The sequence below is a fragment of the Topomyia yanbarensis genome, chromosome 1 (genome assembly GCF_030247195.1).
Source record: "Topomyia yanbarensis strain Yona2022 chromosome 1, ASM3024719v1, whole genome shotgun sequence".
NCBI lineage: Eukaryota > Metazoa > Arthropoda > Insecta > Diptera > Culicidae > Topomyia > Topomyia yanbarensis.
Window position 1 is genome coordinate 70,887,831 of NC_080670.1, and position 288,358 is coordinate 71,176,188.

At 38.9% G+C, this 288,358-nt stretch overlaps 7 protein-coding genes and 2 long non-coding RNA genes across 11 annotated transcripts in view; 6 read left to right on the plus strand and 3 right to left on the minus strand.

Annotated features, from left to right (window-relative positions):
• The first annotated feature begins 25,630 nt into the window (after positions 1–25,630).
• LOC131696123 (uncharacterized) lies at positions 25,631–30,934 on the plus strand. Its single transcript, XM_058984670.1, has one exon. The coding sequence runs from the start codon at positions 25,631–25,633 to the stop codon at positions 30,932–30,934; it is 5,304 nt and encodes a 1,767-aa protein (XP_058840653.1).
• Positions 30,935–48,359: 17,425 nt separating this feature from the next.
• On the plus strand, positions 48,360–162,152 carry LOC131677891 (ABC transporter G family member 20). The gene is given in 13 exon segments (XM_058957983.1): positions 48,360–48,456; positions 60,771–60,896; positions 77,838–78,134; positions 78,221–78,440; positions 93,577–93,865; positions 93,868–93,933; positions 93,936–93,966; positions 105,849–106,083; positions 106,294–106,658; positions 106,726–106,814; positions 106,916–107,092; positions 157,713–157,799; positions 157,863–162,152. Coding segments are annotated over 12 exon segments (2,178 nt in total). The 5' UTR covers positions 48,360–48,456; positions 60,771–60,786; the 3' UTR covers positions 158,075–162,152.
• A 16,519-nt stretch (positions 162,153–178,671) lies between these two features.
• LOC131696134 (uncharacterized) lies at positions 178,672–179,817 on the plus strand. Its single transcript, XM_058984679.1, has one exon. The coding sequence runs from the start codon at positions 178,672–178,674 to the stop codon at positions 179,815–179,817; it is 1,146 nt and encodes a 381-aa protein (XP_058840662.1).
• A 2,890-nt stretch (positions 179,818–182,707) lies between these two features.
• On the minus strand, positions 182,708–183,196 carry LOC131696146 (uncharacterized). Its single transcript, XM_058984688.1, has one exon. It carries the CDS (start codon positions 183,194–183,196, stop codon positions 182,708–182,710), a length of 489 nt encoding a protein of 162 aa, XP_058840671.1.
• Positions 183,197–183,217: 21 nt separating this feature from the next.
• Positions 183,218–187,972, minus strand: LOC131696154 (uncharacterized). Its single transcript, XM_058984698.1, has one exon. It carries the CDS (start codon positions 187,970–187,972, stop codon positions 183,218–183,220), a length of 4,755 nt encoding a protein of 1,584 aa, XP_058840681.1.
• A 34,582-nt stretch (positions 187,973–222,554) lies between these two features.
• Positions 222,555–223,087, plus strand: LOC131677898 (uncharacterized). The gene is made up of 3 exons (XR_009303453.1): positions 222,555–222,678; positions 222,737–222,955; positions 223,016–223,087. It is a non-coding gene; the product is annotated as an uncharacterized LOC131677898 (long non-coding RNA).
• A 6,787-nt stretch (positions 223,088–229,874) lies between these two features.
• On the plus strand, positions 229,875–236,608 carry LOC131677896 (uncharacterized). Of its 2 annotated transcripts, XR_009303451.1 has the most exons (5): positions 229,875–230,171; positions 230,230–230,279; positions 235,580–235,662; positions 235,931–236,111; positions 236,170–236,608. It is a non-coding gene; the product is annotated as an uncharacterized LOC131677896 (long non-coding RNA). The 2 variants fall into 2 exon arrangements; XR_009303450.1 differs by having other exon boundaries at positions 229,875–230,279; positions 236,170–236,607.
• A 1,879-nt stretch (positions 236,609–238,487) lies between these two features.
• Positions 238,488–239,720, plus strand: LOC131677894 (protein SEC13 homolog). The gene has a single exon (XM_058957990.1). It carries the CDS (start codon positions 238,655–238,657, stop codon positions 239,633–239,635), a length of 981 nt encoding a protein of 326 aa, XP_058813973.1. The 5' UTR covers positions 238,488–238,654; the 3' UTR covers positions 239,636–239,720.
• Positions 239,721–251,915: 12,195 nt separating this feature from the next.
• The window catches only part of LOC131677890 (uncharacterized), a 129,479-nt gene continuing 93,036 nt past the window's right edge, over positions 251,916–288,358 (minus strand). For both annotated transcript variants that reach the window (XM_058957982.1, XM_058957981.1), the window contains 3 exons: positions 252,450–254,585; positions 252,284–252,385; positions 251,916–252,212 (listed from right to left, as the gene is read on the minus strand). In XM_058957982.1, coding sequence (XP_058813965.1) covers positions 252,022–252,212; positions 252,284–252,385; positions 252,450–254,585 — 2,429 coding nt within the window. In that variant the 3' untranslated portion in view covers positions 251,916–252,021. The remainder of the gene's footprint in view (positions 252,213–252,283; positions 252,386–252,449; positions 254,586–288,358) is intronic.

A 288,358-nucleotide genomic window follows, 5' to 3' on the forward strand; every position in this document is an offset into this window, starting at 1 on the left:
TAGAGGCCGTGTAACATCCGCGGAATGAAATATTTTATGCATCAATTGATACCATGTGTTCCTGATTTTGCCCTTGCTGTGTTTTACGTATCTCTGACACAGCGTTCCTATATTTTTCGCAAACATTGGGAATCAAATTTCGACCGTGTCTCTTTAATCATGTTATAGTTCGATATATGGTCAAGGCTTAGAAAATGATAATAACAGGCGAAAAAATTTTTCATAAAATTTTGCGTCAAGCTGTTTTTTCCGTATGTGTATAACCTCTAATATTAAAAAATAAGAATTGGTGAGCCCACAAAAATATTCAATGTCTGTCATTTATAAAAGTTTGTGGATTCATCTTGCATGACCTGAAAATGACTAAAAGACCGCACGGAGATAAAAAGGTAAAAAAATCCATATTTTCAACTTTTTTGCTGGAACCATATTTTTTCATCGTAGTCTAATTTAAATTTGATGATATTGCTTGAAATTTTGAGATGAATATGGATTAATGCTTATTTTTAATTGTGAAGTAATGGAAACCAAATAACTTGTAACGTCATCACGTATGTATGTATGTATGTAGGTATGTGTGTGCATGTATGTGCGTCTGTATGTGTATGTGACTAAAAATATCGCTAATTTTTCTCAGAGATGGCGAAACCGATTTTGACAAACTTAGTCTCAAACGAAAGGTACAACGTTCCCATAGGCTGCTATCGAATTTCTAATGGATCCAACTTCTGGTTCCGGAATTACAGGGTGATGAGTACGATCACGCAGAAAATGTCGATTTTAATAAATTCTGCAATGAATGGGTAAAGGTGAAAATTTTTCCAAAATGTAACCACAACTACTTCGATTTGTAGTATTACGTTACTAACAGCCATTCAAATTCTCTTTGGCCACATTGGCCAGCATCATCGGTTACGGAAGCCCCGGCGGAAGTATCTAAATTCAGAATAACAGTCACATCGGTTTCTCGGAGATGGCTAGACCGATTCAACCAACTTAGTCTCCAATTAAAGGTGTTGCGCCCCCGTAAATAGTTATTAAATTTCATCCCGATCCGACTTCCGATTCTGGAGTTACGGGTTGTGGCGTGCGATCACATAGAAAATTGCGATTCAAACCGATACTCCGATGAAAGCAAAAAAAGGTAAAAATTTCGCTAAAATGTCTCTCAAACTACTTAAATTTGCAATTCTAGGTCACCGACGGCCAACCAAACTTTCGTGGACTACATCGACCACCATAGACGGTTCCGGAAGTGCCCGGGAATAGCGGCAATCTTTTAAAATTAACGAACTCACATCAGTTTCCCGCAAATGGTTGGGCCTATTTTCACAAACTTAGTCCCAAATGATAGCTAAAATATCCCCACAGATGTCTATAAAATTTCGTACGGATCGCTTGTATGGTTCCGGAAATATAGACTAAACCGTTCGGTCACATATGAAATTCCCATATAAGCCGGAACTCAAAATTTCTTTTCAATGGGAGGACCCTATGAAATTTCAGAAATCGAATTCGTATTTTTAAAATGCATGAAACTTCAAGATTTTATGTTATCTCGATTTTTTTTTTATAAATATCGGCTTTTTGGAACTTTTTTCAATTTAATATTAATGTGGCTGTTTTTTCTTTTACAAAGTTTTAGAACTCGAATAATGATTTCTTTTCTTGTATATAGTTGTCATGTCGTGCATAATATAAATGTAATATATACATTTGGAAGCTTATAATGAATATAGACAACGCAAAAAATCTCGAGTTCATGATTGAGAAAGGCACAATTGCACCGCTAGGTGGATTAAAACAGGTTTTCTATGTAACGAAACCCTAAAAATTGAAGAAACTGTAATTGCATTATTAAGAATTTTTAACAACAACTTCTTAATTTCTTAGTATTTGGCAGTCATAAATATAATCTTCAACAAAAATATCTAGTAGTGAAAATACGACCTTTTGATAAGTTACTCACATATACCAAACGCAAAGACATAACGCGTTTAAAATTTAATTGCAAATTACAGAAGTTTAAAATATAATTGCATCGTGGAGCGAATGACAATGAAAGATTTTATAGGAAAAACTTAAATCGTGTTTCAAAAATTCTTTTATATTTGAATTTTTTTTTTCTTTAAATAATTTAGTTATAGAATGTATTTCGAAATGTTTTTTTTTTCAATTCAAAATCCTCATGAAAAATTTCCTTCAAAATGCAGATGTTTTTAAGTTATTTTGGATTTTCTTTCGACATAATGTGTTACTTCGTTAAATTAGGACCTTTTCATAAGTTATTCACGTTTGTTCATCAAAACCAATATGTTTTTCAATATAAACATGAAATTTCTCGTTAATACTCAGCTTCCAGATCAAGAATGATTTGTGTACGACTGTCTCGATATCCTTGCTTCAATAAAAATACAACTTTTACAAAAAAAACTAAATTTCGTTCGCTTCTTACAACATGTGCCTTTGACCCCTGTAACACTGGGTACTCTTGATCTCTATCATTAACTCTCACACACACTTCCGAAATGCATATGAATATAAATAATCACTTACATAAAGTACCCGATAGTATAAATTGAACTAAAATGTTTGTTTCGCGAACAAATTTTCATATAAGCTATTGAAAGTTGGAAAAGGCAGTCAAACAGCACTGATTTACCGCAAATATCTGGCTTCACTTTCTGCTGGTGTTAAAGCTTATCGTGCATCTAAAAAGTTACTCTTAGTAGTCATTTTGTCAAGCTAGGTGATTAGCTTAACTTTCGTTTCTATTAGTCATAGTGCTCTGTTTGTTTAGCCCTAGTAAGAAGGGGATCAACTTACCACACGTTTTTACAAAAACTTCGTTTTGACATGATTTTCAAAACTGTTCATATTACTGACAGGACATGGTATTTGAATTTGCATATTAATCACAGCTCTTATAATTTGAATTGACTGCAAAATGACGATATTTGCATTCAAAATGTTTATTTCATTTAAAAGTTATGTGAAAAAAATAAAAGTGGGATCAAGTGTACCCACTCTCCCCTAACGTGACAGATTCTGGATGTAACGTGACAGATCAATGACAATACTCCATAAAATAAAAAAAAAAAGTTTTACTTCAGGAAAACTATATTTGAAACTCTTTTTATTTTCCAAGCTTCAACTTAAAACTGTGTTCACGCAAAATTTGGGGGCTAACCTAACAGACTATTTTAATTTTGTCGGGTAACCTCCAAACTCACTGCGAAAATTGTGTAACGTGACAGACGTATCAAAATGGCAATAAAGTGAAAACCGTTCATGATAGAAAATAACTTTCTGTAGAAAAAATTTGCGGTTTAGTGACATTAATAATGTGCAATTGGGATAGAATCTGGTTTTATCGTTTTTGCAGACTTATCTTATGCAATATGGGTAAACTTGTAACGTGACAGACAGAAGCCTTGACCATATGCGTTTACAAGTCAACGTGTTTGGTGTCTTCTAGTTGTTTCTACAGTTTTTTAACCAACAATGGTTAGAGTAACATAAATCAATCTCCGGCATGAACACACAGCAACTATGATTCTATCTCGACCTTCACGAAAATGTTGGCGACTACTAGAGTGACCAACCGTCCTTGTCCCTAATTTTTCGATTTTGGAAACCTCCTTAATTTTACTTCAAATTTCCTTCATTTTAGTCTCGATTCTTGGTGTACTTGAAATCTTTTAGATCGATTTATTCCGAGACGGAAATATTTCAGTCACCTATTTAATTGATCACTTTATCCCAGGTTTACAAGTTTACTAATGAACGGCACTGTTCCATGGACAAATGGAATGTCGGTATGTGATTCAAAGTGCTTGAGTTTGAATTATCTGCTGTTTTTGGGTCGTTATTGTTTCCACCCTTCTAATTCTAATGTCTTTCCTCCCCCGTCTTTCCGCACAAGGAAATAACAAGAAGGCATAAATCCCCGATTACACACGGGGAACGTGTCATTTGAGTCAGTTCATTCCTATTCCTGATCCATATCGTATCATCAAACGATGAAAAACACTCCAGTGACATTCAAACACTGGATGAGTTTTTCATAAGCCGCGTAATAAAATATCGAAAGGAAGCTTTTATAATATACGACTGGTACTATAATCCCCTGGTCTGCCAGTTCAGAGGGTACGGCATTAGTTTCATAATTTCGGCTGGGAAGTCTGTCAAAAATTGTTAAGTTCCACAACGGAATGTAGTACCACGGTTGTGCTTTGTATTTCTTGACTTCATAGATGACACAAAACATAATTAATCCTTCTGATACTAAATCTGTTTTATAACAATAAGTTTAGATTAATGAAAGATTTTTACATTCGCTTTACAGGCAAACGACAAGAGCACTCTCCAGCAGCATACTGTAGACCCATACGAGATTCACTATGCATGCGTTCAATTAATCGTATCTCGTAGTCGATCTGAGGAAGAAATAAAAAAGTGTCGCGAAACAAATAAGTTTGTTAAAGTAAGTGATATTAATAGGATTTCTTTGTACAGCTTATCTTATCTTCAAAACACAAAATCTTTACAATAACTCGTAGTGGCTGCACTTAGCATCGCTGATCGTCTGGCTAAATAACAAAATAAACATACGTCAATAAATAAATTAATCTTTTAAAAGAGAGCTGAGTATTTCAAAATTTTAAATTTAAATTTTTTTTGTGAATTTGTTGAATGTCTCTGAAAAAAACTGTTTTAATCCACCTAGTGGTGCAATTATGCCTTTCTCATTTGTCCGAACTACGATTCCATGGCTCATTAAGTTCAATACAATTGTGGAAATGTATATTACATATTCAGTACGATTTGCACAATTTGCACAATTTGCACAATGGATTGACAGCCACGATTTTGAGATACTATGTGTCAACACTGAAACATCGCTTGAAACCAGCGGCGAATCAAGGAGGAAGATCTGTTAAGAAATTTTAAACTAGTTTAAACTAGTTATAAGTAAGCAACCCCTTACTTCATACTCCTACCTGGGCCTAAAGAAGCCAAAAAAAATTGTACATGTAAGTTATCAAAGTCATCTCTGAGAAACAGAGGTGACATTTTTTTCCACATACACACATACACATACTGACATTTTCCGATCACGACGAACTGAGTCGAATGGCATATGACATTCGGCCCTCCGGGCCGGGATTGGGTTGACGATGTTTAAGCGATTGCATAACCTATCAATATGAAAAAGGCAAAAACACTGTTTGGGTTAACTGGAAATTGGCATTCAAGAAATACCAAACCGATTTGTCTCAAACTTTGCATACATATTCTATGTATAAAGTACTTAACACCTACGTTGAGTTTTTGAGATAATTTTTCAATTAAGGGGATGTTTTACTCATAAAATGGCGGAATTTTTTCGTGAAAAATAGCAATTCTTCAAGGAATTCTAATTTGTTTGCGGGTAGCAAGGAATAAAAAACTAGAAGTATAACGGGGACCATTATATCTGAACATTTATTGTTTTTCGGAAATGATAAGTATGGTTCGTGTATGTAAGTTCTCGTAAAGCGAGGATATCACGAACGGGAACATAAGATTGTTTTCTTCGGACTCGTAAGTAATCTATTAATTAGGATCTGGCTTCACGATATTCAGTGCAAGACCAAACAACATGTACAATGTCTTGGTATCCCTCTCTACAAGCATATTGATTACACTGGTCAACAGCCATTTTGGTGCAGGGTTGCGATAGTAGTTTTTAGGGTAAATCGGGTGCGCTGAGTTCAAAAATGACCATAGTTTTTACCGCCGTGATCCTGTTTTTGAGATTTCTCCATTAATTTGTTATTTTTTACTAGTCAGAGTTAAATTTTTTTTCTAAATTTTTCGAATTTACAAACTGTATCAAATCTATTATTAAAAGGTGCTACAAACATCTGACAAATATTTGGATATCTGGAAAGGCATATTGAATACTGCCAAATTCAAAAAAACCATTCGTAAACAAAAAAAATGCCACTTTTTTACGATAATTTGACATTTTGCAAAATTCAAAATGCTGTCAGTTCAAAAGTTTTCAATGGATTTCTATCAAAGATAGCTTTATTGGTAACAGTAAGCGTGTTCTTTCAGACAAAAAAAAGTTCAAGCTAAACAGACGAAAATTGTCAGAGTTCTTCTCAATTTTCCTAATTGAAGAAAATCTTCAAAATGAACTCTTTTTGATATTACTACAGACACAACAAAAACTTCAGAAAATCTATTACAAATAAATTTCTTTTTATAGACTTCGATGCTCTGAATATAAATTAAAAGTCAAAGTAGTTTTATGACCACATTTTATTATAACCTTAAAATATTTTATTTTGTAATAGACAGCAATTTTTGCACCTCACTTCATTACGATCGAAGGCGTTCGGCAGTTCAGCTCTATAGTTCTTGGTGTTTCATTTGTGATACCGTTTGTGTTTGTTGCCTGCATATTTCTTGGGATGTGCGAGAAGTAAATACGGTATTTATATATTGCATTTATTCAGTACTTTATGCCTAGCTCACCGAAACAAAATAGGTTCAATGAGAAATATGGCGTCTTCGCGGAGACAGCGTAAGAATGATAGAAATCATGGGAAACTGGCCGACATTGTTTCAAACAGAAATAACTGCCATTCTAGAATGCACTTACGTATGTCTGAAAAGAAAATAACGGTACCCAAATATTTGCGTTTGTGTTTGTTGCCTGCATATTTGTGTTTGTTGCCTGCATATTTCTTGGGATGTGCGAGAAGTAAATACGGTATTTATATATTGCATTTATTCAGTACTTTATGCCTAGCTCACCGAAACAAAATAGATTCAATGAGAAATATGGCGTCTTCGCGGAGACAGCGTAAGAATGATAGAAATCATGGGAAACTGGCCGACATTGTTTCAAACAGAAATAACTGCCATTCTAGAATGCACTTACGTATGTCTGAAAAGAAAATAACGGTACCCAAATATTTGCGTTTTCTTAGATAGTCAGGCTGCGCTCAATGCATTAAGCAGCGATGCCAGATTTACAGACATGTCTGTATTTTACAGACTTTTGATGTCTCCTACAGACGTAGCCAGAGATCTACAGACTTTTAAATGGGTAATAGTGTTTAGTAAAATTGCACTAGAATAACTGTTTTCGAATACGAGTGATTCCTTCACAATAGAATTCTACTTTCAATCTATTTTTAAAGTAAAATTTTAGTGGAACTAGGATTTACACAACCATCTACAGACTTCTACAGACATTTTAGTTATTCTTCTACAGACATTTCAAAAAAAATATGTGGTATCGCTGGCATTAAGGGCTCCTACATGTCGTTCAAAACTAATTCACTCCCATTCTTGCACTCCGACAATTGGCGGAGAAAAACCATGTTAATTTATACTGGGTTCCAGGACATAGTGACGTTTCAGGGAACGAAAAAACCGATGAGCTAGCAAGAAGAGGGTCTTCCACTAATTTTATCGGCCCAGAACCATTCTGTGGATTCTCATCGAGTGCCCTCAAAATGGAATTGAAAAAGTGGGGAATCACAGCTGTAAAGAACAATTGGTGTACCACACATGGGCTACGACAATCAAAGAAATTTATCTCACCCAACGGGAAAAGAAAGTCTGGAGTTGCTTGAACTAAACAAAAAAGAACTATGTATCATGACAGGACTACTTACCAGACACTGTCCGAGTAAATATCATCTTAAAAAATTTGGTAAGCTTACAAACGATACATGCCGCGTCTGCGGATCTGAAAGTGAAACATTAGATTAAAGAAGGGGCATACCAGAATAGATCTAAATACTGGTCGCAGTGGTTCGTCTCCAACAAAAAAAAAGTTTAATTTGCTATATTGATATGATATAATAAACATTTTCAATAGATTTTCTGAAGTTTTTGTAGGTCTGTAGTAATATCAAAAAGCGTTGATTTTGAAGATTTTCTTCAATTAGGTAAATTGATCAGAACTCAGAAGAATTTCGTCTGTTTGGCTTGAACTTTTTTTTGTGAAAGAAGACGCTTACAGCTACAAATACAGCTATTGCTGATCGAAATCCATTGAGAACTTTTGAAATGGAAGCACTTTGAATTTTGCAAAATGTCAAATTTTCGTAAAAAAGTGGCATTTTATTTTGTTTACGCATGGTTTTTTCGAATTTCACAATATTCAATATGCCTTTCCAGATTTCCAAATATTTGTTAGGTGTTTGTAGTACCTTTTAATAATGGATTTGATACAGTTTGCAAATTCGAAAAATTTAGAAAAAAAATTTAACACCGACTACAAAAAAAAATCAAATTTATGGAGAAATCTCAAAACAGGAATACGGCGGGAAAAACCATGATCATTTTTGAACTCAGCGCACCCGGTTTACCCTAAAAACTACTATCACAACCCTGCACCAATTTTTTTTTCTGATTTTGTAGACCAGTGTTATCTTATTCGAGCCCAATTCGGCGGAGATGCGCATTCAACGTATAATGGTTGGACATGAGCCTAGACATCACACGAATGAAGTTTAAATCTTACATACAACCCTTTGAACCATGCCTTCGTTGATACTTTAGGGATAATTGAGCGCAACCACTGTCCCAGATCTCCATTGTCCCATGATGTTAGCCAACTATTAAACGTCCTCTGACGAGAACAATTATAAAATTCATTGAACACAATAGGTTTTTCATAAATGTCACCGTCTAGTGCCCCTATTTTGGCTAAATTATTCGTTCTCTCATTAACCGGTAGGGAGAAATGAGTGGAAATCCACACTTAGGTAAATTGATAAGATTTGTTTGATAACTTAGTTAAGTATTCTCGTGTCTTCTTAAAAAGAACGGAGCGTGAATATCAAGCTTCAATGAGCATAGTGCCTTAATTGTGCTGAGGCTATCTGTGTGGTTGAAATAATGGCTCGCGAGTAAAGTATCAATGATTTCCAGACTATGGCGAACTGCTGCTAGTTCGGCTGAGTAAACAGAGGCAGGTTCTGCAAGCTTAAGAGAGATCGAGGAGTTATTGAAAATACCGAAGTCAGTGGCATCATTGATTCGTGACCTATCAGTGTAGAGCATTTTATGGAAGTCAATGTGTTGAAATTTACTTATGAGCAGGTGATCCGGGATTCCACGAGTTTCCTCTTGCATGGATGTGTCGAAAAATAAAGTGGAATCGGGAGTATGTGGTATATTGGCACATGTCAGAACATTACTAGAAGCAGTGCTGAGCCCAAATGAGAATGAAGCAGTTAGCACTCAAAACAGTATGCGATGCTTATATTGAGTTCCAGTTCTCACTCCAAGGAATTGGAAACAGTAAGACGGTTCTTCCGTTTATCTCTCACTCATTGGAATCATCGTTGAGATGAATAAAAAATGACCATCATTTTATTTACAGCATAAATACGGTTATGACGGTCATCTTTTTACAAACAATGAACCAGTATTAACAAAAGGGCGGTTTCCTATACTAATATAATTGCATAAAAGAAACAGAGAGGTGAAGAATGCCTGAATTGAGTGCATTGATAGTATTTTGCATACCGATACAATACAAAATAAATGGTACTCGATATATCTGTCATTTCAATGAGCTCTCTTGTACGACTTCTGTGAGAGAAGGTTAGCTGAAACACTTTGTGAAGAAAATGGAAATAAAATGACGGTCTTTTGTGGTGTGATACGGTCATTTCATGTATACCTTCACAATTCAAAGACCATCCTGAGATTGCACAGCGCTGACTAGAAGGCGTTATTTCTTGTGGCATGTGATTGAAATACACTGTCATGAATGTGGTTTGAGATTGATGCCTTTCAAAATTTTCAATTACCAGTGGTTTCATAACTTCACATCGAATAAGTAAAGGAGAGGAGAGATCCCAGAACCGATCTTTTAAAGAAAGAACTCTCGCTAGTACTTCAAGACCCATCGTATGTGTCCATGGTACCTAACGTGATTCATAAACAGCGATACTGTATTCGTTCCAATTTGATAATGCGTGTATTTTCAGCAGAACGGAAACAAAAGCACCCATATTCCATTACTGAAAGTATCGTTGTTTAATACAATCTCATTAGGCCCACTTGGATGAGCACTCCACCAAGATTCGGTTATTGTTCGGAGAAAATTCATCCTTTATTGGCACTTCGTTATTAGATACCTAATGTGGCCTCCCCATGTACCTTTAGAATCGAACCAAATTCCAAGGTGAAAGACCAAAATTAAATAATTATCATTAATGGAAACAGAATCGAATGTTCCTTTTATGTCTAAGAATACAAACGCCTTGTTTATGCGTATGCGAGTTGGATTTCTAACGAAAGTAGTGCCAGACAATCATTCGTTCCTTTCCCTCAGAAAACCTGATTTCTGATAGCAAGCCGCCAATCTTTAAGCCCATCCGAGACATCGTAGGATAATTATTTCCAACAACTTCCTGTTGCAGGATAGCATTGTAATCGGTCGATACGAGTTATGGGCGTAGGTAAGTTTTCCCGTTTTTTGGAATAGCGATGACTCTCACAAGTCTGCAATCCTACGGGACAATATTCTGCTCAAGAAACTTGTTGAATAAATCCAACAAGCGTCTTTTGGCAAGGTCAGGTAGATTCTTCACCAAGTTGAAATCTGCCTGGACCCGGAGCATTATTGTTACATGAAAAGAGTGCAATTGGAATTCTCATCATTGTCAAAGGCGAATCTATGGAATCGTTTATTGTAGGAGCATCGCGAATGATTTTCTGCGCAGTAGCAGAATCAAGGTATTCGTAGAGGCTGCTTGATTTTTTCTCTGGAGGAAGTTAAATAATAGCCAGTAAATCGAAGGTGTTGTGTGGATGTTCAGCGATAGTCAACCAGGGCGAGCAGCAGAATTGTTTGGGAAGTGGCAGATTATTGTGTTCTGGCTGAAAATTGTAACTGCTCTACCCACGAAAGAAACGCGAGGAAATCACGACGGCTGAGCGACAAGTCTGCACAAAATTTCTCCCTTTCCTCATGCACTGTACTCTCTTTTCGTTTGTGTGTCAGCTAGCCTTTCTTTCAAGATTACATATTCTGAAAGTACACACTTTCGAAAATAGTGCGAAATTTCATCGTGATCGGATCACTAGTTTCTAAACTAAAAATTAACACAAAACTTTGAACGCGATTGTCTCGGAATGGTGTTTCTTGAAAAGAACCGCTGCGGTCAATGTGATATCTAAAAAAGTACTCAACCGATTTTCATATTTTTATAGTTTGTTCGTATTTACACTGCCATATACTTGAACGTTTCATTTTTCAAACAAACATTTTCGATGCTTCGTAATGAATTTTTGTTTAGAATTTTGAACATCTATAACATCGATTTTATTGCCAATACAGTTTTTTATCGGATTTTTTTTGGAAACCGAACAAATCAAGTACATTCAATACATTTTTCTTTATTAATTTTCTTACTTTTTTGATTTCAGTTGAGCGGTTCGCATGCCTCTGCAAAAGATACGCTTCGGGAGAGGGGCCATAACTCCGACAATTTTCAATATTTTTTTATGATACAATTTTTTTTTATTTTCTTCTATAGTAGTGCCAACAAATTGTCCTTCGCTTTTTCTAACAAAATAAGGCTGCATCTTTTTACATTTCTTATAAAAGAAATGTATAGAATTCGCTTAAATTTTCTAGATTTTTTCCAAGGCCCGGAGGGCCGAGTCTCATATACCAATCGACTCAGCTCGACGATTTGGGACAATGTCTGTGTGTGTATGTAACGGACAAACTCTCATTCGTGCTTCTCAGCAATGGCTGAACCGATCTTATCCAAACCAATTTTAAATGAAAGACCTATCAAACAGTAAGAACGTTATTAATTTGTTTTTGATTCTGATGTTTAGTTTCCAAGATATGAATGTTTGAATGTGTAAAAATGACGTTTTTTGCAGTTTTTTAAATTATCTGCCGAAATTGACAACATAGATTACAACTTTATATATTTTTAGGCAGCTTATACGAATACCTTTCGAACAAGCTATAGATTGTTGAAATCGGACTATTATCAAAAGAGATATTTAACATTAAATGCGGACGAAAGATTTTTATCATTTCCCATTGCCAGAAATATGACCAAAAACATGTAATCTATTATTAACGCCAAAACGGCTTATTTTAGGTCAATAGTATCTTCGGAGAATATAATGGAGGCAATATGCCCTTTCTTTTGGTGTTGTGGTTTTGCTGATTAATCCCCCTATAAGTAAGATATTTTCACAAATTTTCTTGGAAGTGATTATATCGAAATTATACCTTCAGCAAATTTGTAGCTCTTACTTTTGCGAATAACTTTACTGAAGACTTCAAATATCTATTTTGAATACTTTAAAAGTTATGGCTTGTTGTTTGTTGATTACTCTTTGTGGCCTATTTATTGTTCAATATAGTAATAATCCATTGAAACAAGCCAAACATTATTTCGATAAAACGAATTTCGTATTTCATTTTTCTATCTAAAACCGCTAGAAATAATCACCGAACACTTCCAAGTTGACTGGAGGAACTTGATAACTTATCAGTGCAAAAATGTTCATTTGTGCGAACCTTCTGACTGCAATTTTTCTAACTTATAACCATCGGATCGATCTGAAACATATCGGAAAATGAAAAGCGAAATAAATAACTCCAAGCAACGGCGTAGCCAAGGGAAGGTTTTGGGGTTTAACACCATACAACTCCCCCCCCCCCAACCAAAAAAAATATTGGATTGAAGTTGACAATTTATTGAAGCTGACTGATTTAATTCAATATTACAATAACAATTATCTGATCCGTACATTAATAACCTGTTGTTTTAAACATCATGAGGACTTTTGATAAATTGTCGGAATGGGGTCCTGATATGTAACTGATCTATTGGTCTTGATTTCACAGTTGTCTAATAGCATCAATATCAAATTCCTGCCTGAAAACATACCAATAGAAAATTCCAGAGTTCTGTAATCAATCATAATCCTCAGATTTCTTTTCAAATTGAGCTCGCTTTTGTAGAGATGTACTGTAATAAGGGTCTTTATTTAATAAGAAGTGAAGTTAAAATTGATTTAATGTCTATGAAACATATAACTGCTTGCCAAAAAATGCATAACTTTCAACATTTGCTAAAAATGTTTTTGCCTTTCTCATTCACTCTAAAATTCGTCAATCTAATCCCGACCCGGAGGGCCGAATGTCATATGCCAATAGACTCAGTTCGTGGAGATCGGAAAATGCCTGTGTGTGTATGTGTGTATGTGGAAAAAAATGTGACCTCTGTTTCTTAGAGATGGCTGGACCGATTTGCACAAAGTTAGTCTCAAATGAAAGGTACAACCTTCCCATCGGCTGATATCGATTTTTTTTATTGATTGGACTCCCGGTTCCGGATTTACGAGTTGAAGAGTGCAATCACACAGCAAATTCCCATATAAACTGAAATGAAAAATTTTCAAAATCAAATTTGTATTTTTGATACCAAATGACTTTAAAATGCATGAAACATTGAGATTTGATGTAAACTCGAAAAAAATGTTTGACAAAAATTGACTCTTTTGGACTTTGGTACATTTTTGCCTTTCTCATATAGAAAGGTTATGCAATCACTCTAAAAACTGTCAATCATACCGGCCCGGAGGGAGTAAAATTTCTTAATAAGTTGAAAATTTTCGGCAGGACCCGGACCTCCCAGATCTTTCTCCATGATCCGCCGCTGGTTTCAAGCGATGTTTCAGTATCACATAGTATCTCAAGATCGTGGCTGTCGATCCATTGTATGTAATTGCAAATCGTACTGAACATGTAATATTCATTTCCACCATTGTATTGAATATAACCAGCCATGGAATCGTATTCTGGACAAATGAGAAAAGCACAATTGCACCACTAGGTGGATTAATACAAGTTTTTATTTTGGGAATGCGTCGAGTTGAGACGAAAACGTAATATGATTAATAACGAGGATAACACTTTCCGAATGTAGAGAGAAATTCATGAAAAATGACGATTTCCATTCGACTCTAGCAGTTCCTGATCGATTTTGATGAGCATTTAATTTTTGTTGTATGACGAATTATATGTATAGGTCAAATGTTCAAAAACAGTAATTTAAGGTCAAGATAGCATCATTTTGAAACCGCCAATTTCGGAGGTTTCGTATCTTCGATGAGTTTTACAAACGTTAAACAGCGCATCATTTGATAAAATAATTTTGACAGTATATCGTCCAAGAAGTATTTAAGGTGAATTTTCTCGGGATAATATTCATGACTACAATAAACTCTCAACAAATTCGCTAAAGACACGAACTCTGTTACTATTTTCTGAAAAATTAATTCTGCATAATTTTAAAACTTCAAAAATTACGGTTTCGGAATCATGCCGTTTGGACAGTAAGATCGATTTTCACCAAACCCCCACCAAACTGAATTTCTGCCTACGCCGCTGACTTCAAGTAAGTAGAAACAAAGTCGTTCTACACTCGTTCACAAGAAACTTTTTCGAATGCTGAATATCTATTATAATACATTGAAACCCCGATTTTATCAGCCAAATATGAACATATGTTTGATGTGTAGAGTTTGAGTAAATTCTTTCTTGAGCATGTTTTCCTTATTATGAAGATGGAAATATGCAATAATAAAAAGTTCATCATAATCAGAAATAGTTATCAGACTACTTCAAGGGACGGGAAGAATACTTTAACAGCTTCAGTTTATTATAAAGAAAAAAAATTGCCCGATTTAGTCAATGTCCCCATTTTGTCAGCCTAAAATACACCATGAGACTGATAAAAATGGGTCTTTATTGTATGTATTATTCACTGTGTTTCACATTAATAGGTACATTTCACATTAATAGGGATTTTTTTATTGCATCGAACTTCAAAATTTTTTTATGTAGTTTTCAAGGGGTTATTTTATAGACTTCTTCCAAAATTTGGCGAACCTATTCCAATTCGTATACCAATTAATTGGTATATTTAAGGGTTTATATGTTGCAGATAGAGAAAATACTGAAATTTTTAGCTTTTTTCCGACACAATATTACGAAAGCTTATTAAACTATTTTTCCAAATAAGTTTGTGAAAATTATAAACTATTTGAATTTTTTTAATAGTTTTATTTTTTATTTAACCGTGATTTTTTAATAAATAGTGACTATTTTTCATGGCTGGCGGTGAGCATGATCTCTCGAATTGCTGAACTGAAAATTATGGAATAGAAATCAATTTTAGTATGCTTTACAGATTTAACTCGCCGCGCATATAGATCTGAATTAGACCCGCTGGTGCCCTAAAACGATTTCGCTAGATTTCAGATCACTGTGCACCCAGTGCATTAACGCAAGTGACGGAAGGTTATCGTAAAGTTTCGTGAAAATGACAATTCCAGTAATGATGATAATTTTCCCAAACGGTTCGTTTTCGAGAGGTTTTTATTTGTTCTTTGGCATTAGGATTAGCGATAATAATTCAAATCAAGGATACTACTGGGAAGTCACCTTTAGTAAAAAGTCGATGTCGAAGTAAAATTTGGAACTATGCACGCATGCACTTTAGAGATAGCGTGATATCAGGAGCTGCGATTTCATTTCAACGCTTTTTTTTGTAAAAAGGGCGATACTTACAAATATAAACATAAGGCTTTTTTCATACATGCGAATGAGGGCTTTGAAACGCAACAAATTAACCTAAAAATTTGGATTCTACGATATTGCTTCCTTAAACTACAGCAAAAAAATACAACGGGCGAAACTGTATTTTTTTGTTTATTTAAAGTTTCGCCCTCCACGCTCCATGCAAACAAACAAAGCGATACTTATTTGCTAGCAGTTTAGAGGCGAAACTGTTTTTTTCGTATTTTTTTAGGATTATCAAGCTGATACCAGCTGTAAATAGTAACAATGATCGCTATTGGAAAAAACCCGGACGAAATCGGTGGTGTAAAACGGTAGTTATTGTAAAAAACCGTAAGGGCGATACTTCAATGCTGATAGGTGGGACCGAAAAAGTAAACAAGCGCCAAAGGGGCGATACTATCATTTTGTCAATTTCAATAGCAAAAACAAATTTTATTTTAATAATTTCAAATACTTTATGAAGTTTTGGGTTTCGATCACTGAATCATGCAATCTAGGATGTAAAAAACACAATAGTTCTTAAATAGGAAATAAAAGCAAGTATGGAAATATTCACTGTTGATTTCTTTGAATGGTATCACTGCTAGTATCGCCCTTTTCAAGAAAAAGCGTTGATTTCTTAGTTCGCAGTCGCGTTGGAAATTTGAGTAAAGTATAAATTTCAAATCGATTTAAAAAAAATCGATTGTTTTGGCTCAGTACAATATATAACCCCTTTAGGGAAATTCAGTTTTCCCACCACAATTTAGATTGAACAGAGCATTAGCAATAATTCGTTTGTATGTCTATTTTATTTTTTCGCTTTCCCATTGATTTGGTTTGAGATTTCCAGCACTGTGGTTGTCCTATGCTGATTTGAGCGATTCTCTGAGTCCTGCCACTATCCCATGTAGTATTTGTTATCAAAAACATCGCGAAGCATCAAATTCTAAACGTTCTCAAACGATATAATATCCGAAGAGAGTGATAAGAGTTATAAGAAATGTCTCATCACACTGTTAGGTGGATTAAAAGCGTTTTTATTAAAAAATCGCGAACTTTGCGCACTCTTTCCCCTCAACTTTGTATATATCCCCTTAAAATGATTAGATGTTTTCGGGAGGTATGAGGACGCGCTTAACAACCTTATTACTAGATTTACGTTTCACGGATACTTGCGCAGGTTTTTAAAGACTAAGAAACTTTTCGCAAAGGTTGGTGAGCTGACTCATACTAGGAGTTGACAAAGGCATTGGGAGAATCACAATTGATTGGCTCCGTTTACACCAACCCAGGGACAACTTGACAGATAGTGCTTGTTTCATATATGTACCACCGTTTTGATGGTGGCACTACCCTGTCAAAAAAAATGCGGACGAACATGGTCAGGCGATTTAAAAAGTTTGACGTTTGACTCAACTCGCCTGTGCTAATTGCCCCTCGGAACAAATGCAATTTGCGAATGCGATTTAAAGGCAATTTCAATACTTAGACAAATTTTCTGGCGGCTGAAATGGACTTGGTTGTTTTTCGCGTTTTTCAAACATGGCGGTTCATGTTTGGTTTAGGCTTAAAATTGTTTTTTTGAACAATTGGTGTGTTTTCACTTGTATTTTGTTTGTGTAGTGCACTTCATTTAGCCAACGAATGTGGGAAATTGTGGAATCGTGTGTAGGTATAGTAGAACAAGATCACTGACCTAAAGTTTTAATGATCGTCAGATTGTGATAAGCTTTGAAGTGCAATACCAATTTCACCATTGATTCTTCCTATAATTTGGTGGTGATTACCTAGTATACTGGTAAGTATATGTGAGTAGATATTGAATCCGAAAATAAGCATTATTTTAAATTTTCATATTAGGCAATTAAAGGCGATTAAATGGCGCGTTCCGTGTGCGATTTGGGGGCGATTTAAGGGCGGGTTGGGCGGCAAAAAAATGACGGCGGCAAATCGCCCAAACGTTGCATTTGAAATAGCCTCCTAATTACCAGCAATTCGCTGGCAAATTGAAGGGCAATTAGCGCATCCAAGTTGGCAAATAGCCCCCCGTTAGCCAGCAACTTGCCCTTTTTGACTGGATAGTATGCCTTCTCTGTACGAGTACCACGAAAAACGAAACGAAAAAGTTTCAAGAGAAAAGCGTGTTTCATTACTTGTGTTATGAACGCCGTCAATGCGGCTAGAACAACATTTAGAAAAAAGCGTATTCCATAATGTGGATAAAGAAAAATATTATTGGAGAATAAATTTATCCCCAACTGGAAACCGTCAGCAATGTTACATAAATCTCATTATAAATTTGGCTGGAGGTCGTTTTTTTGCAACCGGCTTCCTAACAATGTTTTAGTTTTCTTGTTGTGTGAAGTTTGTAGTTGATAAATCATTGGTGCTGTTTTTCTCGAGAAATATAAATGAAAAACATTTTGGCCAATGAAAGCACATCACCAAGTTTAACAATTCGCGAACCTACGACACCTTGTTTCAAGTTCATTAAGAACGTCAAGAATTCTAGTATTTTGATCGGGAAAATAAAGAATATATGTAGGATTTTGTACCTATTTAGCAAAATTAGTTTTAAATAGAATTTGTGTGCTTTTATCAGAATTCTGGCAGCAGTAGTAGCGGTAGTGGTCGGTTTCAGCAAGAATGCTGCCAGTAATGTACAATTTTGTTCGACTCCTGCCAGAGTTTTGTTCGACTTTTGCAATTATTCTGTCCGGTGGAGATTGCAATGCTTTTGGTACGGATCCCTTCAGAATTATTCTGGCAATTTATTTCAGTCTGAAAGAAACCTAACGGAACGGCATCTACCGGAGGATTTCATGCCTGGGGAAATGTTGATTCGATCCGGAAGATTTTCGGGAATTCCAATATAAGTGTAAGTCGCTTGATTTTGAAAGTCATCTTGTATTTCCGAAAATCGAATTTATTTTATTTTGGATTTTTTAAATTCAAAATGGAATCTGTGTTTCTGTTTAAGGGGCCGTACACAAATGACGTAACTTTTTTCGGCGATTTTTGACCCCTCCCTCCCCTCTCGTAGCATTTGGTCACAAAATTCTAACCTCCCCCTCGTAAATAACGTAGCATTTACCTACCCCCTCCCCTTCGTCCCATGCAAAGCGCCCGGGAGATGAAAAAAAAAATTACATATGTTTTTCAATTATTTCAAATACAAACCGCACCAAAAGTAACTTGTTTGAATTTAAATTCATTTCTCTTTATTTTATTTTGGTTTTTTTAAATTCAAAATGGAATCTGTGTTTCTGTTTGAGGGGCCGTACACAAATGACGTAGCTTTTTCGGCGATTTTTGACCCCTTCCTCCCCTCTCGTAGCATTTGGTCACAAAATTCTAACCTCCCCCTCGTAAATAACGTAGCATTTACCTACCCTCTCCCCTTCGTCCCATGCAAAGCATATGTTTTTCAATTATTTCAAATACAAACCGCATCAAAAGTAACTTGTTTGAATCTAAATTCATTTCTCTAGGGAATGAAGGATCATTATATTTTTATTTTTTCTAAACAATGGGTTTTAAACTTAATGCTACGTCGCACAACTTCTGACCCTACCCTCCCCCTCGTCACAAATTTGGTATACCCTCCCTACCACCCAAAATGCTACGTCATTTATGCATGACCCCTAAGTGTAGCGGAATGAGAACAGGTTTTAATTTGAACAGCGAAATAAATTTGATGATAGAAATGCTTAAATTGTTTATTTTTTACAGATATGGAAAATAATATATAGGTTACGTCTTTTTCAAATTTTGCTCCATTCGAGCCGCCATGACATCATCAAATCACCACAAAATTTGATTATGAGTTCAATACATGGGAGCTGTCAAGTTGTTCTCGGGCTGGTTTACACGTTCCCTACATTATTCAAAGAACGGTACCGACTCAAAATCCTTTATAATTATTTTGTCCTAAAGATATGTAAAATAGACTTCTCAAAAAAAATATATTTTTAAAAACTCAATCGGCTCACCCCTGAGTCGATTGCTAGTGCCACTAGGAGTACTTGCACCAAATTTGAAGTCGGACAAGTCTAGCTACAGGACCAACGTGTCTAAAGTTTGTATGGGATTTTTCGACAAATTACATGGAGAAAAGCGCATGCTACCGCATTTCACCGCTATGTGGCACTGTATATATCGTATTATCACTGAAATTGAAAAAATAAGAAAGATAATTTAATTGTCTACAACTTTGCCGAAGACTGCTAGTCAATCCGACTTTGATCAAATAAGTTATAAAACTTTTAGCGAAATGATGTCTGAGTCAGTTTTGCATGGAGCCTAGCAGTGCACAGTTATGTATCAGTACTCGATTCCCACGAACTATACATTTTTGTGAAATAATGATTAGATTTAGCAGAATAGTACCTATGTTCAGAAAAATTGCAGTACATAATATGAGTTATGTTTTGGTTAGAAAGTTTTAGTTCCACCTGTGACCACATAGAGGGCACCAACATAAACTTTTCATAGAAGAGAGATAGAATATCGAAATGTTTGGAAGAATTACTGCAAAATACCTGAGCTACAACTTTATAGAAGACATCTAATTTCTATCTCTTTCCGTTGAAAAGTTAGAAAAGTTATTGAAGTTATTTTCTTCTGTTCGGGAAGTCTACCCGAGCAGAAGAAAATAACTTCAGAATACCAAATTCAGGTACACTGTACCCAATACTTGAACACCACAATAAGGTATTGAGGAGCCTTACATAAGAGGTAAAATACCTAAAATAATAAATGAGACATATACTAAGAATAAATAGTTGATAATGAAACGAGTTATTTTAATACCTGAATAATAACAAAACCTTTTCAATCTTTCAATAAAATAATTCACTATAAGGAGATATTCAATAAGGTATTGATTTGGTATTTGTAAAAATCACTGGAATACATAAAGAATACTAAAATAAAGTATTATACCTCATTGAGGTATTAAGCAGGTATTGACAAATGTTACTTTAATACCTGCTTAATACCTCAATGAGGTATTAATAATCAATTAATACCAGGTTTTGGTATGATACCAGAAAATAGTATGGTCGGGTTATTAGCCAGTTATTTTCTCCTGGTCGGGTACCGCATGGTTTTTAATAAAACATACCTCATCATCATCATTATCATGATGATGAGTTATGTTTTATCATGAATTTTTTAATACAACGTGTCACAGAAATGGTTTTCGGGTTTCTTACCCAATCATTTTCAAAGAGAAATTGTTTTGGAACACTATATGCGCTAGAAAAAGTTGGGCATAAAAGGGTTAATAGAGCATTGAATGAAGAACTTAAGCAAAAAAAGGTTATATGAAAGATTGTTGTGATATATTGTTCGATTTATCTTTTGATATAAGCAAAAAATTTCGATTTTTTATCTTGTTGGCATGAGCGGATCCACAAAAAGTGGGAGAGGTTTAAAATATCAATTTTAAATTAACTTTCTACAATAAGTAGTAGGTAAAAACCTCATTTGATAAAAATCAGCATTGGTGGTCAAATTTGGTTTGAAAAGATTTTGAGTTTGAAACTAATATAAAATTAGGCGAATGATCCCTGAGGTTAAATCCTCTAAATAAATAAATAAACAAACAAAAAATACTATAAAATTCAAACTAATTTAAAATTTCTAAACAAGTTCAAAATTTTAAGGAGAAGTTCGGACTCCTCCTACCCCTGTATTCGCCACCCCTGAAGGGCTTATATGTGTAGCGAATCCACAAAAATTGGAAATTTTCATTATTTTCGAATATACAAAAATGGAAATTTTCATCAAAAGTTTTTTCAATTCCTTAGAACGATGGAAAGCGACGTACGTTGGATTTTTAAGATATTTTGATTTTCCACGAAATTATATACTTTTTAATAGAAAAACTCTGAAAATGTCATAAAAATCGACAAAAAATCGGTCATTTGAAAAAAATCCTGCGTACGTCACGGGAGAAAGCAATTTTGAACACACTGTAAAAATTTCAGAACGATATAAAATCATTTGTTTGAGCTATATTTCCGGTTACCGCAAAAATGATGGTTCGAGAAAAACGCAGTTTTCGGTGCACTCAGTAATGGTGAGTAATAATGTATGTAACAATGATGCAAATCAAAATCTTTTGTTCAATCACTAGCTATTATGAGCTCAACAGTATCCGAAATATGTTGATCACTGCGAGGTTACTTTTAGAAAAAGTCGATATCGATGTAATTGCGTTGAAGTGGCGTGTTATCAAGGGCTACAATTTCAGTTCTAGTTCTCAGACCGCCTTGAAAATTTTAATAAACGCTATTAAGGATATGTACTTCCAATATACGCAATATTTATTTTTTGATTTTCTGGCCTAGCACAGCATATATCGTTCCTTAAGGGAATTGAGTTTTTCCATTAACCCCTTCAAGCCCGTGTTGTTTAGGGACAACAACGTATTCAAACAGCTGTAAATCTTGCGTAATCCAAGATTGGCTCCCAAAAACAAGTAAGATAAATAAATGTGATTATTATCTTTCGTTTGAGCGCCAATAGTTCAAAGTATAAGCTCAAAAACTAAAGTTATTGCAATTAATCTGATTGTATTCCGATGGAGCATTGCTGCCATGGACAGTTTACGTTGACAACGAAAAACGAAATTGGAAGGTAAAAATTGAACAGTTTCTAACACTGCGAGGGAAGCACCTATCTTTACAAAAAAAAGTGTTTTCGGGTTTCTTACCCAATCATTTTCAAAGAAAAATTGTGTTGGAACACTATATGCGCTAGAAAAAGTTGGGCATTAAAGGGTTAATAGAGCATTGAATGAAGAACTTAAGCATTAGTAAGTCGATTGGCCGCCTATGTTAAAGAGCTATACTCTCAATATAATAAACTCTTGAAATGGCTCGAATCATATTTAACGGAAGACGAACAAACAGTTCGCTTTCAGAATATAATCTTTGAACCAATTCGTGTCACCTCTGGCGTACCCCAGGGTTCCCACTTAGGCCCTCTTCTTTTTATTTTGTACGTAAATGACATTACCTTTATACTCAAACATCTAAAAGTGCTTATATATGCAGACGACATGAAACTTTTCATGGAAATAAGAAATGTCAAAGACGCTGAAGTATTCCAAAACGAAATCAACCTATTCCACACATGGTGTAGCAAAAGTCTACTCCAACTTAACGTAAAGAAATGTAACACAATAACATTCAGCAGAAAAACTTCAAATATTCCAATAGAAATACACTTAGGAAACAAACCAGTAGAAAAATGCAAAATTGTACGTGACTTAGGCGTAATCTTAGACTTCAAGCTCACATTTGTGGAACATTACAATACAATAATAAATAAAGCAAATAGTATGCTGGGCTTTATTAAATGCTTCAGCTATAATTTTGAAGACCCCTACACAATCAAATCATTATACAATACATATGTCAGACTAATTTGGGAATATTGCAGCGTAGTATGGAACCCATATACTGTCCTGTACGAAGAACGCATCGAATCAGTCCAAAAACAATTTCTTTTGTACGCACTTCGTAAACTAAACTGGACGATATTTCCTCTTCCATCATATAAAGCACGTTGTATGCTCATTAACATACAAACACTCAAAGAACGCCGCGAATTTGCCATGCTTTGCTTTATCAATGACATTATTTCTCAACGTGTACAATCCGCATTATTACTCTCGCAAATCAAATTTTATGTACCTTGCCGTCAACTCGTAATTTATTCCAAGAACAATCTTTTAGGGCAAACTATGCTAAAAATAGCCCAATCAATAGAATGATGCGTCATTATAATGAAAATTGTGCAATAATCGACCTTTCCATGTCCAGAAAACAAATTTGAACTTAATCTTAGAAATAATGTATAGTGTATAAGCAAATATTGTAATAGCATTCTATGTAGTCTACATATGTTTGACGAAAATAAATAAATAAATAAACAAATAAATAAATAAATAAATAAATAAATAAATAAATAAATAAATAAATAAATAAATAAATAAATAAATAAATAAATAAATAAATAAATAAATAAATAAATAAATAAATAAATAAATAAATAAATAAATAAATAAATAAATAAATAAATAAATAAATAAATAAATAAATAAATAAATAAACAAATACCTCTTATTTGAGAGCTATACTCTCACTATACCTTTGATTTGATTTGAATTAAAAGCGGTTTGAATGTATAAAGGACTTAGAACACTGTACACTCAGGTTTTTTTTACGCGGGGGATACAGACCGCGTAAATGAAAACCGCGTAAATGAAAACCGCGTAAATTTCAAAATCCGCGTAAATGAAAACCGCGTAAATTTCAAAATCCGCGTAAAAAAACCGCGTAAAAAAATACCGCGCAAAAAAAACCGCGTAAAAAAAACTTGAGTGTACTAATATAAACTCTAATAACACTGTTGACGTTTCACACTAGCACTGATCTCAACACAGCATAGCTGTATGATTGACAGATGAGACGAATGAGCGTGTCGTTCTCACTGGTTAATACATATGTGTATAAACTTAACGAAAGAAGTGAGAGACATTGAAGAGAGGAGAGATGGGGATAAAATGATGAGAGGAGAAATTAATGTTTCGAGAGAAGTCTCTAGCATATGTTTTTTTGGTAACTTTCTGTATGTGGTATGAGTTTAAAATTATCGTCATTCGTAATCAGCCTTCATAGCGATAGGTTCGTCACCGTCCGTAGTGACGTATAAAGAATTGTACTTAGTCTGTAATATTATGTAGTGAAATAAACGTGTAAGGTAATAAATGTAGTTTAGTGTCAGGAAATAAAGTGTTTGATGTGTATTGTGTTATGTGTGTACTACATGATTTCCGAACTGGCACAGTGACGCTATCTGCGCAAAAGTAGTTCAACTAAAACTACAGATGGACACGGTAAAATCGGGTACGGACTAAAAACCACGGAGGAACGCTATTTGGCAAGGGTCACAACATTGGTGCCGTGACCAGGATAGTGTTCCAAGGAACCGACGCGGCGTCGGTAACACCATTTTGAGTCCGAGGATAAAGCAGATACCGCCATCGCGCGCAGTCGCCATCATTCTACTTGCGTACAGCCATTGCGACTCAGCAGTTCTGGATTCGTTTGACGTCGCCATTGGAGTTTTTCGGATTAGACCAGGAAAGCTAAAATATACAAGGCCTATTGGATAGGCTCACAAGGTGAGTATCTGTCCAATAACTCCATCTAAGCTTTCATCGCTACCTGGTCGTTTTTTCTACGTTTATTTCTTCGGTACATATTTCACTACGCACGGTGTTCATACGGTGGACGAAACACCTTGAACGGAGGGGACTTCCATTCTCTTTCTCGGAAAGCATTTTTGGCATCGGAGGAAGTTTCCTGGATCAACAACAGGACAATCGCTTGGTACGGGGATCGCTGTGCATGGCTTGGGAGGTTACGGAGAACGTCGCTGGTATATTCTGACAAGATTGTTCATCAGCAACGGGTTGGTAATTCGCCGGCGGCCATTTTGGAAGACGGAGTCTACATTCATCGTCAGAAGTGCTGAAATACGGTAGCGAAGCGCTACCACCTGTGGTTCTTCTACACAACGGGAAGAAGGAACGAGTCGCAGTTATAAAGTCGAGTACAAGGCCTGTAGTGACAGGCTCCCAGGTGAGTACCTGTCCTACTCGACATATTGGTTTCGTTTTGTGCTGCGCTTGTGCATATTTACAGTTTTGCAAACAATACTGTCGGCATCATTCGGATCATCGGGTCATCATACGGCTGTCTTGGCTATTGACGTCATTATTGAGGATCTGGAGAAAATTAGTAGCAGCTTTACGAGTTTTTTTCGGAGAGTTCCTGAGAGATAAAAGATACAAGGCCTATTTGACAGGCTCACCAGGTGAGTACCTGTCCAAATCGATAAATCTCTCTTGGAAGGGTTCTCCGCTTGGTATATTTCTAGGAGACGATTGCTGATCCAAAACTCTCCAGCTCAACGGATCTGACTATGGGTAAGAAGCTGAAACCCAAGATCCACGTTCGGGATAGCATCGTAGATTTTCTACTGCGGACGGAGAAATTTCTCAACAGTAGCCAAGCAACCGACGAACTCCAAATACAGTTTCGTCTGGAGAAACTCGAGGCGAAGTGGGACGAGTTTGAGGAGGTTCAATGCGAAATCGAGGGATCGGAGGAGCATGAAGAGAACACGGAGGCACATCGGCAAGTTCGGGCGGAATTCGAGGAGAAATATTTCGAGGTAAGGGCAGGGTTGGTTGGCAAGTTACCACGGCGGACTCCAGCGCCGACACAAAACGGATCTAGTTCCGAACCGGCTGGTGTACACACTTATGTGCGACTACCACAAATAAATCTACCGGAATTTGATGGTAGTTTCGAAAAATGGTTGCCTTTTCATGACACATTTCGAGCCTTGATTGACTCTTCACCGGAACTCAGTGGTATTCAAAAATTCCACTATCTGCGGGCGTCTCTTAGGGGTGATGCGTTAAAGTTGGTCGATTCGTACCCAATGAGCGAGGCGAATTACAGGGTTGCTTGGAATGGTTTGGTTGCACGGTTCTCTAATGGATATCTTCTCAAGAAGCGGCATTTGAATGCGATGTTCGAGTTCCCGAAAATTCGGAAAGAGTCAGCAGCGGGGATTCATGACGTCATCGATTGTTTCGAACGTAACACCAAAATCTTGGATCAACTGGGTGAGAAGACTAGTGGCTGGGGAGCAATGCTTACTCATCTATTGGTATCTAAGCTCGACGACGTCACACAAAAACATTGGGAGGAAAGCGTTTCTAATGAGGTCGAACCTTCGTTTACAATACTGGTGGATTTTCTCAAAAAACAAACACGGGTTTTAGATGCAGTTTCGGTGGACCAACGGATGACTACGTCAAGCAGTCAAGCTGCATCAACTGGGTTCAAATCTCGTCCTGCAAAGGTTTCGGTCAACTCGGCGACCGGAAACAAAGGTCCAAGCTGCGCATCCTGTGGTGATCAGCATTCTATCGCTCAATGTACGGCATTCAGCAAACTTCCGGTGGACCAACGGCTACAGCTAACAAATTCGAAGCGTCTTTGCAGCAATTGTTTGGGACGAAATCATATGGCGAGAGACTGTCCTTCCAAATTTCGGTGCAGAACTTGCTCTAAAAAGCACCATTCTCTTCTTCATCCTGGATTTCCTGGTTCTGGTACTGCTCCCACCTCCACTGCCTCTTCTTCAGCCACACAAAGCATACAAGCTACGGCTCCATCAACCTCTGGTGGTGCATCGAACTCCGGTGGTACAGTAACAAGTTCGGTTGCATCAATTTCCTCCAATATGGCTATGGGGCTTTCTGGAACACATGTATTTTTGTTAACGGCGGTGTTGAAAATAAAGGACAGCTGGGGTAGAACGCATCTCGCTAGGGCATTGTTGGATTCCGGTTCTCAAGCGAATCTGATGTCGGAGAATTTGTCTCATCTACTCAAACTACCTAGACGAAATAAAAGAGTAGAAATCAGCGGTATTGGGTGCTCAAAGAAAAGTATAGCTCACGAAGTTTCTGCTGTTGTTTCGTCACGGGTTTTGGATTTTTCTTTGTCAATGGACTTTCTGGTTTTGAGGCAGGTAACAAGCGACCAGCCGTCTACTTCTTTACCATTGGCAGATTGGAAACCACCAAACGGCATGGAGCTAGCCGATCCGGAATTCTTCGTCTCTGGTCCGATCGATTTGGTGCTTGGGTCTCAATTCTTCTACGATTTTCATCTACTCGATGGTGGCCGGATACAAATTTGCAAACTCGGATCTCCTTTGCCGATATTCGTCAACACAGTATTTGGTTGGGTAGCTGCGGGCGAGTCGGAGTGGTCTACAAGAAAAGCTACCGTTAGTTGTCACGTTGCGATCGCCGAACCGCTGGATAAGATCATCGAGAAATTCTGGGCAATTGAGGAGATGTCAGAGAAGCCACTTCGATCACAGGAAGAGAAGGACTGCGAACAACACTTTCAAAGCACGTTCACCCGTAACGAATCGGGACGCTATGTAGTACAGTACCCAAAACGGAATGGGTTCCACGACAAAATCGGCGATTCGAAGGGTGCGGCCTTACGACGATTTCGGCAGCTAGAAAGGCGTTTGGAGAGGGATTCAGACTTACGTGACCATTACAACGAATTCCTACAAGAATACCTTGCAATGGGGCATATGCAACTGATCGGAGAAATGGAGGATACACTGGATGAAGGGCGCACTACTTACTATTTGCCCCATCATCCTGTGTTTAAAGAGTCTAGCTCAACGACCAAGGTACGGGTAGTGTTCGATGGATCAGCGAAAACCACCACAAATCACTCGCTCAACGACACTCTACTTACGGGTCCAGTAATTCAGGACGATCTGCTGGACATCATGATCCGTTTTCGCAAGCACGCCGTTGCGTTAGTTGCAGATGTGGCCAAAATGTACAGGCAGGTACGCATTCACCCGGAGGACGCATCGCTTCAACGGATCCTGTGGCGCTTCGATCAGGCTGAACCGATTAAGGTGTACGAGCTACAGACGGTCACTTACGGATTAGCGCCATCATCTTTCCTTGCCACTCGCGTACTTAAACAGCTTGCCATAGACGCCGGTGACAAATACAAGTACGCTGGTCCTGCTGTAAAGAAAGATTTTTATATGGACGATTTTCTTTCCGGAGCAGAATCGATTTCGAAGGCGAAACGTTTGCGAAGCGAAGTTCAATCCCTTATGGCTGAAGGCGGATTCGATTTGCGGAAGTGGAGCTCCAATCAACCGGAGGCTTTAGCCGACTTACCTTCCACAGCTCTAGAGGAGCAATCCACGCTACATTTCGATGCAGAAACAAAGGTGAAGACGCTTGGAGTAGTGTGGGAGACAGGAACGGACCAACTGTGTGTTGAGATACGAGCAACGGAATATGACGATCAATGGACAAAAAGGAAGATATTTTCGGAGATTGCGCAATTATACGACCCGCTTGGTATCGTGTCACCTGTGATTGCTTGGGCAAAAATTCGGATGCAACACCTCTGGTCGGTTAATGTCGACTGGGATGATCCGATTCCACGCGAGATCGAATCTAAATGGAATGATTTCCATTCACAGCTGCCCCTACTAAAGCAATACAAAGTTCCCCGTTATATATTTACACCAGAAGCTACAACAGTTCAATTCCACGTATTCTGCGATGCATCGGAAGTAGGCTATGGAGCATGCATTTACTCTCGCTCAGCCAGCAAGGAAGGTAAAGCTCAAATCCAGCTCATTGCGGCAAAATCAAGAGTCGCGCCAATCAAACGTCTTAGTTTACCGCGCCTTGAGCTGTGTGCTGCATTATTGGGTGCCAAACTCTATACTAGAGTATCCGCAGCGCTGGGGATGGAGGGAAATCCTTGCTGGTTCTGGTCGGACTCGACGGTCACGTTGCACTGGATCGCAGCACCCCCAAACACTTGGCAAACGTTTGTGGGCAATCGCACATCTGAAATCCAGCTACTGACACACGGACATCCCTGGAACCACGTGAAGGGTACAGATAATCCGGCGGATCACGTTTCGCGTGGTATGTTGCCGGCAGATTTCATCGTCGACATTCTTTGGAGGAATGGTCCCGGATGGCTGGCAGACGAAGTGGATAAATGGCCAAAGCATGTACACCCGCTTCTTCCAAACGAGGACATCCTGGAACGAAAGAAAACGGTTTTAGTGGTTCAGTCAACGTCGCAGGAAAACCCGTTATTTGAGCGCTATTCTTCATTCGGGCGTCTAGTTCGAATCACTGCTTACCTTCGTCGATTCATTACACGCTGCCGCTCTAAACATCATGCATATGAAGCATTCCTTTCGACGGTGGAGCTGCAAGAAGCAAAGCAAACCTTAGTAAAGGTGGTTCAACAAGAAGTGTTCCCAGAAGAATTGATTCAGTTGAAGCAAAAACGTCCGGTTCCTTCAAAATCACCCCTGAAAAATCGATATCCTTTCCTAGACGAGAATGGCATAATACGTGTCGGTGGCCGGCTGCATTTCTCCAACGAAAACTACCAAACCAAGCACCCTATGGCTCTTCCCAACAAGCACCCCCTTTCTCGTATAATTGCAGCGCATTTCCACTCGCAATGTTTTCATTCTGGCCCCCGAATGACCCTGGCAACAATGCGTCGAGAATTCTGGCCGGTTCGCGGAAAAACTCTTGCCAATTATGTGTGTCGCAAATGTACAATTTGTTTCCGCCACAACCCTGTCCCTGTAGCCCAACCTCAAGGACAGCTTCCCAAGGCACGCATTGTCCCTAGTCGACCATTCTCAATCACCGGTGTCGACTACTGTGGCCCTATATACTTAAAACCTGTTCATCGACGAGCGGCCCCCCAAAAGGTTTTCATTGCTGTGTTTGTTTGCTTCGCTACCAAAGCCACTCACCTGGAACTCGTGTGCGATTTGTCAACGGACGCATTCATTGCCGCACTTCGACGCTTTATTGCCCGGCGCGGCTTGCCAACGGAAATCCATTCTGATAATGGTACAAACTTCAAAGGAGCAAAAACCACACTCACGGAAATGCATCGCCTATTTAGCATCAAACACAACAAGGAAAAATTAATCAATGAATGCAGCAGCAAAGGAATCACTTGGCGGTTCATTCCACCTCGAGCACCAAATTTCGGCGGCCTTTGGGAAGCGGCTGTCAAGACAGCGAAGTCCTCTCTGGTAAAAACAATCGGCTGCCGAAAACTTTCCTACGAGGACATGGTCACTGTCCTCTACCAGATCGAGGCAAACATGAACACTCGCCCACTAACGCCACTATCCGATGACCCGACCGAATTAGACGCACTGACACCCGGCCATTTCCTGACTGGCGGTCCACTTTTAACCCTCCCGGACCCTCAGTACACCGAAATACCAACAAACCGATTGCGGCACTATCAGCAGTTGCAACAACTGATTCAACATCACTGGCAACGTTGGCGGAAGGAATATCTTACCGAGCTCAATCAGCAGTGGCAGAAATCCGGTTCCCCGGTGGACATCCGTGTTGGCCAAATGGTATTGCTGCAGGAGGATGGAAAACCTTCCGTCGCTTGGCCACTAGCAAGGATCGAAGCAGTTCAACCCGGCGATGATGACATCATTCGTGTTGCAACCATCAAAACAAGAAGTGGAACATACATACGACCGATTCGCAGATTGTTTCCACTTCCTTTCGACCAGCAATTGGCGGTGCAGCAACAGCAACGAGCAGCAGCTGAAAGTGAAGAAAAGTTGTTAGAAAATTAATCATACTTACCTGTTTTTTTGATGATCCAATATATGTAAATTAGACTTAGCTAATTTAGGTGGCCGGTAATGTTGACGTTTCACACTAGCACTGATCTCAACACAGCATAGCTGTATGATTGACAGATGAGACGAATGAGCGTGTCGTTCTCACTGGTTAATACATATGTGTATAAACTTAACGAAAGAAGTGAGAGACATTGAAGAGAGGAGAGATGGGGATAAAATGATGAGAGGAGAAATTAATGTTTCGAGAGAAGTCTCTAGCATATGTTTTTTTGGTAACTTTCTGTATGTGGTATGAGTTTAAAATTATCGTCATTCGTAATCAGCCTTCATAGCGATAGGTTCGTCACCGTCCGTAGTGACGTATAAAGAATTGTACTTAGTCTGTAATATTATGTAGTGAAATAAACGTGTAAGGTAATAAATGTAGTTTAGTGTCAGGAAATAAAGTGTTTGATGTGTATTGTGTTATGTGTGTACTACATGATTTCCGAACTGGCACAGTGACGCTATCTGCGCAAAAGTAGTTCAACTAAAACTACAGATGGACACGGTAAAATCGGGTACGGACTAAAAACCACGGAGGAACGCTATTTGGCAAGGGTCACAACAAACACTTTACATAGGGGTCATTCCATGCGAAGTGATCAAGGCACGTGTAATCGACCTCCACGGATTTGAACAAAATTTAGAGGAATTGTTCATCTAGGGCCAATATATAAAAACCCAAATTTTTGTGACAATTGAACCACCCCTCGGGTCATGGGATCACCCCCCGTTTTGGCAAATTGTCAAAACCCTTGATTTTCTTTTGATCATATCTCCGGTTCTATTTACTCTAGAATCAAACCACAGGATGGCTTTTGAAGAAAATTGTTCAAGGAGTCTATAAAAAATATTATTTTTTGTCGACAGTGTTGCCAAGTATGCAATTTTATCAGTTAAATATTGAAAGTTAATTTTTCTCAAAATACGTATATTTTAATTTTGAAAATTTTAATGCCATCGCGTTCCTCAGACATTTTTACATAAAAAACACTTATCATCCCAATATAATATGAGCGCATCCTGAGATACACCGTTTTGAAGAGAAAAAACCGCAATTTCCCATATAAAATCGCAAGCGCACAACACTAAAAAACCAACTTGAGTATTCTGAGTTCAAACATAATTTTTCGTGAAGTAGACGAGAAATGATGAAAAACTACGTATTTGGTTTGCTTCTAGCAGATCAGGGTCGATTTTTATGACAGTTTGAAGATTTTCTCAATTTTGGCCAATAAAAATGGATTTTTATATGAGAAAATCGGAGTTTTTCCCTTCAAAACGGTATATCTCAGGATGCGCTCATATTATATTGGGATGATAAGTGTTTTTTATGTAAAAATGTCTGAGGAACGCGATGGCATTAAAATTTTCAAAATTAAAATATACGTATTTTGAGAAAAATTAACTTTTAATATTTAACTGAAAAAATGGCATAGTTGGCAACACTGTCGGCAAAAAATAATATTTTTTATAGTCTCCTTGAACAATTTTCTTCAAAAGCCATCTTGTGGTTTGATTCTAGATTAAATAGAACCGGAGATATGATCAAAAGAAAATCAAGGGTTTTGGCAATTTGCCAAAACGGGGGGTGCTCCCATGACCCGAGGGGTGGTTCAATTGACACAAAAATTTGGGTTTTTATATATTGGCCCTAGATGAACAATTCCTCCAAATTTTGTTCAAATCCGTGAAGGTCGATTTCAAGTTTGCATCTTTTTTTGATCACTTCGCGTGGAATGACCCATAGTTTAACTTTTGTCATTCGTCAAAGCAACGCAGAGAATATGTTGATAACACATACAGTTTTGTTGTGTATACAGCAGTGTGCCTTGGAAGCGCCAAATAGATGGTCGAAAAGTTCATGGCCAACATCTTCATTTATAAATCGCAATGAATAAGATAATTTCTGCTACATCAACAGCACCCATTATTCAGCCTAAGGTTGCATCAACTGACTGGTTACTTCAATTCAGAAGTAGTTTCACACTTAATTTTTGTGGCATCACTACGTGTGTTTTCACTTCACTAGCTGAGTCAACGTTTCTAAAACGTAGTTATTAACACCTTAACACTGTGAGATACAGACATGATCTACAGGGTGTATGGTAATTTCTGTCAGTGAAGTATATGGTCTTGAAAATGAAAAGATGGCATTTATCCCAATTTCAATTGTATTTCTTGTTTGATATATCTATAACATATGTTATGATATATCATAACTTAGTCTAGTTCAATTCACCCTTTGGGATCATCCATAAAAGACGTAGCATTACATAGGGGAGGGGGGAGTTATGTATTTTGTGATGATGTGTGATGACAGGGGGGTAGGGGGTCATGTGTATGGTACGTAGCTTTTTTAAAGGGGAAACACTAACATCGCTCATTTTTTTTTTAAATTTTGCGGTGACAAGGGGGGAGGAGAGTTACCGTCAAGCTACGTAATTACCGCAATTGTAATTTCTGTCAGTGAAGTATATGGTCTTGAAAATGAAAAGTTGGCATGAATTCCAATTTCAATTGTATTTCTTGTTTGATATATCTATAACATATGTTATGATATATCATAACTTAGTCCAGTTCAATTCACCCTTTGGGATCATCCATAAATGACGTAGCATTATATAGGGGAGGGGGAGTTATGTATTTTGTGATGATGTATGATGACAGGGGGGTAGGGGGTCATGTGTATGGTACATAGCTTTTTTAAAGGGGAAAAACTAACATCGCTTTTTTTTAAATTTTACGGTGACAAGGGGGGGGGAGAGTTACTGTCAAGCTACGTAATTACCAGGAGGCTACTTAAAGGTTTGTGACGAAATGCTACGATGGGGGAGGGGGGGGGGGGGGTTTGTTGTAAATCGCTCAAAAAATGCTACGTCATTTATGGACGGTCCCTTTGGCTGAATTGCCAGCCGCATGCATCGTTGATAAACGTTACAGCTTGCACACGATACCTACAGTCTTTTTGTTTCACATTTTCACCCCAATTGTATTTTCTCGTGCATAGAAGTCCAGACGACTCAAATCAGTGACAGACCAGTCTTTCGACGAAATAAAATCCGAAAAATAGATCGCACACCAAGCCTGTATACCTTTTTGCCTGATGGGACGGACTAGAGTCATGTTGGAAGCAGTATGGTGTGTTCTAGTGTTTCTTGACGAAGAAAAACAAATAGATCTTCAATATATTATCGATGTACACTAGGCACAGAAATTGTCCGTACAGCAATCTTTTATATAACAATTGTCCAGAAACGATCGTTTTACTCACAAAATCGGATTAACATAATTGTTTATCCAGACTTCCAGACCTTCAATATTTAATAGTTTTTGGACTACATACTTTGAGTTTAAAAAGCTTAAGTTGTGCGAACTGCTAAAACACTAACAAATAATTGTAGGCAAACCGTAATGTTATTCAAAATATTCTTAAACGTACTAAATAGGGTTTACTATTTTGCTACTTTTACTTCATTTGAATGTTGCCATGGTATTCAACGTTCCTTTTGAATTGGGTGTATTAGGTTTCGAATTTTAGACAGTTAAGCTTGAAAATATAGTTTTTATAGAAAAGACGAGTTCTTACCAAATTCTACTTCATTTTATCATAATTATGGTAAAATCTATAAACAAGAAAAAACTAATCGGAAATTGCAAATATCATTGTCTCCAAATATCCAAATTATCATATGTACGATCAAAATCATACTGAATCTTTTCAGGTGGTTCAAGAAAAGTTCCAAACTTTTTTTTCTATTTTGAAGACTTTATTATAATTATGATATTTATTTTTTTGTGTTCGTTAAAATATATTCGTTCATTTCGGAGACATTAACGCAAAAAGTTGTTTTTCAGTTGGCGTACCGGATTGCAAGAGACCAGGTTTATAGCTTTTCATAACATTGATATGAAATTAAAGGTAATTCAGTGAAGTATATGGTCTTGAAAATGAAAAGTTGGCATGAATTCCAATTTCAATTGTATTTCTTGTTTGATATATCTATAACATATGTTATGATATATCATAACTTAGTCCAGTTCAATTCACCCTTTGGGATCATCCATAAATGACGTAGCATTATATAGGGGAGGGGGAGTTATGTATTTTGTGATGATGTATGATGACAGGGGGGTAGGGGGTCATGTGTATGGTACATAGCTTTTTTAAAGGGGAAAAACTAACATCGCTTTTTTTTAAATTTTACGGTGACAAGGGGGGGGGAGAGTTACTGTCAAGCTACGTAATTACCAGGAGGCTACTTAAAGGTTTGTGACGAAATGCTACGATGGGGGAGGGGGGGGGGGGGTTTGTTGTAAATCGCTCAAAAAATGCTACGTCATTTATGGACGGTCCCTTTGGCTGAATTGCCAGCCGCATGCATCGTTGATAAACGTTACAGCTTGCACACGATACCTACAGTCTTTTTGTTTCACATTTTCACCCCAATTGTATTTTCTCGTGCATAGAAGTCCAGACGACTCAAATCAGTGACAGACCAGTCTTTCGACGAAATAAAATCCGAAAAATAGATCGCACACCAAGCCTGTATACCTTTTTGCCTGATGGGACGGACTAGAGTCATGTTGGAAGCAGTATGGTGTGTTCTAGTGTTTCTTGACGAAGAAAAACAAATAGATCTTCAATATATTATCGATGTACACTAGGCACAGAAATTGTCCGTACAGCAATCTTTTATATAACAATTGTCCAGAAACGATCGTTTTACTCACAAAATCGGATTAACATAATTGTTTATCCAGACTTCCAGACCTTCAATATTTAATAGTTTTTGGACTACATACTTTGAGTTTAAAAAGCTTAAGTTGTGCGAACTGCTAAAACACTAACAAATAATTGTAGGCAAACCGTAATGTTATTCAAAATATTCTTAAACGTACTAAATAGGGTTTACTATTTTGCTACTTTTACTTCATTTGAATGTTGCCATGGTATTCAACGTTCCTTTTGAATTGGGTGTATTAGGTTTCGAATTTTAGACAGTTAACCTTGAAAATATAGTTTTTATAGAAAAGACGAGTTCTTACCAAATTCTACTTCATTTTATCATAATTATGGTAAAATCTATAAACAAGAAAAAACTAATCGGAAATTGCAAATATCATTGTCTCCAAATATCCAAATTATCATATGTACGATCAAAATCATACTGAATCTTTTCAGGTGGTTCAAGAAAAGTTCCAAACTTTTTTTTCTATTTTGAAGACTTTATTATAATTATGATATTTATTTTTTTGTGTTCGTTAAAATATATTCGTTCATTTCGGAGACATTAACGCAAAAAGTTGTTTTTCAGTTGGCGTACCGGATTGCAAGAGACCAGGTTTATAGCTTTTCATAACATTGATATGAAATTAAAGGTAATTTCAAGTTCATCTACGAACCAACAAAAAAATTGAATATGTGTTTTTTACTATTTTTAGCTAAAAACGACAAAATCATTTTTGTTATTGTTTTGTAACCAAAAATAGAAAACCAGAAAAAATTTCAATTGTTTATTAAGTTCATATTGAACAGCTTGACCTTAATTATGATATCAATATCGTGAAAATTGATCTAGCCACACATGTCATCTTCGCTTCGTAATATCTCCCTAATGAAAGAATATATTTTAACGAAAGAAAATTAACATGTTTATAAAAAAGTTAAACCTTTAACATGGAAACTTTTCTATGAACCACGCGCAAATATTCAGTACGATTTTGACCGTTTTTATGATATTCTCCCCTTCCCCAATATTATAAATCGACCGCGATCATCAGTCGAATACATGATGGAGAAGTTTGTTGAAACGAGACCTAGTAGTAAATCGAAAGTTTGTACATTGAATAGAAAATTGAACGTGAAATAAAGAAAAATGAAAACTTTGTTCTCGTACATTGGTAGCAAAATTTGAATTCATACGCAATTGATTTCATTCGAAATCGTACCATGGCACAGTGTTTTAAAACGTCGTTTTCGTGCTCAAAATTTATAGAGTCTAAACCATTAACTTTAGAAGTATAGTTTGTTCGAAGAAGTTGTTGCCCTTATGCTTGCACATACACAGGAACATACCATTCTGTGATTAATTTACCTATAAGTGATATACAAAATTTATTTTCCGAACTAATTAAGATAGAAACATATTATATGGAAGACCCCTTAAATTAATTTTTTCATGATAACTTTTTTAGTTTCACTTGACGCACTTCTCCAACACACGATATGTTATGTTTCGTACTTTGATCTTGATTGTGGTCAATTTTCTCTTTTTTTGGACATAGTATATTATCGAAGAATATGTTTTATGAATTTTACCATGAAAAGATGAAGTTGCTTCTCGCAGTGCGCTTGAATATTTCACTTTATACCACTGCACAGTGGAATAAATCCGACCAAAAAGGCAATTAATTGGAAGCCGCTGAAAACGTATGACAATATATACACCAAAAGATGCGTATTTTTTAGGAAATAAGATGCAATCAAATTTGTTCACCGCGCGCAGCTGTGGGGCTTTGAAGATCCCGAACATTTCCGGTTTTCATCAAATCTGAGACCTAATTCGGAAGCCGCAGTAAAAGTACAAAGGATTACGCCCTTAAAGTTGCGGAAAACTCCGCAATCAAATTTGTATAGAAGATATGGGGCTTTGAAGATCCGGAACGTTAACGGTTTTCATCAAATTTAAGGCCTAATTCAGAATCCGCTGAAAAAGTACAAAGAATTATACCATTAAAGTTGCAGAAAACTCTAACAATCACGATGCAATAAAATTTGTTCACCGCACGCACTTGAGATATGAGGCTTTGTGGATTCGGAACATTACCGGTTTTCATCAAATCTGAGACCTAATTCAGAGTCCGCTAAAGAAGCACAAAGAATTATGCCCTTAAAGTTGCGGAAAACTCCAGCAATCAAGACGCAATCAAATTTGTTCACCGCACGCACTTGTAAACGAAAATATGGGGCTTTTAAGATCCGGAACATTAACGGTTTTCATCAAATCTGAGGACTAATTCAGAATCCGCTGAAAAAGTACAAAGAATTATACCCTTAAAGTTGCGGATAAATATGCAATCAAATTTGTTCACCACACGTACTTGTGATCGGAGATATGGAGCTTGGAAGATCCGGAACATTAACGGTTGCGGAAAACTCCAGCGATCGATGCGCACTTGTGACCGGAAATATGGGCCTTTGATGATCCGGAACATTAACGGTTTTTCATCAAATCAGGCTCCCAATCAGAAGCCGCAGCAAAAGATCAAAATCAATATATCGAAAGTTGCAAAAAACTCCAGCAATCAAAACGTAATAAGCGTTTGAAGTTGAAATACATTTTACTGGAAGCGTTTAGAGCTGGAGTGCATTTTGATCTTAATTCACTTTGGAAATTTGGAAGCCGCAAAACCAGTACAACCAATTTAACCCTCTAGTTTCGAACACCGCCTCTAGGCGGTCTCTATAAAAACCTAAATAAAACTACTTAAACATGATTGTATGTTGTCATCCGTACTAGCATTTCTTCCCAACGCTCACACCCTTCAAACACACACATTATTTGAATATTCGTAGCTTTCTGTCAAAGGCATTTGAAGCTCAAAGTTGAAAATTCGAGGAAAACGTGGAAAAAAACTATTTTGTGTTTAGTGGTAATCTTCATTAAACAAATTTTTACTGTTTTTGGAAATTTCAATAACTAAAAAAATATTTTTGAGTAGCCTGTTACTAGTATTTCACTGTAGATGTGAATTGGTTTAGTGGAATAATTCGGAAGTTTAGGTTTTTTGGTAAAATACTTTGCCCGCCTAGAGGCGATGGTTGGGCGCCTGAGCGAAAAATATTTTCAGTGTTTAGTGATTACTTATCGTACCGAAACTAGTATTATGTGCGACTTTAGCTGAAAAAAGTATGCTTTAAAAACTTTGTGTGAATGTTGCAGTTAGAATATGGATATTCTTATCATTTAATAATATTTAGGGGAGTCTGGGGCTAGTTGGCGGAATCTTTTTTTCTCCTTTTGTATTAGACATATGGCGCTGTCTCTAGTTCTGCACTTCAAGTACTGTTTAATCCATTCTCCAATGTGTTTATGTTGCATTAAATTCTGTTTCATACACGTTGTAAGTGATATTGAGTTTTCGAGCGTATTAAAGTGAAGATCCTACTTTAGTCGTATTAGGAAGGGTGCCTCACAATTTCATTAATTACTCGGAATACAATTCATGCAATGCGTATGAATTGGCATCAATATCTTTGCTTTCTCCTTATGAACCATGATATCAAAAATCGGCATTTGAACCAATACGTTGAACAAAGAGGGCTAACGCCGCTCTAACCAACGGTTTTACATGGTTATGACGAAAATAGGCTCACTACCCTAGGTAAAGTTTTTAAATTTCAGAATTTTTGTTATTTAGAGCGAGTTCAAAGCTATTCCACGAATGACTAGATTTTCCGATAGCGCGCGAAAAAACTTTCCTTGGCTGTATATGTAATATACGTAACCACAAATTTGTTTTTTTTATTTTACTTCGGAATTTCACCTGAAAAATTTCGAAAATTTAGCTTTTGAATACAAAGTGTGCGCCGAAATTAAAATGCAGGAGCATTGAGGCTGAAAAATAATAACAAGTATCATTGATTTGCAGTTTTATTCAAAAACATCTCACGCGATCCATACTTTATCATCAAAAGTGGCCAGAGGGCATCATTGTGCGTATAGTCGTAAATTGGCGAGATTTCCGCGTCACATATTTAAAATTCTGTAATGCAGCCAACACTCCGCTCTTTTATGCAACGCATTCACTTTTACATGATCTTCTTAAATTAAAAACAAAACATGATAAGTGAAACCATCGCCAGCAGACCCTGGACTCCCCTACTATAAATTAGAAGTCAATAATTAAACAACCAAAGCACTAGAGAAATACTCCTTACAGTTTAGGTATTTTGCGTTCTGATGGAGTCCAAAATATAAGAAACCATCTGTATTCGCTTATGTTGAAGTAACTAGAAGAAAAAAAATTGTTTTTTATTCGCCCAGGTGTCCAACACCGCCTCTAGGCGGCCTACTTATTTTAAGGCCTTAATGAAAAATCTATTACTTCCAAGAATTTTCAACATTATTTTCGTTTTTCTCATCACGAGGCCCACCTCCAAAAGTTTTTTCAAGCCAAAAAAACTTAGGCACTAGAGGATCAAAACGCAATAAGTTTTTAACGCATGGTAAACTCTTATTTCATAGTTTTGAAAGAAAGTGCTGCTGGTATCTAATAAAAATGCGTCTGTTAAACTGGTAATACTACGGCACGTTCGAGTAATTCTTGTATATGGTAAAAAACGAACCTAATCAATATCAAAAGAGAAAGATTCTGAAATGAGAACAAACTGAAATTTTGGAAAATATGCGAGCATTTTTTCAAATCAGTTATAGGAGCTTAAAATGAAGGAACTAATCGCAAAAATTAAAAAAATATTATATAACAATATTAATTCATATGAACTTATTTCTAATCAATTGGACATGAAAACCAAAAGAATTGTAATATGGTCTTAAAAGTATTGAAAAAAATTTACTCTAAATCAAACTCTGATTCAGCATCCAATTCTTCATCAGACATATTTGACCGCTCGTTAAAGCAACATTGAATTTCATTGACGGATTTCATGTAACCCTAAATGACCGCCTCGAACTCGGAATCTCGTTTTGGTTTTTTAGATTTTTGAACTATATTTGCCGCTGAATGTTTGCTTCAGGAGATACCTATACCGATTAGATATTATTAGATCAATAAAGCAATTGTCTTGTCATTGTAAACTAACTTTTCGTGATCCATATAGCCGGTTCGTCTTGTGCCTACCCAGTCAAAAAGGGCAAGTTGCTGGCTAACGAGGGGCTATTTGCCAACTCGGATGCGGTAATTGCCCTTCAATTTGCCAGCAAATTGCTGGCAATTAGGGGGCTATTTCAAATGCAACATTTGGGCGATTCGCCGCCGTCATTTTTTTGCCGCCCAACCCGCCCTTCAATCGCCCCCAAATCGCCCACGGAACGCGCCATTTAATCGCCCTTAATTGCCTAATATGAAAATTAAAAATAATACTTATTTTCGGATTCATTATCTACTCACATATACTTACCAGTATACTAGGTAATCATCACCAACTTATAGGAAGAAAAAAAAGGTGAAATTGTTATTGCACACCAAAACTTACCACAATCTGACGTTCATTAAGACTTTAGGTCAGAGATCTTGGTCTACTATACTTACACACGATTCCACAATTTTCTACATTCGTTGGTTAAATGAAGTGCACTAGACTAACAAAATACACGTGAGAACACACCAATTGTTCAAAAACCAATTTTAAACTTAAGCGAAACATGAACCGCCATGTTTGAAAAACGCAAAAAACAACCAAGTCCATTTCAACCTCCAGAAAATGTGTCTAAGTATTGAAATTGTCTTTAAATCGCATTCGCAAATTGCATTTGTTCCTAGAAGCAATTAGCACAGGCGAGTTGAGTCAAACGTCAAACTTTTTAAATCGCCTGACTATGTTCGTCCGCATTTTTTTGACAGGGTACACACTTAAAAAAATGAAAATTACATGCGACGTAAACAACTTTGCGACGTATTTTGCTGTCTAATAATAGATTTGTACATGTTTTAACATGTGAAATAAAATATTGTGTCTCTTTTGATGTCGAACACGGTTGAATAGAGATGGAGAATTGTGAACAAAGCGAGTTTTGTTTCGTAAGCATTTCGTGCAGATAAACATGAATATTATATTTGCGTTTTGATTGCTGAAGTTTTTCAAAATTTCGATGTATAGTTTTTAGTATTTTTGCTGCGACTTCTGATTGGGCGCCTGATTTGATGAAAACCGGTAATGTTCCGGATCTTCAAAGCCCCATATCTCCGGTTACAAGTGCGTGCGGTAAACAAATTTGATTGCATCTTGATCGTTAGAGTTTTCCGCAACATTAAGGGCATAGTTCCGCAACATTAAGGGCATACTTTTTCACCGGATTCTGAATTAGGCCTCAGATTTGATGAAAACCGGTAATGTTCCAGATCTTCAAAGCCCCATATTTCCGGTTACAAGTGCGTGCGGTGAATAAATTTGATTGCATCTTGAATGCTGGAGTTTTCCGCAACTTTAAGGGTTTAATTCTTTGTACTTTTTCAGCGGATTCTGAATTAGGCCTCAGATTTGATGAAAACCGGTAATGTTCCGGATCTTCAAAGCCCCATATATCCGGTTACAAGTGCGTGCGATGAACAAATTTGATTGCGTCTTGATTGCTGGAGTTTTCTGCAACTTTAAGGGTACAATACTTTGTACTTTTACTGCTGCTTTGAATTAGATCTCAGATTTGATGAAAACCGTTAATATTCCGGATCTCCAAAGCCTCATATCTCCAGTCACAAGTACTTTTTCAGCGAATTCTGAATTAGGAATTCTGAATCAGATTTCAATGAAAACCGGAAATGTTCCGGATCTTCAAAGCCCCGTATCTCCGGCCACAGTTGCATGCGGTGAACAAATTTGATTGCATCGTATTTCCTAAAAAATTTCGCATCTTTTGGTGTATGTATTGTCATACTTTTTCAGCGGCTGCCAATTAATTGCTTTTTTGATCGGATTTCTTCCACTGTGCACTGCGATAGCATATTGTTTTGAATATAACACTCGGGGAGAATCTCGTCGACTAACGATCGGACGACTATATGAAAGTAAAGAGCTAGTATTTCCAGCATGTTATGATGTTGTTTGCTCCTTTTTGCTCCTTAACGAATTATTCAAGGTGGAAGTTACCTCAAAAATATCGTAAAATTTGGAATATCTTTTTAAATTCAACAGAAAAAAGTAACTATGTTAGGAAAAAATGTGTGTTTCAATATCGCAAATAACTTTGTGGAAGATTCCAAGAAGATAGTAGAATGTCTAAAAAAGTTATGAAAAACTAATTTTAAGGGGTATTCCATATAATATGTTCCATAACTTGTAAACTATTAAAGCTAGATATATGGTGTCTTCAGCAATTTCTTTTATAATAATATTTGCTACCACTTTGTTGAAGACACAAAGTCTCTATCTTAATTAGTTCGGAAAATAAATTTCGCGGGAGCATCCGGGACTATTAAGACAGTGGGGGTAATTCGGACCCCCTCGATTTCTCAGAAAATAGCAAGACTTTCTGACTATCATACATATTCGTGGAACCGCTACTCTGAAACATTAATTTTGAGAGTTGAAGTTGATTCTTTGTTATTTGTAGAAAGGAGATACAACGTGTTTCATTTTTTTGCCATTCTCATACCAAAAATGTGATGAGACATTTCTTATTACTCTTATCACTCTTCCGATATTACATCGATTGAGAATATTTAGAACTTTATGTTTCGCGATGTTTTGATAACACATGCAGAGAACTAAAAACTGAAATTGTAGCTCTTGATATCACGCTACCTCTGAAGTGGATGCGATCGGATCAGCCATTGCTGAGAAACACGAATGAGAGTTTGTCCGTTACATACACACACAGCCACACACACAGACAATGTCACAAATCGTTTGGTATAAAAGACTCAGCCCTCCGGGCCTCGGAAAAAATCTTCAAAGTTTGAGCGAATTCCATACATTTCTTTTATAAGAAATGTAAAACCATGATTAAAATAACAAATAAAAGTGCAAAAATAAAAAGTAAGTGTTTTGGAAAGCTTGAGGCTCCTATTTTATGGAATGATTTTTTTTGGGTGAAAACAGAGATATTTTCGAGACGCTTTTGTGCGATATGAGCGTACGGGGCTATTCGGACACCCTATTCCGTCAACCACCGTTCAGCGGCTGTGCACACCATTGCACACGCCACAGCAAATAAAATACATGGGCCGCCAATCCGACAGCTATGAGATACCAGTTTAAGTTTTTGTAAAGCAATTTTTTTTGCTTCTTAAGGAGTGTCTCTTGTAACTAATTCATAGCTAAACATAATTCAATTGTAAAAAAATGACGGTCTGAATTGCCCCGTAGGGAGGTCCGAATTACCCCTACATTGTAAAAGGATGGAAAAACGTAGAGGTTTGCAAATCATCGCCTAGCGCTGCCATTGAGTGGTGCAAATGAACCTTTTATGGCACCAAAATCTAGTTGAGGTTTCAAACTAACAATTAGGACCTTTGACTGGTAACTTTTTTCACATCTATCCACCTAAAAGGGCGATTTTCTTAAGTAAGTCCGAATATCCCCGGGTTCCCGTATATCACTTATAGGTGAATTAATCACTGAATGGTACACTCCTGTGGATTCGCAATCATAAGGGCAACAACTTCATTTCAACAACAATGTATCATTTCAATAACATTCGGTAATTGTTTCATGTAAAAATATCGACAAGCGACTCGGTGATGAAGCTTTTATAAAATGTCTCTGTAAAAAATGCCAAACCCCTACGTTGAGTTTTTGAGGTAATTTTTCAATTAAGGGTGTTTTTTACTCATTTGAAATAAAAAATTCTATCTTCAAATTCCACCATTTTTAGTATAAAAAAACCCTTATCGAAAACTCAATGTACCCTAGTAACAATTGAGATTTTATGGTGCTTTTGAAGTCTCTTTTGAAACTTAGATTGCACTTGTAGTGTGCTAAAAAACTTAAATTGTTACTTGGGATAGGGATTAGGTATTTTTTACATAGAATGTGTATGCAAAATTCGAAATAAATCGGTTAAGTAGTTTTTGAATAGCACCATAAATCGTGTTTTTCCAGAGATGTTCTACAAAAAGCTTCGTCGCCGAATTACTTGTCGATATTTCTGCATGAAGAAATTAAAGAATGTTATTGAAATGATACATTATAATGCACAAAAAAATTGATTATTACGCTTCACACAAATAAGTAAAAAATCGCTAAAAAGTGTTTTTTAACGCTAAAATCTTTAACCACCCCACCAAAATTGTAAAATTTAATTCGACTGTCAATCATGTTAGGTGAAATATAATGATATGGGGTTCATTTAGAGTTTCTAGATTTGGTAACTTGTATCGCTTGAACATTATGTAGTCGAATACAATGCTAGCACGGAAAAAAGCGATGAAGGAAGTTTTCGTTTTATCCATGATAACGATACAAAGCACAAATCAATGGTGCAAAATGAATGGTTGCTGTGCCACATTAAATCGACGGTTCCGCATCCTTCCTAGTCTTCAGACTTATTCGCTCAGTGGTACATCGTTATATCCTCTTTCAGGGATGATCTCATCGCTACTGTCCTGGGATTGCACTGATCTTGTAACCCTATTTATTTTTATTGTAATAGCACAATTATCTACCGATAAAACTATCATTGTGAAATGATACATTTATACTTCAAGATTATACTACATTCAAGCGTGTAGATCATAGATCACTTTCAAACTGGTTAAATATATGGGCATGTGGATATATTGCGAAATTGAACAAGTAATCACACCACACATTTTGGTTTATATTCTCTCTAGGTACCTAGGTATTTTTGGATTTGTGACGAACAAGCACAGTAATACCGAGGCGGAAAAAAGTCAAAAAGTTCACCTTTCAATCTCGTTCGAAAGCTATTTTTGTAATATTGTATAATATATAAACAGTGATTTGTCAAAATTTCAGGAGGTTTAGATGAACGATTTGTCCGTTACAGTATTTAAAAGTTCAGTGCGCTCATTGCTCAAATTTATCTTCCCTTAAAATTTATTGAGAAACTGAAACAAAGTTTACCCCGATTGTCATCAAAATAGGAGAACACACTTTCTCGCATATCAGGCCAACTTTGATTTTTATTAGCTTTCTGAAAACCTGTATCATGTCTTGTGCAAGTTTGCGAAAACAGTAACTTTTTGCATTAACAGTGTACAGATTTACGTAGAAGTGACGTATATTTTTCGTTCCAGAAGAGTATATATACTTGAAGGATATATTTAACCCTCAAAAAGGCAACCGGGTCTCAGAGGCCCGGCACGTTACATTTTTTTAGTTACAAAAAAATGCGAATGCAGTATAAGCTTGGGCATGGAAATTTTGATAAGTAGCTTTGAAATCTATAACAAAAATAAAGAATTGTGAAATTTTCATCTATGGAAAGATGCGCAGCTATGTTCGAATTTTTTACATGCACAAAAAGGCAAGCTGGGCCTGGCAGGCCAGGTGTGCATGCAATATTTACTAGGAATACCACGGGTTTTATAATTAATATTTATCTGAAAAAAACATTTTAATGAGTTCATCTTCATATTAGCAGGAATTTTTTTTCATGTTTTGATTGATTTTATCTTTTTACCTTTTTTATAAGAAAAAACCTATTTTAATCCACCTAGCGGTGCAATTGTGCCTTTCTCAATCATGAATCACGAGAATGTGTGCGTTGTTTATATTCATTAAAAGCTTTTAAATGCATATATTACATTTTATTATTATACATCACATGACAACTATATACAGGAAAATAAATCATTATTCGAGTTCTAAAATTTTGAAAAAGAAAAAACAGCCACGGTAATATTGAACTGAAAAAAGGTGCAAAATCGGCAAAGTCCCAAAAAGTCGATTTTTATAAAAAAAAAATTTCGAGATAACATAAAATCTCGACGTTTCATGCATTTTAAAGATGTTTGGCATCAAAAATACGAATTCGATTTCTGAAATTTCATGGGGTCCCCCCTTTGAGAAAAAATTTGAGTTCCGGCTTATATGGGAATTTCATATGTGACCGGACGATTTAGTCTATATTTCCGGACCCATATAAGCGATCCGTACGAAATTTTATAAACATCTGTGGGGATATTATAGCTATCATTTGTGACCAAGTTTGTGAAAATCGGCCTAACCATTTCCGGGAAACTGATGCGAGTTCGTAAATTTTGAAAGATGGCCGCTTTTCCCGGGTACTTCCGGAACCGTCAATGGTGGTCAATGTAGTCAACGAAAGTTTGGTTGGCCGTCGGTGACCTAGAACAGCAAATTTAAGTTGTTTGAGAGATATTATAGCGAAATTTTTACCTTTTTTGCTTTCATCGGAGTATCGGTTTGAATCACAATTTGCTATGTGATCGCACGCCACAACCTGTAACTCCGGAACCGGAAGTCGGATAGGGATGAAATTAAATATCCATTTACGGGGACGCAATACCTCTCATTTGAGGCCAAGTTTAGTCGAATCGGTCTAGCCATCTCCGAGAAACCGATGTGACTGTTATTCTGAATTTAGATACTTCCGCCGGGGCTTCCGGAACCGAGGATGGTGGCCAATGTGGCCAAATAGACTTTGAATGGATGTTAGTGACCTAATACTACAAATCGAAGCAGTTGTGGTCATATTTTGGAAAATTTTTCACCTTTATACATTCATTGCAGAATTTATTAAAATCGACATTTTCTGCGTGTTCGTACTTATCACCCTGTAATTCCGGAACCGGAAGTCGGATCCATTAGAAATTCAATAGCAGCCTATGGGAACGTTGCACCTTTCATTTGAGACTAAGTTTGTCAAAATCGGTTCAGCCATCTCTGAGAAAAATGAGTGACATTTTTGGTCACATACACACACACATACACACACATACATACATACACACATACATACACACACAGACATTTGCCGAACTCGACGAACTGAATCGAATGGTATATGTCACTCGGCCCTCCGGGCCTCCGTTAAAAAGTCGGTTTTCAGAGCAATTGCAATACCTTTCTATTGAGAAAGGCAAAAATCTTGAAAGTTTGAGCGAATTCTATACATTTCTTTTATAAGAAATGTAAAAATAGCATACGATAATGACGTGTGTCATATTTTTTGGGTAAATACTTTTATTTCACCCACTGTGGTCTACTTGACAATTATTTGGATACAACATAACCTAACTCTGTCGTTATTGTCTATTTTTGTTGTCTATTCTTTGTGTTATAGTTGTCGTAATCATTCAAATTGTAGGATCTAAAAGGAACAAAGAATTGAAATGGCTATAAGACGATATGCCCATGTTTTCAATCGTCTCAAAGAATCTGAAATAATGGAAGAAATTCGAGCAAATTCAACAGCAGACTATTCCGACACTGATGTGCAAAGCGAGGAAGAAGATGTGAATGATATTGCTTCCGACGATGAATCTGATGCAGAAAAATATGAATATGCACTCCGGTTATGCATCAGAAGAAATTAATAGCAACCCAGAAACATTTATTGGTCGTGTTCAAACGAAATGGAGCTCATAACCAATCGACAGTCGACGTGATCTTCCGAGTACTCACCTTTTGGAAAAAAATGACCTTTTTACATCCATCGTCTTATACGCTAAAATCGGGATTTGCTGCGTGTTCGTACTCATCATCCTGTAATTCCGGAACCGGAAGTCGGATCAATTAGAAATTCAACAGCAGCCAATGAGAATGCTGTACCATTTCATTTGTGGTCGAAGTGCCTTCGGTGGGTCATTAATGATCTAGACATGCAAAGCCAAGTAATGTTGCACATATTTTAATATATATTGCATTATTATTATTTTTTTTCATAAAACGTTTATTTGACACGGCATTTGCAAAAGCTTTTTTACGCCGGGGTTTTTTTTACATAACATGTTACAAAAGTTCTTAAGAGTATTGCATTATTTGGACATCATGGTAGTATCAGTTTCTATGGAAATTTGCTGTGTGATTGTACTCTTCAACACGTAACTCCAGAACCGAAAGTCGGATCAATAAAAAAATCAATAGCGACCGATGAGAAGGCTGCACCTTCCATTTGAGTCGAATGGTATAAGAGATTTGGCCCTGCAGGTCTCGGTTAAAAAGTCGAAATTTCGACCGATTACATAACCTTTCTATATCTTCGCTGTTGTGCTATCTTATGACAAGCGCCATTTAGCACTTTTCGAGAAAAACGATTTTTAAAGTTTGAGATTGAATATCTTAAAATCAATAAATGTTAGAAGCTTTTCGGGGAAGGCATTCGATGCCTCTATCTTTTCTGAAGTAAACTCTCGATTTGTGCGAAGATCGGTTGACTATATTTACAGTTTTTGCTTAAAATGTAAACCAAAGTCGCTGGCATACGTGTCATAAGTGTGTATTCATGATAAAATATGTATGACGTGTCACAAATGTGTACAGAAGATTTTATATAAAAATGAATTATAACTGGTTCGTAAAATTATGCGTTATAGATCACTATGTCCAATATCATACTTTTCCATGCGATAGCAGCAATATCAGGTTACAAAATGATGGCATTAGAACACAAAGTTTTTCCAATTTTCCTCCTTTATTCAGGAAAAACAATGAACAAAAATTGGTTTCATTGACAATTTAGAGACAATGTATATCAAACAATGTTATTGTTGACAGGTGACTAGACAAAACAAATGTTCTTCTTGCATAATCCATCACTACATTTCGGTATACTTTCCAAAACAAGTGGAAATCTCAAAAGGAAATTTGTTCAATAATCATGAATATATAAGCCAACCATTCCCAGAAAAAAACTATGGTAGGAAAAGTTTTGCTCCCGAGATAAGAACCTAGCTAATGCTTATGATTGATCTGCATAGGAATTACATAGGAAATTTTCGGCTTATAGCAAACCAACAAACTAAGAATGTTGTCTTTTTTTTCTTTGTCATAAGATAGCACACTCGATCACTCGAGAAATTGGCGCTTGTCATAATCGTGTTTCGCTATATCTCAGTAACCCAGCAGAATTTCAAAATTCTGAAAACGCGACTTAATGGAGATTTTAAAACTTAGTAACATGGCATATCTAACTCAGTTCACCCCAAAATGGCGTTTGTCATAAGATAGCACAACAGCGACGATATGAGAACGGCAAAAAGGAGCCTGAATTTAGACGGACCTGAGAGGCCCGGCTTGCTCTTTAATGTTAGGATTTTAGCTTGCCTTCACAAGGGTTAACCGAAATATGATAAAAAACTGTTTTCATAAAATATTTTAGTTGTAAGTACATCACAGAATACGTGCATGAGAGACGAAACCGATTGAATTCACCGAACAGTGTGATAAAGCCCTTCTTCTATCAATGAATATGTTGTCCTCAAAATCAACGGGCCTCATGAAATAATTTGAAAATATCACAACATTTTAATACTAAAATAGATATTGATAAAACATAATTTCTTAAATATCAAAGTGTTGTTGTTACTGAATCATTCATTTTGAAACTTGTTTACTGTTCTTCTTCATGAAAGTATAGGGGAAAGTGGTCGGTTGCTGGCACTGGTCGGTACCCTTTTGAGAGAAACCAGACATGGACATTCTGATAAATATTATTTGTGTGATATATTAGCGCGATCTTTTTGTGCCTATTGCTGAAGCAAACAGACTCGAATGTTCTGTTCTACAACCAATATATTTTTTGAACAAGTGAAACTCTACTTAAAAGTTTTTTGATGATTTGCTTAGTGTTACCGAAAGAAGTAAATCGATCGAAAAAGTACGCGCATTGAATATTTACGATGTGAATTTATTCTATTTTGTGATTCAACATTGAAGGGCACCGAAATGTTCGCACAAGTTTTTTTTATTGGTTTTCAAAAAGGTTACTAAAATCGGTTGTCGGCACCCAAACATGGTCGGTTGTTGGCACCCCATTTTTTGTGGAAAATGCTCTCAATAATCTAATCAATATGGGTATTTTGGAACGGGCTTTGCGAATAGATACCAGAGATCGATATGAAGAAAGACAACCTGGTCGTGTTTTCACCGCTAGGTAACACTGTATGTCACGACCAGATAATTTGGTGGGGAGGGGAACTCGGGGTTACCCTGTAGCCCCCCTCCCCCTTTGGCTGACTTCTATCTGATCTGTCTGAAGCTTTGGTAAAAAAACTGCCTGAAACTAACCCAATGGCAGTGAATGCGATCCGTCAGTGCATTAGCAGTGCGTAATATTGCGTAATACACATATTGTGGTTCTGATGAAGAATGATGTTCATAATGCATTTTATGGTTGTTGAAATGAATAAATTTCCTTTTCCCTTTGAATCTTGATGATCAATATTCATATTTTTTTCAATTTTTAAGTAATTTTTTAGGGTGCCGACAACCGACCACATTTTTCAAAATGGTAAAAAATTATCATTTTACTAAATTGCTAACAACTTTTTTTAAGTTGACAAAATAAATTCAATTCTTCAAGAAGTTATTAGCTAAGGCATGCTGGTGAACTCGAGTGATTCGTAGTTTTGCTGCCTAAACTCGACCCTCATCAGCAGAAGACAAAAGTTAAGCCCGTAAGATAGTATGCCTGTTCTAATGACCCTGCCACTTCTAGTTTTCCGATCTGTATACTTCACATCCTTGCTCTCACTTGAGTACTATGGCTCTAAATTTTCATATCTTTTCCTACCCAGTAATTTCTAGCTATGCTAATGTCGTTAAAATGTAAGAAATATACATTATTATTATACAAGAACTTTTTCTTAAACTATTGTTTTACTTTTCCAATAAACTAGCCAATTATTTCTAAAAAAGAATCATATTTTTTGGCTACCAAATACTGTGAAAAATAGTTAAAAAAGAATGTTATCTGGAGAATCATATGAATAAGTATTGTGCGAAATTTTGAAACGTGCAGTAGATTCTGAGTTGTGATTTTTTATGTACACTGTGAAACAATTTTTTTAAACTCCCCGGAGAATCCAGTCACTTACTCAATTTTCAACATTTTGCAATGAAAATCTAGGAACAAATTGTACAAATGTCGCATTATATTATGGAAATTGACAAACTGAAAAATATAAATAACATTTCTTGTTATCGTTTTTGGATTGGTATTTTTCGGTGATTACAATAAAAACTCCTCGTACTGTTTAAGTTTCAGCTTACTGGTTATATTGCTGCTATCGTCGGAACTAGGAGGATTTTTATTGTAATCACTGAAAAATATCAATCCAAAAACAATAACATTTACCAACGGTGATCAAAAACAGAAAATATAAAAAGCATTTCTGATTTCATCGAATATACTTACACATCCTTCCACCTCATACACAATATTTTGAGGCATCGTCTGATAAAAAATTAATGTATTTTGTACAATCATGCGAAGCAGTTTAAGAGGTTTAAATAAATTTTATATATTTGTTATATTCCTTATTGGCGCATGTTTAGTGCAAGATAATCTAATGTCAATAAACACTTTATACAATCTATTAAAACATAGGATAGGATTGCATAGGATCATAATTTGATAACACTGCATGGAAAATGAATCTATTTTTATAACTCTCGACATCATAAATGAACTCAGCACCCCAAAATTTGTTTAATTTGTGATTTTTAACCATATTAGAGAACATTTTAGGTTTTGTCCGACTTTTGTTCACTGTGCAACGTTCGAATCACTCCAATACGAACGAGGACTAAAGAGAGGTGAAGACAAAATTAAATAATGTTATTTACTCTTCGGCACGCTGCAGATGAGATAATATCCAGCAAAAGCAAAAGTGTAACGTGCTAATGTACCAATGACTTACTTTTTATAAGAAGGTATTCAAAGAAAGTGTTACAACGACCGCTAGTGAACTGTCTCGCCTTTTGGATGTATGAGTGTAAACTAAACAAAAGACTTCAATGCCTCGCAAACTAAACGGGTACAGGCTGACTCAGCAAGGCGCGTCGCGACGGCATGCATATATCGGCAGTGGCGTTGGGCTTTGATGAAGACAGTTGGATAAGTTGAAGCAACATGAATGCGTAGAAGAAAAGCTATGTAGGTATTATGTGCGTCTGCTTCTTCAGCTGATTCCGAAACAAGGTCAACGGAATTGTCATAACTGCGGTTTTGATTTATTTAAATCGACGCCGGTTTGTGAACATATTGATCGTAAATTAACGAATGGATCTAATTAAAACATATAGACGGATTATATAGATTACAAGCATTTTCAACCATGTGGAAATAGAACCTCGAAGAATTTCAGTGCGAAAAAAGTACACCGTACACCATACAAATTTTTTAAATGATATAACGACACAAATCAAACTGAAATAGATTTTTGTGTGATACTTTGCACCGAAACAAGTCTCATGGATCACTGTTACGCTTATTTTTAAATGAATTGACCCTCTAGTACCCAAATTTTTGCTTTGCTTCAAACAAACTTTCTTAGATGATCTTTGTGGCGAGAAAGAAGAAAATAAATGTTGAAAGTTCTTGAAAGTGGTGAATTTTTCATTTGAACCTTGGAATAAATAAACCGCGAATAAAAACCAGAAAAAACATTCTTCTTGTTAATTAGACACAGTAGCGAGCATGGGTGGATCCAAAAAAAAAACATTTCGGAGGGCGTCTGAAATTTCGATTTGGGTTCAGCCATAAATGAAGTAGCATTGTATGGGGGAGGGTAGTTTTGTATTTTGTGGTGATGTTTGACGACAGGGGATCCTGTCATACTACGTAACTTTGAAGAGGAAATGGGAATTGACCAGATGTCACGACAATCTTGCTCATTTCATCTAGCTGCTAAGAACCACCTGTTAATACATTACTTGCAAGTAAAGAGAGAAGTTAATTTTCAATTCGTAAGCTTTTCCTTATATATGATTCCAAAATCAAAATGCGGGCAAATTATTTGGTTTCGGTGGTTCATGTTTCGTTTTTTATTTTTTAATCTTTCAAGTTTTTCTAATTACAATGGAAAATTATTGACCATGTGCGAAGTTTTTTTCTTAGCTAATTCTCGACCAATACATACTCATCTTTAGGGGGAAGGATACCGTAAAGCTACGGGGGAGGGGGTCCGGACCCCCAGGATCCTCCATCTGGATCCGCCACTGGCCAGTATAGATGGTTGCCTAGATTTTGGGCACTGTTAGAACGCTTGTTTCCTAAAATGTAAGGAGCATTTCTCTAGTGCTTGGGTTGTTTAATTCTAAAACTATAATTTATAGTAGGGTAGAGTAGGGTGGTAATTGGCGATGGTTTCACTTTTCATTTTTTATCTTTTTAATTTAGGCAGATAAATCGTATAAAATAGAATACGTTGCATAAACAAGCAGACTTTGAAATATACTTCAGTTTTATTGAAATAATTATATGGGACGCGTAAATCTCGCTGGCTTACGACTCCACGCATAATGCACTATGGTGCCAAAGCCATATTCAGGGAGACAAAACTGTTTGCATAATTTAATGTAATGTAATTTAATGATTATAAATGATAAAATTCACTTACTGAAAAGATCTTCCAGGGGAGTGGGCGTAGCGTATTGGTAAATCGATTGCCTTGTACGCAGCGCACCTGGGTTCGAGTCCCGACCCCGCACATAGGGTTAGAAATTTTTCCTAAGAGATTTTTCTAACCCGAAGAGGCGAATGACCTTAAGGTTAAAACCTCTATAATTGAAATAAAAAAAAGATCTTCCATACTTAACCTTCCGGCGAATGCGCTGAGTTGTATGACATTAGTAGTACACATTCAATGTACTGGATACTAAGGTGTGGCAATGCTGTATTGCTCTCTCGCTCAATTTCTGTAACTTTATTACGTAATAAAGTTCAACTCCATATATTTTCCATATATATGCTGTCCACGTGCTTTACAGAGAACGAGCGAGAGAGCAATAGCATTGCCACACCTTAGTATCAACCTCATTGGTACACATTTGGAAACTTATTACTCAGCTTTGTTGAATCGATTATTGTGTAGTAAGTGTCTCATTCCCTCATGTAAAACTCACTTACCGCAGCTCATCTTTTTTGGCATTTCAACGCCCTCGGTCGACCGTCTCATAGAAGAGATTCCTCAATTTCCGTCGGAATTCGAATGAATAACAATATACCGTATATCTAAATGTTAGCGTGAATTTGCAGTAATGTTACTAGCAAACTATGCTTAATTATTAATTATAGACTTAGACTGGCTACAAAAGTTATCTACTACTGGCTCACGTAAATAAAGCCTACTTGGTTTTGATCTGTGCACGAAACGAGTGTTGGGAAGAGAATACATTAGTAAATCTTAAAATAAAACTTAAAAACCGGGTCCGTTATTCAAAGTAGCGGAAATTGTTGTATACCTTTACAATATTTGAGCAATGATTGAAAGCATAAATTAAATATCGATCATAAAAAGGGATAGTGGTCAGGGGCGGCGAAACACTTTACGCCCGAGTGGGCAGAAAGCATAGGGTGAGGGGTCCATTAGTAAGGAATTTTTCCCATTTCGCAATGCACACGCTTACATCACATTCACATTAAATCTCGTTCGTTTATGCAAATGGAACTGTGGTACATCGATGTTTTCAAATGTTTGTAGTGCGAGATATATGCATTGCACATCTAAATTTTTTGAAATGGTTCAAAATTTCGAGTGGGTAATTACTATTTCTCGTTTGTCGTTTCATATATTGATTTATCGTAAATATTTTGTCTGCAGCTCTTTTAGAACTTTATATGGCGCATATTTTCACCATAATAACAAAGTTGTTATCTCGTCTATTTGAGAAGTTATGAACTATTTTGGTTAAAAACCATGCCTCTTAAAAATTAATTCATTTTTTAGAAATGACGTTTTCACACTTTTTCACTAAAACTGACAAATTTTCAATCTTTCAAGTGAAATCTACAGAAAATTACAAATAGATGCAACCTTTGGTTTTGAAATTTTTTGCAATTTTTGGTTTTGAAAATCGCCTGAATTTGTCCAAACGAAAATGATAGAAATTTGGTGGATTCTTGAGAAAATAGTATTTATGAGAAATTAACACATAAAAAGACAACGAACCATCCTACCTTAAATATTGAAAAACTCATAACACATAGTCTAGAGATAGCCATATAGCCTATTCTGCAAAGTTTCTTCAATTCGATTGTTTTACAACATCGTAGAACATTGCGTAGCCTAATTTCAGAAATGTAAAAAGTTAACGCTTTGAACATCCTAAGCACAAGGACCACCCCAATTTAACTAATATGAAAAAATCGGCAAAAAAGCACTTAGATAGTTTGTAGAATATATCAAAAACTATCGGTTTGGGCGCAAAGTTTTGTCTTCTTAAATACGGCTTTTGTACTTAGGAAATATCTGCTTTAGCTCAGCGGTGCTGTTGAGTTACAATGAATATACGAGAAGACGTGTTAAGGTAGATTTTTATATTATAATATGTTCACATTTTCAGACTTTTATTTTCTTGTACAATCTGAAGCTCATTTTTGAAGCACTTTAATGCTATATGCATGCATTCATGAGATTTTTTGGTTTCACTTGTGAATAGTAAATTTTAATTTCAATTACAGGTTAGACTGTTAAGTTTATTCAAAACCTGAAAACACTTTATTTTTATGCAATGTTAAAAACCAAAAGGGAAAATTGGATTAAATCAATTGGCCCATTAAGGGCACAAAACCTAACATAAATTAAGTTTTATTTTCTTATGTGTTTCGAATTTATCTCGTCAGTAACTAGCAGCAACTGGATGTCTAGTTAGACGATGTATCTATACTAGTACCCAAATTAGCACTAGTTATACACACAAAAAATCCAAACAGTTAACACGACATATGTGAATGTTTAAGCAACTGACTTGTCCCGGGTAGCAATAGCAGAAACTCTAAACACAAAAAAAATCAAAACAGTTCACATGACATGTCTAAGCAACTGACTTGACATCACCCGGCACAAGTCAGTTGCTTAGACGTTCACATATGTCATGTGAACTATTTGGAATTTTTTGTGTAACTAGTGCTAATTTGGGTACTAGTAAAGATACATCGTCTAACTAGATACCCAGTTGGTGCTAGTTACTGACGAGATGAATTTGACATCACCCGGCACAAGTCAGTTGCTTAGACGTTCACATATGTCATGTGAACTATTTGGAATTTTTTGTGTAACTAATGCTAATTTGGGTACTAGTGTAGATACATCGTATAGATAGTTATAGATAGATACCCAGTTGGTGCTAGTTACTGACGAGATGAATTTGACAAAAAAATAAAACTTAAATTTATTTATACTCAGAACTTTAAAGATTTCTTAGAGACCTTCAAATGACAATTTTTAAAGAGTTATATATGTTGAGATGCGGGAAAAAAAGGAAAAGTTTGAATTTTTATAAAGATATGTAGCCATATTTTTATGAAATACTTTTTATACGTCTAGCGTAGTACAATGTCCAATTTGCAAAATCCACTTGAGAACATAAAAAAATTAATAATTGTCGAAGCTTTAGCAATTTCCGCAAAACGCGTTTTTTCAAAGAGGTTTGCCGTGACTACGATTCCAGTCCAAAAGCTCAACCAGGCCCGTGCGCACAGGGGGGGGGGGGGAGGGGTATGGGGGTTCAACCCCCCCCCCCCCATGAGCGTTTTGAATTACTTTTAAAAATTTATTATCTTCCTGTCCAGGAAAAAAATATACTGCAAACAGTTTGGACACATAAAATGTCATTTTAATTCGGTCACTTTAGAAACAAGTCAATGAAGAAACCAAAGACAAAACTTTGCGAAGGTGGCTGGAAAGGGATGTATGTCAAGTTGGACGGCTTCTCTGAAGGATCGGTTACATAGTGGCAGGAAACCCCGCGAACTTAATTGACTAGAGGCCAAATCATCGAATATATCGATGATTTGGCCTCTAGTCAGTTAAGTTCGCGGGGTTTCCTACCACTATGTAGCGGTGTCTTTGGATGACTCCTTCTCGATAACAAACATTTACCCAATTTGTTGAGCAGAGTCGTTTGGTTCACAGGACTAGGTCCAGGCCTCTGAAAAAATCTTCTAAGTTTGAGGGTTTCTGTACGTTTCTTTTAAAATAAACGTTAAAAAATCATAAAATAAAATTTCAATATATTAACACATTAACCAGAAAATCCACGCGGCCTTTCCCGATCGAAAGGAACGGCCGCACTTAGTGAAACACCGCGCTTAGTCGATCTGTCATGATATCGCAAATTTGCATAACGAAAGGCTGAATGAGAGCACAAGTTTTCAAAAATTAGTCCTGCATTATGCAACGTTTTGTGCAGGTTGAGTGTACCAGATGCAAGTGGTGCCGAATTCACTACATTCAGTATAATATTTTAAGACGACAGAATTGATAAAATTGGTTCAATGAGCTATACTTAATAATTAAATTCTGTTTTAAAAATTGTCAAAAATGGGATTTTATTACCGCAAATAGCAAATGCAAGTACTAGTTACATCAAAAACCTATTGGAAAGCTTAGAGCGGTCTTTAGTAAGCAGTTAGTTTGGCATGTACGTTTCAGTGAATGTCTCAATATGTCAAGCTATTAATGGTGTATATTTGAATGCTGAATTGAATGGCTTAATAAAATTTTGTGTACTAGGTACTAGGACTCGTTGTAAAGTTGTGAGCTTGAGTAGTAAAGAGAAATGAAAATGAAAGGCTCGATAACTTTTTTACGGTCACGGTCACTTTCATTCGGGACTGTCAAATTTCGATGTTAAGTATCATTGAAGAGTTTTACAACGTAAAACAGCACATCTTCTGATAAAATAATTTTGGTGGGTGATCCTTCTAGGAGTAATTATAGAGAATTTAATCTTCAAGAAAATTTAGCTCGATACTTAATGTCTTCCGCAAAGTTTTAGAAAATGTTATTTCAAACAACTTTGTGGAAGACATGAATACTTTTTATATTCAGAGTATCGAAATATAGTGAACAATAGCAAAAGAAAACCTTTTCAAAGTTAGTCTGATATTACTGAATTTGATAAATCTCTTCTGCGGTTTACAAACAACAAAATTGCATTCAAGGTATGAGTCTCTGAAGGTTACAAAAAAGTAATATTGAAGAGAACTGGCTTTAATTTTTTTTCCTAAATATTGTTTTATATCTCGATACCGGCATTCGTGCCGTTATATTTTCAATAAAATTGTTTAAAATGATAAATTTGTATATCAAATAATGCGATGTTTTCTTCGAAGTTACCTATACCTTCAAAGTTTTCAAAAATTTGTCCCACTTTAGAACTTCACATTCTTTGACTTCATTGAGATATTGTACAAAAAATAATCTTTATACTCTGTTCCATATTGGTTCTCCTTGTTTGTAGACTGGAAGGCATCTGTTAGACTACTTATGTTTTATGGTCGTTGTGCTGCTTCCTTAGCCGAACCTTTGTGCAGTATTTTCAACAAATCGTTTGAGCAAAGAGTTTTCCGGTGATTTGGAAGGAATCGTTCATGTTCCCGGTTCATAAGAGCGGTGACCGTCGAAATGCAAGGAACTACCGTTACATAACTAGCTTATCGGTAGCATCCAAGATATTTTAAATAGTTGTGAGCACCGTTGTACTTTCACGCATCAAACGCTACCTCTCTATCGACCAACATGGATTTACGCCAGGACGATCCGTAAGCACTAACCTTTTGGACTTCACGTCAACTTGCACTTCGCAGATGGAGGAAAAGGCACAAATTGATGCAGTGTATACCGACTTAAAAGTAGAATTTGACCGAATCGACCATCGAATACTTTTAAAGAAAATGTCTACCTTGCATCTTGGTTTTGGATGCAAACTGGTTTACGCTGATGACCAAAGCTGTACCTCGTAGTCCGCAATATCGACGCCTGCGTTCGGCTTCAAGAGTTTCTGGATACATTCGTTGGCTTTTGTCGTAGAAATTGGCTCATTGTTAACATCACTAAATGCCCGGTAATAACTTTCCACCGCATAGTCAATTCTTACTTTACGACTACCAGATCGAGGGGCAAAGGCTCAATAGAGTTGATCACTTCAGCGACCTTGGCGTCTTATTAGAAGCTAAGCTAACCTTCAATCTGCATCGCTCAGCTTTAATTTAGAAAGTTACTCGACGACTTGGCTTTATTTCCAAAATCGGCCCTGGATCCGCATTGCTTGAAGACGTTGAACTGTTCGTTGGTACACCCACTACTCGAAAATGCCAGTCTGATTTGGAGTCCTCATCAGCTTGTTTGGAATCTACGAATTGAACGTGTACTTGGCGGAATTCTTTTGATCTACCACCGTACCCAGATCGATGCCGTCTGATCGCCCTCAACCCATTAGATCGACGCAGAAAAATTCAACAAGAAGTATTAGTGGCGAAGTTGATAAACGCCGAAATCGACTCTCCAAAGATTCTATCCCTTATTGACTTCCGCGCTTCGCAACGACCTCTACGCTCTACTGGCTTGCTTCAAGCAAGGTTTCATCGTACGGTGTTTGGATTCATCGTCCGATATCATGTATACGAACTTTCTTCACAGTTGAGGATATGTTCGCTTTTGGAGAACCGTCGCACAAATTCGAACAAAAAATATCGCGATCTTCGTTTTTGTAATGAGATTTCCGTTTATTAATTAAGACTATGTGTTGCCAGATGAATTAAACAAATAAATAAATAAATAAATGTTGCTGAATTTTCAATAATTGATGAAACTCTTATTATTATCATTCTTAAATCAAAAAATTTCAGGGGCTTGATGAAAATTATTGATTTTTTAAGAATGACCCCCCTCCACCAAATTTCTGGCTACACCACTGCTTTTGAAATATGTCGCAATGATGTTGCCCCGTGCTAATTTGATCGATATAATATCCAAAGAAGGAGTTCTAAGAGATATAAGAAATTTCTCACCATACTGTTATGTAGATTAAAAGCGTTTTTAAAGATGACATTGTTATAATTTCACAAACCGTCAAATCCTATTAATTATTTTATTATGTTCATTCAAAATTATCAACAGAACATCACAGCTAATTGGTTATGCACTACCTTCGTTTTCATTGCAGAATAACACCCCTCAATATGACGGCAGTAGAGGTTCATTCAGGTTATAAATTCTATGGGAAGGCAACGGATCCTGATAAAAAAATCGTTTTGAACCACCTCAACATGAGCGTCACTAGAGGCTCAATGTAAGTATAACTTAAAATCAAGATTGCTGAGCTTAATTCTAAATGTAAATCTTGATACCCATATCTCGTTTGAATAGAATTAGACTTAGTTCTATACCCCATCACGAGATTTAATCTTCACATAGGATGTTTGTTGCACAATTCTAGTAACCCTATATCAGCAATTCCATGATAAAATGTATACGATCTCAGAAAATTCTATAAGAGTTGGTAGAATCGTTCCTTATCGAAAATAATTAGACACGTATTTTTCATTTCGTCATTAGGGTGCCACTGTCTACGTTGGACTGGTAAAAAGAAACTAGATTTCAAAAGTTGGATTTAAAAAAAATCATAACTGTTCAATCGCATACCGCTTCTTTATTGCTAATTAAATGTATTTAAATATAATTTCATTATTTGATCTTTTATGAAAAAATATTAGTTTTTCTTGATATTCACTGAGAGACTACAAGACAACTTCATACTTTAATATTATTAGTTGAAAGATCCTTTAATTCTGCAAAACACAAAATTATGCCCAGGAGGGTGGGACAAAAAATAGATTCAAGCTCCGAGCAACTTTTTGGGTACTATTTGGGTCATAGAATCTGTGCAAATTCTTAGCTTGATCCCTGAAACTATATTTTTGCACCCACTGTTAAAAGTTTACATGGGATCTTATATCGTCGCTGTTATGCTATCTTATGACAAGCGCCATTTTGCACATTTCGAGAAAAACGATTTTTAAAGTTTGAGATTGAATATCTTGAAATTTATAAATGGTATAAACAATTCAAAGAAAACAAATGATGCTTCTATCTATTCTGCATTAATCTCTCAAATATTACGAAAATCGGTTAACTACATTGCGAGCTTTCTTTAAAAATGTAAACAAAAGTCGGTCTCACACGTGTCATAGGTGTGTATTGATGACAAAATTTGTATGGCGTGTCATAATCGTGCATGGAAAATTTTCCATAGAAAAAAATCATCAATTATTAACTTTTATTCATATCTTTGGCTTCATTTTGTCTATAAACAATCGGTGAGATGCATTTTGAAGGAAATGAGTCAGGGAATCTAGAAAAAATAGTTATTTTTGGTTACAGTGTTGCCAAATATGCTATATTTCCAGTTTAAAACTTAAATTGCATTTTTGTCACAGTTCCTGCATTTTTGTTTCGAAAATGATTATGCGATTGTGTTTATCAGATAGTTCTACATATAAAAACATCTCACACATAAAGATAACTTGAGCGAATCCCCAGACACAGTCATTTGAAGCAAAAAATTAAAAATTTCTCAGCACGTTTCTCGCTATATCTCAGTAACCAAGCAGAATATTAAAATTCTGTAAACGCCACTTTGTAGAGATTTTTTAGACAAGTAATGTGGCATATCTAACTCAGTTTACCCCAAAATGGCGTTTGTCATAAGATAGCACAACAGCGACGATATAGGAAAATTAACTATCACAAAATAATTCCTCCAGGAGTCGCCCATTGCTTTCTAAAAATAAACCGTTATGTGGCTTTTGTAGGAAACAAAGTCTGGAAAACTACGAAGCGATTGGACGCTTAAGAAAATAGTTATTAAGCAGAAACCGATTGATGCTCTGAAGATTAATAAAATATTCATTTTTTCTAGCGCCACTGCTGTTGGTTGTCCAATTATATGCAATTTTGTTTTGATCTTCTCTTAATGTGTTTAAATCATTTATCTGTACTGTTTGGCCACTTCGCAAGAGTTTTGAGGGATAAATTGAGTCTTCTTTTGTACATAATAAAAGAAGATTAAAGATTTTGTATATAATTCGATAGGCAGCAGCAGTGATGCTAGTGAAATTTTCAATAATCTTCAGGGCATCAACCGGTTTTTGCTTAAACTTTTTCCACAAGCATCAGATCGTTTCGTGGTCTTCTAGACTTTGTTTCCTTGACAAATCTCCTATGATCATAACAGTTTTTGCAACCGGCCGAGACGGTTGTGCCTCCAGGTGGAAGGTTTTGTTCTCGAGAGAGTGACGGAGTGCGAGACGCTGTATGCGTTTTTGTGGGAGAGAGAGAGACCAGTTTGTTAAGTGTGAGTCGACAGTTGATACGTCGGAGGCGTGGTCAACGGCATCCTCGGTGTTTTGACAGCAAACCGCGGGTAGACGAATTTGCCTACCGCGGTGGCAGAAATCGACAGTGATCGTGCCTGTACACACAGAAAAAATATATTGTATTGGTGTCGTCGGGCAATTCTAATCGACGAGAGGGGAAGCGTCACAGGTAGACCCATTTGCTCTATTCGTCTACCGCAGAAGTGGTACGACGAATAAGGAAAACAAGTGGCACCGAAAAGTGCCGCATCGACAGTGGGATTTTCGCAGCAAGCCACAGGTAGCCACATTTGTTTACCGCGGCGGTGGAAACGGAGAGAGCGCGCTTGTGGTGGTGATACCGACGAGCAGCTTAACCGGAGAGAGTTTTGAAGTGTTGCAGGTAGGCCTATTTCTCTACTGAAGAAGCAACGCGACGAAGAAGGACAGCAAGTGTCACATTGTCAAACAACGGGCACCGAGTTTACAACGTAACACATGAGGTGTGTTCTACAGGTATAACAGGTATATTTTTCATTCCTTTTTGTGATAGTTTTTCTTGCTAGGTAAAATGGATGAAGAGATGGGAGAACGAGTAACAGACTCTCCCCCTAAGCCTTCTGCTGAAAATGTAAATCCGACTAGAATTAAAATTTACCCAGAGTCGTCAACGGGACCATGGATTGTATTTATTAGGCGTAAAGTAAAGGCGCTAAATATTATTCAAATTTCTAAAGATTTGACTTCGCGATTCTCGGATGTAAAAGAGATCGTCAAAGTCAATAAAGATAAAATACGCATTGTCGTTGGTAGTCTCAAACAAGCCAATGCAATTGCTTCTTGCGAGCTTTTTACGCGTGAGTATAGAGCGTATATTCCTTCAAAGGAAATTGAAATTGATGGGGTCATCACAGAATCGAGTTTGACTGTTGATGACATAATTAAGCATGGGGTTGGTCGTTTCAAAGACACCATACTTAAAGACGTAAAAATACTTGAATGCAAGCAATTGCATTCAGTATCACACGAAGGAGATAAAAAAGTTTATCGACTGTCTGACTCATTTCGAGTGACTTTCGCTGGGTCTGCGCTGCCCAACTATGTCATTATCGATAAGATTCGTCTCCCTGTTCGCCTTTTTATTCCTCGTGTAATGAATTGCCTTAATTGCAAACAGCTTGGCCACACAGCCACTTACTGTTCCAATAAGGCACGGTGTGGTAAATGTGGGGGTTCTCATCAAGAGGATACATGCAATGAAAATTCAGAAAAATGTTTAATGTGCGGAGAAAACTCACATGAGCTCCCTGCATGCCCCATTTATAAATTGCGTGAGGATAAAATTAAACGATCCTTGAAGGAGAGGTCTAAGCGCTCCTATGCAGAAATGTTGAAAAATGCTACCCCTAAACCCATTTTCTTAGAAAACACTTACACATCTCTATTTTCGGAACAGTCTGACTCTGACGGAGCGTGCGAAGGTACATCATTTGTTTTACCCGGAAATTCCAGAAAAAGAAAACAGTCTTCTTTTCCCAAGCTGCCAAGAAAGGGCCTTAAAATTTCTCCACCAGTAGATAAACTGCGCCCAAAACCGAAAAATTCCGAATCAAAACCGAAATCAATTCCACCCGGTTTTGGGAACGTACAATCCAAACAGAACACCATTACTGGAAATAATAAAATTTCGACTTCCTCTGAGCCTCAGCCGGGGGTAGGATTATTGAAATTTTCTGAAATTGTTGATTGGATTTTTAAAGCATTCAATATTTCTGAACCACTAAAAAGTATACTTTCAGCTTTCCTCCCAACAATTAGAACATTTTTAGAGCAGCTGATTGCTCAATGGCCCATCCTTGCAGCGATTGTATCTTTCAATGGGTAATTCACCTCCTCCAATGAAAGATTCCATCACTGTTTTACAGTGGAATTGCAGAAGTATCATACCTAAAATTGATTCCTTAAAAATTTTACTGCATAATTTAAAATGCGATGCTTTTGCTCTATGTGAAACATGGCTTACCTCAAACATTAATTTCAACTTAAATGATTTCAACATTATTCGCCTAGACCGAGACACCCCGTATGGAGGAGTGCTTCTAGGAATTAAAAAGTGCTATTCTTTCTATAGAATTAACATCCCCTTGTTTGCGGGCATTGAGGCTGTAGCTGTCCAAACGAACATTAAAGGCAAAGACATGTCTATCGCTTCTATATATATACCTCCCAAAGTTCAAATTGGACAACATCAAATTTTTGAGGTAGTGGAATCCATGGCTGCTCCGCGTCTGATACTGGGAGACTTCAACTCGCACGGAGTATTGTGGGGTTCCCTCTACAATGATAATCGATCCTCTTTGATATACAATGTTTGTGACGAATTTAATATGACAGTTTTAAATACTGGCGAAACAACCCGCATCCCCAGACCTCCTGCACGTCCAAGTGCATTAGATCTATCTCTGTGCTCGACATCACTTCGGTTAGATTGCACGTGGAAGGTTGTACCTGATCCTCACGGTAGCGATCATTTGCCAATCGTTGTTTCAATTAACAGTGAATTAGGCCTTACGAATTCAATCAATGTTCCTTATGACTTAACACGAAATATTGATTGGAAAACATACGAAACATTAATTTCCACTTCTCTTGCTTCGACAGAAGAGCTACCCCCTACCGAAGAATATGAATTCTTAGCGGGTTTAATTATTGAAGCAGCAGAACAAGCCCAAACGAAATGCAATCCTGGAATGACAATAAATAGACGCCCCCCTAATCCTTGGTGGGACAAAGAGTGCGCTGATGCATATGAAGCTAAACAAGTTGCCTACAAAGAAATTATGAAACAGAAAGGGGGTATACGTGAGAACTTTGAAAATTATTTCATTTTGCAAAACAAATTTGACAGTATACGTCGTGCCAAAAAGTCTAGTTATTGGAGACGCTTCGTTGATGGCTTGTCAAGAGAAACATCAATGAGTACTCTTTGGAACACAGCCAGAAGAATGAGGAATCGAAACGTGACTAATGAAAGCGAAGATTTTTCGAATCGTTGGATATTTAATTTTGCCAAGAAAATTTGTCCAGATTCTGCTCCTGCGCAGAAAATCACTCGCGATGCTCCCACAAGTAACGATTTCATAGATTCGCCTTTGACAATGATGGAATTCTCAATTGCACTCCTCTCATGCAACAATAATGCTCCGGGACTAGACAGAATTAAATTCAACTTGGTGAAGAATCTGCCTGACCTAGCAGAAAGACGCTTGTTGAATTTATTCAATAAGCTTCTTGAGCAGAACATTGTGCCGCACGACTGGAGACAAGTGAGAGTTATCGCTATTCCAAAACCGGGAAAGCCAGCCTCCGATCATAACTCGTATCGACCGATTGCAATGCTATCCTGTATTAGGAAATTGTTGGAAAAAATTATCCTACGACGTCTCGACAATTGGGTTGAGGCGAACGGCTTGCTATCAGATACCCAGTTTGGTTTTCGGAGGGGAAAGGGAACGAATGATTGTCTGGCGCTACTTTCGTCAGAAATCCAACTCACTTACGCAAAAAAAGAACAAATGGCGTCTGTGTTCTTAGACATAAAAGGAGCATTCGACTCAGTCTCCATTGATGTTCTCTCGGAGAAGCTACATCAATGTGGTCTTTCACCGATATTAAATAATTATTTATACAATTTATTGTCAGAAAAGCACATGCATTTTTCATATGGCGATTTGGCGACACTCAGAATAAGTTACATGGGCCTCCCACAAGGCTCTTGTCTAAGCCCCCTTCTCTATAATTTTTACGTGAATGACATTGATAATTGTATTGTCAGCCCATGCACTTTAAGACAACTTGCAGATGATGGGGTGGTTTCTGCCACAGGACCAAAAGCTATAAATTTACAACAACCATTGCAAGATAGCTTGGATAATTTATCAATTTGGGCTTTAAAGCTGGGCATCGATTTCTCTACGGAGAAAACAGAGTTGGTCGTTTTCTCAAGGAAGCGTGATCCAGCTCAGCTTCAGCTTCAGTTGGTTGGTAGAACGATAGCCCAAGTCCTGACTTTTAAATACCTTGGAATTTGGTTCGATTCTAAAGGCACATGGGGAGGCCACATTAGGTATCTAATAACGAAATGCCAACAAAGGATAAATTTTCTGCGAACAATAACTGGATCATGGTGGGGTTCTCATCCAAGTGACATGATAAGATTGTATCAAACAACAATACTTTCAGTAATGGAATATGGGTGCATCTGTTTCCGTTCAGCTGCGAACACTCACATTATTAAACTGGAACGGATACAGTATCGCTGTTTACGAATTGCCTTAGGTTGCATGCAGTCGACCCATACAATGAGTCTTGAAGTACTAGCGGGAGTTCTTCCTTTAAAAGACCGATTCTGGGATCTCTCTTCTCGTTTACTTATTCGATGTGAGGTTATGAACCCACTGGTAATTGAAAATTTTGAAAGACTTGTCAAGCTTCAACCCCAAACCAGATTCATGACAGTGTATTTCAATCACATGTCACAAGAAATAACGCCTGCTAGGTATGTTCACACATACGTCAATATACTAGATATTCCTGAATCCACTTTATTCTTCGACACGTCCATGCAAGCAGAGATTCGTGGAATTCCGGATCATCTACGCTCGCGGGAGATCCCTAAAATATTCACAAGTAAATATCAACACATAGACTGCCTTAAAATGTTTTACACTGATGGGTCACGAATCAGTGAGGCCACTGGTTTCGGTATTTTCAACAATAATTTTTCAATTTCTCTCAAACTTGCAGAACCCGCCTCTGTTTATATAGCGGAACTAGCAGCAGTTCACTATAGTTTTCAAATAATTAATACTTTACCCCCGAACCATTACTTTATCCTCACTGATAGTCTCAGCACAATTGCAGCTCTACGCTCAAAGAGGATTGATAATCACGATCCATTCTTTTTGGGGAAGATACGAGAATCTCTGAGTAACCTGACAAGAAAATGTTATAAATTTACCCTAGTGTGGCTCCCCGCCCATTGCTCTATTGCGGGCAATGAGAAAGCTGATAATTTAGCCAAGATTGGTGCACTAGATGGTGAAATATATGAAAGACCCATCGCTTACAATGAATTTTATAGCGCTTCTCGACAGAGGACACTTGCTAGTTGGCAAACATCTTGGGACAATGGAGATATGGGACGATGGCTACACTCAATTATCCCTAAAGTATCAACGAAGGCATGGTTCAAAGGATTGGATGTAAGTCGGGACTTCATCCGTGTGATGTCTAGGCTCATGTCCAATCATTATACTTTAGATGCGCATCTCCGTCGTATTGGGCTCGCTGAGGGTAATCATTGTGCTTGTGGAGAAGGTTACCACGACATTGAGCATGTTGTTTGGTCCTGCACTGAATATCGTGAAGCCAGATCACAATTAGTAGATTCTTTACAAGTCCGAGGAAGACCAATCCATGTTCCTGTTAGAGACATCCTGGCGTATCGCGATCCTCTATACATGGAACTTATCTATCATTTTCTAAAAACAGCGTCTGTCAAAATTTAATTAAATTCATCTCCTCATACTCTCATCCAAGGTTAATCATTCACCAATTAAAGTGTCCTAGAATATTTAGTTTTTAAATTTAGACAATAACAGAAAAAAAAGTAAATAAATACACCCGAAAATACTAGATCATTATGAAATACAACAATGTAAGGAAAAAAGCAAACAATAAAGTGATTTCAGTGTTAGTTTTAGACAAAGTACTAGTATAGTTAAAATTAGTCTTAAGGATTTTTGTAACGTGCTATGTAAAAAAAAGAAACTGGCGTAAAAAGCTTTTGCAAATGCCGTGTCAAATAAACGTATGGAAAAAAAAAAATCTCCTATGAAATCAAACATCTATTTATTTTTAGGAGGTAACGGGCGACTCTTGGAAGAATTGATTTGCAAAAGACGTTTTCCCCATACGAAATCTCATGTAAACTTTAAACCCTGGGCGCAAAAATATAGTTTCACCGATCGAACTAAAAATTTGCAGAGTTGTTCTGGGAGCTAAATGGGACCCAAAAATTTACTCGGAGCGAAATTTTATTTTTTTCAAATAACCATATCCCACTCTACTGCCCAGACGTTTTACAGATACATTTATTCCAAAGTAAATCGTTTCACCGAAATATATAAACCATATTTGCATGAAAACGAGGAAGACGCAAGCTATTTCTCCATATACCTCCATCGAGTCACAGCACTTATGACTAACGAAATCTACGAGTTAGGTGCAACATTCGATTTGGCCTGGGGCCTGTCCATTATCCACGTAGAAAAAATTTCAGACCCTCGCATAACTTTTCAGCTCAGCAACAAGAAAATTACTTAAGGGCTTACACCACTGTAGCATTTTTAACAAATCGAAACTTTTTTATTGGTCCAAAATAATATATAATGTCTTGAAAATGATATAACAAAAAATCACAGACGACAATAATTGCTAAATGTTCTAATGTTCTAATTGCTGCAACGCTACTTATGTATACCCCGAGCGAACTGAAAACTTTAACAGCGTTTTTCTCGAAACCACATTTATGAAGCTGGCCGGAAACGTAACTCGTAAAAATGATTTTCTACCGATTTGAAATTTTTAGAGTATATTCGGAAATTATTTCTACAGTGTCGTAAGAAGGGTTTTATTTTTTTAATGGTTAGTTTTTTAAATTACAATTTTTTGTCGATTTTTATGACATTTTATGCGATTTTTTACTAAAAAAGCGCCATTTCGTGAAAAATCAAAATATGGTAAAAAACCCACGTACTTTGTTTAATATTGTTATAAGGGACCGCAAAAATTTTAGTTTTAAGGTCTAGGTAAAAAATTACGGGAGATAGGTTTCCGGCCGTGGACCCTTTCCAAAAGGAAGGCTGCTGCACAGCCGCCATCTTGTGACAAAATCACTTGAAAAAATTAAGTTTGGAACTTCATAACTAATACTATAAATCACATTTTACAAGATTTCAAATCACCTCTTTATTGCATTTAGAACAAAACCCGAAATAGAGTAAAAGGGTATAATACGCCCCACCGGGGCTAAATGTCCCTCTTCGAATCCCAGGATTCCTGAATTATCTAAAAAGTAAAAATGACTGATAACAGTATCGTTTCATGAAATCAACGTACTGAGTTAGTTTGGTATTTTTAATATGTTGCAAAACAACAATATATACAAAAGTTTCAAAAGAGCTACTTTTATGTAAGCTTCCACTTTTTCCAATAGCATTACAACCAATTAGAAATAGTCGGATTCGATAGAACTATTTCAAGTAGCTTACTAGAATATTATAGTTACTATCTTAGTTTATAGCTTGGCTTAAAACTATGTGTGTGTAGAATTATTCATGTATTCACAACAGCTCATCACCGGCCAAAACACCCCACCCATTGTTGTGGGGCATACTCACCGATTGCTGTGGGGCATACCGTCCTCTTGTTGTGGGGCATATTACACCTTCACCGGGGGCATTTTGCCCTGGGTGAAAGAAAAAACTAGAATTTAGGCATCTTTGAAAAATGTTTAATTGTACTTGTATCAGGATGTTTTTAATAAAAAATGAAACGGATACTAAATTCAAACTAATATAACAATAAATTAGAGTAGTTAGTGAGAAGATCATGGCGTCGAATGGTTAAATATAGCTATTTTTGCTTAAGGGGGCGTATTAGACCTGTTTACCCTATGCTTATTTTTTCGTGTTCTACAGTGGTGTAACTCCTTAAAACACATCAAAAGCAATTTGAAGGCTACATAGTGCACTAAACATAATCATGTTGCAGTTCGTTTATTTTTGATTCATTGTTTAGCGTTTGTAAAAGGTAAATTTCCAGTTTTACAAAAGATTTATTTTAATTAGATATCCATCTAAGTAAAAGTAAATAAATAAAATGGAATTATTTCGCAACTTGTCATGGAAAGGACCCTTATGATGCTTTGGGAGGAGTATTGATGCGAAACGCTGCGAAAGTGAATTTGCAAAGTCATCATATGTAGCCCAAGAACTTTATTCACGGGCTATTTCTAAGCCAACGTGACGAATAAAAAATTTTAAAGTCACGTAAATAAAAATAAAAAATATATATTTCTAAACCAGATTCAAAGATACACTCACAGTTTTCTTCGAAATCCAAATACAATAAAATGGAAAGAAAATTTAAAAATCGTTATGACAAATCTCAGGAACACAGCCATTCAATTTAAGCCTCAAAATGAAAGGTATATTATTGTCAAACGGTACTCATTTTCTATGGAAGAAATATGTGTGACATTTTAACTAAAGAAAAGAAATTCTGTGTGAAAAATAAAACTAAAAGAGATATAAAAGTTTTTGTATTTGTATTTAATTTTTTTTTTCATCTGACACTAAGTCTTAATGAATTAAACTCAAAATAATTAACCTAATGTAACAAAAAACGGTGACGAAATTGTGATGAATTATAATTGAGGTCAAAGTGCTCGGCAAGCTCGTTGAAGCGATGAACCATCGCTAAAATCGGACTATTAGCAGCGTAATTGGTTTTTCGCATTTCGATGTGTAGTAATGTCCGAGAGCGAAGAACACGGGTTGGGGCGTAGAGGTTGATTTGTCCAAGGAGATCGGGAACATCATACTCAGCCAACAGAAGCTTTGATATGAAAATGGCCTGCGAAGTATGCCTACGTTCTTGCAAAGTATGTGGTCCTAATAGACTGCAACGGTTCTCATATGGTGGCAGGTTCAACGGATCATTCCAAGGCAATTGACGTAAAGCATATCGTATAAATTTGCGCTGGACAGGTGATTAGTATAAGTTAGCCTTTCATCGAGAATAACACCTAGATCTTTTACGTGGTCAACGCGTTGCAGCTGAGTTCCGGCAATGTTGTAGTTAAAATTAAGCATGTTTCTTGTACGATGAAAACTGATGACAAAACATTTCGTAACACAAAGGATCAACATGTTTCTTTGACACCAATTGTAAAATGTATCAATGAGACACTGTAACTCACGGCAATCGGCTTCATTCCTAATCACAAGAAATATTTTCAAGTCATCGGCGAAAAACAGTTTCTCTCCACGCATTAGAACAAAGACCGCATCATTCACGAACAATGAAAATAGTAATGGACCTAGTGTACTACCTTGGGGAACTCCGGAATCATTACAAAAGGATTCAGACATGACATCACCAATTGCATGACGCACTTGCGGAGAACAAGGTAGGATCGAAGCCAGTGGCAGAATCTCGAGGTACATCCTAGTTTATCAAGCTTTGCAAGCAGTATCTCATGGTTAACTGTATCGAAAGTGGCCTTAAGATCTGTGTAGGCCGTGTCCACCTGGAGTTTCTTGGATAAGTTTTCATTGCAAAACGATGTGAAGCTAACTAAATTCGTCTCTACCGATCGACCAGGGAAGAATCCGTGCTGACAAGGGCTAATGTAATGTTTACTAGCAAAAAACAGCACCTCGTTGATAAGCGATTCGAAGATTTTTGACTCAACTCTCAGCGAAGTGATTCCCCGGTAGTTCACGATGTTGCTTTTGTCATTTTTCTTGTATACCGGAAACATAACTGAAAACTTCCAATCATCGGGAAATTTTTACTACTGAAGCGACATATTGAAAAGGTGCGTCAGTGGGATCGCTAAGATATCGGAACATTTTTCCAGGACAGCAGACGGCATAGCACTTTGTCCTGGAGCATAAGACGATTTTGTTTTCCGTATTGCAGAGAGTACCGATTGTACTGAAATAGTGAATACATCCATATCCACTGCACCAATGGGAACATCACGGGTCGCGTTTTCGAGCTCGATGGCAGATGGCACATCAGTCGTGAAGACACTTGAGAAGTAGCTGGCAAATAGGGAGCATTTTTCTGCCGTTGTAGTTGCTACTTCGCCATTGTAGACCATCCCAGACGGAAGACCCGTTTCCTTTCTCTTCGTTTTAACAAAAGCCCAGAATCCCTTCGGATTTCGTCGTAAGTTTTGTTGGATGCGGTTCACATATCCTTTGTACAGCAATTTATTGTAACAGCGGTACTCATTACTGGCGAGTGCGAAAAAGCGCTTGAGAATAGGGCATCGACAATTTGTGTACGCACGTAGGGCTTTGGCACGGATGCATTTCAGATTCCGAAGCATGGAGTTAGATCATGGAGGCTTCTTGGGAGGTTGATATTCTGGCACGGATTTTTCAACACAGTCAATGAGTAATTGGTTATAGAGATCGACTGCAGTATTTACATCAACTTGGTCAAGTAGTACACTCCAGTCAATCAGCGATAGGGTGCGACGTAGTGCTGCTAAATCAGTTATGCGAAAATTACGACGATTCACAGCTAAAGCTTCTTCATATTGTGGTGAACTAATGATGGAAATGGATATTTCTAATGCGGGATGAGAGTTATCCAAAGGAACGATCACACTGGAAGCTTCACTCACAGAACACTCAGGCAAAGCATTCTCACTGACGAACACAAGGTCAAGAAAACGGGATTGATGGTGGATCCCGTCCAGAAGTAAGCGGGGGGGTAAGGGTATCCACGTCCAGAAGAAACCCACATCAGTCCTGGTTGGTTGAAATCACCAAGAACTATTATCACATCGTTTGCATCTGCCTGAGAAGAAGCGTGTTCTATAGAGTCTAGATGGAGCTGCGTGATAGTGCAGTCAAGTCGCTTTTCTGGAGGAATGTAAACAGCTCCAATAAAGTAGTTCTTCGTCTGCGTAGTAATCTTCGTCCAAACAACTTCAATGCTTGATGAAGTATCCACACCAAATTCACAGGACTCTAGTGCGGAAGAAACAGCGATCAAAACTCCCCCGCCTCGACCATGAACACTGTTATGTGCGCTTCGATCCGCACGATAAACCGCATAAGAATCCCCGAAGAGCTGCATCGATGTAATACGATCATCAAGCCAAGTTTCCGTCAGAACACAAATATCGTAGTCGCCGTCAAGAGAAGCCAAGTACAAGTCCTCGATTTTCGTACGTAGCCCTCTGACGTTTTGGTAGTATAGCCGCAAATCGTCAGCGTCACGTGGCAATCGTGCCGACATGCTGAAGGGACGTGATGTACCCGATGGCATGCTAGAAACCAAAAGGTTTTCAAGGAGCGGATCGTCATTTAAAGCAAAATACTCGCCTGAGAAGGGAGTTCGGAAGACCCCCTCACGACCTCCGAACGCAGGGCCGGGACGACTGAGCTGGTCGCTGGCTGGTAGCACGACTACTTCGGAGCGCTCGGGGGCTTCCGTAGTACGGTATAACAGGCGTCCCGGTGATGGCAGCGCACCGTGAATTTGTTTGTGCAGTCTCGGCGATGGCGGCGAAATTATTCTTTGTCCAAACAACAGCAAATCGTCGGAACGAGTTTTACCCGATGGCATGCTAGAAATCAGAAGGTTTTCAGGAAGCGGATCGTCATTTAAAGCAAAATACTCGCCTGAGAAGGGAGTTCGGAAGACCCCCTCACGACCTCCGAACGCAGGGCCGGGACGACTGAGCTGGTCGCTGGCTGGTAGCACGACTGCTTCGGAGCGCTCGGGGGCTTCCGTAGTACGGTATAACAGGCGTCCCGGTGATGGCAGCGCAGCGTGAATTTGTTTGTGCAGTATTGGCGATGGCGGCGAAATTATTCTTCGTTCAAAGAACGGCAAATTGTTGGAACGAGTTGTACCCAGTGACATGCGTCCCGATGGTGGTTTTCATTTTCATTCAATCACAGCACACACCACACTAAGCCGAACTGTTGTGATTGCACGATTCTACGAATAATGGCGCTCCACAAGCTTCTGCTGTCTCGTAAATAAGCGGGTTGATAGGGCAGCAATAAAATTGATTTTAACGGTAAATTAAATTGCTTCTTAACGGATAACACTATCTTCGTTTGGCCGTCTCCTCACGGGATCGTAACACAAATAACAAACGTAAACTAAACACGTAACACGTTAAAAATCGAAAAGAATATGGGAGCGTTGTTTACTCAACTCAACACAACACAACTGAAAAGTGGAATGTCTTTTTTCACTATTTTTTCCTCATTCTCGTCATTTTTGTAGCAGTGATACCTTCTATTGGAGTTTTGAAAACAAAATAAATTGTGCTAATTTCGGGCCTGCTTTGAAACTACCTACAAATGGGATCGTGGTACATCGAGTATTTCAAACGCGCGTATTATGTCCCCGAGCTAGACACATGAGCGGCAGATTTCAAATTAATAATTCCAATGTTTCGAGTGAGTAATTACCCACTCGGTTATTTTCGATTGGGTAGTAATACCTACATCACCCGCCGGCCCTGCTTATATTGATAAACTTGTATCTCCGAAACGCCTAGGTGGACCAGCCTGTTTTTTAGTGTTATACAGACTCACATGATCTTTCAACTAAAAGCATGGAGTTGTCTTGTACCCTCGCAGCCAATATCAAGAAATTTTTTTCATGCAAGATCAAACATTTTTTCGAGTTTTCTATTTTTTCCTTAAATTAAATGTATATATCTTTAATTTGAGCTATAAACAATACAAATCGGTTCAGTGGTGCTGAAGTTATGTTTTTTTTTTTCTAAATTCAGCTTTTGAATATTCAAGTTTCTTTGAAACAATCTAACGTGGAAAGTGACCTAATGACGAATTAAAATATGCGTGTCTAATTATTTTCAATAAGGAACGGTTGTATCCAATTTTACTTACTAAATTCTGAAAGATCGCATATCTTTTTTTCGAGGAATTTCTAATATAGTGGATATTATTTGTTTCGTAACACGTGTTTGTTCCTCATCACCAACAACGAAGTCATAAAATCCGGATGTTCCCAATCATGACCGTATTTTAGTTTTTCAAATTCGCTCGGTCATCGGCCACCAGTCTCTAACCCTAACGCTGCTCTCTCTTCCGGCATTCACGTTATATGCGTAGCTCACTGTAGTATACCGTGCTTTACCTGCTTTCCAATTTACAATTTGGCACAGCTAACCTGATATTGTTTACATGTAATACTTATATACTATGATATACTATGATTTCCTTTATCGTATTTAACGAGAAATCAACCACTTCTAGAAGGTTAGTATTTGTTTAACGACCTTTAGAAAACCCATGTTGTGCATTTGTTATTTTATGTTTGATATGGCTGAAAATGTTTTTATTTATTATGGATTCGAAAAGTTTAGGAAAGCAAGATAGAATGGAAATCCCACGATAATTGCGAATATTGGATTTTTCACCCGATTTATAAATAGGTATTAAAAAGATCTTTCCAGTCTCTTGGGAAATTACCAGATTTGACTGACTTATTGAACAGCCAGGATAAAGGTGACGTGAGCTCAGTTGCTGAAAGCAGGTGGAATTCCATCAAATCCTGAACATTTAGTGGCATCTAGATCATTAAATAATCGGAAAAATAAGAAAATATCAAATAAGGAGAACATGAGTTTTTGAGTGATATGTGTAAAAGTATTGAAAACACGGTACTACAGTATTTTTGTACTTTTCAAATGACCTGGTATAGGTTGTAGATCTCACCAAATACAACACAAAATGGTCGGTGTTAACTGTTAGTTGGAGAATTTTTTTATCCAGTGCTATCATCATCCCATTTTTAACACCGACCAAATAATGTATGAAAATTATTGTATACCCTCAAAATTTATAGCAAAAAGCCATTTTTCGAGACTTTCGGCACTAAACATTTTTAAACGCGATCCTGTTTTAACAAATTTTCAATTTTTTAGTGTTCTGGGAAAAAGAGGAAATTACCTTTCCAATGACATGCTACGTTATGTCCTGTAGTTAAAAATACTATGATGGTTTGGGACAACAATATGAAAACAACCATAATTTTTTGAGTTTTCTCGTGACAATTATGAAAATTTCTCCACATTCTAAAGAAGCTTCAATGAAAATTTAGAGGGAACATTTATTTTTGCATCTAACAACCTACTTATCGTTAAAATCGATTGAAAAATAGCAAAGTTGTTAATTTTTTCTCAAATTAGAAACTTGCTTGCATGAACTCTTAAGGAATTAGTGAGCATTGTCGCGCATTATAGAATTCTAGAATTATATATTTCATTATTTTGGCTAATTTAAACTTAAGTTCACAGACATACATTTGAATGTACACACATTCGTGCAAAAAATCGATTTTTTGAAAAAATTAACTTGAAAAGTTTATGCGAATAAGTTACTAATTTGGAAAAAATATCTACACTATTTTTCAACCGTTTTTGATGATGAAGAGGTCGTTCGGTATGGAACCTCTTAAAAATATTATAAAAACGAGTGAAGTGTTAGTGAAAAAACATTAAATAATGGTTAGTTTCATATTGTTGTCACAAAACCGCATAGTATTTTGAGCAAAATAACATAACATAGCATAACATTGGAAAGATTATTACTTCTTCTTTCCAGAGCAACCAAGAAAATAAAAATTGGTTAAAAACTAACCGAGTAGATTTTTTTATGCGTAAAGTCCTGAAAAATTTTTTTTTTTGCTAAAACCCAAAATTTTGAGGGTATATTATATTGATTAAACGTGCTTTCGACCAAACCTACAACCTTTAATGTATTAAGAAATTGCTAATCATTTTTTTAACTTTTAATCATTTTAATTGAATTTTTATAGTACATCCCCTCATCGAAAACAAAAACGTAGTTTAAATGTCCGCACATTTGAAAGATTTTGTTTCAGTGTCAGGTAGAAACAGAACTTCTAATTAGATTTTGGGCAAAATGTAATTTACATGAAATACCTTTTCTAAACTGCAAATTATGATCTGCTAGAAAAGTTAGAACTCGTGAGATTCAAGTTTGACTTTCTCATTTCAGTTATGGACTTCTTGGAGCATCAGGCTGTGGAAAAACTACGCTTCTATCATGCATTGTAGGTAGAAAGTTTTTAAATGATGGTGAAATCAACGTCTTAGGCGGCACACCAGGATCACCTGGTTCCGGTGTCCCAGGGCCACGAATAGGATATATGCCACAAGACATAGCGCTCGTAGAAGAATTTTCCATCAAAGAAACAATATATTATTTCGGTCGAATATACGGATTGGCCACGGAGCGAATAAGAGAGCGGTATAAATTACTTAAAGAATTGTTAGAGCTACCACCAGATGACCGGTAAAAGAAACGCGACAGTCATGTGTCGTGTTATCGATGAGAGCAACAGATATTTTAAAAGCACGTTCTTGACCATCTTGTTTCAGGCACGTTGGAAACTGCAGTGGAGGTCAGCAAAGGCGAGTATCCTTCGCAGCTGCCATGGTCCATGAACCAGAACTGTTGATCTTGGACGAACCAACTGTGGGTCTTGACCCACTGCTTCGAGAGCGAATATGGCAGTATTTAGTCGATACAACATGTACAAGCAAATTGGCTGTGATTATTACTACGCACTATATTGAGGAAGCAAGACAAGCTTCTTGTGTAAGATTGCATACAGAAATTTACGATAACTTAAGAGGAATTCCACGAAGATCCGTCCGAAAATCATTAAAATCACGACCGATCATTTTCAAATTGGATGAAACCTTACACGTTTCACCGGCATGGAAGTCGCAAACATTTTCCACAGTCAATGAGTTCATTTGGACTCCAGAGCAATTTTTTAAAAAAGCCGTATACCATTTTTAACAAAAACAAAAAAATTTGTTACAAAATTAAATTACAAAAAAACTCATTTTTAAATTATTTATCTATTGCCCATAAAATATAAGGAAGAAATAAACATTTCAAATGTAATTGCATTATGGAGAAACTATCAGCAAAAGTGGCTCTAACGTTAACTTCAAACATGTTTTCGAATTTTACACAAGTTTACAGACAAAACCAGTCTTCCCAATTGAACATCGTACACAATGTTCGCTCTGGTTCTGTGCTCATATTAAACCTAGATTTTGTGTACGAATTCGAACACGCTATTTCGTACCAAAACACGTGCACTCGGTGTACGTACACGGATGTTTGAACTACAGTTTTAACATTGTTCGTTTGGGCTCGACATTCAAGGCGAACATATACATCAAGACGAAGCATGTTTGAGATTGAGAAGCCTGAACAAAACTACAAATTTATTATTTTATATGATTCTAAAGATCATTTAGAATCAAAATGCATTTAACTAAAACCTTCCAAAATGCGATAGTCTTTGAAATATTTGGAATTTTGTTTCAACCTGCTTTCCATTGTTCAAACTATTCTCTTTTTGTGAACTATCATCATTCAAATGTATTTCATGTAGACTCATGTAGACATCTGACCGATATGATGAAAATAAAAATAAATAATAAACAAATCAATAAACAAATAAAATATCTTTTTAAACATGAAAAAGATTTTTAGTGAACATTGGATCATGGTAAAATTATCAACAAGAAAGTTTGTCTAAAAACAACTTTAACCATATTTTTATAGTTCATACTATTTACAGTCAACAAATATTTTCCTTATTGAATATAATTTTAAATGCCATTCCAAACCAAATATGAGCATTTGGTAAATTTTTGAATATGCTGCAGTCAACGAGATACTTAAAATGTTCTTTCAACAAAAACAAATATTTCATTTTATTATGACCTTTTGATAAGTCAATCCCGTTTCTCGCTCAAGAACAATAGATTTTTCAAAATGAATATGAAATTTTTGGAACGATTGGAAAGCTAAAGGATGTCCCACATCAAATAGCATCACGGAATAAACGCTGTAGAAAATAACTTAGTAAACCGATCCTTTTAAGACCTTCGTGCAATAACATATAAATAGCTTTTGTCATATTTATTTCACTCAACTTCAATACCATCACCGTAGGCTCGCTAACCTAACTTCACGATTCGACTGCTGTTATACACTTGCTTGCATTGATCTACACGCCACCGAAAAACTACCTAAAATTCAGTACTTTTGACTAAATCTCGTCGTATCGTGCAGGAATGTAAAATTAGGTAAACCGTGTTGAAGGTAGTTTCCATTTAACTACGGCAAAAATAATAACTCAACCTTGAGTTTAATTTACTTAAATTTAAGTTGAATTTACCTAATTTTCAGTATACCCCAAACAACTCAAAAGTACCTTACTACACGGAAGACCTCGACTGAGTCGAATCTCTCGTTTTGTTTTTGACAACACTAATAAGTGCGAAAGCGATGCATAGCTCAAAAGTACCCAAATTTAAGTTAAAAGAACTTATTCTGTAGGTTATTTTACGGTTGCGTGTAGGTTGCCGGTAGTCAGAGATACGCTTTCTATCATTGTCGTTCCTATGCAACTTCCTATTCTATTCCTATTCCAATAGTTCATATTCTCCTCTATCCGAAAGTAACTCATGCAATGGTCTGTTATTTTCCTAAGATCGACCGAGCCTGACTGATCACTTAGTGATTTGGTATTAGTGAGCCTTCGGCTTTCGCTCTCGTGTTCCTCTGTTCTAACTATATAGGTAAGTATAGTTGACTCTATTTTCCGAACATTTATAATCGTACTAAGCTGCATTATGTATTTATATTGGCGAGCTCACAATCATGAAAACGCCACGCCTAATTAAATGATTACTTCAATTAATATTGGCACCAGAGGGGGAACAACTTGACAGCTCGTATACAAATCGTTGAAACCACTTTATTTGGGTCTGTGGGTCTAAAATGGCGGATCAATTTTTATTCAAGAACAATTTCTAAAAAAAGCGTAAACTTGTTCACAGTGAAAATTTTCTTGTTCAATTTTTTTTTACTTTCGATAATTCATTTTTTGAAGACTTTTTGGGCGTTTGGTGTTGTTTTGTTATAAAAATGCATCTTTATTCCGATGCATTATTTTTAAATGATTCATGATTTTTTGGAATCATCAGCATACAAACAAGCGGCGCTTATACTAGTTAGTGAGCACCTTTATTTAGTCTTAAGATAAGGGGAGTGGGCGTAGCGTATTGGTAAATCGATTGCCTTGTACGCAGGGCACCTGGGTTCGAGTCCCGACCCCGCACATAGGGTTAGAAATTTTTCCTAAGAAATTTTTCTAACCCGAAGAGGCGAATGACCTTAAGGTTAAAACCTCTATAATTGAAATAAAAAAAATAGTCTTAAGATATTAGGTTAGTAATATTTGTATTGCGATGTAAAAAACACACACAATGATCCTGGACTGTTTTGCTCCCTCTCCGATAAAAAATGGGAAAATGTACTTTTGCATATAAAATATTTAAAATAATCCATAAATAATTGTAAAACGATCCATAAAAAAGTTGTCCATGTTCCATAAAACACAACTGAAAATCCATAAAACAGTGTGAATGATCCATAAAAAGGGATGATTTGATCCATAGATTATGTAAAATTGAACCATAAAATGGTCGCAAAAGAGCACTAAAATAGTAATAAAAGAGCAATTAAAATCAACCAATGCCCCATAAAAATATTGGAAATGTTCCATAAAATGATACATTTTGCGCCATAAATTTACTGACATTGATCCATAGAATATTAACAATGTACATTAAAACACGTCGATATGTTCCATAATATCGACAAAAATGTTCCACGGTATTACAAAATGGAGCAATAAAATGTCAAAAAAGTTCCATAAATTTGATGCAAATGTTTGCTAAATAATTTTTCTTGGTCCATAGAAGATGTACAAATGAACATTAGAAATGATTCATATATCGAACGTTAAATTATGGTTCATGGATATTTACAAAACGATCCATAAGAAAAGAAAATGTAAAACGATCCATTAATTTGTGCTTATGAACTAGAAAAAATAAATTTAATGAATTCATGCGAAATTTTATGGTAAACTGAAAAAATAAGTTGTGCTTAACAATTCTCATAACAGTGACAGTGTTTTAACAAGTGAGCTTATACTGGGAGCTAGTGTGATGCGGATTGGCCGCATATCCAAGGCCAAGGATCCGAAGCGGCGCAAAGCCGCTGAGGATCCGTCGGACGAGGCATTGATTAACCCGTAGCTGAAATTGCAAGCAAACCCGTGGTCCTCTCGTTTGCCCGGTTTACTTAAACATAGGGGCTATAGCTAGTTAAAAGCCGACTGAGCGGCAGCGAAGTCGGACAGTGCACTAAAAAGCGATGTGGCGTAGCCACATTAGTCAGTGTTCGTGTATAAAGTGTCCGTTTTCGCTTCAGATAGTTATTCAGATAGTATTTGCGACTCATGCCAGCCTGTATCAGTGGTCTAATAACTCTCAGCGCTCTAATATCATAAATACCCTGACGTTTAAAGAGTTGCCATAATGATTTCAGGTTAGCTAAGGTCAGTTAGCTTACTAGTGGGATACGGAAGCTGAAGTTTAACTATAATGTATGCATTGTTTGTTGTACTTTGACATTACAACCAAACGTAATAAACTTTATTATTAGTTCGAATAGCAACAATTTCGCATGAATTCATTAAATTTAATTTTTCTGGTGCATAAGCACATATTAATGGATCGTTTTACATTTTCTTTTCCTATGGATCGTTTTGTAAATATCCATGAACCATAATTTAACGTTCGATATATGAAAGATTCTAATGTTCATTTCTACATCTTCTATGGAGCAAGAAAAATTATTTAGCAAACATTTTTATCAAATTTATGGAACTTTTTCTGACATTTTAGTGATCCATTTTGTAATATCGTGGAACATTTTGGTCGATATTATGGAACATATCGACGTGTTTTAATGTACATTGTTAATATTCTATGGATCAATGTCAGTAAATTTATGGCGCAAAATGTATCATTTTATGGAACATTTCCAATATTTTTATGGGGCATTAGTTGATTTTAATTGCTCTTTTATTACTATTTTAGTGCTCTTTTACGACCATTTTATGATTCAATTTTACATAATCTATGGATCAAATCACCCCTTTTTATGGATCATTCACACTGTTTTATGGATTTTCAGTTTTGTTTTATGGAACATGGACAACTTTTTTATGGATCGTTTTTCAATTTTTTATGGATCATTTTTGTTGTTTTAGCGGCGCAAACTTAGGGCTGCCATAAAAAATGAACTGTCATCACTTCTGAATTTCGTGGAAACCTTTGCACCGTACATGTCGCAGCACCTATCAGTCAGATGCTATACTGTCAGAAATAAACAGTCGAAGTCAATCCTGCCTTTGTTAAATGCGAAGTGAAAAATGATAATCACAAAGCTAAATGTATTTTAAAAAAATTTAACGACAAACTTTCCAGAATTGTCATATGCGAAAGATATTTCAAGGGCAATGGGAGAGGAAAAAGTTCACACTAGAAGCGCACTCAAATCAAATCAGGCGTTTTATATTTTACATTCGGCACAATTTGTAATCCTTAACTTGTTTGTATTTATCTTAAATCATTACGCTGTTTTGAAATGAGCATCTTGATTATCTCTTCCGAATGTAAATAAAGAAAACAAGTTCGTAAAAGACGTCACGAAATTATTTTCTCGCATAGAAATTTACAGTATCGCAATTAGTGGACGGCGTTCTATGGTGGCGACATCATTCGAAACACGGTGGTTTCAAGCAACTTAGGCTAAACGTCAAGTTGCGGGAGGGTTGATTGGCACAGCCAAATTGTATACAATCATAAAAACACCTGGAGCCTGTATACTTGTGTTACTGCTCGTTGACTACCATCATTGGGGGGGGGGGGGGTTAACTTTACGCCACGGGGGCTTCTTTACGCCAAAATTAAAAAATGATACTTGAGCTTCTAGTTCAAATTTAACGTTATATTTTGACAGAAGCAAACCATAGTATTATTCGCTGGTTTAACACAAACATAAAAAAATGAATATAGGTTTAAAAAAATGCTTGAAGGTAATCGTAGTAGGCGATGAAACTGAAATATAAAATATACTCAAAAAGCATTGTAACTTAAATTCTCTTGAGAAAGTGTGATATACTAGTCAAATTATTAAATAAGAGGATGTAGATTACGTGAAATTAATCTGGCAATGTAATGCAATTATTTGTGTTTGTACTTTTTATCCGTATTTGTGTTTATTCGGTAATTGGTGACCATATGCCCGTTTTATTTAAAATTGGGTCTACTTTACGCCAAGCTTCACTTAAGTCTATATTGCACAATCTGAATATTTGATCTCAAATTTACTCTTATTATGGGATTTGATTCTAATACTAAGCCGTACTAGTTTGACTGTTTTGAAAAATAACAGTAATCGATAATTTGCAAGTTGAGTAGTGTAATTGCAATGGCGCAAACATATAAAAACGCTATCGTTTCTAGAAGTATTTAAACTATGTGTATTGAAGCAATTTGTTGTGGAATGACAGAAAAAGTAGCGGGAAACAGTTCTGTATGAGGCGAATGGCCTTATACTACGTTCACACTACGAGTTAATGCGTGTTTTAAGGCTATCTTGATGCCATTTTTCTTGTTGCTTCCCTAGTAGCAATTGTAGTTTTATGACAGTCTTCAAGGCTTTCTTAAAACCTAGATTACACTTGGAGTGTGCTATAAAACTTCAATTGTTACTTGGGTTATTATTATAACCTGTTTTAACTCTGTAGTGTGAACATAGTATTATGGTTAAAACCTTACTAAACAAAAATGTTCTCAGTATATTGGAAACGTATATCTCAATAAAGATGGACGAACTGGCCTGACCATTAAATATAACAGTACCATTCGCGTTTCAGATGGAAAAGCCTTTGCACTCCGGAACACAATTAAAACAACTTATAGAAAAATACTAAAACAAGGCTTTCTAATTCATAAGGCTCAATAAAAAAGTATATTATGAAGAGCGTTCTTTCTCGGTTTGTTTTGAATTGTAGGACTTATCGACTCTCCAAAAACAAGGTTATTGGATGCGTGGTACGCAATTCTTGAACATACCCTTTTATTTTTAAGAGCACGACATTCATTTGCATTCACACATAAATAACGAGCATAATCCATAACAATAAATCAAGAAGATAACATGATTTTGAAAAAAAACTTTTTGTCGTAATGTAGCCCTGTAGGGGCGACTTTACGACAATTTTTAATTATTTATATCTCATATTCAATCTTGATTTTCCAAAAGTTCTTTTCACTGACTTTTGAGGTACTTCTGCCATATGTAAAACATCAAACAGTTTCAAATTTGAAGTTGTTGTAGTTCTGGAATGTAATGTACAAAACGTTCTATTTTTGGCGTAAAGTAACCCCCGATGACGGTACGTATTTTAGTTTACATTCTACTCGAGGAGTTCACGAGACCTATGCTATATGATATAAAGGGCGAACACGAAATTATTGCGACACATTCAACGGGGCATAACTTTTTTACCATTGGGTAAAAATCAACCAAATTTTGCACACTTTCTTATTGATGTGTATTGTTTACATGCTGTCAAACTCGTGTTTTTCGATTCAACGAAAATGGAGGTGAACCAACGCGAGTCGAGAGAACAAATTCTTTCCAAACACCTGGAATTTCCTGACCTGTCGCACCGGCAGTTGGGAAAAAGTTGAACATTCACCATTCAACTGTCTCCAGAGTGTTGAAGCGGTTCCAGGAGCGGTTGACGTTGGACCACGGCAAAGGAGCTGGAAGAAAACCGGGACCGGAGAACAAAAAGACGGAGGGAAAGGTGGAGCGGATAATTAAAGCAAATCCCAACGTCTCAAGCCGTGATTTTGCTAAAAAGATCGGCATGTCGCAGAGCTACGTCCAGAATGCAAAGAAGACTGCTGGACTACATACATACAAGGTACAGAACTTCCCAAACCGCGATGAGCGGCAACAATCGACGCCTAAAACTCGGGCAATGAAGCTCTACGAGAAGATGCTGACAAAATATGGCTGCTGTGTGATGGACGACGAAACGTATATAAAAGCCGATTTTAAGCAAATTCCGGAATTGGAGTTTTTCACCGACAAGAGCAAATTCTATGTGGACGACAAATTTAAAAAGAAGAAAATGTCGAAGTTCGCCTCCAAATATCTCATTTGGCAGGCCATCTGCTCTTGCGGACTGAGGAGTGAGCCTTTCGTGACAAAGGGCACAGTAAATGGCGAGATCTACAAATCTGAGTACCTCGAGAAGCGCCTTTTGCCGTTCTTGCAGCAACACGACGAAGCTCCGCTATTCTGGCCAGATTTGGCATCATGTCACTATTCTAAAAGTGTCCTGGAGTGGTATGAGGCCAATTCTGTCCATTTTGTTCCAAAGGACATGAATCCGTCATACTGTCCGGAGCTGCGCCCGGTGGAGCAGTACTGGGCAATGATAAAGCGGGAACATCGGAAGAGCAAGAAGACAGTCAAAGACGAGCAGGACATGTTAAGAAGAATTAAAAAAAACTGAGAAACTGGTACCGGATGACACTGTAAAGACTTTGATGGAGGGCATCAAGCGAAAATGCGTTCAATTTTACACTCAACGCTCCATCGATTAACTTTTCTTTTGATTTTTGAAGTAAATGTATGTATGAAACTACACTAAAATTTTGGTTTGATTTTAAACATTATAAGAAAATTGGCATGACATTTTCGGTGTCGCAATAATTTCGTGTTCGCCCTTTAAGTACAACGTATGCAAGTGTTCGCTTAACGGTGAATTCTTTTGGCTGAACTTTGAAATGAACGTTTTTAGAAGTGTTGGTACGATTTAATCGTCTATAATTGTGGGACTGTTTACCCGGAAGCTGCCGGAAGTCCGCCATGACGTAAGTCTCATCATCCATGATGAGACAATGAGGCTTCGTCAGCATCTGGGTGTCGGCCCTGTGACTTTCTCACCCTATTTTGCCGTTCGTCAAGATTTTAAGCCATCTGCACTTTGTACGTATGCAGTTCCTCCCAGTCCTTGGCTCTCTGAACGAAAGACTTGGACAGATTCAACTTTTTGGCCATATCCCTGTCCGAAGCATTGGGATTTCGCACAAACACTTTCACTACACGCTTGTGACCCTGATCGCTAATAGAACATCCATTCTTACCGCATTTCGCCCTGCGTAGTATATTTTCGAAAAAAATTCTTATGAGCATTTTGATTTGAAATGGCATTTAAAATCCTATTCAATAAGAAAATAATATTTTTGACTGCAAATAATATGAATAATATCTTCAAAGTTGTTGCTATGAAAACTAACTTATTGATAGCTTCGCCATAATCCACACTGATAGAATATATTCGTAAATCGCTAGGAATTAGTTTCGTACAGAAAATTTTCATAAAATATACAAATTTTTCGTACATATAATGAATCGTTCGTAGTTCTATTGAAACGCTTATTTTTTATTACGAGTTTTTCGTGAAACGACTTTCGTTGGCTTATTACGAAAAGGCTTCATTAGGAAAACGAATTGTTTGGTATATACGAAAGTCTTTATAATTTTTACGAGCACCACTCGTCAAATCATCAACGTCAAAGGAGCTTCAATAGAGGTAGAATATGGTGTCATTGACGCTATACGTCAGATAATTGTTGATCATCACGACGGTCTCGGTCGGACTATTTAGTAGCTGTATCCGTGTCCGCCGGATTCAGAAAAATTTCCTGAACCTCTTTCGCTTCCATTTGATCCAGAATCCGGAGCAGTACGGATTCAGTTGAGCCATCGCGAACTGCTCGTTGGTTTTGTATGAACAAGTTTGAGTTTTTCTCTGCAGGAGCAATGTCAAAATAATATGTTAGTAAACACGAAAAATTCTCTTAGATGAACGAAATGAATTCGTGAGACCAACGAGATTGTTCGTAATATACAGAAACATTTATTAAAATAAACAAAACATTTCGTTTCATTCACGAAAAATAATGTCATTATCAACGATAACATTCGTGCAACGTAAACTAAATAAGTAAAATTTACGAATGCTTTCGTTCATCAACCGGCCATTTCTTCGTACCACAATAAAATCGATTTGGCCACATCGATTTTTTTAAAATAAAAAAAATCGATGTTGTCAAGATCGACTGAAAACAACAACAGGTTAATAAATACGCAAAGTTTTCTAAGATGAATGAAATAAATTCGTGTGAGCAATGAAATCGTTCGTAATATACACAAACGTTTATTCAAATAAACAAAACATTTCGTTTAATTCACGAAAAATAATGTCGTTATCAACGATAACATTCGTGCAGTGTACATTAAATGTGTAAAATTTACGAAAGCTTTCGTTCAGCAAGCGGCTATTCTTGTTCATGAACGAAACCTACTATTTACAATGCACGAAAATTCTTCGTTGCAGAAAACGACGAATGAATTCATGCATTGCATGCTCGATTTCGTTATATTTACGAATTTATATTATCAGTGCAAATAGACTGAAATATATTCTTTTTCGTGTTTTTTTATTTTTATTACCTTCACCAGTAGGCCCCTTGGCCCCAATGGTAGTTGCTTAAACTAATTTAATTGTTTAAAACGATATACATTTGATTCTTGGTAGTACATGATGGAGGAACTCGAATAACTTTTAACAAGGGCATATTTCACGAAATAATTGTTTTTGGCGAAACAACATTCTAACTATCTATACTATACAATTTTGGAAGATTTTAATTAAATGCATTTTGATTTAAATTGATATTTAGAATCATATTTTATAGCATAATTCTAGTTTTATTTGTCAATTTGAATGAAATTTGAAAACATTTTTAAATTATAGTTAGAAAAATTTCTTTACTGATAATTTCTCTATAATGCAATTACATTTAATATATGTCCTTTCTCTTTAGATTTCTGTTAACAAAAAATAAGAAATATAAAAATTGTGTTTTTTGTAATTATTAGGGGGACCCGGACTATTAATACAGTAGGGGTAATTCGGACCCCCTTGATATCTCAGAAAATCGTAAGACTTTCTGACTGCCGCACATATTTGTGGAAACGCTTTCCAAAACATTAATGTTGGCAGCTGAATCAAATTCTTAGGTTCTTTTTAGAAAGGAGATACAACGTGTTTCATTTTTTTGCCATACTCAAAACAAATAAATGGTAATACCGTAATATACAAAGTTGGAGCTCCAAAAGTCGAAAAAAAGTTTATTAAATATTCTGAAATTACATACTTTTGGAAATATCTGTGCGAAATTTCATCCAAATCGGAGCACTAGATTTTAAATTACAGCCGTTTTCAGCGCGCTGGTTCTTCCACGCATGAAGTTAATACAAAAGTTTAAACGCAATTATCTCGGAATGAAGTTTTTTGAAAAATACCGTTGCGGTGAAAGTGCTATCTCAACAACTATTCATCCGATTTTCATAATTTTTTTTTTGAATTATTTGTATTTACATTCTCGTGTACTTGAACCGTTCCTTTTTCATAAAATTTTTGGTTTCGTTGCACAAAATTTTTGTCTAAAATTTTGAGCACCGAAAAACTCAATTTTTTGGTCAACGTGTTTTTTTGCACGAAAATTTTTTTTATTAGGAAACCGATTCGTTCAAGTACACCACAATACATTTTTCTTCAATAATCTGTTTAGTTTTTGGATTTCAGTTGAGCTTTGAGAGCGTTCACCGCAAACCTCTGCCAAAAAACACGCTTCGGGGGATTGGCCATTACTCCGACAACATTGAATATTTTTATTATTTCAGCTTGTTTCTTCTGTCTTCGATAGTACTACCACCGAACGTTTTTTCGCTTTTTCAAATAAAATTTGAATAAAATACTTCACGAAATCACGAACTTAACTCACTTTTTCGCCACAACTTTGTATGGTGCTGGGTCATTAGGCCGAAAGCCGGTAGGTCGAATGTCGTTCGACCGAATGTTGTTAGGCCGACTGCCATTAGACCGAAAGGGTCATTGGGCCGAAGGCCATTTGGCCGAACGGGTCATTAGGCCGAATGGGTCATTCGGCCGAATGGGTCATTAGGCCGAATGGGTCATTAGGCCGAATGGGTCATTAGGCCGAATGGGTCATTAGGCCGAATGGGTCATTAGGCCGAATGGGTCATTAGGCCGAATGGGTCATTATGCCGAATGGGTCAGTAGGCCGAATGGACCAAAGAGAATGATAAATATATATTGCGGTTATAACTGAAAACTTTCAATGAAGGGTGACTTTTTACGATTTTTTAAAACTTACAATAATAATGTTTAGAATATTTACAACACCTTTCTCGTTGCTGTAATGGAACAAAAAAATGAAAGCGACGCCTAATGTGGCTACGCCACATCGCTTTATGTCAAGTGCTGTCCGACGGAGCGGAGCGAAAAAAAGCCCCTATGTTTGAGTAATCCGGGCAAACGAGTGGATCACAGGTTTGCTTGCAAGAGGCCGCCGCTACCGACGTCTTCCATGTTCCCACATGCGGTGCTCCAATAAGTTTCGACTAGCTATGCCACGTTTCGACCTGGTTTGTTGTTCTTGATAATTCAATACATTGGAATATACAGATCAAAAAGACGGAGGGTATATACGAAGACAGCGCTGCGGAGACTAACTAGCTAACGATCAGAGGTTAATCGAGACTACCAACTCACAAAGAAGTACTACAAATTCCATGGTACATCGAATTCTCCATCTGGCTCGTAAAGCTGGTAGCAATTGTTTATTGTTCGTTGCTAAGTTCGTTTCAAGGATCGTTGCTACATGCATCTGTTATTTTTTACGAGCAAAAATGCGTAAAGATTTTTAAATCATGCAACTCCACCGAGATTGGGAGAAAGTAGCTCGTTAAATGGACTAAAAAAATCGTCAAAAGATTGGTGAAGCGTGAGGGAATTAAGTACTCAAAGGGAGGTTCCACTTGTACTCGTAAAGAAATTTTATGACGAAATGTTTTGAGGCGCTTTCTAACATTAAAACTAATAGCGAATATGCGTCATTGTGCCAGAGAGACCTTATGACGTACTAGAGGTACGTTGTAAACATCGGAAACAATTTGGGTTGAAACTTTAATTTTTCGGACGTTATGACATACACTCAATTTTTGATCTTATGACATACGGTTGTGTATCTTAATGTTCCGGATGATACATGCAATGCTAATGAATACATATTGGTATCCGCAATCAGCAAATTTAAAAAAAATGTTTCTAAATAAAATACATATAAATAAACCCATCACAACCGATGTTAAGGAATATACAGTTTCTGTTTGACATTTCGTGGGACCCTCTAGTACAACATGACTTTTTAGCCATGGGAAACTCGTGAATCCGTCATCTCAATTAGTCTCTGAAACGATGCTTTTAATCAAATGACATTCAGCTCAATGGTACATAAGGTCTAATGAGCCATTCGGCCCTACTGCCTCATTCGCCCTAACGACCCATTCGGCCTAATGACCAATTCGGCCTAATGACCCATTTGGCCTAATGACCCATTCGGCTTAATGGCCCATTCGGCCGAATGGCGTTCGGCCTAATGACCTATTCGGCCTAATTCAGCCTAATGGCGTTCGGCCTTGCAGCATTCGGCCTAACGGCTTTCGGCCTAATGGCCCGACACCCTTTGTATATAACCCCTTAAAGCAACAAATAAAAGTGGAAAAATAACAGGCAAGTGTTTTCGAAAGCATAAGGCTCCTATTTTATGAAATGATTTTTGTTTGGGTAAAGATACATATTTTCAAGACGCTCATCTCTTTTGTGCAAAATGAGCGTACGTGGCTATTCGGACCCCCTATTCCATCAACCACCGTTCAGCGGCTTGCGGCTACACACACGATTGCACACTAGAGTGGGACATGGTTATATGAAAAAAATAAAAATTCGCTCCGAGTAACTTTTTGTGTCCCATTCAGCTCCCAGAACATCCCTGCAAATTTTTAGCTCGATCGGTGAAAGTATATTTTTGCGCCCACGGTTTAAAGTTTACTTAGGATTTCGTATGGGGAAATCGTCTTTTACAAAATAATTCTTCCAAGAGTCACCCGTTACCTCCTAAAAATAAATAGTCTGATGTCTGATTTTTATACAGAATTTGTCAAGGAAACAAAGTGTAGAAGACCGTGAAACGATCCGAGGCTTGTGGAAAAAGTTATCAAGAAAAACCGATTGATGCCCTGATGATTGATGAAAATTTCACTTTTCATAGCATCACTGCTGCTGCCTATCGAATTATATACAATATTTGTAACTTTCTCTAATTATATACGAAAGAAGCCTCAATTTATCCCCCAAAACTCTGAAGTGGCCAAACAGTATAGATAATTGATTTAGACACATTAAGAGAAGATCAAAACAAAATTGCATGTAACTGAACAACCAACAACAGCGCTGCTAGAAACAATGGATATTTTATCAATCGTCAGAGCATCAATCGGTTTCTGCTTAATAACTTTTTGCTCAAGCGTCAGATCGTTTTGTGGTTTTGGCGACTTTGTTTCTTTGTTAAATTTCCTATAAAAAGCACATAACGATTTATTTTTAGGAAGCAATGGGCGACTCCTGGAAGAATTATTTTGTGAAAGTTAATTTTCCCATACAAAATCCCATGTAAACTTTAAACAATGGGCGCAAAAATATAGTTTAAGGGATCGAGCCAAGAATTTGCACAGATGTTCTAGGACCCAAATAGTTCTATTTTTACCATTTTTTTTTGTTAACCATTTTTGTTAACGACCTATTGAGTCGGTTCCGACAGCATGAAGTAACAAGTTACTTTACGCTTGTCCGGACATGCCGTAGACTCAGGTGATTCGCATTTCTAATGCCAAAAAGACCCTGACTCCTACGGTAGCAGACAAAAGGTTAAGTCGCCGGTGAGCTCTAAGCTTGCATATATGATCCTTCCACGCTTTTCTAAACTTTCTCCCTTTAACACCTTGCTCTCCCTTGAGTACTATGGCTCTAAATATTGAAAAATATACTTCACCTTCCAGTCCCTTGCTAATTAAATGCCGTAAAAACTGTTGACAAATTGACCCAAATGGTACCTAAAAAGTTGCTCGGAGCAGGAATCTAATTTTTGCACACGCCACAGCGAAGAAAATACACGATGTGCCAATTGACAGCTGTAGCTTTTTGTTGATTAAGTTTTTGCATCGCAATTTATTTTTTTGCTTCTTAAGGAGTTTCTCTAATAAATATTTCATAGGTGAACATAATCCCATTTGAAAAAAATAATTAAAAATTGGTCTGAATTGCCCCGTAGTGAGGTCCGAATTACCCCGTAGTTTTGCAAATCGTCGCTTAGCGCTGCCATGCAATGGTGCAAATGCACTTTTGTAGCACCAAAATATAGCTGAGGTTTCAAACTAACAATTAGGACTGTTGACCAATAATTTTGTTCATATCTATCCACCTAAAAGGGCGATTTGCTTGGGCAAGTCCGAATAGCCCCGGATTACACTATTTTTATTATAAGTTTTTGTTTTTGTGAAAAATGCCAACATTTGTTTTCAGCGAATATTTGTTCGGACAGAAGTAATTCGTTCTCAAATATTTTTGCAGTATAAAATACGGTAATCGTGCTCTTTTAAAAAATGTTCTTGAGTCAAACTGTTCTGATTGTCAGCGAAAAATCTCGGAGACTCATAAACCGAACATAGCTGCAAAGATTTGTTCGAAGCGGCGATGGTCATATTTTACGGTCGGCCACTGTCTCATGGAATCCCTCATAAGCTAGGTAATATATCTAACAAAAATAATTTTCAGATTGGGTTGATGCGGAATGGTATTTTGCTTGCGGAGGACTCACCAACAATGATTTTGGAACGATTCAATTGTTCCAACTTGGAAGATGCATTTCTTACACTATGCAAAAAACATGGCCCTTCTGAAGAAGCAGATACAACCACACACCAGTCACACACGATAGGTAGCTTAAAATCGATCGAAACAGTTGAAGATAATGGCTCTGATATAAAGAAAACCATCCCTCCCTTGCCATCGCCGAGTGATGAAAAAAGGGAGATTGGTCGAACTTTGTACGAAGAAAGTGGAAAACAATCGCAAAAACCATAAAAGAGCTTATGAGCTTCACAACGAAACGAAGAATGAATGCACTGCTCTCGAAAACTACTTACAAATGATCCGGCAGCCTGCGTAAGTATGTCTCAACCAACGACAATTATCATCGTTACTAACTAGACAATGAAATACATATTCATTTATCTGACTATTGAACCGAAACTATGAGAAATCGACTTCCATCCGTATCCAGTGAACGCAGACCATCATGGAAAAAAGAATGCAACAAAGCATAACAAAATCAGCAAAGCAAAGACAGTCTAGGAACTACATCCCATAACAAATCTTAACATTTGACAAAAATATGTACAACGACTTTTCTTCTTGTTGAGCGTTTTGGTGGAATGCTCCCACAGGGATAAGATCGATATCCTTTTAAAATTCTTTACTCTTCATTCTTTTTTATTAAAATTGTCACATGGGCGTGTGAGATGAATAGTTTGTTTATGTATATGAGTATGTAAGATGCTAACATGTGCTTTTTGTAGTTTCATCTCGAAATAAGAGGAAGAGAATTCAAATAGTGCTATAAATAAATAGTACTTCATTCTGTAAACTTTATTCCATGGTATAAATATTCCCAAGCAAGCTTTTCGAGCATCATGATAACTTTTAAAGCCATTGTGGACAGTAAATGAGGTTTCCAAGCGTTCTACATTCTCTGCTGTTCAGATTTATTGACTTTGAAGTGGCATATACTACGTAGTAAATCTACCAGGATCGGGTTGTGATTTTTCGGGATTCTGATCATCGGGTTAAACAAAATCCTGTTATAACTGGATGGCTGGCGCCCAAAAGGGGGCTAAACCACATTTTTTCCAGAAATTAACATTTTTGCATGCATTTTTTTTAATAGTTCTAAGTAATCAACGTGGACTGTCATTTGTCATTTTCGAAATAATTTTAGATTTTTTCTATTAGCAGTTAAAGTTGATCATGGAGGTAACCCTAGTACTAGTTGGTGTCCAAAAGGAGGTATGCATAACCCCTCGTTGTATCTTTTGGAATTCGAATTTTCTCGTTCGTTTTCCCATGTTTTGAGAAAAAATGGTTTATCGATTCCATCTGTAAATGATATATATATATATATATATATATATATTATATATATATATTATATATATATATATATATATATATATATATATATATATATATATATATATATATATATATATATATATATATATATATATATATATATATATATATATATATATTATATATATATATATATATATATATTATATATATATATATATATATATATATATATATATATATATATATATATATATATATATATATATATATATATATATATATATATATATATATATATATATATATATATATATATATATATATATATACGCTTTTTAAAAACCAGAAAATGCACACTAGGTTTTGATCCAATTAAACCACATGTTGTGTCCTGGCACTTTCAGGCACTTTCACACTTTTTTTTACAATTGATTTGCTTATTTATATGTAGGTAATGAGCCTATTATTAGGTTTCGGACTATTTCGTTAAAGAATTATATATGATATGGTCGGTCAAAAAGTCGAACTTTTTTATTCTTTTATCTTAAAGTATAGATTCCTTAAAAAGTATCTAAATTTTTTATAGAGGTCTAAATAGTAGAAGCAAAGTAATGGCGCTGTTCGTCTTGTTCCTTTAAGTGAAGGGAGGGCGTGGCGCGAAACTTAAACGTGAATAATTTCGAAATCATGTTTTACCAAGACGTTATTACAATGACTAGGATTGCCGAAATATTTTCGGCCGATTTCAATTTTAGTTTTGAATTCTTCGTAACTTATTTGCCGTGTCCTTAAGGGACTGTCTGGTGTAGTAGGTAAACAAATCGACTTCTTTTTAATTGTTAGTTATCTGTAGGAAAATCTAACAAAATAATGAGAAAAACAAAATAAGCAAGGTATGCCGAGATACGCATTTTCTCTTGAATCGATGTGAATACTTTTCTTTTGAAAGGACAACATCAACAATTGGAGATGGAAACTATTTCTATGGTGTGGAAACAACGAGAGCTGAATCGTAGTCTCTTCGAATACTCTGATTTTAATAGTCAAGATATTTGTCCAAAACCTTAATGTAGCAGATTCCTTCAAGTTTAGTTTTAGGTGGTTCAACTATTTGAAGAAACGGTATGTGCTACGTAAAGTGAAGCTGTGTGGGGACCGATGCCATACCGTTTTACCCCAATGCGTTGAACAAAGATGGCAGAAGCTGCTCTAACCAAACGATTTCAAATGGGTAGTGCGATTAGAAGAAGCACGGCAAAAATAGGCTCATTACCCTACTATGATTTATTCTTTTGACTAACTTGGTCTTTTTATTACTTTTTGTTTAAAGAAATACATGGGTTAGTGCTTGAATGTAATTTTTTGTTTGTTTTGAATATATTACGCTTCAAATATATCACGCTAAAATACAGACCGACCGTGATATAATCGAAACATTAACTATATATATATATATATAATATATATATATAATATATATATATATATATATATATATATATATATATATATATATATATATATATTATATATATATATATATATATATATATATATATATATATATATATATATATATATATATATATATATATATATAATATATATATATATATATATATATATATATATATATATATATATATATATATATATATATATATATATATATAATATATATATATATATATATATATATATATATATATAATATATATATATATATATATATATATATATATATATATATATATATACAGCAATTCCATGAAAAAAAGTTATACGATCTCTCAGAATTCTGCAATATTTGGTAGAATTAGACTACACATTTTTTATTTCGTCATTAGAGTGTCCCTTTCAACGTTAGACGGGTTCTAAAAATCGTGATTTTTAAAAAGTCGATTTTTTTTAAATTCATAACTTTTTAACCACTCACTTTTCATGGCTTGTAGGTCAAATAAAAGGTATTTAAGTGTAGTTTCAAGAAAAAATTATTACTTTAAAAAGTATTGAGTTTTGCACGAACAAAATACGCATTAAATGGTTTTTCTTGATTTTCACTGCGAGGGTCCTTGAATACTCCATATTTTTATATTTTTTATTTGATAGATCGTTCAATTCTACACAACATCTCCAAACATGTTTTTGAACCAGATCTAGAGGTTTCGGAGATATATTTTTTTTGAAAATAAAAAATCTATGTATACACCCCACATGCATGGAAACGATGTAACCTCATGGTAGTTCACCATACACTTCCAGCGAGACACAGCAGCTCTGAATAAAGAAATCTATGATTTACTTACAAGCTGGGTGCAACATTCGTTTCAACCTGGGGCTGTCCATTAACCACTTAGAAAAAAGTTTAGACATTGCAAACCCTCGCGTTCAAAATATTTTACCGAGCGTCCAGCTTTGGTTAGAAATTCCACTTCATTAAAAATCCTGGTGGTTTTAAAAGGGACATATTTCGGCATTATTTATTTTTGCATCAAAAGCTTAGAAGAAGCATAAAGAGAAATAAGCAAATCATTTTCATAACTTTATTCGTTTTATTTTTCACAAGGCATTTCATTTCTTAGCTACAATTTAACATATATTTCTTCCGTCGAAAATGAATACCGTTTGACAATAATAACAATAATAATTTTGAGGCTTAAACTATGGAATGGCTGTGTTTCCCGAAATTTGCTTTACACGTTTTATAACGATTTTTTATCTCTTTTTTTCATTTTGTTGCATTCGGATTCTGAAAAAAGCTGATAGTGTATTTTTGAATCTGGCTTAGAAATAGCCCATGAATAAAGTTCTTGGGGTGTTGTTAACTTGTTGTCTTGCAAACTCGCTTTCGCAGCGTTTTCGTTTCAATACTCCTCCCAAAGCATCACAAGGACCCTTTCCATGACAAGTTGCGAAAAAAAATCCATTCGGCTCCAATGCCAAAATATTTTGGATGTTGCACAAATTAAATGCCGTCATTTTATTTTTGTATTGGCTTCCTGATCCATCTGAGAAAAAGTAAATCTGTTGTAAGCCTGGCAATTTACCTTTTATGAACGCTAAACAATGAGTAAAAAATAAACGAACTGCGACATATGTTTAGTGAAGTCAGCAATTGCAATAAAACTAGTAAACTTCAAATCGTCCGGGTGAATATTACATTGAGCGTTTACCCAATGAAAGCCTTGAACTGCATCCTGCACAACGAAAGAATAATTCTCCGAAAAGTCACAGATAATGATGCATTCTGTAGCTTTCAAATTGCTTTTGATGTGTTTCAAGTAGTTTGCTTGTTGCTCAGCTATAAAGTTATGCGGCAATATATTGAATATCTTTTATAGAAAAGTATCAATAAATTCTTGTGTGTCCATTTCAACTAAGCCCATAATGCATCTTTCTACTTGACGCCATTGTTTGAATTTTAATGATTCATTATTACCATTACTAAGGATACTCATTAGTTCTGTCGCTAAAAATTGCGTTCCAGGGCAGTTTCCGCAACACTGCAGCCAACATTGTTCGCTCGAATTTTCACAAATTATTTTTGGAAACAAATCATGATAGGAGTTAACACCATCTGGAAGTGATTTATTGCTTTGTAATGTTTTGAAAATAAGTTTAATGTTTTGATGATATATACATACGCATACGGTATGCGTGCCACTTGTCCCTGCCAAAATGCAGTGATTTAGACGATTACTAGCGAACGTGGAAAATCCTATTTTAATATCAGAATAAGTATTTTTGAAGATAGAATACGCCTCCTGCAAGTTACACAAAACTAATCTTCTCTGTACGTAAATTGTGCCTTCTTCATTGTTAGATATTAAATAATCCCTGCCCAGACGCGGCTTACATACTATTATAAAAATCGTAACATATGTTATCGTTTCTCTTCCTATTGCCGCAGAGCTCTCCTTTCTCTTGCTGCAATGCTTTTGCCTTGTTGGCCATTGAACTCCTATATGTCCGCTATATGTAGTCCAACTTTTGGGAAGTGTGGTTAAAATCCTGTATCGCTCATTGCTGTCTCTTGTTTCTCTATATTTCACCTTAAGTTGTGTAAGAATTTCATTATCGTCCGACAAAGGTGCGTTGTCGGACGATAATGAAATACTTACACAACGTTTCACAATCGTACAATTTATTGGTAAGTTTTCTGATACGCGTACTCAACATCCAAATACCACAAACTGAACACTTACGTTTCATTTTAAGAGATTCTACAATTGAATTGTTGTTGTAAGAAACTCTGTTTTCTAACTGATAATTTCATTCAAAACATTCCTGGTTTTATGAAATATATTCGAACCTACCAGCTAGTGATGTAGTACCAGCAAAAGCAAAATTTACCTATTTCGTCAACTTGCTTGCGACAAAAGCTATTGAAACAAACCCGAAATACAGGTAAAAATTTCCTACCTACCCAAAAACTATCTGCTAGTCATACCAACCATGTCCTTTGTCTCAGCAAATAGGTTGAAAACTCTTTTCTCAAATCCGAGCAACACTCCCAATCTAGCCAAAGTGGACGCTCGTTAAAAATATTTTGAACGCGAGGGTTTGCAATGTCTAAACTATTTTCTAAGTGGTTAATGGACAGCCCCCAGGGTGAAACGAATGTTGCACCCAGCTTATAAGTAAATCTTAGATTTCTTTATTCACAGCTGCTGTGTCTCGCTGGAAGTTTATGGTGAACTACAATGCGGTTACATCGTTTCCATGCATGTGGGCTGTATACATAGATTTTTTTATTTTCAAAAAAATATATCTCCGAAACCTCTAGATCTGGTTCAAAAACATGTTTGGAGATGTTGTGTAGAATTGAATGATCTTTCAAATAAAAATATAAAAGTATGGAGTATTCAAGGACCCTCGCAGTGAAAATCAAGAAAAACCATTTAATGCATATTTTGTTCGTACAAAACTATTATTTTTTTTCTTGAAACCACATTTAAATACCTTTCATTTGACCTATAACCCATGAAAATCGGTTAGTGGTTAAAAAGTTATGAATTTTTTAAAAAAATCAACTTTTAAAAAATCACGATTTTTTTAACCCGTCTAACGTGGAAAAGGACACCCCAATGACGAAATAATAAAAATGTATAAAATATTTTTAAGTAAGGAACGATTCTACCAAATATTGCAGAATTCTGAAAGATCGTATAACTTTTTTCATGGAATTGCTATATATATATATATATATATATATATATATATATATATATATATATATATATATATATATATATATATATATATATATATATATATATATATATATATATATATATATATATATATATATATATATATATATATATATATATATATATATATATATATATATATATATATATATATATATATATATATATATATATATATATATATATATATATATATATATATATATATATATATATATATATATATATATATATATATATATACAACTTTGTAGGTACTGTGTGTTTCGAGATAGAACATGTTATGGTTTGGACCCCTTTTGGAGACTAAGTACCCCCCGAGTTACCCCCCCCCCATGAATTACGAAAATGCTCATGAATTGAAAAGAAGTGCATGTAATGATCTTATTTTTTCAAGACAACATGAGTGAATGGACGATTAATGAAGTAATGTATTTTAACAATATAAGCAATGTTAATTTGGAAATGCAGAAGTTTTTCACATTTCCTGTAAAAATTAAAAATGCGGGTTAGCCCCTTTTGGACGCCAGCCATTTAACTGTTTGGCTTATATTAGCCAAATGAAGAGAACAAAAATCATACGGTTTAACGAGCACATTGCATAAATAGCAAAAGCTTCTATAGAAATCAAATAACCAAACAGTTTTTAAAGGGACTAGTAAGAAATAAACACAATAAAAAAGTTTCAGTGTATTTCTACTATTACCATAATATAATAATAATGTATTTATCGCAGATTCTTGGTCATTCGTAGAGGATTACAAATATACATACAACTACAGGATGTCGGTTCTACCCCAACATTTTTTTCAAACAAAAAAACAACAATGGCTCAAACTCGTCTTCAACGTTGAGTTATGAAAGGTAAACAGAGTGCGTACAAGAAAGTTGATTTAAATTTTTTTTTCGGTTAAAACGATAAAATCTACCAAAAAAATTTAAGGGTTGTGTATAAGACACGACCACGATGACATTGAAAATGCAGCCAGTTTTATGAGCAAGCAATATTATCCGTGGCCAAATTAAAACCCCTTATGCCATCGACTGTTTCAGAACTACATACAGGCATGCTATTCTTCACTAGAGATAATTGTTGAATTTTTAAATTAAAATCAATAACCTGTAGTTAACAAATTCAAGTTTTAAAAAAAAAGTTTTATTCAGATCCCCGAAATGGGAACATAAATTATTGATGCTCACAAACAAAACCTTACATCTATCTTTAAATACCTGCTATCAAATTAAATGTTTGCAAGCACGATAGAAAAATAACAGGTGAAGTTTAACATATGTATCTTTATATATTCGGTGGTTTAATTAACATTAACTCTGAAATGTTCTATATTAGGGGTCCTAAAAAGAACCATTTTAAGGGAATCATTCAAATTAACTCTTTTGTATGTGGGGTCCTGAAAAGGACCATTGGTGGAATCCTGAAAAGGACTATTTGGCCTGTGTTAAGCCAAAGAGGACCAAGCGCCATTTTGAGACATATTCTCTAAAAACGCTATTGCATCTGATGTAGTTCTAATAACACCCACATTTATTTATTTCTGGGAACTCAAATAGCAAATGAAAGGATATAAGTGTTCATAAAATTTCTATGTTAATGGTAAGTTATTCAAAAATGAATTTTGGCATGAAAAACATCAGAAAAAAATGATGGCGCTCAGTTCGGTTTGGCTTAACGCAGGCCATTTGTGGGATCCACAAACACGCGTGCCATGGAATGAAAAGTACTAAACTAACTAAGGGCTTTTGGTTTAACAAAATAACATGTGGAATAGAACAATTAGTCAGATGCAAAAAAAAGTTTTCCATCTATTCCAGCCGCATGCCACTTACATCAGATAAATATTTCAAAATGAAAAGAAACAACCTTTCCCTTCAGCATCTAATATGAAATACTGATAGCTAAACGTGACATCGGATTTTATCACTTTCGCACTGATGATGGAAGGACTGCCTTCATGCAGAATAACGAAAAAATATTTGCGGATTTTTCACATCCTCCGATTTCTATAATATTGCAGACTTTTGGATTTGGTTTGGTTTTCGCCAATTTCAGCATGGCAATATACTTTTAAATAGCTGTACATTTTTGTATTATTTCGGAAGGAATATTTTAAACAAATCACAGATTGTTGTAAATTTCAGATTGTCCATGTACACGCAAGCAACAAGTTTCGAATATAAACGGCGGAATTAGGTTATTGCTGTCATTGTCAGGAATTTTTCAAACTTCATTGTTGGTTATAGCCCTTAAAAGGGCTTTTAATTTACAAAAATAACATGCGAAATGGAACAATCAGTCAGCCGCAACTACGGTTTGCCGTCTCTCCCAGCCGCGCGCTACTTACATCGGATAAATAATTAATATTAGAAAGAAACAAACAACCTTCCCTTTCAACAGATAATTTGAAATACTGATAGTTTGAAACGTGACATCGGCTTTTATCACTTTTGCATTGTTGATGGAAGGATGGCCTTATTTCAAGGAGGGGTTTTTATGCACATAGTACTTACGCTAGTCTTATTACTTAGTTGTTTTTTACTTCATTTGGGTTAGAGCACCGCTTCTCGACACCCCACCAGTGCTGGACCATCCACACGAAGTGGCGATTTCTGTATAGCAGTACGAAACATACACAGCAAAAAAAAGTCGTGTAACTTTACGTCTTGCCAGATGCACATAAAAGGATCGTCCCAATTCACATAAATTTACATGTAAAAATGTGAGTTGTTCGGCTTTTCCTAGGTGATTGAGCCTAAGTTTTACATCAAAAGAGTCACTATATAATTCTAATATCATGTAAAATCCTAATATCGGATGTAAAAATACTTCGTTACGTTGTTTACGTCAAATGTAATTTTCATTTTTTCTAAGAGTGTAGTTATGGGCCGAGAAGTAGTGCTCTTCCCCTACAAGGACAATCTAGGGTGCAAAGTCCAGATTGTCCAATTAAATGGGCCCTTCGGCTCCCTTGTGCCATTCAGCACTACAACTCGGCTCCCTTGTGCTATTCAGCACCTCAACTTCTTGAGCCCGTTGGTTCCCTGTCCAGTGCCATTCAGCACCGCAACTCCTTTAAGCTCCTGGACTCCCTTCTCGTACCACTTAGCACAATTTCCTCGTTAAGCCATTCAGTTCTAGAACTACTCGGTATGGTCCCCGACCATAAAACCTACTCTGACGAAAATTCCACGACGAAGGAAGTTCTCTCGAAACCGAGCTAACCACCCCGCATCCGGCTGGTTGAACGACGACATATACCTGGTACTCTGTCGCGATCTAGTCGACTAGTTCGCGGTGGTAAATCTAGTCTACTCCGGCGGAGATCGTTGTTCGCTGTTCATCACGCTATTCCTGCTGTACGGCGGTTATGATCGGCGCCACTAGTCTTTTGACCGAGTTCCACGTGTTTACGTTGCTTATCATTCTGTAGACGACATTCTCCGGGTTGATTCCCGGCCCTCCCATTTCAAGCATCTCTCTGTGTGTCGCTTCGAACCTCGGACAATCGAAAATAACGTGCTCCGGTACAGTGTTTGTAGCAACTGTGTTATATTAGTAGATCAAAACTGTAATTAAAAGATTTTATGGTCACCGCAACATATATATTTCGTTGAATTGATTTCTTGGTGAAAATGAAGCAGCAAGTTTTCCCATTTTTATTTTCACCGAGAAAAATCAACAAGTTTACGAAACAAAACTGTAATTATCGTTAAGTTTTAGTTCTTACATTTCATTTCTACAAGTACTCATTAACTTACAGATTTCAGTTTCGCTCTCCGTTAGCCTCATGTAGATATGAAACTATCTAACACACGCTATTTTCACTTTTCTCTGCCCTAGTAACAATGGAGGTTTTATGACGCTCTTGAAGTCTCTCTTAAAACTTTGATTGAACTTGTAGTGTGCTATAAAACTTAATTTGTTACTTGGGTGCGCTTCCATAACGTCATAATACTGATATTGACAGAACCTCTACATATTTTCCCGCAACATTAAACATACAGCTAAAGTGGTTTACACCGACTTATCTACTGCTTTTGATAAGCTAAACCACGACATCACTATAGCAAAAATGGAGAGATTTGGAATAAATGGTAGTGTTTTGCAGTGGTTTCGTTCTTACCTCACAGACCGAGAGATAGCGGTTGTTATAGGAGATTGCCAGAGCCCTATATTCACTTCTACGTCAGGAATACCTCAAGGAAGCCACTTGGGACCATCGATGTATCTGATATACTTCAATGATGTACATTCAATTCTGAAGACTCCACGATTGTCCTTCGCGGATGATCTCAAGATTTTTCGCATAATTCGCTTAATTGAAGATTGCAGATTTCTCCAACAGCAGCTTCAAGCCTTTGCTGACTGGTGTAACATGAACCGCATGTATGCAAACCCGAAGAAGTGCTCGGAAATATCATTTTCATGGAAAAAGGATCCGATCTTTTTTAAGTACCGTCTACTAGAAACAGAAATCGAACGCGTCAGTCACGTGCATGACCTGGGAGTGATTCTGGATTCTCAACTTACGTTCAAACAACACGTCTCCTATGCAGTTGGTAAAGCTTCTCGAGCGCTAGGATGCATCTTCAGGATAGCCAAAAATTTTACAGATGTTTATTGTCTCAAATCGCTGTACTGCGCTTTATCCCGATCATTCCTAGAGTACTGCCCTGAAGTGTGGAGCCCAAACTACAATAACGGCGTTGAGAGAATTGAAAGGGCTTTGGTATGCCTGTTGGTGTATAAGACTAATAAAGATAGTCTTTATCCAGCAGCAAAAAGGTCGGCCATGCTCACCGTAATATACTCCCGACCGTAATCCTTGTAAGAAGCAACCCTACCCAGTGTTACCTTTGCTTTGCTATCATCTCCGCTGCTGCTATAACATGTAATATCATTCACACACCTATCTCAGTTAATGTAAAAGTAATTTGTTTATCATTGATAAAAAGCTCTGCAACGCTGTGCTCAAAAAGAAATAATTCACTATTCTCAGACCATTTTTGTTGTTAATTTGGTACTTTTGAACCAAGTAAAGATGCGAATACCAATTTATACGCATCTCATCGGTTGTAAAATGCGTAATTGAATAAATAATATAGCACCCTCTCTAATGCGGCCAAGATATGCTCTTTATTACTCTACATCAAACTTTAAACTTCGCCATTTAAAGTACACGTGTCATAAATAATATAACATCCGCACACGTTATTGTATTTTGATTGTATCTCAGGTTGCATTCGACATACTATTGGCAAATTGGCACTACGACGAATATATATTCAGATTCCACATCTTCCACACCTGGGAATTTAAGACGCTTCACAAGTCATGCACACAGAGAACTATCCCTCCATACAGGGAGTCTAGGGAGATTTTATCAATCATATCCTAAATAAAACGCTGTTCATAAATAAGCCCTTTGTTGGAGCACCCAGATTGCGAGATTCTTGTTAGATCCGAGACGGACGCAGACATAAAACAATTGACAACATAAAACATTATTTCAACTTCATTTCAGAAAAGCAATAAAAATTTATTCATGATTTCCTTTTTTTTGCAATCCTTGACATTCCCATCGGATTCGTGTTGCTTCTTTTTATATTGCAATTGAAAAATATTCCTCAAAATCCGTTGAAATTTACCGCACACTTATCTCCTTTCTGCCAATGTTCTTGCAGTGGAATGGTATTTCTGTTCCTTTTCCCAATATTTCAGTTGGTAAGTTTTTACGTAGCTATAGGTGGCGATCCAAAGGAACTTCGATTAGGCATTGTGAACGACGAGGTCAACAACATTCAAGAATGTTTCAACAAATCATTGATCACTACCTCATTCCATAGCGATTACGAATGCGATCTTTTTAAGGCATCCTGTCGGTTTCTGGAACATCTCAATCGGACTGTTGCAATACAGGTGAGATGCAAAAACATTATATATTAAATAAAGTGATCATCAACCAAATAGTAAGAGACGATAACTAATCCGCTACACAATGGTAACTGTAAGTCAGATCCATGCTCACAAATACACTCTTACTAGAGATTGCAGATTGTATAGTTTACTACAGTATCTAAGTTAATCTTATAATTAAGCTTATAATTAAGTTATAACTCGTGTTTATAGGAATATTACGTCGATTTTGAAAGTGCTTTCCGAGCTGCCAAAAGTGGTAAAGTTTGGGGCTTTATTTACTTCAAAGACAATTTTACGGAATCTTTACAAGATGTGAGAGACAATGTTCGCGATGCAAACCCGGGTTCTTTCCTAAGTTCAGAAATTAAAGTCTATCTGGACAAATCGGATCAACAAGTGACATTCTACCTGGAGAAAAAATTGCTTGAAACATATAAGCATTTTGCCGAGACCCTGATGACAGAGTGTAACCTACCAAAACAGCTGGCAAGCATCCCAATGAGCTTTGAAGAACCCGTGTATGGAACTTTCGATGATGAATTCACCTCTTTTATGGCCCCAGGAGTAGTCATGACGTAAGCATGTAAATATCATATTATCCCACAACAAATTAACATTAATCGAATCAATCAATCTTCACAGAATGATCTTCTTCCTAGCCACACTGATCACAGCAACGATATTTATCTCTGACCGGCTAGAGGGTATATGGGATAGAACATTAGTTGCAGGTAGGCACGACGATTGTACTTAACTTATACTTGAATGCACATATTTTTCTAACGATTGCTCATTTTTCTCCCTGCCGCGCATGCATACAAAATCGCAACAGGCATCACGGCGCTCGAGTTACTACTAGCACATATAATTACGCAAACATCGATTATGCTGTTGCAATGTGTTGAAATTATTCTACTCGCGACGTTCGTTTTTGACGTGCAGAATCAGGGGAGCAACGTAACAGTCGTTGGTCTGCTGATGCTGTTAGGCTTCGCTGGAATGCTATACGGTAAATACTCAGAATATTACACCAATGGAAATAATTAAATAAGTCTCGTATGTTTAATTGTTTACATTTTTTGCACGCATTCTATACAAGTGGCGAAAAATCGACATCATCTTCCACACTATAGGACGGCGTGATAAACATGGGTTAGAGGACCTAACACGTGTTTCTAATTAGTCACTCTCGTACGTTCTAGCACCTATCAATCCAACGCACAGTAATCACTATTTTTACAAAAGACGGATAAAATCTCAAAAGTTGACCGGCTTGATGTATTTTTTAACGTAGAATACATTTAAGCTTTCATGGGACCGGTTTCAAAATTTCGAGCGCGTCAGTTTTTGAACGCCAATAACTTCTGTTGTACTGAATGAAATCACTAGATTTTTGCACTATATGATTGCAAATATGTCCCCTAATGAGAAACTAATTCCGTAGAATGTACGACTAGTACAAATAAGGAAAAAATCATTTCGCAGCGCTCTCTGAAAAAAACTAATTTACAAGACAACGGAAGAACTATAAATGCTAAATCACTACTATCCTTCCGGTGCTGTCATTTGGTTATCGCCCACCGTACCAGCAGTGTGAAGCTGTGAATTGCACATCAATACGGACAGTAAAAAGAAGCCTTTATCGATTTTCGGCAGTGTAATCAACTTGTCCTTTGTTAACAAATTTACCTCTTTTGAAAGTGTAGCGATGTAGCCCTTTTCAGAGCTTTAGCATGAAATAAGAACACCAGGTTACCCTTGATCGTTGAGGTATCTTTGATCACTCGAAACTTCGTAGATTGCTGATTTCGCCATAATAAAATGAGTTTTACTCCAAATATAAAAAATACTGATTTAATATACATTCTGAGTATTTTGTTCGATTTTTGGTACAAAAACTACCAACAAACGAAATTTTACTTTATCTAAAATCGTAGATTGTAACAAGAATAATTAATTCCAAGCGGGTTTATATTATTCTTCATAGTCGAATGCAACAATGTTCTCTATAAGAGCTGGCTTATTTAAAAAAATGGTGAAACTAGCTCGAAATTATTTCCAATTATCTCAAGCATCTTTTCTGAATTTTAAACTTCTTTAGGTGTTAACTTTTGTAACGAATAAGGTGTTAGCGGGTCATACTGACCCCGATTCGAACTCAGTTTTAAGACACATTTTCAGCTAAATCTATATGAACTTGTAACCAAATTGTTTGTTAGACTTTCAATTTTAGGTTTCTGGTAGGGTAAGGTGGGGCAAATCCGACCGTTGGATAAACCCGACCCCCCCTCTGTTAACGAAAATCGGAAGCACTGCGCGAACTAATATCAATATTGTCGTGTAGAGCATCGAAAATAATCATAATGTTGGCATGACAGCATTTTATTAGTCTACATTGAGATGCTCAAACGACAATAAGTGTGTTTTTACAACTTTTGATTTGATTTTTGTGCGTCATTGACTTCAGGATATTTCTAAAGTCCTGCAACGTGCATAGAAGAATTTTGTCTAACTTTTTTCATAATTTATTTTAATTGCATTCGTAATAAAAAAAATGACTCGATGGGGCTAATCTGACCTCTAAATAGTAGGTAGGGTAAATCCGACCGCTTTTTTGCAAAGAAAATGTTTATTTTTCAAATTGAAATATATTTTATTATCATTACTTATTATTTTTTTACGCAATGGTTCATAATTAACATTAAATTTTTTTTTACACAATGGCTCATAATTACAAACGAAAGACATAAAAACGTGATGAATGCATTATTCGTCGAGGAATTGCTCCGATGCAAATGGGAATATCTTTACGTGCTACTACTCGTGATTTTGACATTCCAAGATAGACATTGAATTCCATATTCTTCATGTTACAATTCAATAACATAACATCAATTGATTTATCATTGAAAAACCATAAAATTTGGGTAATATCTGTACTAAATTTACCAAAAACATTAGCGGTCGGGTTTACCCCACCATTTTTAAAAACAGCTAAAATGAACTTTTTCGTAAAACGCTTGTAGCTTAAAATGTTTCCATTATGCCAATAAAATGCTATACATAGAAAGTTGCCCAAAAGTCTAACATTTAATTTGGTATATAAAATGACTTGATCCGTTGTAAAATGAGCATTTGACAGCCAAAATCATTTACTAGGTCGGATTTGCCCCACCTTACCCTAAATATTACCGTTTAAACCTGGTTGGCCAGTGGGAATCGGTGCCGAATGGGGTCATGTTTGGCATACATAGATGTATGCAGAACCGTTATTATAAATCGCAGGTTTATTGACAGAATACTAATAATAATCACAAACAAAACAAAAATGAGAATGTATATATCAAATGTGTATATGATACTACCGATCTTTCAAGAGAACTACAGACTTCCAGATCCAGTTCCGGATCTTCCGGAAGCTCACTACGTTACCAATGGAGTCTCCACTTCAGTCACAAGTACGAATTTATGTGAATGATATTCCGAAAACTATTTTCGGAAAATTCCCAGAGTTGTATGACAGGGTTCATTAATTGGTCTGTTCAACGTCTGTTCCAGATCTTCCGAAATGTCATTATATAGCCAATCAAAAACATGTGTAGGTTATAAATATGAACTCATTCAAATGAGAATTCAAGAAACATTAAAAAAACACCTGGTTCTAAGACCAACTTTAAGAATTGATTAGTTCAGCGAATGTTCCGGATAGGATAAATTTTTCACTCGGAGCTACGAATTTATGCCAATTCAACGTGAACAAATGTTTTCGAAAAAACTTCAGCATTCTAGAACTAGATTCATTAATTAGCCAGTTTTACGGACGTTCCGGATCTTCCGGACGGGTGATTTTCACGTAGAATCCAGGGTTAGTATTTGAATCAGAGTATCCATATCATTTTAGATAGGATTTTATATAAGCTTTCAAGAATATTAAAAAACTTTGGGATCAGTTTCATTGATTGACCACAGTGTCGCTTGTTCAGTATTTATTGTACCGCCGGAAACGGTATCTGAGCCATAAAGCGAAACACCCAAGATCGGTCGTATCATCACATTCGTTTTCGAGCTCTCCATCGAGACAGAGGTTGTTTTTTCTAGTCCGTAGTGCTGTGTGAGGCGATAAAGAATAGTGTTAATCCGCATTCAAGGTTATTTTGCTAGTTCGGTTCGGTCCTCAGTCTTTTGTTCGCGTGTGAGGATTAAACAATAGCCAGCTGTATAAGCTGGATCGGTTCGTCGTTGGACACCAGTTTAAAGCTAAGTGGTTTTTGTCTTTTGTAACACATTTATTGCTTTCTTCCGTCTGCGCGGGCGCTGACCCCGTGCGTTGACGTTTTCTATGGTTCCCTCTCCGGACGGTCAAATGGAAGTTGAATCGGGTTCAACTTCTAAGGTTCCCTCCCCGGCCCAAATGCTATCCAGAACTCTCAACTGGTCCATTTGTGGTCTTCTTTCGGCCCAAGACTAAATCACTGAATCTTCTTCAGATATCTAGAGACCTGACGGAACGGTTCTCGGCTGTGACCGAAATTTCAAAGGTCCGCTCAGACAAGATAAGAGTGTTGCTAGCCAACTCAAAGCAGGCAAACGATATTGCTTGCTATGCGCACTTTACGCGGGATTATAACGTGTATATTCCAGCTGTAAAAGTACAATTCGAAGGCGTCGTAACCGATGAGAGTTTGACGTGCGAGGATCTGCTGAAGTACGGGGTTGGCCGTTTCAGAGACCGCTTACTTCAGCCAGTGAAAATACTTGAGTGCAAACGTTTGCACTCAGTAGTAGTTGCGGGGGATGGGTCAAAAACGTACCCCCAATCAAACTCTTATCGGGTGACCTTCGCTGGTACCGCTTTGCCAAATTTCGTCCTCTTGCACAAGGTTCGTCTGCCTGTGCGTCTGTGTGTGCCGCGGGTCATGAATTGCACAAAGTGTAAACAACTGGGTCACACAGCCACCCATTGTAGCAATAAGGCCCGCTGTGGAAAATGCGGGGAGAATCATCTAGATGATTCGTGCAGTAAGCAAGCCGAAAAGTGTCCGTACTGTGCGGAGAGTCTGCATGATATCTCGGCATGTCCCGCGTACAAACTACGCGGGGATAAACTGAAACGTTCCCTTGCGGGACGATCCAAACATTCTTTCGCAGAAATGTTAAAGAATGCTACGCCACCATCCTCAGCAAACATCTATACTCACTTGCCTCCTGACGAGGGCGAGGCTGGTAACCCACAAGAGGGAACATCTACTAGGGTGCCTAGAATTTATAGGAAGAGGAGGAACATTTCCTCTCGTAAAGTTCCTTGTAAAGGCCAGAAGGTGTCCCTTGACGGGGCTCCGAAAGTGACATCTATTGGAAGTGTTGCAACCAAACCGAAGCAATTAACTCCTGGTCTCGGAGGATTAAGCTCAGAGAAGGAGTTCCCAGCACTTCCAGGAACATCAAAAATCCCAAGTGTTCCTTTGTTTCAGTTCGAGAGTAATCACAGCACTGGAATTATAAAACTCTCGGACATAGTGGACTGGATAATAAAAACTTTCAATATTACTGATCCTATTAAAAGTCTTATGTAAGCTTTTCTCCCTACAGTGAGAACATTTATGAAGCAGTTGACTGCTAAATGGCCCCTCCTCTCAGCGGTTGTATCCTTCGATGGATAACTCATCGAACGAGGTCACGGATTTGATCACTGTTCTACAGTGGAATTGCAGAAGTATCATCCCGAAAATCGATTCCTTCAAAATTTTAATAAATAATTTGAGTTGCGATGCATTTGCATTATGTGAAACTTGGTTAACTTCCGACGTAGATCTCAACTTCCACGACTTTAATATCATTCGCCTGGATCGAGACACCCCCTATTGAGGAGTGCTTTTGGGGATCAAAAAGTGCTATTCCTTCTACAGAATTAACCTTCCCTCGATAACAGGTATTGAAGCTGTCGCTTGTCAAGTAACAACCAAAGGCATAGCTTCCATATATATGCCCCCCAACACCGCGGTTGGGCACCGACGGCTACAAGACATCTTAGAATCCCTGCCAGCACCGCGACTAGTTTTAGGAGACTTTAACTCTCACGGTACAGCATGGGGTTGCCTCTATGATGATAACCGGTCTTCCTTAATTCAGGATCTTTGCGATAACTTCAATTTGACAATTTTAAACACGGGTGAAATGACACGGATTCCTGCTCCTCCAGCGCGCCCGAGCGCCTTAGACTTGTCCCTTTGCTCAACATCGCTGCGGTTAAATTGCACGTGGAAGGTAATTCCTGATCCCCACGGCAGCGACCATCTGCCGATTGCAGTCTCAATCAATAACGGCTCAAGGCCATTGGAAACAATCAATATTTCGTATGACCTCACACGAAATATCGATTGGAAGAGCTATGCTACCGCGATATCCGACAACATCGAATCTACTCAAGAACTTCCTCCGGAGGAAGAGTACAGCTTTTTGGCTGGCTTGATTCTCGACAACGCGAATCAAGCTCAGACTAAGCCAGTACCCAGCGCGAACATACAAAAACGCTCTCCTAATCCGTGGTGGGACAAAAAGTGCTCAGACGTGTACGCGGAGAAGGCCGCCGCGTATAAGACCTTTCGGGACGACGGGTTACCCGCTAGCTATCGACAATATGCGACGTTAGAAACGCGAATGAAGAGTTTGATGAAAGCCAAGAAACGTAGTTACTGGCGCCGGTTCGTTGACGGACTAACGAGAGAAACATCGATGAGCACTCTTTGGGGCACGGCCCGGCGTTTGCGAAACCGAAACAGTACTAACGAGAGTGCAGAATATTCAAACCGTTGGATATTCGATTTCGCCAAGAAGGTTTGTCCGGATTCCGCCCTGGCACAGAAGATTTACCGCGCCGCGTCTCCTCACGATAACGCGAACGAAACACCTTTTTCGATGGTGGAGTTCTCACTTGCTCTCTTGTCGTGTAACAATAAAGCTCCGGGGCCAGACAGAATCAAATTCAACTTGTTGAAGAATCTGCCTGACTCTGCCAAGAGACGCTTGTTGAACTTATTTAATAAGTTTCTCGAGGCTAACATTGTCCCACTTGATTGGAGACAAGTGAAGGTCATCGCCATCCAAAAACCAGGAAAACCAGCCTCCGACCACAATTCGTACCGTCCGATCGCAATGCTATCCTGTATCCGGAAGTTGTTCGAGAAAATGATCCTATCCCGCCTCGACAATTGGGTCGAAGCAAATGGCTTACTGTCAGATACACAATTTGGCTTTCGCAAAGGCAAAGGGACGAACGATTGTCTTGCGTTGCTCTCAATTGAAATTCAAATGGCCTATGCTAGCAAAGAGCAGATGGCATCAGTGTTCCTAGATATTAAGGGGGCTTTTGATTCAGTTTCGATCAACATTCTTTCAGAGAAGCTGCACCAGCATGGTCCTTCAGCGACTTTAAACAACTTTTTACTAAACTTGTTGTCGGAAAAGCACATGCATTTTTCGCATGGTGACTTATCGATATCACGATTTAGCTACATGGGCCTTCCCCAGGGCTCATGTCTAAGCCCCCTGTTATACAATTTCTACGTCAACGACATTGATGAATGTCTTGACAATTCCTGCACGTTAAGGCAACTTGCAGACGATGGCGTGGTGTCTGTTACGGGACCCAAAGCTGTCGATCTACAAGGACCATTACAGAATACCTTGGACAATTTGTCTGCTTGGGCTATTAAGCTGGGTATCGAATTCTCCAAGGAGAAAACTGAGCTAGTTGTATGTTCAAGGAAGCGTGAACCAGCACAACTACAGCTTCTATTAATGGGTCAAACTATCGCTCAGGTCTTCACAATAAAATATCTAGGAGTCTGGTTCGACTCGAAAGGTACTTGGGGATGCCATATTCGGTATCTGAAACAGAAATGCCAGCAAAGGATCAACTTTCTTCGTACAATAACCGGAACATGGTGGGGTGCCCACCCAGGAGACCTAATAAGGTTGTATCAAACAACGATACTGTCGGTACTGGAATACGGATGCTTCTGCTTTCGCTCCGCCGCGAACATACATTTCATCAAACTCGAAAGAATTCAGTATCGTTGTTTGCGTATCGCCTTAGGGTGCATGCAGTCAACCCATACGATGAGTCTCGAAGTGCTGTCGGGCGTTCTCCCGTTGAAAAATCGATTTTGGGAACTCTCATATCGATTGCTCATTCGATGCGATATCTTGAACCCGGTCGTGATTGAAAATTTCGAAAGGCTTGTTGAGCTCAATTCTCAGACCCGTTTCATGTCCCTGTACTTTGACTACATGGCGCAGAATATTAACCCTTCTTCTTACAATCCCAACCGTGTGCATTTCATAAATACTTCTGAATCTACTGTTTTCTTCGACACTTCCATGAAAGACGAGATTAGTGGAATTCCGGACCACATACGCCCACAAGTGGTTCCAAACATTTTTGCCTTTCTCAATAGAAAGGTATTGCAATTGCTCTGAAAACCGACTTTTTAACGGAGGCCCGGAGGGCCGAGTGACATATACCATTCGATTCAGTTCGTCGAGTTCGGCAAATGTCTGTGTGTGTATGTATGTGTGTATGTATGTATGTGTGTGTGTATGTGTGTGTGTATGTGACCAAAAATGTCACTCATTTTTCTCAGAGATGGCTGAACCGATTTTGACAAACTTAGTCTCAAATGAAAGGTGCAACGGTCCCATAGGCTGCTATTGAATTTCTAATGGATCCGACTTCCGGTTCCGGAATTACAGGGTGATAAGTACGAACACGCAGAAAATGTCGATTTTAATAAATTCTGCAATGAATGTATAAAGGTGAAAAATTTTCCAAAATATGACCACAACTGCTTCGATTTGTAGTATTAGGTCACTAACATCCATTCAAAGTCTATTTGGCCACATTGGCCACCATCCTCGGTTCCGGAAGCCCCGGCGGAAGTATCTAAATTCAGAATAACAGTCACATCGGTTTCTCGGAGATGGCTAAACCGATTCGACTAAACTTGGCCTCAAATGAAAGGTATTGCGTCCCCGTAAATGGCTATTTAATTTCATCCCGATCCGACTTCCGGTTCCGGAGTTACAGGTTGTGGCGTGCGATCACATAGCAAATTGTGATTCAAACCGATACTCCGATGAAAGCAAAAAAGGTAAAAATTTCGCTAAAATGTCTCTCAAACAACTTAAATTTGCTGTTCTAGGTCACCGACGGCCAACCAAACTTTCGTTGACTACATTGACCACCATAGACGGTTCCGGAAGTGCCCGGGAAAAGCGGCCATCTTTCAAAATTTACGAACTCACATCAGTTTCCAGAAAATGGTTGGGCCGATTTTCACAAACTTAGTCCCAAATGATAGCTATAATATCCCCATAGATGTCAATAAAATTTCGCACGGATCGCTTATATGGGTCTGGAAATATAGCCTAAATCGTCCGGTCACATATGAAATTCCCATATAAGCCGGAACTCAAATTTTTTTTTTCAAAGGGGGGACCTCATGAAATTTCAGAAATCGAATTCGTATTTTTGATGCCAAACATCTTTAAAATGCATGAAACGTCGAGATTTTATGTTATCTCGAAAAATTTTTTTTTATAAAAATCGACTTTTTGGGACTTTGCCGATTTCGCACCTTTTTTCAGTTCAATATTACCATGGCTGTTTTTTCTTTTTCAAAATTTTCACATTCTCGTGATTCATGATTGAGAAAGGCACACTTGCACCGCTAGGTGGATTAAAATAGGTTTTTATAATAAATTCCGAGAAGTCGACTGTTCTAAGATGTTTTATACTGACGGATCAAACCTCGAAGGGTCCACTGGCTTCGGTATTTTCAATCAAAAGTTCACCGCCTCCTACAAACTCAGTGACCCTGCTTCAGTTTACGCCGCAGAACTAGCTGCCATTCAGTATACCCTTGGAGTAATTGAAACATTACCCGCAGGCCATTACTTCATCGTTTCGGATAGCCTCAGTTCCATTGACGCTATTCGCTCGATGAAACATGGAAAGCACTCCTCGTATTTTTTGGGGAAAATACGGGAGCTACTGAGTGCTTTATCTGACAACTCTTTCCAGATTACCTTGGTATGGGTCCCTTCTCATTGCTCCATTCTGGGCAATGAGAAGGCAGACTCCTTAGCTAAGGTGGGTGCCTTAGAAGGAGACGCTTACGAAAGACCAATTTGCTTCAGCGAATTTTATTACTCATCAGCGAATTTTATTACTCATCAGAGAACCCTCGAAAGTTGGCAAACTTCGTGGAGCAGTGGGGAGCTGGGAAGGTGACTACACTCGATAATCCCTAAGGTATCGACGAAACCTTGGTTCAAGGGGATGGATGTGGGTCGTGACTTCATTCGTGTGATGTCCCGACTCATGGCAAACCATTACACGCTGGATGCACATCTCCGGCGTATTGGGCTCGTGGATAGTGGTATCTGCGCTTGTGGCGACGGCTATCACGACATCGAGCACATTGTCTGGGCGTGCACCGAGTACAGTTCCGCCAGGTCTCGGCTAATGGATACCCTGCGGGCCCGAGGAAGACCAACCAACGTCCCGGTTCGAGATGTGCTGGCAAGCCGCGATGTCCTCTATATGTCCCTTATATACACCTTTGTGAAAACCATCAATATACAAGTCTAACTGCCCCTTCTTATTTTCCTTATCATTCTCAGAACCCTCTTCCACCTGTATCAAAGCATCTGTATCGAATGAGCCAACAAACACGGGACCTATGGCACGAAAATAACACGCTTAACTCGAAATGTAGCAGATCCACATCTGAGCCGTACTACGAAATCGTCTGGAAAAACCCCTGCCATCTTGAGGAGGACCACCCGGCGTCCCAGTACATGATTCCCCTGATGAAGGCCACCCGAGTTTGTGATCCATCCGTTGATCTCACGATGCCTGAAACTGAAATAATTTTCTCTCCCTGCCATCTTTGTCTACCCTCCCTCCCCTGACTCTTATACCCAGAAGTAACACCCCAACCCCCCTTCCCCCCAATATCATCACGAAGCATTTAGCTCTTCTTGTCTCTTCTAGTTTTAACTATTATATTATATAATCTCGTTGAAAATTCCCAACTACCCACAAAAATAACTATAATTACGAATCTTTACAAAATTCAATCATGCCCTCTAGTTATTCCTACTTTTAAGATAGTCGTAAAAAATTGTCCCCCTTAGTTAAACATTATTTGCTCCAATAATCTCACTGATAAAAATGTCAAACCATATTGCCACAAAAACTAAATGACCCCCCTAGTCTTACGAAAATAATATTATCCCCTTGTGTAGATATATAAGATAGCTATAAAATCGCATTAGTTTCATTTTAAAAAAATCAATATGTAATCCCCTAGTTTTAAGCAATTTAAAATGTAAAACAAAACAAAATTGGCACCTTTAAGCTAACGCAACGTGCCTTATCAAATAAACGATTTGAAAAAAAATCGGTCGTATCATGTTCAAGACTGTCATCTGCATTTCTATTTTTGTTCGTATGTGTTTATTATTAGTATTCTGTCAATAAACATGTGATTTAGAATGACGATTCCGTATACATCCTTGTATGCCAAACATGACCCCATTCGGCACTGATTCCCACTGGCCAACCATGCCAGAAACGGTAATATTAACCAGAAACTGAAAATTCAAACTCTTACAAGCAATTTGGGCCCAAGATCATATAGATTCGGCTGAAATTGTGTTTCAAAGCTGAGTTCGAAATCGGGGTCAATTTGACCCAGTAACACCTTATTCGTAACTTTTTTTGTACAGCCCTTCAGGAATGTCCGAAAATTCTAAACTATATTGAAAATCGCTGCTTTCCATGAAAGAGGAAAAGTCAAGAAATTCAAAACTTCCAGGTGCAAAATTTAAAAAAATATCGCAGTTTGGAAGTTCATTTTGGGTCATATTGACCCCAACACCTAAAGAAGGTTAAACAAACCTTTGAATGAAAAATATAGGCATTAAGAACTTAATGGGGATGAACATGCAGGTTACTAAAGTCACCTTGGAATAAAAAAACGGACTTCAAATTCAAATCATTTTTGAAAAACCTGTTTTAATCCACCTAGCAGTGCAATTGTGCCTTTCTCATTTCTCCAAACTATGACTCCATGGCTGGTAATCCACAGTAAAAATTGAGGCATTAAGGTAGTTTTATGGTCACTCAGAAAGTGTAGAATGAACTAGTAGCGTGCTATAAAATTTCAATTGTTACTTGGGAATGTTCAATATAATTTTGGAAATGTCTATTACATTCTTAGTACATTTTACACTTATACACAATGGCTCGCCAACCACGAACTTGATGAGCTACGTGCCGATAGTGAAACACTTAAAACAAAAAAATATAATCTTAATACATTTTGCATCATTTTGATAATGGTGATAGTGGTATGATAATGGTACCAGCTTAAATGAAAAATTGCTGTGTGGCCACACATTTCAAGGATAGCTGCTGAACGTTGTACCTTTCATTCAAGAGTAAGTGAAAATCGGTCCAGCTATCCATAACCTTTCTATGCGAAAAAGGCAAATAGGTCAATTTGAAATCACAAAAATTGCCCCGTGTTAACGAGAGTGGAGAGAGTAAAGTGATTATGATGCGTAACCAAATACATCACGTGGTTTCCACACACACTAAAACGATACCACATCTAAATCGTACGTAAACAGAAACGAACAAAATAGACCGAAAATCGGAATACATCGATGTTCTCAAGACAGAAATTGTTCAAAATTGTTTCATATCTTCTTACACATATGCTATTAAATTAAATGTCTCGTTTATTATGAATTATTTATGAATGATAATAATAACTACATATTTAGGATGCATCAGGATTCAGCTCCGTATTATAACAGCACAACAAACATAATATGTAATCGAGATACTTTCGCGTATCCACTAATAACTCGAAACCAAAACTACACAAAGTTCATTTGACAACCGGGGTGGGCTATGTTGTCAGAACTTCGGTCGAAATTAATTTATTTGCCGTGATTGCAATTATCACATTTTGTGGCTTTTAGCCGTTTAAGTATTATGATGGAACATGGGAAATTTCTATGGGACCTTACTAACCAACTAAAGTCAGATCGGGATGAAATTCAACAGCAATCAATTGAAGTATTGCATCAATCATTTCGAATTTGGAAGATGGTGGACATCGGTCAAGAATTTTATGCGGAATAGGTGTGAAATTAATTGTAAACATTGGCAAGTTGTCCGGGGGTCAAGACCGTCGACTACTGGCCTGCAAACCTATGTAATTTAACACCAATTTTAATAAGTTTTGCATCATCTATGTATCATGGTGCTTCCAGTTCATATAGGGATTTACTGTATAACCGCGATTATCATCGAGTAACTCCGGAACCGGATGTCGTATCAGAAATAAATTTATTAGCAACCTATGTCTTTCATTTGAAACTAAGTTTGAGAAAATCGGTAACCAATATGCGATTATTGCTAACACACATATACACTTATAAGCACACACACACACACACACATTTGCCGAACTCAACGAATTGAGTCGCACGTGCGAGGTGAATACTTCATCACCTAGTCTCTTACCCCTCGTTAATGCTGCTTATGGCATACTTGCTGTGTAGGCAGCACTACCATTGCACAGTGGATGTCAAATATGCTTGTCACAATCCATCTTCATCCTCGTTGTGCAGCAGCCGTCCGTAGGGGTAAGTCTTGCTCTTGTGTCTGTCGCATCGAGTGACATCAGATTTGTGTCCGAAGTCATGGGAATTCACTGAACGATGGGAGTTTCAGCCCTTCGGGTCTCTGTTAAACAGTCGGTCTTCTTTGTGATTGCATAACCTTTTTATAAGAGAAAGGTAACATTGTTTTATATGGGAAATTCACGTGTGATCGGATTCTTTTACTCAACTCTAGAGCCGCTAGCAATCTGGTGGCGATACGTAGATGATATTTTTTGCATTTCTCCTTTAGAAAGGCTATGCAATCACTCTGAAAATAGACTTGTTAACCGAGGCCCGGAGGGCTCAATCTTCTGAAGAAATCACTTGACACGAGAGACACAAGAGCAAGACTTACCTAAACGGAAGGCAACTGCACAACGAAGATGAAGATGGACTGTGGCAAGCATATTTGACATCCACTGTGCAATGACAGTGCTGCCAACACAGCAAATATGCCATAAACGCCATTAGCAAGGGGTAAGAGACTAGGTGATTCTTCACCTCACACGTTCGACTCAATTCGTTGAGTTCGGCCAATGTGTGTGTGTGCTTATGAGTGTGTATGTGTATGTATGTCACCAAAAATCGCACATCGGTTACTCAAAGATATCCGAACCGATTGTGTACAACTTAGTATCAAATGAAAGGCGTAGGTTGCTATTGAATTTATTTCTGATACGATATCCGGATCCAGAGTTACTGGATAAGAAGCGTGCTAATAAGTAAATCCCCATATAAACTGGAACCACCATGATATCTAGATGATACAAAATTGGTATTAAATTACATAGATTTGCAGGCCAGTAGTCGCTTTGATCACATTGGCCACCTTGGCCGGTCTTGATATCAGCAGAACTTGCCAATATTCACAGTTAATTTCCCACCTATTCCTCATTAATTCTTGAACCTTGTCGACCATCTACCAAATTTGAATTGATTGATGCAATGCTTAAATTGTCTGCTGTTGAATTTCATCCCGATCTGATTTTAGTTGGTTAAAGTGATCAAACACGAATTTCCCATATACCTGTAATACATAATACATAAACGGTTAAAAACTACAAAATGGGATTATTGCAACCACGGCAAATAAATTAATTTCGATCGTAGTTCTACCAACATAGCCCACACCGAGTGCCAAATGAACTTTGTGTCAAATGAACTTTGTGTAGTTTGGGTTTCGAGTTATTAATGGATACGCGAAAGTATCTCGATTACAAAATATGTTCGCTGTGCTGCTATAATACGGATCTAAATCCTGATGCATCCTACATATGTAGTTATTATTATCATTCATAAATAATTGCATAACTAGCTGTCGGCTCTTTAAACATGTCAGATCGAAAATGATCTGAGATTATCTTGAGATTCCGTAGTTTCTGTCCCAGCATACTTTAAACTTCTTCACCAGATCCAATGATCAACAAATTTGCACTTATTGAATACATTTGATCAGATGTGATACATCGAGATATTTAACTTAGTAACACCCAACTACACACCAAAAAATAATGAAAAATACATTCAAGAGCATTGGTTTACCGTTTAATGAAACTGTAATTTCCAATCAACGTGTAAAATTACAATAAATATCACTGAAAAAAACACGACAAGTTGTGTGTATTTGTGCTGGAACTTAATTTTACATTTACATTCATGCTCCAAATATGGGCATGAAAATAAATTTAAAATTACAAAAAAAAATTTGCTGTGTATGTGTAAGAAAATATGAAACAATTTCGAACAATTTCTATCTTGAGAACATCGATAGGAATACATGTGGATTTTCGGCCTATTTTGTTCGTTTCTGCTTACGTACGATTTAGATGTTATATGATGAATTTGGTTATGCGTCATAATCACTTTACTCGCTCCACTCTCGGTAACACGGGGCAATTTATATTATTTCTAAATTGACCAATTTGCCTTTCACATCTAGAAAGGTTATGCAATTGCTCCAAACATCGACTATTTAACCGAGACCCGGAGAACCGAGTCATATACACCATTCGACTCAGTTTGACAAGACCGGAAAATGTTTGTGTGTATATGTCTATGTGGCAATTAATATTACCCCTGTTTCTGAGAGATGGTTGAACCGATTTGCATAAACATAGAGGAACATGGGAAGACTTGACCAGATTTTCAGTTAAACCTACGTAAATGTCTAACAATATTTTCAATCCTTCAAAACTCATTTAAACATAATGTGCGGCAGTATTGCGCATATTCGTGATTTTTCGCAGAATTTTTGGTTTACATTTTCCAAAGTTATAAACTTTTTTTCAGAGATGAGTTTTTTTGGTAAAGTCTCCCCACCGCAGGGAGACTTGACCAACGCCTGGGGAGACTTGACCACGAGAATTTTGTAAAATCAAAACAATAAATTAAGACATAAAACATGCTGTCTTCATATTTTTACATACTGTCGAGGTCCTCAAGTACCAGTAAAAAATATAAAAGGATTGCATTTCATAAATTTCCATTGTTTTTATGCATTTCATTGTAAGTATTAACTTACTATTTCAATTGCATGTTCACGCGTCGCGAAATCAGCCATATTACTGCTAACTTTGTATGCTAGTACTAAAAGATATAGACTATTGTTTGAGGTGGGACTTTTTTGTGGCGTGATAAACAATAACTGTAGGTACCACATCATAGTAAATATCAGAAATTTTTAATCTTCCTTCAGCTTATTTCCACTTGGTCAAGTCTCTCCATAAAATCTTGGTAAAGTCTCCCCAACATTAGTTATTGCGTAAAATGTCGTGCAAATGTTAGTAAAAACTATTCCAATGTTCCGATGTATGTAAAACCATTTCACCACTTCATAAGGAATAAGATGATATATGAGTAATTAAAAAATAATTATTAATCGAGTAGATATATTCATACAAAGTTTGATAAAAATTATATCATTTAACACAAATTTATTAATTATAGAATATTTTCTATAAGGAAAGTATTTTTCATTCCAAGCGTTAAAAATTACCTTAAGGTGTCGAAACAAGTATAAAAATATTTTTGATTTTTTTTAATAGAACACGTCATAGCTAATAATAGAATTTTGCGCTTGGTCCACTCTCCCCTTGCTCCCTTCCTCTTGAATGAAAAGTATAACCTTCCCATCCGCTGCCATCGATTTCGGTTCGATCGGGATTGCGGTCCGGAGTTACACAGCAATTTTTCATTTAAACTGGTCCACAATCGTACCAGTATCACCACTATCAAAATGATGCAAAATTTATCAAAATGGTTGCAAATTAAAGATTATATTTTTTGTTTCAAGTGTCCACACGCAGCTCATCAAGTTCGTGGATAAGTGCAAAGTGTACTAAGAATGTAATAGACATTTCCACAATTATATTTAATATAACCAGCCATGGAGTTGAGTTGAGGAAATGAGAAAGGTACAATTGCACCACTAGATGGATTAAAACAAGTTTTATATTATCAAACAAAAAACTTAAAGAAATGTTTGGAAGCCACAAACAGCGCCTATAAATCTAACACATGAAGAAGAGAGCAAGTTACCTTTTTTAGAAATTGTTTCAAGTAAGAAGGATGGGGGGTCCGCGACTTTCAGAATTTACAGAACACCTACCAATATCGAAAAAGTGATACTGAATAACTCGAACCATAGCTGTGGTTCACTAGGAGGTGGATAACAATCTATTATCTTTCTCTGGACAAAACCAGCCTAGAGGTCGTGTGGCATCCGGCGGGTTGAAGTATCTCAACCAAGAATTGATCCACTGGATTCCTACTTCCATGCCGTAAAGTGCGACTGAAAACCGGAGTTCTCATATCAAGGTGTTTCTCCGTGCCAAGGACTAAATGGCTGGCAGGACTAAAATATGCCAGTTGCGCACGGAGTGTCATGGGTGTTACCCTTGCTGGGTTACGCGATTCTCTAACACACTGGACGTTTGATTCTTCGCAAATCGTGGGATTCAAATGATTTTTACATTTCTTATAAAAAACGTATAGAATTCGCTTAAACTTTCAAGATATTTTCCGAGGCCCGGAGGGCCGAATCTTATATACCAATCGACTCAGCTCGACAATTTGAGACAATGTCTCTGTGTGTGTATATATATGTAACGGACAAACTCTCATTCGTGTTTCTCAGCAATGGCTGAAGCGATCTTATCGAAACCAATTTTAAAGGAAAAACCTATCAAACAGTAAGAACGCTATTAATTTGTTTTTGATTCTGATGTTTAGTTTCTAAGATATGAATGTTTGAATGTGTAAAAATGGCGTTTTTTGCAGCTTTTTAAATTATCTGCCGAAATTGACAACATTGACAACACTTCGTATATTTTTAGGCAGCTTATACGAATACCTTTCGAACAAGCTATAGATTGTTGAAATCGGACTATTATCAAAAGAGATATTTAACATTAAATGCGAACGAAAGTTTTTTATCATTTCCCATTGCCAGAAATATGACCAAAAATTAACACCATACAACATTTGGTACATTTTTACCTTTCTCATATAGAAAGGTTATGCAATCACTCTAAAAATCGTCAATCATACCGGCCCGGCCCGGAGGGAGTATGCAGTGAGGGATTGCTACTTTAAAATTAAAACTAGTTTAAAATTTCTTAACAAGTTAAAAACTTTCGGCAGGACCCGGACCTCCCAGATCTTTCTCCATGATCCGCCGCGGGTTTCAAGCGATGTTTCAGTATCACATAGTATCTCAAGATCGTGGCTGTCGATCCATTGTATGTATTTGCAAATCGTTCTGAACATGTAATATTCATTTCCACCATTGTATTAAACATAACCAGCCATGGAATCGTAGTCTGGACAAATGAGAAAAGCACAATTGCACCACTAGGTGGATTAAAACATGTTTTTATTTTGGGAATGCGTCGAGTTGAGACGAAAACGTAATATGATTAATAACGAGGATAACACTTTCCGAATGTAGAGAGAAATTTATGAAAAATGACGATTTCCATTCGACTCTAGCAGGTCCTGATCGATTTTGATGAGCATTTGATTTTTGTTGTATGACGAATTATATGTATAGATCCAATGTTCAAAAACAATAATTTAAGGTCAAGATAGCATCATTTTGAAACCGCCAATTTCGGGGGTTTAGTATCTTCGATGAGTTTTACAAACGTTAAACAGCGTATCATTTGATAAAATAATTTTGACGGTATATCGTCCAAGAAGTATTTATGGTGAATTTTCTCGGGTTAATATTCATGACTACAATAAACTCTCAACAAATTCGCTAAAGACACGAACACTGTTACTATTTTCTGAAAAAATAATTCTGCATAATTTTAAATCTTCAAAAATTACGGTTTCGGAATTATGCCGTTTGTAAGATTGATTTTCACCAAACCCCCACCAAACCGAATTTCTGGCTACGCCGCTGACTTCAAGTAAGTAGAAACAAAGTCGTTCTACACTCGTTCACATTGAAACCCCGATTTTATCAGCCAAATATGAACATATGTTTGATGGGCTGTAGCAGACGAACAAGACTGAATTCGAGTAAATCCTTTCTTGAGCATGTTTTCCTTATCATGAAGATGGAAATATGCAAAAATAACAAGTGCATCATAATCAGAAATAGTTATCAGACTACATCAAGGGACAGGAAGAATATTTTAACAGCTTCAGTTTATTATAAAGAAAAAAAATGCCCGATTTAGTCAATGTCCCCATTTCGTCAGCCTAAAATACATCATGAGACTGATAAAAATGGGTCTTTATTGTATGAATTATTCACTGTGTTTCACATTAATAGGTACATTTCATTTTTTATTGCATCGAACTACAACAATTTTTAGGTAGTTTTCAAGGGGTTATTTTATAGACTTCTTCCAAAATTTGACGAACGTATTCCAATTCGTATACCAATTAATTGGTATACTTAAGGGTTTATATGTTGCAGATAGAGAAAATACTGAAATTTTCAGCTTCTTTCCGACACAATATTACGAAAGCTTATTAAATAATTTTTCCAAATGGTTTTGTGAAAATTATAAACTATTTGAAATTTTTTAATAGTTTTATTTTTTATTTAACCGTGATTTTTTAATAAATAGTGACCATTTCATGGCTGGCGGTGAGCACGATCTCTCGAATTGCTGAACTGAAAATTATGGAATAGAAATCAATTTTTAGTATGATTTAGATTTAACTCGCCGCGCAGATAGCTCTGAATTAGACCCGCTGGTGCCCTAAAACGATTTCGCTAGATTTCAGATCACTGTGCACCCAGTGCAGGGGGGTCACTTAGTTTTTATGGCAATATGGTTTGACATTTTAAGCAGGGAGATTATTGGTGCAAATAATTTTTAACTAAAGGGGTCAATTTTACAACTATTTTAAAAGTAGGAATAACTAAAGGGCGCGATTGAATTTTGTAGGAGATTAATTAGAGTTAGTTTTATGTGGTAGAAGAGTTGGGCATTTTCAACGAGAACGCGAAGATATTTGGGGGGGGGGTTATACTTCTGGGTACAAGAGTCAGGGGTGGGAGGGTGTACAAAGATGACAGGGGGAGAAAATTATAAACTTTCAGTTTCAAACATCGGGAGACCAACGGCATAGATTACAGACTCGGGTGGCCTTCATCAGGAAGAATCATGTACTGAGACGCTGGATGATCCTCCTCAAGACGGCAGAGGTTTCGATTTCGTAGTACGGCTCAGATGTGGGTTGGCAACACTTCGAGTTGCGCGTGTGATGTTCGTACTGTAGGTCCCGTGTTTGTTGGCTCATTCGACAGAGATGTTTTGTGTCGCCTTGGAGTCGCATCGAATCTTCGTGGGTGTATGGTACAGGTGGAAGAGAGCGTTTCTGAGAATGATAGGAAATAAGAAGGGGCAGGTAAATTTGTATATTGATGGTTTTTAAGAAGGTGTAAAAGAGGGACATATAGAACAGATCGCGGCTTGCCAGTACATCTCGAACCGAACGGGACGTTGGTTGGTCTTCCTCAGGCCCGCAGGGTATCCATTAGCCGAGACCTGGCGGAACTGTACTCGGTGCATGCCCAGACAATGTGCTCGATGTCGTGATAGCCGTCGCCACAAGCCACGAGCCCAATAGGCCGGAGATGTGCATACAGCGTGTAACGGTTCGCCATGAGTCGGGACATCACACGAATGAAGTCACGACTCACATCCATCCCCTTGAACCAAGGTTTCGTCGATACCTTGGAGACTATCGAATGTAGCCACCTTCCTAGCTCCCCATTGCTCCACGAGTTTTGCCAACTTTCGAGGGTTCTCTGATGAGTAATGCTGAAAAATTCGCTAAAGCAAATTGGTCTTTCATAAACGTCACCTTCTAGAGCCCTCACCTTAGCTACGGAGTCCGCCTTCTCATTGCCCGGAATGGAGCAATGAGAAGGGACTGGAAAGATTTGTCAGATAAAGCACTCAGTAGCTCCCGTATTTTCCCTACAAAATACGATTTCTTTCCAAGTTTCATCGAGCGAATAGAGTCAATGGAACTGAGGCTATCCGAAACGATGAAGTAATACTCTGCGGGTAATGTATCAATGACCCCAAGGGTATACTGAATAGAATAAATAAATAAATAAATAAAAAAATAAATAAATAAATAAATAAATAAATAAATAAATAGATAATAAATAAATGCACTCGGTTGGGATTGTAAGAAGAAGGATTAATATTCTGCGCCATGTAGTCAACGTACAGGGACATGAAACGGGTCTGAGAATTCAGCTCAACAAGTCTTTCGAAATTTTCAATCATCATCGGGTTCAAGATATCGCATCGAATGAGCAATCGATATGAGAGGTCCCAAAATCGATTTTTTCAGCGGGAGAACGTCGACAGAACTTCGAGACTCGTCGTATGGGTCGACTGCATGCACCCTAAGGCGATACGCAAACAACGATACTGAATTCGTTCGAGTTTGATGATATGTATGTTCGCGGCGGAGCGAAAGAAGAAGCATCCGTATTCCATTACCGACAGTACCGTTGTTTGATACAACCTAATCAGGTCTCCTGGGTGGGCACCCCACCATGTTCCGGGTATTGTACGAAGAAAGTTGATACTTTGTTGGCATTTCTGTTTCAGATACCTAATGTGGCATCCCCAAGTACTTTTTGAGTCGAACCAGACTCCTAGATATTTTACTGTGAAGATCTGAGCTATAGTTTGACCCATTAATAGAAGCTGCAATTATGCTGGTTCACGCTTCCTAGAAAATACAATTAGCTCAGGTTTCTCCGTGGAGAAGTCGATACCCAGCTTAATAGCCCAAGCAGACAAATTGTCCAAGGTATTCTATTATGGTTCGTGTATATCGACAGCTTTGGGCTGTCGACTGAGGCTATCCGAAACGATGAAGTAATACTCTGCGGGTAATGTATCAATGACCCCAAGGGTATACAGAATAGAATAAATAAATAAATAAATAAATAAATAAATAAATAAATAAATAAATAAATAAATAAATAAATAAATAAATAAATAAATAAATAAATAAATAAATAAATAAATAAATAAATAAATAAATAAATAAATAAATAATAAATAAATGCACTCGGTTGGGATTGTAAGAAGAAGGATTAATATTCTGCGCCATGTAGTCAAAGTACAGGGACATGAAACGGGTCTGAGAATTCAGCTCAACAAGCCTTTCGAAATTTTCAATCACCATCGGGTTCAAGATATCGCATCGAATGAGCAATCGATATGAGAGGTCCCAAAATCGATTTTTTCAGCGGAAGAACGTCGACAGGACTTCGAGACTCATCGTATGGGTCGACTGCATGCACCCTAAGGCGATACGCAAACAACGATACTGAATTCGTTCGAGTTTGATGATATGTATATTCGCGGCGGAGCGAAAGAAGAAGCATCCGTATTCCATTACCGACAGTACCGTTGTTTGATACAACCTAATCAGGTCTCCTGGGTGGGCACCCCACCATGTTCCGGCTATTGTACGAAGAAAGTTGATACTTTGTTGGCATTTCTGTTTCAGATACCTAATGTGGCATCCCCAAGTACTTTTTGAGTCGAACCAGACTCCTAAATATTTTACTGTGAAGACCTGAGCTATAGTTTGACCCATTAATAGAAGCTGCAATTGTGCTGGTTCACGCTTCCTAGAAAATACAATTAGCTCAGGTTTCTCCGTGGAGAAGTCGATACCCAGCTTAATAGCCCAAGCAGACAAAATATCCAAGGTATTCTGTTATGGTTCGTGTATATCGACAGCTTAGGGTCCCTTTACAGAAACCACGTCATCGTCTGCAAGTTAACTTAACGTGCAGAAATTGTCAATACATTCATTAATGTCGTTGCAATAGAAATTCTATAGCAGAGGGCTTGTACATGATCGCTGGGGAAGGTCCATGTAACTAATTCGTGATATCGATAAATCACAATGCGAAAAATGCATGTGTTTTTTCGACAACAAGTTTAATAAAAAGTTGTATAAAGTCGCTGAAAGACCAATGCTGAAGAATGTTGATAGCAACTGAATCAAAAGCCCTCTTTATATCTAGGAACATTGATGCCATCTGCTCTTCGTTAGCATAGGCCATTTGAATTTCGGTTGAGAGCAATGCAAGACAATCGTTTGTCCCTTTGCCTTTGCGAAAGCCAAATTGTGTATCTGACAGTAAGCTATTTGCTTCAACGCAATTGTCGAGGCAGGATAGGATCACTTCCGCATACAGGAAAGCATTGCGATCGGTCGATACGAATTGTGGTCGGAGGCTGGTTTTCCTGATTTTTGAATGGCGATGACCTTCACTTGTCTCCAATCGTGTGAAACAATGTTAGCCTCAAGAAACTTATTAAGTAAGTTCAACAAGCGTCTCTTGGCAGATTCTGGCAGATTCTTCAACAAGTTGAATTTGATTCTGTCTGGCCCTGGAGCTTTATTGTTACACGAGTGAGTACAGAGCGAATGAGAACTCCACCATCGAAAAAGGTGTTTCGTTCACGTTTTCGTGAGGGGACGCGGCGTGGTAGATCTTCTGTGCCAGGGCGGAATCCGGACAAACCTTCTTGGCAAAATCGAATATCCAACGGTTTGAATATTCCACGCTCTCGTTGGTACTGTTTCAATTTCGCAAACGCCGGGCCGTGTCCCAAAGAGTGCTCATCGATATTTCTCATGTTACATGTCCGTCAACGAGCCGGCGCCAGTAACTACGTTTCTTGGCTTTCATCAAACTCTTCATTCGCGTTTCTAACGTCGCGTATTGTCGATAGCTAGCGGGTAACCCGTCGTCCCGGAAGATCTTATAAGCGGCGGCTTTCTCCGCGTACACGTCCGAGCACTCTTTGTCCCACCACGGATTAGGAGAACATTTTTGTATGTTCGAGTCGGGGACAGGCTTAGTCTGAGCTTGATTCGCGTTGTCGAGAATCAAGCCAGCCAAAAAGCTGTACTCTTCCTCCGGAGGAAGTTCTTGGGTAAATTCGATGTTGTCGGCTATCGCGGCAGCATAGCTCTTCTAATCCATATTTCGTGTGAGGTCATACGAAATATTGATTGATTCCATTGGTCTTGAGCTGTTGGTGATCGAGACTACGATCGGCAGATGGTCGCTTACCTTCCACGCGCAATCTAACTGTAGCGAGGTCGAGCAAAGGGATAAATCCAATGCGCTTGAGCGCGCTGGTGGGGGAGGAATCCGTGTCATTTCATCCGTGTTTAGAATTATCATATTGAAGTTGTCGCAAATAATGTGAATTAAAGAAGAACGGTTATCATCATAAAGGCAACCCCATTCCGTACCATGAGAGTTAAAGTCTCGTAAAACTAGTCGCGGTGCAAGCAGAGATTCTATGATGTCATGTAGCCGGCGGTGCCCAATCGCGGTGTTGGGGGGAATATATATGGAAGCTATGCACAGATCCTTGCCTTTGGTTGTTACTTGACAAGCGACAATTTCAATGCCTGGTATCGAGGGAAGGTTAATTCTGTAGAAGGAATAGCACTTTTTGATCCCCAAAAGTACTCCTCCCTAGGGGGTATCACGATCCAAGCGAATAATATTAAAATCGTGGAAGTTTGGGTTTATATCACAAGTTAACCAAGTTTCACATAATGCAAATGCATCAAACTAATTATTAAAAATTTGAAAGAATCTATTTTTGGGATGATACTTCTGCAATTCCACTGTAGAACAGTGATCAAATCCGTGACCTTGTTCGATGAGTTAGCCATCGAAGGATACAATCGCTGAAAGAAGGGAGCCTTTTCTCAGTCAACTACTTTAAAAATGTTCTTACTATAGGTAGAAGAGCTAACAATAGACTTTTAATAGGATCAGTTATATTGAAAGTTTTTATTATTCAGTCCACAATGTTCGAGAGTTTGATAATTCCGATGCCGCAATTACTCTGCTGGGAACTCCTTCTCTGAGTTTAAACCTCCGAGACCAGGCGCTACTTGCTTCGGTTTGGTTGCAACACTTCCAATAGATGTCACTTTCGGAGCCCATCAAGGGATACCTTCTGGCCTTTACTAGGAACTTTAGGAGAGCAAATGTTCATCCTCTTCCTATAACTTCTAGGCACCCTAGTAGATGTTCCCTCTTGTGAGTCATCAGCCTCGCCCTCGTCAGGAGACAAGTGAGCATAAATGTTTGTTGGGGATGGTGGCGTAGCTTTTTTACCATTTCTGCGAAAGAACGTTCGAATCGTCCCGCAAGGAAACGTTTTAGTTTATCACCGCGTAGATATCATGCAGAATCTCAGCACAGTAAGGACACTTCTCAGCATTCTTACTGCACGAATAATCCGCATGATTCTCACCGCATTTTCCACAGCGGGCCTTATTGCTACAATGGGTGGCTGTGTGGCCCAATTGTTTACACTTAGTGCAAGACGCACAGGCAGACGAACCTTGTGCAAGAGTATGTAGTTCGGCAAAGTGGTACCAGCGAAGGTCAACCAATAAGAGTTTGATTGGGGGTACGTTTTTAAACCATCCTCCGCAACTACTACCGAGTGCAAACGCTTGCACTCAAGTATTTTCACTGGCTGAAGTAAGAGGTCTCTAAAACAGCCAACCCCGTACTGCAGCAGATCCTCGCATGTCAAACTCGCATCGGTGACAACGCCTTCAGACTGTACTTTTACAGCTGGAATATACACATAATCGTCCTTCGTAAAGTGCTCGTAAGAGATTCAGTGATTTTGTTTTGGGCCGAAAGAAGACCTCAAAGGGACCGGTCGAGAGCTCTGGATATTGTTTGGGTCGAGGGAGAACCTTGGGAGTCGATTCGACCTCCATTTGGCCGTCTGGGGAGAGAGCCATCGACACCGCCGACGCACGGGGTTAGCATCCGCGCAGACAGAACTATTATTTGTCGCGGTACACTTACGGACTGGAAAAAACACTTGTGTATCGATCGAGCTCTCGTAAACGAATGAAAGTTCTTACTTGTAGTCTTGCAACAGGATACATTCCATTAGCGTGTAGGGAAATAACTCTAAAATTCATTCTCAAAGGTTGCCGCGTCGCTTATGAGGAGACAAAGAGCTTTAGACCGATCAGTCTGACCTCCTTCCTCTAAAATCAGTGGAACGTTTAATCGACCACTACATTCGAGATACTATCTTGGGCAACATGCATATCAGCGGGGAAAGTCTACTACCACCCTGTTACACAATGTTATCCACGAAATTGAAAAAAGCTTTTTCACAAAAGCAACCAAATTTAGGAGTTTTTCTCGATATTCAAAGTGCTTTTGACAACGTGTTTTTCGAATACATTTTGGAAGCAGCACGAGTTCATGAAGTACCTTCATATATCACGAACTTGATACACGCAATGTTTAGCAATCGACATCTGTGCTCATCGTTAAGACAAGTAGAGATAAGGAAACATAAGGAATAAGGAAGAAACGATAAGAAATGTCTGTGGATGTCTTAAATGTGGTATGCAACTAGCCACACAAGACTATGACCCCAAATAGTTACTTGGGATGAGTATACACTTGCTCCCAGTGACCTTAAACTCACATGTAGTTTTTCTTTTAAAACTTTCAATGGAGAATTCCTCTGAATGGCTGTCTGGCTGGATGGAGCGACAGCTTGAAGAATAAGTAGTTTGTTATACTGACGGTTCTTTTTTGGAGGGTCGAGCCGGCGCTAGTGTCTATCGTCGTGAAATGAGATTAAACCAATCTCATTCGCTTGGTAGATACTGCACCGTATTCCAAGCATAAATCTTTGCAATTCTGTGTAGCGTACAATCGGCACGTCAACAGGGACTTTGCGGTAAAAGAATCTATTTTTTTCTCTGACAGTCAGGCTACCCTGAAAGCACTTAGTTCGACAGATTTGAGATCGAAATTAGTAATCGCATGTCAAACTCAAATCGAAAAACTTAGCATTTCAAATGCTATCTACCTTCTATGGGTACCCGGCCATTGCGGTATTACTGGAAATGAATGGGCGGACGAATTGGTTAGAGCTGGCGCTGTGACTAACTTCGTTGGTCGAGAACCAGTTTTACCACTTTCGATAAGTTGGATAAAGGACAAGATTTGCTCTCGGGCTGCATCCGAACATACCAACCATTGACGTAGATTGCAAACTTGCGTTTAAACAAAGACTTGTCTGCCTGATGTGAGTCCGAAAACGTCAAAGAATTTGTTGCATTTTTCCAAGCACAATTGCAGTATACTAGTCAGTGCACTGACTGGACATTGTAAACTCAATTATCACATGGGTATTATTCAGCGCGCTGAGTATTCATGTGATCTTTGTGAATCCGATTATGGGACATCATATCATTTGATATGTAATAACCCTGTAGTAATGCAATTACGTATCCGGATTTTTTGGTCTCCATACATAAATGAACCTATGTATAGAAAGCTACAACACAAGGACATGCTATTGTTTCTAAACTAACAGTGTGGTAAAGTTTTAGTTTTAGCCGTATTTGGATAACAATATCTCCTCGGGGGTTATGTCGTTCTGTTATCTTAATATCCCCTCGGGGTGTTGATATATCCCCTCACCGTTTAAATAAAAATTCTGAATCCCTCCGGGGGTTGGAAGCTTTCTTCCTGCTATTGGCACCTGCAGATCGATCAGCATCCTTCCGGGGAAGCAGAATGCTCTGTTTTAATTATTTATTAATCTCCGATCAACATGATAAACGTTCCATTTCAGCCAGACGCTACTGATTCCTTGCCATTAATACTTATTAAATGGCCACTTTCTGTCATATGATTCACAGGATGCTAAATTTACCATTTAGTAAAGCTAAGATAAAAGAGAAAATATTCATACTTGAAATTGGTACACTCAACGGTTACCCAAATATTTGATAAAAATTTAAGGTCACTTCATAAACAATTCCTCGCAACCTTATTGAGTACAAATATACTGCACATGGTCTTTAAACAAAATTGAAAAAATGTTGATTGTATCTTGTTTTTAGCAGCAGAGGCAACCAACTAAAATCTATATGTATTGGGATCCACAAAAGATCCAACAGAAAATTTAGGAGAAGCGGGAGTATACAATACGAAAGAAATAAGGCCATAGATTCTGCACTTGCGGATTATAACTCAAAAACGGAACAGCAGATCAAATCTTGTCCAAAGAATTTTTTCAACTACGTCAAAACTAAATTAAAATCAGACAATTTCCCATCAACAATGCACTTGGATGACAACGTACGTGATAGCTCGGAAGAAATCTGCAACCTATTTGCAACATTCTTCCAAGAAATATATACGACTTTTTCTGAACAAGACCGTGATCGCGATTACTTCGCTTTTCTTCCCGATTTTCCTTTGGATATTAGTGTCAATCATGTCATAGTGGAAGACATTTTCAATTCTCTAAAACATTTAGATGTATCAAAAGGTTCTGGCCCTGATGGAATCCCACCATTATTTATGAAAAACCTAGCAACCGAGTTAACTGCCCCATTGTTCTGGCTGTTTAATATGTCTTTGCAATCTGGACAGTTCCCTAAAATATGGAAAAAATCTTTTTCAGTGCCTATATATAAATCTGGCAAAAAATCTGACGTACGTAATTATCGTGGGATAGCCATAATCTCCTGTATTTCGAAACTTTTCGAATCAATCATTAACAAAAAAATATTTCTTCAAATAAAAAACAGAATTTCCAACCTCCAGCATGGCTTCTTCAAAGGTCGTTCGACCTCAACAAACTTACTAGAATTTATTAATTATACACTGATTGCAATGGATAATGGAAACTACGTGGAGGCACTTTATACAGACTTTAGTAAAGCATTTGATCGCATTGACATCCCAATATTACTTTATAAATTGACAAAGATCGGCATTAAGCCTGGGCTACTTACATGGTTAGAATCATATCTCTCCGAACGTCAGATAATAATTAAATTTAAAGGAAAGCAATCTAATCCAATTAAAGTCACCTCAGGAGTTCCACAAGGCTCTCATTTAGGCCCTCTATTGTTTATTTTATACGTGAACGATGTTACCGTCCCTTTTGGTTCGTAACTATTGAGAGGCATCTATGTTGGAATTTGTTTGTAGTATGTAGGTATTAGTGTGTAAGTGTATTAAAATAAATTTCTTTTTGTTCATCTGGCTCTGTAAAAATGTATATTGTTGTTAGCGTAATTTTGTTGTTGTAATATTATCTGTATTTTTGTTTAACATAGCATAAGTTTTCTAACCCTAATAAAAAAACTCTAATTAGGCAACGTAACATTTCGGAAAAAATTACTACTGTGAACGTTACCGTTTGAGAAACTACGGACCCCCTGCTGTAACCTAACCCCGGCCTTTAAAAGAGACCTTTTGTGTCCACCCCGGAACATCCATACCAGGTGTTGGGGCTTAGTAAAAGTTCCCTTAAGGTGCCATAATGAAATGCCGAGGTCAAAAGCAGCCGTACTTCTCAAACGGTAATATAAAAATTATCGCGAACCTTTGTAACGGAAAAACCGCAACAGAAAAAGACGGAAAAAGACCGCATTAATTTCTAAACCCTTTAAAATGTTCCCGAAAATTTGAACAGCCAAAATTATACCACTTGTAGGGGATATTTTGGCTGCTCACAACTACTGCATCCTGTCATCGTCGAGATCGGGAGAGGGAGAGAGAAATAGAGAGGTGTGGACAGGAAAGGGAGAGGAGATGGATATGAAGGAAGATAAGGAAGAGTCAGTCGATAGTAGACCTTCAAAGCTACCAGACAGGAAGAACGTTAAAAAGCCCGAAATAAGTAGTACAACGAGGACGTTTAATAGTCCCCATCGTTCGTTTCGGTTTGATAAAAAAAACCCCGCCGTATAGAAGAAGTGTTTATCACGGAAAAAAAACATCCTTTTTACCTATTGGTACTCAACGCCGGCTGGACATCACGCTCCGCAACGAGTGCGTAGTCGAAGGAACCGTTTACGATCGGAATCGGACCAAAGCACCCCGACTTCCCCACCGCCACTTCCAACCGAATACGGCTTGGCACCCCTCGTCGCCGCAACCCAGCGAAATCGACGCACATCTCACCACCGATTTGGAAGAATCGATCGACGGAACAGGGAGTTCCATAAACGGCTATCTAGCCCAGGCACGTAGCCAGAGGGGGGGCTAGGGGGCTAAAGCCCCCCCCGAAAATTTTCAAAAATAAATTTAAGAAACAACATGTTTTTCGGTGACTCTTAAAAAAATTGTATCTTGTTTGGTTTCAACAAATTAATGCGAGAATTGTGAGGAAGATTGCTATTTCGAACCACCGAAGACAGCGGTCAGGATATCTACTCAGTATGCTGAGTGTGATAAAACAGTTCCCTTCATATTGTGTGACTCGTCGGAAGACAAACGAAACTGTTACTTTAATTCTTGCTGTGGGGATCTGTCGAATGATTGAGTCGCAGAAGCAAGAAGTAGTGCTCCAGCCAAATACGGAGGCTATTGACTTCAGGTCTTTTCGCATAAGATCGATCTTATGCGAAAAGACCTGAAGTCAATAGCCTCCGTATTTGGCTGGAGCAACATTAATGATGTGAAATATTTGCTGAAGGTGATTATGGAGGTTATGCTTACGAACATCGCCTTTAACGAGTTTAACCATGTCAGGCGTTCAGTGCTGATGCCATTTAACAAATTAGCCCAGGCGAAACCAGTCATTTTGCATAACAACTTGTAACATGTGGTTGATCCTCATATATATGGACGATGAGAAAATCAATGCTCGGCTACAAGATCTGATACCACTTACTTGCACCGTGGCTATTAAAAGATTCCTGTCACATTTGGAAAAAATGGTATTCATTATAAAGGACACATCTAGGAAGTATATTAAATGGTGTTTTTGTGGTGAAAATCTAGGTGAACAGACATATTTCCTCCAACCTGACCCTGCACGTAAAAACTGAATGCGATAGTATTATTTTACACATTATATCTTTGCATATACATAGTCTCCAAAACCATTTCCTGAAAAACAAACATTTGCCAAATTTTGGCTGCTGTTCGGATAATATTGACGGCAAAAACTGCGTCTAGTATCTCAAAATCAACGGTCGGCACCATCATTGAGGAAGTCGACACTCGTGACCCGTCAGAAATTCGCGAACATGGACATGGCAGTAACCACTATGATGATAAGGAAGTGTACGAGATAGAAATGAACACCACCGCGACACTGTTGGTCAGGAAAAATATTTCTCAGCCTAGTAAATAGTTCTCCACATGCAATCGCTAGTTGTTCGCACGAGATCTGTAGGACAACCATTTACGTTTTATCACTTTCATTGTTCACATCATGGAAATATATTGAAGACACAAGGCTTCATTTAGCTAATGCATTGAACCGAATAAAATAAACGAAATATATAATAAAATTGCAGAAGTTTTATAGAAAAGTGAGCTCAAAAACTGTCCCAAAATGAGAACTTTATCGCTAGTGGTTGTGTCTAACAAAACTCAGATATTATGTTATATATTAGCCAGAATAAAGTTAGTTAAAGCATAAGCAGATTGAGTTTCTGTAATAGGTTAGTGTACTGTACGCTTAGTAGAAACATCAGGCATCTCACTCAAGCGTGCTAGACAAAAACATTTCCGTTAGTTGATGACAATATAGTCGAGAAGACAGTTTTTGTTTTCGCGTCATTTTAATGAAATAGTATTTCTGTTGACACTCAATTTCATTTTATGCGGAGAATGCGGTCCGTATTTAAACATTATTAGTCCGCAAAGTAGTGATATTTTAAACAAGCGAACAATAAGCAAGAAAAATGCCAAAAAATAAACAAGCCAAAAAGTGGTAAAACAGCGGTTTTTCTGAGGTGTTCATCAACCCAAGAATTGTATACCGTCGTATATTACTAATGTTGTTCACATACAGAAACGTACATAGTAGCGGTAGGACTATCTGTTGTGATTTTATCCTTACTTTTCAACGGATGTCAATAGATGCTAAACCACATATTAGTCAATCAATCATAATAAACTTAATGTTGTAAGCAGCAGCATTTCTGTCTCTTTCGATGGTTTCCAATTAATGTCCATGTAAGTCTAAAAACGACGTGACGATACAGTGAACAAACATCAGTAGCCTATCACGGAGAGCGACTAAAATGTTGTAACTAGTTGAGTCTACAGTCAATAAATTGGGATTAATGTTTCGATTTCATGTTTTCGTTTTATTTGTGTTCGTTATGGAATAAAATGAGAAAGATGAACAGAGATCACGAAGAAAAAGAGAGAAAAAATAATAAATAAATTGAAATCGACCCAAGAGCAGCTGTTCTATATTTTCTGGGCACTCAACTACAGAACAACAGAAATCATCAAAGAAAGTTGGCCTTACACCTACGTTACTCTTCGACAGAGGTGAAGTAAGTGCGATGTATACCCGTCCATATGTCGGAATAAAGAGATGCTGAAATTATTGAGCTTGTTCATATTTATAATATTTCTTTTTTTTTCAATCTAAAATTTTATTTGAAACGGCTCAATGCGTTAGCACAACTGATCCGTGGGTCTTTTAATTTTTTTTACAATAAGTAAAAATAAAAAAATTCTAAGAATGTCGGTCTGCCAGATCTTGTTGACGCAGTTTGCTGCTGCGTGTTGAGATCTTTTTCCTTGGCGGTGAGGCCGCTTGGTGGTCATTCAGTCTGCCTTCTCTCGCGTTATCGTTCCCGTCCATGTCGTCATCGGTACTGCTTTCTTCCTGTTCACGATCAGAGGTTCTTATTTGTTTCTTGTTCTTATGGGTCGCTGTTGTATATCCGTCTTCATCGGTATTTGCTTCTTTATTGGCGATGCTAGTTGTTGGTTTGGGAGCGGTTGTCGTGGTCGTTGTACCTGCATTATTGGGTAATTGGATCGTTGTTTTAGGTTTATCTGAAGGTATCGGTGGCTGCTTGTTAGAGTTGGCTGTAGTAGATGAGTTTTGACTAGTTGCTTCGGCGCATGTTTTTCCGTAGTAGGCTGTATAGTTACAGAATTGGCATGTTGGGGTCTGCCCGGGATATGTAATTAGCGTTGTTTGCTTATAGGTCACGCCATCCTTCGGTGATTTGCATTCGATAGTCATGTAAGAAGGTATTGGTTTAGTCACTCGCATTCTCACAATACGAACGCCATTGGGAATGCCGGAGAAAAAATTTCTCCAGGTGTCATTCGTAATAGATTCTACTTCTCCATATTGCGACATGATTTGCTTGATGAAATCCTCCTTCGTGCGCGGGGCCAAATCATGGATACGCACGTCCACCATGTCGTTTTCCATATGCACGGGGATCTTGATTCTGGTGTTATTAAATTCGACCTCGTGTTGCATGTTGTTCTTTGCAATAAAGTTTTCGGCCTGTGCTAAGCTTCTAAACGTGATCAAAACACAGTTTTACGTGATGTAGCTGAATGTAGGTAACTTCAGCGAGATTAAGCTCCATTTTCACTTTAACTAATTGTTCCACTTCCTTAACTGTTCGTGTTATCCCGTAGCACAGGCACTTTTGCTTCATTTGGCAAACTCATTTTACTCCGCAGCCGGGGGCAACGATACAATTTGTATGTGCACTGATATAGAACAATAGCTAGCTTGATTCACTGGTGCCTGTAGCCTGCTATAGCGTAGCAATTTTTTTTGCTTCTGCTTTTTGCGACATCAGAAGGTAGACCTTCTAATTCTTTTGGTAATACATTTAACAAATTTCACGTACCGTCAAGTCCCCAGTTACCGTGCGTTTAGGTGGATTTGACGTGACTTCAAATCCTGTTTTTTTATCAAAATGAAAACCGCCCTCATAGTCACCGTAAAAATACCTATCTAAATACGTCACAATTTAGAAATAATATAAAACTATTACCAACAAAACGAGAATAAGTAGTTGAGGACATTTGTTTGGCACCAGTGCACGTTATATGATCAACTTACGGTGTATTTAAAATTTTGATTCCACTTTAGTTGGAATGTTTCAATAAAACGATGAAACGAAAGGATTTGGGATCTGGATCTCTCCGATGGATTTAGGGAGCTAGTTCTTTAAATTTCGTGATTTTGAAACTGCACGGTGAACGACACATGCACGGCGACTGGCGATTTGAAGGAAAATTAGAAGATATTAGTAATCAGTGTTTTCATTCGATTTGTAGACAATTTTCTTTAATCAATTAAATTGTGGGCAGTTTCCTTCAGTTGATTTAATCATTTAAATTTATATTTTGATCCTATTGATTACCAAAAATCCTTCCTAACTGGGGTTCTAATCTACCCGACCAAGGCTAGTCTTGAAAATAGTTTCATTTAAATAGAATATATCAAAAAATTGTGTTAGCATGATGCCTTGGAACTGGTAATACTCGCAGAACACCAGACAAAGAAAATAGAAGTTGAACCGTCTCTGCGCATCTACAAATCGCTTGCTAAATCAGAAGATTTTGTACGAATTTCGACATTCTCTTCGTTCGAACATTTTATGGATATTTTTCTACTCATTTCGGTTTAGCATCTTCTACGCCTTTTAAAGGTGTAGCTTGGAACACCTAGTGTTTTCCAGCACCGTCAAGCATTGTCATATTCGGTTAGCGCATAAATACTGTGAACTCTAGAATATACTTTGTTGTAACGAGAGTAAGTACTATAACCTTTCTTGTGACAATGAACATATTTTTAGGATTGTCTTTGATTTGGAATTGATTTCATTATGAACTTTTCAAAATTTAATTTAGTTTCTAGTGACTATATCAAATTGTCAGAATTAAAAGCTTTATGCAAATTTTTTAAGCCCCTCCCGAAACAAAATCCTGGCTACGGGCCTGATCTAGCCGAACAGCACCATCTTCCGGCCGGTAAAGCAGCACATCGACGAAACTACCAGGTATGACTCCTCTCCTCTCCCACTTCGTCGTTCATCAATGGGCCCCATCGTTTGTTTAACGTGCACAGTGTTGAACCGATAATCCGGAATCCGAAAATAAAAAAACCTGAAATGTAAATTCTTTTCTTTTGTGTTCAGAGCCAGTATTCCTCTCATAGTTGTTTCTCGGTAAAGTCCACTTAGAAGCAGGGTAAGTTTCGGGTTGATCGAGTCCTCCCTCAGACGGTTGCCGACCCTGAGAGAAAATTAAATTGAGCTAGTTGGGTCGAGTGTGTGAACCCATACTTACAATTGGCGATCCTTCTAAAAATAAAAATATTCTAATCTTCAATTAGAATATTTTACCCGTACTCAGGGAGACTCGAAAATAATTCGTCACGTGTCTCAATCATTTTCTTTAGATTTCCCTCCTTGAGTTCCCACGTGAGATGAAAACTGTTTGAACCATTGGAGTAAGAAACCGCGTGTACAAAGTTTGTTGAAAGCCACGTTTAGTAGATTGTGTTCCATTGTTCCAACGCACCTCCTCGAATTTCATAGTGCTTGGGTTAGGATCATTCGGTCACGCTGTTTCTTCAAATATATTTCCAACAGTAGGACAGTCGAGCGTAGGGAAAGAGATCAGTATGTTTTCTAGAGAAAACGTGCTAAAAAGCTACGCAGATCTGCGCGTAGATTTTTTGGATGGGGATGAGTTAGAGGTGGAGCTCGCTATGAGGGGTATTATTGTCACAGGGGAACCAACAATGTCACGACTTCGGCGCATGGTACGCGATGCGATGAAGCAAGAAAAGGGAAACGAGTATCGCGATAAAATTTTGTTGGAAACGCCGGAGCATGAATTAGAAGTTTGCCAGGCTAAATTAGATAAATTTGAAATGTCGGCCATGCTGAATTCCAATGTCGCCCCAAAAAACCAGTCTCTTTTGTTGCACTTAGCGAATCGTTTGGTGCTAGTGTCTAATAATTCAAGCGATTTAGAACAGCAGCGGGCAGAGGAGCTTTTAGCAAGAGTGATAAACCAACTGAACCTATATTATAGCAAGGGCCATGGCGCGCAACCGATACCGGGAAACAACGCGAACGTACCAGGCGAGGGCAGTGATGCAATTCCAAATCCGCACGATACAATAACTCCTATTGAACAGGAAATGGTGGACTGTTTTAGAAGATTAGGGGTTGCGGAAGCCACCGGTGGCTCAACAGACCTCAGTAAATATAGAGACACACTTTTAGCACTCGAAACTGAGCTAAGCCTGTTAAGAAAATTCCGGACAGATCATGAGTCTTTATCGAATAGTCTTTCCAACCAACAAGTTCAAGACGGTCATAATCAAAATATTCAGACTACCACATACCCAGCAATAGATAATATGATTAATCACAGTACCTCAAACACTTCAAATAGCCTCACAATCCCAGTGACTGCCACCGGGGCTATTCCTAAAATTTCTACCACTATCTCCACCATTACTACAATAACCACGAAATATTCCAGACCAATACCCACCCCCTTAGTTCAACCAGGTATAACTGTAACGGCAGGTTTTTCTCGTTATCCAATCCCCCCAGGAGAACCCATTTTGTTTAATCGACCAGAATGCCCTACTTCTTTTTCCAATCAACAATTTCCATATAATTATATAGGTTATCAGACCGGTTTTCAGTCTGTTACCACCGCATCAGATCTAAGTCGACCACTTCCGGTTCCAAATCCATCGTATACTAGCAATTTCTGTCCCCCTTTCACAACCAATAGTCAGCGGATACCCCAAATTCCGGGATACTATCCGCTAACACCCCGACCAGTTCCCGTGGTCCCAGTACACGAACCACGAACCTCACACAGAACATTGCCGGTCTCTCAATGGAATATTGAGAAGTACGCGGGTACAGATCAGGGGACAAAGCTCAATGAATTCCTTGCACTCGTTGAACAACTTTCTCTTTCAGAACGGGTTTCAGAAGAGGAGCTATTTGATTCGGCTTTTCATCTATTTACCGGGCCAGCCGCGAACTGGTACATGTCGATGCGCTCTAATTATCGGTTGCAAAGCTGGCAACATTTGGTTCATGAGCTCCGGAAAACCTTCCGCCATCCGGAACTCGATTCAATGATGCGGTCACGCGTATATCTACGTAGACAACAAAGAAATGAGACATTTCAAAATTATTTCTTTGACGTCGAGAAAATGTTGAGATCCATGACCATCCAAATGGATGACCAGGAAAAGCTCGAAATGTTAAAGCGAAATCTTAGGTCAGATTATAAAAAAGCATTGCTCTGGAAGCCATTGGGGAGTCTCCCAGAATTGATAGAAGCAGGACATTTAATAGACGTCTCCAATTTTTCATTACATCAGACGGTATTTGGAAATGAGAAATCCGTCAACGTGGTCGCTCAGAGAGAAGCACAAAATTTCAGAAATGCTAGCGGAAAGCCCCAACGTTCTAATCAAAATCGATCTGATGAAGGTAAAACTTTCAGATCCACGCCAGACTCTTTCGGAAATGGCAAACCAACCATCCAGACTAACGAAGCTGGAAAGAAAACTCCAGACCCAAAGAGAGCGGACACAACCAATCCGCAGGAAGGGCCTTCCAAACCGAGAAGAACTATTGATTTCTTAGTGGCAGGGTTTAAACCACCACCCGCGGACGTCTGCTTGAACTGTCGCCAACCTAATCACCAGGTGGAACAGTGTCGATCCTTGAAAGGTCTCATATGTTTCATTTGTGGGTTCAAAGGTTTCGACACCCAGCACTGTCCGTACTGCCAAAAAAACGGACAACAGATGGCCGAAAATCGCCGGCTGTCCGAGAAGTCTGCGTAAACAATGCATCATCTGATACCGAGTCCGACTACTGGGAGCGTGTAGAGCCAGAGTGGTATATAAATCAAGCGCCCCAAATTTTAGAGATCACCTTACCAAATGTGAACGACAACCGACCGTACGCTTGGGTCAACGTGGGTGGGTTGAAAATAAAGGGACTTTTGGACTCAGGTAGTAATCGGACTCTCATCAGCAACAATTTATGCAACCGCTTACGCTACCATAAACTTAAACCACCAAGTGAAAAATTGGAATTGAGATCAGCTGACGGTGGCATGTTGAACATCGTTGGGGAAATTCACCTACCGTACAACTTTGACAGCAAAGTGAAAATCGTACCAACATTAGTAATTGATGATCTATTAGTGGACTGCTTATTAGGCATGAACTTCTGGTCGCGTTTCAACATTTATCCTCAAGTACAACATTGTGCTCTAACACAGGTAGGCAATGACACAGCTCAATGTTCGGAACCGATCTCTACGCTTTCACCGGACGAACTTTCAGTTCTTGCACTGGTGAAACAAAAATTTAAAGCCGCCCTCCCTGATAGCTTACCGACAACACCACTGATCGAACATTCGATTGAAATCCTAGACGAATGGAAATGCAAACCACCCATTCGTCAGTATCCATACACTATGTCGCCTAAGGTACGCGAGAAGGTGGCCGAAGAGCTGGACCGCTTGCTTAGCATAGGCATTCTCGAGCGTTGTCATTCGGACTGGTCTCTCAATGTGGTACCAGTAATAAAACCATCAGGAAAGGTACGGTTATGCTTAGACGCCAGAAAGGTCAATGAACGCACCGTAAAGGACGCATATCCCTTGCCTCACCCTGGACGGATTTTGGGCCAATTACCGAAGGCCCGGTATTTGAGCACCATCGATTTATCGGAGGCCTTTTTACAAATCCCTTTGGAGAAACGATCGAGGCGATTTACCGCGTTTAGCATACAAGGGAAAGGTATGTTTCAATTTACGCGATTGCCTTTCGGGCTCGTTAATAGTCCCGCTACCTTATCGCGATTAATGGACCAAGTTCTTGGCCACGGAGAATTAGAACCAAAAGTGTTCGTCTATCTAGATGACGTGGTCATAGTTAGCGAATCATTTGAAGAACATGTACAATTACTTGAAGAGGTGGCACAGAGATTAACTGCGGCCAACCTATCCATAAACCTGGAGAAATCGAAATTCGGAGTCAGTGAGTTGCCATTCCTAGGATACTTGCTTTCGACCGAAGGCCTTCGAGCAAACCCCGAGAAAGTACGGGCGATTGTCGAATATGAGCGGCCAAACACAGTTACAAAATTACGACGTTTCCTAGGAATGGCCAACTACTATCGTCGTTTTATCGATGATTTTAGTGGTGCTACCTCTCCACTCACGGACCTCCTTAAAACCAAAGCAAAAATTTTGAGTTGGAACGATGAAGCTGAAGAGGCGTTTTGTTCCATAAAAGAAAAATTAATTACTTCACCCATACTGGTCAGTCCTGATTTCGAGAAGGAATTCTCAATTCAGACGGACGCCAGTGATGTGGCCGTGGCTGGTGTACTCACGCAAGACCACGAAGAACAGGAGAGGGTCATCGCCTACTTTTCTCACAAGCTGACAACACCACAGCGGAACTATCATGCTTGTGAGAAAGAGGCTTTGGCCGCGCTTTTGTCCATCGAAGCCTTCCGTGGGTATGTCGAAGGATCACATTTCACCTTAATAACCGACTCGTCGGCTTTAACCCACATATTAAGGACGAAATGGAAAATTTCATCGCGATGCAGCCGGTGGAGCCTCACTCTACAACACTACGACATGACAATCATTCACCGGAAAGGGAAAGACAACGTGGTTCCGGATGCTCTGTCGCGATGTGTTGCCTTAGTAACCACTCGATCGGTTTCCGCTTGGTACGAAGATTTGAAAAAGAAAGTCATCAGTCGGCCAGACGATTATGTGGACTTTCAATTTTTTGATGGCGCCCTATATAAATTTGTACCCACCCCAAATTACCCATTCGACTACAGATTTGAATGGAAGATGGTAATCCCACAGGAACGAAGGGAAACCATTATAAAAGAATGTCATGACGACTCGATGCACATCGGAGTTGATAAAACTTTGGCCAAAGTCCGGCAAAAATATTATTGGCCCCGACTAGCTCAGGATGTGAAGGACTATATAAAAAATTGTGTTACCTGTAAAGAGGTTAAAGCCGCCACCGTACCGGTGGTACCGTCGATGGGAGAGCAACGAATAACTACTCACCCGTGGCAAATTATTGCTGCAGATTATATCGGCCCTCTCCCCCGAAGCCGAAGGGGTAACCAGCATGTCTTAGTCGTACTGGACGTATTCAGCAAATGGGTAATGCTAACGCCAGTACGTAAGATAGATAGCACTACTCTTTGTAGCATTTTGAAAAACCAGTGGTTCCTGCGCTTTTCGACGCCGGAAACTATTATCACAGATAACGCTACCGTGTTCCTATCCCGTGAGTTTAAGGCGCTACTGGAACGGTTCAATGTTCGGCATTGGTTGAACTCGAAATACCACTCTCAGGCAAATCCTGTAGAGAGGGTCAATCGGTCAATCAACGCTGCCATTCGAACATACGTTCGGGAAGACCAAAAACTATGGGACAGTCAACTTGCGGAAATCGAAGCGATCATGAACACCTCTGTTCACTCGGCCACTGCGTTAACGCCGTTCTTTATAATCCACGGGCATGAAGCTTTCGCCAAGGGAACCGAGCATCGCTGGTTCACCAAGACGGAAGAGCCGAGTATCGAACAGAGGACTGAGGTGAAGAAAGAACTCTTTCAACGAGTTTACGATCTAGTACAACGTAACCTTAGGAAAGCCCACGAAGTGGGAAAAGCCAAACATGACTCACGTCACAAATCATCTGCCGAGCCGTTTCAGGTTGGACAGACGGTATATCGTCGCAACATGAAACACTCGTGTGCCGCGGAACACTACAACGCAAAGTATGGGCCAATGTACCTTTCCGCGAAAATCAAAGCGCGAATTGGTACATCGTCCTACGAATTGGAAGATCCCGAGGGGAAAAACCTGGGAGTGTGGCCTGCAGCCCACTTGAAGCCAGGATAATATATTCACTTTGTTAATGTATAAATTTGTATATCTATAAATAAATCACTTTCGCCAATGCGAGCCATTTATACGCTGCGAAAGTCCTTCCACAGATCCCCTGTCCGACGATAGCCCTGAAACAAAAATCAAATGAGCAAAAGCATTCAACGGCGTAATAATTATCCATTCACCATCAGGAAGGCTTGAATCCAGCTGACGGATTGGCCACATTTGTCCGGAAGTCTGCATGATTCTCGCTTAGTCCAACTAGATTAGCTACCATCGTCGATGTTCGGTATCGAAGAACATTCATCGTGATCCTAGAAATTATTCTAAAAATGCGGGTTACACCAATAAACACCAACGACGTTTTCATCTCAGCAATTAGTTTCACCATATGTCTGAACAGATTTCGTCAACGTTGACAACTGTCAGAGTAGGGTAGTTCGTTTCACTTAGGACTGGTTTCCAGCTAAACATATCGGCTAGAATCTCTATTAGCGAATAGAGATTTTATAGGAGTGCCGATACAGTAGATTTTATACAGCTCTACATTCGAATTCAAAATTCGAATGGCTTAGATGCAAAATAAAACAGATTAGTAGTAGATAGTTGTTAGGCATATCTATAGCAATATAGCAATGAAACTACATAGGCAGAAAAATTAGCCTAAAATATGTAATAGCTTCTTTAGCAGACAGAAATCTGTATGATGTCCCTAAAATGAGTTAGCCTTATATGAGTGAGAATGGATGAGTGAGTATAAGAATGAACGATATTAGGGCGGACGCGTCCACTGACTGTGAAGTATGACTGTGATGTATGTTTGAGCATAGATGAATGAAAAAAAAGTGTAGAAGAATTTCTCAGCAATGGTATTGAGAGGGGTTTGAATGGCGAGAGGATCCTACTATTTCTCCCATGCACTGTGTAAGAACAGGAAGGCAAATTAGGGTAGGAAACCCTAGATTGCGCAGAAAAATAATGAAGCATAAGATAACGACAGCGAGCTTTCAACAAACTACCGAGTAAATAATGTTGGTCCAGTTTCTCATCATCGTGGAGGGGACGATTAGGAAGGGGGGTCAATGGAATTCGGTAAAGGCAATTGACGAAAAATAACTTCGCGATTTTTCTATTCGGTCCCAGGGAGAATTGTTACCGTCCCTTTTGGTTCGTAACTATTGAGAGGCATCTATGTTGGAATTTGTTTGTAGTATGTAGGTATTAGTGTGTAAGTGTATTAAAATAAATTTCTTTTTGTTCATCTGGCTCTGTAAAAATGTATATTGTTGTTAGCGTAATTTTGTTGTTGTAATATTATCTGTATTTTTGTTTAACATAGCATAAGTTTTCTAACCCTAATAAAAAAACTCTAATTAGGCAACGTAACATTTCGGAAAAAATTACTACTGTGAACGTTACCGTTTGAGAAACTACGGACCCCCTGCTGTAACCTAACCCCGGCCTTTAAAAGAGACCTTTTGTGTCCACCCCGGAACATCCATACCAGGTGTTGGGGCTTAGTAAAAGTTCCCTTAAGGTGCCATAATGAAATGCCGAGGTCAAAAGCAGCCGTACTTCTCAAACGGTAATATAAAAATTATCGCGAACCTTTGTAACGGAAAAACCGCAACAGAAAAAGACGGAAAAAGACCGCATTAATTTCTAAACCCTTTAAAATGTTCCCGAAAATTTGAACAGCCAAAATTATACCACTTGTAGGGGATATTTTGGCTGCTCACAACTACTGCATCCTGTCATCGTCGAGATCGGGAGAGGGAGAGAGAAATAGAGAGGTGTGGACAGGAAAGGGAGAGGAGATGGATATGAAGGAAGATAAGGAAGAGTCAGTCGATAGTAGACCTTCAAAGCTACCAGACGGGAAGAACGTTAAAAAGCCCGAAATAAGTAGTACAACGAGGACGTTTAATAGTCCCCATCGTTCGTTTCGGTTTGATAAAAAAAAACCCCGCCGTATAGAAGAAGTGTTTATCACGGAAAAAAACATCCTTTTTACCTATTGGTACTCAACGCCGGCTGGACATCACGCTCCGCAACGAGTGCGTAGTCGAAGGAACCGTTTACGATCGGAATCGGACCAAAGCACCCCGACTTCCCCACCGCCACTTCCAACCGAATACGGCTTGGCACCCCTCGTCGCCGCAACCCAGCGAAATCGACGCACATCTCACCACCGATTTGGAAGAATCGATCGACGGAACAGGGAGTTCCATAAACGGCTATCTAGCCGAACAGCACCATCTTCCGGCCGGTAAAGCAGCACATCGACGAAACTACCAGGTATGACTCCTCTCCTCTCCCACTTCGTCGTTCATCAATGGGCCCCATCGTTTGTTTAACGTGCACAGTGTTGAACCGATAATCCGGAATCCGAAAATAAAAAAACCTGAAATGTAAATTCTTTTCTTTTGTGTTCAGAGCCAGTATTCCTCTCATAGTTGTTTCTCGGTAAAGTCCACTTAGAAGCAGGGTCAGTTTCGGGTTGATCGAGTCCTCCCTCAGACGGTTGCCGACCCTGAGAGAAAATTAAATTGAGCTAGTTGGGTCGAGTGTGTGAACCCATACTTACAACGATATCTCCTTCATTCTCAAAAAACTGAAAATACTAATTTATGCGGATGATATGAAACTTTATTTGGAGATAAGAAATGCCGAGGATATTAATACATTTCAAAACGAAATACAAATTTTCCACATGTGGTGTCAAAAAAGCCTTTTACAACTGAACGTGAAAAAGTGTAATTCAATAACCTTTAGTCGAAAACGACAAACACCGAATGTTGAGATTACCTTAGGAAATCAGACTGTAGTAAAATGTGAAAGAATTAGGGATTTAGGTGTTATATTAGATTCAAAGTTAAATTTTATTGATCATTATAACACAATTATACAGAAAGCTAACAACATGCTCAGTTTTATAAAACGCTTTAGCTATCATTTTGAAGATCCTTATACAATAAAAATATTATATATTGCATATGTTAGGTCGATATTATTTGGTGCCCTTTTTCAAGCAGACATGAAGAACGAATAGAATCGGTACAAAAACAGTTTTTATTATTTGCCCTTCGTAAATTAGGATGGACAGCATTCCCTCTGCCATCTTATGAAGCACGCTGATTGCTTATCAATATTCAAACATTAAAGGAGCGTCGCGAATTTGCAATGCTCTCATTCATTAATAATATCGTTTCGCATCGTATCGATTCAGCTGAAATTTTATCCAAATTGAACTTTTATGCACCTTCACGACAGCTACGAAATCGAAGTATATTTTCAATAACTCCTTTTCGCACAAACTATGCAAAATATAGCCCCATAAATCGAATGATGTCTATTTATAATCACTATTGCGATTCAATTGATTTTACAATGTCTAAACTGAAACTAAAACAATATTTTATACACAAAAGAAATTCTAACGCGTAAGAGGATGAATCTGTAAAAGCCGAAATTGCTTCATTTATACTAAATTCATTAGTAATTAAGGAAATCTGTAGTCTACATCGATTGACGAAATAAATAAATAAATAAATAAATAAACAATATATCGTATTCCCATTGCGATAAAGTATATGTTGGACAAACTAAGAGGACTTTAGAAAATTGTTGGGGATCCATAAATAATCTACCTCACCATAACAAACCATAAATAGCGGAACAGGCATATTCTGAAAAAAAACTAGCTACAAAAGATGTTAAATATTTAACTATATAAACTTAAGGAACGCTGACTTGCTTTGCGTTTCCCAAAAATAAATAGATGTGGGTGTTACTAGTGCTGCATTAGATTCAATATGTAGTGTTTTAGAGCATGTAGTGTACAGGAAACCTTATTCATCTTATTAGTCAGGATGTCATTATTTCGGTTGTAACTTTGCCGTTTTTTTAATATATGTTTTTACACACAAACGACAGCATGCGATAAATGGTTATCCTCGGATTTGATAGCGTTATGTCATACCAAAATGTTGCTTTTTTGATACTAAAACTTTCGATAACTCCACAGATATAAGTGTATTTTCTTATTCCAAACAAAATCTTAGAATATTTTGAAACTGTAAAAAATCACCCAGAAAAGTCATTTTGAAAAAAGTGATTTTCAGAAGGGTATCATAGAAAACTCCACAAATGTGTATTAAAATCAAAAGATAGATACATAGTTTCTTCAGCAAAGTTATTTCTTATTCAATTCCTTACAACTTTGCTGAATACAGTTTTTTATTATTTTCATAAATTTGCTTCTCAGCTTTAGGGGGATTAATCACCAAACTAATACTTTAATAAGATGGGGAATATTTTATAGACAAACTTTGCTGAAGACACTATAGCTCGAAAATCGTTTCTTCGTGGTGAAAACAATTTCGATCACATTTTTGCCTATTCGGAAACACTGTGCAGTGATTGGATTACCATTTTAATAGGTATCAACATCTTTGCTTCGTTCCTAAGAAGCAGTAATATAAAAAATCTGATTTGGAATATGTAAAATACTCGCGTTTGGGCGAAACAAAAAGTCGAGTAGGTAAGTTGTTGTGCCAACAGAAAAAAGCCGAGTCTGAACAAAATTCCGAAATTGATTTTAAAGCGTTATCCCTGATTTAGCATAGGGGAATTATGATTAAAACCGACACCTTAAGCTTAACACTTTTTCTGGGTTGCCACAAAACCAATAAAATTATAATTTCCACACAGAATTCTTCTTCAGAAAATTCTTAACAAAGCTTAATTTTGCCAGCGCTTCAAAAAATTATTTCATTAAAAATTATTGGCTGCAAAACTTGGAAAACAAAGTGACTTTTTGTAGGCACTGTGAGTAAAACCGACACCCCATAGGAGTAAGATCGACACCCCCTTTAATTTATTTTCTCTCCACTTTATTAAAATGTTTGTATTTTTAAAAAATGTCATGTATGCCTGAGTAATAAAGTGTGAGTATGTGAGATAAAAATATGTGCTTTTCGTAGCTTCGTTATGTAGTGAGGAGAAGAGAGTTCGAAAGCGTAGTGCTATAAACAAGAGTATTTTATGCTATAGGATTAATTCTTGATAAGGGTATTTCCAAATAATCCTTACGCACATCATTGCAACCTTCAGTGTCATTTTATTTCGTAAGAGAAGATTTGCAAGTGTTCTACATTCTGCTAGTCGGATTCATTTTCTTATAAGTGACGCACGCTTCTTAGTAAAACTACCTTTCCCGATCAGAATGACATAACAGAAAGCTATCAAATTTATATCTCATGTTGATATTTATTACTCACTGTGTTATCTGTGTGATATCCCAATCAGCAAGGCAAGCAAACTTATATCAAGATTATATCTTCTGTTGATATCATTGAACTGCTAATATGATTTTAATGTACGCATATAACGATGATGTTATAATATATTATATATTATTTCACAATTTACTTTGAACGCTAACTGTAAAGCGGGCAAATGACCAGTTGGTTAAAGCCTCAATTGTGAATGATTGTTATATTACACAAATGACCGTCTATTTGCTAATACGCTGAAGCCTCTTTTTATGCGTCGTTATTCAACTTTTTAAAGCAAATTTTCGAAGTTTTTATTGATTTCCTAATATTTGCGTTTTCAACATGGATGAATATCCACGATTTTGAGAATAGATATGTTTTAGATGCAAGCGGTCGAAAAACTTGAAAGTAAGGTATTTAATTTACTTGGTTGCATTTTGATTAAGAGATTATCTATTTTCTGAGACACTCGTCTGACACGCAATTTCGAATATGGGGTTTATGATTTCAATGATGAAGCTTTTATTCAAAAAGTTTTGGAATCGTAAAGTTATCAACAAGCTATTCTAAAGATTATAATTTTCATATAAAACTTATTTTAAAGAAGATGCAGGAAGTATCAAGCACTCCAGATGAAATAAAGAAACGCGGATTCAAATAAAAAAGCATTTTTTAAACTATTTGTATTGGTTTAGTCAAATGCTTATATAATTTATTTTCCTAAAATTAATTGTGCATATTGCGAAAACGAATTTTCAGAACTTAAGGGTATAAACAAAGTAGTGGCGAAAAAGTGAGCTAAGCTGGTGATTTTTTTTAAAGTATTTTATGTAAATTTTATTTGAAAAAGCGAAAGACAATTCGTTAGTAGTACTATCGAAGTTCGAAAAAACAAGTTGAATTAAAAAAATATTCAAGGTTAGTGGAGTTATGGCCTATCCCCGTGTAGCGTGTTTTTTGGCAGAGGTTTGCGGTGAACGCTCTCCAAGCCCAACCGCTCAACAGAAATCAAAAAAGTAAAAAGATTATTGAAGAAAAATGTATTGTGGTGTACTTGAATGGATCGGATTCCTAATAAAAAAAATTTCTTGCAAAAAAACAACTTGATCAAAAAAATTAGTTTTTTGGTGTGCAAAATTTTAAACAAAAATTCATTGCAAAAAATCGAAAGTTGTTGGATGAAACAGGAACAGTTCAAGTCGAGAATATAAATACAAACAATTAAAAAAATTGATGAAGATCGGATGAAGAGTTCTTGAGATATCGCGTTCACCGCAACGGTGCTTTTCGAAAAACTTAGTTCCGAGGTTATTGCGTTTAAAGTTTTGTGTTAACTTCATGCGCGGAAGAACCAGCCCGCTGCGAACGGCTGTAGTTTGAAATCTGATGCTCCGATCTGGATGATATTTTGCACAGATATTTTCAAAAGCATTTAATTTCAGAATATTTAATAAAAAGAATTTTCGATTTTTTGAGTTCCAACTTTGTATATGTATACTGTGGGTATCTGATTTTGTGCGTTGTCCGAATCACCAAAGTATTGCAATTTCTTTTATTTAAGCCCCCGCATAAAAATGTTTGAGTTTGAGATTATTGTTTCTTTTCATTCCACCTGAGATAAGTTTGACATTTTACGGTTGAACTGACAATTGCTTTGAATGCGCATATGTACTAATGTTTCCGTTGTATTCGATGGTTTTTGTTAGTCTTAAAAAAATCATCGAACTAAATTTCGAAGAAAATGTATTTTAGAAAACATGAAATATTCTAAAATTCGTCACGCCGAAGAATCCTCAACAATTTCTCAAATTTTCTGATTATCTTTTATAATATTCGCTGTTGATAGATTGAACTATTGTATAAAAAATGTATTTCTGCGAATTTATTAGGTGTGAGATAATTGTACTGGTTTGCTTAATCTTCCCCATATTAAAAATGCCAATAACAAAACCTCGAAAGCGACGTTACTTGAAATCTCAAAATGCAAGACTTAAAAACTTTGATATTTGTTTCTTTGAATCTATTCAGAATCATAAGTAATATTTGTCGTATTCTCCATAAAATAATGTAGGTAAATTATCCGCTCAATCCGCTATTTGGCAAAGTTCAATGTGTGCGTTCTGGAAACATCTTCTCAGTGTGTCATATATTCATAATAACAATCAGCCAGCATGTATGCAATCATTTGACAAAACTACAAAATGCTTTTTGCTACATGAAGCTTTTTGCTTCCAAACGAAAAACGCCTTAATGTATGCTATATTTTTCTATTCTATTCTATTTTTAGACCTGCACGCTAAATTCGTTGATACTATACAATAGGTAATAAAAGCTATATTGGCCGTATGAGAACCTAACAAAATTTGTTATAATTCTGATAGAAGCCTAGCACAGGTTGTCATATTTTTGATATACCCTAGAAGAATTTCTGTTATGTTTTCTGTTATTTTACCAACTAACGAGACCAGAGTTATAACACAACTTGCTATCATAACAAAGTAACTCAGTCTGTAATAATTTTGTTATTTCTTTCTGATCGGGTTTCCAGCCTTGATTTTTCGAATTCTGATCATCAACGATCTACCAGGTTATACAAAAGATCATTGTCTCATTGTGATAAAGTACATCTATGACAAACCAAGAACACTGGAACTTCGTTTTGAGGAGTTTTTTGCAGAAATAGCAAAAGCTTCGATAGAATCTTATAAGCAAAAATAGCGATTTTTTGATTTTTAAAGAGACTTATAAGAAATAAACATAATAAAAGTATTTCTGTGTATTTCTGTGTATTTCTGCTATTACTATAGTGTGCTAATAGTGTAATTGAAGTAAGTCATTATGAAATGAATAAAAATTTGATTTCTAGGGAAAGTTGAGGGGTGTCGGTTTTACCCACAGTGTCGGTTTTTCCCACAATTCCCCTAAACGAGTTGCACAGAACAACAAACTTAAAAAATAGAAATATAGACGAGCAGTATTATAAGCAATTTCCGTCAAAAATATCAATCGATTGCAACGTTTATGTTATTATTATATATTGTCTTCGAATAAATACTTTTCCTACAGACTAAAATATTATGCCACAGAGAACAGGCGTCCATCTTCAGCATTCAACTTGTGTAAAATCTCTAACAGTTTCGAAGGTAGTTGGGATATCCAAACCAGGTGCGCTACTGTCGCGATGTTTTTTTGTGGCTGAGTTCGACAGAATTGACAGCGGTTATTCATCTACCCAGTCAAACTAGTCCGGAACCGGTTCGGACTTCCAGCATGAATTCCAGCTCAAATGCATCAACCGATAGAGTCGAAATCGGTTGTTTTCTTTGAGCAAGATTCCATACTAAATTCATTCAGGATTTCGAACCAGTTCCGGAATGGATTTGACGGATAGTTGGGGTAGGTTGATGTGGCGGCGCTAGTGTTTACCGTATATTAATTTAAATGTTTACACACGTTTTTTAAATATTTTTGTTCGATCATGGATGTCTGTTTTCTGTGATTATGCTAACTTAAACCTATTTTGAATTTGAACATTTCTCTACTTATATTAAAGTCGTAAAGGTGAAAAACGCTATTGAAGAGCTGGCAACAAACATTCATCGGGTTATTCTAGCCGTACTGCGTGCGATGAGAAGAGCGCCGAAAGCTTAAAAGTTTTTAAGTTAATTTTCACGACTCCTTTAGCTTCTTTTTTCGCTCGACGAGTAGGCCAAAAAATTTCTACTGCAAAAATCACTTCAGAGGGGACTATCATATAAACGGTCAAAGTCATACTGAATCTTTGCGCGTGAAATAAAAAGTTTCCATGGCTTGAATTTTTTATCATTTTGAAGGCTTCACTACAAAATATGTTCATTTTTTTTCTTCAAAATATATTCGTCCATTTGGGAGATATGAACGCACAAAGTCGACATGTTTTACAGTTGATATCCTGGATTGCAAGAGAATGACTTGATCGACTTATCGACGACTGATATTAATAACAAACTAAAGGTAATTTAAAGTTTTTCAATGCAAGTATAATAAACATTTATTATATTCACACTGAAGAGCTTGAAATTATCTTTAATTTGATATCAATAACATGAAAGTCAATCAAGCCGTTCTCTTCCAATCCGGATATTTTCTAAATGAACGAATTTAACACAAAAAACAAATTTAACATGTTTATAATAAAGTCTTCGAAATAAAAAAAAAGTTTAATCCTTTAATATGGAAACTTTTGTTGTGAATATGATTTTGACCATTTATATGAAAAATTCCCATAACAGCAAAAGCATAATATAGTAATTGAGTGATAGTGATGAAGAGTCATCACTTATGACTGAATACTCAATATATTGAAATAGAAATGTAATGAAAACTATTTAATATATTCAGACACAGGGTGATCAATTATGAGTTTTTTTAACTAGCAAAAAATAACTACAAAATGAATTAAATCGTGAAATCTTTATTACTACTCGAAAGAATATTCTGTGCAATTTATTGTTTGAAAACAATTTCTTGTAAATATTGACCTTAGCGGCGCTTGAGGTAGTCCAATTTTTGACGACGCGTTCGATCATTTCAAGTGGTATCAAGTAATGTTGTCTTCCAGTGCTTCAATCGTTGCAGGCTTATCCACATAATCTATTGACTTCACATAGCTCCATATAAAAGTTTCGAGGTCTGGTATTGCACGATCTAGGTGGCCAAATGACAGGTCTATGGCGAGAAATTAAACTTTCATCGAATTCCTCACGCTTATTGCGCTTCACTGTAACATTGCTTGTGTGGCACGTTGCGCCGTCCTGTTGGAAACAAATGTTGTCAAGACTACGGCGGGCAGTAATTAATCTGAATTTGGCTTGCTTTTAAACCAAAATTATTTCCTAAAATACGCCAAGTTGTGGCATACGACAAGCCAAGCTGTTGAGAACGCCGCCGAATCTCTCGGCCACCACCGCAATGTTTTCTTCACTGCATGTTGGATGTAGTCGATTTGGTCGCTTATCATCCAATAACGTGAACTGCGACTCTAACTTTTCGATTGTATTGCAAATAGTGGACTCAGTTGTCCGATCATGTCGAAACGCACGGAACACATTCCTCACAGAGCGCTGATTATCGTAATACAGTTGAACAATTTGAAGACGATGATCCGGTGTAAGTCGTTCCATTATGAAATGGCAAACAGTACTGAACAACAATGACTGTTTGCTGTTCTGTTAGCAATCGTTGATCATTAGAAAATGCCATATAACATTTAATTTACCAGTACAAATAACTTTTTACCGCACTGGCTACGTCATCATCTATTACTAATTGCTTGTCTTTTTCAGGCCTCTTGATATCAATCTTTTGCGATGCCCACTCAACAGCAAATTTTATGGCTACGGGCAGTTTTTATCCAATGATCATAATGTGCGGTAAGTGTTTGCAAGCTTTAGTGGATCAGAAAATATTCAAATTTTTCTTTTACTTTGCTCTAGGAATCTTGTGGCCCCTAGAAGGTATGCCTCAGTACCTGCAATATCTGGCATACTGCTTCCCTTTTACAATCCCTTCGATGGCGGTACGAAATGTTCTTTCTAAAGGATGGAGCATAACCAATTCCAAAGTATACATGGGCTACGGAGCAGTCGGCATATGGATACTCAGCCTGTTGCTGCTATGTTTAATAGGGCTAAAGGTTAAAAAATAATTTTTTGCAGGTAGAACATTCACAAAAAACCCTTTTCCTGGCTGAATGAATAGCATTTTAGGATTACTTTGAATAAGCCTTGTGTATATAATTATTGTCATTATAGTAACTCAAGTTACCCCGATTGGTTATTCAATCGAGATGTAAATGCTAGTGATACTGTTCAAATATGTTAATGAAAGCTATTTGATACGGGTTTGGAACGAAATGGCAAAAAAACAATATGAAATTCGACACATTCCGGACAGCCTTTGGTGATATACAAAAAATAATTGGTTCTTTAAACTGTATGCTGTTTTTAAGCCTTTTGAGATGCAGATTATTGTAAAGATATATGCTAGGATTGCCGTTATTTTTGCTATGTAAAAATTTTGTCCATCGCGGATCATAAATCATTAGATCAAAGGAAAATTTTGGATATTTCAGGGAAAATAATCAATATTAACACGTGCCCCAAAGTGATTAAGATTTGACTTAAGAAAAAAATAATTTTTTTTCATGCGTTTTACATGAAAACTCATAACATGTTGCAAAATGTTTGAAAATTTTTGAAATTTGGTGGAGTTTGAGCACATGATACAAGGTTTCAAACGTATTTTTTCGCTTAGTAAAAAAATTAAAAATTATCTGTTTTGAAAATGCACAGACTTCTGGTTCCCTTTTTTTTCATTTTTTCTTTTATTATTTTATTTAATTTTTTTTAGTTTGTTCAGATGAACTGGCCTTAAACATACGTAGTCAAACTTTTATTTATTTTTTTGTGCAATTAAAGCTGTACGCACTCGAGGCGACTGGACACGCGCCAGGCCAATTCACTATGGATTTCATTCTAGCTATTCCAACGCGGCAACAACAACAGCGTTGGGATAGGTAGAACAAAGTTAATAGTAAATAGGGCAAAGGGTATAATACGCTCCACTGGAGCAAAACACCCCACTTGTATTCCTAGGACACCAGAATTATTTGAAATGTAAAAATTACTGATAACTGTATAATTTCATGAAATTAACGCAATAAGTTAGTTTGACATTTTTAGTATTTCGCATAACAAAAATGTACGTAAATGTTTCAAAAGAGCCTTTTTCGTTGTAAGTTTCCCCTGATTTTCTACAAGCACCTCAACCAATTGGGAAGAGTGAGATTTGGACTACAGTGAAGATCCGATTTTATCAGCTTTTTTATATTTTGTTAGCCTCATATGAAAATTGGTAGTTTGACGGGCTCTGGCAGACGAATCAAGTTGATTGCGAGTAAATCCTTTCCTGAGCATATTTTTTATCTTAGATATCCAAAATATGCCAAAATATTTTTTTCAATTTAAAGGAAATTTAAACTAAATAATCAGAAATGGTTTTGAGGCTATATCTAGGGATTAAAGAGCAATATTTTAAGAGCTTCGGCTTAGTTATAAGCAAGAAAAATATATGTCCCAATATTGTCAAAGTCTCCGTTTTAGTAGCCCAAAGTTCGCCACGGGGCCTATAAAAACAGGTATTCTGTATTTCGAGCAACTTAATAGAATATATTTGTTGTTCGACTGTGATTTCAGCTTAATGATTGGCTTTCTAAGTCTTGTATGTATAAATCAAATGACTTGGTTTTGAATTATCAGCTGGATAATTCAAAACCAAGTCGTTTGATTTATATATACAAGACTTAGGATTGGCTTTCTAAGTCTTGCATAGAATATAAAAATTCAAATATAAGTTTTTGAAATGGTTTGAAAATATGTGTGCGCATAGAATTATTCATGTTTTCACAACAGCTCATCACCGGACAAAACGCCTCACTAATTTCTGGATGATATGCTCCATTATTGCACAACGGCAAAGTGACTGTTGAGCCAATTATGACCTTAAAAAAACAGCAATACTGATTTACTTAGTAAATCAAAGTTACAATATATGACCTTTTTAGCAAGATAAACATTTCAATAATTCGATTAGGGCATATAACCGTATTGTTGTAGGGCATATTCACCGATTACAGTGGATCATACTATCCTTTTGTGGTATGGCATACGCATATTACATTGAAACTGGGTGCATTGCGCCCGGAGTGAGCGAAGAAACTAGAAGAAGAAACTAGAATCCTGAGCTTGAGTTTGTGCTGCTACTCCGTTATCGATCTGGACTAGCTGAAGTTGCACAGGGAATAAGAAGAATAATTATGCTTGGGAGTAGCAAAACATCTTTCAACGTGCAACTCCTGGTAATCCTAAAGTGTGTATAATACCGGCGCCGGCCAGGCCCGAACGTAGAAACCATGTCAACTGAAATGAGTGGCGGTCACGCTTATCACTCAACCACCGGCGCTGTAGAAGAAACTAGAATTTGAGCATCTTTGAAAAACGTGTATATTTTAATTTGCATGCTTTCAACAAATCGGCACGCCGCCGATGCATTTTTCCCGCGCCGATAATTCGCGAACTCTAAAATTGTTGACTCATAATTTTATCCACAAATCTAGGAACATTGTCTATGGACCGAATATACGACGTTAACTGAATGTTGATTTATCACATCTTGATCATTATTTGGTATTAGTGGTCGTCAATTGGATTACAAAATTAAAATAATCTTGATATTTTCTCGAAACCCATTACACGACACTCGTTATATAATTCAAAGATCCATTCATGCTTCGTCAACTGGTTATGATTGTGAGCATATAAGTTTCAATTCACCATTCGTGTGCGTGAAATGGTCCACAAATTAAAAAAAACTTCCACTTTCAAGATATATGTGTCTAAAATTTACGATTATGTGCCTGATCCTAATCTTTGCACGTAATCAATTTCACTGGAACGCAGTGTATTATTCATTGATTTTTTAACCGATTCTTAATTCCTAATATGCTACACACGATTCACCAGTCGTGTTCATGATGCAATTCATGAAGTAATTAATTTTCCACATAATCTTATTATACTTACGTAAACAATTACAAGGGACTCAGACTATTATTCATGGATTATTCGCTCTGCTTTTTGGTTTTGAAATTTCTATGTGAGCTATTGTGTACAACTGCTAGCAACCAGTTTCATAGGCACGAACATTAGATACAAAGACATTACTAGGACCTGTAACCCTGTTATTCCTTTGTTAAAATTCAGAGAAATGTTCGGAATTAAATGAAACTGCGCTGAGCAAAATACATTACCTAGCCACAATTCATGTCCGTGAAATAATTTAGAAACCTATAAGACACGTGACTCTGTGTAAAAAATCCAACGGTAAGCTCAAAACTAAAATATCACGATAACACGACGAGAATTTACGAAAATCGTTGCACGTCGTTCAATTCTTGACTGTTTTAGTCAATAAAGTTAATACAAATCAATGTTTCATCGAGTTATGAATTAGAAAAAACAGTCGATTTCAATTACAAATCGGTGGCGTTAGTGAAGAGATTTTGACACAGAGCTAAATGCGTTACTTAGTTTCCGCACCCACCCGAAAACGTTACGGTCTTTTTAATCTCATGCAAACCAAAACAAACAATATGGGACGGAAATGTGAAATTCATTTTGTCGAAGTGCCCAAGGTGGGAGTTGTTCACAACCATTTCTTAAGTTACAACACGATGCCGATTGTTGAGTAAGCACATAACAGGATGTTAGTAATTTAATTGATTCGGTGTATCGAATGTATGCAATGGATTAGAATTTGTTGGTCCCCGGAACTGCTGGAGAAATTGGTGGGGTGCAGGTGCTACGAAAACTAGAGATACGCTCAGACCATTTTCAATCAGACTTGTTTAGTGATCAGTTTCAACCTAACAGGAGCTAACACGTCAAGTCGTGGAATGATTATGATTGATAGTAACTGTATATTTAGGTTTCGTTAGGGTGTAGATCTGTATGATTCCAGCACATCGAGCATACTTTGCACTCAAGATAGAAGCAGACCGTACGTTGTAAGAAAATGTAGTGCCAGGGAATCGTATTCTTTATCATCGTGGCGATTTTGTACTTACAAGAAGTAAAAGTTGTGCCTATCAAATAAACGAAATGAATAAAAAAAAAAGAAGTAAAAGTAAACACCAGCCTGGAAAATGAAGTAATGTGTCTACCTTGAAAGGTGTCCTTACACGATCATTAAAAGTGACATTTCTGCGCAGTAATGCCAATAATAACGCCTCGTGTTAGGGTTCCTGATATCTGCGGGATTCTAAAAGAGCGACGGTAAACAACCCAGGGACAACTTGACAGATAGTGCTTGTTTCATATATGCACCACCGATTTGATGGTGGCGCTACTATGCCTTCTCTGTATGAGTACCACGAACAACGAAACGAAAAAGTTTCAAGAGAAAAGCGTGTTTCGTTACGTGTGTTATGAACGCCGTCAATGTGGCTAGAACAACATTTAGAAAAAGCTTATTCCAAAATGTGAATAAAGAAAACTATTATTAGAGAATAAATTTATCCCTAACTGAAAACCGTCAACAAAGTTACATAAATCTTATCATATATTTAGCTGGAAGTCGTTGTTTTTAACAACCGGCTCTCTTCCTTCCTAAACATGTTTTGGTTTTCTTGTTGTGTGAAGTTTGAAATCGTTAAATCATTGGTGCTTTAAATTGATTATTTTCCACAGATATGGAAAATAATAAATGGGATGCGCCTTTTTCAAACTTTGCTCCATTCGAGCCGCCATGACATCACCACATCACCCCAAAATTTGCTTATGAATTCAATATATGGGAGCTGTCAATTGTCCCCGGGCTTACGGTAAAGATGACTAAATAGAAACAAAAAGAATGAAACGACAACAACAATTAATTTCCTCAAACAAAACAAAAACTGTTTTGCCGTTGCTTAATTTCCCAAATATAGAACAATAAATAATTATTATGGGTCATTGAAATACAGTCGTTACTCTGCATTCTTCTAATTTGTCCATTGCAATCATTATTTCATGCGAAGTCGTAGTATGCGACATCGACAATTTTTTTATTTCGTTCTTCAAATTTTAGAACTGTAAAAATAATTCCACCTTTCATTTATTATCTTGCATTTGGCAAGCAGGGTGGGCACTATTGGAGCTTCAGTTGAAAAAAAAATTGATATGGTTGCGAGAATTACATTTTGTGCAATGTGTTCAACAGATGTTGCTAGTACATCGTGGGCGATGATTTTTTTAGATTCTTTAAGCTGTAACGTTTGTTTGTATGTGCTGTGAAGTCTGTTACAATAGAAACCGAGAATTTGGGAAAGGAATTGTACTGTTAAGAATTTTTTTAGTTTCCTAGGCGTCAATTTTCGTCACGGCGGCGCGTCGCCGCCGATAGGATCCAACGGCGTGACGCCGCCAACGCCGCCGGCCAAAAATGTCGCTTACGCCGCCGCCGATTAAAAATGCATCGGCGCACACCTCTGATAATACCCATCGTTGGTATATAGGCAGTTCTGCTTAAGGGGAGGGGTTATAATAGACCAGTTTACCCTATATTTGTGGCGTGTCGTCTCGTGTGCGAAAAGCGTAATGGTTAGTAAATATTATTTTATGAAATTGAACTACACTAGTTTACAAAATAAAAATAAAAATCTGAACTTTAATATTCGAACACCATTCCTGATGTAAAAGTTCATGCTGAATCCGAAAAAGAGGTCCAAAAAATTTACAGTAGAACAGTTTTCGAGTTACAGTAAAAAAATGAATTTCACCTTTAAAATTAAAAGTGCGTTCAGTAAAATCCAAATACCTTCGGTTGTGGTGCATCGATAGGAAATATTATTATGTTGAATTAAAGGTAATTGAATGCACTTTCGATTGTTAGAACATTTTGTTTTAGTGCGACTACTGGTTGTGGCGTTATTTACGAATCTATTACACTTTTTCTTGATTTTTCGTCATTTTTTGAAGAAAAATGAGCGTTTGGTCAATATTTTGGGCAAGATAATGCAATCCTAAAAGATATATGTTTATGGGAAATTAAAGCCTACTAATAACCAATGAAAATAAGCACTTATTAGTTCAAATCGGATGGAAATTGTGAAAGTTATTCAATTTTTGTAGAATGGAGATTCTTGAGTTTCTCTGGGTCAACTTATTGAACCATCTCGATTCCAATTTTTCCTAGGCTTTGTTTCATAATATATGAGGGACTCTCCGTCAGAATTCTGTTAAACAAGTAAGCGGAAGAATATTGAATGATTTTAATGTGAAGTAATATTCGAACTCGTTTATTGATTCAAGACTTAATTTTAGGCTCAATGAAATTATAAGTCACCGAATTGATTTTGTACAATGTTAATACAAATTATACGAAACCGTAGAAATATGAAATTTGTAAAATTTGTAAAACTTTTAATTTGTTATCCTTCACAGAACATCTAGCAGTTCGTGTTTTGAAATTATGCAGGACATCGAATAAGACTTATTTTTGGTTTAAAATCTCAAAATCTGAACTTCAGAATGATTTGAAGAACTTAGAATAATTTGTAATTGCACGTAGATGTTTGACGCAATATATTGTAGTATATTGAAATTTTGTGAACCAGTGCAGTAAAATCGGTACATCGTAGAAGCCAATGTGAATCCTATATAATTTCAAATTATAAACTTCAAGACGTTTTAATCACGTAAAATAAATTGTTAGTTGAACAAAACGTGATGAAATAGGTGGATAAGTCATCATTCGTGAAGCTAGTGTCCGAATTTAACATTTTACATCGTCATAAGCTTCCGATGTGTGTATCCAGGCGTTGTGGAACATTTGAACATTATGCGTATTTTTTAATGCCAAATTTTTTATGACATCACTCCACTGAGCCTGAACTTATTGTCTTGAATCATTTGGATAAACGAGTTCGAATATTATCCCACATTAAATTTTTTCAAAATTCTTCCACTTACTTGTTTAACAGAATTCTGACAGAGAGTCCCTCATATATTATGAAACAAACCCTAGAATTTTTTTTTCATTTTTCTTCAAAAATGACGAAAAATTAAGAAAAAGTTCAAGAGATTCGTAAATAACACCAGAACCAGTTTTCGCATTAAAACAAAACGTTCTAACGATCGAAAGTGCATTCAATTACCTTTAATTGAACATAATAACATTTCAAGTCGATGCACTACAACCGAAGATATTTGGATTTTACTGAAGGCATTTTTAATTTTATAGGTGAAATTCATTTTACTGTAACTCGAAAACTGTTCTACTGTGAATTTTTTGGACTTCATTTTCGGATTCAACATACGATTTTACATTGAAAATGACCACCAGCTTATTTAGTTCAGAAATGCTGTAAACTAGTGTTATTGATGCCACACTTTTAGCCACACCTTCACCACTTTGACCCCTATCCTATTGTTGAAGAAACTGTATAAGTGACCAACTAATTGTCATATAACCGATAGTGTCAAACGAGAATGTGTTTACGTTTTCGTGGAAAATAAATCGAAAATCATTCTGATGTGCTAAGGGATGGACATATCTACCGTTATATCTAGAAAGTTGAGTTATGTAATGAAAGAATGTTATTCTCCATTAAATGACCCAAGGGACCATTCATAAATTACGTAACGCTTTTAGGGGGGGGAGGGGGTACAACAAGTTGTGACATGTTGTGACATAGGGGGGAGGGGGAGTTAGCTAGATCGTTACGTAACATGTTTTCACCGAAGAAAAAAAAATTTCTGGGAATTTGTTACATAATAGGAGAGGGGGGAAGGAGACATTTGTGACAATTTGTTACATGGGGGAAGGGGGGAGTCAATTTTGGGCAATTTTTGCGTTACGTAATTTATGAATGGTCCCCAATTGTATTCACTTCATTTCGAAGCAGCTAATTTTTCCTAGAAGCACTTTCATGGTAGGTCGAAGGCGTCAGTGATACAAAATTACATAAAAATTAAGCAATAGTAGCAGATTTCAAAAAATTGTAAACTGAAGACTGCTAGAATTCAGATTACCATTATCTTAAGCCATTCTGGTTTTCTCCCCAATCGAAAATATAGTTTTCTTTCCAGTAACACAAGGAAATTACGGGTAAAACCGACACACTTTTTCGAGAAATCAAATTTCTAGTCATTTTATAATGACAGGTTATTATTTGTACGATTATGTTAGCATTTAAAGACAAATTGGATTTTTTCATCTGCCTTTCGTATCATCAACTGTGTGTGGTGAAGACGGGTTTAAGCCATAATGCTTGAAAAATGCTCGCTTTTGGGGTAAAACCCATACCCTTTGGTTGAGGTAAGACCGATAAGACCGATTCTTTTTAGATGGTAGGGTAATTTGGGGAGAGATTCCGCACATTTCTAAAAATCGATCTTGTATCAAAGTAAACCATTCAATATTTGATGAAATAATTTTATCAATTGCGGCAAGTTTCTAAAATACTGTGAAATGTTTTTGTCATGAAAAAAAAATTCATCTAATTTCCACGAACATTTTAAGAAAAGGTCATTGCGGGAGAGATGCCGCATGTGAGGATGAGACGCCGCACCGTGATCACAAGCTGAAAAATGGCGAACAAAAGTATTTTTTAGCTCTCGTTGATGCTTTTGTGATTAGATGTGTTCAGCTGAGTTTTATGAAGTTTGATTACACCTATAAATCGGTTAGCACCTTCACATTTCTTAAGTGGAACATTTTTTATTCAGCGTTTTAAAAATATTATTCTTTCGCAACCTTGTGTAACCGTAAGTTGGAGTAACTCATTTAAGGGTACTATTTATCTATATGTTTATACGAGCGATATATATCTATGTGTTGGTAGGGGTCCTTGAAAGCAGTTTTTGGCTGATTCTCCCAACAATTAGGTTTGTTCTTGAATGATTCATTTTGTAAATGAATCAATTCGTTGAAATTTTTGTTTTTATCCCAATATTGACATCACTACAAATCAATGCGTTTATGAAAATTAGTGCTTGAAACTTTAAAGAATAAACAGAAGTAACTAATACTTAGATACATATTTCCCGTTTAAATATAGGGGAGAGTTAGGACACTTGATCCATGGGGATATTTGATTCCCTGGCCATATCTCCTAATCTATACGCATAAAGTTATCACAATATAAAAAGAAATGATGTGTTTGGTCGTTTCTGATGTTTAAAAAACAAATCCGATGCATTACATTTGGTTTGGAAAAGTTATATAATATTTTAGAAAATATGTGTTTAACTCCATCTCGAAGATCTTTCCACAATTTTTTTGAACGGTTGTATGAGATTGTCGAACTATTTATTTATGAATATTTTCAAGTACGATTACTTTCCAGGTACTTTTGCCTGGAAAAACACATTTTTCGAAAAAAAATTTCACAACACATACAAAAAAAATCTTTGATCCCTGTAACACTGGGTATTCTCGATACCTATCATTAGTTCTCTCAAACACTTTCGAAATTGATAGAAATAGAAAAACATCGTTCTCTTAACGTACCTGGCACTATTAATTGGTCTAAAATATTTTTTTTCATGAACCAATGATGGCAAAAGTTATTGAAGGTTGAAAAAGCCAGTTAAACAACACCATTTACCGCAAATACTGTGGTTAAAGCTTGACGTGTATCTAAAAAACTAGTCTTATTAATCAATTTTTAAGGATAGATGATTAGTTGAACTTTCGCGTCTACAGATCATAGTGTGCTTGGTTTCTTTAGCCCTAGCAGGCGGGGTTACCACACGTTTTTACAAAAACCTCGTTTTGGCATGATTTTCAAAATTGTTCATATTACTGACAGGACATTAAACTGGTTCAATTTTGGACTTTTAGCTCCACCAGGCTCTACTGATTCCTTTTATGGTCCTTAGTAATTGTGCAAATTTTGGTACCGATCGGTTGTGTCTACGGACCCTCCAAAAATTTCAAAGTTTATATGAAAGTTTGTATGGAAAATCAATTAACATTGAAAATAAATTCATAAAACATCACCTCATCAATCAATTAATCAGAACTCTATTTATTTCTAAAGGTATTCTTCTACTGAACACATTCGGGGAACATAGTAAGTTTATGAAAATTCGTTGAGAAAAGTTATTAACTAAAGAAGCAGCATGACTTCAAAACAAGTGGATTTTATTATTAATCATAGCAGGTTTGAATAGCTCCATCGTTATACAAGTGTAAACTAGACTTGCCACACACCGCTCGCGGATGGAAGTTACAGCTATTCAAACAGGGTTGCTATGATTAATAATAAAATCCACTTGTCTTGAAGTCATGCTGCTTCTTTAGTTAATATCTTTTCTCAACGAATTTTCATAAACTTACAATGTTCCCCGAATGTGTTCAGTAGAAGAATACCTTTAGAAATAAATAGTGTTCTGATTAATTGATCTATGCAAGCTGTTTACGCCGTTGTTCAAAATCCGTGCTCGGCGTGAAATAACCTAGTTGCCGTTTGTAGCCATTTTTCTTAGCAGCATGTTGTTAGGTACTAAAAGTAGTAGTCTGAACATCTTTTTATTTTATTTTGTTATAAACAATTGTTCATGAAATATACAAAAATAGGCACTTTCGAATCGGAAAAAATCGCAAACAATCTGTGTCTTACGGCAATGTTGTAGCTGGTTTGTTCGTTAAAATCAGTGAAATAGGTCGCCTATAGTATATTTTTTAAAACAAATAGGTTAAAAACATCTAATGTCTATATTATCACATAGATCAGACATATAAGCTAGAACAAACTTTCCCGAAAAACCTGTGTAAATATTTAAATGAAAATACGTTGAAAATCACCATCGCATACAGGTTCGCATGCGTGAATCATAGTATCCAAGTTTGCATACAAGTACCGTATAGCGATTGCTGGTCGACCGATGGCAAGTTGCTACTTGCTGTTGTCATTTCAAGCGACAGTTTAATTTCTTACACAAGCTTAAAACTTTTCTTGCACGTTCTCAGTGATATTATGGTCACTACAGTTTCAAACTCTATTTCTCTCACTACATGATGAAGCTACAAAAATACATATGAGCACGACACATACTCATGTATACATACTTTCACTTCACTTTTTTACGCGTGAGTGCGGTTGTCATTACAAGTATAACACTAATACTTTCAAAAGTGTCAAATGTCTCCACCTTTCTCTTCATCTTTATTAAAGAGGATGTCGATATTACGCCCATGGGTGTCGGTTTTACCCACAGAGCACGGGAAAATCCATTTTTTTCCAAGTTTTTGCAACTCATAATTTTTAATAAAATAAATGTTTGAGGTGCTTACAAAATAAGATTTTGTTAACAAGCTTCTAAAAAAGTATTCTACGCAGAAAATATAATTTTGTTAGTTTTGTGGTAACTCAGGAAAAAAGATAAAAACACACGAAACGCATTAGGAACAATCAGCATGCATAATAAAAAAATTCGAAAAGAATGAAAATCATTGGTAAATAATAATATCCTAATTTTAAATGGTGAAATGTTAGCTGTCTTATGCTTTGCTTTTATTTTGGCAATCACTAGCAAACAACAATGCACTTTATGCCGTGTCCTAAGGGGGGAGGTTAAGGCTTTCTTCCAAATTCAGCTCATATATTGGAAATGATTTTCCCTAAAAAAGTTTTGGAAACAATTTAAGTGACAATAATCGTGATTAAGAATAGAAAACATGCGGCGATGTGCAGTTAAGAAGAAGATCGTATTTATAATCGAATCCGTCCCATTTGAATTTGAATCTTGGATTGTGTCGAATACAACCGAAGCATTGTTTTATTCATTCTCTCTATAATTTAATCATTTAGCCGAAATCATCACTATCACCAAAGTGATAGTTGCTAAGGCATGTATTAAAAGTCTGTTATTTATAAAAATAAATGAACATTTTAGGATAAAATGAATGCAGAAATGAGTAATAAAGTTATGTGAGGCAAGTAATATTTAGGCAGTTTTCCTACATATAATCACATTCCTTTTTGCAGCGGAAACAATTAGAAATGAGCATGAGCATGATGACCGGACAATTCAAAAAGACTACTGCGCAATTTACCGAAACCTACTGCGCAATTTACCGAAACCTACTGAATCGGAAACGAGAACGCACAGAGAGTCAACGAATAGTTGGAAATAGTTTTTTCATGAATATATGTATCTAGAAAGAGTCTACATCTTTTTATACAGTTTTTTTCCATTCGTTTATTTGACACGGCTTAATGCGTTAGCTTAGAGGAGTCATGGGTCTTTTATATATTTACAAGATGTAGAAAATAAAAATTATAATAACTTGCTATTGCGAGCGGAGATCTTTTTCGCGTCGGGACATTGTTTCTTCTATCGCCAACTTCGGGGTTATCCATGTTTCTCTCGTTGTTTTTTACGTCCGTATCATCCTCTTGATTAGTGACATGATACTCGCGATCAGATGTTGTTCCTGGATTCTTGCCCTTGTGGGTCACGAAGGTGAACACTCCATCCTTGGTAGTAGCTTTTTCACTGAAGGTATTAGTTGTTAAATTTGAAACTTTTGTAGTTGTCATTATTTCCTTAACTGCAGCCACCAAATTGGCAACCGTTTGTGGTTCAGGTAAAGATATTGGAGCCTGTGTGTTGGCATATCTTTCTAAAGATGAGTTTTCCTGGACGGTTTCTGGGCAGGGTTGTCCGTAATGTGCCGATTGTTCACAGAACTGTCACGTATTAGTTTGTTCTTGATATGTATAAAGAGTTCGCTGTGTAATGGTATCTCCCCCTGTTTTGTATTGCAGGGTAAGGTAGGAGGGAATGGGTTGGTCTACCCGCATTCTCACCACAAAGACACCATTTAAAATACCTGGGAAGTAGTTTCTCCATGTGTCCTCCGTAATAGATTCCACTGCTCCGGAATTCGACATGAATCTTTTAATTGCCACTATGCAAGTAAGTGGAGATAAATCATGTAATTTAACTTAAATATTTCCATTGTCCATGTATATAGGGATCTTGATTTCAGCGTTGTCACAAACAAACACGTGTTTTAAGTTGTTCTGCGAAATGAATCTTTTCGCCTGGGCGAATTTGTTGAAGGTTATCAGCACCACATGCCTGACGTGCTCAAGCTGTATGAAGGTACCGTCACCAACAGAACCTTTGGTACCAATGGTGGTTACTTAAACTAATTACATTTCAGAATACGCATTATTTTAGTTTTTATCGAATTCCTTGTCAGGTTGAAGTCAAACGCCGTCGCCACACTGTTAAACACACGCTGGAGTCCGGTAACAGCGCTCTGGCGCCCATGGTTGGTTCTCCTGAACGGAACTCGCAGAAGAGAGTTATTGCGCAGAGCTTGAACGCGAGCTTGAAGATCGAGGCGTCCGAGGATTGTGGGGCGATCCACCCTGGCAGACAGTAAGTCCGAGACGAACAGGGCTCGAGAGCAGTCCCTCCGGATGCTTAGCGTATCGAGCTGTATTAACTGACAACGGTTTTCGTAGCTTGACAGCTGAAATCTGTTTTGCCAACGAAGATGCCGGAGTGCAAAGCGTATGAACAGGCGTTGGACGGCCTCGATTCTGTCAACACCGTTCTGGTAGTAAGGGTTCCAAACAGCAGAACAATATTCCAGTGTTGAGCGAACCAGCGCGCAATAGATAGATTTTAAACAGTATACGTCCTTAAAGTTTTTCGCTATTTGGAAGATGAACCCAAGCTGTCTTGATGCCTTATCCACAATGGATGATGTATGTGGTTTGAACGTTTGTGCCGAATCCATGATGACTTCGAGATCCTTGACGTTAGAGTGTCTTGGAATACTCGAGTCGAAGAGATGGTAGTTAAACTGAATCGGATGGCGTTTCCGCGTGAACGTAATGATTGAGCATTTGCTCGGGTTTAAAACCATTCTGTTTAGATCACACCACGTACTAAAGCTCTCCAATTCACTCTGAAGAAACTCGGCATCGGTTTTATCCCGTATTTGTCGAAACATTTTCATGTCGTCGGCAAAAGAAAGGCGGGGTCCTTGTAATTTGATGTTGACGTCATTAAAGTAGAGGAGGAATATCACTGGACCGAGATGGCTTCCTTGTGGGATCCCGGATGTAGCGAAGAATGGTGTAGATAAACAGTCCTTAATGCTGATTTGGAGTTGCCTTCCATCGAGGTAGGAACGAAATAAGCGCAGTAGTTGTCCATGAATACCGAGTTTGTCCAGCTTCGCTATTGCGATATCATGATTGAGTTTATCGAAGGCCGCAGATAAATCCATGTAAATAGCATCGGTTTGCAATCCGTCAGCGAATCCATCGAGTACATATGTTGTGAACGAGAGCAGGTTAGTCGTTGTCGATCGTTTAGGCATAAAACCGTGTTGGTCGTCTGCAATGTAGTGTTTGCAGTGAAAGAAAATAGGGTCTAAGACAACCAGCTCGAATAGTTTTGATACAGCACTTAAACACGAGATTCCCCGATAATTGTCAATGTTCGATTTGTTTCCTTTTTCGTGAACTGGAAACATGTGCGCTGCTTTCCATCAGGAAGGGAATGTTCCAGTATTGAGTGATAGCACAAAGACTCACCGAAGTGGTTCAAGAAGCCCGCTGATGCACTTTTTGACAAAAATCGAGGGTACGCCATCTGGGCCTGGGGAACTAGATGCTTTCAACTTGGAATTTGCTGCAAGAATGGCAGCATTATCGACACAAATTCGGTTGATGGTTCGTCCTAGAGAAGGAGTTAGATTTGAAGCGGCAGCGACTTGTTGTGGGGAAAGACTCTCGTCGGAAAACACGCTTGAAAATTTGTCGGAAAACAATTGGCAAATTTCCTTAGTGTCGGTGCCTAAAACTCCATTCAATGACATACAAGATGGTAACCCAGATTCTTTTCGCTGCTCGTTCACATATTTCCAAAACGACTTGGGCTTGGATTTCAGTTGACGTTCGACGTTTCGCTGGTATCTAAAAAGGCACGTCTGCTTTGCTGTTTGTATTCGTGGTTGAGATGAAAGTAGTGGTTTCGTAATGCAAGTGTCTTATGCTTCGAAATTTTTTAAATGCGGCTCGTTTGGCAGTTTTTAATCGTCTAAGCACTGTTGATTGCCAGGGAGGGTGTTGATTTGTGCTGACTGTTCGTTTTGGCACATGACGGTCGATTAGATAGTTAAGAAGATTTAAGATTTTCGTCCTAGTTTATATCCAACAGCGTGCTAACGATGCTGTCGAAGTCAGCGTTTTTGAAATCGTAGACGATAGAGCTTGATACGTCTTCAAAATTGACTCCTAGGTTACCAGCGAATACAAGATGTAGTGGGGGATGATGGCGCACATGCTGGACTAAAGGTGTCGGAGCGGTGCAGCAGTACGGAGCGTAGTCCCGGGTACTTACAAAGCAGAGGTCCAATGCACGTCCATTCTCGTTGATGATATTATTAATTTGCCGAAGAGTTGCGCTACTGTAGTTGTCCAAGATGCAACTAGCATTGTTGATAAGCGCAGACTTTTCGATATCCAATCGTAGAAATCCATTACTTGCCTGGCACCAGGTCAAGCCAGGTAAGTTAAGTCGCCCAGTATAACAATATCATCAGACAGGGCAGCGATCGAGGTGATGAAAGAAACGGAGGAAAGATGTATATCGATCTGGCTGTAATCACGAATTCGGTCAGGTGGAAAATACACGACACACAGGAAGAGATTGCGATCGGCAAGTTTCACTGATATCCACACTTGCTCGGAGCTCGCCCACCGCTCATCGTTGATCACTCGGGCTTTTATACCATGGCGAACGGCGATGAGTACACCACCACCTGATGTCTTGTGGCTGTTGAGGGCATTGCTATCACAGCGGAAGCCATGTTGAACCAAACACTAGTTAGAATCGGTTGTGTCACTGGAGCCGGAATACGAACTGGAACCAGCCAGAATTCCAGTTCATTTCCGGCTGAACTTTACTGGGTAAGACCGAGAGCAATTCATCCTAAACCGGTAGATAAAATAAAAAAGCGCAGACGTTTAACACGTGAAATTACCCTACGGTAATCTATTGTTCCCCATTTGTTAGTACGATTGGTGTTGCGGACAAATACCCCTCGTACGCAAATCGGACTGAGTCACAGTCAGTGTTATACCAGTTGCGTCGCATCTGACAACCCATCTTTTGCAACGACAACGACTGACAGACAAGTGAACCAAAAAATCAGTTTTTGCATTCTCTTGAAAAGCTAGGAGCAAATTATTTTCTACTTAAAAATAAATATACTTTGTTATAAATTTAAATATTATTTCATATAAATATAAATCAATAGATACATACTGTTACGATTGGGAAGTTGTTATTCGGAAATCAAATTGTGAGTACAATTAGACAAAATTATATTGAGCTGAAAATTATTACATTAAATTAAAAACATTTACAGCTTGAGCAGATTCAAGCGGAGAAAGCTTCGACTTTGCTGTGAGAAAAGCATCCGAAATTCAGTCGTAACAAAAAACTCAAGAATTTGCATTCTTGCACGGAGATGCTTCGGAAATCCTTTGTTCGGCAGACTTGCTCGCAGACACGAGCTGCAGAGAAACATGCAGCTAACCTTAAAATGATGGTGATCCACGTGAGGTTTCATCACGGCCATCGTCGGAGGTTAATTTCGTAGCAGATGTGATTGACGATGAGCGAGCGGATCAAAAGGACTGCGGAGCATGCGACGGTCCCAATAATGCAGATAAGGGACCATTCATAAATTACGTAACGCAAAAATTGCCCAAAATTTACTCCCCCCTCCCCCCATGTAACAAATTGTCACAAATTTCTTTATCCCCCCCTCCCCTATTACGTAACAAATTCCTTGAAAAAAATTTTTTTTCTTCGGTGAAAACATGTTACGTAACGATCTAGCTTACTCCCCCTCCCCCCTATGTCACACTATGTAACAACTTGTTGAACCCCCTCCCCCCCCTAAAAGCGTTACGTAATTTATGAATGGTCCCTAAATACATGGTACAATGTGATCATTGCTCACGCTGGTACCATTTCCTTTGTGCTGGGGTGAATTATAAAACAGTACATTCCAAACCATTCCTGTGCGTGCTGTGCGTTCCGCGCCAACACCAACGTCGGTAACTGGGCGGAGCAGTACGTGTGGCCCGCGAAATGGAGCGTTTGGAAGAGAGGGTCTTGCAGGAGATGCTTCAGCAGGAGTTGTTGGCAGCTGAAAAGGCGTTGAACCTGAGAGCTACCCAGGAGAAATTGGAACGCGAGAAGCAGTATATTGCGAGAAAATACCAGTTATTAGACCAACAAGAGGACGCAGACACATCCAGCTTGTTGAGTGTTCGAACGAAGCAGAGTAGTATAGTGAAAAGTTGGGTTAAAGACCAGAACGCTGCGACGGAAATATTGGGTTCCCCCACTGCAGGTGCTGAGGCCGATCACACACGAGACGAGCTACTGGGCCACCGTGCAATCGTGCCGTGTACATCCACCCCATTGCAGACGGTAACCCATCCGGCTCACACGAGCACTGAGATTAACGCTAAACCTCCAGAATCTAATGCTGGGGGAACAGCCAACACTGAACGGAACGAAACAGTCGGAAGCATAGCAATCGGTGAGGATGAGGACTCCGTGAGAACAGCGGACGTTGACGGCCTAGCCCAAATTCAACGGGTAAATGTACAGCCGTTTGTGGACATACTGAACGATAGTAATCTCAAGGTTACGCAGTACAGTGCTCGTCCAAAGACCCCATTAACCTTGTATGGCATGTGGAATATGGAAACCACAGAGTTACGTAAACAACGTGTCCAACAACAAGAAGCGTACGAGAAGGAAATTGAAATGCGACGTAGAAGAGAGTTGGACTTTGTCAAAAAAGTTAACCAACTAATGGAGTACGAAAAACAGCAGTACGAGTTGCAACGACGGCGGGAAGCAGATCTTCTTAGACAACTACGACAGCGAGAAGAAAAAGAAGTGGAGTATAGGGAGCAGAAGAAGTTGGAAGAAAAAGAGGGAGAATTAATGCGTCTTCAAAAACTGAAACAATCGTTCATAGACATGCAGATTTCGCGACGGCAGGAGCAGCCCGGTGCTGATGAAGGCATTGCGGATAAACCATCGTTGCAGGTAATGCCTGAAAGTACCCACGACGGAATGCAACCACCACGAGAAATGGAAGTACGTACAGGTAAAACCCCCGTCAGCCAGCTCATTCCTTCGGTAAGTGCACCCAATCTAAGCGCCAAGTCATTGAGTGAAATAAATACACCACCATATTCAAGTGATCCAGATGAGTATTCAATATTTACTTCAATGGGAGATCGTTCTCAATATTCTGCCCCGATGTATAGACCAATGTCAGTGTTTTCTCCCCCTGTTGCCTCTCAATACGAACCGTTATCGAACCATCCCATGTGTCTCCCCCATATAAAGGCTCCACATGAACTGCAGCAACCTCCCGTCGGCGTGGGTCCCTCTATCTTGAACTATGGGTCATCGAGATTCCAGTGTGGACTTACGCAAGAGCAAATTGCGGCAAGACAAGCTTTCTGCAAAGAGCTTCCGTCATTTGCTGGCGATCCTGCTGACTGGCCGGTGTTTATCACTAGTTACCAGCAGTCTACTTATGCGTGCGGATATTCGGAGTTGGAGAACCTGTTGCGGTTACAGCGGTGCCTCAAGGATTATGCCAAGGAAGCGGTTAGTAGTCTTCTTCTACATCCGTCGACGGTTCCTGAGGTGATATCGACATTGCAGATCTTGTATGGTAGGCCTGAACAAATAGTTCACAACCTTATCTCAAAAGTTCGTAGTTCCCCCGCTCCGAGAGCGGACAGATTGGAAACAATAGTCAGTTTTGGTATGATGGTGCGCAACTTATGCGGGCACTTAAAGGCAATTGGATGCTCAAACCATCTGTCGAATCCCACTTTGTTGCAGGAGCTCATTGAAAAATTGCCGGCCACGGTAAAACTTAACTGGGCTATTTACCAGCAAAATTTTCCGATGGTGGACCTGAACAGCTTTGGAGATTATATGACGACAATTGCATCTGCTACCAGCAGAGTTGTTACGCCCATGGCGAACTCATCGAAGGCGATCCGTGAAGAGCAACATCGAGGCAAGGAGAAGGCGTTCGTAAACACTCATGCAGCGGTCGAATGTGATCCCAGGAAGCAAGCAGGTGCATCTCGAGGCGAACAGTCGTCGTACAAGCAGCCAGCGATACCTTCGAAAAAAAGTGGAAGAATCTTGTTTATCATGCGGTGGTGGAGGCCACCAAATAGCGACCTGTGCGACGTTTAAAAAACTGTTTGTCGATGCTCGATGGAAAGAAGTGAAAGAGAAGCAGCTTTGCCGTAGATGTTTGACGGCACACAAACGCTGGCTATGCCGTGGAGAAATATGTGGCGTGAACGGTTGTCAAAAGCGCCACCATCGATTGCTTCATTATGACCAGCCACCAGTGGAAGCAAATCCGAGTGCAGGTACAACCAATGCTACCGTTACGGTTCATCGTGTGCTTTCATCGTCGACTCTGTTCCGTATGTTGCCAGTAGTGATCTACGGAAGCAAAGGGCGAGTGAACACGTTCGCTTTCCTCGACGACGGATCATCCATCACCATGGTGGAAAAATCGATAGCAGATGCGTTGGGTCTCGAAGGGAAGGTCGAGGACTTGTGTATCCACTGGACAGGTGGAATTCAAAAAAACCTGTCCACGAAACAAGTAACTTTGAATGTTTCGGCTGATGGTTGTGACCGTCGGTATAAGGCAACTGAAGTGTATGTGGTCGAGAACTTAGGTTCACCAGAACAAACGGTCAACTTCTACGAGATGGAACAACGTTTCAATTACCTCAAGGGGCTTCCAGTGAAAAGCTTCACAGCTGCAAACCCCGGATTGATCATTGGGGTGAATAATGTTCACTTGCTGGCCACCCTGAAACTGCGGGAAGGAGGTATCGGTGAGCCGATCGCAACTAAAACACGCATTGGATGGGCTGTATACGGAAGCCTACGGGGAAACAACAACCGATTCCTTCACCGTCAGATGCATATCAACGCGAGAGCAGCCGATGATGATCTACACGCCCATGTCCAAAAGTTCTTTGGCTTAGAAAGTTTGGAGATTACCACCTTTTCGAAAGAGGAGAGTGAGCAAGACTCAAGAGCCCGGAAGATCCTTGAGGAAACAACTGTACGTACTGACAGTGGTAGATTTCAAACCGGTCTCCTATGGAAAAGTGATGTCGTGAATTTTCCAAATAGTACATCTATGGCAGAGAAACGTTTGGTTTGTCTCGAGAAGCGGCTTAGCAGAGATCCAGTGCTATACAACACCGTGCGTCGACAGATTACTGAAATGAAGGAGAAGGGTTACACACACAGAGCGACTCCGGCAGAATTAAATGAGTTCGACCCAAGACGTTCGTGGTTCCTACCGTTGGGAGTCGTATTAAATCCCAATAAACCGGGGAAAGTTAGAATTAGTTGGGATGCGGCAGCTAAAGTGAAAGGTATATCGTTGAACACGGAGCTGTTGAGTGGTCCAGATTCACTTGCACCATTACTGCGGGTGATGTTTGGATTCCGCGAACGAGAGGTGGCCATCTGTGGAGACATAATGGAGATGTTCCACCAAATAGTTATTCGAAAGGAAGATCGCAGCGCGCAGTGATACAAATGGAGAGACTCGCCGCATTTGCCGATGGATGTCATGGTGATGGACGTAGCAATTTTTGGTGCAACTTGTTCTCCTACACAGTCACAATTCGTGAAAAATAAGAATGCAGATGAACATGCGGAAGTCTACCCAAGGGCTGCTAAAGCGATTAAAGAAAGACATTATGTCGACGACTACCTTGATAGTCTCGACAACCCTGATGAAGCTGTTGAGTTGGCGTTAGAGGTGGCAAAAGTTCATGCCACTGGTGGGTTCATAATCCGGAACTGGATTTCCAACCAGCGCACCGTGATGGAGCGGATCGGAGAAACCAATCCAACTACGGGGAAGCGATTTGTTGGAGAAGGTGGTGTTGAACGTCTGCTGGGTATAGTCTGGATGCCGGAGGAAGATGTTTATACCTTTTCATTGAACTACAGTGACAGTGTCCGCGCGCTGATTGAAGGGGAAGTAGATCCCACCAAGCGGAAAATGCTGCGGTTGGTGATGAGTATTTACGACCCCATGGAACTGGTGGGGGCGTATGTCATCCATGGGAAAATCCTTATACAAGATGTCTGGAGAGGGAGAACTGACTGGGATGAGAAGGTTCCCCTGAAAGTGCTCGGTCGATGGAAGCAGTGGTTAACGGTCCTAAGGAAGATGGATCACGTTAATATTCCCCGTTGTTACTTTCCCGGTTACGATCCAGTCAGTTACCGATCACTACAACTGCATATTTTCGTCGACGCGAGTAAACAAGCCTTCGCAGCGTGTGCTTATTTCCGCATCGTGGACCGAGAACGAGTACGTTGCTGTCTAGTTGCATCGAAAACTGAAGTGGCGCCACTGAAACCTTTCTCAATCCCTCGCTTGGAGTCAATGGCAGCAGTGATAGGAGTGCGGTTAAGGAAAACAATCGTCGAGAACCATTCAGTACAGATCCAAGAGACGTTCTTTCATAATGATGCCACGACTGTGCTTTCCTTGATCAAGTCTGACCCACGTCGCTATCGGCCATTCGTTGCATTCCGCATCAGCGAGATATTGACTATGTCTACGGTTACAGAATGGCGATGGGTCCCCACTAAACTCAACGTCGCTGACGAAGCCACAAAATGGGGACGAGGTCCATCGTTTGAACGAGACAGCCGTATCATGATTGGACCTTTGTTCTTATGTGATGATCAGCAAGAGTAGCCGAAGGATTGCAGAACGACGAAAGAGACGAAGGAGTCGGAGGAAGAACTTAGACCAGCATATGTGTTTAGTCATTTTATAACGAAACCGTTGCTGAATCTGGAATTTTTTTCTAAATGGGAACGTCTACTGCGGAGTGTTGCGTACATTCACCGTTTTGTGTTCAACTTGAAACAATGTTGCAACAAGGGACCAGTCGAGAAAGGAGCCCTGACGACAGCCGAGTTGCAGAAAGCAGAGCGTGCTCCTTGGGCGTTAGTGCAATGAGACAAATATCCGGACGAAGTTTCGACGTTAAAGCACAACGCTCAAGCCGACAAATCTGAGATGAAACGTTTGGAGAAGACAAGTCCACTTATGAAGCTGACGCCGGTAATGGACGACTACGGGATACTTCGCGTGGATAGTCGTGTAGTTAATAGTGATTTCCTAACATACGATGCCAAGTATCCCATAATCCTAGCCAAACAACATGCCATCACTGACTTGTTACTAGAGTGGTATCATCGCAGATTTCGTCATGCAAACAACGAAACCATTGTGAACGAAGTCCGTCAGAGATTTTACGTGCCCGGCTTAAGAGTACAGATTCTTTTGAAGAAAAAACGGTGTATGTGGTGCCAGGTCAACAATGCCGCTCCTGTACCACCCAGAATGGGACCTTTGCCGCTAGCTAGATTGACACCATTAAGAAGGGCGTTTACGTATACAAGCATTGACTACTTCGGGCCATACTTGATCAAAGTTGGACGGTCTGTGGTGAAAATGTGGGTCACACTGTTCACTTGCCTGGCAACGCAGGCTATTCACCTGGAACTGGCGAATGACCTATCAATCGACTCATGCAAGAAAGCGATACAACGATTCATTGCACGTAGAGGGGCCCCAGTGGAGATTTTTTCGGATCGCGGAACCAACTTTATCGGTGCTAACCGAGAATTGATTGCGGAGATTAAAAAAAATCAACACCGAACTCTGCAGCACCTTTACAGACCATAACACACAGTGGAGATTTAACCTGCCGGCTGCTCCTCACATGGGGGGTTGTTGGGAAAGGATGGCTCGTTCGGTTAAGGTCGCTTTGTGTGCACTGCCATTTGAACGGAAGCTCGATGATGAAGCGTTGGCAACACTACTAGCTGAAGCCGAGTGCATGATCAATTCGCGCCCGTTGCCTTCGTTCCCATCGCGAGCGATACTCATGAATCGCTGACGCCAAATCATTTTTTGATGTTGAACTCAACTGGGGTAAAACAACCAGAAAAGACACCTGTGGACGAGGGCATGGCACTGACGAGGAGTTGGAATCAAATTCAACATACACTGGACATGTTTTGGCGGCGCTGGTTGAGGGAGTACCAGCCTATGAAAGCTAGACGAACCAAATGGTTTAATGACGTTCGTCCGATCAGAGAGGGTAACTTGGTAGTGTTCGCGAATGAGGGAGTGAGAAACCGTTGGTTTAGAGGTCGGGTGGTAAAAACTTATCCGGGTAGAGACGGCACACCACGTCGGGCTGACGTACGCGATTCTGAGGGTACGGTGAGGCGTGATTGACCTATAACTAAGCTGGCCTTGCTGGATGTCCGTGCTGGAGGTGACGTCGAACCGGAAGTTCTACCGACACGTGGGGGAGGATGTTGCGGACAAATACCCCTCGTACGCAAATCGGACTGAGCCACAGTCAGTGTTATACGAGTTGCGTCGCATCTGACAACCCATCTTTGGCAACGACAACGATTGACAGAAAAGTAAACCAAAAATCAGTTTTTGCAATCTCTTGAAAAGCTAGGAGCAAATTATTTTCTACTTAAAAATAAACATACTTTGTTATAAATTTAAATATTATTTCATATAAATATAAATCAATAGATACATACTGTTACGATTGCGAAGTTGTTATTCGGAAACCAAATTGTGAGTACAATTAGACAAAATTATATTGAGCTGAAAATTATTACATTAAATTAAAAACATTTACAGCTTGAGCAGATTCAAGCGGAGAAAGCTTCGACTTTGCTGTGAGAAAAGCATCCGAAATTCAGTCGTAACAATTGGTGTTAATAGCGTTATTATAGGCTACGAAATATTACTATTTGTCGGTAGCTCAGATTATTGGACTCTCTTGCCGTGACGCGGAATAAAATTGCCACCTTCGCCTGTGGGTGCCTCTTGTGGATGTTAGTGACAAACTCACTAGCCGGGCATATTAAAGACTGCACATCATAGTCATATTCCGTACACTTGTACACTTGAACATTTATTATAACGTAAACGATAGGGTTTATTAAATTTTATAATTATACATTTATATACTAAAAAACGTCATTAACTACTAAAATAATGTTGTGCCATTAACTTATGGCTTCTTTACTGGCTTCGCGCCAAACTAACACTGGCTGCCCGCAGCTCGTTCGCTGCCAAGTCCAGTCGACCTCTCATTAGGTAATTTGCAAAGGTTGCCTATTCTGACGGAAACGATAAGACGCTATCACTGGTGTTGCATCGAGTGTTGGTGTTGTTGAATCCTGGACCAAGGCACCTGCATATGATCATCGCACATCCTCCTCTCCGCAGAAATAACCATTTCTGGACGATTGTAGCAATACTCAGTTGATCCAAGGCGTCCCTCGGGTTTGCTGATTCGTTGCTCGTTGAATACATGTAAGAAAAGACTCAGTAGATCTGGATGACACGCTAAAATTAATGGACAGGTCCTCACCTGGACCTTATATAATAAGGCCTTGAAAGATATCCTCAATCTTGGTTGATCTGCTTCACAGAAACCTTTGCGTAGTATCGCCTGCACTGGACGATCTTGGGTTGACCGAGAAGGAACCCCAAGCTCTTGAAGATAACGATGCTGATTCACGATGTTTGCTGAAATGATTCATTCAGAATCCTCAGTACCCGATGAAGCGACTGGTAGAAGGCATAACTTTGCCACTGGTCGAGTGATGAATCCACGAGATGTTTGCAGAGTTACAACTCGTACGATCCCATCCGGTCCGGGATGCAGCTCGTGAACTCTTCCTGTAGGCCATCGTGCCGGTGGGAAGTTTTCATCCATGATGACAACTAAACGGTTTTTCTCGATGGTGACTGGTGGATTGCACCATTTAGTTCTTGGTTGTAGGGTAGCAAGATACTCGCGATGCCAGCGATTCCAAATTTCCTGCACCGCTCTCTGCGTTTGCTGCCATCGTGTAAGTCTGTTGTACGGAATGGCCTCGAAGTTGGTGTCTGGAACTGCCTTCAGTGCTGATCCTATAAGGAAATGTCCTGGAGTCAATGGCTCTAGATCAGCAGAATCGTCGCTGAGCGGTGTTAGCGGCCGGGAGTTAAGGCAGCACTCAATTTGAACAAGGAGCGTCTCCATGTCATCGAAAGCCAAAGTATGTCAACTGAGAACTCGATGAAAATGTTTTTGAGCAGAGTTGATAGCCGCTTCCCAGAGACCACCAAAATGAGACGCTTTCGGAGGGTTAAAGTGCCACCGAATTCCGTGGTCATTGCACTCTCCGGAGAATTTGTCCTTGTATTCCTTGCCTTGTACAAACCGCCGCAATTCGTTGGCTGTTCCCACAAAATTACGACCATTATCACTGTAAACATCTGAGCATAATCCACGACGCGCGACAAACCGTCGGAAGGCTTGCAGAAATTTGCTTGTACTTAAATCCACAACGAGCTCCAAATGAACTGCCTTTGTGGCAAAACATACAAATACAGCCACATAAGCTTTCAACGGAGCGTCTCGTCGATGCCTAGGCTGGATGCGAACAGGTCCCCAGAAATCAACCCCGACCATCGAAAATGGTCGTGATGCAATGACACGAGAAGCAGGAAGTTCGGCCATAAATTGTTGAATTAATTTGGGACGAGCTCGCACACAAGTGATACATTTGTGCACTATCTGTCTTGCGATGTTTCTTCCGCCAAGCGGCCAATACCGCAGTCGCACCGTGTTAATCATCAACTGTGGCGCCGCATGTAACAATCGATGATGGTAGGAGAGCAGAAGTAGCCTCGTAAGTGCATGGGAGCTTGGAAGCAAAATTTGGTGCTTGAAGTCGTACGATTGGCAAGACTGTCCCAAACGCCCTCCAATCCTGATGACCTTGTCGCTTTCTGGTATAAGTGGGTGAAACCATCGTAAACGTGAGCTACCCGACACATGCTCTCCCTTAGAGAGGCGTTTCCATTCATCCGAAAAACATTGTTGTTGCACTAAGCGAATCAGTGTATACTCAGCACTCTTTAATTCATCCGTAGTGAGCCAACTAGTGATTCTCTTTTCCCTTTGTAGCTGGAGATTTTTAATATATCGCAGCAGATACGTTGTTACTCTGATCATTCGTGAATAGCTGGAAAACCTGGAACAGTACTCATCAATGAATGAGCTCGACACCGAAGTAGATGCGGCGGTAATTGGTGGTTTGCGTCGCTCGAGATCTATGTTGCCTCCTGCATCGTTGACCAATCTTTGCTGCGGCCATTTTTCAGTGCAGCTATTTGCCCAGGACGGACCGTTCCACCAACGCATACTGGTTAGAAGCTCTGGTGCGGAACATCCACGCGATAAAATGTCGGCCGGGTTTTCATGTCCCGAAATGTGTCTCCAAGTACAATTCTGCGTAGCATGCTGAATTTTAGACACTCTATTCGCAACGAACGTCGTCCACGTTGATGGTGTCGCTTGAAGCCAACTGATGACAATTGTTGAATCAGTCCAAAAATAGGTGTCAACAGCCATACGAAGGGATGAGATTATTTTCCCGTAAAGCTCAGCAGAGAGAAGAGCTCCACATAGTTCTAAGCGCGGAATAGATTGCTTTTTGAGCGGGGCTACCTTCGACCGCGACGTGAGAAGAGCGACCTTGATATTTCCATTGATATCAACTGATCTAAGATACGCACAGCTGCCATATGCTCTCTCAGAAGCATCCGAAAACATATGCAATTCTACCTTTACTGCATTTTGTATAAGTACGAAGCGATCTATCCTAAGTTGATTGAGTGACGATAGCTCCGAGTGATAAGTAACCCACTGTTCATGCAAGTGTGGTGGTAGCTCTCGATCCCATTCCCATATATATCCATTTTCGTCTGTAAGAGACCAGAGCGTCTGCATGAACGTTTTTGCTGTCACAACAACAGGCCCAACTAAACCAAGTGGGTCAAAAATTTGAGCAATATACGATAACGTTATTCGTTTCGTTAGCCTTGCAGTATGCGATAAAGGGAGTTGAATTTGATATTTCAGGCAGTCACTTCTTGGTTCCCAATACAACCCGAGTGTTTTAAGTGTTTGGTCTCGATCGAAATCGAGCTGCTCTTGAATAGCACGGTTCTCAGGGGAAACACCGTCTAGCACCGCTGCGTTATTAGATGCCCATTTCCTCAGCTGGAACCCGCCGGCAGAGAGTAGGGAATCCAATTGTTTCCGAAGTTCGATTGCTTCTTCTACTGTCGCTGCTCCCGAGTAAAGGTCATCTACATAAAAATCTGTTTCGACAGCCTTAGCAGCGATCGGATACTTATGTGCTTCGTCAATCGCCAACTGCTTGAGGACGCGGGTTGCCAAAAAGGGGGCTGATGCGGTGCCGTATGTCACTGTCTTTAGTTCAAACGTCTCGATTGGTTTGGTAGGAGAGGTTCGCCAAAATACTCTCTGGAAATGAGTATCGTCTGAATGTAAGATTATCTGTCGATACATCTTTTCGACGTCTGCAATTAATATTATCGGATGGAGGCGAGCACGAACTATCAAGGACCGCAGGTCTTCTTGAATGACTGGTCCCACCAGGAGTATGTCGTTTAGAGAAAGACCAGTACTAGTTTTACACGACGCGTCGTACACCACACAAACCTTCGTTGTCGTACTGCTGTCTTTGACCACAGGATGGTGGGGCAAATAATAACATGACCTTGAATCATGTGCATCATCTGGAACTGGAGCCATGTGTCCTAATCGAAGATATTCGGTCATGAATTCCTGATACTGGCTACCAAGATCAGGATTGCGTGATAACCGATTTTCCAACAAACGAAACCGATGTAATGCTGTTTTTCTATTTTCTCCTAGTCTCTCTATCTGACCATCTTTAAATGGAAGCCGCACTGTATATCGTCCCTCGTTCCCGCGCGTCACTGTTTGTTGAAATATCTCTTCACACTGAGTTTCTTCGAGAGAGTAATGACTAGATCCCGTATCTTCCTCAATGGCCCAGAATTTTTCAATCTTGTTCTGCAGATCATCAATAATAGCAAGATTGCAAAGAGCAGGGTAGGTAACAAAATCACTGCTGGTTTTGCCCGAAACCACCCAACCGAAAACGGAGTTGATCAGCAGTGGAAACGTATCACCAAGGTATATACGACCAGGAATAGAAAATAAATCAAAAAAGATCTCAGCACCCAATACTAGATCTATTGCGTTGGGTTGGTTGAAGGCTGGATCGGCAAGAGTGATCCCATCGGGGATTTTCCATGTAGTGGTGTCTAAAGTGAGAGACGGGAGATCAATAGTAACCTTCGGGAGTATGAGAAGATCCACACTAGCACAAAAATCTGAGGTTCTCGATTTAATTAACGACTGGAATTGATATTTGACTGTAGCCGACGACTTTCCTATTCCAGCGATAGGTAAATCAACTCTAGTCTGTTTAACCTTCATCATTTGGTATAATCTCTTGGTGGCGAAACAACACTCGCTGCCAGAATCTAACAATGCACGAGCTAAGTGCTCCTTTCCGGCGTCATCAATCAGCACTATCACAGCGGTTGCTAGTATTACCTTGGTTCGGCCGGGTACTTGTGAATTGCAACTGATAATCCCGGAATGCGCCACGGTTGCAGTTGGCACTGGACGTTGATTGGACGAGGTATTTGTGGATGTAGGTAAGGTAGCCATATTCGAGCCAGCCGCAATATTGTTTGACGAATTCCCAGCATAAGGAACAGTTTTTGTGCACAATAGTGTGTGATGTCTTGCTTTACATTTTTTACAGCAACTCTCCGAAGCACATTCTCTAGCGAAATGCCCTCTACGGAAACAATTACAGCAGAGATGATTCCGTTTTATGAGTCTCTCCTTCTCATCGATCGGCAAACGAGCAAAAGTGTTACATTGATAAATTGTGTGCTCCTCAGAGCATGCGATGCATTTTCGGGATCGATGATCTTGAAATGCTCCGTGCGTTCCCAAACGAGGCTGATATGGTTTCTTATTTTGTGATTGATGTTGCTGCTGTGCTTCCACTGGTTTGGTGGTAACTTGCTGCAGGACGTTCACCCTTCGCTGAATAAAATCGGTAAGGCCTCGGAAACTGATGGTTTCATGAACTGCTGAATGTTCCTCCCAGTCACGTCGTGTTACAGGATCCAGTCGGCTGGCGAGAAAGTGAACAAGAAGAATATCCCAATATTCGGTGTGCTCTCCCAATTGGTTCAACACCCTGACGTTCGCTTCGAATTGTTCAACCAGTGCATGCAGATCGGTAGCTGACTCACGGCGTAGGGTTGGAAAGTCAAATAAGGTTTGTACATAATTTCTCTTCAATACAGTGGGATTCTGGAAATGCTCAACCAATAAATTCCATGCGACAGGATAGTTAGTTGCGCTTATCGGTATTGTTTGTATTAGTTTTAACGCTTCACCTCCGAGTGACGATCGAAGGTAGTAAAACTTTTGAATGCTCGACAAATCGGTTGACGAATGTACTAACGATACGAACAGATCGTGGAAATTTAGCCAAGTCTCAAATTTCCCTTCAAATATTGGCAGTTTCACATCGGGCAGTTTCACGCGGTTCGTGTGGTTTATTTGTGGTGTTGGTGCCACTGTGGTGGTTGTTGCAGGAACATGCTGCAGAAGAAATCCTTTAATCTTGTAGAACGATGATTCGAACTCAGCTCTCTCCTTCAAGTATCCTTCAAGTGCATCTGGTGACTCATCCGTGGTTTCTAACTCCGCTTGAACAGTGTTAAAATCTGCCCACAGCGACACGATTGCTTCTAAACGAACTGGTACCTCGGCAACGTCTCTTTCAGCATTATATTCGGCAACAAATCTCCTGATTAAATTAAATGACGTTGCGATGCTTCGCCGACGGGTTTTAAGATTTCGTATCTTTCGCTCCAATCCAGACATGACGATTCAGCAACAGATCAAAATCTACAATTTGAGACCAGGTAGCTCGGACGAGAAAACTTGAGGAATAGGAACGCTAATTACCTGATATAGGCAATTTGGTAGCCTTGTATAAAATATTTCTCCTCCGGATCAACAGGATGACTGTTGATTCAATTGATATCACGGTTGGTCGTTGCACAGTGGTACGAGCCCGGACTTAAGTCCATATATGAAGGTTATGCGATATTCTCACTAGTATTTTTCTCGTATCAGCTGAGCCATCGGAGACATTTTCGCGAGATTTTAGGTGTTTTGAATGCAAAATGAATTTTTGACAGCTTTTTGAAGGGCATAACTCAAGTGTTTTTTGCATTATTTGACTATAGGAACTATATACGGTTATTCTCGTTTTTCAAAGAAACGGTTGATTTTATGAATTGCATTACTTCACCAAAATTATCCGTGTGATAAAATTACATCGTAAAATCGCCAAAAATAAGTCACTAGTTGGTTTAGTTAGTGTTTAGATAATTGTTTGTCATGAATTTTTATTGAATTCGAACTTCTAAAGCGATAACAACAACGACGCCCGTGAATGCCCGCGATCACACTATACTCATTTGAAAGCTTTTCATTTTCTCTTTAAAATGAGCCTATGCTAGTTTTGCGAAAACTTGCGATAAGCAGTCAAAATTTGAAAAAACTGTGGATGGAGACGCATGGTTATTACTGATATTTAATTTAAATATTCACTTTATGACTAGCATAATGAAACTAATTTATGCACAACTTTCAAATAGCATTTAGAGCATGATCTACAAGGGTTTTACTAGGGATCAAGAGTAAGGAGCCGAGTGGGAAGTATGGTTTTTAAGTTGTAAAGGAATTAAGAATGTTTAAAATTCAGTAAATATTTTCAACCATCTGAAATGTGTCATTAAATGTTTCATGAATTATTTTTGCTAACTTACGCAATAACTGTCAAATTGAGTGAACACAGTTGAGTTCTAGTCATTTGGTGAGACTATTTTTTCCGAGTTTGCATAGCACTGATATAGCTTAAGGGTATGCGATATTATCCAAATAAAATATGACCATTTTTAAATGAACCATATACGCGAAAAAAGGGTTTTTGGATCTATTTTAATTTAAGGTATGAAATAAGAAATCTAAGCAACTTAAAACACACAACCAACAAAATCGTTAACCATCTTGTTGATTAGTGAATGTAAATCAATATTCCACTAAGACGCTCAAAATGTTTGTTTTGAAAATGAAAAAAAAATGTAGTTTTTATACCAAGTAACCCACTAATGAATTAAACGTTCCAAAATTAGACAATCCCATCTTATTTGATCCTTTAAAATAATATAGTCATTTCTAAAGCCCCATAATGAGATGTCAATCAATTCGTTTCAACTCGGAAAATAAATTTCAAAATTACAATTGAAAGAAATCTTTATAAAAGACAAATTATTTACTTTTGAGCCACTCTAATAAGCAGTAAAGTTAATTTCTATTTTTATAACCAACATAGGAATTCAGCGCACAAAAATGTCTTTAAAAAAATTTTAAACCTTCACAACAAAATAATTATTTTTGAGCCACCCTAATGTATAATGATTTTTTTTTTGTAAATGTTAATATCAAAAACGATTTAGCACACGAAAATTAATACACACAAATTTTAAGAACGATCTAGAAAAAAAAATATTTTTGATACACCCTAATGAATAGTAAATATTCATTTTTGAAATGTTTTAATATCCAAAACGAATTCAGCGTACCAAAATTACATAAAAACGTCCTATATGGACCGATACGGAAAAGTTTGGACTTTAGTCCACCTTTTGTTCTAAGTCGTGCCACTGTGCGTTGGCTGCAAGCGTTGCTTCTAGTAAGGAGCCAATGGGAAACGATTTAGCATCGAAGGGTTGCCATTCAATCCACGGTACAGTTTGGGTTTCAGCTTCGGCGATTGAGTGCGGTGGTGTGTAATGACGTGAAGCGACAAGAAACATGCAAAGGAAGACCCGGTAGAATGACCACAATCGGCGTACGATTTTGGAATGCCACTAACCTGATTTTTGATTAATATATGCCCTGAATGATTAATTTTCAGCAAATTCGATCCTCAATTAGCATTTCACAAGATGGCGGAAAGGTGGCGTCAGGTACGGTGCCCTTGGGACAACGTCTTCTTTTGTGGTTGCCGGATAGACGGAGCTGGTCGACGTCTATCCGGCTCGAAGGACCAGATGTCGGTAGCTCAGATTATTGGACTCTCTTGCCGTGACGCGGAATAAAATTGCCACCTTCGCCTGTGGGTGCCTCTTGTGGATGTTAGTGACAAACTCACTAGCCGGGCATATTAAAGACTGCACATCATAGTCATATTCCGTACACTTGTACACTTGAACATTTATTATAACGTAAACGATAGGGTTTATTAAATTTTATAATTATACATTTATATACTAAAAAACGTCATTAACTACTAAAATAATTTTGTGCCATTAACTTATGGCTTCTTTACTGGCTTCGCGCCAAACTAACACTGGCTGCCCGCAGCTCGTTCGCTGCCAAGTCCAGTCGACCTCTCATTAGGTAATTTGCAAAGGTTGCCTATTCTGACGGAAACGATAAGACGCTATCACTGGTGTTGCATCGAGTGTTGGTGTTGTTGAATCCTGGACCAAGGCACCTGCATATGATCATCGCACACTATTATTTACTTAAAACAAATACTGCGTAAATTTAATCAGATTAGCATATAACTGTTGGATTAATATAAAATTGGAGGTTATCAGATGTGAGTTCCATGCTTTATTGCCTATAAAATATGTACTGAAATATACCCTTTAGCATTTTCTATCAAAACCAATTGGTGGATTCGCTGCGAAGAATCCGAAAATCCATAATCCAACAAACTAAAAGATCTGTACAGATCTAAAAGATGCCAAACAACAACCCAAGCTGTCAGGATTGTCAAGAATCCGACAGCAGCAGGATGGTCGCTTGTGACAAATGCGGATCTTGGCGGCACTTCGACTGCGTCGGTGTTGGGGAAAGCATTAACGAGAAGGACTTTTGCTGTCGGAAGTGTGTCTTTAACAACAAGAAAGACGAAAATCCACAGAAATCATCCAGCGTGGCCAACTCGGATATCGCAACATCCACAGGTAGCATCCGGAATCGAACTAAGTGTTGTCTTTTGAAACTGCAGCAACAGAAAGAGCTGATGAAGCGACAGTTAGAGCTCGAATGGGATGAGCAACACAGACGTCATGAAGCGGATAGATTATTGAAGGAGAACGAGGTGGAGAAAAAGCAGCTCGAAATCGATTCAATATATTTGCAGGACAAGTTTCGTCCATTAGAGGAGGAGTGTGACAACGAAGGTGATGATCAAAAAAGCCGGAAATCTGCTCAAAGCAGCATCAGCAAAGTCAACCAATGGCGAGAGCGACATCTAGGGGGCTTGGTTAATTTTAGCTTAGTCACCTAAGAAACTGTTCCAGTTGCGACAACGACTTCGACCGCATTCCGATGCACTCCTAACGGTGATAAGCTGTCAAAAGTGTCTCTAATACAATCTCCACCGGAATAGCATCAACGACAGCAGCGTACAATAAGACCAGCGCAATCCTGACGACCGTGCAATCACTCCACTCGGCAATTCCAGCTCCAATATCAAGTTTCGTCGCGCCGGTGCATGTAAAGTATCCATCAGTGACAACCCGTCATTCAGTCGGCTGTGGGTGGTCCACCGAATCTGAGTAGTTTGGGTGGGTTTTTAAATCTAACGTCTCAACAATATCCATTTGGGTTTCCGCATGGAAGCACAATAGTAGGAGGTAATCCATCAATAAGAGTAAGCAACTTGCAAGGCTATGCGATACCAGAGCAGATATTAAATCAGGGCCACAATAATCATCCGTCAGTTGGAGTAAGCACATCGCAAGGTAGCACAATACCTGTTCCGGTAGGCAATCAAGGGGGTACTAGTAATTCGTTTCCTTTATATTTCCCACCTTTTCAGAATTATATAAAACAATTCGATCGACATTGTCCCTTACCTCCGGAGTCACCTTGGGAAAACCCACCACCCATGGGCACGTATAACCCTCTCGTCGTCCAACCACCGATGGGAAACAAAATAGGATAGGAACCCGGAAGAATGACCGTTATTTATTAGTTCATTCACCAATTCCACTAAGGCTTGTGGGTTTACAAACACGGAAAATTTGATGCGATTGCAACGTTGTCTACGAGGAGGCGCTTTGAAAGCAGTTCGAAGTAGGCTTTTGATTCTGGATTCAGTACCACAAGTCTTAGCCACGCTACAGACTTTATATGGGAGACCGGGTATCCTGGTGCTCTACTGAAGAAGGTTCGGGAAGCTCCAGCACCGAAGCATGAAAAACTTGAGACCCTCGTTGGATTCGGAATGGCAGTTCAGAACCTCTGTGAACACGTTCACGCTAGCATCCAGGAAGCACATTTGAATAATCCTACGTTGCTTTATGAGTTAGTGGAAAAACTTCCTGAGAACCTCAAGCTGGACTGGGTGGTGGTCAAACGTCAACAACCAGGAGCCGATGTTTGAACGTTTGCCGTTTGAACGTCAACAACCAGGGGCCGATGCTTGAACGTGGCCGCAGACACAATCATGGACATGTACACGATTGTGTCTGCGGCCACAGAGGTTACTCTGACCGTTGACGCAAAGCCAAATCATTAAAAGAACGACAAGTCATAGGAAAAAAACTTCTGCAATTCACAATTCAGCCCCCACTGTGAGCCACCCTAAGCCAGAGGAAAGTGGTTCATCGAGGAAGCAGTGTCCGATATGCCAAGACCCCTTGTACAAAGTGAAGGATTGTGCTACGTTTCAAAAGTTGGACGTCGATAACCGATGGAAATTGGTTCAAAAACTATCGCTCTGTCGCATTTGTTTATTTTCGCATGGAAAGCGTCCATGCAAGTTGAAAGGGCGTTTTGGAATAGAAGGTTGTGATTATCCAGCTTTTACGGTCCATAATGGCGGTCTAAATTGTTCAGTTTGCAATACGTTTAATGGCCCTTTTTGGACAATAATCGTTTACGTCAACCGGCCAGTGACATTAAGTCATCCTATGTTAGTCCAAAGCGTTGGATGTTTATTCAATGAACGCCCGACATTTTCAAATGGGCGTTGCTGTCAAGCTGGCGTAAACGATTATTGTCAAAAAAGGACAATTAAACGTATTACGAATTGAACAATTTAGACCACCATTATGGCACGTAAAAAGCTGGATAGACATCATCTGATGCTGCATTCTATCTCAAAGAGAAACGACCCATCTACGTCAAAAAGCACTGCAGTGCAAAATCATCACCACACCGCTATGACCACCCCTACATTTTTCTTATCTACATCTTTTTGAAAACTATTGATGTCCAAGTTTAATACATTTTCCCCTCTCATTCACAGTAGACCCTTGCCAACCTCTCCCCGTAAGAACAATATGGCATTACTTCACGACTCTACGATGCATACCCTTCTTGATAACCGTCCATCGAGTACATCATGACGCACGTCACAAGAACATCATGGCAGCATTGGAGTGTAAATAATCGTCCGAAATATCGACCCTCCCCTCGCCACTGCGATTACAAGCTAGAAACCACTGCAATAAAGTGTGCATATCCGCCACAATCATCAACCAGCCAACGACAATGTCAATTTTACAAAATTTTGCAATATGTATCCCAATTCCTACCTTTTTCTTTACTAACATAAGAGGGGAGCAAGACGCCCCTAAATACGGCTTTCTCTTCCCCCACTAACGCGTGCGATGTACCTTTAAAAATGAATTATCGGCCTTGTTAAGCTCCTGCATTTGTGCCTAAATAAACATAGTTATATAAAAAAGCACCACACCGGGAGAGGATCCCTTTTTCGCATTGTCCCTGTGACACTCAATGGAAAGACACGATCGATCACGACGTTCGCCTTCCTAGATGACGGTTCAAACGGTGAAGAGCTTGGGATTACCAAGGCAGACCGCTGGGTTACCTATTCCGGATTACAAGGATGTCGATCCCAATATTCTAATCGGTAATGACAATGCTCATTTAAGTGTCACCTTGAAAAGGCGTGACAGGCTACTAGATGAGCCCATCGGCACCAAAACTAGACTAGGGTAGTCAATTCATGGTCCGATAGCAACGACGATGAAGGAACCATGACGACATGGTCCAATGCGACGTTTGTGACCTGTGCGCTCATTACCGGTGTGCCGGTGTGACGGAAGTGATCAAAAATGAAAGCTGGAGATGCTGGAAGTGTAGCATACAACTACAGGTACCAAAACCTGGTAGGAAGGCACCCGTCAAAAAGGGGCCGCCTAGAAAGACAGGTACAAAGAGCGACATCGGGTCCGATATCAGCAAAGGAAGCGCACAAGGGTCTAATGTTGAATCTTCGCTCCAACAATTGGATCTAGAGCAGGAAGCTAACGAGAAGGAAATGGAGGAACAAACATTATTTTATAAGAGGCGCTTAGAGATGGAGCGTTCCTTTCTGCAGCGGAAACCGGGCGCATATGTTGATATGTTGCTTAAGGAGAGGCAACTATTGGAGAAACGTCTGTCCGACGAACGGGAATTTTTAGAACGGCAGCAGGCACTCCGGACCCAATTCCGGCACATGAAGCTAGAGCTATCCCGTCAATTCGAGGGTACGGATGATGAATTAGACGAGGAAAGTTCGGAAGGTGCGGCTGAGAAAGTGGATGAAATCCAATCGGCAGGATCCTCGAGGTGCGTATCCGAAGCAGCAAGAGAGAGTTACTACATCTTCATCGGGCGACGGACAGGCCATCGAAGATGAGGATAAGACGGAAACGCTAAAGCGAGACAGTCTAGTCGGAAATGTCATCGGTGCACGTTCGGTTGCCACAAAAGGCAACACAATACAAAGCAAAACAGGATCGAACAGCATAAACAATCGATTATTAGAACAGGTTATTCTCCAACGCCCATTGAAAGGATCTGTATCTATTGCACATGAGCAGAATCCTCACGTGGAGACGGATTGCGAGGGAGAGGAAATTGATCCGTTGTTCGATGCAGACTGGACGGAGGAGGAATAACCAACCATTCGTAATATTTTAAACCGTCGAAGGCATAACAGGTCGGGGTTGTTACAGAGCAATCCGTCACCAACTCGAGGTCCAACTCAAGCCCAGTTGGGTGGTCCACCGAATCTGAGTAGTTTGGGTGGGTTTTTAAATCTAACGTCTCAACAATATCCATTTGGGTTTCCGCATGGAAGCACAATAGTAGGAGGTAATCCATCAATAAGAGTAAGCAACTTGCAAGGCTATGCGATACCAGAGCAGATATTAAATCAGGGCCACAATAATCATCCGTCAGTTGGAGTAAGCACATCGCAAGGTAGCACAATACCTGTTCCGGTAGGCAATCAAGGGGGTACTAGTAATTCGTTTCCTTTATATTTCCCACCTTTTCAGAATTATATAAAACAATTCGATCGACATTGTCCCTTACCTCCGGAGTCACCTTGGGAAAACCCACCACCCATGGGCACGTATAACCCTCTCGTCGTCCAACCACCGATGGGAAACAAAATAGGATAGGAACCCGGAAGAATGACCGTTATTTATTAGTTCATTCACCAATTCCACTAAGGCTTGTGGGTTTACAAACACGGAAAATTTGATGCGATTGCAACGTTGTCTACGAGGAGGCGCTTTGAAAGCAGTTCGAAGTAGGCTTTTGATTCTGGATTCAGTACCACAAGTCTTAGCCACGCTACAGACTTTATATGGGAGACCGGGTATCCTGGTGCTCTACTGAAGAAGGTTCGGGAAGCTCCAGCACCGAAGCATGAAAAACTTGAGACCCTCGTTGGATTCGGAATGGCAGTTCAGAACCTCTGTGAACACGTTCACGCTAGCATCCAGGAAGCACATTTGAATAATCCTACGTTGCTTTATGAGTTAGTGGAAAAACTTCCTGAGAACCTCAAGCTGGACTGGGTGGTGGTCAAACGTCAACAACCAGGAGCCGATGTTTGAACGTTTGCCGTTTGAACGTCAACAACCAGGGGCCGATGCTTGAACGTGGCCGCAGACACAATCATGGACATGTACACGATTGTGTCTGCGGCCACAGAGGTTACTCTGACCGTTGACGCAAAGCCAAATCATTAAAAGAACGACAAGTCATAGGAAAAAAACTTCTGCAATTCACAATTCAGCCCCCACTGTGAGCCACCCTAAGCCAGAGGAAAATGGTTCATCGAGGAAGCAGTGTCCGATATGCCAAGACCCCTTGTACAAAGTGAAGGATTGTGCTACGTTTCAAAAGTTGGACGTCGATAACCGATGGAAATTGGTTCAAAAACTATCGCTCTGTCGCATTTGTTTATTTTCGCATGGAAAGCGTCCATGCAAGTTGAAAGGGCGTTTTGGAATAGAAGGTTGTGATTATCCAGCTTTTACGGTCCATAATGGCGGTCTAAATTGTTCAGTTTGCAATACGTTTAATGGCCCTTTTTGGACAATAATCGTTTACGTCAACCGGCCAGTGACATTAAGTCATCCTATGTTAGTCCAAAGCGTTGGATGTTTATTCAATGAACGCCCGACATTTTCAAATGGGCGTTGCTGTCAAGCTGGCGTAAACGATTATTGTCAAAAAAGGACAATTAAACGTATTACGAATTGAACAATTTAGACCACCATTATGGCACGTAAAAAGCTGGATAGACATCATCTGATGCTGCATTCTATCTCAAAGAGAAACGACCCATCTACGTCAAAAAGCACTGCAGTGCAAAATCATCACCACACCGCTATGACCACCCCTACATTTTTCTTATCTACATCTTTTTGAAAACTATTGATGTCCAAGTTTAATACATTTTCCCCTCTCATTCACAGTAGACCCTTGCCAACCTCTCCCCGTAAGAACAATATGGCATTACTTCACGACTCTACGATGCATACCCTTCTTGATAACCGTCCATCGAGTACATCATGACGCACGTCACAAGAACATCATGGCAGCATTGGAGTGTAAATAATCGTCCGAAATATCGACCCTCCCCTCGCCACTGCGATTACAAGCTAGAAACCACTGCAATAAAGTGTGCATATCCGCCACAATCATCAACCAGCCAACGACAATGTCAATTTTACAAAATTTTGCAATATGTATCCCAATTCCTACCTTTTTCTTTACTAACATAAGAGGGGAGCAAGACGCCCCTAAATACGGCTTTCTCTTCCCCCACTAACGCGTGCGATGTACCTTTAAAAATGAATTATCGGCCTTGTTAAGCTCCTGCATTTGTGCCTAAATAAACATAGTTATATAAAAAAGCACCACACCGGGAGAGGATCCCTTTTTCGCATTGTCCCTGTGACACTCAATGGAAAGACACGATCGATCACGACGTTCGCCTTCCTAGATGACGGTTCAAACGGTGAAGAGCTTGGGATTACCAAGGCAGACCGCTGGGTTACCTATTCCGGATTACAAGGATGTCGATCCCAATATTCTAATCGGTAATGACAATGCTCATTTAAGTGTCACCTTGAAAAGGCGTGACAGGCTACTAGATGAGCCCATCGGCACCAAAACTAGACTAGGGTAGTCAATTCATGGTCCGATAGCAACGACGATGAAGGAACCATGACGACATGGTCCAATGCGACGTTTGTGACCTGTGCGCTCATTACCGGTGTGCCGGTGTGACGGAAGTGATCAAAAATGAAAGCTGGAGATGCTGGAAGTGTAGCATACAACTACAGGTACCAAAACCTGGTAGGAAGGCACCCGTCAAAAAGGGGCCGCCTAGAAAGACAGGTACAAAGAGCGACATCGGGTCCGATATCAGCAAAGGAAGCGCACAAGGGTCTAATGTTGAATCTTCGCTCCAACAATTGGATCTAGAGCAGGAAGCTAACGAGAAGGAAATGGAGGAACAAACATTATTTTATAAGAGGCGCTTAGAGATGGAGCGTTCCTTTCTGCAGCGGAAACCGGGCGCATATGTTGATATGTTGCTTAAGGAGAGGCAACTATTGGAGAAACGTCTGTCCGACGAACGGGAATTTTTAGAACGGCAGCAGGCACTCCGGACCCAATTCCGGCACATGAAGCTAGAGCTATCCCGTCAATTCGAGGGTACGGATGATGAATTAGACGAGGAAAGTTCGGAAGGTGCGGCTGAGAAAGTGGATGAAATCCAATCGGCAGGATCCTCGAGGTGCGTATCCGAAGCAGCAAGAGAGAGTTACTACATCTTCATCGGGCGACGGACAGGCCATCGAAGATGAGGATAAGACGGAAACGCTAAAGCGAGACAGTCTAGTCGGAAATGTCATCGGTGCACGTTCGGTTGCCACAAAAGGCAACACAATACAAAGCAAAACAGGATCGAACAGCATAAACAATCGATTATTAGAACAGGTTATTCTCCAACGCCCATTGAAAGGATCTGTATCTATTGCACATGAGCAGAATCCTCACGTGGAGACGGATTGCGAGGGAGAGGAAATTGATCCGTTGTTCGATGCAGACTGGACGGAGGAGGAATAACCAACCATTCGTAATATTTTAAACCGTCGAAGGCATAACAGGTCGGGGTTGTTACAGAGCAATCCGTCACCAACTCGAGGTCCAACTCAAGCCCAGTTAGCTGCACGACAAGCTGCTTCGAGGCATTTGCCAATCTTCAAAGGTGAGCCAGAGGTGTGGCCGCTTTTTATAAGCTGCTTTGAATACACGACAGCAGCTTGCGGCTACACAAATACTGATAACCTGAAGAGACTTCAGGATAGTCTACAGGGTTTTGCGAAAGAAGCCGTCCAAAGCCGCTTTTTATTACCCGAGTCCGTGCCAGAGGTGTGGCCGCTTTTTATAAGCTGCTTTGAATACACGACAGCAGCTTGCGGTTACACAAATAATGATAACCTGAAGAGACTTCAGGATAGTCTACAGGGTTTTGCGAAAGAAGCCGTCCAAAGCCGCCTTTTATTACCCGAGTCCGTGCCAGAGGTCGTAGAGGACCTGCGCAAACTATTCGGAAATCCCGAAAAGCTACTCAAAACTCTGGTAGCGAAAGTTCGGAACGCTCAAGCCCCTAGACTGGACAAGTTAGAGACATTTCTCTAATCACCGTCAAGCAATTATGCGACCACCTCGAAGCAGCCGGATTGCAAGATCACTTGAGTAACCCTATGCTTGTACAGGAGCTGGTCAGCAAGTTGCCTCCTTCGTACAAACTTGACTGGGTACGATTCAAGCGATGCAGGTGTGGAACTCCGCTCAGAATATTCACGGACTTTACAAACGAAATCGTTTCCGAAGTGTCGGAAGTAACTGAGTTTACCGGAGCTGAACAACATACTTTAAGAGAGCCAATGAGAAGCAGTAAACCAAAAAGAAATGAATATCTGCACGCTCATACGTTTCGCATGGCGGACAGTCTGGAGGGATGCTGCTCCCAGCACAGCAAAAAAGCAAGAAGTCATGTGTCGTATGCAAAAGAACCAACCACAAGTTGCGATATTGTGACGACTTTGTTAAGTTGGAACTGCGAGATCGGGCTAAGGTTGTGGAGAAACACAAACTCTGCCCAGTTTGTCTTAACGACCATGGCAACGCACGGTGCACGTTCAACGTCAAATATAATGTAAACAACTGTAGAGGTGGTCATCACCCGCTACTTCATCGTGCCGAAGAAGTCATTCAGGTCGCACGCGTTGAATTAAATACTCACGAATGTCAAGCTTCCATTCTATTCCGGATGATTCCGATAACCCCGATAACGTTGGTAGAAAGCACTGTAACTGAGACTCAACGCAGAAGGAATACCGGAACCACTAGTCGTCGTGTGGACGGCCAACATGAAACGTCATGAAGATCAGTCCAGGAGAGTAAATCTGTCGATCTCGTTAAGGGGAAGCGACATTAGGCATCAGCTAGCAGAGGCGCGTACCGTTAAAGATCTGGTATTACCGCAACAAAGTATCAACTTTAAGGAAATGGCGAAGCGTTTCAAGCATTCGCGCGGTTTGCCTGTGATCGACTACAATAAAGATACGCCGAGGGTACTAATCGGATTGGACAACCTGCATTTGTTTGCGCCGTTAGAATCTAGAGTAGGAGGCCCTGGTGAACCGATCGCAGTGCGCTCAACCCTTGGATGGACAGTGTGTGGAGTAACCCGACAAAAAATATCACCCCGCGTTTTCGTCAGCCACCATTCAATCCAACCTGTGAGTAACGAGGAACTACATGAGATGCTAGGTACACAATACCGCTTGGAGGAGTATCTTTGAACTCCCGCTTGCTTAAAGGCCCCGATCTCCCTTCTGCATTTTGCAAATTCCGGGAAAGGGCGATCGCATTTGGTGGTGACGTACGCGAAATATGCCACCAACTGCGTATACGTGAAGCAGACAAATCGGCACAAAGATTCCTCTTCCGATTCGACCCCGAGAAGTCCCCCGATGTGTACGTGATGGACGTAGCTACCTTCGGGTCCACTAGCTCTCCATGCTCGGCACAATTCATTAAAAATCGCAATGCCGAGGAATATGCAACACAGTATCCGGATGCGGCAAGAGCGATTATTGATCGACATTATGTCGACGACTATTACGATAGTCTCGACACAGAAGATGAAGCGGTGCGACGAGCTAAGGAAGTCCGTTACATTCACTCGAAAGCCGGCTTAGAAATCCGGAATTGGGCATCAAATTCAACAGATGTTCTGAGCAAACTCGGAGAATCCAATGTCGATAAGCTGGTACATTTTAGTCGAGATAAAACCACCGATCAAGAACGAGTTTTGGGGTTAATCTGGGATACAGTCCAGAATGTTTTGCCCTTTTCGGTTCCGTTTCAGACGGATATGATGCACCAGGAAGAGCGACCAACTAAAAGGCAGGTTCTCAGTGCGGCCATGTCGCTGTTTGACCCTTTGGGCCTCTTAGCACCCTTTACAGTTTTGGGCAAGATCTTAATTCAAGACCTTTGGAGGACCGGATGCGAGTGGGACGAGCTAATCGACGATGAGTCATATGCTAAATGGCGACAGTGGACCGAGATGCTACCGGAAACGAGTTCCCAGGTCTTATTTTGGGACTGTTCACTCAGACGACTACGGGCAAGTTCAATTACACGTATTTTGCGACGCTGGGGAGAATGCTTACGGTTGCGCTGGTTATCTACGGATCGTCGTCAACGAAGAAGCACAGAGAACAGACAGACAGAGAACTGTCGAACAGTGGTGTCGACAAATTAAATTATCAGTTATCCTAAGCAAAACTTCAATGGTTCTTTTCACGAAGAAGCGAATAACAACCGGTGTTCGTCCCTTGCTGTTCTTTAATACTGAGCTACTGTGTGCAGATCAAGTCAAATACGTTGGAGTTATATTAGATTCCAAACTGAATTGGTCTGCTCACATTGAGTTCAGAGTCAAAAAGCGTGCATGGCCTTCGGGCAGTGCAGACGAACTTTTGGAATGACCTGGGATCTCAAACCTAAATACATCCACTGAATTTACACGATAATTGTACGTCCAATACTGTCATACGGATGCCTTGTATGGTGGCAGAGGGGAGAGGTGATGACAGTCCAGTCAAATGGTGTTGACTGGTGCTTTCACCACAACTCCGACTGCTGCTCTTGAGGCACTTCTAAATATCAAACCATTACACATACACCTAAAACTAGAAGCGCTATCATGTGCATACAGACTGCAGGTTACTAGGCTTTGGAACAGTAACCATATTGATCTTGCTACCAGTCATACACGATTGTAGTCACAAATACAGAAATATTACACGCACATGTAGTTTTCCTTACAGGACACTCCATGTGAAGATTCCTTGCCGAGAGGAGTGGTTTTCTGGCTATATGGCGCAAGTGGTCTGTTACACTGACGGTTCTCTGATGGAGGGACGTGCAAGTGCTGGTGTCTACTGTCGTGAAATGAGATTGTAACAATCTCGCTCACGGGGTAAATACTGTACTATATTCCAAGCAGAAATCTTTGCGATTATGTGCGGGGTACAATCGGCCTTTCAACTGAGTTTGTCCGGCAGAATTATAAACTTCTGATCCGATATTCAAGTTGCAATCAAGGCCCTTAGCTCAGACAAATCAAGCTAGTGATCGCGTGCCGAACCCAAATCGAAGAATAAAGCATTGTCAACACTATCTACCTTGTCTGGATGCCTGGACATTCCGGCATTACTGGAAATGAATGGGCTGACGAATTGGCCAGGGCGGGTTCAGCGATTGACTTCTTTGATTCTGAGCCCGCCCTGCCAATATCGACAAGTTGTATAAGGGAAAAATACGGTCCTGGGCTTCGTCCGAATACCGCAATTATTGGAGATATCTACAAACGTGTCGCCAAACAAAGGCGTTCCTAGAACAACCGTGCCCAATGATTTCGAAAAATCTCCTATATTTTTCGAAGCTCCACTGCGGCATGTTGACCAGGGCTTTAACCGGCCACTGCAAACTCAATTATCACATGGCAACTATTCAGCGCGCTGAGTCTTTTTCATGTGATCTTTGTGAATCCGACTACGACGCATATCATCTGATATGCAACTGTCCAGCAGTAGCGCAATTGCGATTTCAAGTTTTCGGCCGTCCTTACATAGACGAAACCATGCTTGGACGAGTGAAACTCAGAGACATACTAAAGTTTCTTATCCAATGTGTAAAGTGCTGCTAAAGCTTACCTGCTGGCATACAATAAAAAGGGGCCTACCACAATAGGTCAAAACACTGGTCGCAGTGCAATATGTACCCAACAGAAAAAAAAACTTACCTGCTGTTTGTTTTTGTTTTTGTGCTGTTATTTTTTCCACCCTTCCAATTCTACTACCCCACACATCAATCTGCTTTTACTTCCGCTCAGGAAATGATGGAAGAACACGGCAAGGCAAAAAAAAACCCGACTAAATACGGAGAACGTGCCATTTGAGTCAATATATTCTGATTCCTGATTCCGATATTATGTACGATACAACCGAGGAGCAACGGTCCAGTTTGGTGATCGAGCATAATGTAGTTCACTCGGTTTTTGACTGGGAGAGATTTTCGAAATGGCCTCGTTTGTGTAAAACCGTACGTTGTGCGATATGTCAGCTATTTGAAGGCCAAAGCACGGAAACTTCCCATTACAAAGGGTCCATTGTGCCAATAAATGTTAGCGACAGCGGAGACGTGGGTCTTTCGTGCGATTCAAAAGGAGGTCTACCCGAAGGAAGTGGACATACTGTCTTCCATCGACGCTCAGGAAGGAGGCGCGATATTAGGCTGCGACAGTACACTTTACAAACTTGCTGCATTCATTGATGAGAAAGGGGTAATGCGTATGGAAAGCAGAATCAGCCTAGCTTCGTTCACGAATTACGACACGAGGTACCCCATCATCCTTCCTCGGAATCACCAAGTTACGACCCTCATCATAATGTGGTATGATCACATTTTCCTGCATGGTAATAAGGAAACGGCGATCAACGAAATGCTTCAGCGATTCCACGTATCCTGTCTACGCGTTGTCGTTCAAAGCGTAACCAGGGAGTGTCAGCAATGCAAGATTCGTAAAGCGAAACCATCGGTACCTAGAATGAGCACGCTACCAGCTGCCAGACTAGGAGCATTTTTTCGGCCATTTACATTCGTCGGTCTGGATTATTTCGGGCCAATGACTATTCGAGTCCGTCGAAGCAACATGAAACGCTGGGTTGCATTATTCACATGTCTTTCCATCTGTGCTGTGCATCTATAAATCATGCATTCGCTTTCAATCGAGTCATGCAAGATGGCTATTCGGCGTTTTATAGCCAGGCGTGGCTCACCAGCACAAATATACAGCGATAACGCGACAAACTTTCTCAGCGTCTGCAACGAGCTTCGAAGGGAGATTAGAAGCATTAATGAAAGCACAGAGAACAGACGTCCATCTTCAGCATTCAACTTGTGTAAAAATCTCTAACGGTTTCGAAGGTAGTTGGGATATCCAAACCAGGTGCGCTACTATCGTCACGATTTTTTGTAGCTGAGTTCGACTGAAATGCCCGGTCAGCGTGGCAAGCAGAAAGTTAGCAAAAGTTGAGCAAAGCGAAATTGATGCTGGCAGAGTTTCTGCGAGCATTTTGTGCGATTTGTGCGAGAATTATGGCAACGAATTCGCTCAAATGCAACAACCGTTTCTGACAGAAGCGGTTAAACCAACCGATGCTGCTCACTTTTATCCAGAATCCAGCCAGAAATGTACGGCCAAGATCTCTGCACGCTTCCTGTCACATCTTAGTCAGATGTTTTGCTCGATTCGTGCTAAATTCTACCAGGTAGGAATTGCCAGGATCTTTGCACAGTTTATGTCCGAGTTATGCCAGGGTTTTGCTCGGTTCCGGTCAAAATTTGCCAGAAAACGCGAGCGAAACCGAGTTCGCCCTAGCTCAACTAACCCGACAGGATACGCGCAGAAATCTGACAAGGCTGCCAAACCAAGACTTACAGAAATCTAGCAGAGCGCCCACTGAGACGTCCAAAAAATTGTTTCAAAATCGTTCAACACGGGTCCAACGATGGACGTTTGTTGTACGGTTATTTGTACGTTGTCCAAATTGGTCCAAGGAACGTCCTTCATTGGACGATTTTGAAACCAACCGTTCTTAGAGGGCGGTCTCAGCAAGAAAATTTGCTCACTGGGTGACAGCGGTTATTCCTCTACCCAGTCAAACTAGTCCGGAACCGGTTCGGACTTCCAGCATGAATTCCAGCTCAAATGCATTAACCGATAGAGTCGGAATCGATTGTTTTCTTTGAGCAAGATTCCATACTGAATCCATTCAGGATTTCGAACCGGTTCCGGAATGGATTTGACGGATAGTTGGGATAAGTTGGTTTGGCGGCGCTAGTGTTTATCGTATATTCACAGAGAACAGACATCCATGATCGAACAAATATATTTAAAAAACTTGTGTAAACATTTGAATTAATATACGAAAAATACTAGCGCCGCCACACCAACCTATCCCAACTATCCGTCAAATCCATTCCGGAACCGGTTCGAAATCCTGGATGGATTCAGCATGGAATCTAGCTCAAAGAAAACAACCGATTCCGACTCTATCGGTTGACACATTTGAGCTGGAATTCATGCTGGAAGTCCGAATCGGTTCCGGACTAGTTTGACTGGGTAGAGGAATAACCGCTGTCAATTCTGTCGCACTCAGCCACAAAAAAACATGACGACAGTAGCGCACCTGGTTTAGATATCCAAACTACCTTCGAAACCGTTAGAGATCTTACACAAGTTGAATGCTGAAGATGGACGTCTGTTCTCTGTGGTATATTAATTCAAATGTTTACACACGTTTCTTAAATATTTTTGTTCGATCATGGATGTCTGTTCTCTGTGAATATAGATAGGGTGGTGAGCCCATTATCGCCATGTTTCTATTATCACCCTACCCATTTGAAGCCGTTGGTTAGAGCAGCTTCTGCAATCTTTGTTCACAGCATTGAGTGAAATGGTAGCGCAACAATAGGGGCACTCGTTTCTAGTTTTCGTTGCGCTCAAACATAAAAATTTCATTGTTTTCAGCGCATTTGTGTTATCAACGAAGAAAAGCTGTTGATGTCAAGTTTTACGTATTCCATAGATTGTAGGCCGAGAAATTAATGAATTAGTGAGGCACCCTGCTTAGTATGGTGAAAATAGGCACTTTACCCTACGATAAAACACTAGCGCCGGCACACCAACTTATCCCAACCAAAGGCCTTAATATAAAATGGTACGCAAAGAGTGCAGAAAGTGGAGCCGAAACCCGGTCAAACCATTCGGAATTTGATTCGGAATCCTGAATGGAGTCAGTATGGATTCCAAATCAAATGCAACAACCGATTCTGAAACCGATTGATTCGGAATCGGTTGTTGCATTTTATTTGGAATCCATAATGACTCCATTCAGAAATTAAAACCGGTTCCGGAATGAGTTTAACTGCGAAAAAGTCTATCTCCCAGTTAAACTCATTCCGGAACCAGTTCGAATTTCTGAATGGAACCATTATGGATTCCAAATCAAATGCATCAACCGATTCCGACTCAGAATCGGTTATTGCATTTGATTTGGAATCCATACTGACTCCATTCAGGATTCCGAATCAAATTCCGAATGGTTTGACTGGGCTATAGAGCAAAATTAGACACCAACTTTCCTGTAGAGGTATCAGCAGGGATGCCAACCTTTCAGATTTATCTGGATTCTTCCAGATTTTCAAGCGTCGTCCAGACATACAGATTTGTTTGTCTGATCCATATTTCAAAAAAATTGTCCAGATTTATCCAAACAATTTCAAAAATGAGAAAATAAGTTACAAGAATGCAAAGTCGATTTTAAACCACCTTTTGAGCTACAACTTTTCAAAACAAAACTTTGTAGAAAAGCTGGAAGCACAGGCCTTAGTTTTTTCGATAAAAGTGGACAAATTTTGTCGAATTTACATCAGCTAGAAGTTCCAGCAATCCCAGATACTGACAGCTCAGAGACGCAACTTTAATCCATATGCTCTATGCTGAAAATTAAGCGTTTGAGATGGTCAGATTGGCAGCGCAATTATCGAATTTTCAGTAATCCGTGTTATATTTGTTAACATACAAATATGTTTCATTCATAAATTGCAACATTTATAACTCTCCCAAAAAACAAATTAGGCCATCCAGACAATTTCAGATGTTTTCAAAGAATATTACAGATTTTCTGGAAAAACACATGGCATCCCTGGGTATTAGAGATGGGTTCCAATTGTGCTCGATAAGGCCCATTTACACCCTCGGTGAAAATGAACGTGAACTCGATGCGCACCAAATTGTTTTTTCCAATATCTCACTTATTAGTGCATAGAAATTGAGAAACTGCCCACTAAGACGTCCAAAAAATTGTTTCAAAATCGTTCAACACGGGTCCAACGACGGACGTTCGTTGAACGGTTATTTGGACGATGTTCAAATTGGCACAGAGAACAGACGTCCATCTTCAGCATTCAACTTGTGTAAAATCTATAACGGTTTCGAAGGTAGTTTGGATATCTAAACCAGGTGCGCTACTGTCGTCATGTTTTTTTGTGGCTGAGTGCGACAGAATTGTCAGCGGTTATTCCTCTACCCAGTCAAACTAGTCCGGAACCGATTCGGACTTCCAGCATGAATTCCAGCTCAAATGCGTCAACCGATAGAGTCGGAATCGGTTGTTTTCTTTGAGCTAGATTCCATGTAGAATCCATCCAGGATTTCGAACCGGTTCCAGAATCGATTTGATGGATAGTTGGGATAGGTTGGTGTGGCGGCGCTAGTGTTTTTCGTATATTAATTCAAATGTTTACACACGTTTTTTAAATATTTTTGTTCGATCATGGATGTCTGTTCTCTGTGAAATTGGTCCAACGAACGTCCACAGAGAACAGACATCCATGATCGAACAAAAATATTTAAAAAAAGTGTGTAAACATTTGAATTAATATACGAAAAATACTAGCGCCGCCACACCAACCTATCCCAACTATCCGTCAAATCGATTCCGGAGCCGGTTCGAAATCCTGGATGGATTCAGCATGGAATCTAGCTCAAAGAAAGCAACCGATACCGACTCTATCGGTTGACGCATTAGAGCTGGAATTCATGCTGGAAGTCCGAATCGGTTCCGGACTAGTTTGACTGGGTAGAGGAATAACCGCTGTCAATTCTGTCGCACTCAGCCACAAAAAAATTAATTAATTATTAATCACTCTGAGGACAGCCGGTTCAATCTGACATTTGCGTGCTGGATCAATTTGACACGCGTTTTTTTTCTTTCCGCAGGTCCCGTCCCAGGGAGTATAGCTGAATTCTGGCAGCGCCATTTTGATAATTTGACAGCTGCCGGATTTTTGCTGGCTGCCCGTTTTTCTTCCAAGCGGAATATCGTCAACCTGGCGCCCAGGTGGTGAAATCGTTAGAATTCACCGGGGTGCTGGAGCGTTGCCAGAAAATTTTTATTTTCAGGTTAAATTTTACTAAACTGACACAACCAATTCTAGTTAGAATCGGTTGTGTTACTGGTGCCGGAAAACGAATTAGAACCAGCTAGAATTCCGACTCATTTACGGTTGAACTTTACTGGCTTCCGGTAACCATCCGATACCCTTCAGATGGGCCTCGCTGCCAGCATCAATTTCACTTTGCTCAACTTTTGCTAACTTTCTGCTTACAACGATGACTGGGCAGGGTCTATATTATTGGCTCGAATCAAAACTCGTCGAAATATCAATTGACGATAGGTTCATCCGGAGTGTTAATTTGTGTTTACATGTTGCTAGCGTTGCCAATTTTATTTTGTGTCCACCGCCCAATGTGGCTAAGCCACATCGCTTTTGCGATTGCTGTCCGACTTCGCTACCGCTCAGTCGGGCTTAAACTAGCCCAGTGAGCAAATTTTCTGGCAGAGACCGGTCTGCTAGATTTCTGTAAATCTTGGTTTGGCAGCCCTGTCAGATTTCTGCGCGTATCCTGTCGGGATAGTTGAGCTAGGGCGAACTCGGTTTCGCTCGCGTTTTCTGGCAAATTTTGTCAGGAACCGATCAAAACTCTGGCATAACTCGGACATAAACTGTGCAAAGATCCTGGCAATTCCTACTTGGTAGAATTTAGCGCGAATCGAGCAAAATATCTGACAAAGATGTGGCAGGAAGCGTGCAGAGATCTTGGCCGTACATTTCTGGCTGGATTCTGGATAAAAGTGAGCATAATCGTTGGTTTCAACGCTTCTGTCAGAAACGGTTGTTGCATTTGAGCGAATTCGTTGCCAGAATTCTCGCACAAATCGCGCAAAATGCTCTCAGAAACTCTGCCAGCATCAATTTCGCTTTGCTCAACTTTTGCTAACTTTCTGCCTGTCACGCTGACCGGGAGGGATAGCCCCTATGTTTGAGTAAGCCGGGCAAACGAGTGGATCACAGGTTCGCTTGCTTCCGACGGCGGGTCGGTGGCCACCTCGCCCGGCGGATCCTCATCGGCTTTGCGCCGCTTCGGTCCCTACCCAGTGGGCACAGAGACCGCTCTGCTAGATTCCTGTAAGTCTTGGTTTGGCAGCCCTGGCAGATTTCTGCGCGTATTCTGTCGGGTTAGTTGAGCTAGGGCGAACTCGGTTTCGCTCGCGTTTTCTGGCAAATTTTGACAGGAACCGAGCAAAACCCTGGCATAACTCGGACATAAACTGTGCAAAGATCCTGGCAATTCCTACCTGGTAGAATTTAGCACGAATCGAGCAAAACATCTGATAAAGATGTGGCAGGAAGCGTGCAGAGATTTTGGCTGTACATTTCTGGCTGGATTCTGGATAAAGTGAGCAGCATCGGTTGGTTTAACCGCTTCTGTTAGAAACGGTTGCTGCATTTGAGCGAATTCGTTGCCAGAATTCTCGTACAAATCGCGCAAAATGCTCGCAGAAACTCTGCAAGCATCAATTTCGCTTTGCTCAACTTTTGCTAACTTTCTGCTTGCCACGCTGACCGGGCAGGCCTCGGTTATGCGGCTAAGCCGCATCGAAATGGTTTATCTGTGAAAAGTTGATTTTTTTCGATTTTAACGCATTTACTTCCTAATGTGCGTTTAAAATGTCTAAAACTATTGATTTTCAACACCTCTTAACTCGCAATAACAAACAATGTTTAACCACAGAGAACAGACGTCCATCTTCAGCATTCAACTTGTGTAAAATCTCTAACGGTTTCGAAGGTAGTTTGGATATCTAAACCAGGTGCGCTACTGTCGTCATGTTTTTTTGTGGCTGAGTGCGACAGAATTGACAGCAGTTATTCCTCTACCCAGTCAAACTAGTCCGGAACCGATTCGGACTTCCAGGATGAATTCCAGCTCAAATACGTCAACCGATAGAGTCGAAATCGGTTGTTTTCTTTGAGCTAGATTCCATGCTGAATCCATCCAGGATTTCGAACCGGTTCCGGAATCGATTTGACGGATAGTTGGGATAGGTTGGTGTGGAGGCGCTAGTGTTTTTCGTATATTAATTCAAATGTTTACACACGTTTTTTAAATATTTTTGTTCGATCATGGATGTCTGTTCTCTGTGGTTTAACTGTGAACAGTTGAATTTTTTTCGATTTTGACGCATTTACTTCCTAATGTGCGTTTAAAATGTCTAAAACTATTGATTTTCAACACCTCTTAACTCGCAATAACAAACAATGTTTATCCACAGAGAACAGACGTCCATCTTCAGCATTCAACTTGTGTAAAATCTCTAACGGTTTCGAAAGTAGTTTGGATATCTAAACCAGGTGCGCTACTGTCGTTATGTTTTTTTGTGGCTGAGTGCGACAGAATTGACAGCGGTTATTCCTCTACCCAGTCAAACTAGTCCGGAACCGATTCGGACTTCCAGCATGAATTCTAGCTCAAATGCGTCAACCGATAGAGTCGGAATCGGTTGTTTTCTTTGAGCTAGATTCCATGCAGAATCCATCCAGGATTTCGAACCGGTTCCGGAATGGATTTGACGGATAGTTGGGATAGGTTGGTGTAGCGGCGCTAGTGTTTTTAATATATTAATTCAAATGTTTACACACGTTTTTTAAATATTTTTGTTCGATCATGGATGTCTGTTCTCTGTGGTGCTACACCGGTGTACACTCAAAAAATAAATCACTTTGATCTTATGTGAATGATCCTGTAAATGTCTACTTTTTAAATTCTTACAAACATTATGTGATTCCTATGAACATCATACGGCAACCCTGTAAAAGCTATGTGCTTGTCACATATTATTTAAGTGATGCGAAAAGTATCGTTAAAACGCAGTTTGCGTGGATTTCCTATACGAAAAAATGAATTATAAAATGGCTAATAATTGGTTGCTGCTATCTCAGATTCTTTGGTGGAAGTTTCCCATTGTAAGTATTTCTTATAATATAATAGAATGCTGCTCGATATGATTTTTTTTTATTTTACAGGACTTTTTCACCAATTTCAACAATCCCACCACCGCATAGAAAACACAGCTTCAACAATAAACAGAATATGTTTTCGTGCATGTTTCCCCCTCAAAGTGTATTTTGTCTACTGGTTTATTGGACGTTTTCAAAACTACACTTTATTTCGTTGCATTTTTTGATGAAACAACATTATGACATTCAAATAGGAAGGAAACTAAGGCAGATACAATGGACGTTCTTAGTCAAATTTCTGCATCAGAACCATGTGGTATCGATCGCGCTACACGTCGTGGTTTTTGGCCTTCTCAACCAGAACTCAAATGATGGGGCAAAAGACGATACGGCCAATGAACGATTGTTATTACCAAACTGAACTGCAAGCAAAAAATGCATTCAGGCACGGACAGTGAAAGTATTATTTTATTTACAATTAGGTTATTTCATATAAACTGTTCAATAAATGAAAACAAGTGAAATATATGCTGTTCAAAATTAATTAACACCTGAATTAAACTGGTAATAATTACTAGTAATACACATACATTGTGTGTACGGTTCCATGTAGTTACTATGTTTGGTTTCATGTAAATATTACGTTTGAGTTCATGTAGTTGTTACGTTTGGCTTCATGTTATTTTTATATGAAATTCATTCGAAAATTATATGAAAATCACATAACGTTTACATGATCCATCAGATATTGAAGCTGACTTAAATATACTGGACCACCCGATAGAATTCATGGGAAAAGTGCGGTGGATGAGATCTATATAAGTTTTCATGTAATAGCTACGTGATTTATTTTTTGAGTGTAGTGCAAAAACAGAGACTGATTCCCCTCAGGTTTGAATGAGTGTAGCACCGACTACACTGGTGTAGTGCAGAGTCAAAAACGAAAACGCCATTGGTTTATCTTCCAGTGTATCCACAAGTAATAGTGAATAAATGTCGCAACAAACTGCAGAGCGAAAATACACATCTCTGATCTCTTAGAAAAAAAATGGGTGGTGGAACAAATGCAGCAGCTGGTCGCTGTTTTCCGTGACCACAATCTCATTCACTTTTCTCAGAGATGGCTGAACCGATTTTCATAAACTTTATAATTTATAATGGATCCGACTTCCGGTTCCGGAATTGCAGAGTGAAGAGTACGATTACGCAGACAATGTCGATTTTCAAAATTCTGTAATGAATGTATAATGGTGAAAACTTTTTCAAAATGGTGCCACATCTACTTACACTCAAAAAAATTATCACTTACTTATTATATGCAAAAGCATATAAATATTTTCCATAATACTTTTCACGTAAATGTTATATGTTTCACACATAGAATATTTTGTTCTAAGTCTGATTAAAACCAGTGTCGACTACATGTATATTTTAAGTGAAATTCAGTTACTTTCCATCGGAATGTCACATACCTTCTGGATCAAATCCCTATAGTTTTTATGTGAATTTCATGTGATTCTAAGCTGCATTTAAAATATAATCTAAATGCTTTTCTTGTGTGTTTAGGAAGATTAGAGGACGGAGAAAAAAGATTCATTAAATTAAATTGATTGCATAATATATTTACTTGATCCATTTATAATGAATAGTATTCCGAAATAGAATTAATTCATATTGTTTCCGCCATGCATCAATTGTGGTGAAAAAACTCAGTGTGCTTTTCCACAGTTTCCACTGATTCCAAAAAGTCTTGTAGTTTTTTTCAAAACTCCGCAATCTGAAATTAGATTTCGTTTAAATTGCATGGTTCTCTATGCACAGAATAGTTGGAATTTACGTTTAAATACCTTCAGTAAATGCTAGAGGATTTCCGATCGTAATTCATTCGCCTGCGGCTGTTCATACTTGCAGCCATGTTGAATCTGTTTACTTTTTCACATTGTATATTCACGTAATACTTACGTTCTCTTCATATAACACTTTAAGCACAGAGAACAGACATCCATGATCGAACAAAAATATTTAAAAAACGTGTGTAAACATTTGAATTAATATACTAAAAACACTAGCGCCGCCACACCAACCTATCCCAACTATCCGTCAAATCGATTCCGAAACCGGTTCGAAATCCTGGATGGATTCTGCATGGAATCTAGCACAAAGAAAACAACCGATTCCGACTCTATCGGTTGACGCATTTGAGCTGGAATTCATGCTGGAAGTCCGAATCGGTTCCGGACTAGTTTGACTGGGTAGAGGAATAACCGCTGTCAATTCTGTCGCACTCAGCCACAAAAAAACATGACGACAGTAGCGCACCTGGTTTAGATATCCAAACTACTTTCGAAACCGTTAGAGATTTTACACAAGTTGAATGCTGAAGATGGACGTCTGTTCTCTGTGCTTTAAGTATGTGACAAGCAGATGGAATGTATGTATTGTACACTTGGAAATCATTTGTATCTTATTTGAAATTCATCAATGTAAGTATGAATGTTAATTGCTACACATGCATCTAATGTGATAGGTCATTTTTAATATTTACGTGCCTTTTCACTTAAATTGTAAGTAATTTTTTGGCTCAGTGTAGATTTGTAGTACTAGCACAGACTAACAGACATAACACTTAAAAACAAAGCTTCGGCCGCTTTAACGGTCATTTTAAATATATTTGTAGTTGGGACTGTGGCCACATTTGAAATTATGGCGCCACTGTCATATGAGCAAGCATACGGGGAGTAGACCACTAGTGAAAAATTGCTCCCAAACCTGAGGGGTAACCTACCAGTAAATGAGTGTTTGGGACCGTGAAGAAAAGGTGGAGCTAGTGTTCTGGGAAAATTGTCGGATCGATGTTTTTTGAGGGAATTCCCTCATAGTGTTATGTCTGTTAGTCTGTGGTACTAGGTCACTAACAGCCATTAAAAGTCTCTTTGGTCACATTGGCCACCATCGTCAGTTCCGGAAGCCCCGGCGGAAGTATCCAAATTCAGAATTACAGTCTCATTGGTTTCCCGGAGATTCGACCAAACTTGGTCTCAAATGAAAGGTGTTTTTATCCCCGTAAATGGCTATTAAATCCGATTTCCGATTCCAGAGTAATGGGTTGTGGGGTGCGGTCACTAAGCAAAATCTGTTTCAAATCGAATATTCTAGGGAAATTGACCATTAGAAGGTAGAAATTGAGCAGCTTCTAGCGCTGCGAGGGAAGCTCCTATCTTTATGAAAAAAGATTTCGTGTTTCTTAACCTTACTGTTTTCAAGGAAAAATAGTTCTGTCACCTCTCACATGAAAATTCGTTGATGGGCTCTATCAAACAAACCAAGTGAATCGTCTTAGATTTCAAAATGGCGCCAATCGTCGATTTTTGGCTTCTACTAACCAATACCTTTCAAATGACAACCATATTGATAATGGTTTTTGATGTTTTGTGGTAACCGGAAGCCGCCATCTTGGATTTTAAATGGCTCCAATCGTGAATTTTCGCCTTCTACTAATTACTACCTTTCCAATGACATCCATATTAATGGTGGTTTACGGTGTTTTGTGATAACCGAAAGCGGCCATCTTGGTTTTCCAAATGGAACCAATCATCAATTTTCGCCTTCTTCTAATAACTACCTTTCAAATGACACCTATATTGGTGGTGATTTTCAGTGTTTTGTGGCAACCGGTAGCATCTTGGATTTCGGAATGACGCCAATCATTAATTTTTGCCTTCTACTAAACACTACCTTTTAATTGACACCCATATTGATGATGGTTTTCAATGTTTTGTAGTAACTGGAAGCCGCCATCATGGAAATCAAAATGGCGCCAATTATCAATTTTTGCCATCTACTAATTACTACCTTTCAAATGACACCCATGCTGAGGGTGGTTTTCAGTGTTTTGTGATAATTAGAATCCACCATCTTGGATTTTTAAACGGCTCCAATCATCATTTTTTGCCTTCTACTAAATACTACCTTTCAAATGACACTTATATTAACGGTGGTTTTAAGTGTTTGGTTGTAACCAGAAGCCGCCATCTAGAATTTAAAAAAAAACGCCTATCACCAATTTACGTCATTCAGAAACTTCCCAATTGCCATTATCCAAAAGGAAATGTTACCCGAAAATTAAAAAAAAAAATCTGAAAGTAAACGCAACACTTTTTGGTTCTAATCACCTACATTTTTTAGGTGAGAATTTAGTCACTTTTTTCCATCTTACGGTGACCGTCGTCACTCAAAATGATTATTGGAATCGCTCTGCCAGGTGACTTCTGTCACCTTGGGTGACTATAGTCACCTAAGTGACTGCGGTGATCGCTTTTTCGCTCTCACCTCACCAAACTAGGTGAGGTGACGCGTCATAACGGTGAGAATACATTATTCTTTTTTTTAAATTTTAAACTTTTGTTTCATTAAACCTTTAGTAACATTGGAACCTTTGTTATTTTCAATCATTTGCTATATTCGACCTTTTATTATTCAACATTTCGTCGCATCTTTTAGAATTACCCCGTTAACTAAATTCACACCGCTTGAGGTTTTTGCCTGCTTTTGATCAATAGACTCGAAACAATAGAGTAGAATTGTTGCAGCCTGGACCATTTGGTATATAATTGCCAAACTGTATCACTTTGTAGCTGCTATTGTTACTCATTACTTTAACCTGCGTGTGTCAGGGGCAACAAATGTCAATCTAATGGGCCCACCATGTAAGAGCGAGAAAATATTTAATCACCGCTAGCCGCTGCCATTGCCCTCTAGTAGTTATATACTATTTTAACTCTAGCGATATGCATTCCAGACATTTCCAAAAAATATGATCCATCAACGTCTTATCATGAGTTCATTGTGTCTTCGAGGTCCGATCGGGTTTCGGAATGATGCGGTAGCCGCTATTTAAATGATATGAGCAACTCAACATGAACCCACAATCAAAAAATAAACAACGTTTCAGTACTCACCGACTCATGTTTTGGATCCAGCGCTAATTGCTTTATCCTAAGTTTCTAGGCTGAAATAAATTAATCATTAATTTTAATTGAAATTATTGCATTATGCATTATAATTACCATTCTTTTGCAGAGCCAATTCATGCAATTTTGTTCACAACAATAACAATGGCTGTCAAAAACATTACCTACTACTTTGTTTGAAATGGGCTACCCAAAATATAAGTACGAAGCGATGAACTTGAATTTGAGTAGACGTCATTATTCAATTCCTACCCAACACGAAGTTCACAGCGACCAACTCAAATTATGGGTAATCGCCATGTTCAAATTTCTACCTAATTTTGAGTTGCCCATGTACAAACTTCGCAGTGAGCAAATTTCACCCAAAAAATAGGTAACTTTGATTTTCAGTGCACTTTTATTCAGAATCCAGCCACCCACTGAGACGTCCAAAAAATTGTTTCAAAATCGTTCAACACGGGTCCAACGATGGACGTTCGTTGAACGGTTATTTGGACGTCGTGCAAATTGGTCCAACGAACGTCCTTCATTGGACTATTTTGAAACCAACCGTTCTTAGAGGGCAGAAATGTACGGCCAAGATCTCTGCCCGCTTCCTGCCACATCTTTGTCAGATGTTTTGCTCGATTCGTGCTAAATTCTACCAGCACAGAGAACAGACATCCACACGCAGAAAAATATGTCGTAGTTAAAATGAAAATCCAAAACTTTATATCAAAACGCAATAAAAATATTGATACTATCTAGAAAATCATTTAAAAAAAATTATTTGTCATTTTTTGAAAGAAAAAGAAAAATGTTTAGTTTTAATTATACGAAATTTATTGAAATTAAATATAAATATATATATATATATATATATATATATATATATATATATATATATATATATATATATATATATATATATATATATATATATATATATATATATATATATATATATATATATATATATATATATATATATATATATATATATATATATATATATATATATATATATATATATATATATATATATATATATATATATATATATATATATATATATATATATATATATATATATATATATATATATATATATATATATATATATATATATATATATATATATATATATATATATATATATGTATATATATATATATATATATATATATATATATATATATATATATATATATATATATATATATATATATATATATATATATATATATATATATATATATATATATATATATATATATATATATATACAGAGAACAGACATCCATGATCGAACAAATATATTTAAAAAACTTGTGTAAACATTTGAATTAATATACGAAAAATACTAGCGCCGCCACACCAACCTATCCCAACTATCCGTCAAATCGATTCCGGAACCGGTTCGAAATCCTGGATGGATTCAGCATGGAATCTAGCTCAAAGAAAACAACCGATTCCGACTCTATCGGTTGACACATTTGAGCTGGAATTCATGCTGGAAGTCCGAATCGGTTCCGGACTAGTTTGACTGGGTAGAGGAATAACCGCTGTCAATTCTGTCGCACTTAGCCACAAAAAAACATGACGACAGTAGCGCACCTGGTTTAGATATCCAAACTACCTTCGAAACCGTTAGAGATTTTACACAAGTTGAATGCTGAAGATGGACGTCTGTTCTCTGTGATATATATATATATATATATATATATATATATATATATATATATATATATATATATATATATATATATATATATATATATATATATATATATATATATATATATATATATATATATATATATATATATATATATATATATATATATATATATATATATATATATATATATATATATATATATATATATATATATATATATATATATATATGCTGTTAGTCACAAAAAATAAAACGATTCATATCAATTATAACACTTTTTCCAAAGAGAACAGACATCCATGATCGAACAAAAATATTTAAAAAACGTGTGTAAACATTTGAATTAATATATGAAAAACTAGGGTTACCAACCGTCCTTATTTGAAAGGACATGGACTTATTTTCGAGGTTTTTGGAAAGCGTCCTTATTTTACTTCAAATGTCCTTAATTTTAGTCTTAAACCTTGGCATATACAGGGTGGTTCAACATGAAGTTTTTTAACAGGGCATTTTCTAGTAGTTAACGGGTACTAACTGCAAACCACAGAGAACAGACGTCCATCTTCAGCATTCAACTTGTGTAAAATCTCTAACGGTTTCGAAAGTAGTTTGGATATCTAAACCAGGTGCGCTACTGTCGTCATGTTTTTTTGTGGCTGAGTGCGACAGAATTGACAGCGGTTATTCCTCTACCCAGTCAAACTAGTCCGGAACCGATTCGGACTTCCAGCATGAATTCCAGCTCAAATGCGTCAACCGATAGAGTCGGAATTGGTTGTTTTCTTTGAGCTAGATTCCATGCAGAATCCATCCAGGATTTCGAACCGGTTCCGGAATGGATTTGACGGATAGTTGGGATAGGTTGGTGTAGCGGCGCTAGTGTTTTTAATATATTAATTCAAATGTTTACACACGTTTTTTAAATATTTTTGTTCGATCATGGATGTCTGTTCTCTGTGTGCAAACTGTCATGCTATTGTAGTTTAGTATTGTTTGCCATTTCATAATGGAAAGGCTTACACTGGCTCACCATCTTCCATTTATTCAACTATATTTCGAAAATCAGCGATCTGTGGAAATGTGTTTAGTGAACTCCAATCATAATATGGTCGACATCTTCGGCCAACTGTCTCAACTATTCGCCATACAACCAAAAAATAAGCATTGTAGTTCTTGTTATTGGATGATTAGCGTACAAATCGACCACATCCACCACGCAGTGAAGAAAACAGCGGCGGTGACATCCTCAAGCATTGGAAACCAATGCTCCTAAATTACTCGAGTAATTAGCCAGATACCACTTGAAATACTCGAATCCGTCATCTAAAATTGGACCAATTCAGATAAACTTTTTTCCAAGAGAATCAATTTCAATTCCTTCCAGCGATTTTTTTGTGAATGCATACTCTCTGCGACTCATGGCGACCAACATTTGTTTTACTCAGAAGTAACCATAATTTGTTGGATAGCTCAATATAAGCACAGAGATTTCTCTGTGATATAAGGTTTGGCCAAAGTGGTATCTTCGTTTGGTATTGGCACTACATCATTCTAATTTTTCTCGATTGAGATTCAACATCCCAGTTCAACCGCTGGAAAATTAGTCAGAATTCCGACTGTTTTTCCAGCATTCTGGCTCAAGTGTCATAACTGGCATGACATTTGTCAGGGATGTCCTTAATTGCCTCTCAGTCCATTTGGTAACCCTAGAAAAACACTTGCGCCGCCACACCAACCTACCCAGTAAAGTTCAGCCGGAAATGAACTGGAATTCTGGCTGGTTCCAGTTCGTATTCCGGCTCCAGTGCAACAACCGATTCTAACTAGAATCGGTTGTGTCACTGGAGCCGGAATACGAACTGGAACCAGCCAGAATTCCGGTTCATTTCCGGCTGAGCTTAACTGGGTACCCACTGAGACGTCCAAAAAATTGTTTCAAAATCGTTCAACACGGGTCCAACCAGGGATGCCAAGTGCTTTTCCAAAAAAACTGTAATATTTTTTTAAAAAGTCTGGAATTGTCTGGATGACCCAAATTCTTTAGGAAAAGGTGCATTCCTCACCGTAGGGCTATATTTGTTACGTTTTACTAATGAAACATGTTTGTATATTAGTAAATATATCGGCTTACCAAAAATTTGGTGATTGCGCTGCTAATCTGGACAGGGGTGCCAAGCTTCCAGATTTATCTGGATTCATCAAGATTTTCAAGCCTCGTCCAGACATAAAGATTTATGTTTGTCTGATCCAGATTTTAGGGAATTTGTCCAGATTTATCCAGACAATTTGAAAAATAACAAAATAAGTTTCATAAACCACTTTTTGAGAAAGCTGGAAACACAACATACCATCGTTTTTTCGTGAAAGTCAACAAATTTTTTGCCGAATTATATCATCTAGAAGTTCCAGCAGTCCAAGATTCTGGAAATTCTGAGATTCAAATTTAATCAATGTGATCTATGCTGAAAATCAAGCATTGGACATTTCCAGATTAGCAGCGCAATCACCAAATTTTTGGTAAGCCGATATATTTACTAATATACAAACATGTTTCATTAGTAAAACGTAACAAATATAGCCCTACGGTGAGGAATGCACCTTTTCCTAAAGAATTTGGGTCATCCAGACAATTCCAGACTTTTTAAAAAAATATTACAGTTTTTTTGGAAAAGCACTTGGCATCCCTGAATCTGGAAATGTCCAATGCTTGATTTTCAGCATAGATCACATTGATTAAATTTGAATCTCAGAATTTCCAGAATCTTGGACTGCTGGAACTTCTAGATGATATAATTCGGCAAAAAATTTGTTGACTTTCACGAAAAAACGATGGTATGTTGTGTTTCCAGCTTTCTCAAAAAGTGGTTTATGAAACTTATTTTGTTATTTTTCAAATTGTCTGGATAAATCTGGACAAATTCCCTAAAATCTGGATCAGACAAACATAAATCTTTATGTCTGGACGAGGCTTGAAAATCTTGATGAATCCAGATAAATCTGGAAGCTTGGCACCCCTGGGTCCAACGATGGACGTTCGTTGAACGGTTATTTGGACGTTGTCCAAATTGGTCCAACGAACGTCCTTCATTGGACGATTTTGAAACCAACCGTTCTTAGAGGGTATCCCAACTATCCGTCAAATCGATTCCGGAACCGGTTCGAAATCCTGGATGGATTCAGCATGGAGTCTAGCTCAAAGAAAACAACCGATTCCGACTCTATCGGTTGACGCATTTGAGCTGGAATTCATGCTGGAAGTCCGAATCGGTTCCGGACTAGTTTGACTGGGTAGAGGAATAACCGCTGTCAATTCTGTCGCACTCCGCCACAAAAACCATGACGACAGTAGCGCACCTGGTTTAGATATCCAAACTACCTTCGAAACCGTTAGAGATTTTACACAAGTTGAATGCTGAAGATGGACGTCTGTTCTCTGTGCTTTTTCGATACGACTGTTTATATTTTTAAAATAACAATTTTTTATGTCGTTTCAACACAATGCTTCATTACACCGTTTCTCTCCATTTGACATTGCAAAGTTGCTCCTGGTAGAGAATTTTTTATCGACAGGCATGAAATAGAGCAGATTTCTGGAGCAGAAGTGAAGTTTTCCGGACTGCGTTCCATTTGTCATCAATAATATTGGAATTTTCGGTAAGCAGGTAATTCATACGTTATTGTTTCTTCTACCACCGAATCAACGCTAATGTTTATTGAGTGGCGGGCAAAAAAGAAACTATTTCCCACTTCGTTTCTTATGAAACGAACAATATTTGTTTTATTTACACTGTTAAGCGGAGAAAAAACAGATTGGTCAGAATAAAAATATCTATCTCGATCCTAAATCCAATAATTATTATATTTTTATAGGAACTGAACACTGTGTAAATCGCTGAATCGATGGAAATATGCAGATATGCAGGACATCCGTTTCTCATCAGGATTGGATCAAACAACATGACTTACGGATCACATCCTCGGAACTTCAGGTACGGGTTTTGCCATTTCAATCAATAAATCGTTGTGAAATAAATAAATTAATGTCAAATAAAATACCTACCAATATTTCAAAACCATTATTATATATTGCAACTAATATATTTAATATTTCGAATATTTTTGACAAGCCATTTCAATCATCAAATCTGTGCTTTCAAATATTTCACCTATTATTGGCGTTACCTGTATTGTTTTTTTGATTCAAAGTAATTAACTTTATCAAAACAAATAAATTTACTTTGATCTAAGCACGAAATATGCGTTGAATTAACTTTTTTTAGTTAGATGCCCCGTCCTGTCAAAAATGCCAACAATATTGAATTGTTTTATTTCTAACAAAAACAATTGTTGTTTCAACAAGAAATCTGCATATACCATAGAACAAACGTAAAACTTGTTGCTTTTAATACAAACTTTCTTTAAATCCACAGTAATTTTTTTTGCGTGCATGGTCGAATCCGTCAAATCCCCCACTGAGACGTCCAAAAAAATGTTTCAAAATCGTTCAACACGGGTCCAACGATGGACGTTTGTTGAACGGTTATTTGGACGTTGTCCGAATTGGTCCAACGAACGTCTTTCATTGGACGATTTTGAAACCAACCGTTCTTAGAGGGCCATTCTGGAACCGGTTCGAAATCCTGAATGAGTTCAGTATGGAATCACAGAGAACAGACGTCCATCTTCAGCATTCAACTTGTGTAAAATCTCTAACCACAGAGAACAGACGTCCATCTTCAGCATTCAACTTGTGTAAAATCTCTAACGGCCGATTTCTTCACTTATCTGAAAACTAGTTTTCAGTCAAAACCGGTTTTCGTGTGGTTTTCGTGAAAACCGGTTTTGGAAAAAAATGAAAACTATTTACATTTCTTCACCAAGTTTTCGATTGTAGTCGCAGGTTTCGCGAATTCCAAAACCGGTTTTAATGAAAACCAGTTTTAGCGTACAAAACGGTTTTGAAAGCTGTGAACATACTCCAATCTTACGATTTTGACATTAATCAAACCTCAGGCCAAAACATTTGCAGTCTGCTTGTATTTTCGGTAATATCGGTCTGCTAATTTATTTGTTTTCGGTTCAAGGAAGGCAAAGTACTTATATTTTTATCTCTTTCAATTCAATATAAATGAACTGTATTTTTATACACAGGTAATGGTAAAACGCAAACTTGAGATAGATGGTGGTGATAGCAAACCACAAAGGAAGCAATCGACTCCATGGACTCAAGACGAGACCGAAACTTTGTGCGACTTAATTTTAAAGCATGGAACTGGTGCAATTTTAAATAAAAGGACAAATGCGGGTACTAAGGAACAAAGAGAACACGAGTGGTAAACTATTGAAGCGGACTTTCAGGCTATAACAAGCGTAAAAATGTACTATTTTAGCTAGGCGATATGTTCTAATTATTTTTGTTTTCTTTTCTAGAACAAACGTAACATGCAAACATTGAAAGCCCGATTCAAGCGAGTTATGTATGAGTTGCGCATGTATTCGGCATGGAATCGGAGAAACAACACCCAAACGGACGGTGGTTTGCCTACACCGATGCCAAAAGAGCTACACATTAAAATGACTGGTTCACTGATGTTTTTGCATAGCCATTACGGCTCAGCATATTTTAATGGCTTGATGTCATATGATTGTGATAGCACTGATAATGTGGACAGATCGCGACAAACAAAATTAAACGAAAACGCTTCATCAGCAAGGGAGAATAGCGATACTTCTCAGCGAGCTTCACCGAGGCCAACACCGTACACAGATGGGTTGCCGATGGAAGCGGTTAGTGTGGAACTCGGTATAAACTTAACGGACGATGTCTCGTTTAATAATACGATGACGGCAACAGCAGACAATTTATTGGGTTCTACAACTGACACAAATATTTCCATAACAACTGCTGCTAATGTATCTGATTCCGCTGATACGGATATGGCAGCTGTTACAGCTATCGCCACAACGAAACTGATCAGTGACACAAGAAATCCACCAAGTAGTCATCGAAAATCTCAGCAGTATTTTAGGACTAGCGAGCAAAGACGCCGACCCCGCAATTGTACTGAAGCTAACAATTTACAAACTGCAACATTACAAATACAGCAAGAGGAATTGGTTAGACGCCGTCGACAGTTTCTCGAGGATGTAATCAAACAACACGAAGAGATGCAATCCATTCATAGAGCAGCGATACAAAAAGGTTATGCTACTCGCTTATCGATTTGGCAAAATGAGAGTGAATTGCGAATTGCTGACATTCGCCATGCAAAACAACAACAAGACATATTGTTCGAGAAGAAAAAAGAGTTTTGGAACTCGGCAATTGCTGCTTTGCTAATGCAACTAGCAACAACACTGCCATCATCATCAGTCGTAGCACTAGAAAATAATGCCAGAATTGCTGAAGTTTGTACAGAAACAGTTGCAATGTGTAGCGTTTCAACGGAAGACAGTATCAATAATCACGACTATGGATTCGAAGAAATGAGAAATTTGATCGAATACGATGATTTGAATGATATGGATTATTCGCCGGCGCCGGTTGTCATCCCGTCCGATAACGAGATCGATTGTGAGTTCCTGCTCGGAGTTTAGAGTGTATATTATAAAGGTGTGAATCGATAGTATACTTATAATTTACATCCACTTCCTGTTCTGTTTCTATTTTCATTTCCCCTGCTACTTTTATTGACGAGAGTAAAATCATTTAAACGCAAACAAATTAGTTTTCATCTCGATATGAAGCAACGAGCTCGTCCCTTGCCGTTCGCCTGCGATATAGCACTTCGTTTATAGGTGGAATTGTATCAGAATTTTCTTGCAGTATCTCGATATCAGTCGTATCGAATTGCGGATCATGAGAATCTATGCAAATATTATGTAGTATAGCTGCAGCAACAATAATTTTTTGCGCGGTTTACACACGTACCCGCATCCCGTAGGCAAGCACTGGAAAGCGCCTTTTAATTACTCCATATTGGCGTTCAACAACATTTCTGGTACTGATAATATCTGTTTGATAGCGTTGCATCCCACGATCATGCACTATTTGTGGATGATCGTGGGATGCAGTGTATGGCTTAGCCAGGAAAAATGTGTTAGCGTAACCGGAATCACCAATTAAAATATATCGACCGAAATCTCCAGCTTCGAATCGATTATGGATTTGTGATTGACGAAAAATGATTTGATCGTGCGTTGATCCTGGCCATCGTGCAACAATGTTCGATACTTTCAGGTTTGCCGATGAGATGGTTTGTACATTTAGCGAAAAGTGACCTTTGCGGTTGCGAAAAACCTCACTCTGCAAAAAGAATTTGTGCATTCTCACAAAATACAACGGAGAAATAATTTACCATTCGACCACCTGGAGATTGTATTTTATATGCGTGCAGTCAATGGCTCCAATCGTGCGAGGTAAACCAGCAATTGAATGGAACGCGGTTGCTTCTGCTTGACGTTCTCCGTTAGTTTCCGGCATTTTTACGTACGTCGTCAAATACTCCAATAATGCCATACATACTTTAGGCAGAACGCGACAAATTGTGGCTGGTGAAACGCGAGCTACATCTGCAACAACAATTTGCATGCTTACTGATGCCATAAATCTCAATAAAATAAGCAATTGCACTTCAGGAGTTATGTATCTGGAGCTGCATAAATTAGAAAAAAAAAACATTTTAAAATACAATAAAATGCAATTGAAGAAAATAAACATTACCGTGGTTGCGGATGTTGCAAAGCCGGTGCGATCAAATTCAACACAGAAATAAAGGTTTGTTTAGTCATGCGAAAACGACAGTAAAAATCAAAATCGTCCCAATTATTAATTGTAACTTGAAGGCGTATTCTATAAGCACAGAGAACAGACGTCCATCTTCAGCATTCAACTTGTGTAAAATCTCTAACGGTTTCGAAAGTAGTTTGGATATCTAAACCAGGTGCGCTACTGTCGTCATGTTTTTTTGTGGCTGAGTGCGACAGAATTGACAGCGGTTATTCCTCTACCCAGTCAAACTAGTCCGGAATCGATTCGGACTTCCAGCATGAATTCTAGCTCAAATGCGTCAACCGATAGAGTCGGAATCGGTTGTTTTCTTTGAGCTAGATTCCATGCAGAATCCATCCAGTATTTCGAACCGGTTCCGGAATCGATTTGACGGATAGTTGGGATAGGTTGGTGTGGCGGCGCTAGTGTTTTTAATATATTAATTCAAATGTTTTCACACGTTTTTTAAATATTTTTGTTCGATCATGGATGTCTGTTCTCTGTGCTATAAGGTCGTCGTACATTAAACTCATTGTCAACATCCTCATCTCTAAATATCCAATCCATATCAATAATATGACGATGAAAAAGCTCTGGAAACAACACCCAATTGATTACAGATTGCATCCTTCTTCCACTCAGAACACAAAGTTTGCTATCAATGGCAGAATCTATGTAAACAAATATTTTGTGAAGAAATAAAATTAACCCGAAAACCAGTTTTCTGCGCGCGAAACCCTCGAATTAATGGGTTTCGTTAAAACCTAGTTTTCGGCGGAAACCCATTTCCGAAAATTAGTTTTCAGTTCGAAAACCAGTGTGAAGAAAGGCATATTTTGAAAACCAACCATTCGAAAACCGGTTTTCGCTGAAAACTGGTTTTCACGCAACCCTCTAAGAACGGTTGGTTTCAAAATCGTCCAATGAAGGACGTTCGTTGGACAAATTTGGACGACGTCCAAATAACCGTTCAACGAACGTCCAGCGTTGGACCCGTGTTGAACGATTTTGAAACAATTTTTTGGACGTCTCAGTGGGAAGTGAAGAAATTGGCCGTAACGGTTTCGAAAGTAGTTTGGATATCTAAACCAGGTGCGCTACTGTCGTCATGTTTTTTTGTGGCTGAGTGCGACAGAATTGACAGCGGTTATTCCTCTACCCAGTCAAACTAGTCCGGAACCGATTCGGACTTCCAGCATGAATTCCAGCTCAAATGCGTCAACCGATAGAGTCGGAATTGGTTGTTTTCTTTGAGCTAGATTCCATGCAGAATCCATCCAGGATTTCGAACCGGCTCCGGAATGGATTTGACGGATAGTTGGGATAGGTTGGTGTGGCGGCGCTAGTGTTTTTAATATATTAATTCAAATGTTTACACACGTTTTTTAAATATTTTTGTTCGATCATGGATGTCTGTTCTCTGTGCTCTAACGGTTTCGAAGGTAGTTTGGATATCTAAACCAGGTGCGCTACTGTCGTCATGTTTTTTTTTGTGGCTGAGTGCGACAGAATTGACAGCGGTTATTCCTCTACCCAGTCAAACTAGTCCGGAACCGATTCGGACTTCCAGCATGAATTCCAGCTCAAATGCGTCAACCGATAGAGTCGGAATCGGTTGTTTTCTTTGTGCTAGATTCCATGCAGAATCCATCCAGGATTTCAAACCGGTTTCGGAATCGATTTGACGGATAGTTGGGATAGGTTGGTGTGGCGGCGCTAGTGTTTTTAGTATATTAATTCAAATGTTTACACACGTTTTTTAAATATTTTTGTTCGATCATGGATGTCTGTTCTCTGTGATGGAATCTTGCTCAAAGTAAACAACCGATTCCGACTCTATTGGTTGATGCATTTGAGCTGGAATTCATGCTGGAAGTCCGAACCGGTTCCGTTTGACTGCCCACTGAGACGTCCAAAAAATTGTTTCAAAATCGTTCAACACGGGTCCAACGATGGACGTTCGTTGAACGGTTATTTGGACGTTGTCCAAATTCGTCCAACGAACGTCTTTCATTGGACGATTTTGAAACCAACCGTTCTTAGAGCACAGAGAACAGACATCCATGATCGAACAAAAATATTTAAAAAACGTGTGTAAACATTTGAATTAATATATTAAAAACACTAGCGCCGCCACACCAACCTATCCCACCCTCTAAGAACGGTTGGTTTCAAAATCGTCCAATGAAGGACGTTCGTTGGACCAATTTGGACAACGTCCAAATAACCGTTCAACGAACGTCCATCGTTGGACCCGTGTTGAACGATTTTGAAACAATTTTTTGGACGTCTCAGTGGGCAACTATCCGTCAAATCCATTCCGGAACCGGTTCGAAATCCTGGAGGGATTCTGCATGGAATCTAGCTCAAAGAAAACAACCAATTCCGACTCTATCGGTTGACGCATTTGAGCTGGAATTAATGCTGGAAGTCCGAATCGGTTCCGGACTAGTTTGACTGGGTAGAGGAATAACCGCTGTCAATTCTGTCGCACTCAGCCACAAAAAAACATGACGACAGTAGCGCACCTGGTTTAGATATCCAAACTACTTTCGAAACCGTTAGAGATTTTACACAAGTTGAATGCTGAAGATGGACGTCTGTTCTCTGTGCTTAGAGGGTGGGTAGAGGAAAAACCGCTATCAATTCAGTCGAACTCAACCACAAAAAACACGACGACAGTAGTGCACCTGGTTTGGATATCCTAACTACCTTCGAAACCGTTAGAGATTTTACACAAGTTGAATGCTGAAGATGGACGTCTGTTCTCTGTGCTACCAGGTAGGAATTGCCAGGATCTTTGCACAGTTTATGTCCGAGTTATGCCAGGGTTTTGCTCGGTTCCTGTCAAAATTTGTCAGAAAACGCGAGCGAAACCGAGTTCGCCCTAGCTCAACTAACCCGACAGGATACGCGCAGAAATCTGACAGGGCTGCCAAACCAAGACTTACAGAAATCTAGCAGAGCGGTCTCTGCCAGAAAATTTGCTCACTGGGTAGGAACAAAGGCAATTTGCGAATGCGATTTAAAGTCAATTTCAATACTTAGACAAATTTTCTGGCTACTGAAATGGACTTGGTTGTTTTTCGCGTTTTTCAAACATGGCGGTTCATATTTTGCTTAAGCTTAAAATTGTTTTTTTTAACAATTGCCATGTTCTCGCTTGAATTTTGTTCGTTTCGTGCACTACATTAAGCCAACGAATGTGGGAAATTGTGGAATAGTAAGTATAGTAGAACAAGATCTCTGACCTAAAATCTTAATGAACGTCAGATTGTGGTATGTTTTGGCACAGAGAACAGACGTCCATCTTCAGCATTCAACTTGTGTAAAATCTCTAACGGTTTCGAAAGTAGTTTGGATATCTAAACCAGGTGCGCTACTGTCGTCATGTTTTTTCGTGGCTGAGTGCGACAGAATTGACAGCGGTTATTCCTCTACCCAGTCAAACTAGTCCGGAACCGATTCGGACTTCCAGCATGAATTCTAGCTCAAATGCGTCAACCGATAGAGTCGGAATCGATTGTTTTCTTTGAGCTAGGTTCCATGCAGAATCCATCCAGGATTTCGAACCGGTTCCGGAATCGATTTGACGGATAGTTGGGATAGGTTGGTGTGGCGGCGCTAGTGTTTTTAATATATTAATTCAAATGTTTACACACGTTTTTTTAAATATTTTTGTTCGATCATGGATGTCTGTTCTCTGTGGTTTTGGTGTGCACTATCAATTTCGCCATTGATTTTTCGTATAGTTTGGTGGTGTTTATGTGAGTAGGTAATGAATCCGAAAGTATTATTTATAATTTTCATATTAGGCAACTAAGGGCGATTAAATGGCCCTTTCCGTGGGCGATTTGGGGGTGATTTGAAGGCGAGTAGGGCGGCAAATCGCCCAGATGTTGCATTTGAAATAGCCCCCTAATTGCCAGCAAATTGCTGGCAATTTAAAGAGCAATTAGCACATCCGAGTTGGCAAATAGCCCTCCGTTAGCCAGCAACTTACCTTTTTTGACTGGGCTGACTGTTTTACTTCAAGCAAAAACAACATAGCTGGAATCAGCCGGAATTCCGGCTTATTTCCGACTAAGCTTTACTGGGTGGGTTTGTTTTTCACCCACCCAGTAAAATTCAGTCGGAAATGAACCGGAATTCTGGCTAGTTCTAGCGTGCACTCCGACTTCAGTGACAATCAATTCCCTCTAAGAACGGTTGGTTTCAAAATCGTCCAATGAAGGACGTTCGTTGGACCAATTTGGACAACGTCCAAATAACCGTTCAACAAACGTCCATCGTTGGACCCGTGTTGAACGATTTTGAAACAATTTTTTGGACGTCTTAGTGGGAGCCAGCATTTCGGCTCATTTTCCGGCTGAACTTTACAAGGATAGATGGCCATTTATTTTTGTGTAATTTTGAACGAACGTGTAGTCATCCCTCCCAGTTAAGCTCAGCCGGAAATGAACCGGAATTCTGGCTGGTTCCAGTTCGTACTCCGGCTCCAGTGACACAACCGATTCTACACTGAAAATCAAAGTTACCTATTTTTTGGGTTAAATTTGCTCACTGGAAAGTTTATACATGGGCAACCCAAAATTAGGTAGAAATTTGAACATGGCGATTACCCATAATTTGAGTTGCTCGCTGTGAACTTCGTGTTGGGTAGGAATTGAATAATGACGTCTACTCAAATTCAAGTTCATCGCTTTGTACTTATATTTTGGGTAGTCCATTTCAAACAAAGTAGTAGGTAATGTTTTTGACAGCCATTGTTATTGTTGTGAATCAAATTGCATGAAGTGGCTCTGGAAAAGAATGGTAATTATAATGCATAATGCAATAATTTCAATTAAAATTAATGATTAATTTATTTCAGCCTAGAAACTTAGGATAAAGCAATTAGCGCTGGATCTAAAACATGAGTCGGTGAGTACTGAAACGTTGTTTATTTTTTGCTTGTGGGTTCATGTTGAGTTGCTCATAGTACTTAAATAGCGGCCACCGCATCATTCCGAAACCCGATCGGACCTCGAAAGACACATTGAACTCATGATGGGACGTTGATGATTCATATTTTTTGGAAATGTCTGAAATGCATATCGCTAGAGTTAAAATAGAATATAACTACTAGAGGGTAATGGCAGCGGCTAGCGGTGATTAAATATTTTCTCGTTCTTACATATGATGGGCCCATTAGATTGACATTTGTTGCCCTTGACACACGCAGGTTAAAGTAATGAGTAACAATAGCAGCTACAAAGCGATACAGTTTGGCAATTATATGCCAAATGTTCCAGGCTGCAACAATTCTAATTCGAGTCTATTGATCAAAAGCAGGCAAAAACCTCAAGCGGTGTGAATTTAGTAAACGGGGTAATTCTAAAAGATGCGACGAAATGTTGAATGATAAAAGGTCGAATATAGCAAATGATTGAAAATAACAAAGGTTCCAATGTTACTAAAGGTTTAATGAAACAAAAGTTTAAAATTTAAAAAACAGAATAATGTATTCTCACCGTTATGATGCGTCACCTCGCCTAGTTTGGTGAGGTGAGAGCGAAAAAGCGATCACCGCTGTCACTTAGGTGACTATAGTCACCCAAGGTGACAGAAGTCACCTGGCAGAGCGATTCCAATAATCATTTTGAGTGACGACGGTCACCGTAAGATGGGAAAAAGTGACTAAATGCACGAAAAAGAATTATCTATGTTTAATTCCACAAATTATTTCTTCACTTTTAATCAAGATAAAATTTTCATTTTAAATCAAGGAATTTATTAAACTAAAATGGATTTTTGGGTTGGATCAACCAAAATATCTATTACATTAATCTTACAGGTTTTGTTATCTGTGTTTTTCGAAGATCAACCAAATTATTGTTTATTTCAAATAAATCAGTGATTGAAGCATAAACATGCGTCTGATTGATTCCAAAAGTCTTCCTGTATTAGTTCGACAATCCTTGCTGGATTGAAACAAAGAGATAAAAGTTTGTTCTAACTAATAAGAACATTGTTTACACGTGCGACAAACAATCGAATTCTGAAGCGATCGAAAGTAATTTGTTTTTGATGCGTTACATCGAAAACAAAATCCTAAAGAAAATATACTCTCCAGCGATTTGTTGGATTCAATAGCAACAAAGGTCAAGTTGGCATTACTGCCGGATTCGTTGAGTCGTTCGAAGTCGATATCAAGCGAGCATTTGACCGAGGAACTAACTGAGCAAAAGCATCCCGCGGAAGTAATGGTCTTACGCGAGTAGGCCGTCGCTATGCCGAAGGTTCTAAACATAACAAAATTCTTCAGTGGTAAGTTACTTATCATTTAGTCTTGCGCAATGAGTTGAGAACAATTTATTCATTTGAAGGTACAACGAATGCTACGAAAAATCTGCTGTTGGATTTTTCGACGCGTCAAAGAATAGAACAGAGACGATCGCATCCATAGAGTCTTGCTTGCTTTCAACTTCATTTTATAGAATAACTCTGCAGAAGACACAGTTCTAGTAGTACGAGATATTCGTCAGGCTACAGCGACAGTGGCGATGTTTTTTCACGCTTAAATAGTCCTTATAGATGCTACTGAAATTGGCCCAGAATAAGTGAATTCTGCAGATGAACAGTAGACACTCGATAGTGTCACGGAAAATATACCGATTGTTACTACTGAAGTTGATGCGAATGTACCAGGTGAAGGAGCGATGGTTGAAATTATATACCCTGCAACAAATATAATTACATTTTGCAACAAAATTGGTGTTGACTCAACATTTCAAAACCATTATTTTGAACGTTTCTTATATTTAAAACAACGAAATGTACAATTTGAATTGATAAAATAGTTTTTTTTTCATTTCAATGTTTGATATGTATTGATACAAATATTTGTATTGTTTAAAGCAACCAAACGGACTTATTGAAACAACAAATTTGTATTTTTGTTTCGATTGTTGTTATGATGAGATCAATAAAACATTTTTTTGATTCAACTTTTTTTCATGTTTGAACCAATAAATTATTCAGAGTTATTTCAACAATTGTTTTATTTAAATTAACAAACATTTTTTATTGAACACTGAACAATTTGATTAATTTGTTGCTTTAACCCTCATTTTATTCGACTTTAATAATTATTTTTCTGCGTGTGCTCACCTAAAAAATGTAGGTGATTAGAACCAAAAAGTGTTGCGTTTACTTTCAGATTTTTCTTTTAATTTTCGGGTAACATTTCCTTTTGGATAATGGCAGTTGGGAAGTTTCTGAATGACGTAAATTGAAGATAGGCGTTTTTTGAAATTCAAGAAGGCGGCTTATGGTTACAACCAAACACTTAAAACCACCGCTAATATAGGTGCCATTTGAAAGGTAGTGTTTATTAGAAGGCAAAAAATGATGATTGGAGCCATTTAAAAATCCAAGATGGTGGATTCCGATTATCACAAAACACTGAAAACCACCATCAGCATGGGTGTCATTTGCAAGGTAGTAATTAGTAGATGGCAAAAATTGATAATAGGGATCTTTAGGGGTGTGCGGGTTAAGGCATTTTCTGATGCATATTAGTACCGTGAGTTAATATCTCAGTCCTTTTTCAATTTTAGGCCCAAAACTATTGAAAAAACATGTTTTAGTTTGTTTCCTTTTACGACAATAACACATCCAAACCCATGCGACTTGCACAGCTCTATAGGTTGCCTTATCAGATCTACCATAGTTTGCAGATGAAACTTGGGATGGCAGGCTGCTAGCTGATTGCAAAAGTACCAGATCATAGACTTTTCTACGGCTCATGTACGTAGACGTCACATGACACAAATACTACTTCACAAGCTGGTGGAAAATAGTAAACAAAGACGGCAAAAGTAAATGGGATTGTTTTCAACCAGTAAGCTGCCCTGGTGTTCGTGAGACTGGCCGACAAGAACTCAATGCCGTGTGGGGTGCTGACCCGGTTGACAATGAGGCGAACGAAATATTTGCAGATACGTCATTTAGTAGAACAACTGTCAGTTTGTTGGTTGAATTTAATTTGGTTTTTTTAAATTTAAAAATCAGAAAAGAATAATTAAGGTTTAAGAATGATATGAGTGTACTCGTGAGGACACCCGCTATCAGTACATATGAAACACTGACATAATTTTTCCAAATTAAAGATCCCGATTGGCGCCATTTTGAGTTCCATGATGGCGACTTCCGGTTACTACAAAATATTGAAAACCATCATCAATATGGGTGTCAATTAAAATGTAGTGTTTAGTAGAAGGCAAAAATTAATGATTGGTGCCTTTCCGAAATCCAAGATGGCGGCTTCCGGTTGCCACAAAACACTGAAAATCACACCCAAAATGGTAGGTAGTTATTAGAAGAAGGCGAAAATTGATGATTGGTTCCATTTGGAAAACCAAGATGGCCGCTTTCGGTTATCACAAAACACCGTAAACCACCATCAATATGGGTGTCATTGGAAAGGTAGTAATTAGTAGAAGGCGAAAATTGACGATTGGAGCCATTTGAAATCCAAGATGGCGGCGTTCGGTTACCACAAAACATCAAAAACCATTATCAATATGGTTGTGATTTGAAAGGTATTGATTAGTAGAAGCCAAAAATCGACGATTGGCGCCATTTTGAAATCTAAGACGATTGACTTGGTTTGTTTGATAGAGCCCATCAAACAAATTTTCATGCAAGAGGTGACAGAATGGGGTCAATGCACTTAAAAAATCGGGGGTAGACTGAATCAGGCACAGACAATATCGGTGGCTGATAATATCGGATCTTCCCTATATTTCTAAGTACTTCGATAGTACCATTAAAAATAACTATGTTTCTAGAATCATCCATTTCGTAAACTAGCATTCGGTGAAATGGAAATCATCGTACTGACGCTCTTCCTTTTTTCAAATCATCTATCTATTGCTTTTAACCCTTTCATTCCCAAAGTTTTTCTTGTGCATGTAGGGTTTCAAAACTATTTTTTCTTGAAAACAGTGATGTTAAGAAACACGAATTCTTTTTTCATAAAGATAGGAGCTTCCCTCGCAGCACTAGAAGCTGCTCAATTTCTACCTTCTAATGGTCAATACAATTCCCCTAGAATATTCGATTTGAAACAGATTTTGCTTAGTGACCGCACCCCACAACCCATAACTCTGGAATCGGAAATCGGATCGAGATGAAATTTAATAGCCATTTAAGGGGATAAAACACCTTTCATTTGAGACCAAGTTTGGTCGAATCTCCGAAAAACCAATGAGACTGTAACTCTTAATTTGGATACTTCCGCCGGGGCTTCCGGAACCGACGATGGTGGCCAATGTGACCAAAGAGACTTTGAATGGCTGTTAGTGACCTAGTACTACAAATCTAAGTAGATGTGGCACCAGTTTGAAAAAGTTTTCACCTTTATACATTCATTACAGAATTTTTTAAAATCAACATTTTCTGCGTGATCGTACTCTTCACTCTGTAACTCCGGAACCGGAAGTCAGATCCATTATAAATTCAATAGCAGCCTACAGGATACACGTTTCATTTGAGACTAAGTTTATGAAAATCGGTTCAGCCATCTCTGAGAAAAGTGAGTGAGATTGTGGTCACATACACACAGAGAATTGACGGACTGAATCGAATGGTATATGTCACTCGAGCCTCCGGGTCTCCGTTGAAAAGACGGTTTTCAGAGCAGTTTTTCTATTGAGAAAGGCAAAACGTAAATCGTACGAACAAGTTATAGCAAATAGTGATACATTTAACACTTTTATAATGAGTGGCTCATGTCCCTTCAGATTTGACCGCACTTACCGCTTGATGACGTCCCAGTTTGATATTTCTTTTGAGTGGTTTGAGAAAACTGAGAAAACGAAAATCGTCAACGCAGGCCTGGATACGGTTAAAGAAATATAAACAAATTTTGGTAGCCTCGCATCGTTTTCCGGAGCAGTTGGATAGGTAAGGATATTTATTATTTTAAATCTAGTCCTGTAATTTAATTCTATTAATCGAATCGTATATTTAAAGCATTGTCATCAATACCCCCAGGGTTGCAAAATTGATTCGGTTCTGTGACTCCGAATCTAAAGAATATGGCGTGCGACATCGAAGAATTTATTCCGTGCATTTTAGGTCGTCTTGTTTCAAACACCTATTAAATCTATCTAAAGGGAAAATGTTGCAAAATTACACAAACTAAAAAGTAAAAATTGACGCGTTTCGTTTTGCAGATGATGATCGAGTTGCACTTTTTGTTGCCAACGAACGGAAAACAAATAAATAATTGAAGAAATTTTTCTCCTCAAAATATTTGGTAAGTAAATAAGAACAGTTTTGCATGTAATATAAGTTGTTATCAAGGGCGTGGAAACGACATTTATTCACTATTACTTGTGGTTATACTGGAAGATAAACTAATGGCGTTTTCGTTTTTGACTCTGCACTACACCAGTGTAGTCGGTGCTACACTCATTCAAACCTGAGTGTAATCAGTCTATCTCTTTTTTTGCACTACACCTGTGTAGCACCAAGAACAAACGAAAGCGCCATAAGACTAATTTAATTTCTACCACTTTTTATAGATTATTTCTGCTGCCTCTGCACTCCTTGCTGTCGTTCGATTCCGTTCACGTGGCTTCGACGTGCTGCCTCGAGGATCGGCAACTCGTTGGTAGCGAGCCGCGTGGCTTGTTTCGATATTCCACCTGTTGCTATGGGCCTTGGTTGCCTCTAGATGACCTCGCATCTGCGTGGTGACTTCAGGTATGGTTAAGATGATCGGTTGTGGTATAACGTATATATAATAACATTTTTTTTTCAGGAAACTATTCAGTCATGTCAAACTGAGGCTTCCAATAGTCAACACCGGTGAAACAACGTCATCTCGGTTATTGACTTCAGATACATCGAGCAATACGGAACATTTGAACAAGACTGTAGCTTACCCGAGCTCCGAGCCACTACAATTCCATTTGACTTCAGTCATACCGGCTGGAATATAATATAGAATTCTGGCTGTCTAAGAGACAAGTATTTTAATTGTGCATTCATTTTTATTTGTTTTTTGTTGATGATTAATTCATTTCAAATATATTTGTAGTTGGAACTGTGGCCACATTTGCAATTATGGTGCCACTGACATATGAGCAAGCGTATGGGGGATAGACCACTAGTGAATAATTGTTCTTAAACCTGAGGGGTAACCACCCATATTGATGGTGGTTTTAAGTGTTTTGTTACCAGCCACCATCTTGGATTTCAAAATGGCGCCAATCATCAATTTTCACTTTCTACTAATTACTACCTTTCAAATGACCCTCATATTGATGGTGGTTTTCAGTGTTTTGTGGTAACCGGAAGGCGCCATCTTGGATTTCAAAATGGCACCAATCATCGATTTTTATCTTCTACTAATTACTACCTTTCAAATGACACCCATATTGATGGTGATTTTTAGTGTTTTGTGGTAACCGGAAACCGCCATCTTGGATTTCAAAATGGCACCAATCATCAATCTTTGCCTCCTACTAATTACTAACTTTCAAACGACACCCATATTGATGACGGTTTTCAGAGTTTTATGGTAACAGGAAGCCGCCATCTTGTATTTCAAAATGGTGGCAATCATCAATTTTCGCCTTCTAACAATTACTACCTTTCAAGTGACCCTCATATTTATGGTGGTTTTCAGTATTTTGTGGTAACTGGAAGCCGCCATCTTGGATTTCAAAATGGCACCAATCATCGATTTTTATCTTCTACTAATTACTACTTTTCAAATGACCCTCATATTGATGGTGGTTTTCAGTGTTGTGGTAACCGGAAGGCGCCATCTTGGATTTCAAAATGGCACCAATCATCGATTTTCATCTTCTACTAATTACTACCTTTCAAATGACACCCATATTGACGGTGATTTCTAGTGTTTTGTGGTTACCGGAAACCGCCATCTTGGATTTCAAAATGGCACCAATCATCAATTTTTGCCTTCTACTAATTACTAACTTTCAAATGACACCCATATTTATGGTGGTTTTAAGTGTTTTGTGGTAACGGGAAGCCGCCATCTTGGATTTCAAAATGGCGCCAATCATCAATTTTCGCCTTCTACTAATTACTACCTTTCAAACGACACCCATATTGATGGTGATTTTTAGTGTTTTATGGTAACCGGAAGCCATCATCAATTTTCGTCTTCTAACAATTACTACCTTTCAAATGACCCCCATATTGATGGTGGTTTTCAGTGTTTTGTGGTAACCGGAAGCCGCCATTTTGGATTTCATAATGGCACCAATCATCAATGTTTGCCTTCAACTAATCAATACCTTTCAAATGACACCAATATTTATGGTAGTTTCAAGTGTTTTGTGATAACCGGAAGCCGCCATTTTGGATTTCAAAATGGCACCAATCATCAATTTTCGCCTTCAACTAATCAATACCTTTCAAATGACACCCATATTTATGGTAGTTTCAAGTGTTTTGTGGTAACCGAAAGCCGCCATCTTGAATTTCAAAATGGCGCCAATCATCAATTTACAGCTTCTACGAATGGCTACTTTTCAAATGATACCCATATTGATGGTTGTTCTTAGTGCGAATGCCAAGCATCCATATAATATATATTGGAAGCCTATATTTTGGGTTATCCGAACGTTACAGAAATTTTGGGTTATCCGCTCGTTATAAATTTTGGGTTATGCGCTCAGTACTCAAACTTTGGGTTATCCGCTCTTTACTCAAATTTTGGGTTATCCGCTCAGTACTCAAATTTTCGGTTATCCGCTCAGTACTCAAATTTTGGGTTATCCGCTCAGTACTCAAATGTTGGGTTATCCGCGCGTTACTCAAATGTTTGGTTATCCGCTCGTTACTCAAATTTTGGATTATTTCATCGTTACTTAAACTTTGGGTTACCCGCTCTGTACCCAACGCTTGGGTTATCTGTAACCCAAACTTTGGGTAGTCCTCACACTACCCAAAATTTAAGTTCAAAGCTTGTTACCCAAAAGTGAGGAGATGCACTTTAGTCCATTTTGGGTAGGATTCTACCCAAAATTAGGTAACGGCCGGTAAGCGTGTAGTTAGAATCGGTTGTGTCACTGGAGCCCGTGGACGAACTGGAACCAGCCAGAATTCCAGTTCATTTCCGGCTGAACTTTACTGGGCTGGAGTGGAGTTTTTCTTCCACGTCAAATCAAAATATTTGCTACTTTGTCGAGCTTCGCAGTATTGAATTATTCTTGCTACGAGGCATTTTGGAAGAATAAGTTACTTTATAATTGTTCCATCTGGAGTAGAAAATGGTCTCTGTGGTGAATACCATTGATACTGGCCATGAAGATATGATCCATGGTGCTGAAGTGGACTACTACGGTTTACGGTTGGCAACCTGCTCATCGGACAACTCGGTGAAAATATTCGATATAAAAAGTGGAGCTCAAACACTTGCGGCAGACTTGAAGGGTCACGGTGGGCCAGTTTGGCAAGTGGCCTGGGCTCATCCTCGTTATGGTAACATTATTGCGTCGTGCTCATACGATCGTAAGGTTATCATTTGGAAGGAAGCCGGACCTGGTGATTGGAGCAAATGGTTTGAATATAGCAATCATGATTCTTCTGTTAATTCTGTTGCTTGGGCTCCGGCGGAATATGGACTGATCTTAGCTTGTGGAAGTTCGGACGGGTCAGTTTCCGTTTTAACTGCCAATGTAGAAGCAGGCACTTGGGATTCCAAAAAAATAGCTAACGCTCATAGCATCGGTTGCAACACAGTTAGTTGGTGTCCCGCAACAGTTCCGGAGCCTGCCTTTGATCAAAGACAGGGTAAATCAAGCCTTATCGTGAAGCGCCTTGTGACGGGAGGTTGCGACAATTCTGTTAAAATATGGAAGGAAGAGGGTGATCGCTGGGAGGAAGACGCACGACTTGAACTACATTCAGATTGGGTGCGTGATGTAGCCTGGGCTCCTAATGTTGGACTTCCTCGGCATCAAATCGCAAGTTGTTCCCAGGATCGAAGAGTTGTTATCTGGACCAGTGATGATTTACAGAATTGGCAGTCAACAATTTTGAATAATTTTGATGATGTCGTGTGGAACGTTAGCTGGTCACTGACGGGTAACATTTTAGCTGTATCAGGGGGAGATAACAAGATCAGTTTGTGGCGTGAGAGTAACGAAGGACAGTGGATCTGCATCAGTGAAGATACAAATTCAGTTAGCCAAACGCATCAACAGAACGCCACACAGAATAGTTTTGTCCCGGAACAGCGGACACTGTAGGTGAATGTCATGGTTATACTAAATTGTTTTTCATGTTACTTTCAATAAAAACAAATACTGATAATAAACTACTAATAACTGCAAACATGGTTGTAATTCTATTTGATACTAGGCACAGAAACTATCTGTACAGGGAATAGCTTAAGAAACATGCATTTTTTTTTGAATATTAATTAAAAGTTCATCTTTATTTTGTTCCCTCCGTACACGAATCAAACACTGCATACTCAAATTTCATTTGACTATGTATTGGAAGAAAACTGCACATAAAACACACTAAAAAATCGTACAGATTCTGTTACTATCCAAAACACGGAACTCAGTATCGTGTGGTCAAGGTGCTTAGAGTGATTTGAAAGATGCTACTTGACTCGACGGTAGGGTGACCATATCAGACGAGTAAAAAACCAGGACAGTCGAAAGGGTACTGATTCCCCCGTTACCTCTCAATCGACATTGCCTTTTCCGCATGTATTCGGCAGTTAAAAAGTTCTGGGGTCTGGCAGGCAGAGCTTTAAAAGTAAAAAAGTTATGGGAGTCTGGAAGGAAGAGCTCTGCCAGAAAGTCTTTCATCGGAATTTCACAGTGGCAGTTCTTGCTACACCACCATAAGCAAACGTTTAATGCTGAGATGGTCTATGCAGTACCGGCGAGGAGTTTTCAATACTAATAACACGACATGGACGTAAATCAGAAACATCAGTGATCCCAAGTAGCTTCCCTGTGCTATGCCTGGCAATCTCCATTGACAACCATTATCTCTCGACTTGAGAGCTGCAAAACCTACCGTTGTTACCAAAAATTTCTCCGTTTAATCGATTGTTATATGAAAACTGGCGGATAGCTTGATGTAAATAATATCAGTTTGTGCCCGAGCTTGAAAAAATTGACATCCCTGCGTGAATTTGAAAGAAACCCAAATTCAATTCATGCACGTCGCGATGAAAGAAATGTTTGGTTCGTTTCCCTCGTTTTCGTTCATGCTATTCTCGCTGTTAATGTTGTATGGGCTTTCACGATTACCTGGTTTGAGTTGCTTGTGGGGCCTACGGGTCAAGATCGCGTATCCGTGTTCTTTGTTATTTACTTTAATATCGGTGGTGCTGGCAGTTGTTTGGGAAGTAGTAGGCACATCACAATGATCGTTCACCCTGTGCGTACGTTCTGTTGTTCCAGTAATCGTTGGTGCCTGAGCTGCAACTCCGATGGTTTGTGATTTAGTTGATGTTGATGAAGGGCTGTGTGAAGGGTATGCTTGCAGTTGATATTGCTTCGTTAGAGGTTTGTGTACATGGTTTCTCGTAGTGTGTCTTCTTGTATAACAACGTAGGACACGCAGGAGTCTGTCCTTCATGCGTGCACAGCGTGATTTGAGATTTGGTCACACGTTTTGCTTTGAATTGAAAGTTCAGATATGAAGGAATAGGTCACTTGCATTCTCACGAAATAAAAACCGTTGGAAATACCTAAATTTTCTCCGGGTTTCAAACTTAAAGGATTCCACCGTTACGTATTCCGACATGATGGTTTTAATAAATTTATTAATAGTACCTAGGTGTTGATCGTGCAGACGCATATCAATCTTATCATTGTCGATATAAATGGGTATCTTGGCCCTATCATGCTCAACGACGTATTGCATGTTGTCTTCCATTGCGTAGCTTTCTGTTATAGCCAAAGTTTTAAATGTTATCAGTAATTAGTGTAGTGAGCTTGTATAACGACGACTTCCGATAGTCTAAACTGCATTTGCAAATTTGCTGTTGAATTTTGCTGTTGAATTTCAAACATCTTGAAATGAATGATCGATATCGTATCGATGAAATTAACGGTGCTTTATTGTTCACAATGGCTTTGGAAGATATTTATTATTCGATTGCTTTGCTTGTTTATAGTACTGGCACGGTACATATAGACAGCAGACTTTAGGTAGAAACGTTCGTTTGATTCACTGCACTGTTGACAAGCAGAGCGACTGATTAGGTGCTATTTTTCTTTTTATGGAATGGATTTCCAGTAAGACGAAAAAAAGCCACTAGCAAGAGAACTCAAGTAGAAGCAGAAGCACCAAAATGCCGATGTGTCTTTTCAGCGGTACCAAAGGGAATTTTTCGAGTCCCGGATTGAATGACGATTTAAGCCAAGGAGAAGCGCAGGTAACCATTGTTTCATCGATATTGACGAGGTACTCTTGGGAGATTTAAAGAACCATCGAAAGGTACAATTGGGAGATTCGACTATATTAAGTTTTGTTTGTCACATTCTGATTGAGGATGAATATACGTTGCAGTTATGGTTGCGGTAAGTCGTTACTGCGATCTAGAGCATAGTGAAAATCGAAGACTGAATAGATAGAAATATATTAGGCTTACAGGAGAAAAACCAGGACAAATCAAGCATTTTCCTCGACTTCCCAGGACACCAGGACAGACAATGCTAAACCAGGACATGTCCTGGGAAACCAGGACGTATGGTCACCCTACTCGACGGTGAACATATAACTCGTTCTGAACGTAAGGGGGGGGGGGGGGGCGGTGTCGCGGCAAAACAGGCCCGAATTCAACAGAGGGAGCAAAATGTGCAAAGCCAAGAACATTTTCGTGACGAGGAAGGAGAGCTCTACGAACCCGTATAGCAGATTAACTAGTAAGGTACTATAATCGAGTTATACACCAAACTTTATCTTTAAACGCGTTTCCATGAAAGTAGTGTTTTTTAAGCGGTCAAGTATAAGGGTGCTTACAGAGTGGCGCGGAGAAGCTGAGCTGGGGCTGGTACTGACATTAGAGTGCGAGATGCGAGAAACTTGCTTGCAGCATATCAAATGGAGCATGTCAGAGTAAACGCAGGTAGTCGGCGCAGATCCGCTCGGCTTTCACTCTGACATCATCCCTTTGGTTTACAGCAAGCAGGTTTCTCGCAGTCTAATGTCAGTTCCAGCGCCAGCTCAGCTTCTCGTCGCCACTCTGTAGCGGCCTAACTTTTCATAGAAGTACTGGTCTGATTTCAATAATTTTTTCTCCAATTGTTCAGAAAACATACCGCTATGTTTCGACGAGAGGGATTTACAATTTGTTCCATTTTTATGGCCCCTAATAGACCAAAAAATAACGTAAATATTGGAAATTTTCACAAATCGTTGCATAACTACAAATTATAAAATAAAAAGGGGAGGATGGATAACATAGCCGACAATAACAATCAATCAAAGTATTCAACCATACCCGGTCAAACCATTCGGAATTTGATTCGGAATCCTGAATGGAGTCATTATGGATTCCAAATCAAATGCAACAACCGATTCTGAGTCGAAATCGGTTTTTGCATTTGATTTGGAATCCATAATGACTCCATTCAGAAATCCGAACCGGTTCCGGAATGAGTTTAACTGGGTAGGATTTGATGATTAACCCATTCATGCCCATTTTGTTTGTGGCCAACAACGTTTTTAAATAGCTATGATTGAGGCAAGATTTGCTCAGAAAAACAAGTAAGACTAATAAATTTGTTTATTGCCATTTATCTGAGCATTTACCGTTATAAGGATCAGCTCTACAACTGAAGTTATTGCAATTAGTCTGCTTGGATTCCGATGAAGCAGTGCTGCCAGGAACAGTTTCCGTTGACGACGGAAAACGATTTTTTCATATATCTTCGTTATGGTGCAATATTTTTGAAAACTGATTAAACTTATCAATTTAGATTGTCTTTGGCTACGTTTTCCAGGCAATTGGACTATTGTAAATATTCTAGGAGAATTGTATTGAGCATTGGAAGGTAAAAACTCAGCAGCTTCTAGCACTGCAAGCACCTATCTTTATGACAAAAGGCTTTTCGTGTTTCTTAATCTCACTGTTTTCAGGGAAAAATGGTTTGCACTAGGAAAAAGTTGGGCATGAAAGAGTTAAACTATATACCACAGAGAACAGACGTCCATCTTCAGCAATTAACTTGTGTAAAATCTCTTAACGGTTTCGAAGGTAGTTGGGATATCCAAACCAGGTGCGCTACTGTCGCGATGTTTTTTTGTGGCTGAGTTCGACAGAATTGATAGCGGTTATTGATCTACCCAGTCAACCCACTGAGACGTCCAAAAAATTGTTTCAAAATCGTTCAACACGGGTCCAGCTATGGACGTTTGTTGAACGGTTATTTGGACGTTGTCCAAATTGGTTCAACGAACGTCCTTCATTGGACGATTTTGAAACCAACCGTTCTTAGAGGGAAACTAGAAAAACTCTAGAAAGAGAACTGCGGAGACTCCATTTTGGATCGATTGGATTCGCGTTTAGCTGTCAAAAAGCGAATCCAATCGAACATTGCCTATCCTTCCCACTGAGACGTCCAAAAAATTGTTTCAAAATCGTTCAACACGGGTCCAACGATGGACGTTCGTTGAACGGTTATTTGGACGTTGTCCAAATTGGTCCAACGAACGTCCTTCATTGGACGATTTTGAAACCAACCGTTCTTAGAGGGTTCCCTCTAAGAACGGTTGGTTTCAAAATCGTCCAATGAATGACGTTCGTTGGACCAATTTGGACAACGTCCAAATAACCGTTCAACAAACGTCCATAGCTGGACCCGTGTTGAACGATTTTGAAACAATTTTTTGGACGTCTCAGTGGGTTATAACATTGGTCGTGTTGCCATGCAATGCCGGGGTATACGTTGCCAAAAATGCTGTTTTTCTCTCCTCAGTTCTCTTACTAGAGTTTTTCTAAGTCAAACTAGTCCGGAACCGGTTCGGACTTCCAGCATGAATTCCAGCTCAAATGCATCAACCAATAGAGTCGGAATCTTTCTTCTGTTTTCTTTGAGCAAGATTCCATACTAAATCCATTCAGGATTTCGAACCAGTTCCGGAATAGATTTGACGGATAGTTGGGATAGGCTGATGTGGCGGCGCTAGTGTTTATCGTATATTAATTTAAATGTTTACACACGTTTTTTAAATATTTTTGTTCGATCATGGATGTCTGTTTTCTGTGTATATACTGTCCATAAGCATAAGAGACCCATGTGGATTTTGTCGAAAATGAGTTATCCGTTGGATTGTATTCTGTATAACCACTGAATCACACTGCACAAATAAGATTACTGGGTTTGTTTAGACAATATTAAAAAAATACCATAACATCACAGAGAACAGACATCTATGATCGAACAAAAATATTTAAAAAACGTGTGTAAACATTTGAATTAATATATGAAAAACACTTGCGCCGCCACACCAACCTATCCCAACTATCCGTCAAATCGATTCCGGAACCGGTTCGAAATCCTGGATGGATTCAGCATGGAATCTAGCTCAAAGAAAACAGCCGATTCCGACTCTATCGGTTGACGCAGTTGAGCTGGAATTCATGCTGGAAGTCCGAATCGGTTCCGGACTAGTTTGACTGGGTAGAGGAATAACCGCTGTCAATTCTGTCGCACTCAGCCACAAAAAACATGACAGTAGCGCACCTGGTTTAGATATCCAAACTACCTTCGAAACCGTTAGAGATTTTACACAAGTTGAATGCTGAAGATGGACGTCTGTTCTCTGTGATAACATGGTCACAGAGAACAGAAGTCCATCTTCAGCATTCAACTTGTGTAAAATCTCTAACGGTGGGGAGCAGCACTAGTTGGTCTAACCGCTTCTGTCAGAAACGGTTGTTGCATTTGAGCGAATTCGTTGCCAGAATTCTCGCACAAATCGCGCAAAATGCTCGCAGAAACTCTGCCACCATCAATTTCGCTTTGCTCAACTTTTGCTAACTTTCTGCTTGCCACGCTGACCGGGTTAGCGTGCGCCGTCCCAGTTAAGCTCAGCCGGAAATGAACTGGAATTCCGGCTGGTTCCAGCTCGCATTCCGGCTCCAGTGACACAACCGATTCTAGTTGGAATCGTTTGTGTCACTGGAGCCGGAATACGAACTGGAACCAGCCAGAATCCCAGTTCAGTTCCGACTGAACTTTACTGGGGTAGATTGAAATGTCAAACGCGCCCAAGAAGTATAGAAGAGAAAGATGGACAAATTGTTCATTTCCTAATGTGTTGGTACCCTCTAAGAACGGTTGGTTTCAAAATCGTCCAATGAAGGACATTCGTTGGACCAATTTGGACAACGTCCAAATAACCGTTCAACAAACGCCCATCGTTGGACCCGTGTTAAACGATTTTGAAACAATTTTTTGGACGTCTCAGTGGATATTTGGTATCTGAAACCTGTGGATGTCAAAGGTACCGGTAAACTACATTTTTTTCGGTATATTTACATTTGCACCAGCCGTACAGCTCGCTACAGCGACGCATCACTACAGCTCTTGCCAGAACGGTAGCCAAACCGAGTACATTTTCCCGTACAGCAGTAGAATACATTTTTGTTTTGCTGCTGTACTCCGACTGCTCGGTGAGAGGGTGGCGTAGTAAAGTTTGTTCTCTCGCTTTGTACACTTTTCTCTGCATAGTCAAAGGGAGAGGCCCGCACACGAAAGCGTTAAAGGCCGGTCGTGGCGTAAACGAACCGCATTTATTGTCGTCGTTTGTGATCAAAAATATTGAATAGATTAAAAATATTAAAAAGTGTAAAATAAGGAAAGAGAAGCTGTACCGCTCGCGTCTGGTGGCTGTACTGGAGGCAGTATTTTTTTTTTTGTTATGTTACTGCTTTGCTTACAGACTGCCGTGCCGCGCTGGGCGTCCTACACTAGCGAGCGACAGCAGCGTGAAAAGAGAAATGAGAATGTAGGCAAAAAACAGCCGCCAAAAAGGTAGGCATTTTGCATCTTTGTCTGAAACCTTGAGTATACTGCCAGACCTGCGCAATGTAAGAATCAACAGATGGAAAAAAGTGCTGCTAGGCCTGCGCAACGTAAGAATCAATAGTTGGAGATCAGTGTAGAATATTTCGTGGGTTTATCGGTGTAGTTTGTTTTTGCATCAGCTGCATTTTAGAGATACTGCTTTTAACTACCAGAATCTTCTCCAGCTGCGCCAGCGAAATATTTTTCTGTTTCCTTTTTCCTGTAAACTGCGCCTCTTAATGAACTGGTCAGACTATGCAATGATCGTTATCTCATGTGGGTATTAAAATATGATCATTACAACGAAGTAATATAGCTTTCTCCTGCTGGAGAGATAAGAAATCCAAAAAAGTTTTCTCCCTTATCTATGAATGTCGCCACCTCTACTATAATATATTGTATTGAACTGAGAATTCCCTCTAAGAACGGTTGGTTTCAAAATCGTCCAATGAAGGACGTTCGTTGGACCGATTTGGACAACGTCCAAATAACCGTTCAACAAACGTCCATCGTTGGACCCGTGTTGAACGATTTTGAAACAATTTTTTGGACGTCTCAGTGGGTTGTCATTACGTACTGCAAAATTTACAGTGTACTAGTAACCTTTTGTACCATGGTGGCGCCAATGTGCCGTCTTTTAAGAAATACAGAAGTGAACCATATTGTTATTTTATAATATTTGAAAAAAAATGTAACATTACGGGAACAACTGCAGAAATTTTAAGAAATGATAAAAAGCATGAAGATAAATTAGTATTATTTGTAAAATAAATATTAAGAATCTTTTGTAATTTTACCAAACTCTGAATGCAAAAAGACGCGAATGACCGATCATGCCCACTGAGACGTCCAAAAAATTGTTTCAAAATCGTTCAACACGGGTCCAACGATGGACGTTCGTTGAACGGTTATTTGGACGATGCCCAAATTGGTCCAACGAACGTCCTTCATTGGACGATTTTGAAACCAACCGTTCTTAGAGGGTGGTTAAAGCATCTATAATAAAAAAATTGTGATATCATACGGCTGAAGCCGTAACGCCCATGCTTCTGCTCGTGACACATCTCTTTTTCCGATTCGGTGACTATTCTGGAATATAAATTCATTGCCCGTTCTAATGAAGAAAGTAATCCCAGTCAGGTAGATTGCTTGGATTTCAGTTTGCACACAAAGTTGTTTGTTGTTGTTTGTTTTCACGCCCGCAGCCAGTTGCACGCTTACCTCGCTTCTCACCTAGTTACTGCCAAAGACGAATCACCATATAACTCTAAACACCTTGCTCTGCATAATCACGAACAAAGGAGTGCGATATAGTTGCTTTGACAATTCCAGTTTTTTATAAAAATTAAACAATTTTCTGAAAAATCATTTGGCATCCCTGCGCTAATACAAATATTTCATGTGTTTGCACTCTTGAAAATTCATGAAGTTCAAACAGCAAAAAAAAATTTTCGCATGGCGATTTGTTTGACGTATACGCCGGTTTCACTACATTTGACAAACACTGTAGTGAAACCGGCGTATACGTCAAACAAATCGTGTACTGATCCATCAAACTTGTTTTATTATGTTTGTCAAACAATATTAGACGTAACGTCCGGTAACGCATCAATGCAAATATTTGATAAAAAAGTTTGTTAAACAGTTGATCTCGTGTACTGGCCTTGTCAAATTTGTTTGTCAAACACGTTTATTTGATCAAATTTTGCTTTATCAAATATTTCACATTATGACAAACAGTGTACTGGTAGCTTAAGGAAATTTGCATACGATTATTTATATTTTACTATACTGCCCATAAAAGCATAAGAATCCCATGTTGAAAAACAGCAAACCGAGAAAAATGCTGTTCAAGATTGTCCCTTCCATTGAGCCAAACGGATGGGACAACCATGTTATGGCATTTTTTTATATTTTCTAAACAAACCCGGTAATCTTATTTGTGCAGTGTGATTCAGTGGTGATACATAATACAATCCAACGGATAACTCATTTTCGACAAAAATCCACATTGGACTCTCATGCTTTTATGGGCAGTATAGGGCCATTTCAATGAGTATGCGAGAATTATACCTTTTTATTCAATCAGATTAATAAAATCTTATCGCTTATATAAGTACTATTTTCTATTCTTTATTATTATTACTATTATCTGTTCTATGTACTATGAAGGCCAAGGATCACTACACAAAGTACACAACAGTAGTACGTAAACTACACAACCGAGCTCGGAAAAGGTCGAAAATTCTTTGCTCTACAAAACTCGATACGTAATGAAACTTGGCACAAATAATTCAAGATGAACAAATATGAAATACGCGCACACAACCGAATGGTTGTATACCATTCCCCCGAAAGCCATTTCCCAGAAAGCTATTCCCCAGAATTCCTTTCCCCAGAATGTACCATTCCCCAGAAAGACATTTCCCAGAATGTACCAATCCCTAGAAAACCATTATCCAGAATGCCCCATTCCCCAGAAAGTCATTCCCCAGAATGCCCCATTCCCCAGAAAAGTTATGGTTTTTATTTATTATTTGTGGTTAAGCCAAAGGTTTACGCATAGCTAATTAAAAAAACTTATGCGGGGTTAAGCTGCTGAGGATGTACCGTCGAAAGCGGCGGCCTCTCGCAAGCAAACCTGTTATCCTCTCGTATAGCCGGTTTACTCGAACATAGGACTTGGTTCCTTCTTTCAAACATGAGCAGTTCTTTGAATTTAGTACGCCAAGCAACTCTTGCACGCAAACTTGTAATATTTTCGTCTGCCCGGTTTATTCAAACATAGATGTTGATTTCTTCTTTGGAGCGTTGGTTGAATCCATATTAAAATCGAAATGAATGCATATTTTGACAAATGGTTTCGTGGGTTTTTAGAGCATTTATTTTTCTTTTGTATTGGGAATGTTTCGTACGCAAATGTACAATTCACCCGATTGCTCGGTTTACTCAAATAGGTTGCACTAAATACATTCGAAAGTATTTTCATACCTTACGCCAAATGGTACTTATAGCACAGAGTTACAGACATAATACTCGACAACAATTATTCATCAATGTTAGCGATCATTTGAATTGAATATATTATTAGTTGGGACTGTTATCGCATCTGCGATTATGGCGCCACTGACATATGCGCAAGTATACGGGGGATATACCAATTGCTCCTAGGCCTGAGGGTTGACTAATTTGTAAATGATTGGTTAGAACCGTGTATAAAAGGTGTAGCTAGTGTTTTGGCCGAATTGGCGCAACGATATTTTTGCGAGGAGCCGCCGCTTTCGACGGCTTATCCGTACCAGCTTAACATCGTGCATCATGCATCAGTTCCTTGACTTAGGTAATGTACAAAGTTTTCGTTTCGCCACACAACCTTACTTACATAACACTGTTACATTCTTTTGGATCCTAGGAAGGGGGCTACCCTAGAGGCAGATCACTTGTGATGCATTTTTAAAAATCAGCGAAATTAAATGCATTTATTTCCATCAAAATAGAAATTCATAATGTAGTTTGCGTTGCGTGCAATGTTTTTGTGTTGCGTGCAATGTTGTTTGTGTTGCGTGTAAGACGTTAAAACCATACAGAAAAACTAGCCCTACATTTAACAAAACGTCGAACAAAGTGGATCAGCGTAGGACGTTTGTTAAACAAACTTTTCTGCGAGGCAGTGCAAAAATGGAAATTAAATGCATTTTTTTCAATTTGATGCAAATTTCTTATACATTCTTAGAGTGATCTGCCCCTAGGGGCTACCGCTTTCTATGGTTATTGTTAAATGGCACTGAAAAACACACCTGTACTGAATTTTGCGATTTGTCCTATATGTATGTTTATATTATTAAAAGAAAAGTAAAAATATTGCTATTGTCTAATGCTGCTACCAGTACACTTTTCGAGGGGAGCAATATGGCCAACATAATGAAAAAATGTTTTGATTTTCATCAACAAAATTTCCCACTTCAAAAAAAATGTATGGGAAATGGTTATATCTGTGGAATGAACTTATGAGCATTGGTTCATTCTGGGTATAGTTTTCTGGAGAATAGTTCTTTCTGGGGAAAACACTTCGGTATTTTAGCTTCTGTGGAATGATTTTTCGGGAAAGTTAGCTATTCTTTATTTGAATTCGGAATAAATAATGTCATCCTAACTTCCGGTTTCAACACAATGCAAATCATTCCAAATGTGACCGAATCGAAGAATGTCGTTCGATGGAAATGAGAACAAGTAGTACGTTTGAAAAGATCAAATCTATAAAAAAAAGTTAAACTTTTCTGGGGAATGATTTTCTGGGAAATGGTGCATTCTGGTGTATGGAATTCTGGGGAATGGTACATTCTGGGAAATGACTTTCTGGGGAATAGTACATTCTGGGCAATGATATTCTGGGGAGTGGAATTCTGGGGAATGGCTTTCTGGGGAATGATTTTCGGGGGAATAGTATACAATCAACCGAATTTTTGCCGGGCACGATTTCTTTAAATATAATCTATACAGAATGAGACTGGAGGACGACTGTATTTGCGACGTCTGTGACGAGATGGAAGATGTTTAACATCTATTACTGTTCTGCGCAAAATACCTTATAACACGAGCAAAATATTATCTTGACAAATGCAGTAGTATCCAAGAATTATTTGAATCGAAAAATGTTATAATAAATTTCCTCAAAGAAATAAAAAACGAAGTCTAGCAACACTCCCACGGTTCATCCGCAAAGAAAAAAGTCTACGGACTATAAACAAAAATTGATGACGATATAGCGAATCTGGCTGTGCACCGTGATGGTCTACTGACTGCTGCAATAAGAGACAGAAGAAGAAGAACCTTTCTTATTAGTATAATGTAATTTTTAAGATAAATCTTTTCCTACTGATTAGTTATATTAAAGACAACATAACAATTGTATAAAACTACTTAAAATCCCTGTGTTTGTTTGCGTTTCATTCAATTATTTAAATTGCCAAGCGCCTATATACCAGCACAAATTTGAAAATGTTTTTAAAACCCTTCGGGCAAAACAAGACCTTGTAATTTGAAAAGTAGAATTGATTTCACACGGAATGTTATGTGATCGTTCCGAACTGTTTCACCTGATTGTACAGAACACATTCGCGAAAAAGGAACTTGTTATCAGACCACTTAAAATATATTTGTGAATATAAATCAAAGATCGGTAATTCTTAGAATTACCTGACATAGCTACTTTTGGTATATCCAAATCTACTTCTCATTCTTCAGTGGTCAAAATTAGATGTTATTCAATATATAATAAAAGTAGAAAAAATCAATATTTGAAACATTACCTTTTAGGTGTTGTCCGGCCTCCGGCCACTGTGCGACAATTTTAGTCGGACGACGAACCCACCCGTGGAATGCCAAAACATAAAAAATGTCAGGATATTTTATACCCTTTCGAACAGAAAAAATATCTTTTATAATCAGGGTTAACATCGGATAATAAAAGTCAAAAGATGACGTATGTGATTAGTTTCTGTATATTAGACAAAATAAAACAATGCAACTGGCTTTATTTTGGTAAAATAACGCATCCTATATTGCTTTTGATGCAGTGAAAACAGAAATACTTACATTTTAAGTTCAGCATGAAGTATCTCATCCGGTCGTGCGCGTGTTCGTGTACGTAGGTCGTTCGCAGATTTGTATAAATCATAACTATCGTATCGCTGTGGTTTTATGATACCGTTGTTATTATTGTTGGATGTAGAGGTATCTTCGACCCCAGCAGATTTTGCATCAGAAATAACAAGTGTAAACTCTGTAAGAGAAAAATATTGGATATAGGCTTTAAATGTCATGCTGCTTAAATGCATCAAAAAAGAATTATACCTGCATTTGTCTTTGGTCGCGATAAACCAATGCGCCTGGCTTTACCAGTGTGCAAATTTTGAATGTGTTGTTCCATTAAATCACTAGCGTTGCTATGATTTCCTATTGATAAAATAAATTCAATTAAGTTTCTTATCATTAGCTATAGTTTCTGCCTATATAATACCTTCAGCAGAGATTGGATCTTCCTTATCTGATCTTTTGATTTGATTAAAAACCGGTGGTAAACCGGACCGTTTTCTTTTTCTTCGATTGGTAGGAGACAACTCTACCATTGCTTCCAGCTGTAGCTGTACTTGATGATCTTTACTGATTTCCATTACCCTAACTGTCTGAAGTTCGGCTGGAATTTCAATCTTGCTCTTTTCCGAATATTTAGGAACGTATTCTTTTTGTATAAGACTTCCTTGAACATTAGCCATTATATTTATCGAAGAGTCTTCTTTTGGTTTATCTTCTGGAATCAATTTGGAATTTTCTTTTTGGTCTAAGCAGCTCGGTTTCAAGGAATATAAAATTACGTTCCATGTTTTAACAGCATAGTCATCCGGAAAAGAAACATTAGTTTTGTGCCGGATCCAATCAAAATACATCTCGTTAATATGAAAAACCTCGTTCTGCTCGGGAAAATAAAGCAAATCTTTTTCATCTGAGCTACTATGCGACGATACGTTTTGTTGAGCAGGTGAAGAAATTATGGGGGCTGAGTTGTTTCTACCACCATCACATACGAATTCTAGTTCAATTCCTTGATCGTCTTCATTCGCAATTCCATTCACCGTAATTAATTTTTTTGCTAAAACCATAGCTTGTTCCCGCGTTTTCTTTTCTTCTCTTTCCATTTGACGGCGAATTTTCATTAGCTTTCGGGCCTCGTCAAAGTTGTTAGCAATTTTTGGTTTCCTCATCTTATTTTTTATTACATTCAAACCCTGTTGAATTTTTCCCATTGTCGATTCGTCGCCATGGAGCTCTTTCTCACCTATAAGGAGCTCAAGATCCATGTTGTCTCCATTTGTTAACATTTGATCAACTACCACTGGTTGGGTCGCTAAAATAACCAGATCAGTGGGGTCGGTTGAAGGGAAATTTTGTAATAATGGCCGTTTATGATCAACAATATTATATGTTTCTGCATTGATCACCTTCTCCATTTCTGTTGGTTCCAGAATTATAACATCTTTTCCTATTTGAATCAATGATTCACTTGTGGAAAGTGAGCCTAAATTTTCTGTTCGCAATACTGCGCCCTGATCGCCAAACGCACTATCATCAGTTATAGTTGATAGAAGCTCTTCTTCCTCGAGTACATTTTCACCATTTTTACCTAATTTAGCCGGTTTATCGAAAGAAAAAGCAAAAACGTCCATATTTGTAATATCATTCTTGCGAATTGTATCCTTGGGAGACTTGTGTTTTTTAACCTTTTTTGGACATTTATGGACCCCATTCGAGGTTGTTCTAGATGTTTTTAATAATGGTTTTGGTGCATGTTTGATATCACAGATCATTAGATCTTCGTCGAATCCCTCAAAACTAGACTCAAGGGTGTCATTTAATTTTGCTACCTTTTCATCTTGTGAATCGCTGCTTCGTTTCTGTGAGCCATACGTTTTGGATGAACCGTTTGCTGATGCTCCAGAAGTAGAGTTGAGTCCAGTGAAAGGTAACGATTTTACATGTTCTGATCCATCGTTGGAATCACGATCAGTGGACCGCCGTTTTATAACTGGTTTCTCATGTGAACTATAATGATCATCATCGTGTTTTTTTCTGGCATGACCTCTTCTAGTATTGCCACTGTTTGAGCTACTGTTACCGTTTTCGCTTTTTCGACACGGATGGTTCGATTTACGTCTGCTTCCACTATCTTTCGATGAACTGTGGTATTTCTTATCACGTGAGAAAGAAGAACGGTGATGCTGAGATGCAGATGACGAAAGTTTATGATCGCGATCACTGTCACGAGTGCAGTCTCGAGGACGATTGGATCGTTTTTCTGTTCCGATACGTTGTTGGACAGCAGCTAGAGTAACAACCTCTACCTGCAAACCGTCCATTTTCTCGACATCTGGTGCGGATTCCGTGCTATGCTCGTCATTGAGAGGAGTTTTCACAGAATCACAATTCTCAAGATGATTGCTTGTATCTACTACTCTTTGATCAACAATGGAATCCTCACATATTCTCAGAGATCTCTCTGAATGTGATGAATTTTCATCATATTTGGTAGATACCACAGGAGACAATGATGCTCTAGGAGGCTCATTGGAAGGGCCATAGACTGTTGATCGGTCGACACCTACAAGAAAAAAAAACTATCGATAGATTATATTGTTGGAGACAACTAAACTGGAGGGATGGCAACTCTGCCCTGCCATCCGCCACTCTCTGCGCTAGGCTCTCTAGTGACAGTCTTGCTGTCACTCCGAGATGCCGCCATAAGCGGAAACCACTTATCAACCAGTCAGTCATCAGTCAGTCCGTTGAGCACATGCTCTTTATTTTAACCTTTCGTTATTAAAAGTATTTTATGTAGTCTGTACGCGAGTGTCTTTTATTTGATCAACAAGACTCCTGACCTGCCCGCGCACAGGGCTACAACAGTGGCGACGAGTATATTGGCGGATATTTGGTGAAATTTCGATTCACGAAAAGTAACCTCAAAATTCCGTCACCCCCGCGTAAAAAACGGAGAAGAAGCATGGAGAATGGTCAAATTCCACATGATAATGACCGGGAGCAGGTCCCACCAGCAGCAGATCCGCTAATCGTGCAGTTCATGCACCTGATGCAGCAACAGCAGCTTCAGCACCAGCAGCTAATGGCACAGTTTCTCCAGCGGCAGCAGCAAAACGACGAGCAGCAGCAAGCATTTTTCCGGAGTGCAGTTTCATCTATCCACGTACAAGTACCACCCAACCCAGAGCAAATTCTTGACTCTTTGGCAGGCAACGTGAAGGAATTTCGCTACGACGCTGACAATAGCGTCACGTTTGCGGCTTGGTACAGCAGGTATGAAGATTTGTTCGAGAAAGATGCCGCTCGTTTGGACGACGAAGCGAAAGTCAGGTTACTGCTGCGAAAGCTGGGCGCAGTTGAACATGAAAGGTATGTTTCCTTTATTCTACCGAAACTTCAGAAAGAACACACCTTTGCCCAATCAGTAGCGAAGCTGAAAAATTTATTTGGGTCGAAAGAGTCGGTAATAAGCAGGCGGTATAGAACGTTGCAAATCGCCAAGCACCCGACTGAAGACCATATTGCTTTCGCTTGCCGTGTTAATAAAGCCTGCGTTGAGTTTGAGCTGGGAAAGCTATCGGAAGAGCAGTTTAAATGCTTGACATACGTTTGCGGATTGAAAGCAGAAAGCGATGCAGAAACCCGTACACGGCTGCTTTCCAGGATTGAGGAAAACAATGGCGTCACTTTGGAGCAGCTAGCGGAAGAATGCCAGCGTCTTCTTAACCTCAAACATGACAATGCTATGATCGAGTCAGCCACATGTTTCGGTCAAGTGAATGTCATTAAGCAGCGATCTTCTGATAAACGGTTCAACAAACGGGATCAGCCATCTTCGAAGCCTGCTGCAAACGACACGAGGAAAAAACCTGATACACCGTGTTGGTTTTGCGGTGCATTTCACTACGTACGGGACTGTACCTTCAAAAACCACAAATGCTCTGAATGTAAGCAGTTTGGACATCGTGAAGGCTACTGCAACAGTTCAAAAAAGTCACAACGTTCATCGAGAAAGGGTAATCATTCGGTGGCAAGCAAAATGGTCGTCGTTAATGTGTGCAACGTGCAGAAGCGAAGGAGATTCGTTTCCGTTACCCTTGATGGAACACAGGTTCGTCTTCAGTTGGATACGGCTTCCGATATTACCGTCATCAGCCAGCAGATCTGGAAGAAAATTGGCAGCCCAAGGTTGTCACCAGCAACAGTAAAAGCCAAGGCAGCATCTGGAAACATTTTGCCACTTGATGGTGAATTTAACTGTGACATCACTATCGGCGAAAACACACGCACGCAGATAATTCGTGTCACCGAGAAACCACTACACCTGCTTGGATCTGATTTAGTCGATAGTTTTCATTTGTGGTCCATACCAATGGATACTTTTTGCTGCCAAGTTACTAGTACCCCGTCCACCAGTGGAACTCTCAAAGCTACTTACCCAAAAGTGTTCAGCGAAAAGCTCGGGTTGTGCAACCGGACCAAAGTTAAATTTGAGGTAAAAGAACAGTGCAAGCCTGTTTTTTGTGCCAAGCGTCCGGTGGCGTATGCAATGTACAGCGCAGTCGACCAGGAATTGGACAGGTTAGAAAAACTCAATATCATCACACTGGTCGACTATTCGGAATGGGCAGCGCCGATCGTCGTAGTGCGCAAAGCAAATGGCAACATCCGAATTTGCGGAGACTATTCAACAGGTCTAAACTCCGCTTTGCAGCCTCATCTGTATCCACTGCCACTCCCGGAAGACATCTTTGCCAAGCTGGCTAACTGCAAAATATTCAGCCAGATTGATCTTTCGGACGCTTTTCTACAGGTGGAAATCGACGAACAGTACCGTCATTTGCTGACAATTAACACACACCGTGGTCTTTACCACTACAACCGCCTTCCACCTGGTGTAAAGGTAGCACCTGGTGCCTTTCAGCAGCTCATCGATACCATGCTAGCCGGCCTTAAGGGCACTTCTGGTTATCTCGATGACGTCATCGTTGGCGGTGAAACACAAGAGGAGCACGACCGTAATTTGGAAGCAGTTCTTCAGCGGATTCAGGATTTTGGTTTTACCATCAGAGCCGAAAAGTGCAGCTTCAGTAAGCAACAGATACGCTATTTGGGCCATCTATTCGACCGACGTGGATTGCAACCTGATCCAGTAAAAGTTGAGGCAATAACCAAGCTACCTCCTCCCACTGACATTTCAGGTGTTCGCTCTTTCCTTGGGGCGATCAATTATTACGGCAAGTTTGTGCCCAACATGCGACAGTTGCGCTATCCGATCGACAACTTGCTGAAGTCGGAGACAAAGTTCGTCTGGAATTCGGAGTGCCAGCAAGCGTTCGAGCGATTCAAGCAGATTCTCTCCTCGGGACTTCTGCTGACACACTACGATCCGAAGCAGGAGATTATAGTATCGGCTGACGCATCATCCGTTGGCCTCGGAGCAACCATCAGTCACAAATTCCCCGATGGGTCCATCAAGGTTGTTCAGCATGCTTCCAGAGCGCTCACGAAAGCGGAACAAAACTACAGCCAGCCCGATCGCGAAGGTTTAGCAATCATCTTTGCAGTCACCAAGTTCCACAAAATGGTTTTCGGTAGGAAATTCCGCCTACAAACCGACCACGCTCCTCTGCTTCGAATTTTTGGTTCTAAGAAGGGTATACCGATGTATACGGCAAACCGGTTACAACGTTTCGCCCTCAATCTGCTATTGTACGATTTTGACATTGAATACGTGCCAACCGACAAATTTGGCAACGCTGACGTGTTGTCTCGTCTAATCAACCAACACGTTAAGCCAGAGGAGGATTACGTCATTGCGAGCATTATCCTCGAAGAAGATGTAAGGTCAGTAGCCGCAGATACCGTTAATATGTTACCTCTCAGTTTCAGAGTCGTAGCACAGAGTACCCAAGCTGATCCACTGCTTCGCAAAGTCTTCCGGTACATACAAGACGGTTGGCCTTCATCAAAAACCGTCGATCCGGAGCTTAAGCGGTTTCACTCCAGGCAGGAGTCACTTACTGTGGTTGATGGGTGTATTCTGTTTGCTGAACGACTCGTCATTCCATCGCAGTATCGAAAACGATGCTTGGACCAGCTTCATCGTGGACATCCGGGCATGCAGCGGATGAAAGCAATCGCCAGAAGCTACGTCTACTGGCCCTCCATAGATGATGATATAATTGGTTATGTAAAGGCGTGTCAGCATTGCGCATCCGTTTCCAGGTCCCCTCCTTGCGCTGCTCCTGTACCGTGGCCGAAAACATCCGGCCCATGGCAGCGTGTTCACGTAGATTTTGCCGGTCCCATCGAAGGCGAATATTACCTCATTGCAGTGGATTCGTACTCCAAGTGGCCAGAGATTGTGCAAACCAGAAGAATCACCTCTACAGCTACAATCAGCATCCTGTGTGGCCTTTTTGCTCGACTTGGTATGCCAGTGACTCTAGTGTCCGACAACGGTACCCAATTTACGAGCGTGGAATTTGCTGAGTTTTGCGCAATCAACGGTATCGAGCACATCACGACACCCCCCTTTCATCCACAATCCAACGGCCAAGCTGAGCGTTTTGTAGACACTTTCAAAAGGGCCGTCAAGAAAATCCGAGAGGGTAGAGGATCAATTACTGATGCGTTGGATACCTTCTTGCTCGCTTATAGAAGCACACCTAACCGTTCGGCTCCTGAAGGCAAATCTCCATCTGAACTTTTGTTTGGTCGCAAGATCCGAACCTGTCTCGAACTACTTCGGCCGCCCCCTGCGACTGAACCGAAGCCAATCGAGAAGCAGCACAGCCAGTTGAGATTTTTCAGTCGGAATGATCCAGTATTTGCCAAAGTATATGCAAGAAACAGTTGGAAATGGTCTCCAGGTGTGATCGTCGAAAGAATTGGTGACGTGATGTACAACATCTGGGTGGAGGACCGCCGAATGCTACGTTCGCATATTAATCAACTCCGTAGTCGAACTGTAACCGGATCAACCACCAACACAGTAGGACAGCAAACCAGATATGCTCAGTTACCTTTGGATATTCTGTTGGACGTGTGGAAGCTGCCGAACTTACCAACTGATACAACATCACAGTCATCATCGACGCTGCAGCCAACCACCTCACAATGTGCATCGTCGACACCTCGTTGTGATCAGCCGCCTGAATCGGTGGTTAGTCCATCACTTTCTCCACTGTCTTCGTCATCACATGCAACATCTTCCGAATTTGAGTCAGCAGTTGAAGCAGATCCGGTGGCAGCACTACCACGCCGATCTTCGAGAGTTCGAAGAGCGCCGCAGTGGTTTGACCCGTTCCACCTTTATTAAGAGGGGAGATGTTGGAGACAACTAAACTGGAGGGATAGCAACTCTGCCCTGCCATCCGCCACTCTCTGCGCTAGGCTCTCTAGTGACAGTCTTGCTGTCACTCCGAGATGCCGCCATAAGCGGAAACCACTTATCAACCAGTCAGTCATCAGTCAGTCCGTTGAGCACATGCTCTTTATTTTAACCTTTCGTTATTAAAAGTATTTTATGTAGTCTGTACGCGAGTGTCTTTTATTTGATCAACAAGACTCCTGACCTGCCCGCGCACAGGGCTACAACATATATAAACACTCCAAATTAGTATATTTTTAAATTAGCCTATCACTAATATTATAAAAACGGGAATATCATTGTTATTTTATTAGAGCTGATAAATATTTAGCAATTCGTTGAATATTGTTACAGCTGATAAATATTTAGCAAGCTACGACCTAATTTATGTATGTACATTGCCACTGAGCAGCGCGGAAGATTGTCTGACGTAACCAACAAATGGCCAAGGAAGTATGTGTCGCGATACAATGCTTGAATTCAGTTCGGATTGAATATCCGTTCGATTCTCCCCAGCGATAGCAAAAAGGTAGCCGAAAAGAAGGTCTGCAATCAAAAGGCTCTTTTTTGTCGTTTTGCACTTGGGCACAATGCTGTTAGTACTATGGAAGCCCTTGATCCTCTGCGGCATTCGAGGCTTTGCCGGCAGCAGAGTTCAATGCATACTGGTATGCACTGCAAGTGACATTGAAGATCTGCTCCACCAGTAAGTAACTGCTCCTAAATACATCTGTAGACAACTATAATTTCACGACTACTCTATGTTATGGCTTGATAACTGTACTCTGTCTTACATGGTGTTTAGTTCGCCATTTGATGTCTTCCGCTGAAACCGCAATCTTCTCAATAACAATAAGACATAGCTCGATTTTCGTACTGTAGTATCCTTAGCAAAATTGATGAGGAAGTAGGCGAGCTCTCGTCTGGAGTAGAACGGCATTTCGCTATCAGTTTTCTGCTGTGCATTTTATTTAAAAAAACAGTAATTCTGCGTTCCCGGGAGGAAAGTTTCCCACGTGATACCAATGAGAGACTATTAGTTGTTTTGTTTGATCTGCCTGTTTTTGGGACTGCTTCTGCGTGCTGGTGTGAAGTCCAGACGGCGGTTCAGAAGTCCCTCGCCGACTGTTAGGAGACCCACGTGTACCGGCAATCCGCCGGAAGTTGTGAAGGCACCACGGATTTCCCAGTGAGATTTTTCCTTGATATTTTGATTATATTATTTTCAGGAGAGCTGCGTATGCATTGATAATTTTATTAGTATTGATATAACTTTCAATATAGGTTTACATTCGATTCGCCTTTTGTTATCTCCGTCATCTATGAAAAATGTTTCGGTTCCGAGCGTTTTCAATAAGTAGATGATCGGACTATTATCAAAATAAAAACGCTTGTAAGGACGTAGCCAGGTGTGTGGAAATAAGCGGGTCTACGTCATTGCAGATCGTGGCGAAAACTGGTATGATAAGGGACCATTCATAAATTACGTAACGCTTTTAGGGGGAGGAGGGGATTCGACAAGTTGTTACATATTGTGACATAGGGGGAGGGGGAGTAAGCTAGAACGTTACGTAACATGTTTTCACCGAAGAAAAAAAAAATTTTTCAAGGAATTTGTTACGTAATAGGGGAGGGGGGGATAAAGAAATTTGTGACAATTTGTTACATGGGGGAGGGGGGAGTCAATTTTGGGCAATTTTTGCGTTACGTAATTTATGAATGGTCCCTAATAGATATGCTCAATTCTGCAACTCCACCCTACGATTTGTGCAAGTGTTCATGCTATGCTATGCTATGTAGTATCCTTAGCAAAATTGATAAATTGAATATTTTCTATTATTCATGTATAGAGTTATTAGTTTGGTTATTAATTCTCTTCTATGTGAGAAGCTATCTTCAGTTTTCTAGTAGTTGTATACTTTAAGCTGATAAAAAAAATTCTTTGTTGACACTTGTTGATTTGAATGTTGCGTTTTTTCCGCGAAATTTTTCAGAGGGGCCTTGTACTAATCATTAAAAATTAAATAGATTTTTTATAATAAAATATTTCATCAAACGCGTTTTCGCGCGTGGTGAAAATGTTAGTTAAGGGATTTATATGTAGCAAAAATAAGCAAAACCTTGTATGCAGCAAGGAGAGTCCCAGAGTGTTACGTTAAAAAGTTTAACTATTAGTGATCGAAACATTTTTCTCAGCATTATAAATTTTCTATTTCATACACTTCCAACATTTCTTCGAAAACCGAAAAACGTTTAAGAAATTGTGTTGACCCTTTGGATACATACTTTTTTTTAGAGTTGTCCTACTGGACAGGCACAATTCCATCTGCCAAGATTGACGTCACCGAATGGAACATCCCCCAAGAAATTCATTTGGCTGATCCTGAGTTCCATAAGCCTGAGAAGATCGACATGCTATTCGGAGCTGAGCTGTTCTTCGACTTACTGAAACCAGGTTGTCTAACTCTCGCCGACAACTTGCCACAATTGCGAGAGACTACCTTGGATGGGTGGTCGCTGGAGTGATAAACGATACCATCGTATCCAACGTAGACATTCAACAATCCAATGTCGCATCCATCGCCCGTGTGGAAAAGTTGATGCACCAGTTTTGGAACATTGAAGAAGTTCCCGATATTACACCGCTGTCTGTAGAAGAGCAGTCATGTGAAACACATTTCCTTTCCACATTACGCGCACAATCGCAATCCAAATGGACGATTTGTTGGTAGCCTACCTCTGAAGGAAAATGTCAGCCAGATTGACGATTGTCGTGTCTTAGCTTTAAAACGATTCCTGATGCATGAAAAACGACTGCAGCGTGACGCCGAGCTTCGATCCCAGTATGTTGATTTCATTCGCGAGTACGAGGCTCTTGAACATTGTCACGAATTGAAGGAGTCCAATGATCAATACAATCGGGCAATGTGCTATATGTCACAGCACGCCGTTCTACGACCGCATAGCTCCAGCACCTAGTGTCGTGTGGTGTTCGACGCAAGCGCCAAGTCATCGTCACCAAAGCTACCGCTCAATGAAGTACTAAAGGTTTGTCCCATTGTTCAGAGGGATCTATTTTCCACCATGCTTCCAGAAGCACATAACGGCGGACATAACGAAAATGTATCGTAAAATACTTGTGGCTCCGGAAGACACGTGCTACCAGAGAATATTTTGGAGAGAGCAGCCAACTCAACCGCTACGTGTTTTAGAACTGGATACTGTTACGTACGGTACAGTATCCGCTCCATATCAAGTCACAAATGGTACTTCACCTCGAATGAGTTTATGCAGTTTATTCCAGTCGAGAAGCGTGATAAGCAGCTCACCTTGCAGGAATATGGTGCCAACAAAGCAATAAGGGTTCTTGGCTAACTGTGGGATCCGAGCAACGATCAGCTTCTCATTGCTCATCAACATCAACCTTTGTCAACGCCGGCTCGACCAGCGACCAAACGGATCACCTACTCCGAGATTGCAAGGTTTTTCGATCCATTGGAGTTGTTCTCACCGGTGATCGTGGTCGCTAAGATTCTGATGCAGCGCACAGAAGAGTATTCGTACCAAAAAGCTGGCCAAAAGCATAATTATGACTTGTTACACGAAAAAAGAAACGTTAATGAATGGAAACCGGTGTAATAAGGTGTGCTAAGTAGTTTTCATATGGAATTATATTCTAATTATGTTTGTATGCATCTTAACCCATTCATGCCCATATTGTTTGTGGACAACAACGTTTTTAAACAGCTATAACTTTTGATTGAGGCGAGATTTGCTCACAAAAACGAGTAAGACTAATTAATGTGATTATTGCCTTTAATTTGAGTATTAACAGTTACAAGGATCAGCTCTAGAACTGAAGTTATTGCAATTAGCCTAATTGGATTCCGATGGAGCGACGAAAATGATTTTTTCATATATCTTCGTTATGGTGCAATATTATTGAAAACTGATAAAACTTACCAATTTAGACTGTAGTTGGCTACGTTTTCCACGTAATTGAACTATTGTAATTATTGTAAGAGTAAAAATTGACCAGCTTCTAGCACTGCCATGGAAGCACCTATCTTTATGAAAATAGGCTTTCCGTGTTTCTTGGCCCCATCGTTTTCAAGGAAAAATAGTTTTGAGACCCTACATGCACTAGAGAAAAATTGGACATGAAAGGGTTAAGATGCGGTTATAACTTTCTGTAACAGTGCCCGAATGATTCGAAAGCGTCGTTCCGAGCAAAGGAGACCGTCTTGCTGCGCGTGATTCGTTTACCGCCTATTTCGTTCAAAACGCTGTATCTCTTACAATATTTGGAATGAACCGCTCAAATTTTGCACATATATTCTTTGCAAGTAGAATAATCGATTGAATAAATTGAAAAAGCAGTCAATTCTTAAAATGCGTAAATAAATGGAATGAAACTAAATAAAACATCGTTTTATAAAATACCTATTAAACACAAAATTGCAGAAAGTGGCAGCAATTTTACTCTTGATTCTATTACTGGGACATTGATTCATCAAATGATATTGAAATTTGAGGTGAGAAATGGTGAAAACATAAATATCACTTTTTTTCCTTTTTGCCTTTCTCAATAGAAAGGTATTGCAATTGCTCTGAAACCCGACTTTTCAACAGAGGCCCGGAGGGCCGAGTGACATATACCATTCGATTCAGTTCGTCGAGTTCGGCAAATGTCTGTGTGTGTATGTATGTGTGTGTATGTGCCTCTGTGTGTGTCTACGCGAACACAATCTCACTCACTTTTCTCAGAGATGGCTGAACCGATTTTCACAAACTTAGTCCCAAATGAAAGGTGTAACGTTGCTATTGAATTTCTAATGGATCCGACTTCCGGTTCCGGAATTACAGGGTGATGAGTACGATCACGCAGAAATAATTTAATTCGATTTTAATAAATTCTGCAATGAATGTATAATGGTGAAAATTTTTCCAAAATGTGACCACAACTGCTTCGATTTGTGGTACTAAGTCACTAACAGCCATTCAAAGTCTATTTGGTCACATGGGCCACCATCATCGGTTCCGGAAGCCCCGGCGGAAGTATCCAAATTCAGAATAACAGTCACATCGATTTCTCGGAAATGGCTAGACCGAATCAACTAAACTTAGTCTCAAATGAAAGATGTTGCGTCCCCGTAAATGACTGTTAAATTTTATCCCGAACCAACTTCCGGTTCCGGAGTTACAGGTTGTGACATGCGATCACATAGCAAATTGTGATTCAAACCGATACTCCGATGAAAGCAAAAAAGGTAAAAATTTCGCTAAAATGTCTCTCAAACAACTTAAATTTGCAGTTCTAGGTTACCGACGGCCAAACAAACTTTCGTTGACTACATTGACCACCATAGACGGTTCCGGAAGTGCCCGGGAAAAGCGGCCATCTTTCAAAACTAGCAAGCTCATATCAGTTTCTCGGAAATGGTTGGGCCGTTTTTAACAAACTTAGTCCCAAATGATAGCTATATTATCCCCACAGATGTCTATAAAATTTTGCACGGATCGCTTATATGGTTCCGGAAATATAGAATGAACCGTCCGGTCGGTCACATATGAAATTCCCATATAAGCCGGAACTCAAAAATTTTTCAAAGGGGGGACCCCATGAAATTTCAGAAATCGAATTCGTATTTTTGATGCCAAACACCTGTAAAATGCATGAATCGTCGAGATTTTATGTAATCACGAAAATTTTTTTTTATGAAAATCGACTTTTTCGGTACCGGCAGCAAAGTCATTAAATTGACTACGCTTGTTCGGACATGCCGCAGACTCAGGTGATTCGCATTTAATGCCAAAAGATCCTGACTCCTGCGTTGCAGAAGACAAAAAGTTAAGTAGCCGGGAAACTCTAAGCTTGTTCATTGACCCTACTCCACGCTTTTCTAAACTTTCTTACTTCAAATCCTTGCTCTTCCTTGAGTACTATTGCTCTTAATATTTGAAAAATACTTCACCTTCCAGTCCCTTGCTAATTACATGTCGTTACAATATAAAAAATAATATCACTTGATAAAACCAAAATATTTGGGAACTATTGTACAATATATTCAGCTCGATTATAACTGTCATATTCATTGAAATATGTAGTTAATTTCAATTTTGAATATGCATACCAATGGGTTTAGTCGATACTTTACGATTAGCCGATAGAAAATACTGGTTCTTAGATACATGAAAGTAAATATCTTGACATTTTTTACGAGAATTCATCGCTTTTATTTTATTCCAATTCTAACGGTTCATGCTGGTTGTAAATGAAATAAATAAATCAAACAAGGCTTCCAAATTGTATAGTACCTATCTGGGAATCCGATCATGTTGGATTAGAATAATACTCCTCTGTGCAGCGGCTATGGAAGACCAACGCAGGATGGATAAACAATTCCAGCAACAATGGTGTTTGTTGCAAGTATCACTGCCCCACCTAAATTTCATTCAGGTGCCACGATGCGTGACTTTTCCGAAAGTAGGTGGCCTTCGAACTTCATGGGTTTGCTGATGCTTCTGCCGTTGCGTATGGTGCCTGTCTTTACGTGCGCAGTATTTCCGCCGATGGTTCGGCTTAATTGAAACTACTCAGCAGCAAATCAAAGGTTGCACCACTGCATGAGATAACCATCCCGAAGAAGGAATTGTGCGCTGCTCTACTGCTAATTCGCCTACTGGAAAAGATACTAAAAGCCATACATATAACGTTTCGAGAAATTGTGCTCTGGTTTTTGTGCGAAATCGCGTGACAGAGATCTAGAGAACCACTGGAAACTACAAGTGGTGCTACGTTCGCTCGGGAAGCAATCCTGCTGACGTGGTAGAGCGAGGTCAACTACCGGAACAATTATTTAACAACGAACTTTGGAACGCCCCCGAGCTACTTAGATCAGCCTACTACGAATTAGAAGATCCAGAAGAAGTTCCTGATCAGCTGCTTCCAGAGATAAAATTAGTCATCGCTACGCCAGCTGTGAAGGTTGAACTTTTCCCGTTTGTTACTAAATTCAGCAGCTTTCGCAAAGTACAACGCATCATGGCATATGTTTTGAGGTTTTTCAACAACTGCCAGAAGAAGTATTCCCTTGATCGTATTGTCGCTCCGAATTTGACCATCCGAGAATTGCAGCGCTCGACTGAGGTGCTTATCAAGATTTCCCAGCACGTTCAATTGGTAGACGAAATTGAACGCCTTCAGTCCAATAAGAATTAAGCGTAAGCGAATCGGGAATCTTCGACAATTCATTCAGGATGGCTTGCTCCGAGTCGGAGGCCGACTCATTCACTCCAAGCTGCCATATGCATCAAAGCATCCAATCATATTGCCCGATAAGGATCCCATCACGACACGACGATGCTGATCAGGACGATGCACATCGAGCTGCTTCATCCTGGTCAATCAGCGCTCATCAACATCATACAACAGCCATTCGTAACCGAACGTTGTACCGAGAAACAAGTGCTTTTTGTTCTCTCCGGTGTGGTTTAATTTTTTCGGCAGTACGAAGGTGCTTGCTGTGGCAGAGGCTGCAGTAAAGCACTACTAATAAACAGTCCCGCGAGTGATAATTATTACCTGAGATATCGGTGAAGGTAGTGCAGTGAAGTGCGTTACTAAATCGTGCTATATCAGCTATCTACTGTGTGAAGGTCACGCAGGTGACGGATAAAACAAACGAAGGATCAATTCACCTACCAGCTCGTCAGGAACCAACTGGTGAAGTGTTTCGTTTTTTACTTTTCTTATCGATTTTTTTTATAATTGTTTTTGATTTTTTATTTTGATTTAAATTAAATAGTGCGGTCGAGCGTGTTGCTCCGGCAACAAAATGGAACAAACAGAAGGATCACGCTCCGAAGACGAATATTATGGGGAAGAAGAACGTGTATCTGATTCGGAGACAGATGATGTTATGGTCGATCCACTTCCCCCACTTTCCCCCAATGTCTCACAGTCCCCCAAGTCAAGGTTTACCAGGATGAATCCGCTGGTCCTTGGGTGGTATACTGGCACGGGAGCTGACAAAACGTTACTCGGCCGTAACCGAGATTAAAAAGGTTCAGTCAGATAAACTGCACGTAGTCGTTACTGACTTGAAACAGGCCAATGATATCGTTAGCAATAGCCTCTTTATGCTGGAGTATCGCGTCTACATCCTTCTCGTGATGTGGAGATCGACGGTGTGGTAAGTGATGCGGGTCTAACTGTCGATGATCTGATGAATGATGGGGCTGGCCGCTTTAAGGACCCTAACCTTCAATCAGTTAAGATTTCGATTTCGAGTCGTTTCGCGTAACCTTCGCCGGATCTGCACTTCCGAGCTACGTTGAAGTGGGAGGAGCTCGCCTACATGTACGCCTGTTTGTACCGCGGGTCATGAATTGTTCCAATTGCAAGCAGCTAGGTCACACGGCCACCTAGTGTAGCAACAAGCAACGGTGCGGTAAATGTGGGGAACGCCATGCGGATGATACTTGCAGTAGGCCTGCTTAGAAGTGTGTTTACTGTGGGGAGAATCCGCATGCACTTTTGACATGCCCAACGTACAAACTTCGCGCGGATAAACTGAAGCGATCCGCCAAAGATCGCTCCAGACGCTCTTACGCAGAAATGCTTAAAAGAGCTGTTCCACTTATCTCCGAAAACCCATTCGCTCTCTTGCCAACTGACGATAACGCCTCTAACGACCCTTGCGAGGGGCATTCTTTGGCTCTGCTTGGAAACTCTAGGAAAAGACCTAATCAAAACTCACCTGAACTTCCTCGTAAGGGTCCTAGGTTGTCCCAAACAAGGGTACAAAATTAAAATAATTCATAAACTGGAAGTGCTGGTACAAATCCGAAGATAATACCTCCTGGTTTTGGGAAATTGAGATACAACCAGGAGTTCCCAGCACTCCCCGGGGCACCAAAAACCCCAAGTGCTCCAATTTTACAGTCAGAAACTCAACCTAAAACGGGATTCCTTAAATTTTCTGACATTTTGGACTGGATATTCACAGCTTTCAACATTACCGATCCTCTGAAAAACTTGCTGGTTGCTATTCTACCAACAGTAAGAACATTTTTAAAACAGTTGACTGAACAATGGCCCCTCCTTACAGTGATCGTACCCTTCGATGGCTAACTTATTGGACGGAATCACGGATCTAATCACTGTTTTACAGTGGAACTGCAGAAGTATTATCCCCAAAATTGATTCATTAAAACACTTGCTAAATTACAATCATTGTGATGCATTTTCCCTATGTGCAACATGGCTAACTTCTAATATAAACCTCAACTTCCACGATTTTAACATTATCCGCTTGTATCGAGAAGACTCATATGGAGGGGTACTCCTTCAATCGAATCAACCTCCCTTCGACGCCAGGCATTGAAGTTGTCGCTTGTCAAACAACAATCAAAGGCAAAGATCTTTGCATTGCTTCTATTTACATTCCTCCTAGGGCCATGATGGGATATCGAAGATTCTCCAACGTGATTGAACACCTTCCCTCGCCCCGCCTGCTTCTTGGAGACTTTAACTCTCACGGTACGGGGTGGGACTGTTTGTACGACGATAATCGATCTTCGACAATTCAAGACCTTTGTGACAACTTCAATATGACAATTCTGAACACAGGGAAAATGACACGGATTCCTAGATCACATGCGCAAGCAAGTGCACTGGACATATCTTTATGCTCGACATCACTACGGTTAGATTGCAAGTGGAAGGTAATATCTGATCCCCGCGGTAGTGACCACTTACCAATTGTAATTGCAATCACCACTGGTTCAAGACCATCGGCACCAATCAATGTTCCCTATGACCTCACACGAAACATTGATTGGAAGAGCTACGCTGCTGAGATATCCAAAACTATGGATTCAACACAGGTACTTCCCCCTGAGGAAGAATATAAGTTTTTGTCCAACTCGATTCTCGATACCGCGATTCAAACTCAGACGAAACGAGTACCCGACGTGAATACCCAAATATGTTCTCCCAACCCGTGGTGGGACAAAGAGTGCTCAGACGTGTACGCGGAGAAAGCTGCCGCATATAAAACCTTCCGGAACGACGGGTTAGTTGATAGTTATCGAGTGTACGCGATATTGGAAAAGCGAATGAAAAATTTAATGAAAGCGAAGAAAGCAGTTACTGGCGCCGGTTTGTCGACGGGTTAACAAGAGAAACATCGATGAGCACTCTTTGGGGCACGGCCCGACGCATGCGAAACCGAAACAGTAATAACGAGAGCGTGGAATATTCAAACCGTTGGATATTCGATTTCGCCAAGAAGGTTTGTCCGGATTCCGCCCCGGCACAGAAAATCTACCGCGCCGCGTCGCCTTACAATACCGCGAACGAAACACCGTTTACGATGGTGGAGTTCTCACTTGCTCTCTTATCATGTAACAATAAAGCCCCGGGGCCAGATAGAATAAAATTCAACTTGTTGAAGAATCTGCCAGACTGCCAAAAGACGCTTGTTGAACTTATTTAATAGGTTTCTTGAGGGTAACATTGTCCCACATGACTGGAGACAGGTGAGGGTCATCGCCATCCAAAAACCAGGAAAACCAGCCTCCGACCACAATTCATATCGTCCGATTGCAATGCTGTCCTGAATCCGGAAGTTATTCGAAAAAATGACCTTGTTTCGCCTCGATAATTGGGTCGAAACAAATGGCTTACTGTCAGATGCACAATTTGGCTTTCGCAAAGGCAAAGGGACGAACAATTGCCTTGCGTTGCTCTCAACAGAAATTCAAATGGCATATGCTAACAAAGAGCAGATGGCATCAGTATTCTTGGATATTAAGGGGGCTTTCGATTCAGTTTCTATCAACATTCTTTATGAGAAGTTGCACCAGCATGGTCTTTCACCAATTTTAAATAACTTTTTGCTAAACCTGTTGTCTGAAAAACAAATGCATTTCTCGCATGGCGATTTATCGACATCACGATTTAGCTACATGGGCCTTCCCCAAGCCCTCTCCTCTACAATTTTTTCGTGAATGACATTGACGAATGTCTTGTCAATTCCTGCACGCTAAGGCAGCTTGCAGATGACGGTGTAGTCTCTATTACAGGTCCTAAAGCCGTCGACTTGCAAGGACCACTGCAAGATACCTTGGACAATTTGTCTGCTTGGGCTCTCCAGCTGGGTATCGAGTTCTCCACGGAGAAAACTGAGCTAGTCGTATTTTCTAGAAAGCGTGAACCAGCGCAACTACAGCCTCAATAACTGGAACATGGTGGGGTGCCCATCCAGGAGACCTAATCAGGCTGTACCAAACAACGATATTATCAGTGTTGGAGTACGGATGTTTCTGCTTTCGCTCCGCTGCGAACATACACTTCATCAAACTATAGCGAATCCAGTATCGTTGCTTGCGTATTGCCTTGGGTTGCATGCACTCGACCCATACGATGAGTCTCGAAGTGCTGGCGGGCGTTCTTCCGCTGAAAAATCGATTCTGGGACCTCTCATATCGATTGCTCATTCGATGCGAGATTCTGAACCCATTGATGATTGCAAATTGCGAAAGGCTTGTCGAGCTTAATTCTCAGATCCGATTCATGTCCTTGTACTTCGATTACATGGCACAGAACATCAATTCATCTACGCATAACGTCAACCGTGCTCATCTCTTAGATACTTCTGATCCAACTGTATTTTTCGATACATCCATGAAAGAAGAGATTTGTGGAATTCCGGATCATATTCGCCCACAAGTGGTCCCAAATATTTTCTATAACAAATACCATCAATTCGACTGCGCCAAAATGTTCTACACTGACGGATCAATTCTCGACGGGTCCACAGGCTTCAATTTACGTCGCAGAATAAGCTGCCATTCAGTATACTCTCAGGATCAGTGACACCCTGCCCTCAGACCATTACTTCATCGTTTCGGATAGTCTCAGTTCCATTGAGGCCATCCGTGCGGCAAAGCCTGGAAAGCACTCACCGTATTTCCTGGGGAAAATACGGGAATATCTGAGAGCTTTACCTGAAAAATCTTACCGGATTACCTTGGTTTGGGTCCCGTCACATTGTTCTATTGCGGGCAATGAGAAGGCGGACTCTTTAGCCAAGGTGGGCGCATTAGAAAGCGACACTTACGAAAGACCAATTTGCTTCAATGAATTTTTCAGTATCTCTCATCAGAGGACGCTCGATAGTTGGCAAACCTCATGGAGCAATGGGCATCTGGGACGGTGGCTACATTCCATTGTCCCGAAGGTATCAACGAATGCTTGGTTTAAGGGGTTGGATGTGAACCGGGACTTTATTTGTACGATGTCATGGATCATGTCCAACCATTACTCGTTTGACGCGCATCTCCGTCGTATAGGGCTTGCTGAAAGTAATTATTGTGTTTGTGAGAACGGCTATCACGACATCGAGCATATTGTTTGGCTGTGCGCAGAGTACTGTGTTGCCAGGTCCCAACTAATAGATTCCCTTCGGGCCCGAGGTAGATCACCCTATGTGCCAGTCCGGGACGTCCTGGCAAGCCGCGACCACCCCTATATTTTTCTTATCTATATCTTTTTGAAAACTATTGATGTTCAAGTTTAATACATTTTCCCCTCTCTCATTCACAGTAGAATCTCACCAACCTATCCTTGTATCTACAATATGGCATTGCTTCACGAGTCATCGGTACATACCCTTCTTGATAACCGTCTATCCAGAACATCATGACATACCTCACATGCAGATGATATAGAGAACATCATGACAGCATCAGAGTGCCAATAATTATCCGAAATATCGACCCTCTCCCCGCCCCTGCGATTACAGGCTGGAAACTACAACACTACAACAAAGTTTGCATATCCGCCACAATGATCAATCAGCAAACGACGATGTCAATTACACAATATGTATCCCACTTCCTACCTTTTTCCTTTACTTACATAAGAGGTGAGCAAGCCGCCCTTAAATACGGCTTTCCCTTCCCCCACTAGCATGTGACATGTAATTAAAAAAATGAATTATCGGCCTCGTTAAGCTACAGCATTTGGGCCTAAATAAACGTACTTAAGATAAAAAAAATCATTCAACAGCGGTACTTGCCGCTTAAAGCTCGCTCTACTGTGAGGCAGATTACGTGCAAATGCGTGAAATGTTTTCATAAGAGACTGGGAGCCACAACGCAGCTAATGGGGAGTCTTCCGCAATCACGAATCGTACCATCTCCACCATTCGCAGTGACTTGTGGACTACGCTGTTCCATTGTTGGTGAAACAGGTAACCTACCGTCCCAAAACTCGTCAAGGCGTATGCAGCAGTGTATGTCTGCATGACTACCAAGGCCGTACACCTCGAAGCTGTTTCTGATTTGACGACGGATGCGTTCCTAGTATCACTCAGACGCTTCATTAGTCGTAGAGGATTGGTACAGCAGTTGCATTCTGATAACGCAACCAACTTTAAGGGAGCGAACCACCAGTTGAACCAGCTGTATAATCTTTTCCGAGATCAACAGATGCTCGATCTAGTGCAACAGTTTTGCGCAGCACGTGAAATCGACTGGCATTTCATCCCTCCTAACGGCCCTGAATTCGACAGGCTGTGGGAAGCAGCAGTGAAGTCCACAAAAACTCAAGAACTGGCAACAATCCTCACCTAAATAGAAGCTGTGTTGAATTCTCGCCCTTTATTCAGCGTTTCCACCGATCCAGCTGATCCACAAGTGATAACATCAGCACACTATCTGATCGTCTATAGGTCGTCCGCTCATCACACCAGCAGAGCCATCTCTGGAAGACATCAAGGCCAATCGTTTGAGTCGTTGGCAGCATTTGCAGGTCATGCTTAAGCAGTTTTGGCGTGCTTGGAGACGGGATTACCTCAACACGTTGCCAAATCTACGCCCCGGAATGGTTGTTCTTCTCCACGACAAGACACAGCCACCTTTAAACTGGAAGCTGGAATATATCACCGCTGTCTAACCTGATGCTGAATGCCTAGTTCGAGTAGTGGATAGTTTTGTCGATGGCTTTACCTTCCGTCGTCCGGTCAACAAGATTTCCGTTCTTCCCATCGAAGACAACTCCATCGCAGAGCTATCCGACGACGAATCTGTTGTAACGTAGTTCCAACGGGAGTATGTTCCATCCGTCACAGCATATACTACTTTTTATATTGCGCAACGATAAATGAGCGGTGTCACACTACACTCTTCATGTATCAGTGTAGCATGTATGTATAATAAGTCACATCTTATCCTTCCAGCCAGCATGTAAATTTACGCTGCCAAGCAGCAATATTTTTCAGTTTTAATTTTAACCACGAAGCAGCAACAACCTAATAAAGAGTAAATTTGGTGGTAACGAAGCAACTCATTTCATTTGGTCTTTATACGCCACCAGTCAGCGTCATCAGCTCGAGCATCGCCGGAATGGTCCACAAGTGGCCATTGTGATTGCTCTCAACATACAGTCCACCTGGAAGGAAAAAGAATCCCAGCTGAGGTCCGCAGAGAACCCCCGAGAAATTTCTGTTGTGACTCAGCCCTCCACGTCCCACTAACGTTCCCCCAGTCGGAACACAATGAAATATTTCAACACTTCAAAGAGTTTTCAGTTTCACTGATAGCATGATGTAATAGGACATTTTTTCTGCTCCCGATTTTGATATTTGACTGTTAAATAGATCAAAACGATAACAACCTGAGCAATCATTACCTGTTACATCACAAGATCAAGTTTAGTTCTCAATATAATATCGGGTTGGCATGCGTCTAAATTTATAAATTTATTATATACGATTAAGGTGCGTTGGACTGATTATAATACAGTTTTGTCACTCAACGATAGGATTTTTACGAACATTATTTCCATGACAGTCCACTGTTAATGGTCATTCAAATTACTATCGATTGTATTTAACTCTTAAATGCATGAATTTCATTTTTCTTTGGTACTCATTTTTCTGGATGGATACGATCTATACCTCTTGTTGAGGCTTTATATCTTAAAATTCGGTATGTTGCCAAATGGCAACAGTATGTATTTAAAGGTTAAAATAGATATTAATTATTTTTACATGTAACAACATGAATTGTTACAATATTTGCAATCAGTCTTTTCTTTTTCAGTCAGTACAACGGCAGTTATTTCACGTTCAAAAATTTTGAAAATTTTCGGTTGAAATGTTAGAAGTATTCTACTTCAAAAAGGCTAAACTGTATTATTATTAATAAAAATAGCTCTAATTGATGCCACGTTTCTGAACCCATTATGACCTAGCGTATGAAATTTCATACGCAAAAACAACACCTTTCTGAACCATATTTTTTATACAACAAAGGCGTCTTAAAGCTTACTATCTTCATTGAACGTTGATACCCAATAAATGAATTGGGTGTCTGTCTCTTTTTTTGCATTACACTGGGGTAGCACCAGGTAAAAACGAAAACGCTATAAGATAGGTTAGTTAATGTAATAGCTTAGCTTAGTTGACCACTCGTGAGTTTCCCGTGATTTATCAAAGTATGTTGAAATTGTATATTGAACCAATTGTATGATACTTGGGAGTAGTACATCATACTGTAGTTCTATTCGTGGAACTGAGAGTGGTTTCAGGGGAACAACTTTTGCCTTTGATGCCACTAACGCCAGTCTAGGTTGTCTGGCATCCACGATTCGGAAGTATGCGACACAACAATAGCCGGATTCACTTACGTCTACTAAAACGTGTACTGCCCATAAAACCATAAGAGTCCCATATTGAAAAACAGCAAGCCGAGAAAAATGCTGTTAAAGTTTTACATTTTCATTGAGCCTTATGGATGTGACAGCCATGTTTTGATATTTTTTTCGATATTTTCTGAACAAACCTTGTAATCTTATTTACAGGGCCGTCGAGAGCCACGTCGGGCCCCAAGGCTTGTATTACTGTATATACTAAACTAGAGGGCTTGTAAACCTAAGCCCTCTAGTTCAGTATGTGAGTCCGTGGTTTCTATTAGTCTCCGGTTGACTCATATTGCCACGTCCACAGATAGCGTGCCAGACATGCAGATTTCGATAGCTTCTTATTCCGTGATATCCAAATCGGGTAAAATTGCCATAGCTACGAGTTTTCCAATTTGTGAGTACTCAGGAATCAGTAGCATCTAGCTCAAATGGTACGTTCCCCATGTTGATCGGAGATTTGTACCTTCCCATGAATCATCTTTTCACGATTTCCCTGATGGGAAGGATGTGGTAAGGTTAAGGGCAAGGAATATACCCAGGTGACCACGAAGCATTATTTAATGGCTTTAGAATGTTCTATACTCGCATACTAAACATATTCTTTACGGCTTCATAGTTCTATAGAGATTTTTAAAGCACACTTAGTGATGAAAAAGGCGAATCGGTGTGCCAAAATAGAACTAGTTCAGTGTTTTTTAAAAAAAATCTTCCCTTCTTTATTGACACAGCAAAAGAAAAAATTAACTTTAAATAACGTACCCACCCTTCCTCTCTTCTTTGGTTTGACATGCCGACTGTTTAAATTAACGACTTAGTGCCTATAGAAATGGGATTTGATCCGCAGTCGAAAAGCGCGTCTCAATTTGGTATACGCGTTTAATCACTGATCTGTGAGAAGATTTGCATGTATACTTGGTTTAATCCTAAATGTTTGGTTGAAATTACGCAAACGTCTATTGTGGATTATATTTGCAGTTGCATTTTTTCGTAAAATCGTGCAGAATTTTCATTTTGATTTTAGGTTTATTGCATCATCATTTATTAAATGAAAGCATACGAGTTTAGGTAACTATTGGAACGCATACGAATATTTGGACGGCGCCGGTAGTAGTGTGGTAAGCGTGACCGCCACTCATTCTAGTTGGCCTGGGTTCAATCCCAGCCGATGTCGTTGAGATTTTTCTGAGGTGAAAAAATCTGTGGTCCCGTCGTCTTTCAAAAGGATGGATCGATATCTAGTCCAGATCTTATAGGAACAAATATTCAATCAGCAACAACCACGCCCAGTGTCTCCAAGCCAACAACAGGCACCATCAGCAAAGAAGCGAACGTAGAAGCGGACGGATGCGTTTGTCCGTGACCTCGCATTTCTGTTTGACGCTTTCTTCGAAAATACTTTGAATTGGCTTCTCAATATTTTGTAGTGTATTCCGTCGATTCAAGCAATAAAACTCGTTTTATAAACTTGTACACAAAGTAGACAACTCCCTTGAGAATGTTTGTTTTATCAAATGTCAACTATCAAATAAAGTTTTCATTTTTCTACGCTTTCATCATATATCAATTTAATAAGGCGAATTATTACAAAGAAATTACTATTGCTATTTTTATTGCTCTTCTATGAATACCGGACGTGTTCGCCTATCTTCCGGATAAAAACGCGGGCCCCCAAATACGACCCGGGCCCCAAAGCAATTGCCCTGGCTGCCTCCCCCTCTCATCGGGCCTGTTTATTTATGCATTGTGATACATTAGTGATACAGAATACAATTTAACAGATAACTCATTTTCCACAAAAATCCATATAAGACTCTTATACTTTTATGGGCAATGTAATTGTAACGTCTTATAGTTTTCAGGAGTGTAGTTTGGAAAATAGCACCTGGGAATCTTGGCCAAATGGATTTGTTTGAAGAAACTTATCGACTGGCACCATTTGTCTACGATCTCGGGTGTAATAGGATCGTCCCAAACGATCCCAGTCTGTCAAATCTCTTGGATAATAATCTTGCCATGAATCACGAATGCAGCTATAAACCCAAGCGGAGCAAACAGACTCATAAACACTTGGAATACTTGCCATTTCGTCGGGATGGTCTGTGCATCAATCAAAATCTGCAAATCGTCCCTGAAAGCTACGTCGAAGCACATCTCCATCAGGTCACCAAACCAGCCCTAGAACTCGTTCTGCTGTGTTTCCTTTATCTATCAGGAAATTCTTCAAATCGCCCCGAAATACTTCTAAGAATAGATTCCAACAGATAAACCCAAAGATTTTTGATATCATAGCAATAAAAAATTAAATAATATACAACCTTGTCAAAATATCGCGCATTAACACACAGAAGATAGCGCTTCCCAAGCCCTGTACGACAGATTGGTGTACCTAGCGCGCTACGCTTCTATGAATGACGTCATCATCGACTATTTAAAGAACGGACTTGGCCAGACACGCTCAGTTCCCTGTTGAACGGCTGGCGAAGCAGATCACTGCGCTGTGTTTTTTACAGCCAGTGTAGCTGAGTTAGAAGTCCGTTACACTGGCTGTGGAGGGACGTTACACTGTGTCGTCCAACAGGCGACCGCTCCAACTGCTTCCTAAGTGCCGCTGTAATGTTGCCAGTAAATTTTTGGTTTAACTAGCACATGTATTTGCTATTTGCGCTTGAAATTAAGTAATGTAGTGGTAGTAATAAGCTTCCCATTTTGGTTTAAACGCAAGGACAGTTTTTAAAACAGGATTTGATTAATTAGTTTAGCTCATCCCAGCAATTTTATCAATTCTGTAATTTAAAAGGAATTTTACGGAACTTGGTGAATTTGGCCCCACTTGCAACTGGTATAATCAACCTGCACAAAGTGTTGCATAACGCAGGGCTGTTTTTGGAACAAAATGTGTTATCATTCAGCCCTTCGCTATGCAAAATCACGATATTATGACAGACGGGCTAAGCACGGCCGTTCCTTTCAATCGGGAATGGCCGCGTTGAATTTTGGTGAAATGCGCTAATAGTGTCGTGGTGGTACTAGTTGTCTCTTTCGCTCTACCCATCATCATCAGCGTTGACTCATTTTGCATTGTGCGCTTGGGTTCAATGTTTGGGGCGAATGTGTTGGTAGGTAGGGGAACTGGCGGTAAAATGAACACGTTAAGCAAAGTCATTATTTTCTAACTAATAAGTGAATGAGATATTACAATCACCTTATATGTTTCTTGTTAGACATGTTTTGTACATATCTGGTAAAAACACATTTTTTCAAACATGATTCTTGATTTCTAACCATGTCCAAAAATGAGACATGTTTATAGCGAGTGAGTAAATTGAACATGTGGCGGTGGTAAAATGAACAGCTTCTGGTGACTTGCAAAATCTCCTGTATGTATGCAATGCACAGCGTTGGAAAGCATTTTTCCGATCACTGCTAATATCCCAACAAATCATGAGCTTTGCATACACACAGGGCATTTTGCAGGGAAACAAAAATGTCACGGAAGAATTGAATTTTCATGACGTAATATTAACCATTTTACAGTCCTGTGGCATCGAAACACATCTACAAACTTAGGGTTATCCAAGGGTGTTTGAACTTTTAGGATCTGTTTGAGAGCAACTAGAAGGCTTGGTCTATACATGAGATGTGATTATATTGTCTAAAATTTGATTTTTCTTCACCGGTCCGGGTGTTTTTCCCACACACTAAGTACTAAGAAAATAAATAAGTAGTATAGTCCTACGTCTACAGTTCGTGCAACCCCATAGGGCTGCCCCTTGTAGTTTTTATTTCGAATCCGGCCTTGGAATGTACAAGCACAGAGAACAGACATCCATGATCGAACAAAAATATTTAAAAAACGTGTGTAAACATTTGAATTAATATACGATAAACACTAGCGCCGCCACACCAACCTATCCCAACTATCCGTTAAATCCATTCCGGAACCGGTTCGAAATCCTGAATGGATTCAGTATGGAATCTTGCTCAAAGAAAACAACCGATTCCGACTCTATCGTTTGAGCTGGAATTCATACTGGAAGTCCGAACCTGTTCCGAACTAGTTTGACTGGGTAGAGGAATAACCGCTATCAATTCAGTCGAACTCAGCCACAAAAAACATGACGACAGTAGCGCACCTGGTTTGGATATCCCAACTTCCTTCGAAACCGTTAGAGATTTTACACAAGTTGAATGCTGAAGATGGACGTCTGTTTTCTGTGGTACAAGTTTAACGTCGAGAGCTGTTTTTGTCATCTCATCCTCCGTGTCACCGCTGTCAAGGAAGTCGTCCACGTAGTGGTTCTCGTGTGTCGCAGCAGCTGCCTCTGGATACTCCTTCTCATGTTCCGTTGAATTCAGGTTCTTTGCGTAATGTGCTGTATATGGTGAACACGTAGCTCCGAAGGTACTAACATCCATCACATAAATCTGTGGTGTCTCTTCTGGATTATCTCTCCAAAGAAAACGTTGTGACTGTCGATCCGTCGGGCGGACATATACTTGATTGAACATCTCTTTGATATCCCCTGTCACTGCAAATTGGCGTTGCCTGAGCCGGCTGTGCACTTTGGGAAGTGGTGTTACTAATTCTGAACCCTTGAGCATCAACTTTAGCTGCCGCGTCCCAAATGACTCGCACCTTTCCGGGATTTTTGGGATTCAACGTAACACCCAGAGGAAATACCACACCCTTTTTGAATCCGATGTTTGTATTTCATTCTTGGTAGCCTTATGTGCATACCCCATTATTGTCCTGATATTCGAGGATAAATAATAAATAAAAAATCGGTAATTGTCTAGTTTAGAGACTTTAGTGACAGTGGTCCGATTTTAATGCGGTTTTTTGCCAAAGGGTGTATTTTAACCTAAATAAACCAAATCGTTGGTTATAAGCAAACCTGTGATCCTCTCGTTTTCCCGGTTTACTCAAACCTAGGGGCTATAGGTAGTTTAAAGCCGACTGAGCGGCAGCGAAGACGGACAGTGCACCAGAAAGCGATGTGGCGTAGCCACATTAATCAACGGAACACTGAATAATGTGGCTACGCCACATAGCTTTTAAGTGTACTGTCCGACGCCGCTGATGTTCCGTTGCCAACGCCACAAATGCTCTTCAGGTGCAAACTAATGCATATAGGGCGCAGTTGTCAGCTCGAGCGGTGGAGTCTCGTGATAAACCGAACAAACAAACATCATCAATCGAGGTAAATATATATTAAGATGTTCCGTTAACAAGTTGAATCAATTAAATTAGTATTTATATCATGCATGGTGGCAGTACATTTGGCATAACGTCGTTAGTCAATAATAGCTCATAAAGGTTATGTGGCGAAGCTAATGTGATGCGGTTTCACCACAATTACGGAGGTCGAAGAACCGAAGCGGAGGTCCCTCCTCAGAAAACCTGTAATCCATTGGTATGGTTGGTTTACTGAAACATAGGGGTTGATTCCTTTTTTAAATATGAGCAGTTCTTTGAGTTTGTATACCAAATAGCCCTCGCAATCAAACTGGTGATCCACTCGTTTGCACGGTTTACTCACACTTTGGGATTGATTCCTTATTTTAAACATGAGCAGCTCTTTTCCCACAATTAGGGATTGATTGCTTCTTTCAAAAGTGAACAAATCCTTGGATCTGCATGCCAAATAAGTTTGCACGGAAACGGTTGATCCACTCGTCTGCCCGCTTTACTCAAACATACACGCAGAGAAATAAGGCATATTCGAATCAAATATTTTGCGACTTTGATTCTAATTCAAAGATTTTGTTGAAACAGAAATAATTTTTTTTTTCAAATGCCAAACATTGTTGGTACAAAAATATTGGTATTAGTGACAAAATAAATTGCATTTTGATTCTAAAATCCCTGCAAAAAAGTAATATTCGTATCAAATACATTGAAACTTTGATTCAAGCATTTAGTTGAACCACAAACAAATTGGTTGGTTCTACAGTACTATTATTTGAAACAAAAATACTGCTTTTAGATTTTGAAATATTGCTTAAAAAGCGTTTGACTGTGTTTGGTACGATCTCCGTCATTTTGTTGTATCACACCAATAAAAAAATAGACGCATCGGAGGTCAAGAGTAAAGAATTGGAGTTCAAGACGCTACAATTTAATTTGTGCAATGCGGTCGTAAGTGCTTTCATAGGTGAGAAAATTATTCATTATTAGGGTATCGTTTCCCGGAATACCATTTCCCGGAAAACCATTTCCCGGAATGCCATTTCCCGGAAAATCATTTCCCGGAATGTACTATTTCCCGGAATGTCACATTTCCCGGAATATCGTTTCCCAAAATGTACCATTTCCCGGAATACTATTTCCCGGAATGTACCATTTCCCGGAATACCATTTCCCGGAATACCATTTCCCGGAATACCATTTCCCGAAACGTACTTTTTCTCGGCAATTTGTTATACTATTGAAATCTGAAGTACTTTGAGATCATTTGCATTAAGAACTATGTTGCTACTCAAATATTTGTTTTGTTCCCTTCACAGCTTGTCTTTGCTCGCTGATCATGTTAATGTATTTAAAAAAAACTAATTCTCATGCATATGTAATTTTATTTGAAATCATTATCAATCAATCGAAGGTCCAGAAAATAGCTTATGCTAAAAAGAAGGCGATATCAAAGAAGGTCGTAATTTAATTTAAAATTAGTAGCATTTCAAAAATATACTACGAAAATTTTAAAGAAGGCAAATCCACTTCATTGTATTTATTATATTTGAATCAATGAAATTCTAAAATTATTTCCATTGATTTGCTATTGTTCCAAAGAAGGCTAATTCACATAGACATTTTTAATATGATGTGAAATTTAAAATAACTGAAGGCGTTTTCAATGCACTGTTACTGTAAACAAATATTAGTGAGAATAAAAATCAATAAAAGTCCAAGAATATTTTCAGAGAAACTTCATATAGATTAAAATAACATTTTACACAAAATTTCAAAGAAAAACGCATATTTATAAGAAGGCTGCATCTCAGACAGATATATTCACAATCTATAAAATTTCAAAGGTTCCAGGAATATTTATGACTAAATTTTAGAAAATGTTTCTATTTTTTCATTACCTTTTACCTAATCTTCATGAAAATCAATCAACGTATTCAGGGCATTTTTAGAATACTAGTGGTTGGTTATCATAAAAATGTTGCCAACGTTGTGGAAAACACTGCCTTTTCAATTTCAAAATCAATAAAAGTCCAAGGGCATTTTCAGAGAAACTTCATATAGATTAAAATAACATTCTACACAAAATTCCAAAGAAATATGCATATTTATAAGAAGGCTGCATCTCAGACAGATACATTCACAATCTATAAAATTTCAAAGGTTCCAGGAATATACATGACAAAATTTTAGAAAATGTTTCTATTTTTTCATTACCTGTTACCTAATCTTCATGAAAATCAATCAACGTATTCAGGACATTTTTAGAATACTAGTGATTGGTTATCATAAAAATGTTGCCAACGTTGTGGAAAAGACTGCCTTTGCCTTTTTCGCATTTGGAGGCGTTCTAAATTGATCGTTACGAATTTACACCATTCTAGAGTCCGGTATAAGCATATTTTTCTTTACATAATAATTGAATTAACCCATTATTGCCCAGGGGTTTCAAAAAGTGAGCCAAATGCAGTGATATCTTCAATTCCACCAAAAAATGTATCAAACATTATGGGAAAAACAAAATCATCGCTTAAAATGGTTTTGGGAAGGAAAATATCTCGTGCAAAAAATTTCGTACGCTTAAATAAAAACAACAAATTTTAACTTGTTTGACATATTTCTTCGGATTTTCTGATAGACAACACTTCTTTTACACCTGTAGGAACATTTTGTCACATAATGGAATTATTAGCACGAATTCCAACAATAAAATTCAATTAAATGTATTGCTCACTTTTCAGCCGCCATTTGCCCCAACTATACACGGTTCAAAAATGTAAACAAAATTATAAAAAAATGGCACTTGTCTTTTTTCACAATGAAATATGAGGTGTAATGATCCCATTAGTGCAATAATAAAGCAGTTAGATGCCAAAATTCTGCAGTAAATACTCGTTAAATGATGGAAAGTTCTGCGTATGAAATTTCATACGCTAGGATATAATGGGTTAAGATCCCAAAAATGGCATACATAATACATAATATTAATTTTAAGTGATTTGTTCAGCATTTTCCCGCCAGCAGGTTTTTTTTGACCTGGCCTGAAATCTATATCCTGTAATGTTTGACCTTGTGTCAAAAACTAAAGTTTTGATTTTAAGTTTGTATGGAGTTTACATTAAATTCATAAAAATGCTGCCTGGTGCTCCTGAAAAATATATTGTATGTTACATTATATAGATTCAGTCAAGTAGAACAACTTCTTCTAAAGACAGTTCATAGCTATGACAACTGGTTTATGAGTTATTGCAAAATCAATCAAATTCAATCAAGTGAACCTTGACGTATTTGTTGTGGTCACCAGTTAAACCCTTGATGTAAAGCGGAAATATAGTCCAGGTGGTATCATCCGAAAGATGTGATCTAAAGGACTTGAGATCGAGAATCGTAACAGAATTATTTTTTGCATTTTTTGTGTACAAGAATATACGTTTAGAAAACTAAAATTGAGATGAGACTGAAGCGGGAAAAATTCTCGTTATTTTGAAGCTCAACTGATGTTCACCACATCCCTGTGGAGTTGGAATTGGAACTGCTACAGAGTGCATCGTGAACTGAAGGTAGGTTAATTGAGTAAGCCGGGCAAAATCTGTTACTATACGTCAGCAAGAGTGTCTCCGGCCATGAAGCACGAATTGATTTTAACCAAAACATTTTAACGAATCATAAAGATTGGAGTAGCATCGTGAATATAACGTTAGAACATAACTTTGCTAAAATAAAATAACAGGTCAGAAATAACGGTTATTATTTCTCTTATTACTTTATTTGAAACTAACAATTCTACATAATAACGTTCCCGCTTAATAGGCAGTAAAAAAAATAATATTAAAATTAAGAACCGAACTCATGTCCTTCAGATTGTCTATTTATGACGCTCGCATCTGAACTATAAAACCGCCTATGTTGATAGCTGCCTAACTCAGTTTATGGCTAACATGTCACAGTTAACTTGATTGAAGTATCAGCCAGAGTATCCAGATAAATTCAATTTTCACCAACGATGTAGACACTTAAGCATTGAATAAAGAATAACTTTTAAACCAGAAGTCGTAGCCTATTACACTCTTCGGGGAAGTTGAATACGGTACTCGTATCTACTGAAATTAGCATAGCACATATTTTTAGAATACATAGGAACGTGTTTACGAAATATTCAATTATGTGGATCGTTTATCCATGTCAAATCACATACAAACTTTAAACCTTTGGTGCTAAAATATAGTGAAACCTATCAAATCAACATTTTGCATGGTTGAATGAGGTCGTATAGCGAGTAGTTTTAGATCAGTTCCACTGCATTCTAAAATTTGTGCCACCCTATTATCTATCCGTCTTTCAATTTCATTGCTTTCGTTTTTCTTAGTGATAAATTTGCCGAAAATGGCCAAGAAAATCGATACAGATATAATTTATTAACTAAAATCCTTCGTACATCGCTGGAGAAAACAATTTAGAATATGCTGTGAATAATTCGAAGCTCGTGGTTTGAAGTGGATTTGAAAAAATTCGTTTGAAGTTTTTAGTACGCTTGGAGTTTACCTAAAAACGATTGGACAGAATTGATAATATATACAGTTAAGTATTCTGTTCACCTTCCATTTTCTGTTATATCATTTTATTTCAATAACAAAATTTCCAAATCTTAAAAATTCTACGATGGTGTATATGCTTTTCACCGAAGATTACCACGCGAAGGAATCGATTCAAAATAGTAAAAGAATTGAAAATATACCATTTTAACTGAATCCGCAAAATTTGGAACAAATACCCGGCAAAATATAGGGCCTATTAGTCAGGAATTAGACGGTCATGAATTTATCAGGGGATGCAGTCTAGCAAGTATATAGTACCCAACAACAGTTGGACCGGACCTGACGGTATCACAGTTAAACAGCAATAAATAATACTTTTTACAAATATGTCAATGATTAGTACACGAGACATGCGAAACCACTTACCCTATATTCTCTTTTTGGGGTGAAGTAACTAAAAAACGGGGTCCAAAGTGCTGGACCAAAGCGAGATTGAGGTGAAGTAACTAAAAACCGGGGTCCAAAGTGCTGGACCAAAGCGGGATGTTGGGTACGCGCAAAATATATGTGATTTGACAACCACAGCCTACCCCTGGAATTTATTCACCCCTTCACTACCTGCGGTGGGAAAATTGGAAAGTATTTTTTTCTATATTGGTTTGGTACCCATTTAATTCATTGATATCGCATCCATTGGGGTGCTTCTTATTCCCCACTCGATTTTTTTAAAATAAATTTTCCTAACATCGCGGAATCGAAAAGATTAAATCTTTAAAATGAAAAAAAACAAGATGGCAAAACATCTTGTTTTTGCCTTTCTCCTATAGAAAGGTTATGCAATCACTCTGAACATCGTCAACGTAATCCCGGCCCCGGAGGGCCGTCTGTCATATACCATTCTACTCAGTTCGTCAAATTCGGCAAATGTCTGTGTGTGCGTATGTATGTGTGTGTATGTATGTATGTATGTGACCAAAAATAAGCACATCGGTTACTCGTAGATGGCTGAACCGATTTCATCAAACTTAGTCTCAAATAAAAGGTACAACGTTCCCATAAGCTGCTATTGAATTTCATTAAATTCCGAGTTCCGGAGTTACGGGTTTAAGAGTGGGGACACAGCAAATTCACATTTTTGCCTTTCTCCTATAGAAAGGTTATGCAATCACTCTGAACATCGTAAACCTAATTTTTTTTGACTTGCATAGGTTTTCTGTATTTTAACAGGGTCGTAGTTAGGGGGATACGGTGAGGGGCACCCCCACATTACTCACCACCCTTCCCTAAACCGCCCTTTTCTCAGCAAGTACCCCACCACGCGAATAAAATTGTCTAATTCCTCTAGAATAAACTTTCCTAGTGGGTCTGAAAAACCAGTGAAAAATTTATGTTTATACACCATGTTTGCTGTTTCATGCATTTCGCGAAGTATAACAATTCAATTGTTGTTTTTACTGGGTTTTGTTTTCAAATTCAAAGGGTGTTTACCCATTCCGAATTTGAGTACTTCCATTTTCTCCCCCCTTTGGGACGAGGACGTAATCTGCTGTCCCAAATCAATCGCGGTGGGGGTTCGTTTTCAAGCTCATTAACTTCTGGGGGTGGGGGGATGATGGCTCTGCGGAAGCCAGATCGTTGTGTTCATCTTGTGCAATTATGCTTGATTGTTCCTCCACGGGCAGAGGAGCTAGTGTGCGAACATTTCGTTTGTATGTACCGGTGGAGGTTCGTATAACTGCTACTCGGACTATTCCGTCGCTACCAGGGTGTACCTATGAAATGAAAATTGAATTGAAAATGCTGCGCTGTCTACGATTTTATTTTGAAAAGTTTCGTTTTTATACATCTTTAGTAGTTGATTCAATTCTCTGCTGGCTCCGACAAAGTTGCGCCCATTGTCGGAGTAGATAACTTCAGGTATTCCTCTCACCGAGGTGAATCGCAGTAGAGCGGATATGAATGATGCTGCCGATTGATTTTCGACGACTTCCAAGTGTGTTGCTTTAGTTGCAAAGCAAATGAAAATACAAGCGTAAGCTGTCGTCTTGTATTTCGACCTTTGATTGAGTAATACTTCGAAAGGACCGCATAGTCCACTCCTGTGTGTGTGTGAAAGCCGGTGACTCGTTCACTCTCGGCGTTGGTAATTGTCCCATCTGCTGCTGGCGTTGGTAATTGTCCCATCTGCTGCTAAAGTCGCTTAGGACACCTTCGAACGCATAATATGCAGTGTTGGATAACTCCTTGAACGGTTCGGCGGAGAACCCTCATCCAAAATTTCTGCTGGAACTCAGCCATGACCAAATTTATTCCAGCGTGAAATCTATCTTCGTGTATTTTTCGGATTATAACCCTCGCAAACGAGTGTGATTTTGGTATTAACATGGGTGTTTTTGTGATGCAGACATTTCCGCGTTCTGAAGTCTGCCTGTGACGTGTATAATGCCGTTCTTGATAACGGCGCACAAGTGTTGAAAAGCTCCCTTCTTCGGTGCCTCTCCATTTTTCCTGATTTCAGCCACTTCATTTGGGTAGATAGTGGCTTGCATGATTTTAACTATAAGTGATAGTCCTTCCTCTAGTTCAATCGTGGTGGGCGGGCCAGATCGCGCCTCGTGCGCGATACCCTGATTGGTGATGAGCGGGCCAGATCGCGCCTCGTGCGCGATACCCTGATTGGTGATGAGCGGGCCAGATCGCGCCTCGTACGCGATACCCTGATTGGTGATGAGCGGGCCAGATCGCGCCTCATGCGCGATACCCTGATTGGTGATGAGCGGGCCAGATCGCGCTTCGTGCGCGATACCCTGATTGGTGATGAGCGGGCCAGATCGCGCCTCGTGCGCGATACCGTGATTGGTGATGAGCGGGACAGATCGCGCCTCATCCGCGTTACCCTGATTGATGATGAGCGGGCCAGATCGCGCCTCGTGCGCGATACCCTGATTGGTGATGAGCAGGCCAGATTGCGCCTCACGCGCGATACCTTGATTGTTTGTTTTCCTCATGTTGTAAATAGCTCTCCTTAGCCATGCAAAGTGTCTTACAGTTCTGTCGTATGAATTATGATATTTGAATTCGGAAATGCTGTCAGCGCAATCTCTAACTTTCGTTGCAACCAGTAATGTCTTTGGTTGTTTAAGTCTTTCTTGTTCCACAGTGGCGTCATATTCGTAGCCACTTAGTGGATATTTCATTCTTGTTTGTATGCATTCTGGGCCATGTAACCAGAAACTCAACTTGTCTTCGAGTAACCGTTTGACTGGGATTCCTCTTGATACCAGATCAGCGGGATTTTCTTTCGTGCGTACGTGTCTCCAACATTCAGGTTTCGTGGAGTCGTGTATCTTCGTAATTCTGTTCTTGATGAATGTTCCCCAGTGTGGGCTCGTGGATTTTATCCAGCTCAAAGCTACCTTGGCAGTGAGCTCTGCCAATAGTACCGCCGCCAAGAGCTCTAGGCGGGGCAGTGTGGCTTTTTTCAATAGAGTCACTCTCGCTTTTGCGCACAACAAATTTG

Excerpts from the sequence above, each read along its gene's own strand:
- LOC131696123 (XM_058984670.1), top strand. The coding sequence starts at position 25,631 with ATGGGTAAGAAGCTGAAACCCAAGATCCACGTTCGGGATAGCATCGTA.
- LOC131696134 (XM_058984679.1), top strand. The coding sequence starts at position 178,672 with ATGGTGATGGACGTAGCAATTTTTGGTGCAACTTGTTCTCCTACACAG.
- LOC131696146 (XM_058984688.1), bottom strand. The coding sequence starts at position 183,196 with ATGGAGACGCTCCTTGTTCAAATTGAGTGCTGCCTTAACTCCCGGCCG.
- LOC131696154 (XM_058984698.1), bottom strand. The coding sequence starts at position 187,972 with ATGTCTGGATTGGAGCGAAAGATACGAAATCTTAAAACCCGTCGGCGA.
- LOC131677894 (XM_058957990.1), top strand. The coding sequence starts at position 238,655 with ATGGTCTCTGTGGTGAATACCATTGATACTGGCCATGAAGATATGATC.